The 254,653-nt window shown below is 54.1% G+C and overlaps 3 protein-coding genes across 17 annotated transcripts; 1 reads left to right on the plus strand and 2 right to left on the minus strand.

Annotated features, from left to right (window-relative positions):
- The first annotated feature begins 15,538 nt into the window (after window positions 1–15,538).
- Window positions 15,539–97,573, plus strand: Dglucy (D-glutamate cyclase). Of its 7 annotated transcripts, none has more exons than XR_007106977.1 (17): window positions 15,539–15,733; window positions 46,466–46,598; window positions 49,418–49,571; window positions 53,305–53,503; window positions 56,016–56,166; window positions 57,269–57,391; window positions 59,908–60,111; window positions 64,754–65,014; window positions 69,898–69,997; window positions 72,494–72,642; window positions 76,111–76,230; window positions 80,178–80,329; window positions 86,330–86,597; window positions 88,858–88,937; window positions 89,042–89,116; window positions 94,382–95,488; window positions 97,475–97,573. XR_007106977.1 is itself a non-coding variant. In XM_047538748.1 (13 exons), the coding sequence occupies exons 2-13, from the start codon at window positions 46,493–46,495 to the stop codon at window positions 86,477–86,479; spliced, it is 1,869 nt and encodes a 622-aa protein (XP_047394704.1). In that variant the 5' UTR covers window positions 15,539–15,733; window positions 46,466–46,492; the 3' UTR covers window positions 86,480–88,829. The 7 variants fall into 7 exon arrangements, 3 of the variants coding, with proteins under 3 accessions (XP_047394704.1, XP_047394703.1, XP_047394702.1); XR_007106975.1 differs by lacking the exon at window positions 97,475–97,573 and having other exon boundaries at window positions 94,382–94,504; window positions 95,263–95,810; XR_007106974.1 differs by lacking the exon at window positions 97,475–97,573 and having other exon boundaries at window positions 94,382–95,810.
- Gpr68 (G protein-coupled receptor 68) lies at window positions 90,949–112,232 on the minus strand. 6 transcript variants are annotated; one of them, XM_047538749.1, is made up of 3 exons: window positions 98,132–98,402; window positions 97,514–97,604; window positions 90,949–94,810 (listed from the first exon to the last, which is right to left on the minus strand). In XM_047538749.1, exon 3 carries the CDS (start codon window positions 94,709–94,711, stop codon window positions 93,584–93,586), a length of 1,128 nt encoding a protein of 375 aa, XP_047394705.1. In that variant the 5' UTR covers window positions 94,712–94,810; window positions 97,514–97,604; window positions 98,132–98,402; the 3' UTR covers window positions 90,949–93,583. The 6 variants fall into 6 exon arrangements, 5 of the variants coding, with proteins under 5 accessions (XP_047394705.1, XP_047394706.1, XP_047394707.1 ...); XR_007106979.1 differs by lacking the exon at window positions 90,949–94,810 and adding an exon at window positions 97,083–97,171; XM_047538750.1 differs by lacking the exons at window positions 97,514–97,604; window positions 98,132–98,402 and adding an exon at window positions 112,061–112,232.
- Window positions 112,233–123,688: 11,456 nt separating this feature from the next.
- Window positions 123,689–240,180, minus strand: Ccdc88c (coiled-coil domain containing 88C). Of its 4 annotated transcripts, XM_047538705.1 has the most exons (30): window positions 239,762–240,180; window positions 238,990–239,090; window positions 231,973–232,081; window positions 195,472–195,541; window positions 183,699–183,757; window positions 182,809–182,892; window positions 180,484–180,624; window positions 179,895–180,079; window positions 179,179–179,260; window positions 178,872–179,030; window positions 169,770–169,916; window positions 169,085–169,229; window positions 165,319–165,503; window positions 161,493–161,630; window positions 159,453–160,523; window positions 156,849–156,976; window positions 156,049–156,190; window positions 155,119–155,304; window positions 153,946–154,107; window positions 152,793–153,070; window positions 148,902–149,045; window positions 147,023–147,209; window positions 144,275–144,420; window positions 142,070–142,159; window positions 140,543–140,781; window positions 135,191–135,379; window positions 133,647–133,715; window positions 130,744–130,812; window positions 129,321–129,610; window positions 123,689–125,911 (listed from the first exon to the last, which is right to left on the minus strand). In XM_047538705.1, exons 1-30 carry the CDS (start codon window positions 239,819–239,821, stop codon window positions 124,916–124,918), a joined length of 6,051 nt encoding a protein of 2,016 aa, XP_047394661.1. In that variant the 5' UTR covers window positions 239,822–240,180; the 3' UTR covers window positions 123,689–124,915. The 4 variants fall into 4 exon arrangements, with proteins under 4 accessions (XP_047394661.1, XP_047394663.1, XP_047394662.1 ...); XM_047538707.1 differs by lacking the exon at window positions 238,990–239,090 and having other exon boundaries at window positions 239,762–239,778; XM_047538706.1 differs by lacking the exons at window positions 195,472–195,541; window positions 231,973–232,081; window positions 238,990–239,090; window positions 239,762–240,180 and adding an exon at window positions 188,957–189,047.
- Between the last annotated feature and the right edge of the window lie 14,473 nt (window positions 240,181–254,653).

Genomic DNA, 254,653 nt, shown 5'->3' on the forward strand with positions numbered 1-254,653 from the left:
TCCTGCCTTCTAGAACTGCTTTCCATAATGCCACGAAAGCAGTAATTATTGCTAAGAAACTAGTCCACCCATGCTCAAAGCGTTTCCAAGACATGTGGCTGGGGTACTGTTTCCCCAGGCCCAGGAAGGGAGCAGGCGGAGGAGGGATGGGCCCGGACGGTCAGAGGCCAGAGGCTGCAGCTGTACCCGCGACCTGTGCTTACTTGTCTCACCTCTGCCACAGCAACCACGGTGACTAGCAGGCGCCACCAAGGGTGTGCTTGTCACGGCCTCTGCACACAGGAGAGCAAAGGGCTCTTAGGCACGCTCCCTGTTCTCACTTTTGTAAGGGAGGTTTTTTCTCCCCCTAATGAGACTCAAGCCTCTTTTAAAAAATACACACAATTCAATCAATTTCTTTTGTGGATTTCAAGAGATGCTTTATTCAGTTCAGAAATGTGGCAACAGCTGGGAAAGCTATTCCCAAGGCAAAGAACAAAGACTTGCAATTATTTCTAGTGTGGGATGGGAAGAGAAAAAGATGGAGGGGAAGAAGACAATGGGAACAGGAGGGAGAAAATGTATCAGTCGAAGGAACCAGGTTGGAGCAAACTCCCTCCATTTCCCCTCAAATTGAGGCCTCTCAGCATTTCTTCAGTGGTCCTTCCCCTGGTCCACTCCTTCCTCCCCAGCTTTTCACCTGGGCCCATCTTTCCCCAAAACCAACCCTCTACCTTAACCATCTAGATCTGTCACCACTGCTCACAATCTCAGTCTACACCTCGTCTCTGCAACATCAGCGTGAGACATTTTGCTTCTCTGCAAGAAAACAACTTACTGACCTGAGGCAGGTGTTGGGACCCTCCACCCCCACCCAAGTGCCATCCCAAGAATGTCACCTGTAGCATCTAGGGATGATGGTGTAAGAAACAGGAATGGCCGGAATTTAAAATGGTGTTGTAAGCAGGTGGCAGGAGATAAGGGGGTCTTGGTTGTGGCCTCAAGCTCCAGGGTAGAAGCAGTCAGCTGAGTAAGAACAGCAGTACATGCCTTTTTTGTTGAACACTGCAGTATAAGACGCTCTCACCAGGTGACTCCTCCTGGGACAGAGTTGGTGACCACCCTAAGGCCCCTGTTCTCCTGAGCAGCCCCCTGACTCCCTTCTCTGAATTCTTCACCCACCAAGATTGCAGCTTGTACCTGCAGCCTGGGGCTAGCTCCAAAGACGACTCAGTTTACCTGCAGGGACTCTCCTGGATCCTTCCCAGGGGAACCAGTTGGCCCACAGGGAGGGCGTGGGCAGCCATGGTCAGGAGACCGTGTGCCTGAGTTCACCAAAGAACACTGGGTAAAGGCAGGGCTGGCCCAGGGCGTGCTGCCCAAGGAACTCTCTCCAAGATTAACGCGTGCAATTTCTGACTTCTGTGTTGCTTTACAAAATAGCCTTAAATCTATCCAGGCAGAAAGTAGTTTAGTGATTGCCTAAGGCCAGAGTGGGGAACGGGCAGGGAGGATAAGCAGGGAGCAATTGCTCCTGGGTAGAATAGTTCTTTTGGGATTGATGAAAATGTTCTTAAGTTGACTGTGGGGATAGTTGCACAACTCTGTGAACTAAAAACGGTGTACCCTTTAAATAGATGAATTGTATATATTTGGGAATTATATCTCAGTAAATCTATTATTTTTTTAAAAGCCTCATCTTTCTCTTCAAAAACAACTCACCATTGGCAGTCCCCAGGGGCAGGCTTATAATTTTCTTGTTTTTGCGGGGCTGGGGATCAAGTCTTAGGTCTATGCACCCAAGGTAAGTGCTCTGCTACTGAGCTATGCCCTCAGCCCCAGAGAGGCTTACAGACAGTGCGACCCCACCTTTACCATCAGCCCATCTCTCTCCTCAGCACTCAAAGACCAATTCAAAGACACCCCCTGCAAATGTCCTTAATTACTCACATGGTTCCTGATGCTTGGTAGGGTGTCATTTGTACCTAGTGTTTGCTAGAAAGTGTTTAACACCCAGCTCTCAGGAAGAAAAAGGGATAAAAGGAGCCTGGGTCTGTAACCTGACCCCAGTACTCCCACCACGGCCAGTGTCCAGTGTGGAGTTACTGACTTGATGACCTTGACCGCAGATCTGGGAAATGCCAGTGGGTCTCTGCTCCGTAGGTAGCGTTGCTGCCACCTCAATGTGAATGACTTCAAGAGCCGAGGTGCTAGCACAGTATTGAAGATAATTAGGAAGGAATGGGTTTTGAGTGTGCCTTACCTTTGTTGTTGAATATATTTTATTGAACTATAAGTTTATGTAACTTAATTTCTAATAGTGGCCATATTTAACCCTTAGCTCACAAACTTCCCCAAAACCTATCAGCTTCTGAAAGTGTGTATAAGTTAGGCCTTACGACTACCTGTCTCATCCTGACTGCCCCTGTATGCCTAGTCCCAGAACAGAAATAGGCCATTTCTTAGAAGGCAGTCTGGAACTCTACGAGGACAGGGACAGTGTCCATCTTGTTGACCACTGAGTCGCCCATGTAGCACCGTGGCCAGCATGCACTCAGTATTCAGAACACATTTGCTGCAGGTGCTGTGTTTGTGAGCACAGCGTCTGTTCACAAGCATCTGCAATAATGGGCTCCTATAAATACTGGCTAATTGGACAGCAGAGAAGAGTGGAATAAGAGAAAACGTGATGCCAATCAGTCTTGAACTTCACTTTAGTTAAATAAAATAACAGATGCTCTCTCTGCATTTGGGGGACAGTGTTAAAGGGAAGTGAGAGAAAACAAGAAGAAAGGTGCTTACCTGAAGCAGAAGTCATTGAGGCACAGAAACTGGTCTAGCTCCAGGCATACCAAAAGAGAATAACAAATGAAGGAGAGAGGCGACATGTTGTGAGGTCAGTATTTCCAAACTTTCTAAAACAAACGCCCTTCTCTGATAAGCACTGAAATGTCTCTCCTGGGCTGAGGGTGTAGTTCAGTGATGGAACATGGGCTCAGCCTGTGCAAAACCCTGGGTATCTCCTGCCCCACGGGTGGTGGGGGAACCAACTACCTCTTTCCTCAGAGAGTCTGCTCTCACTCTGTCCCACTACCACCACTTTGAAGTGAGAGTTACCTGCAGTCAGAAGCTCTGGGTATCCCCATGCATGCAGGGAAACTGCAGTTTTATTCACGAAAACATAGCATTGTTGACCAATTGGGCTGAGCACTGTGATGTGAAAGACTGAGCCCACGCTGGCAGGTAGCACACCTGGCCTCCAGGTAGCCCATCTGGCCTCCAGGTCTGCACCTGCCTTTTAATGCACTGTGCTACTTTTGCGGCCCTTCCCTGCTTCTCCGTTTTCTCACCTTTAACTTTCTCACCTTTAATGAGAAATTAGAAGCTTTTGAAGTTTCCTTTCAGCTCTAACATTCTATGAGCCCAAGTTCATTTTTTCATCCTGACCCAGATTTTAAAGATAATGTACTTAAAATAATACAAAATTTGAAAGTGATCAGTTATCTCCTCCGCTTGGAAATGTCATCGCTGGCAGTGCCTTAGTGGGTGTGGAGGGCTATTTTGGGGCCTGGGTGTTCAGAAGAGGAGGAAGAGAGGGTGGCGAGTGAACCAATTCGGTAACCTCCTCATGGCTCCTGAGGCCAAAGCGATGCTTTTCTTGAAGGCCTAATGCAGACAGCTGTGAGTGGTGGAGGTGTGTCAGGATGGCGACAAGAATAGCGGCTGCTTTCTTTCACTGAGTGCCTGCTCAGGGCTTTGGACTCGACATGATTTTCAAAACAATTTCTCCAGGTGTGCAGTTCAATGGTCACCAATGCATTTGTGAGCAGAGAAGAGACTTGCCCACGTTAGCGTAGCTCAACAGGGCCAGGATTTGGACTCAGATCTGACATGTGGTCTCCTTCCATTGGGCCAATAGTTGGACCCTGTGGCCTTCAGGCAACATCAGCATCCCCCAGGGACCTGAGAAATGCAGGTTCTTGGGCCTAACCCTAGGCCTGGTAATCAGCTCTCAGAGGGTCCCAGCAACCTGGGTTTTAAAAGCTCTCTGAGAGATGGGTTCTTCCTTCCTTCTTCCCTTCCTTTTCTTTTAGTGTGGTAAGAATACTTAACATCTACTCTCTTAACAATTTTTAAGCATACAGCACGGCATTGTTGACTAGAAGTACAGTGTGTGCAGAGATCTTTTTTTTCTTTTAAGTTGTAGGTGGACACAATACCTTTATTTTTATGTGGTGCTGAGGATCAAACCCAGGGCCTCATGCGTGCTAGGCAAGCACTTTACCACTGAGCCACAACCCCAGTCCAAGCGTGCAGAGATTTTGAGAATGTATTCATCTCACTGAATTGAAACTTGTGCCCTTGGATGAGTAACTGCCCATTTGCCCCACCCAGCCCCTGGAAACCACCATTCTTCTCTCTGATTCTAGGAATTCTGCTGTTTTAGATACCCTACGCAAGTGGAGTCGTGTGGTATTCATCTTGTGTGTCTGGCTTGTTTTGTCTCACCTGAGAGCCCCTGTAGGATGCTGAACTGCCTCTTGACCAGAGTGGGTGGGCAGCCATACTGACACCCTCACAGGGATACAACTTTCCATGGTGATGCTGAGGACCATCCACTCCTTTGCTAAGGGATGTCCCAAATGTCACACAAACCAGAGCATTTGTTCATCAAGGCATTCTTGAGTCAGGACAAAAATCAACCATCAGAGATGGCTTTTGGACTTGGCTTTCCAGCTCTACTAAAGTGAACCATCTTCCAGGTTCCGGGTCTCTCTGATGCTCTTAGAGTCCCCAGGGAGAGGATCGGTGGATTCCAGAAGAACACACTGGAAGCAAGTCTGATTCCTCTCATGGAGTTTCCTTTTGTTGTATGTGCCATAGTGGACTTGTCTCGTGTGAAGAAGAGCAGATCAGACTTTAGACTTTTGCATGTTGATTCCCACCTGAAACATTGCTCACCACATTGCCTTCTCTCTGGGAACAAGAGTCAAAAGGAAGGTAGCCAGTTAGCCAGCTTTCTACTGTATTGAACACCTGAGATAATTGACTTATAAAGTGCAAAGGTTTATTTTGGCTCACAGTCTTGGAGGTTTGGTCCATGGTTGGCTGACCCTGTTGCTTTAAGTACTTTGGTGAGACAGCACACGTGGAGAAAGAAGAAACCCATTCACCTCATGGTGAGAACATGAAAGAGAAAGAGAAAGAGAGGGAGGGAGAGAGAGAGGAAGATATGGTCCCACAATCCCTTTCATGGGCAAGTCCCCAGTGACCTACGACCTCCCAATAGACCCCACCTTTTAAAGTTTCCACCACCTCCTAATATTGCCACTTGGGGGCCAACCCTTTAATGAATTGGCCTTTGGGGACATTCTAGGTTCATACTATAGCATTGGCATTGGGAATGGAATGTAGGCATGGATTGCAGGGGAGCAGGGGTCTCCACTGGAGACCCTTTGGTGTGGGCTTGGGGATCTGGGAGATTTGCATGTCCCATCCTGGGGATGAGCCGGTGCTATGACCCTTGCTTCCTGATGTCCCCGTGTTTCCCTCTGGTGGAAGGAGAACCACTGAACCTCAGGGCCCTGCTCTTGCAGGCTGCCTGTGGGAGCTGCTGCCATCCACGGGCTCCATGCCATTCCCAGAGCAGACAGAGTTTCTGGAGAAAATCCTCTCAGCGCACAGCCTGGCCTCCTTTCAAATTCCCAGCCTCGGGCCGCAAACGGGCCAGCAGCCCTACCTTGCGATCCTACCCCTACTCCTTCTGGCTCGCTTTGCTGTGTTCCGTGCCTGTCTTCCCTCCTCCTCCCCTGTCTCCGTTCCAGCTCTGCTGATGACCAAGCCACATGCCTGGCTGGGAAAACAGAAACCAACAGATGGGGACTCCCTCTTCTTGCCATTACCACACAAGCACACCTTCCCACCACTCCTTCTGCAGCAAACCTCTGTCTTCTCACACTGGAGTAAGAGTATTCACTCCCAAGGGCTGGTCGCTCAGCTTCTGGTTGGGATCCCAGAGACTCACACCTGCTGTTTCCCTGCCCGCCTTCTGTTTGCATCTCTTTCTCCTACATTGCCGACTTCCACTGTCTCCTGTGTCATTGCCATTACCCTACAAACCTTCTCTGCCCTCTCATCGACAAGTTGCAAGGATTAAAACAACACAGTCTCCCTCGGCCCACCCACCTCCAGCTCCCCCCATGCCTGTGCACATCTGCTTGGGCGTTTTCCTCTGCCTCACTCCCCAGTCCCTCCTCTACCTACTCCAATCAAGTTTCTACCCCGCCCCCCAACACTCTGCAAAGCAGTAGGGCTGGACCCAGGGCACTTTTGTCCCCTGGGGACATTTGGCAATGTCTGGACATGTTATTTCACAGGGGAGAGGTGCTACTGGCATCTAGTGGGCAGAGCCAGGGACTCTGCTGAGCATATCACAACACAGAATGACCTGGCCATGAAGGTCAATGTCACGTCATGGCTGGGAAGCCCTCAGGTGGACGGCTCTTGACCTGATCATCAGGAGCTTCCAGCACGCGCGTCTGAGAGGCGACTCCCCGTGCCCTTCTCTCTCGATTTCCAGCTCTCCCCCTCCCCCACTGTCAATTTCCCTCTGATACTTCGGACATGCCTGTGCACATTCCTCCCCTATCTGACTCAGTCCTGGGCTGTCTTCTTGTGTTACTCCTTTGCTCCCTTCCTAACTGGTCCCTCCTGTGGCTTCGTATCAATGCCAAGCTGGCTCAGGAGCCAGTCTGTCCCAGCTCTTAGCTGTCCAACCATGCATGCATAGCAAGAATTTCTTCTCTGTTACTCAGCAGCCTCAGTTTCTTCTTCGGTAAATTGGGGGTATAATAGCACTTAATGCACAGAGACTGTGATAACTGGGTGTGGAAATCAAAGAAGTCTCACAGCATGGGCTTGATTCTGCTAGCTGTAATTTTTATTTATGACTCTATAAATATAACAATTGTGTCTCTTTTTACTTTTCACCAGAAAACTGAAGGAAACCAGAATAAGTCTCCCCAAAACATGAAAGGTGTTTGTGCTCAGGAGGATTAAGATGCAGGGAAGCTCTCTGTCTAAAAGCAGGACAGAGGTTTACAGAGACAAAAGTTCTTTCCATCCTCCCCCTTCCCACCTCAAGGTAAGCTGTCAATTCTTTGCTGCAGAGGACCCTTGATCAGCTCATAGACAGGCAGGCGGAGGAACCTGCCCTGCAGCAGACCTCCCGCCATCCGGGTCTCCCCCGACCTCACTTCCCGGCTTTGGATGCCTGTGACTGCTTTCCTTTGTCTCGTCACTTCCCTGAAAAGTATCGTTTGTTGTTGTTGTTGTTGTTGAAGATTACATATAATCCAGAGTTAAGCAACTGCCTTTCCCCTGAGGTTTCTCCTGCTTGATGAGCACAGCACACGTGGATAAACCTGCCTGTTCCTCTCTTGCTAATCTGCTTTGTGTTACTGAATCTATCCCGATGACGAATCTATGAGGATGGAGAAAAAAGTATCTTTCTCTCCTTTAAAACTCAAGAACAAGTACTGAGGACTCACTAGATCCAATCGAAACAGGTGTTTAGTTCAATTTCATTTAAAATATAGAACACACTGCCTGGGCGGAGCTGTGTGCCAGGCCTGGTAGTAAGTCCGGGGGCCTGTGAGATTCAAGGCAGGATTCCTGCTGGGCAGAACTTACCCAAAGAGAATAAAAGGCAGAGAGACAGAGGAACCCGTGGAAACATGAAGCAACTTGTAATAGGTGCCAGATTCTTTAAAGACCAGTAGTTTCTAAACAGTGTTCTGTGAAAAGACACTTTGACAAGGCTCCTTGTGGAGGGCTTTCCACATCCAGGGTGGTTGAGGTAAAGGATTCCTGTCAGAGGATGGTGCCAGCTATCAATTAATTGCCAAGAAACTTATGTAATCAAATAAACACAAGAGTCAATAATCTTTCAAATGGAAGTGGGTGCGACAGATTGGGCCATGCCAAGATCTGACCTCCAACAAGATGGAGAAGCCCACCTTCCCTTTCTTTATGCTTGTAGGTAAAGGGGCTCTGACCTGAAGGGGCTTCTTCTGTGAGGAGCAGGACGGGGTGGAGTTAGGGAAGACATTTGCTTAGAGAACTAGCATTCCCTCAGAAGGTGAGCCAACTCTGTACAGGGTCACCTACCCCAGGCTATCTGAAGCAGTCTCTCATGACCGCCAGTTTCTGGGAGTCAGACCTCTGTATCCCGTGGCTCTGCCAAGTCTGATTCTGCTGAACATGGATGGCTCCCCACAGGTCCTCTAACTTTGAAATCTGAATTCTTATTTTCCCATGTAACATAAATATTTTAAAAATGTATTGAAAAGAACACATCTTTGGGGGCTGGGGTTGTAGCTCAGTAGCAGAGCGCTTACCTAGCATGCGTGAGGCTCTGGGTTTGGCCCTCAGCCCCACATAAAAATAAGTAAAATGAAAGACCATCTACAACTAAAAAATATTTTTAAAGAAGGAACACACCCATGAATATATGATAAGCTGCATGTGTATTCAGCTTTGCTTCACATTGGGAGATTTTTGTCCAGGTCCTAATGAAGGATCTCTCCCTCCAGTTCTACGTAATAAAAATAAATCTCGATTCACGCAGATAAGAGTTTCAAGGGTTGATGTTGTTGTTTAACAGTTTTGTTGAGATATAATTTCTACAGTGTATAATTCACTCATTGAAACTTTTGGGGTTGTCACAGTTATAATTTGCAACTGGGGTGCAATTTGATAAGGGGTGAATCGAAATTCTCTTGAACCTGTGCAGCTAAAGAAAATGCAAACTGAAAGGGAAAAGAGGCTGCTGGGAGGGGAGGAGCACTTGATGCCCAGTGTCCCCAGCCTCAGTTTTCCCAGTTTTATGTCCAACCAAACAAAATTGTGTCCTCTGTCCATCTTTGTAAGTAACTGTATGTATTTGAACATATGAAATTATTTCACGCTAACTATAAAAGCTTGATTGATCTGCTTTATAGCTTGAGATCACACCCACAAGTTGGCTTGAAGGGATTCCATGTGACATGTGACTCTGTCACGCTTTTAGCGGGGGGGACAGGCAACCGCTGAAGAGGAAGAACTGCAGGGCCACATGGAGGGTGATAAGTGCCATGAGAAGCTGCAGCAGGGCAACAGGGGTCTCTGGGGCTCAGGGAGACAGACAGACCGGGGAGCGACTTTACACAGGAAGGCTGGGGCTGAGGAGAGGGGACACACCTTGTGCAGCTCTGGGGACCTAGTACAGCTTCTAACATTTTTGGGGGGTACTGGGATTAAGCCTAGTTGTCCATCAATGGATGAATGGATGAAGAAAATATGAGAGATATACATCTATATCCCCAATGCAGTTTTATTTAGTCATAAAGAAAAATGAAATTATACCATTTGCAAGAAAATGGATGGAACTTGAGACCATTGTGTTAAATGAAATAAGCCAAACTCAGAAGGTCAAGAGTCATACAGCTTTCTCTTATATGTGGAAGCTAGAGAGGAAAATGGAAAAGAAAGGTGGGGAGGAGGGGAGCTCACCAAAATCAAAGGGAGATCAGTAAAGAAAAGGGAGAGGGGGTGGGAGGAGGCAAGGAGAGGGGACCTGCTGGGAGGATAATTGACAAAATTAGACTGTTGTATTGGGCATGTGAATGAATATGTAATAATAAATCCTATCATTATATACAACGCTAATGCACCAATAAAATAAAATGTGGAAAGAAAAGAGAAAAAAGAAACCAGTGACCTAGCACACGTCCGATCACTGCACTGCACGCCCAGCCCTGTTATCTGGCTCTACTTCTAAGGAGGCTCCAAAGGCAGCCTCCGTGTTGAAAGGCAACAAGAACTCGAGGACGTAGGAGAGAGGAGAAGGCAGGGAGGATCTGTGAAGCAGACAGGAGAGCAGGGGAACGGAGCACAGGCCTTCTGGAGAGCATTGGGACCAGGGGATGTGAGCTCCTAAGTGCTGTGCAGGGTCAGTCCCTGCTCTTATTTAAAATGTTGGTGTTCTGCTCACCATAGATTTTCCTTTTTTGCATGAGTTTTGATATTTCTTCAAATTAGTCCTCACCTTGGTTATTGAGATGTTTGGTGCCCCCTTAAATTCTGAACTAGTTTTGCCCTAGTCTCAGCAGAGTCTGTGTGGATATGGTCTCTGTCCCTAGAGCAAGAACTGGCTGAGAATTTAGACTGGACTCTGAGGTCAGTGGAAAGGCCATTGAAGGATCACGAGCAAATACATGATGTCACCAAAATGCCACTTGGGGACAATTAATGTGGAAGGAGTGTGGGGAACAAGAGGAGAGAACAGAGAGCAGGCAGCAGCGGCAAGTGCATGCAATGGCCCAGGCCTGAGGAGTCAGATCAGGAGGGGTGGAAGGGATGGTGCAGCCCAGGCCTTCCCCGAGTCTTTCCTCTGCACCCTCCCGGAATTCAGCCTTCCCTAAACAACTGAGCCCATGCAGTGAACGCCAGCCTCTTACCTCTTTCTGTTTTTAATATGAGTAGTTTGTGCAAAACAGGAAGTGCTACAGTGACGATGGCATTATTTGTGGCTGAGGAATGAACCTTTGCACACCCTGCACACCCAGGGGCGCTCGTACGGGAAGCTCAGTTGTGGTTACAGAGGCTCCTGTTGTAGGAGCCCCATTCCAACGGGGGCCATGATTTCCCTCTGCTCTGACAACAGCACCGGCTCAAGAGCTGCCGTGCTCCTAGGACCGGAGGCACATTGCTTAGCCTTCCTAGACATCCCAGTGGGGCGGAACCTGGCACCACAGAGGAGCCGCGGGTGGGCGCCACCAGGCACCGTGAAGGCAGGAGAATGTCCCCCTGCCCTAGGCTTAGGCCAACATTTTCACCAGAGGTAGTTTTTGCAGGCGGGGAAGCCCTGAGACCGAGGGAGGTCAGGATGTGCGGTGAGCACCGAGCGGGGGTGAGCAGGACCAGCCCCTTTATCAGGAACTCCGGGTTTCTGTTCAGTGAAATCAAAATGGCCCGTTCTGATTCTCCCAGTGGCTTCACCAACCTAGACTTCTCTCATGATTTTCTAAAATGACATCTCCAGGTATCTTTTGGAATCAGACCCGGTTCGAATCCTGACTCTGTGGCTTCCGACCTGGGTAATTTCATTCAGGTTGATTAACCTCTCTAACCCTCGGTTCCTAATGAAGTTCATTGAGGATTAAATGCAACTGCATATGTTGCATGTATGCATAAAGAACCCAGCCGTGGGCAAATCGCTGCTCTGTCAATCGATGTCTGTAGCTTTGGGCAAGACCCTTACCCAACTCTCAAAGTCTCTCTCTTTTTTTTTTTCATCTTTGACATGGGAATGATAATAGTGACTATCTCATGGCATAGTTGTTGGGATCAAAGGAGAGAAATCATTGAGTTATTGAAACTATGAACTTGGCATTCAAGAAATGCTGACTATCATTACAAGAGTGTGATTGGAAATGGTACCAACATCAACGTAACTCTGGGATAAAGTGAAATAAACACAGGAGTGAGGCCGTTCTCAGGACCCACACCAAATTTCAGAGCCTCCTTCTCATCTCATCTGGCTCCCCTGATTCATCAATTCAACAGGCATTTATTGAGCCCCTGCTCTAGGTGAGTCACCTTGGCAGGCACAGGGAACGTGGACACCAGCAAACCAGGCATGTTTCCTGCCCAGGGAAGCTTAGTGTCTGGGGAAAGAGGCAGACTGATCATTTTATAAATGAAGAATCCCACAAAGTGATTAGTGCTGTGAAGGAAAAAAAAACGTGAGCCATAAGAACGCTAACGGGGGGGCTGGGGAGATAGCTCAGTCGGTAGAGTGCTTGCCTTGTAAGCACAAGGCCCTGGGTTCGATCCCCAGCACCCCCAAAAAAAAGAACTCTAACGGGAGGTACAGTGTGGCCTGGGGAGACGAGGAGATGACTTCCAGGAAGTACAGCCTGACCTGAGACCTGAAGATGAGCCAGGGAGGCTGAGTCTGTCCCCACGTTCCTCCCTGGACCTGCGGGCCTCTGAAGCGGCTGTCCTCGCGTCTGGGCTCCCCTAGATTTTGCAGGCCTCTGGCCCCTGGTGAACTGTTCATAGGGTAATGCTCAGCAAACTCCCTCCCTCCTTCCCCTGAGCACACTGGAGATCAGAGAGGCAAATGCACTTTGCAGAGGCAGAGACCCAGCCCAGGCATGGAGAGCAGAGACCAGAATTCAAGGCCTTCCCAGCCACCTTTGTCCACCCAGCAGATGAGAACGTGCATTGTTCCTGCCCCCGTGCTCCCTTGGACTGATTACAAAGAGAAGGAGGACTCTGAGCACGGGGCTGACGCCCTCTCTGGGGTGTTGCAGGAAAAGTCTTGTAGCATAATGGAGCTGAATCGAGGCGTGGACTTTGATCTTCTTCAACAGTTGGCAGAACAAACCTTCAATTCTCAGTCAGCTCAGGCTTCTATAAAAAAAAAAAAAAATCCCACAGGCTGGGTCGTTTGAATAACAGAAATGTCTTTTCTCACAGTTCTGGAGGCTGGGAGTCTAAGATCAGGAGGCCACGACGGTCAGACTTTAGTGAGGGCTCACTCCCTGTCCTGCAGATGGCTGCCTTTGGCTGTGTTCACATGGCAGAGAGAGAGAGGAAGGAAGCTCTCTGGTGTCTCTTCTTATAAAGGCACTGATGCCATCAGACAAGGGCCCCACCCTTGCGACTTCGTCTTGCCCTAATTACTCCCCCAGGATCTGATCTTCCAATACCATCACATTGGGGACTAGAGCTTCCACCCGGGAACTTGGAGAGAACAGGCATTCAGTTCAGAACACCCCGGCCACTGGCAGAGAGGGCCATTTTAGAAACTTAATATCCAAGTTGAGGAACCTCTTTGAGAAAAGCACCTTGAATTCCTATTTCCATCACCCACTGAGTCCCTTCAACCTCCTTCCTTTTTTTAAACTTTAAATAACTACAATTACCTAGCATGCAATAGTTACCCGAGTTTAATTTTCTTTTTTTGAGGGAGCCTCTTTTAGCTAAGCCATTGCAAACGACGGCTCGGTTTTACTTCTTAATTCTCTTGACTGGAGCAATTGCTTCTCTTCCAAAGTGCGCTCTGACACTATCTGAGTACTCTACCATTTCTCTCCCTCAGGAATTTTGCCTAGATCTTATCTCCTAAAGAAACCAGCTGTAAATATTTGGCATTCCTTGCCCGTCGATCAACCACGTACTTCTACCTTTTGGGGCTCCATGCCTTAGCTTTAAGTCCCCAGAAGAATGGAAAGGAAAGGCCAGGCATGTTTCAACCCTGACCCTTAGCTCCTTATAAACCAGAGGGGTGCCAGTGAGGCACGTTATTATAGCAAAACATACAGAACAAAATGAAACCATTTTTAAGTGTATGATTTAGTGACATTAAAATCTGTCACCAGGTCCTACAACCATCACCACTGTTTCCAGAAGTTTTTCATCATTCCAAACTGAACCTCTGCACCCATTAAATGGCAACCCCCGTTCTCCCTCCTCCAGCCTCACTCACCACGGTTCTACTTTCTGTCTCAGTGAACTTGCCTCTGCTAGGCACCTCACCTAGGGAGCCACACAATCCTTTTACATCTGGCTTATTTCACTGAGCATCACGTCCTGCCCGCTGCTGTAACAAAACGCCACAAGCTGGGTGACTTACAAACAAGGCAGGTTTGCTTCTCACAGCTGTGGAGACTGGGTGGGTCAAGATCTTTCTGATACCTGGTGAGGGCCTGCTTTCTGGTTCCCAGAGGCTGCCTTCTCACTGTCCTCGCATGGTAGAAGGGACAGGCAGCTTTGGGGGGCCTCTTTTATGAGGACAGTACTTCCTTCATGAACTAACCCCACCTCCTAACCCCATTGCTGGTTAGGTTTTCAACTCATGACTCTTCTTGGGGGACACAAACATTCAAATCATGGCGGTCTTTAAGGTTCAGCCAAGTTGTAGCAGGTATCAGAGACTCGTCCTTTTTATGACTGAACAATATTCTACCCCACGAATATTCCACGTGTTGTTTATCCATTCATCTGCTGAGGACACTCGAGTCGTTTCCATCTTCTGGCTATTGTCTAATAACCAAACAGATTAACGTAACAGATGGGATCTGGCTCCTTTGTGACCTGAGACCAATTTACCTTTATTTCATTCTCTGGAAACATGACATCAAACAGAGCAACTTAGACACTGGGACTCTGTAGGCAAGCTGGTACTGGAAGGTGGGTAAATGGTCATTGTGGGTCTCTGCAGAGTTATCTCTGGGGTCCACCTTCTTGGAGAAAGGACCACTGTGTAAGGCCACATGACAAAGAGCTTCTGACTCTGCAGCAGAAGAGACCTCCCGGGTAAACCCATTCATTGACTCACTCACTCTAACATCAGTGAACACTTACTTTGAGTCAGGTGATAACTCAGTGGTGAGTCGCCCACCCTGAACTTGTAGCCACTAGAGACAGACAGACAAACTGACAGTGACAATGCTTAAGGGGAAGAGCTCAGGGAAGAGAACGGCCTGCTGTTGGGAATGCAGAGGGAGCTCCTCTTCTGCTCTTGGAGATAGAAAGGCTGCCCAGAGAAAGTCACACCTGTGTCAACTCCCAAAGGAAGGGAAGAAGTTAACCAGACCTAGGAGGAATGACCCAGGGAGGGAGGTGACAAAACCTGGAACTAAAAATATCTGCAGTGGGCTTAGGTGAAGGGTTTGGGTTGCAGACATTCATGAGAAGGCGAGAAGGTGAAGCCCCAGGGGCAGGCTGGGGTCACTTGGTGAAGGAGCTCGGGTGGATGGCTTCAACGCAGGAGAAAGCAGAACCTGCTCTTACCCTGAGGGAGCCTTCCTCAGAAAATCATGGCAACAACCAATATTTTCCAGCACTTTCTGCATGCTGGGTACCATTCTAGTGCTTCGTTTTAATTATCTGCGTTAATCCTCAGAACAGCTGGCCGAGACAAGCGGGGAGGAAACTGACACCTAGGAGCAATGATCCAAGGCCTGTCAGGGTGGGTGGTGGGATGCCAAGCTGGAAGCATCGTCGGCAAGGAGGACCTGCCTACCTGTACACCATGTGGCCCGGGGGAGCAGCCCCCGCATCGCGTGAGAGCTCAGTGGAAACGCAGAATCTGTGCCTGAGTCTAGAATCTCGAGATGAGAATCTGCATGCTAACGCTCTCCCCAGGTGACTCCAGGACATGCTGACCTTTGGCCTTTGAGCTGCAGGATGGGATTCACAAGTTTGGCTGCACTTTAGAATAACCTGGGGAGTCTTGGAAACCCTCCATGCTCAGCTTGTGCCTCCAGGCCAGTTATCTGAGCATTGCTGGGGCTGTCCCCAGGCATCAGGATTTTTCAGTAGCCCAGGTGATGTCAGCCTAGTCCTTGCATAATGCTTCCCTGTCCCCTGGGGACGGCAGGTTAATTCGGGCAGGCAGAAAGGGACTTGCAGGTTCCTTCCAGCTGCCAGCAGCTCTGCGGCTTTAAGGAGTGGGTTTGGCTGCCTGCCACGGAGGCCACGTGAGCAAGCACCCAGCAGCAGACACTGAACTGGGACAGTCAGCGCCCGGGGCCTCCTCTGCTCCTAGACCTGAGCCCAGCAGAACACCCAGCTGCGGGGGTGCGGGGAGCTGAAGAAAGGGGACCTTCATGCCATTTGGAGGGAGGCACACATTTTGCAAGACTACGGAAACAAAGAGAGGAATTGTGTGTAGCCCTAGCCCAGACGCGCCAAACAAACAGTAAGTCGGGAGAGAGTGAGCGCAGCGGGCCTCCCCTCTTGGCCCTAGGTGACATCTGCACACCCCACCCACCTGAAGAGCCCAGGGGTTTGAAGAGACCACCCCAGGGGGCTGCACGGCAAGACCCATTAGTAGGCAGAAAATCCCCTGAAGTTCTCCACTGGGCCCCTGTCTGTTCCTCTGCTTGCAAAGCTGGGGCTTAGCTCGTAACAAGGGGCACTTGATGGCTGATGTGGCACCGGATGGCCCATTCCATGTGGTAGTGCTTCTCCTCCTCCGTCCTTCCTCCTGTGGGGGCCTTTCAGTCCATGTCACTGCCCCCGACAACTCCAAGACCCGTGAAAGCAAAGAAAGGGAAACTGAGCCACAGGCGCCTGCCAAATCCCACCTGCTAGGGGTGCGGAGATGGAGTTTACGGCCGAAACTGGAGGGTGGCAGTGGGCGGGCAGGGACTCCAGGCTGCAGCAGACCCGGGCCAGCTGGCCAGGCAGTTTCCTGGATGCCCACAGGATCCAGAGGCCTCGGTGCCTTTGAGGAATGAAAGCTGGAGGTGAGGCCCAGGCCCTGCTGCTCACCTCCATGCTGACTGGAAGCAGAGCCCTGGGAAGCTCTCCAAGGCTTTCTCCAGCCCACAAGCCAGCTTGCCTCAGTCTCCTGGCACTGGGGACACCAATGCCAGTGTGGCACAGGCAACAGCAGTGGCCTTGCTTCTGACCTGTGCGCCACCCAAGGCCAAAGATAGACTCCTGTGACTTGAGGAGTCTTCCCTCTTGATTGCCTGGGCCTCCCTGCCGCCCTCCTGCACTGCAGACGACCAAGGGCGAGTGGCAGTCCACCTACTCCATGAGGACTCCTGCCAACCTGTCTGTGCAGGGGGAGGGCGGCAGGCTGAGACCACGTTGGCAGGAAGAAAGTGCAGTGATTGGCACGCAGGGGAGGAAGGCGCTTTGTGCCTCCCAGGTAACTGGGCACCGTGCAAGCTGAACGGAAGGGAAGGAGAGGCTGGGAACAGGCAAGCTGGCTTCGCTGGCAGGGCGGAGAGAACCCGGGGCTGGAGGAAGGGGAAGGTGGGCGCAGCGGGGCAGGGTGGAGTTAGACGAAAGAACACCAACCTGGGGCTTCCACATAATTATGATCAAAGGTCTCGAAGAGTCAGATGCCACTTCTGGCTGGAGGACAGGGTCCCAGGAGGTCAACTGATGGCCCCTGACATGTTTTACTTATAAATGTGAGCACACTTGGAAAAATCAGGTGATTTCACACGTAAATCTGGAAGGTCTGCAACACTGGGCCCCCGTGTCAGCAGAATGGCTAACGCTGGAGCTGCTGGTTTGCCAAAGTCCCCCCTTACTTACACCATGAGCATCTGCGTGAGTGTGCGTGTGTGTGTGTGTGTGTGTGCACGCCAAGTGCATAGGTATGCATCTTTCTATTAATTTCAATTACTCTCTCTCCTTTCCAGTTAAAGATGACAGATGCACAAGACCAAATGTACCCCTCTCCTTGACAGATTTCACGGCCTCCCCAGGCGACCTGCCAAATTACTAGATGGTATTTGCATTTAAAACAAAACAAAAGAAAAAAGAGTGCATTTTGTTATTTTGTTTTAAAGACTTCCCAACCTGCCTTAAGCCAATCCTTCACTTGTGCCACACTTCATAGCTTTCAAAGAATTTCTTAAACATTCATGAATTCATTTTATCCTTCCAAAACTCCATGAGGTCAGTAATTCAGTTCTTCTTATACTCTCAGAGGAAACTGACTTGTAGAGAAGCTAAATGGCTCGCCCTCTCCTCCAGGAATTTTGAGATTAATATTCAGGCACAGATCTCCGGGAAATTAAACCATATCTTTTTGATGGCATAGAATTATAAAAAGTCATGTTTTGAAAGTATAGTGGCTAAGAATATGATCTCATTCCAGAATACTTGAGTTAGGCTTCTGGTTTGGCCACCCAATAAAGATGAGTCTTCAGGCAAAGTACTGAGTCCCTGTGCCTCCTTTTCTGTCAAATGTGGATAACAACCCTCATCTAGAGAATGTCGAGTGGACTAAATGAGATAATATATATAATGGGTTTGCAACAATGCCTGACATGATAGTAAACTTTTGATAAATATTACCATTAGTTCTAACATTATTATCTGTACTTTTGGGAAGCACTCTTTTTGGGAACAGGCTAAGTTGTAACACCACTTAAGGATCTGAAAAAGGATAGAAGTTAATTTCTTTTTCATCTAATGGCTAAGAGGAAGATGTCAGGACAGGGAAACAACTCTGCTCCACATGGTCATTCAGGAACCCAGGTTCCTTCTATCATATTGCTCCCTCTTCTGCTTAGTCAAAGTTGGTTCACGTTCTGCTTTCTGTTCCTGCCTGTAGGAAGAGGGGGGAAGGAGGTGACCCAAAGGACTCCATTCTAGATGATGTGATTCAGAGGTTGTATTATCCCTTCACTCATATGCAATTGGCAGAACGTGGGCACACTTTTTACTACAAGGGAGGCTGAGAAACTCATCTCCAGGTGGCCAACTAAAAATGCCCAACTAAAACTGGAGATGTGAGCCAGGTACTTACAAGAGGCTGAAGTTAAAGCAATAAATAACAAGACTGGGAACTAATGGATTTTACAACCTAAAATCAGTCACCTCATTTAATACTTACAAGCCCACAAAGCATGTATCTTTTTAAATATTTTATAGACAAAAAAGTCAAACTCAGGAAAATGGGAAGACTGAATTTGAACCCATGTTTGTCTAAAACCCCAGCTCTGTCCATTATTACCTCTTTATTGAAAAGGAAATTTAGTCTATGTACCGAATGACCTTGACCCCTCTGCTAAACATCTGAATCAGCGACTGTGGTTGACTAAGGGAAGGGTTTCATGTAGCTATGCTGGTCACTATTCTGTCTGTCCTACATCCCCCATAACCACTCCCACCCACTTGCGCTTGTGTTTGGACCCAGCTGAACCCCACTTCTGGAACTCTTCTGCCCTGCGCCTTCCTGGGGCATGACAACTGCCAGAGGAAGTTGGCCCACCATGTCTTAGTTGGACCATGAAAGACCTGGGTCCTTACCTGCCTGGAGACACCTCCAGATGCCCCTAGATACTTCCCTGTCATGCTGTGTTGGCATCTCCTCCTGACAGCCCCTATTTCATCAACCCTTTTTAAAACCTGTTTCATTATCTCACTTCGTCACTGTCGTTGACAGAGAATCCATTCTGCCCATTGACAAAAATGAACCACACTGAAGCAGCAGGAAACATGGTCCCCCAAGATCCTCCCTGCAACCACCTGGCTTATTCTTCCTCTTCTCCATCCTTCGTATGCCAGGGAAGAGGTGTGCCCCCGCCTGAGTCTGACCTTCCTTGGGTTCCAGATGCCCTCCCATTCTCTGGAACCTTCTTCCATCCATTGCTTTCTCTAACTCACATCTTCCTCCTCTTCTCTACCAACAAGTCTCATCAGTATCTATTGTATTCAGTCTCTCCATACTGAAATAAGCCCCTCCTGGTCCCACATTTCTAACTTCTCTCTTCACTCTCCCTCGCTCTCTCCTTCCCTTCCCAGCTAATCATCTTGAAAGAATCATCTACACTAACTGTCTACACTGCCTCCAAGCCCCTCTAGCTCTCTGCCCGCCCCATTGTCATCTGGTTTCTGTTCCCCTGATCAAACGTCCCAGGTTAAAGTCATTAAAGACTGTCATGCTGCTGGTCACTTGATGCTGTGTCAGTCAGATTTGTCGCTGTGACCAAAATTCCTGACAAGAGCAACTTAGAAGATGAAAAGTTTATTTTGGCTCATGATTTCAGAGGTTCAGTCCATGGTCAGCCAGCTCCATTGCTCTGGCCTGAAGTGAGGCAGATCATCATGACAGAAGGGCATGGTGGAGGTCAGCTGCTCAGCTCACAGCAGTCAGGAAGCAGAGAGAGATGGAGGAAGGGGCTGGACAGAAGATAACCCCCTCCAGGGCACACCCCCAGTGACCTCCTTCTTCTAACTAGGTCCCATCCCCCGGTAGTCCATCCAGCTACTTATGGATTGATCCACTGATAAATCAGGGCCCGTTTGATCCAATCATCTCCTGAAAGACTCTGAACACTGCTGCATTGGGTACCATGTTTTCAACACATGAGCTTCTGGGAGACTTTCCAGACCCAAACCATAACAATGCTTTTCTTCCTTGATCTGACCTTGCCTTCCTGGGCCTTGTCCCAGGCCCTGAGGGGCTCTCTCACCCCAGCAGGACTCTCTAGGTTTCACCCTGTTGATCACTTTGTCCATCTCCCTCATGGAGACCTCCTGTTCCATTCACTCCCTGAACTGCCCCCTGGGACTGTGTGACCCACCCACTGCCCTTCTCACCCTCTGCCCTTTCTCTTAGTGTCCTCAAGCACATGATGAGAGTCGGGGGCTTCCAGCTGTCCCTCGTCCATGCCGATCCCTCCCTGGCATCCAGTGCTGAACGCCAGCCTCTTATGGACCTCTGCTTGTAGCTGTCTCGTGGCTTCCTCCTACTCAGCATGAGAAATCCAGGCTCATCAGTCTCTTCCGAGGCTTGCCCTTCTTCTTGTGTCCTTTGTTTTCATGAATATCACAGCTGGCCAGTTGCTTGTGCCAGGAAAAGAAATCTAATAAGTATAGGACTCCATCTTATTGCACCTCTCGCCTCAGCCAGGCGCCACACCTGGTGAGCCCGCCTCTTCTAATTCCCTGCCCCTCCCTTCTTCTCATTCCCCTGCCGTTGGGGAAGTCTTGTTTGCTTCTTATGCAGCTCTGGTAAGGGCCCCAAATGGACCTCTTTCTTTCTTTCCTTCTTTTTTTTTTTTTTTTTTTGCAGGGGGGAGGGTTGAACTGAGGGGCACTCGACCACTGAGCCACATCCCCAGTCCTATCTGGTATTTTATTTAGAGACAGGGTCTCACTGAGTTGCTTAGCGCCTCCCTTTTGCTGAGGCTGACTTGGAACTCAAGATCCTCCTGCCTCAGCCTCCGGAGCTGCTGGGGTGACAGGCGTGCGCCACCACACTGAACCCTAATGGACCTCTTTCTGCATGTTTACCCTCCACCTGAGTACTGGCCGGATCATCCTCTGATGCTGTCACCTCCTACTTTTCTGTGTTCCCAAAGCTCTCCGGTGAAATTCATGCTACTTCAGTTTCACCACGCGACCCTTCCAGATCATCTTGTCTGTCTTCCCAGCCCCGCCCCATCTTCGCTCCAGGTGCGCCCACCACGCAGGACGCTGCAGGTTTCTGCCTTCATCCACCACCCTCCTAGTACTCATTTCCACTTGTCTGTCACATTCAGCTCATGCACCACCTCCTCCCAGGTGCCATGACTACCTGGGACTGTCCCTCACTTCCACTCGCCTCTCTCCTCACCAGCGTCTCCATGCATACGTGCAGAAGCTGCTCTGTGAAAGGTGACAGAAACAACTATATTTGTTCAGGAACTTTAATTCCCACTCACTCACAGAACTGGATGTACCACAGTAAGGTTCACTGTGGCAATTCTTCAGGTGATTTTAGTGTGTGTGTGTGTGTGTGTGTGTGTGTGTGTGTGTGGTAATGGGGATTAGACCCAGGGGTGCTCTACCACTGAGCCTCATCCCCAGCCCTTTTCAATTTTTATTTTGAGACGGGACCTCTCTAACTGTTCAGGCTGTCCTCAAACTTAGAATCTTCAGGCCTCAGCCTCCCAAGTAGCTGGGATTACAAGCGTGAGCCACCACCCCTGGCTCTTTCCAACTCTTTCCCAGAGCATCATTTGGCTTTAAGAATCTCACTGGTGAGCTGGACACAGCAGCACACACCTGTAATCCCAGGACCTGGAGTCTCCTGGTTCAATCCCCAGCACTGCAAAATAAACAAATAAATGAGAGAATCAGACTTTCTGGAAGCTGCACTAGGGTGAAACAGCTGTCACTTAATGGTTGACTCTCAGGGAACTGCGCTAGCCTCCTCCTGTCTCCTCTTCTCTGGGTTCCTCCTTGTTCATTTGGCCTGTGGGGTGCCGGTTCAGTAGGACCTGAGACGGCAGGTCCGCAGGGAGTCCACGGTGGTGGCAGTTGCTTGCTAATTCGTGTCAGATCAGACTTGCTGTTGAATGGCGTGTCTTTCCTCAGCCAGGAGGACATGGCCACCCTCACCGGCCAAGCAGTGTCGAGTTGCAGAGGGGTTGGCAGGAACTGTTGTTTTACGGAAGCCTTCATTGTTCCAAAGAGACAAACCTGCCATACTTGAAATGCATTTGCTATTGAATCTGCTCTCTGGAATGACTGAGATTCTGTCCCAAACTGATTTAAGTAGGAAAGGGGAATTACTGGCTGAAAAGTGGATTTAGGTCTGGTTGTAGAGTCGGCGATGACCTCATCAGGACCTGTCTTTCCCTTTTTAGCCCTTGCTTGCTGTCAGCCTCTGTCTTGGGCCAGCTGTCTCTGTGGGTGACAGAAATGATGACTGGCGGGCTGGGGAGATAGCTCAGCTGGTAGAGTGCTTGCCCCGCAAGCCCAAGGCCCTGGGTTCGATCCCCAGTACTGCAAAAAAAAAAAAAGAAAAGAAAAGAAATGATGACTGGCAGCCCTGCTTACATTGTCTTTGCATCTAGCAACTTCAGAGACAAGAAATTTGTCTTTCCCAACAGCTATACAAATTCAGAGGATGCCTGCCTTACCATGTGACCATCCTCCAGCCAAACATCCTCCTGGGGGCTGGAGGTGTAGCTCAGTGGTGCAGCACTTGCCCAGCGTGGGCCAGGCCCCAGGGTCCAGCCCCAGAATGGCAAAAACGAACAAGAACAAAAGGCATCATGCTTGTGAGGGGCGGGGCCTATTTTGATTGATCACTAAGTCTGAGATAGTGACTGACAGTCCCACCAGGTAGGAAAGGGACAGTCTTAAAATTTTCTGGGCATGTAATGGTTTCTTAGGGTTGTCCCAACAAACAACCCCACCCCCCAAGAAAAAACCAGAAATGTATTTCCACATTTTGCCTGTCAATCAATATTGAGATGGTAAATGTGAACACCCCCGGTATTACACGGTAGAGAAAAAAAATAGGATCCTTGCAATAAAAATCACTTGCATGCCAGGTACAGTGGCTCGCACCTATCCTCCTGGCAACTCTGGGAGGCTGGAGCAGGAGGATCACATGTTTGAGGCCAGCCTGGGCAACTTGGTGAGGCTCTCAGAATTAAAGCAATAGAAACAGCTGGGGATGTAGCTCAGCTGTAGAGCATCCCTGGGTTCAATCCCTAGCACTGGGGGGCAGGGGGACACTTGCCTTTAGCAGTGGAAATAGGGGAAAGAGCAGATTGTAGTCACTTGTGCTGCCTTCTGTTGAAGAGGCTTGGCAAGGAGCTACTTGGTGTCTACTGAAGGATCTCCATCAGCCAGCCTGCTTTTCTAGACTGCCCTCCCGTGTCCACTGACTCCATGGAGGACATCAGACAGAACGTCCCTTCTGGAAGCTGTATCCGCTAGCAGGCCTCTAGGTGCAGACCTAGTAGGGAGGCGGGGGCTGGCCTCGGCAGCGAGCGGTCTCGTCGTGTGGTTTGCTCGACGGGGTGTCTCTGGCAGCATGACTCTTGGATGGTGGCTGGACGGTTAGTTTTCTGGTAACTGCTAAGCTGCCAACCAGAGCTGGAACCCCCATCAAGTCGTGCTCTGGGCTCTGGACCCTGCCCTTGCCACGTCTCCTGACAATGCTCCGCACTCTGCCCTCCCAGCCTGCCTGTCCACGGCAGCCATTTGGCCTCTGCCCTGGACACACTGGGCCGAAGGGTGAGGGGGTGCTGATCTAGCCGCTTGCCCTCAGGCTGTTCCCCAGCGGACAGCTGTCTGTGCAGGAGCTGCTGGGGCGGGACTGGGGAAGAGGTCTCCGGGTTTCTGTCTCATTTCCACTGTGTCGTCTTCTCCCAGACTTTGCTTGCACCACTCGCCTGGGGCAGGGAACTGGACTTTCGCAATCCCCAAGTATAATTTTGTGGCTCTCAGCTCTGTTGAAGTGCTGGCCACAGGCGGAGAGGGGAGCCTGAGACTGTGTTTGTCCTTTCCCTGCTCTCAGAAATGTCAGCCGGGACTGAAGGGCATCTTTTTCTTATAGGACTCCTTGAAGGCTGAAGAAGTAGCCCCCGAGCCCTAGTATCCTGTTTTCTCTCTCTCTCTCTCTCTCTCTCTCTCTCTCTCTCTCTCTCTCTCTCTCTCTCCACTTCCAGCATTGCTGACTCACCAGATTCAACAGGAAAGGGTTCAGCTACTTTGCTGCTCCTGACAGAGGTATGGTTTCCTTCCTGGTTAGAGAGGGCGGCCTCCACTCTGCCCTATCCCCACCTCAACGCAGGCGATTAAGTCCACACATTAGGGACCGTCTTTTGCAAAATTCTTCTCCTTAGACAAAATTCTAACTAACTGGGGCATTTTTTACTGCAGCAATTTTGGTAAAGATTCAGAAAAGGGATTGTATTGGCACATATAACTGGGAATCAGGAAAGGCTGGATCCAGACCTCAGATGACAGGAGTCGGACTTTGTCCCTTTTTTGTGTCCTCTTTGTGCCCCCCTCCCGTGGCTCTCTAGCCCTCAGTTCTGCTTTCCTCTATACTGGCTTCATTTCCAGGCTGCTTTTCACAGTCCTCTGTTTCCAAAGCATTTAAAGTAGCAATTCAACTCTTTCTTGTTTGTTTTAAAAGAAGACACAGGAATGCTTCTGTTTAGACTCACGTGGGTCCTCCGCTCACCCCTGCAGTAACTTATCACTGAGGCTGGTCGTGGTCAATATCTGATTAGCCAGCCTGAGTGACATGCCTCCTATTGATGTGATGTGAAGTGTCACACGAATGACAGGGAAAGAGTTTCTGAAAGGAAGAACACGCTGGGGAGAGAGAACCAAGTGCCGAGGGTCTAGGCCGCTGGGCAGGCTCTCTGTTTGTGTTCTCCTGTCGGCCTGGAGCTTGACCATCTGCCTCACCTTTGCCTTCAGCCTCAGGACACCTGAGCCTCTTCCTCCATCCTTCACTGTGGGACTTTTTATCTTTTCTTTTAATTTTTAAAACCTTGTGAAACATATCCTATATTATAATCCATGTGCTCAGCTCAAAGCAAGGGAGAACACATGTCTACACCCCTGCCACCCAGAGGAGGAGACAGATCAGAGTTGGGTCCACAGAAATTTCTGTGCACGTCTCTCTAATCATGTTCCCTGCTCTTGCTGCCTGAGGGGAACTCTACAGAGATTTATGTTCATCATTCCACACTTTTCTTCATGGTTTTCTATTTCTCTCTCCCTCTCTCATCTCCAGGTAGCATATCCTTTGGTTTTACAGATCTCTCGAGCCTGTTTTTAATGCAGTATTTAAGGCTTATGCAATAGTTGGGTGTGGTTGCACACACCCAGTGACTTGGGAGGCTGAAGCAGGAGGATTGCCAGATTTGAGGCCAGCATCAGCAAGACCCTGCCTCAGAATAAAAACTAAAAAGAGTTGGGGATATAGCTCAGTGATAGATGGTCCCTGAGTTCAATCCCCAGTACCACACACACATTCAAAAGAATATGCAACATGTTCCTTTGTGACTTCTTTTATTTAACATCATGTTTTGAGATTCATTTGTGTTTATACAGGTAGCTATAGTTCATTTTTCTCTACTGTGTAGTGTTCAGTTATACGATTATTTCTCATTACATGTCTGCAGTCTATTCTTAAGAGCATAACCTATGAATGGAATTTCTGGCTTAAAGGTACTTCCTCTCTATGAAATAATGTTAATTCCCCCCCAAACCCTGGAGTGGTTATAACACTACCCTTACACTAGCAGTCAATGATGTGTTTGGGTTGATCTTATTCTTATCAACTTTAGTTTTTATCAGTCTCATAGGTATGGCTTGTGTTTCATCATGATTACAATTTTAATTTATTTAATTACTATTGGAATAGAGAAGTGTTTATGTGCTGCCTATTTTTCTCTATTGTGAAATGCTTTTTTACACCTGTTTCCTAATTTTCTAATGGACTTGATCTGATTGATTCATAGGAACTCATATATTGTAGATGATAATTCCATCAGTTTTACATGTTCTATTACAAGTTGCTATTTGGAGTTTGGGATTGCCTTTGCAATCCCAAAATGCAATGCAATGGTGAGTTTTGAGCCCAAGTTCTGGATTTTGATGTTGAAATTGACCTTATCTAAGGAACTTCCCAATATGACATCATGAAGATATTCTTTTCTATTATCTTCTAAAAGTTTCTAATTTTGTTCCTCATATTTAAATATTGAATCTTTCATGTTTAAGTATCTAATCAACCTAGATTTGATTTTTGCAACTGTTGTAATTGGCTTCCAATTTGACTTTTTCACTCACTTACCTGCAATGTGTTCTCTATCAGATATCAAGTTTTTGTATGTTAGTTCAGAGATATTTTTCTGAGCTCTCAAATTTTCTGTGCTGATGTCTAGCTGTTCCCAAAATCCATTGCAGACGAGAATTTTTTTAAAAACAACAAAAATTACTAGAGAAATGAAATGAAATATTTTGTTAGATTCATAATAGTAGAATAGATATAAACTTTTTCTGTCAAGTTGCTATCAAATTTCTAAAAGCTTTCCCTTGACTGCTATACTTACAGTGGGCTTTTTTTGGGGGGGAGGTGGGCTCAGGGGCATTTGACCACTGAGCCACATCCCCAGCCCTATTTTGTATTTTAGTTAGAGACAGGGTCTCACTGAATAGCTTAGCGCCTCACCATTGTTGAGGCTGGTTTTGAACTCTCGATCCTCTTGCCTCAGCCTCCTGAGCCGCTGGGATTACAGGCATGGGCCACTGCACCCAGCCTTATGACGGGCTCTTGACAAACAATTTCAAGATGGCACCAGAGTACAGGCCATGCTTTGAGTAGTATGAATCTATACTGCTCTGCTGATAAGATTGTTTATCCTAATCTAATATCACTCCATATTTTTCTCTAATTGTGGTAAAATATACAGAACATAAAACTTACCATGTTAGTCATTTGTAGGTGTGAAGTTCAGGGGCACTGAATACATGATTATTTACAGCCCCACCACCACCCACCACTCGAACATTTTCATGATCCAAAATGAAGCTTTCTGCCCATCCCCAGCACTGGGTAACCACCATTCTACCGTCCGTCTTTATGAATCTCACTATTCCAGGAACTTCATGTGAATGCAGTCATACAGTACTGTCTTTCTGCGTCTGGCTTCTTTGACTTACAATTCTTTCCTCACGTCTCCAAGGTACATCCACACTGCAGCATGTATCACCATTTCAGTAGTTTTTTTCCAGGACTGGGGATTGAAGCCAGGGTTGATTGACTGGGCTACATTCCCAGCCTTCTCATTTTATTTTGAGATAGAATCCTGCTTAGTTATCCAGGCTGGCCTCAAACTTATGATTCTCCTGCCTCAGATTCCCACACCTGGCTGAATTCCATTACTTTTTTTTTTTTTTTTTTAGTTGTAGATGGACACAACACCTTTATTTCATTTATTTACTTTTTTTTCTAATGCGGTACTAAGGATCGAACCTAGTAGCCTCACTCGTGCTAGGCAAGTGCTCTACCACTGAGCCACAACCCCAAGCCCCAAATTCCATTACTTTTTAAGTCTGAATATTCCACCGTATGAGTATACAAAATTTGTTTATTCATCCATCAGAGGACAGTTGGGCTGATTCCACCTTTTGGCTATTGGAATAAAGCTGCCTCGAACGCTTGTGTACACAGATCTGTTCAAGTCTCTGCTTTCCATTCTTTTGGGCACATGCCCAGAAGTGGCCTTGCTGAGTCATCTGGCTGTTCAATGTTTGATTTTTAAGGCAGTGCCATTCCGTCCTGACAAGGACTGTACCATTTTACATTCATAGCAGCGACGCACGAAAGCTTCAGCTTCTCCACATCCTGGCCGATGCTCATTTTCTGATTTCGTTTCTGGTTTTGATGACTTGCCTTTCTGTTCCGACTTATAAAGTCGAGCATTGTTTCACGTGCTTATGGGTCGTTTGCAGGGCTACTTTGGAGGATCCTTTGCCCGTGTTTTCCTTGTTGCTGGGGTTTAGTGAGGGTTCAGCTCCGCTCCTTCCTAATCTCTATGACTTTCTGTCTTGATATCTGGCAGAGGATGTGTCCCCTCCCTCCAGCACATACCCTTTCTCTGTGTCGTTTTTCTTTAAAAGGGATTTGGCATTTCTTGGCCCTTTATTCTTCCATATAATTTCTGAAATCAACTTGCTGAGTTTCATTTTTAAAAAAAAACCCTGTTAGGATTTTTATTGGAACTAACTAGAATAAACATATCAATTTGGAGAGAACTGAATCTCTCTGATTGCTGACTCTTTCTGTTATGAACCTACTACTGTCTCTACATTTATTAGTTCTTCTTTAACATCTTCCAATAAAGTTCTCCATGAAGGGATTTCACGTGTTTTGTTAGATCTACTTCTGGGTGTTTAATATTTGCTCATGCTTTTATAGACAGTATCTTTTAAAATGACCTTTTCTGTTTCTGGTGAGTAGAAATTCAATTGACTTTTAAATATTGATTTTGTGTTCAGAAAACTTCCTGAACCCTACCACTAATATTAATCATTTATTTGCAGGTGGGGTTTTCAAGGAATCATAAGATCCGCAAGATTTTCCCCTCATTTTTAATCTTCACAATTTTTTTTTTTTTTTTTTTTTGAGTGCTAGAGGTCAGACTCAGGGCCTCTTGCATCCTGGGCAAGCACTGTACCACTGAGTCAAACCCCCGCCCTCCTTACACGTTTTTGTTTGTTTTCTTTTTCTTGGTGAACTGTACAGGCTGGAATAAAGCAGTGACAGAGGAATTTTTAGGCCTTGCTCTTAAAGGGAACACTTCTAACATTTCACCATTAAGTATGGTATAAATTTTTGTTCTTTTTGTTTTTTTCTTGATAGATGTCCTTTATCAAATTCTAGCTCAAATTAATTAAGAGTTTTGTTAATAGATGTTAAATGCTATTAATTTTCTGCATTTATTGAACTATACGTACACATGTGCATGTATATATATTTACATGTATTTACTGTTTTGCCTTTAGTCTGGTAATATGTTGAATTACATGTATCACCTTTCTAATAATGAACCTGTCTTTGATTCCTGGGATAATCATAGCTTTGTTCCTGATATATTAATTTTTATATACATTGCTGGATTCAGTTTGCTAATATTCTGGGATTTTTGCCGCAACGATCATGAAACCGATTGGACTCTCAACCTTGCTGTCTTTTCCTGCCCTTTTCTTTTGTTCCCGGGGGTTTTATTTTGATTGACTGAAACTTCCTGGAACTAAGGCAGTTTCTGCTGGCAAACTGAGAGCAGTGTATCTGTGGTATCCATCCATCTGGTAACAAAAAGGCAAAAGAAACTTCTTGTTTATTTGTTGGCTGGTTGGTGGGTGTTTTGCAGGGGACAGGGTCTCACTATCTTGTCTAGGCTGGTTTCAAACTCCTGGGTTCAAGCAATCCTCGCACCTCAGCCTCCTGAGTACTAGGACTGTGGGTGCATGCCACAGTGCATGGCTTGCACATGAAGACTTTGATGGGGCTTGGGTTTGATTTGGAGACCATGTGCTAAGTGAGCAGCCAGTTCTGAGTAGTCTGGACTAGGACTCAGCAAACTTTTGTGCAAAGGACAAGATACATATGGGATACATATATCTCTGTTTATATCAGTCGGTGCTCTCCAGAGAAGTAGAACCCATGGAACATAAATATACAGAGAGGATAAATATACTATTAAGTATATTTATAGTATATTTATACTTATCGTATATTTAAGTTAAATATATCATTAGGATTTGTGGAGGCTGAGAAGTTGCATAATCTATCATCTACAAGCTGGAGAGCCAGGAAAGCTGGTGACATGTTTTACAATCTGAGTCCCAAGGCTTAAGAACCAGGAGTGCCAGTGGTATAAATCCCAAGCCAAGCACAGAAGACCAATGCTCTGCTCAATCAATCAGACAGACAGCAAATTCCTCCCTTGTCCACCTTTCCTTGTGTGTGCTGGATATGAACCCAGGGCCTGATGCGTGCTTAGCTTGAGTTCTACCACTGAGCTATGCCCAACCTCTCTTCTGCCCTCAACAAGTTGGATGACGCCCCACCCACACTGGGAAGGACAATCTACTTTATTCAATCTTCAGATGCAAATTCTAATCTAATCTCATCCCAAAATACCCTTGAAGAAACACCCAGAAATAATGTTTAACTCACATATCTGGGTACCCTGTGACCCAATCAAGTTGATTTTTAAAAATTAGCCATCACATATGTTATATATCCATCCTCTCCTCCTTCTCCTCTTCATACTTCTTCACAACTCTTTAAAAATGTAAAATCTATTCTTTATACAGGCCATACAAAAAAATCTGCCAACTGCTGGTTTATATTATGTCCCAATATCTACATCTCAAAGAAACTGTTGTTTTCTAAAATATAGTTGATACCTGAAATGGGAACTTCTGGCTCAGCGTTGATGTCAGCAAACTCTAAGTAAGCACTGATACACAGGCAACAATTTAATCAGGGAAAAGAAAGGGGGAGGGGGTTTCCTCTCCAAATGTAGAGGACAGCCCTGATTGAGAGAGAAGTCAAAACTGCCGGTGAAGCCAAACAAGGGTCCAGTCTTTTATTGAGCGGACTAGGGAGTGGATCTGCTGTCCTTATAATTTCTTTGGGAAGTTTCTTTCTTGTGGAAGAGACTCCTATAGTATCTCTTGACATCATTCTATACCTGGTGTTTATGATTGATTTGATTAAGAATAAGAAAAGGCACGTTTTATATATTCTAAGAGTGGAGGAGTCGGAAGACTTAGCAGGTAAAGTTTATGGATTAATGCTTGAGAGTGAAAGATTTTTAGCAGGCAATAAATTGTAATTTCAGAACTTATAATTTTATTGGCATCATCCTATACTTTTTTTTATTATTGATTTTTTTTTTTTTTTTTTTTTGAGAATAGGAGGTTAAGAAAAGGCACATTCCATACTTTGTAAGAGTGGGGGAGTAGGAAGACTTTTAGCAACAGATTATCAATTAAGGCCTGAGAGTTTATCTGTCCCTGTTCTTATCCCCTGACTCACTGTGATGCTTGTATGCTAAAGTATGTGAAAAATAGAAAATCCAGTGGTCCATTTTCAGAATATAGTAGTTAGCCTTAAATGCAAAATTAGAATGTAAGAAAGGCAGCCGGAGGGGAAATAGAGCAGAATGGAAAGTTACAAGAAGTTAACTCACACGTAGCCTATGGGTGTCACAGATCCAAAGTTCATGACCCTGATGAGCCCCTTGACAAAGGAGGTAGGAGAAGGGGTCTGCCTGAACAGATTTCCAAGAGATGGAAATCTCTCTGTTAAGAAATAATACCTTAGGTACCCAGCAGGGTAGCACATACCTGTAATCCCAGCAGCTCGGGAGGCTGAGAGAGGAGGATCAAGAGTTCAAAGCCAGCCTCACCAAAAGCGAGGAGCAAAGCAACTCAGTGAGACCCTGTTTTTAAATAAAATACAAAGTAGGGCTGGGGATGTGGCTCAGTGGATAAGCACCCTGGGTTCAATCCCTGATACTCTCCCGCTAAAAAAATGAGTCTGGCAATTAGCCACTACCCATTAGTAATCCACGCTGCCACACCTCTCTCCATCAAGTTTGATGTCTTTTGAAATGAGTGACAACTGGACACACTGAAGCAATTGCCCACGACACCTGGGCATTGTAATGAGAATAGCTGCAGTTAGAGTCTGGCTCTCTCCTGCTGCCCTCTCCTGGCTGGCCTATTGCTGAGGATCAGATGTGAATCCTGGTGGAATTTGTATGGCTCATGGAACCTCAGTTCTGGTTGCTGGTCTGTAAATCTGTCGAAATCTGTACCAGAGGATAGTTCTAAGAAGGATCTTGTCCTTACAGATTTTGTGGGTAGGGGGCTTGGCTTCTAAATTATCCTGTATCCCTGAGTCCTGGAATCTGGTCTGTATAAAGGTTACAAAGTTTGCTCCTTAGGGTACCTTGTGTCCTATCAGCAGGGAGGAGACTTTAGTGACTGTATTTCTCCTGCAGATAACATGCTGTTTGCTGAGGAATGTCACTTATCTATTGACTGCGGCCAGACAGGGACACAGGTAAATGTGTTTTTAAAAGAAAACTGGTAGGAGTCAGCATGGTAGGCCCGGTTTATAGAATATCCCCTTGACCTTAGGTTCGTACTGCTCACTTCTGTCTGGTCTCTGTCACTGTCTCTTGTCCCTTTTCCCCACAACCTGCCCCCAGCATGCTGGGAGAGACTTTTTCTGACGTTCCTTTATCTGCCTAAAGGAAGATTCTCCAAAAGGAACCCAGGAATCTCATTCACAAGGGACCATGAACTGCATCCCAGGAGCAAGCTGAAAGTGGATGCCACAGGCTTGGTCGTGGGCCAGCACCTATTCTGAGGGCTGCTTGTCACTTGAGAGAAACTGTGTCTTCCTATCAAGACCACATGTGCTCCCATGCATTTCCTCCTTTCACCCACCCATAACGTATTGCCACCTGCCAGAGAAGATCCTTATTGTAGTTCAGCACATTTATAAGATTCCATCATCTGGCCTCTCTTTGACTCTCTTATTGTGTGGGACTCCTAAACACATGCACATAATCAATGTGCATATCGTTTGTCCTGTTAATCTGTCTGTTGTCTGTTTCACTAAACCTTCAGAGTATGGGGGGAAAGTTTCCTCCTTCCCTGTACATTGAACATTTACTATGTGCCAAGCATTGCTGAACACTGATTTCATTTCTTCCTTATAACAAGCACTTATGCTCCATATCCCTTGACTGCTCAGCATTCTCTGCACAGCTGATAAAATTGAGAAGTTAAATAACATGTCCAAGGTCCACAGCAAAAGTAGCAGAGCTGGAATTTGCAGTTCAGTCCATACTTATCTTAACTTGTAGGGTTTGTTTGGTTTGGTTTAGTTTTAGTTTTTTTGTGGTACTGGGAAATAGACCCAGAACCTGACCCACGTTAAATGCTCTACCACTGAGCTACATCCCCAGCCCATTTTATTTTATTTTGAGACAGAATCTCTCTGAGTTACCCAGGCTGCCCTTGAACTTGCTATCCTCCTGCCTCAGCCTCCGGAGTAGCTGAAATTATAGGCATGCACCACCATACGTGGTTTAAACTTGCGTTCTTAACTGCTACCTAAGATTCCCAATAATTTGTAGTCTAATGCAGCAGGAATGGGAGGGAGGCAGAAATGAGCACTTTAAACCAGCTCGCTGGGATTCCGATGCAGGTGTCCTGGAGAGTCACACTTTGAGAACACTGCCACTCATAAATAGAAACTGAGCTGCTTCCCACAGGAGGACAAAACTAGTCAACAACAGAAGCCTCTCTCTGGGATGGAACCAAATGCTGGGCTTACCCTCCTTCTTGCAGAGGTGATTAGAAGGAGTGATTAGAAGAGGGTGATAAAAATACAAAGATCTCTTATCTCTTTCTGTCCCTCAGACCTCCCTACCCACACCTCAGTCCCAGACAAGTACAGCTCAGTCAAATCTGTCATTCTCCTTTTCTGACAAACCCCTGAGCAAGTACATACAGGTGATATGACAATACCCCAAATCTGTCCTGAGGAACAATTTCATATCTTCATTGAAAATGCATACTGAACCCCTGGAAAAATCCCTTTCCTTTTGTAAAAATAAGTAAGACTTGATGCTCAGGCAGGCTTCAGATCTAGATGTGCTCATGGCTTGCTGGGCAGAGACCAAAGAGAAAAGGTTCAGTCATAATCTAAACACAATGAATTAGCAATGAAACAAAGCAGTCTGGGCTACAATCATTTCTTGGCACGCTCCACCTTCCCAGCCGCAGATCTATGTTTGGCAAGGAATGGGATGGAAACTTCTTCCCATCTGGAGGCCTATGTTTTCTTGAACTTCTGCATCTTACTTTGGCTCCTGAGAAGGGTTGACTGGAATCCGCAGAGCAGAGAGACACATACCTGTGAGGGCCAGGCTTCATCTGTGCTCAGCAAAGGAGAAATGAAGTGGGCAAAGAGCAAGATGGCGCCAGGTTGTTTTCTGGGTTGTTTGACTAACACGATTTACTCTTCTAACAACTCGGAGGTATTGGGACTGTATCTTTATTTGACAAAAGTGAGATACAAATACACAAAAGAACTTTCCCCAAACTACCATGTCGTAAGAGATAGAGTCAAGAATTAAACCCAGAGGCCTTCCCTCCCCACCCAGGCAAACCCTGCGCTCACACTTGCTCCTCTGTGTAGAGCCCCCTCTTCCAATCCCCACAGGTTCCGCTGGTAGCCCTCGGGTCCAAGAACAATGTAAATGCAACAAACCATTTTTGAAAAAGAGATTACATATGTCGAGTACTTAGCCCCTGCTTAGTGCTTTTTAAAGTACTCAGCAGATCTCTGAGCAGCATCAGGCACCTGAGACAGGGTGCTTCTGGTTGCAGGAAGTTCCATTTACCATTTAAGAAGAAAGGCTTATCAAGTAACTACCATGAGCCTGGGGGTATGGCTCAGTAGTATAGTACTTGCCTCGCATGCACAAGGCCCCAGGTTCAATCCCCAGCCCCACAAAAAAAAAAAAAAAAAAAAAAAAAAAGAAAGAAAGAAGTAAAACCAGCCTCATTCTGAAGAAATTTACAATCCAACTGGAGAAATGAAATAGCTTGATCCTTAAAATGAAATCGAAGCTTATTAATATCCTATTTGTCAGAAGGGTCCATTTCTAGTTCTGACCTTATCAGTTAGTAAATGTGTAGCCTTAGAGGAAATGATCTTGGGGGGTGCTCAGTGTCCATTGGACACATGGAGACACTACCAATCTCAGTGGGTTTTATTGTTAGGACTAGGTGTACTTGATAAATGGAACATACGGGTTCTGGAGTAAGGAAGTAAGAATTAAGTAAAGGAACAGAAGTCCCTTCAAGAACTTGATACCAGAAGCCTGGAAGCCTGGTCCTTGTCCTTGGCACCAATCCAAATAATGAGTTTCGAGAAAAAAGAAAAGGAAATTGTTGGATATGGAAAATGAAAGATCCCAAAATAGTGCAACCTGAGAAAAAGGGAGTGAAAAAGCTTTCATCTCTTTGAAGATAAATCCTTTTCAGAGGCTGGCCACTGCCGGGGAGAAAGTGTTTCATCAAACCTAGAATGATAGTCTCCAGGAAACTAATCTCTTCCGAGATAAACCCAGGTGCTGGCCACCGACCCCCACCCCCAAACCCAAATTCCTGAGTGCCCAAGCTGACACGCTCACTGACTCGCCTCTCAGTATGACCGATATAAACCCAGTCCCCTCTTTGTTCAGTGGCTCATTTTCCACCAGGAAAGTGGGTCCCTCCATGGCACATCACCCCACCCGCCATTCCTGCCCGAAACTCCATTCCTGAATAAAAGAACTGAGTTGATTCGTGACGTTTGCATCCTGCCCATCTTTTTCTGCCACAGAGGTTTTATGAATTTGCTAGCAAATGAGAAGAGCCGTGGAGAAAGTTTACCAGGCTTCTGTCCTAACTTAAAGGGGGAGCGAAGGCCTCTTTAGAGAGAAATTCAGGGATGAGGTTCTGGGGGTGCCTATCAGGAGACATCATTCATGTCCAGATGGTGTCCTTGAGATAGTTCAGTCCTCAAGTCCCTTGGCACCAGTTTCCAGGTCTGGATTTCTTCATTCTCGTGCTCAGGGAGCCAAAGGACACGATAGCTCTGCCTAGGATGGGAAAATGTTACTCTTACTTCCTCTGCTGTTGTGGAGGGGGAGAAAGAGAGGAGGAAAAGGAGAAAAACCAAGTCGGATTTAAAATAAGCAAGGATCATGCTTAAAGCAGGAAGTGGACCCCATTGCAAACTGATCTTGGGATTGAGCTTTAATGTGTTAAGGACCCTGAGCCTGCAGAGAGGAGGGAGTGTTTCGGCTGCTTTCCTCCTGATTCTGCTTCACAGAATTAATAAAACCAGAGGTAGGGTAAGTTTTGGGTGTGGTCCTGTCTAGGCATTCATAATGCCACCATGGCTCCGACCTGAGTTCTTCCTGCTGGTGCTCATCTGAGCAGCCAGTGGATGGTACTGGCTTTGCTTATCCTGGTAAAAATGGACGGACCAGCCCCAGGCTCATCTTTCATCCCCTACGATTGGGAAGAGTCCTGAGAGTCACTCGGCCTGGAATGCCTTAGGTCACATCAATCAATCCCTGCATGCAGGGAACTAGGAAGAGCTCTCTGGTTTAGCTTGAGTCATAACATCTCTGTAGAGTCAGCCCCTTGGGAGCATAGGGATCCCCACGTGGACCTGGAATTCTTGTGGGAGCAGGGTCAGGCAGGGAGACAGCCATGATGGTCACCACAGGGAAGGTACTTTATAAACAGGTGGGACGGAGGGAGCGATAGATGAGAGCAGCCCCCTGATCGTGTGGCAGGGAACATCCTTTGTTCCTGAGAGTGAGTTGTGAGCAATGGAGCCTGTGAGAGGGCCGGGTGGGGGTGGCCCTGGAAGAGTCCATCATGGCCTTGGGCCTCGGGCTTGGTGTGACCCTGGGAGTTTTTAACAGCATTACTTGCATGTTCAGGAGATGGGCCTGTTTCTTCCTGTTAGCGAGGCTAATCTTTTATTCTTTACATGGAGCCTTTGCTCTGCCCATCACTGCTTGTGATGGGGATTAGAAGAGAAGGGAGTCCGCAGCTGCTGAGGGCCCACTGCGTGTGGACTGCGCTAGGCGCTCTCTTTGCGGTTTCCCACTTAAGGCTCCAACCAGTCTCTGAGACAGGGGCCATTAAGCCCACTTCGTGGGGAAAGAAAGGGAAGTCAAGTGACTTGTTCAGACCACAGTTGACTAGTAGGCAGAGGGAGGGCAGAGCCCTCAGAGCTGTTGACTCGGAAGCCCACAAGCAGGTTGCCATGTTGGGATTTTCCCTAGGACATCAGGGTTCCTTTGTCCTGTGTGTCACATCAAGTGCTTAGGCAGATGACCCTTCCCATGGTGTCACCTACTTTAAAGCCTTATGCCCAGGGGCACTAATGAGTATGAGAGTCTAAAGACTCAGGAACTGGGGCCCTGTGTACCTGCCACCCCAGAACTGAGGACAGAAAGTCAGACCTGGGAAAACATGATGGGCAGCCACTGGACATCCTGTGGTCCCAGCTGTCCCTGCTGTCCTCCTCCTCACGCCCCCATCTCCAGCAGTCACTGAGCATTTGTGATGTAGCAGGTGCTTCATGTGTCTTCCTCTGATGCCACCACAGAGCCACCCAGAGACAGCTGCTACTATTGCCCCTGTTCTATAGATAAGAAAACCAAGCGAGGACCAAGAAGGTTGAGGTCACAGGGAGCAGTGTGCTCCAGGAGGGGTGCACTCTCATCTCTCCTCGAGGGGCCCACAGACCTCCTCACGTGGCCAGCGAGTGACCGAGTCGGAATTTGAAGTCAAGTTCTGTCCGACTTTAGAGATGGGGCTGAGTGCTTTACCGGGAAGCAGAAGGGATAATTTAAGGAAAACTTTCAGGGACGTGATTTGGCCTTGTGGATCTCTCTCTGGATCGAATTTCCAGTGAGTTCCCAGGAAGGCTCATGATCCTCATTGTGGAATAAGCCCAGGTCCTTTCTTGAGTCATCAGTACACGTGGCCACCACAGGCCCTCTCCTTCACCCCCTACTTCTTCCCTGTCCCCACAATGCCTGACATTAAGTCCCTGAACAAGCCACTTCCTGTGTGAGTTCCTTTGAGGAATGTCTACCTGCAGCCAGTCAAATGGGAATGTTCTGGAGCTACGCCACATCACCCTCACCGCGATGCTGATGTGAATAGTAAACCTCTTATTTTTAAAGGCCACAGACAACAGAAACATGGAACCTCAGGATGGAAAAGGCCTGAGTGAGCAATCACAAGGTATGACGGCCCCTGCAGAAGGTGGCTGCAGGGAAGTGGATTGTCCCCCTCTTCTTCATGTTCTGTTTTTAGCTGTGTTTTTCAGAGCAAGTAGGTGCCATGGTGATAGGAGCCATAGAAATAGATGGAGCACACCTCCCAGCACGGGCTGCCAGCCGTTCCCATGGCAACGCACCCGGGAGAGCCCAGGGACTCTGCTTCTCCCCCTGCCAGCTGCATGCAGGGACCAAGGCCCTGGAGAAGGCCCTGGAGGCTTCTCACTATCTCTCTGGGGTCGTCCAAGGTGCTTGAGCACCTTCCTTCCTTCCTTCCTCCTCACACCTTCTCTCTGAGTCCTCCCAGGGAACTTGCTCAAGAAATTTTGCTTTTGCCCAGCACGGCAATCATCCCAGCCTGTGGTGACCTTGAGACCAACCCTGCCAGTCTTCCTGTGCCCACAGCTGGAAGCATGCAGGCCCCATCGCGCCTGGATGTGGAACTGTCGCTTTCAGTGCAACGAGCAATAAAGAATTTATGGGGCAGCAACTGAGTCCTGAACATTTGGTGCTCCAGGATACCCATAAAATGAAATCTCAGGAGATCTGAGACCGTAAACCGAGCGAGGTGGCATCCTCCTGCCTGACAGTGCAGTTTTCACTTTGTGACACCTTGGGCAGTACCGAGTGAGGCCCAGCCTCCTCTCCTCGTGGATGTAGCTTTCCTGGACTGAAAGACCTTTGGAAACGGCAGCTGGAGCTGTCCCGTGGTGCTTACGTAACACCTCTGCCAGGCTGCGATGAACCTGGTCTGGGCTTACTTATTTTTATTTGGATTTGTTATGTCTGTGTTCTGAAATGCAATCCACATATACACATACCCTTTCAACCTAACTTTCTTACATTTGGCTAAACATGAGAGGATGAAGGTTAAGGGCTTATAATTACTTTGTCTGTCCCAGAGGATCTGCTTCTGTAACGGAGAACATATTTTATATGTGTGTTTCTGTACATTTATGCTATCAGGTGCCATGGTTTCCAGGACAGGGCAAATGCAATTCTGGACTAATGTATGGTTCTGAGACCAATAGTTGTAAACACTGACCCATTGAAATTAGTGTTTTTTGTTTGTTTGTTCGTTTGTTACCAGGGATTGAACTCAGGGGTATTCAACCACTGAGCCACATCCCCCGGTCCTGTTTTGTGTTTTATTTAGAGACAGGTTCTCACTGAGATACTTAGCACCTCACTGTCACTGAGGCTGGTTTTGAACTCGAGATTCTCGCGATCCTCCTGCCTCAGCCTCCTGAGCTGCTAGGATTACAGGCGTGCACCACTGCACCCAGCTAAATAAGTTTTACTCTCAATTAAACACACACACACACACACACACACACACACACACACACACACCTAAAAAAGGAATTTTTAAAAACAAAAAAAAATCAATAATATCATAAACTCATAAATAATTGCTTAAGTAGTAACAGATTAAGAAAAGCATAGAGCTGGAAGGTTTTAAGGAAGTATCTATCCCGGCATGTGTGCCATTTCACCTGGAAAGAAATAGAAGTCCCAATCATGAGAGCGTGTACTTGGTCTTGGTTCAGCAGGTGATATCGCCAGGTCAAGCCTTTTTGCAGAAGTTGGGCTGTCAGGAGTTTCCAAGCTCTACAGTCAGGATGTGGTGCTCACAGTGACCTTGAAGTAGGCTTGTAGGTCACTGGGCAGAGTGAGACTGGCTAGATGTCATTAAAGCAGCCTCCAGGTTGATCCTGGGACTTAACACAGGGAACCATGTGACTCAGCATTTATTGCTGGCAGCATCTACCCTCAAATACCATGTGGCTTCCTGGGTCGTGTTCCATGGCTACAGGAATCTGGCATGACAGAGGCTCTGTGTTAAATAAGCAAACACGTGTGCTGTCATTTCACAGGCCAAGCCAGCGACGAAACGGCCGCTCGGCCGCTCCTGCCCATAGCAGCCACAGCCTGGAGTTTTCCACCCGGTTGGGTTGCTTTACTTGGCCATGGAACTAAACACAGATTCACTTTGAAGAATGAGGCTCTCAAATATTCCATAACTCTCTAAGAATGGACGCTCACAGCCGCACTGGGCAGACAGAGGAACTGCCAGATTTTCAGAGTCATCAAGTTAAGGTTTGGCCCTGCGGAGCCTACACACACAACGTCCCTTCCCCGAGGCAGGCTCCTGGTGCAGCCAGAACAGGAACCCTGGGTTCAGAGCACATTTGCCGTTCCAGTCAAGACACACACTGAGTCAGGTATCACTTTCCACTCCTACGATTTGAAACTAAAATTTTTTTTTTCTTGGTCCTTTTGTCTACATGACAGTAGAATCTGCTTTGATATAACTATGCAAGCACAGAATGTGTCTTATTCTAATTAGGATCTCATTCTTGTGGATAAATGTGATGGTGGGACTCACTGTGGCGTTTTCCTATTTGTCAGGTCCATTCCACTGTCTGTTTTTCCTGTCCCTTCCTCTCCTCTATTCACCTTTGTCTAGTCTACTGAACTTGTATTCTTCCCCTCCCCCAGCTTTGTGGGTTAGCTTCCACGTATCAGTGGAAACATTTGACCTTTGGTTTTTTGGGATGGGCTTATTTCACTTAGCATGATAGTCTTCAGATCCATCCATTTCCTGGCAAATGTCATAAAGTCATTCTTAATTGCTGAGTAATCTCCATTGTGTATATATACCACATTTTCTTTATCCATTCATTTGCTGAAGGGCACCTAGGCTGGATCCATAGCTTAGCCGTTGTGAATTGAGCTACTGTAAACATTGATGTGGCTGTGTCACTGTAGTATGCTGATTTTAAATCCTTTGGATATGTATACCGAAGAGTGGGATAGCTGGGTCAAATTGAGGTTCCATTCCTAGTTTTTTGAGGAATCTCCATACTGCTTTCCAGAGTGGTTGTACCACTCTGGAAATTTGCAGTCCCACCAGCAATGTATGAGTGTGCCTTTTCCCCCACATCCTCCCCAACATTATTGTTGCTTGTATTCTTATTGATTGACATTCTGATTGGAGTGAGATGAAATCTTAGAGTAGTTCTAATTGCTAGAGATGTTGAACATTTTTTCCATATTTTTGTTGACTAGTCATATTTCTTTCTTCTTCTGTTCCTTTGCCCCTTGACTTTTGTTGTTGTTTGTTTGTTTTTTGCTTTTTGGGTTTTTTTGGTGTTAAGTGTTCCAAGTTCTTTGTGAATCCTGGAAATTAAGCCCCATCTGATGAGGTGCAGGTGGTAAAGATTTTCTCCCATTCTGTAGATTCACTTTGTGCTCTTGTTTCCTTTGTTGTAAAGAAGCTTTTTAGTCAATTGTTTTTTAGTTTAGTTCTAGCGTTTTAGGAGTCTAATTAAGAAAGTAGATTCATGAGCTGATGTGTTAAGTGTTGGGCCTACACTTTCTTCTAGTGTGTACAAAGTTTCTAGTCTAATTCCTAGGTCTTTGATCCACTTTGAGCTGAGTTTTGTGCAAGATGAAAGATAGGGCTAAATGTCATTCTACTACATATGGATTTCCAGTTTTCCCAGCACCATTTGTTGAAGAGGCTATCTTTTCTCCATGTATGTTTGTAGTGCCTTTGTCTACAGAGGTAACTGTATGTATGTGAGTTTGTCTCTGTATCTTCTATTTTGTTCCATTAGTCTTCATGTCTGTTTTGGTGCCAATACCATGCTGTTTTTGTTACTGTGGCTCTGTTGTATAATTTAAGGTCTGGTATTGTGATGCCTCCTGCTTCATTTTTATCGCTAAGGATTGCTTTGGCTATTCTGGGCCTCTTATTTTTCCAAATGAATTTCATGACTGCTTTTTCTATTTCTATGAAGAATGTCATTGGAAATTTGATGGAAATTGCATTGAATCTGTATAGAGCTTTGGGTAGTATGGCCATTTTGACAATGTTAATTCTGCCTATCCAGGAGCATGGGAGGTCTTTCCATCTTCTAAGGTCTTCCTCAATTTCTCCCTTTAGTGTTCTGTAGTTTCCATTGTACAATCCTTTGCCTCGTTTGTTAAATTGATTCCATGTATTTTTTTAAGGCTATTGTGAATGGGATGTTTTTCTTAATCTACCTTTCAGCTGATTCATCATTGGAGTATAGGAATGCAATTGATTTATGGGTGTTAATTTTGTATTCTGCTGCTTTGCTGAATTCATTTATGAGTTCCAGAAGTCTTCTGGTGGAGTTTTTGGGTTTTCTAAAGATAGAACCATGTTGTCAGCAAACAGAGATAGTTTTAGCACTTCTTTACCTATTCATATCCCTTTAATTTCCTTCTTTTGCCTAATTTCTCTGGCTGGAGTTTCAAGGACTATGTTGAATAGAAGTGGTGAAAGTGGACATTCCAGTCTTATTCCTGTCCTTAGAGGGAATGCTTTCAGTTTTTCTCCTTTTAGAATGACGTTGGCCTTGGGTTTATTTTATGTAGCTTTTACAATATTGAGATATGTTCCTTCTATCCCTATTTTCTTCTAGTGTGAAACTAAACATTTAAAGTGAATGTATCTTAATCACAATTTACTTCTGGAAAATTTTAATTTCCACCTTTTTTTATTCTGGTAAAACATCACCATAGATGTGGACTCCCCACCCTCCTCAGGATGGGCCACACCAGGGGTCAGAACATCTCTTCTGGGGTGTCCTCCTCATGCCACTTGCTCTGACACCCTCCTGTGTGCCACCACAGCTTCCCACTCGTACCCCGCCATGGACCCCTACCTCCCTCTGCGTCTTCTAATCGTGTCAGGACTGAGTTGTTGATGAACGGGAAGGAGAAGCAGCCACCTTCGTCTTGATCGAAAACAGCCATCTGCTAACAACCCTTTGCACTCTGTATCCGACCTAGTCGATAAACAAATACTAATTATGACTGCCAGCACCTCCCCAATCTTTTGTCTCTGTTATTGTAATGACATTTTTAAATGAAATGTTTGTATAGCTAAAATGCTTCCTTCCTTACAGCAACATTTATTTTGCAAATTTGCAGTTGTATTTAGGCTACCACCAGCAACTCTCTTGGCAAACATCGAGCAACTCCCACCACAAAAATTAATGAGTAGAGACAAGGACTGTACACCTACTCCTTCTGTTCTTCCGTTATCAAGTTGTAGGACTCTGGGGAAGTGATCCAGGGGACAACCACAGAAACCAGAAATGGAGAGTTGCCCACAAATTGTTCTCCTTGTGAATAATGTGCTCTTCCTGGATGGACTCTGGGCTTCGAGAAAATGGACTGTGCCTCCTTTATTTTATTTATTTATTTTTTTTGTGCCCTTCAGGTCTCAAATGCAATCCCGTATATACGGTATAAGTATAAGGTGTCTCTCGTGCTCATCAACTGGCAGGGCCGTGGGGGCTCCACCATGGCAACATAGGAGAAAGAGCATGGGTTACACAGCCCACTGGGGCTTTCTCGCTGCATCTGTCTTCACTTCCACAGAACCACTAACTCCTTCCTGAGACACCTGCCGCCCTCGGCCTCTGAGCCTGTGGTCCCCTCCTGCCTCCCTGGCTGCCTCGTCTCAGGAAGCTTTGTGCATTTGCCCATTTCCCCAGCAGGGGACATGGAGCGGGTGCTTTCTGTGTGCCCGAGACGGCTGAAGAAACACCAGTGCATAAGGGATACAGCAGTGAATAAGATGATCTTTAAAAAGGCCTGCCCTGGAGGAACTGAAAGGAAACAAGGACAATCTGCTTGTGTGTTTGTGTGTGTGAGTGTGCGTGTGTGTGTGTGTGTGTGTGCACATGCGCGTGAGTTCCCTTGGCCTCTGCTTCATAGGAACAACCTCGGTTGCCCCCACCCCGCCAGTGTGCCCAGCACAGACTGGCCTTGCAGGACTCACCAAGGGTTAAGGTAGGCTGTCCCCCGGAAGTCTGCTGTCCAGGAGGGAGGTTGCAGAGGCCCACTCTCCAGACCCCTGCTGAGCTGTCCTCTGCTCACCCCCCGGGGCCTCCTCCCACGTCCTACCCACATCACATGCTCCAGCAGCAAAGCTGGACCCTCCATGTGCCTCCCTGCCACTGCTCCTGCTGTTCCCTGCTCCGAGAGGACCTTTCCCTTTGCCCCTCAGACCCCCTTCTCTGCCTCCACCCCAGTCCATGTGGCTCAGGAACACACAGCACATGGTGTTAAAGTTCACTGTTTACTTTTCTTTCTCGGGGAGATAGACACCATGGTAATTGTGTGTTTAATGTTTGTCTCCTGGACTGGTAAACCCCTGTGCACATGGACTGTGACTGCCTTATTCACGGGAGACCAGACCAGGAAGTGTCCCAACCAATTAGACCTGGTCACAACTCAGTGAGGTGCCTACTGTTACTAGTCCTACTCTACAGACGAGAAGATAAGCCTAGAGCAGTTAATGATCTGTGCCTGAGTGTAGACCCAGGTTTAGGGTCCGGACAGTCTCCTCTGAGCCTGCACTGATGCTCATGGATGGATGGATGGATGGATGGATGGATGGACGGATGGATGGATAGAAGGACTGAGTCCAGGCACCTCCATCTGTTTTTCTGGATGGTGACTTAATAAGGGAGGAAGAGTAGATGATTCATGAGAAGGAGCTGGGATGGATGGATGGATGGATGGATGGATGGATGGAAGAATACAGATCTGTAGATACACAGATACAGATAGGTACACACCAAGCAAGGGAGCATGAACTTAGACCTGCTTTTGGATCTGGGCTCTATCTACTAATTTTAGAACTTTAGGAAACTTCTTCAGCTTCCCTGAATCCTAGTTTGTTTTCTGTAGTGGGATTAATAGTGACTTCGTGTGGGTTGGACCGTATGAAGAACCAGCATGTGGTGTGTATAAAGGCCGACACTGGGTCCAACACACCGCGGTGACCCATACTTGGTGGCAGTTGCTGTCATTTATTTCGTGGGCATTCTCTGTGTGGTACAGTGAAGACTTGGGCAGGAGCCAGTGAGCACGTGCGGTGTGCTCTGCTTGGCCCCCCTGTTGAGGGGGGACGGTAAGGCAGGGCTTCTTGGCCTTTTACCCCTGCATGCATGGATCTCACAGGGCAGGTTTCTAGCTACATCTTCACTCCAAGGCATGAACCTGGAATTCACTGACAATTATACTAAAACAACAAATAAATAAAGGAAAGGCAACAACCTCAAATGTTGGTCTTCAGGCTATCATTTATTTGCCAACCAGCTCCGTGCCTCCACCCGCTGCCTTCTAGTCTTAACAGGACAGGGGCTAGTATGGGAGCCTAATTCTGTGGGTTTGGGTAAACTCCATGTCCTCCTCCAGGTCCCAGGTGAGCACAATTACAGCTCTGACTGCTGTCCCCCTCGTGGTACGGAACGGTTCTCACTCTGGCCTTTGCTGAGCACCAGGCTGAGGTGCTAAATCCTCTGCCGTGACCCTGGGAACCGCAGACATCCAGGACCTCAGCTGGTAACGGGGCTGCTCGGCCAGGGGGTCAGGCCCGCCAGGCTCGGCAGGCTGCCTAGGTCCGGCAGGCAAGCACGGGCTTGACCTCAGTGCTGGCATCTTCCACTGGGGCGTGGAATGCAACCTCTCCTGACCCGTCCCGGCACCCCACTCCAGCCAGGCAGGACTAACTGTTCCCTCCTCTGTGCCTCTTTGTTCCTGCAGCTATAAAAGCGCTCGTGTCAGTTCTGAGTACATCGCTCCCCCTGCCAGGGCAATCTTTTTGTTGTTTTGTTTCTTGCAAATTTTATGCAACCTCAAGTTCTTCATTAAAATGGACCTGGGGCGTACATGTCTTTCTATCTGTGAGATTAGAATTGTCAACATAAATTAGTGGTTTGGAATCCCATTGGGTACTTCTCTTTAGGTAGAAGTTGTGGAAAATCAGACTTATTCAGAACCCTAACTATGAAATCCAGACTTAAATCATATTTTTTTCATTCTGCAGTCAGTCAATCATTCAACAAACAGTTGCTGACTCCTGCATTTGTGTCACTATGCAAGACATGGGGCCTATTTGGATGAAAAGGACAAGGGCCATGCCTTAGAGGCCAACACAGTGCGATCTTGCAGCCTAGATTTTGCTGACACGTATGCTCTGTCTAGAGCATAAGAAGATTCCTTTCTGAGCATAATTTCTCAGAGCTCTGAGACCATCTCTACTCTTAAAAATAATTTTTAAACTTTTACTGATTTTTAGAATGCATTCAATTATACAATGTACATTACTTATTTACCAAAAATATGTACAAATCACTGCTCCTAAAATGGGGTGGGGAAGCACAAGGAAGAAAACACAAAATTCCTATCTTCAGGAACCTAACTCGAAATAGCAGAAGTCAGGTGCACACCCTCCATCAGCCTGGTAGTTTATTCTTGGTTGCAGGTGGTATCCATGCACTTGCTCACTCCTTGAACGTCTTCGGTGTGTGCTGTGTGCGGTGTGTGTCAGGGCTCTGGGACCTCGGGAGGAGGGCTAAGATGTGTTCCTGCCTTCTAGGCATTGAGGAGAGACTACAAAGCCACTGAGACTCCAGGACACAATGAGTGGAGCAGAGATGGCCCTGAGAGCCTGGAGGCCCTGGGCAAGCCTGTTGGCCACCCCACAGAGACAGAGATCCTGAACTGCTTCTGTGGAAGGGAAAGGCCTTCAGAGAGGGAATGAGGACATCTCAGGTCTGGTAGAGTCACCAGAAACTGAGACTTGACCAGGGGAGAACTTACTCTGGACAACGTCACCCAGATGCCCAGGAGGAGGGAACAGAAGCTGCCTGGGCACCCCCTGGGATGGAGGCTGTGCGCTAACCTGTGCCCCTCTTCCCTCAACCCAGAGGCCCTGTGGCCCATTCACAGATGGTATGACATCCTTCATCCTCCCCCGGAGGCCCAACCTTCCCTCTGTCATAAGGAGCTTGATTCTACAAAAGAAAGAAAACTTCAGAAACACTTCCAACATGGCTGTGGGTAAGTGGCACAAGGTGCTTTTAAAAACTTCTGGAAAAATCAACTGGGTAGGGCAGACTTGGAACTTCTGCATGGGAGCAGAAAGTAAGAGCAGAGGGCAATTAGCTCTGGTCACTACCTAGCTTCCCAGAGGCGAGGATGTCTCAGGGAGGGGTCTCAGGTCACCTCACTCCAGAAGGAGAACCACCCCCAGGCTCAGATGATAAAAGGGGCTGTGCCCCCTGGGAAGAGTACCCCCAGATTACACTGCATTCCAACCTGATTTCATACAGACCAAGTCTCCTCACTCTTCATTGCCTTATTCTCTGGATAGCACCCATCTCCCCACCCTCTCCCAGGGGGGACACCCAAGACCCTGAAGGATCCTGCAAGAGAGAACCCATACTGAATTTGTCATTGACCTAAGTCCCAGAAAAGTTTCACAATAGAAGCAGACTTTCCTGGTTATGGTGCAAATACCAAAGAGAGAAGTAGCAATGTTGCTTAAAGAACTCACCAGAACAAGGCAGTCTTCATTTTCTTTTCTTTTTGCTTTTTTTTTTTTGTAGTTGTAGATGGACAGCATGCCTTTATTTTATTTATTTTCATGTGGTGCTAAGGATCAAACCTGGTGCCTCACTGGGCTTGCTAGGCAAGTGCTGGGCCACTGAGCCCCAGTCCCAGCCCCGGTCTTCGTTTTCTTTATCAAAATTTGGCTTTTGTTGCTATTTGTGAGCTAACAGTTATCTATTATTGTGTAACAAAGCACCCCCAAAGCTTTGAGGCTTAAAACCACAATTCCCACAACTCTACGGTCAAGACTGGCTTAGAGGAAGGATCCCTCTGACCGCTCAGTTTCTCCTGGGGATGGATCTCACATGTCTGGTGTCCACTGGGGTGACTGGATCAGATGTGCCTAACATTTCCTTCCCTACTTCTCTGGAGCTTCTTCAATAATAGTAGCCCAACTTCTCTGAGGACCCCAACAGACAGTACTGCGTGAGGGTGAGGCCTGATATGTACACATACATCAACCCCTCGCAATCACTGGCTTACATCCTGGTGACCAAAGCAAATCACATGGCCAAGGCCAGAGTCCATTGGGAAAGAGCTGGGAAGCAGGATTTACTGAGAGTCACAAGTCCTTTACACAATCAGCAAACACTAGCTTAAACCAGGTGGTGGCAGCTTGCTGGGGCCTCAGGGATGCACTAGAGCAGAGTAGCTGGGCCTCAGACCCTGGGTCTGGCCTGGCGGTGTGTACCCCAGCCTTGCCATGCCTGGCGGCGGAGATGTGTGATCTCTCCAAGCCCCCTCTCCCAAAAAGAGGATAGGAATAGAATCCCTTAAGGGACCTTCAGGAGGTCTACCTGACCCAAGGAAAGAAGGGTACTCAGTCCATGTCACCTGCTGTCGGGAAATGCTGAGAGTGTAGAGAAGTTCGCTGTAGCCAACAGCTGGAAAGTCCAGCCCGGGCTTCTTTCTGGGGCTTTAAATCAGACTAGGATGGAAAGGTGAGTTTCTTTCTCTTGGTCACTCTTAAGAAGTTTAAAAAAATTGATTTTTAGGGAAAAGACTCACAGAAATCACTTCATTTCTCTCCACAAAGAGAAAGTTAGAGGGAGCCTGAGAGACCTGGGGTGCAGGGGTCCCACCAGGCAGGAAAGAGCCCTCGCCAAACAGAGAGGCCTCTGTTCCATGTCTTGTTACCGAGGGGGACAATTGGGGACTTTCCTATTCATCTCCAGTAGTTGGTGGGGATCTCAACATAGTGCCCCCATACACTTAATTAAAAAGGAAACAAAGGAGCTTTGTGCATCTAAAGCCTCCTGATTTGTTGTATTAAAAATCCAATTTATCCCATAATAGGCTGGAGAGGGAAGAAGCGGCGGGTAGGGCAGGGGGGACTCTGAGCTGGCTGTCACCCTGCGCATGGCTCCAGGTCATTTTTGCAGCCTGGCAGAGCCCGGCAGCTTCCTTGGCCTTTCTCCTGCTGGTTGTCCCCTACGAGACCCAACAGATTCCTTCCCCAAAAGATCAACCAAGTGGCCAGTGCCACCCATGAAAAGACCAAGCCGCACCAGGGCAACGTGCATGGCGACCACGGGGGGGATGCTACTCCACAGCTGCCAGAATGGCAAACGTGGAAGGTGGGCAACGCCAAACACCGGGGACCACACCCCGGTGGCAGCAGATGGCCACGGCCACTGTGGGAAGAAAACTATACCCCACAACCCCAGGTACTTGGGGTACATGTACCCCAAAATGCATATGCTCAAGTGTTCACAGCTGCACAGTGTCAAATAACCCCAACCTGGAAACTCCTCAGACTTCTCACAGACCTGAACCGCGTCAATGTAGTCATCAGTAAGGGGGACAGACGGTTGTAACACAACATTCCTGAACGTCCCAAGTGTGTCGCTGAGTGATAAGTTAGACTCAGAACACACCTGGTGTGGGGTTTCATTACATGAAGTCCGAGAAAGGCCAAAGGAGAGTGTGGTGGGGACGTCAGGAGAGTGGCCACCTTGAAGGGGCAGTTGCTGGGAGGGCAGGCGCAGCTGTTCCGGGGGTGCCGATAAGGTTCCGTCTCTTGATCTGGCTGCTGGTTACGCAGGTATGTTCATTTTGTGAAAACTCGCCAAGCTGTACCCTTAGCCCACCTTTCCGGATGTCAATAGGGTTGTAATCGGAACTAAAACTCAGGGCTGAGGTAGAGCCCTGGCCCCACATGCACGCGGCCCTGGGTTCCATCCCCAGCGCTGAAGAAACCGTGAAATGTAAAAGGGTCTGCCAGGCACAACTGAGGGGGCACTCGCCCCTCTTCCCATCCAACCCAGGGTTCCAGCCGGCCAGCTTGGTGGTCCTACCCAGGTCCCTGGTGCCAGCCTTCGAGAAGTTCTGCAAGGCCAACAGTGGTCCTCTGCCCCTGCTGGGCCAGAGTGAGCCAGAGAAGTGGATGCAGCCCACCCCTGGTGCTGTTCCGGACATCAGGTAAAAGCCAGGCTTCCTGGGAGTTTGAGCTTGGGAGTGGCTGCATGTACAGCCTGGTGTCTTGGTCATCCCTGGGGACAGAGCTGTACCTGGCACAGAGCCCGCCTCATGACTATTGCTCATGACCGAGCTGCCCTCCCTTCTGTTCCACCTCACCCTATCTCTAAATCCCATCCCTTGCCTCTGCATCAGGGTAACATTTTGGGATTTCTAAGAATGTCCAGGCCTGGAGAGATCCCATGGGTACTGCCATCTGTCACTTTGTCACCCACTCCTGAAAGCTACCCGTGCAGAGTTAAGAGGAAAAAGAACACCCTTCTGACACTAACCTCCAGAGGCGGACGTCATCAACATTGTGTGATTTTGCCCAGACTTTTCAGCGATAGCAAACCTCCCTCACCTGTGGTTTCAATTTCCCTGGCTTCAGTTGTCCATAGTCCACTGAGGTCTAAAAATACTCAGTGGAAAATTCCAGAAATAAACAATTCAAAGTTTTAAGTGACTATTATTAACAGTATGGGTTGCTCAGCTTTTCATAGCTATGACCCAAACACCTGTCAAGAACAACTTGAGGAAAGATTCATTTTGCTCTCAGTCACGGGGGTGCAGTCCATGGTTGGCTGGCACCAGGGCAGAAACGTCATGGTGGAAGGACATGGCGGAGGAGAGCTGGTCAGCTCATGGCAGCCAGGAAGCAGAAAGAAAGGGGCGGCGGGTAGAGGCCAGAGACAGATATAGTCCCCAAGTCCATGCCCCCCCTGCCTGCAGGCACCACCCAGGAGTCCATTCAAATTATTAATCCATTCAACAAATTAACCCACTGATAAGTTCAGAGCTCCCGTAGTCCCATCTTTTCACCACTGAACATCAGGGCCGTGCTAACACACCAGCTTTTGGAGGAGCATTCCAAATTCAAACCATAACATGGCATATCGTTATGATTGTTCATTTTATTATTAGTTATTATCATTAACCTCTTATCGTGCCTGCTTGATAAATAAGACTTTATCATAGGTGTGTGTTAGGGTTTGGATCTAAATGTCCCTCAAAAGCGTATGTGTTGAAGGCTTGTTTCCCAATGCAGCAGCGTTCAGAAATGGGACTTTGGGGTGTGATTGGATGACAAGGGCCCTGACTTCATCAAAGGATTAATCCAGCGGTGGATGTGTTAGTCAGCTTTTTCGCTGCTGTGACTCAAAGATCTGATCAGAACTATTTTATTTTTTTAATATATTTTTTAGTTGTAGATGAACACAATACCTTTATTTTACTTTTGTGTGGTGCTGCGGATCGAACCCAGGGCCTCATGCACGCTAGGTGAACGCTCTACCACTGAGCCACAACCCCAGCCCCAAAACAATTTTAGAGGAGGAAAAGTTTATTTGGGGGCTCATGATTTCAGAGGTCACAGTCCATAGAAGGCCGGCTCCATTCCTTGGGACTTGAGGTAAGACAGAACATCATGGAGGAAGATGTGGTGGAGGGAAGCAGCTCACATGATGATCAGAAAGCAGAGAGAGACTCCACTCACCAAATACAAAATATGTACCTGGAAGCCACGCCCACCTCCTCCAGCCACACCCACCTGCCTTCAGTTACCGCTCAGTTCATTTCCATCAGGGGATTAATTGACTGATGGGTTAAGGCTGTCACAACCCAGTCATTTCTCCTCTAAACCTTCTGGCATTGACTCAAACATGAGCTTTTGGGGGACACCTCACATCCAAACCATAACAGTGGATTAATCCACACTGGATTGAGTTTGGGGAGAGGGGCTTTGTTATAAAAGCAAGTATCCTCTCTGCTTCCTTGCCACTATGAGGTGAGCAGCTCTGCTCACTGCCATGATGTTCTGCTTCACCACAGGCCCACAGTGGTGGGACCAAGTCACCAAGGGCTGAAACCTCAATATAAATATTTTCTCCTTGTAAGTTGATTCTCTCAGGTGTTTTGTCATAGCGATGGAAAGCTGACTAACAAGGTGTATCTATTTAGGAAAAAACACAGCATACACATTGCTTGGTACTAGCTAGTTTCAGGCATCCACTCGGAGTCTTGAAATGTATCCCCATGGACAAGGGGGGTCTACAGCATAACATGTCTAACTGGCTCTGGGGGCTCTGCTTCCATAGTGCCTCTCCAGTGGTCCTCATTTCCCCCACCTGGCTAACTGGCTCACATCTTTCCTCACCTAGACCAACAGACATGGTAATTGCCTTCCTTGCCCTAGTCTCGCCTTCTCCTCCCCTATCATCCCATCTTCTGCTCTCTCTTTTTCTAAATCTAAATCTGATCACATGACTTTCCGGTTTAAAATTCTTCAGTGCCTTCCTTTGGCCTATGCCTTAGCCCCATCTCAGGACCCATGCTGACCCAGCCCTAGCTCAACGGCTCTGACCTGAACTCTCCAGTCATCCCCAACCTCTCTTCAGACAGAGTACCCTAGAAACTTCTGTCATTATCATTTTGTGAACTCCAGGGATGGAGACCTGGGCGGGGGCTGAGGTTGCTCCGTTGAGGTTGCTCCCTGATTCTTGCCCACTCAGAGACTCTTGGAGCAGAGCCGCCAATGGGTCACAGTGTTGATGCCCCCATATTTTTCGCATCCTGTTCCCTCTGCCTAGATATTCTTCCTCCTTGTCTGACTGGTAAATTCCTATTTATGCCTAAAGACCCAGCAGCAACTCCTTCATGGGTGTGTCATCAGCTTTTCTTTACTGTAACAAAATACCTGACATAAACAATTTATAAGGGGGAAAAGGTTTATTTGGACGTGTGGTTTCAGTCCATGACTGGCTGTTGCTTTTGAGTCTGTGGTGAGGCAGAACCAGGTGGCAGAGAGTGCGTGTTGAGCAAAGCTGCTCACCTCGTGGTGTCTGGGAAGCAGAGAGAGAGGGGAGGGGCCAGGGGCCAAATATCCTTTTCAAGCTCACATCTCCAATGACCCCCCTTCCTTGCACAAGGTCACACGTCCTAAAGGTTCCACCATCTCCCAGTAGCACACAGGCTGGCAACTAAGTCTTCAACACATGGACTCTGGGGGACAATCCAGATCCAAACTATCACGATAAGAAGGAAAGGATTTCTCCCTTCTGGGTGCCACTCCTCTGCCTAACCCCTTGCCACTCCCTGCTCTGCATTGCTAGGGTCTGTCCCAGTGCAGTCTCACCTGGTCCTCTCAGGGTAGGATCAGGAGCTGCTCGGGGACTGGGATGGCGTCCTATGCGTCTCTACAGCCCACCACCCAGCACTGTCTAGCAACAGCATCGTGATTCTGGAGTGAGGGAAGAATAGGCTTGTGACCACAGAAGGCTCTCGGCCCCACAGAAGGTTTTCTGTAAGGAGAGAGAAAAGCCTCGCACCCACCAGCTCTGAAAGCTTCCTGGAGACGTTGTCCTCTGTCCCGTGTGGTCTGCTGGCCCACCTCCCTGGCAGAGAGGGCTCCATTGTTTTTTCTTGCTGGCTTGGCTGGCCTTGGGTGGGGGTTATAGGAAGTATAATGGGGTGGCAGGGGCTACTCGATATGCATACTGATTTAATAACATTCAATCTGGTCATGTTTCAAGGGTGCCAGTCAAGGCCCCTGTAAAAAATCCACTTTCTTTACTTTGCTGTCAGGGCCTGAAACTCCAGCCCTGGATACCCCCTTCCTCTCCCCAGGTCTTTCTAAAAATTAATTGTGCAGGATGATATTGAGAGTCTAGGGCCTATGAGCTTTGCCTTGTGTCCCCAGGACAGTCTGTCCCCAGTTCAAGAAATATGAATTCGGCACCTGCACAGGCTGCCCGATCTCACTAGAGGAGTACGCGGAGCAGCTGAAGGACATGGTGACCTTCGTCTTGGACTGCAGTTTCTCCCTGGAAAGGGCCCTGGAGAAGGTGGGGCTCCCTAGAAGACACCCCAAAGGTCTCGGCCACGCAGGAGCGTACAAGGTAGGCACTCAACCCCCCAGCGCAGAGAGGCCTGAAAATGTGGGTCGGCTTGCATTTTCCTGTGGTGGGGAGAACATTGGCACAGAAGGCAGAAAATCTGAGTTCTACCCCCAGCCAAGCCACTTTTTCGACCCAGGGAAAGTTGTCAACCTCTTGGAGCCAAACTCTTGCCCACCCACTTCCAATACTGCCGCGACATCCAGTGCGTCTTCTTCAGTTCACTGCAGCTCCGTCAACCAAACCTGTCTGGAATTTGTCTGGGTCTTTTCATTTAGGGCCCCTCGGTGAGGTTTCTGAGGCACCTCCCTGGTTCAGGTGCACATCTCTTCAGGGAGAATGTGGCTGGCATTGCTAATGCCCAGGGATTTGCGGCAGGGCCTCTGCCAGCCCACTAGCCACTATGTTATGTCTGTGTCCAGAAAACCAGGTCTTGTTCTTGGCTGCAGGTGGTGCACTGGAGCCGGCCTCTCCTGGGCGCTGCCTCTGTTGGAGGTTGTAACCTCCACTGTGCCTCTGGGCTTTTCTTCCAGCCAACACCTATCAGTGGGAGAGGATTAGCCTGCCATTCCACAGACCCCTTCCTGGACATGTTTTAGGACCGTCTGAGCAGTCACGCTGGTAGATCAATGCAGATGGAGAGGTTCCAGGTTTCCTTATTTATGCAGGACTTGGATCGGAGATTTCATCCTGAGCTCTGCAATGTTTATTAGAATGTCCTGGTTTGGGCTCCTGCCAGCGAGACCTGAGCTGCCTCTGATCAGAAACAAGGCCGTCCACAGTCTGTGCTGCCTTTCACAGTGAACCAACCGTGTGCCGAGAGGTTTCCTTGAAGCTAGGGAAGGGTGGGGATGGAGCCGCAGCTGGCTGGCTGGGACCCAGAGCAGAGTCCCGCCCTGGAACACACTAGCACTTGGAGTAGGTAAGGGCTGGGAGGCCCTGTGGCTCACCACACACAGCTGTTATGTGAGATGAGGAAACTGAGGCAGAGAGAAAGAAAGAGAGCGAGGCTTGCTCAAGTCCCAACGCCAGCTGGAACTGGGACCCCTGTCTCCCATCTACACGATATCAATGAGACAGGTGTGACGTTGAAGGACGCCTCGTGGAGGTGCAAGTGTGTCCACATCGTGTGCTTCACGTGGCCCCGGTTGCTTTTCCAGGACACATCACTGTCCCGGAGGTCTAACATCAGCCCCTCTGCCCCTGGGTCCTGGGAGAGGTGGCCAGGTCGCCATCTTGGATCCTATTGTCAGCCTGGAGGATTTGAAGCCACCTCCAGACAGAAGCCACCTCCAGACAGAGACTCCTTGGCCTCTGGGAGTGCTCCTGGCTCTGCCAGTGGCCCTGGCGCGAGGCCTCTCCCTCTCCTGGCTGCCATTATGCAGACACTGGGCTGGCAGGCACACCCAGGTTCATCCTGCTGCCACCCGGGTGGTAATAGCAAGCCCTTTAGGTGGTGGCCAAGGCTTTCCCCGTGGATTACAGTCCTGGCCGCATCCTAAATCTTTCGTAAGCCCAATTGCAGGGACCAGAAACCATTCAGGAGAGAAAACACATACGCCAGCAGTGAAAGTCACCCAGATCACCCTGTGCACCTCCTGTTGAGACAGGGCTGAGGCAGGGCCCGGGGGCTCTGGACCACTCTGTCCAGTGTAGAATCTGGAGTTGGAACAGACACCAGCTCCTCCTGGGACATTCTGCTCCCTTGTGTCACTCTGCCTGTGGTTCTCTCAGAAGTTCCTTGTGTGTGGTCCATGGGCCCCTTGAGCTCCATGGAGAAAATTCAGAGGGTCCACGAAATTGGATGGGAAAAAATACATTTTTATTTTCATAACCTCAAATTGAAGTACAGGGTTTCCTTTAATTATGAACATCAGCAACAAACAGCCATCTTGTCAGCAAGCCTGGAGCTTTGTGATTGCCAAAAGAGATCACAGATATCTTTATATCATATCACAGCCCTTCCTGGAGTGTCAAAAATATACTTTGCATTGCTCACTACTTCAAAATTACGACGGTTAGAGATCGCCATTTGGTTCATACCACTGCCTCATGTTTTTCCAGAACTTAGTAACTGCATGTGCAGTAAAAACTGGAAATTGGAATCTATGAATTTTTTTAAGTATTTTTTTAGTTGTCAAAGGACCTTTACTTATTTATATGCAGTGCTGAGCATCGAACCCAGTGCCTCACACATGCTAGGCAAGCGCTCTACCGCTGAGTTACAACCCCAGCCCTACAGATTTTTTTATGTGGTTAAAAACATGATTTTGACGGGGCATCCATAGTTACAGCAGACTACCAAAGGAATCCGTGGCACATTAAAAGTTAGAATTCCCTATTTTAAATCAGTGGTTACCAGCCAACATCCCCATCTCTGTATCACCTCGAAGTAGAAGATGAATTTTTATAACAGCTTCTGGGACCCCGTCCTTCATTCGGCTGCCTTGAACACTGGGTGCTCACGGAATCTGTGCTAAGGCCGTTGGCTAACATGTTTTACTTAATTTGACAGACAACAGTGCCTTGTGCCCCTGTGGCTGGCTTCTGCTGCCCTCTGGTGGTCACAATGAGGCCTGTTCCCAAAGACAAGCTGGAAAGCCTGCTGCAGGCCACTTGCTCCATGGGAGGTGACCAAGGACGGCCGGTTCACATCGGTGACCCAGGTCAGTGGTCAGCCTCATTCACGGTTCTCACAGCGCCTCTTGGCCTTGGGTCTGAGGAGCACTCAGGAACTTGCTTGTAGCCAGGGTCTGAGGGGAGGTGTGGGGAGTGGAGGAGCAGCCCCAGAGCTGGGTTTACGGATGCCCTCAGGTTTAAAGGTCACCCTTCACAGATTAGCCAACCTTGCCCCCTGGGGAGTCTTTGATAAATGTGAAGCTCCTATGAACTTCAAATGAAATGGGGCTTGTGGGGAGAGCCAGAGGGGGAGCAGAGCGTGAAAGGACTCTGTTCCAAGATTCAAGTCGACCTCTAATCTAGTCAGTGGCCTATGTAGGCAGGAGAAAGCTTTGTTCCATATTTCCACTGGAGCTGAAATCCGCTAATCCTCAGAGTATGAATTCAATCTGAGGGAGGGTAAACAGATTCAAGGAAAAGGACTCTAATTTGGAAGCTGTCCAGGCCTCTTGGAGTACGCAGAGGGCCTGATAAGAGTTTGGTGTTGGTCCAGGGTGAGAGCCAGAGTCCCGTGCACAGAACTCGCTCAGCTGCCTACCAAACAGAACTATGCAAAAGCTGGCTTTCTGTGAAAACGCAATCAGCGCTTGCTGCCTTCCTCATGGAAAGACGGTCTCGGGGCCACCATCAGCAAGCATCTGCTGAGCAGGCCTAGCATTAGTGGGGACAGCTTGGGCCCAACACGTCCATCTTCCCTGTCCTTGTCCACTCTGCTGCCCACTCAGGGTTGGGGGTGCTGTTGGTGGTAAGCAATAGAGGCCAGTTCTGTGCAGTGTGACTCAGTCTGTGTAAAGGGAAACACAAACGCTGGCTTTGTTGGCCACCTGCAATGAAAGCACATTATCGCACACTCAAGACTCCTTCCAGAAATCACATCAGGGAGTTCAAGTCTCCAGTCTCTGGAATGTATCAGCCAACATGGGCCATGAGTTATGGAGAGTCCTGAATTGCGAAAGCCTCACTTCCCAGTCTCCTCCTCCTCTTCCTCCTCCAATGCTATTTCAGATAAGCCTAAGACTAGGGTTCCTTTTGGAGAAAGAACTATGCACAACTCAACTTGGAGGGTACCTTTTTTTTCTCCACCTGCAGAACTGTTGGGAATCAAAGCACTTTCCAAACCGGACTACGGGGATCCTGTGGAGTGGCAGCCAGGGGACATCCCAGTGTTCTGGCCTTCTCCGCTGACCAGTCTCGAAGCTGTGAGCAGCTGCAGTACGTTGGGGCACAGGGGGCACCTACTTCTTCCCTAGGACAGAGCCAGTGGGCCTGAGTTCTTGAAAGCACAGGCGTAGAGGGCAATGATTTCCAAACCAAAGCCAGAAACAGAATCTCTCTCTGGGCGCCTTAATTCCAGGGCTGGGTTTCCTCAGAAGAGCCATTTGTCTTAGAGCTCAAACACATTGGGACCAAATACATTTCCATCTGCTAAGGACTCACAGCTCACCCTAACAGGAGGAGAACCTTAGCTTGACTTTTTGAGACATTTTGGAGGTTTGGGCCCTGAGCACACCAACCATTGCATCTTGTACAGACATCCTTCCGTACCCATGGGAACTGATTCCAGGACACCTCCCCCCACGCAGGATACTAAAATCCATGGATTCTCCAGTCCCTTATAAATGATAAGACTTTCATATCACCTACACACACACCCCTGTATACTTGCAGTCATCTCTAAATTACTTCTAATACCTAAGACAATGTAACAACTTAAATAGTTGTTACATTGTATTGTTTAGGGAACAATGACAAGAAAAAAATGTCTGTACATGGTCAGTACAGACACGATTTTTTTCTTTAGACTATTTTCAGTCCACAGTTGGATGATACCGAGGCCAATATCTATTTGCCAGATAATTGAAAACATGGTCTGTACATTTTTCCAAAGGGCTCGGGTGCTATTACAACGAAGACACACTTGAGGGCGCCCTCGCCAGTTCACAGTAAGATTGGAACCTTACAGAAACATTAAAAATAATAATTCCTGCAGCCCATTGTCTTAGACACTGGAAAATTCTGGCCAGGTCAACCACACTTGCTCTAGCATGAATAGAACTTAGTGTTACTTTAATTTATTTTGGAAGCATTCATGAGAGTTTAGCTATCAGTGTTTGAGACAAGAAAAACTTCTCTGTAATATGGCGAGGAGCTATGCCAAGGCCCGTGGGATGCTATTTATTCACTTATTTAACATGTGTGCATTGAACACCTACTATGTGCCAGGCATGACCCAGAGCTTGGAAACACAAAGTTGCACGAGACCAGGTGGAGTCCTGGGGAGCTTGTGAACATGTGGGGGGCGGTGTTGAGGGAGGGGCGGTGTTGAGGGAGGTGTGCACACATCCTTGCACGCGCCGTACTTATGCCTCAGCTCCCCTACCATCAATCACGGGGACGCCCTGCCAACTGTCCCTGCCACGGCTGCCCCAGCACTGCGGCACTTTTGTTCTGGTGGTAATTGTGTATTTTGTTGCAAATGAAAGCAAATAACACCATCAGTCAGGACAAATTGGAATCACCCTTAGACTTCGATCTTTAAACTTGGCTTAGCAATGGATTCATTGCTGCACAGCACACAAGTGATCAGGCAAAACCTTGGGTCACACTCAGCCGACCGTTCTGATGGGCATTGGCTTTGGGGTGATGGATGTTCTCTTAAATACCGAGAAACAACGTCGGCATCCTTCAGACCCATCAGTCCTTCCCTTCGTACATCACGTCCAGAGGGTGTGTATCTAGCGGTAGATTTTCCTTTTGAAGCGTTGGCTGACTCTGGCTTTCTTTTACATCTAAGAAATTTTTCTGTTACTTGAATCCAAGACGTTGTTATTTACGCAACTCACCTCTATACTTTTTGAACACCTATTATGCGCCAGGCCCTGTATTGGAATTCTGAGATGAATGAGCAATGGTCCCTCATCCTGAGGAGCATTTAGCTGGGTGGAAGCAGAGTGCCCAAGGACAGTAATAACTGCAGAAGGCAAAAAGGGCAAATTATGTATAGTAAGGATTAAGCAGCTGGGAGCTGGGAGTAAGGAGAGGAGCTGAGATACCACATCTGGTTCGGCAATACAAAACTTCACTTAGCGCGGGCTGGCTGTGTCTCAGGCACTGGGCTAAACACTTTTATGTGCATTTTCCAATTTAGGACGGACAACGACCACCTGAGGTATTCTCATTGTTTTGTAATGGAGGAAATGAGTGTTGAAAGGATAAATTCAAATCTCAAACTCAAGCGTGTCTGCCACGCTGAAGCCACTCCTTAATAACTATGATAGGGCACCTCACGTGGCCTGTAGTCTACTAGGGGAAAGTTTTCTTAAAGAGCAAAATTAGCATATGCCAAAGCAAAATGTAAGTGCTATGAGAAAAATAGAAACTATGCTCACAGTGATCCCAGCAAATCTAACATTTCCTGGAAAGTAAACTGAGAGGGTGAGATCTTCTGGATGCTAAGAGCTCTGTAAACACTTGGTGCTGTCCATGGCTCGGCTGATGGAGCCTGCCGCAGCTCATACTCCAGCTGTGGCTGTACCTCACTTCTTTTTGCCACATTTAACTGTGTTTGCTTCCCTAAAATTCAGAGGCAGCTGTTTAAATGGAACTTGAGTTGTGAGCTCTGTTCTTGGTGCGGCCCAGGCAGAGTTGGTGTAGGGGCGCCATCTTGGCCATTCACAGCCGGCAAGATGAGACCCACTGGGCTCAGTCCCTCCCGTTGTGTGTTGCAGAGGCTCCACTGGCTTTCGCCAGCACTCCAGGCTGCACGGTAATGACTGACCTGAAGGACACAAAGACTCTGACCCATCGTCTCACCCCTGAGACAATTCCAGAGGTCCACCACATTTCCCAAGACCCTCTGCACTACAGCATTGCGTCAGCTTCCGCTGTTCAGAAGATCAGAGAACTGGAGACTGCAATCGCCATAGACCCAGGTAAGACAAAGCAATCACACCTAGTGACCTGGAGAGACTCATCAGTGCTGTGATGTTCAGGAACAAGGCAGGACATGGGCGGGCGGGGTGCAGCTTGGGTTGGAGCCCTTGCACAGCACACAAGAGGCCTGAGTTACGTCCCCTGCATCACAAAAAAAAAAAAAAGAAAAAAGAAAAAAGAAAAAAAAGCGCTGCAAGTTGCAGGAGTTTTAAAAATGCTCATATGGTATATGAATCCCAATAAGGCTAGAAATAAATGCATCCAAACACTGACCGTCTTTAGGAAGTGAGCTATGGGTGACCCTTTTTTCTTTATGACTTTGTTGCTGTTCTAAACACATGGTGAGTTTGCCAGCTGGGTACCTTGCCACCCAGAACCAAATGGGCCAGGTAGGGGAGAAAGAAAGGGAGAGAGGCTTCTAGGCAGGCAACTATTAAGGTGCCCAATTTTCACCTTTCACGCTGCCGCCCTGGGGTTGGGCATAGAACAGATTTTTACACTGGGCAGAAGGTGGAGGTGGGGGCTGGACGGCTTCCCCCCAGGGGTCAGGGCGGCCTAGAGCCTCACAAGAGTTCTCAGCCAACCTGTGGAGTGTGTATTGTGCCTCAGGGAAAGGACAGCCCTTCTGTGGTTTGTGAGTCACGGGCACGGGATGGGGAAGTAGGATCCTCCAGGCGGCCGGCTGAGTCCAACTAGGAAGAGATTTGCTGAAGCTGCTGAGGGCTGCGAACTTCCCCTTCACCTACCGTCAGGAGCCAAATCCAAGGCGGCCAGCAGAGGGCGCTGTTTCGCCCACTGTGAACCGGGTAGACTGGGTTCCTCTGGGTCTCTCTTCTCCATAGAGGGTGACTTGTGTCAGTGTAACAGGACTACCAGCAATCATGTTTCCCTCTGGGGTTGTGAAAAGTCACAAGAATAATAGCTATGGACTCCTGAGCGTCACTCTGTGCTGAGCATCTTGCTAAAAGCACTACGGATCCATCATATTCAATTCTCCCAGTGACTGTGAGTCAGGTATTGTTAACCTAATTTAACAGATGAGGAAACTGAGGCACATGAGGTTAGGAAACTCGTCCAAGTCCACATAGCCTAGCTGGTTGAGCAGAGCTCTGCAGTTACTAAGCGTCCCACTGAACCACCAGGCGCAGCCCCCTGCTTGGTGGTTGGTTGGTTCGTTCCTTTATTCCTTCTGTAGAGGTTAGGGTTTCCTTTGCATGTAAACTTACAGTAAATTCAGCCCACCACAGACATACCTGAGGACCTGCTCAAGCAGCAGGAAGGTACGCACTGTCTCTTACACGGCTGATCCTGGATGCATGTGTGTGTGTGTGCGTGTGTGTGTGTTTGTGTGTGTGTGCGTGTGTGTGTGCGTGTGTGCGTGTGTGTGCGTGTGTGTGTTTGTGTGTGCGTGTGTGTATTTGTGTGTATGTGTATTTGTGTGTGTGCGTGTGTGTGTGTGCGTGCGTGTGTGTGTGCGTGCGTGTGTGTGCGTGCGTGTGTGTGTGCGTGCGTGTGTGTGTGTGTGTGGTGCTGGGATTGGAACCCAGGGTCTAACCCACATGCTGAGCCAGTGCTGGTCCCCTGAGCTACATCCCCAGCCCCTGGATGGATATTTTGTAAAACTTCCACTGTATTTTCTTCCTCACAAACATTCTTACCCGAGCTGTAGGCTCTCCCACTTAGCACAGGCTCAACAGGAAGATGAATTCTGAACTCGGCCATTTGCTTAAATTCCAAAAAATAAAATAAAAAGGAACTGGGAAGTAAACTGACCACAGATGGGGTGCACTCTTCTTAATAAGGGTGATGCGAGAGGTCAAGCCCAACGCTGCCCAGCCGACTGTGTGTGCAGGCTGGTAGCAGGAAGCTCAGGAGGCAGATTAATGGCTGTCTGCATGTCCTCATTTCATCTGCTAAGGACCCTCTTTAATCCTCAAGAACAATGGATGATTTTGATTGCCACTATATTAAATAATCTGGTAGAAGATTCGTGACAGTGTCCAGGGTACGAAGCATTATCACCAGGCATAACAGAATCATTTGGTGTTTTTTTAAAAGGACGTTGCTTTGCACGCAAGGTCCCTGGAGAATCTGAAGGAATACCGGGGGTAGCGGAAGCGTAATGATTTTTCACTGATAATAAAATCATCTTAAGTGTATCCTCGGTTAACCAGATTCCTTTACTGCTCACCATGCCCTATGGAATACAGCACATCTCCATTGTTTTCTTTAAAAAGTTGTTATTCTTCTCCCCTCTTATCAACAGCACTTCATGTTCATTATAGAAGCATCAAAAAATATGAAAGTAAAAAAGCAATAAAGTTGATCAGAACCACATTGCAATTAGCCAATATGGGCAGTTAGGTTTGCATAGACGGACCAGAATTCTAGTATACCATTTGAGACTTGCTCTTTTCACTTTTTAAGATATTGTGAACATCTTTCCATGTCAGAGTCTTCCACAGCATCCTTTTTAATGTTTGCATCGAATTCCATTATTATTTATATGGAATGTTATATATTTATAGAAATGTTCCACCTTTGATCCATATCTCATTATGTAACACCATAAACAATACCACGGTGAACGTCCTTATCACTAAATGTGTGTACACACCCGTGATTTCTCTATCAGGCATGCTGCACACTACACGTGGGTTTCCATCTTTGTGGAATGTACTAATGTAAGATACAGAACCACTCCCAGGCAGAACTGGAACTGTTCCTCTTCCCACTTGGAAAACAGGCTCAGAGAGGTCAAGAGATGTGGTCAAGGACACACAGAAGTGACTTGGCAGAATTAGGCTTCCAGATCTCAATCTGGGGCTGTTTCTCCATAGGAAGCACCAAGCCTGCATCCCTCATGTTTTCCATGTGCAGCTGAAACCAATCTCCCTTCACGTCCCCTGGGCCCCGTGATTTCAGCCATCGCCAGGGTGGAAGTTTCGAGTCACAGGACTCTGTTTTGCTCTGAGATGACCTGAGTGTAGCCGGGCATGGTAATGATACCGGTGACAAGAATCAACCAGGGCTGAGTCCAGTTTCCCCAGATGTTGAAGATTGAACACCCAAGAAACACGGACGCAAGCGTGGAAAGCAAGTTTTATTTAAAGAATAGAAGAGACAGACTTCTCCACGGAGAAGGGCCCCAGAGCTGGGTGTCCAAGGAAGTGGGGGTGTCCTGCCCCCTTTATACGTGTTAGAATTCCCTTGTTCTCAGGGCCTCTCCTCCCCCACCCTTCCTGGTGGCCCAAGGTGGGAAAGAAACCTTGGGGTTGCCCCTCCATGTCTGCCCACAGGAGGTGCTTCATGGACAACTCTGCTCCCCGCAGGGAGGAGCAAAGCGCCAGGGGCAGGTAGCACCTGGTGGTGGAGGAGGAGGAGGGGAAAGAGCTCTGGAGATATTAGCATTTCATTTCCTTCTGAAGGAGCCCCCATCTTCCTGACTGATCATTCATTACCTACACAGACTGTCTTTTTGTCCTCGGGCCTCAGTGTGTGACAGGGGTCAGAAGCTGAGCCTGCTGGTGGACATTACAGCATGCACTGCGGCTGCTCAGCCCGGGTTCCAGGCGGTGCCTACGGTGCTTCCCAGCAGGACAGCTTCCCACCTTAGGCTCAGATCTCTCGGAGGACAGTCTCTGTCCCTCCAGAGCCTTCTCTGGACTCCAGGGAGCCTAGAGGGTCAGTACCCCACGGGCAGCCTCCAGTGGAGGATGGAGCTGGTGGGTAAGTGTGCAGCCTCAGGCGCCTTGCAGGGCAGTTCTGGGGGTGCCCACAGATTCTTAGAGGCTCTCAGCAGGGTGGAGCCCCGTTGGGAGGTCACTTGTGCACTCCTTAGTGTCCCTTCTGTCATCCGAGTGTTTCCTGGGATCACCTCCCACTGAGATACTTGCACCCAAGTCCCCGTCTTAGGGTCCCTTGCCTCGCAGTCCTGGGCGGGAGTGTTCTGAGTCAGCAGGAGGGGGCTCTGCTCCCAGCCCCTCAGACCCCGCAGCTCTGCCAAGAGAGCAAGGGCCGGGGACTCTAGCTGTCAACATCCCAGCCCCAGGAAAGGGGAAAGAGCTCGGAGAGACGCACAGCAGCCCAGGGCCAGGCCAGAGTGGCACCTCTTGTTCCCACTCATGTCCCCAGAGGGCCAGTCTCATCGCCATGGCTCTTCCCTTTTGCCCAGTGGTCCTTCACTATGGGGGGGCGGTGGGGGGACAGGAAAGCTTTCTGGTGGATGAGTTGTTAAAATCACAAAGCGGCAGCTGAAGAAATAGCTCGCTTTGGAAAGTGCTCACCTAGCAAGCCCAAGGCCCGCAGTTCGAATCCCCGGCACCTCAGAAGAGAGAGAGAGAAATCACAAAGCATCCTGGTGTGGAGGTGCAGGCCTCTGATGCCAGCTATCTGGGAGGCTGAGATAGGAGGACTGCAAGTTTGAGACTAGTCTGGGCAGTTTAGTCAGATCCCATCTCAAAATTTTAGAAAGGGCTGGGGATGTGGCTCAGTGGTCGAGCACCCCGGTCTCAATCCCCAGTATTTATACATAAATAAATAAGCAAGCAAACAGTGACAAAGCAAATAGTCCTAGCGTGAAGTTCTGGCTGTCAGCACAATTGCTTTCTTTTGTTTTAAAGCTTTACTTTTGAACTTTAGGCAATCGAGGGATCGGGTCCCTGCTCTGTCCAGGTGAGCTGCTGAAGGCCTCGCTGTCGCTGTCCCACGCCCGCGCGGTGCTGATCACCACCGGGTTCCCCACTCATTTCAACCACGAGCCCCCAGAAGAGACAGACGGCCCCCCGGGAGCCATCGCCCTGGGCGCCTTCCTGCAGGCCTTGGAGAAGGAGGTCTCCATGGTGGTTGACCGGAGAGCCTTGAGCTTGCACAGGAAGCTGGTGGAAGACGCTGTGGAGCAAGGTGAGCAGCAGCGTGGCCCCGTCTGGTTCCCCAGAGAGGCCCTGGCGGAGGCTGGGGGGAATGGCGTGTGTGGCGCTCTGCAGGGCACCCAGGCCGGGTGGTGCCCTGGACGCAGGGCGTTTTCTCAGAGCTCAGAAAGACTCTTTGTCATAAGCAGCATTAGTCCCACTTTGTAGAGAAAGAGACCGAGGCTCCCAGAGGGGCAGGGGATTTACCCAGGCAGGAATGGGGAGCTGGAATCTGAACACAGACCCGCCAGTCTGCAAAGCACTCTGGAGGTCCCTGTGGCACACCTGCTGCTGTCCCGTCCCGGTGCCATGAGGAGAGGCCTGCCGAGCACTTCAGCAACCCCGCTCAGCCCTGGAGCACCGAGCTGGGGAGGGCAGGGCGGCTGAAAGGTGCAGGCAGCATCGCCCGGCCTGTGCGCATGGGCAGGGCCGCACCTGACACGCCCAGATGGCCAGCCGGGCTGCAGGCATTGGCCACACAGGCTCTGGCCAGCGTCGTGGGCTGAGCGGAGCCTGCTCCTCCCGCCTCCTCCATCTGCAGGAAGGGTTACTCTGGAACACGCTGGAAAGCTGGAGAGTCTGACCCTAACCCACCCCCTCCCTGTGCCCCTCGACGTGCGTCCTTAGGGGAAGCGCTTTCGCCTTCCAGCATCTGAAAAGGACTTCAACCCCAGCAAGGCCAAGCTAAAGTGCCCCACCATGTCGGAGGTTTCAGAAAGGCCGTTCTGTGCATGCAGACTCCGTCTCCTGCAGCACGTGTGTACTGAGCACCTACTATGTGCCAGGCCCGTGGACAAAACCGACAACAGACCTGCCCTCAGGGGGCATATGCTCTATTGGAGTGTGACAGAAAATAAACCCCACAGGAGAAAAGGACACCTTAGGAGGTGACCAGGGTACGGAGAAAAGGGGCAGGAGAGGGGACTGGAGAGCGAGGGGCAGGCAGTGGCTGCTCCTCCAGACCAGAGGTCAGGGAGGACCTCACGGAGGAGGCGACAGCTGAGCCCGGACTCGAGGTTGACGAGGGAGCCAGGCCCCGCTGGCTGAGGGAAGGGTGTCCCGGGTGTGGCAACGGCCTGGGCAGAGGTTACTGGGTGGAGGGGCCGTGGCAGGTGCGGGAGAGGGCACAGGCCTCTGAATGGCCTGGGGTGAATGAGAAGTCGGACAGGAGGCAGGGGAAGGGCCTCAGGTGCCTGCGGACATCTGGGCTCGTATTCTGGGTGAGGCCGGAGCCCTGGGAACCCCGAGAGGAGCAGGCACGCTCTCCCGGGTCACGGCAGCTGCTGGCCGGCACAGGAGACGTGTCGGGTTGCCGGAGTGGGTGACGAGGGTGGCTTGCTTGGAATGGGTAGGCCCCACAGCGCAGCCTTCCGGCCTGCATCACACAGAGGGGTGGGCCCCACACAAGCCAGAGCCCAGAAGCGGGGACCCGCCACCTAGTAGGGATGGGAGTGGAGGGTGTGCGCCCTTGGCTTGAAGCTGTTCCCTCCTGCCTTCCCAGCGGCCCGACCTGGCCGTCCCCGTTCCATCCCCGCAGCTTCCGGGCGCCATCTGCACCCCAGGCTCAGGCTCTGGCTTCCGAGTAACCAGGACAGACGAACGGCACAGGTTCAGGGGGAGCAGGGAGAGCAGCTGGATTCTATTTGTGTCTTGCAGGTGGAGTGGACGTGAGTTCTCGTGAACTGGGTGGGGGTGTGAGGCGGGAGAATCAGGGTTGGTCACTCTAAGGCTTTTGTCCTGATCACTGGAAGGATGGAGTCGCTAGGAGCCGGGACAGGAGGGGAAACCGCGGTGGAGCAGGTGTGGGGTGTAAACCAAGAGTTTGGCATTGCCAGGCACAGAGGCACAGGCTTGTAATCCCAGCTGCGTGGGAGCCTGGGGCACAAGTGCAAGGCCAGCCTGGGCAACTTAGCAAGACCCTGTGACAAAATAATGGGAGTGTGGTTCAGTGGTAGGGTGTCCCTGGGTTTAATCCCCAGTACCATAAAAAAAAAAGGGAAAAAAAACCAAAAAAACAAAAAACAAAAGAATCCATGTTTGGCAATAATGCCCTGTCCCTGGGAGTGCAAAATGGTCAGGTTATCCTTAAAGCAGTGTGGTGGTTGCTTAAAACATTAAAAACAGGATTCCCCTTTGATCCAGGAATGCTACTTCTGGATATTCATTTCCCGAAGGAGACAAAGAGAAACTCAAGAACTATTTGCCCACCCACACACATAGCAGCACTATTTATAGTTGCCAGAGAATGGAAACAACTCAACTGTCTGTGGATAAATGGATGGATAAGCAAAATGTGGTATAGACACATGGTGGAATATTACTCAGTCTTGTAAAGGGAGGAAATTCTGACACATGTCAAAACATACAAACCTTGAGGTTTTTTTGCTAAATAAAATAAGCCAGTCATGAGCGGACAAATACTGTATGATTCCATTTATAGGAGGGACCTAGAGTTGTCCAGTTCACAGTGACAGAAAGTGGAATTTGTGTTGCCAGCAGCTTGGTTGAGGGGACGTGGGGAGCTGGTGTTGAATGGGGACAGAGGTTTGGTTTGGGAAGATGAGAGTCCTGGAGATGGATGGTGATGACAGTCACACAAGGTGAATGCACACTTAGTGCCACCAAAGTAAAAGTGGTTAAATGATCGATTTTATATCGGGCCTACTTTTCCACAATTACTTTTTTTATAGAGTGTAGGCTTGAAGCTGTCACGTGCGCGATGACTGCTAGACACGCAGGGGGAGGTGCTCATGGAGGTGAGCCCAGGATGCGGTGGAGGGTCGCTGACATTGAGGGCCCCAGCAAAGACACTGGGGAAGATCAGGGAATAAGTAGGGACGGAGCCGAGGACCCGGATCACACCCGGGGACCCCTCCCGAGAGGAGGACGGGGGAAGGGGGAGCAGGCAGCAGGGGCGACCGGAAGCGCTGGGGAGACCGCAGGAAGCCAGGAACATTGTCCTGGGCAGAGGAGGCCGTCCAAGGGCAGGGGGTGGCCAATGTCAGATGCTGCCCTTGGACAGCACGGTTCCCATCTGACCCTGCGCCGCTGGAGGGTCTTTTTAGCCGCCTCTCCGGGAGCTGGGCTGGGCTCTGCGCTCTGCCTGCGCCTGGAGCTGCGGGTTGCTCTTCTGATTCTGCAGAACCTTGATCACATTGAAGGAAGAAAGGAAGGCGCTCTGGCCTTTCGATGGACGTTATCTCAGTCCACCCTGGAGAAGCGAAGCTCCCGCCTGCAGCCAGACGGAGCCCGCCGTCCAACCCTCCCTTTCGGAGGTCCCCGGCATCCCTCCTCGGGTGCCCTTCTTTGGGATGTCCTGTTCTTTGCCCTGTTGGGCCCCTGGGACCCTTCCGAGTGTCACCCATGCCCTCGACGCGCCTCCGAGGAAGTCGGGAAGAGCCGCCTGGGCTCAGCGCCTGCCAGGCAGGCTCACGTCACCGCGGTCCTGGCAGGTGGCCGCTATTTGGCAGAGGGGGACACCCAGAGCTTGGGTGGCTCACCCAAGGTCGCACAGCTAGGAAGTGGAGCGATCCCCACCCGGGTCCTCGGCCATGGTCAGCGCCTGGCCGCACAGGGAGGGGCTGGGGCTCTCAGCCTGCGAGACCCCCTGTCCCCTGTCCCACGTCCCCCAGTTGGCCACTCATCTCTTTGCAGGTAAAATGTGCCTGGCGAGCGTCCCCATGGCCAACGGCCACCCACGTGCCTTCCCCCTCAGATGGGCACCTGGGGAAGGGTCAGGCCACAGCCAGGGCCACGGCAGGATCAGAGCAGGGTCTCTGGCCATGATTCGGACCCTCACCCCGGCCTGCCGCCCGGCCCTCGGGGTGGCAGGGACAGCGGCAGCTCCTGAAGGGCTCAGGGGCAGCAGGGTGGTGGGGAGCCTGGGGGAGCCGCGCCCCCATGTGTGTGTGACACAAGCGAGTGGCCTTAATGTGGAGGGCAGGGTGCAGGGTGGCTCTGCGACAGGCGAAGAGCTGCTGATGGAGACTGTGGGGGTGGCTAAATCTCCGCACAATACTCCTGGCCCCCGTCCAGGGCCGCAGAGCAGACCCGGAGCCCCGGGACCCGCGGGCCTGAGGTGTCCTTGGAAGACGCCCTGCCCGGACTCGGTTTCCAACCAGCGCCTTCGCCCTGGGCCCGTGCATAAACCGGATTCTGCCCTGAACTGCAGAAGCGAGAGATGAAATGAAAACCGGATTTGTGCATATTTTCCACATATTCTAGCATCATAGGTATTATTTTTGTAATTAGAGCAAGTCCTTTTTTAGAAAAGTCAAATTCATTTTGGAAATCACTCCCAAATAAGTCGCTAACCCCAGGCTGTCTCTGGGGCTTTCTTGAATTCCCTGAAGGTACGCAGCTGGGAGGCGGCCGGGGAATTGCCGGTCGAACTGGAGTCGTGGTACTGACATCAGTACTTGGCTTTGCTCAGGCTGTTCACTATTTCTGAGCCGCAGTTTTCCTCTTCTGTCAAATGGGAGTAACAGTGGCTTCTATTGAACAGAACTGTGAAGGTTAGATGAGAGTGCATGTGTCCAGTGCTCAGAAGAGGGCCACACACTGTCACCGTGGGCACGTAACTGTGTGCCCAGCACTCTCGATGGCAGGGGCCAGCGCGGGACTTGGTCCCTGTGGTGTTATGGGCGTCTTACAGCTTTTACTGCATGTGAGTCCGCTCTGGCCTGACCCCACCCTCCAGCGCCCGCCAACGCCGGAGTCTACTCTGTGCTCTGACCTTGACTCAGCAGTGTTCTGGGGGGACATTGTTCAAGAGTGCTCATGACGACCCTCCAAAGAAGCCTTTGGAAAGCGAACTTGAGTCTCGCAAGTGCGACCCCAGGGCTGACGTGTCTGCCCTCTGCCTTTCTCTTCGAGGTGTTCTGAAGACACCGATCCCGATTTTAACCTACCGAGGTGAATCGGTGGAAGATGCCCGGGGCTTCCTGTGCAAAGATGGGGATCCCAAGTCACCCAGGTACGTATGTCCCATCCCAGCTCAAGTGCACAACGGTGGGAAGACCCCCGCGCTTAACTCCCCGCAGAGCTCGTGCACAGCCCAGCCCTCGAGCGAGAATGAAGCCCTGAGCCCAGGAAGGCGGCTCTGCTGGGCACGCTGACACCCGCCGGGAGCCCGCGGTGCGCCAGGACCCCACAGAGCATCGGGAGGAGCGGGGCGTGGCGGCAGGGAGAAGCGGCTTGCCTCCTGACAGAGGAGGGAAATCGGGGAATTTAAAAAAAATGACCACCAGTTTCAAAGCACAGGCCAGGACTCAATTGAGTAGAAAATTTTCATTTTGGGGACACCTGCAGCTTGGATGATGAATAGACCGCAGCATTGTATAGCTCGTTTGTCAGTATTAAGTACCCTCTCATGAGACTGCATTTCCGTGGGTTTCTTATTGTGTGTTGTGGTCAAACATTTTGAAATTCACCTGTTCACCGTCCGCCGAGATGCGCTTCCGGTCTCATAACTTGTAATGCAGTGTCTTGCACACCTTTGTGACAACCCAGCGATGTGTTCAGGGCTGCAAGGTAGTGCACACACACACACACACACACACACACACACACACACAACCTGAAATAGGTTTCAAAAAACAATATTCACTCCCGCTACATTGAATATTCAAATCAACGATGTGCCTTGTCCCCTGATGCTTTCTGCTCCGGTCTGTGCTGTTCCACTTTTCAAAAGAAGGCCGATCTGAACCAGAAAAATAATTTTTCATAGCCCACTGACAACTGCCAGCTTAGAACGTGAAGGCACAGGTTACTCGCCTTGGGCGCTAGCTATGTCACAGCACACAGCAGAACCTGGAGTTGACAATGAGGATGGATCTGAGGGACCCAGGAAAAGTCAGACTGAGGCTCCGATATGCTACTTAAAGCTGCAAGAAGGAGTGGTGTGTTTACAAGGGTTGGGACACAGCTCGGGCTCCGGGGGAAGAACCTAGGAAGTCCTCTTGGCGGGACGCTCGTGGCAGGACAGGCCCGCGTGCAGAGAGGGGAGCCACAGCTGCTGCCCTTGGAGAAGAGGGCTGCTTCCCACGGAGCAGGCTTCCCTTGCCACCACGGGGAAGTGGACGTTCCTAGTCTAGCAGACCAGTCCTCCCCACAGAGCATGCAAGTGGGCTCTACCCGGGGAGCGTGTCCAGAAACAGTTCTTCCTCCAGAGCGGAGGACGCGCTGGTCTCCCTGGTGGCTCCTGTCCCACCTGCCTCTCACCTCCTCTGATGCACTGGTCTCAGGGAGCTGCAGGATCAAGCTCCTTCCTCCCCTGACATCTGCTTCCCAGTGGCAGCTGAGGAGTGCATTCCAAGACCTCCCCCGTGGCCTGCCCTCTCGAGGCACAGGGGATGTTTCACATTCCAGCACAACCAAAGGCCATGGGCAGCCATGGGGTTTTGTTTTTAAAGAACATTTATAGCCAGGCACGATGGCACACACCCGTAATCCTAAGGACTCAGGAGGCTGAGGTAGGAGGATCGCGAGTTCAAAGCCAGCCTCAGCAACTTAGCAAGGCCCTAAGCAACTCAGAGAGACCCTGTCTCTAAATAAAATACAAAAAAGGGCTGGGGATGTGGCTCAGTGATCAAGTGCCCCCGGGTTCGGTCTCTGATACCAAAAAAAGAAAAAGAAAAAGAAAACCCTATTCCTGCTAAAAATACAACTAACAGCAACTGCAGCTGGTACTTCCCGCCCCTCCAGGAGGGTGGGGCTCTGTGCCAAGCCCCTCCTGTGCCGGTCCTCCTGTAACCCTCTCAGTGCTGTGTCAGATGGTGCTACTCCCCGGCCACCCTGCAGATGCAGATGCTGGAGGCTCGAAAGGCCCGTGTCAGGAGACCTGGAAAGGGCCCAGGTGTGAGTCTGCCCGCCATAACACCTTGTCCTAGTTCCCTCTTCCCACCACAGAAGTTCATCTAGCGTTTGATTCATTTGTTTTCTTTTTTTTACAAAAACATTTAAGTGGGTTTTTTAACTCATGACTTTATTTTATTTAGTTTTGTATGTGGTACCGAGGATGGAACGCAGTGCCTCCCACGGGCTAGGCAAGAGCTCCACCACCGAGCCGCAGTCTCAGCCCCTGAGTCCTTGGTTTTCTATTTCAAACCATTTTCTGCTTCATTTCTGGAACGTGAACCAGATCCTGGAAGGAACAGCAGTGGGCCCATAGTAGCCGACACCACCTCGGGGTCAGGGCACTCTGTTGGAGGCCCCCAGACATCCCAGACACCTGACCCATGACCTCCTGCCCTCGAAGCCTCTGAGTCCAATGAGGAGTTGCTAAAGACCCCCTGTGACATCTTAAGATCACGTCGTGGTCTGGTCCCAGGGGAGGCCCCGCACAGAGCAGTTCCCTGGATAACAGAGTCCAAGGAACAGCGAGGGTCCTTCACCAGACTCACGCAGACAGGGCCTGGCCAAGCTGCCTCTCGCCCCCCGAGCACCCACTGCCCTTGCTTCCTGGCAGATTTGACCACCTGGTGGCCATAGAACGCGCGGGAAGGGCTGCTGACGGCAATTACTACAACGCAAGGAAGATGAACATCAAGCACTTGGTTGACGCCATCGACCACCTTTTCCTGGCAGCACAGAAGATTCCTGGAATCTCTTCCACTGGTAAGTGGGCGGCGCCAGCACCGAACATCCTCCCGCCGACCTCGAAGACGGTTCGGGGTAGGGTTATGAGGGTCAACTGTTCTCCACTCCAAGGATGCTCTTTGTTTATTATGGTCTGTGTACACACGAACAACCCTGCTGTTCATGTGCATGACAGTCCTCAGCGGGGAGAGGAAGCCACACATACAAAGCTTATTCTGTCCACCTGGCTCTACAGTAATAACAATAATAAAATAATAACAATAAAACAACCAAGGCAGGGCCGTTATTTTGGTCCTAGGGGATGGAAGGTGTCTTGTATCATTTTATAAAAGACATCAACCTTTAGTATATCAAATGAATGAGTGTAGTATTACCGTCGTTAACAATGTGATTTTGTGATAATTAGTGTTTGCACAGAACTTCATGGTTTTCCAAGAGGATCTGCATCCATTGTATTATTTAAACCTCTTAAAATCCCTGCCGGGAAGGAATTTCGAGGTTGCCTCCTTAATTACTTCTGCTGGTAGCGTCAGGAGCAGAGTCCAGACTCCCGACTCTCAAGTCCCTAAACTGTTTTGGAAGTGCACTGCATTCACGGATTTCTGGAATTTTTATTGTAACCCCGAGGAGCACCAACTCTCCTCCCTGGGGTCGCGGTGGGCAGGGGCAGCAGGCGCTCCAGGCCCTGGAGTAAACCAGGACTTGTGTGTAACTGTGTCTGACTGTTGGCTCCATCCTAGACTTCAGTGTTCCCTGGCTTCATTAGTCCCCTTTGACTTTTGAGGTTTTGGCGAGACAATAAAAGGCTTTGAGCTATTAGAAAGCTTCTGCAAACCTCCCCGCCTTTCCCAGAAGGGACCGTGGGTGGGGCACGTGCAGGGGGCTTGGCCTGGTTGGCCCCAGGCTTCCTGTCACTCTGGGCAGGGCAGGCCTGGGGGAGGTGGAGAAGGACAGGGTCTCTCATTCCCAAGGGGCAGTCAGCAATCAGGCACCCCAACCTGTACTAGGACCGCCTCCCTGGCGGTTCATGGTTTGGTCTAGCTCTCAGGAGACCCGCAGACACTTGCAGATGGTGCTGTGATTTTCCCTCATGCAACAGGCTGCCACTGGTCTAGAACAGTGTTCTGAGAACACTTTTCAGGATGTGACCCGAAGGCATTTGGTCATTCACAACCGCCTGATTCTTCTGGCCGCATCTGGTCTCCGAAGCTGGAGGCAGGTCAGCTCAGGCTCCTGTCTCCACCAGCCCACAATGAAGGCCAGCCTCTGGTAGAATTCTGCACACCCCAAGCCCTTTAGAAGCAGACTCAAGCACAGCGTTACCCCCACTCTGTAGCTGGAGGAGGGGATCTGATCTGGCTGAGACGCTGGGACACGTACAGTGCATGAAGGGTCCTCAAGTCAGCTCTCACGTGTGGCCCAGGCTGGTCGCAAACTCCTGCACTCCTGATCCTCCTGCCTCGGCCCCCGAGGACCTGGCACTGGGACTGTGGGCACATGCCAGGTGCCCGGCTTAGCTGACCTAGTCCATAGCAGCCTCCAGAAACACCTGGACACCGGGTCAGCGTCCTGTAGGACTAGAGCACCCCTCAAAGGATACAGGCTGCAGGGCTTGCTGTATGTTTCTTTGCGGGGGGCTCCTGGGGATTGACCTCAGGGGCACTCGACCACTGAGCCACATCCCCTGCCCTATTTTGTATTTTATTTAGAGACAGGGTCCCACTGAGTTGCTTAATGCCACGCTTTTGCTGAGGCTGGCTCTAAACTCGCCATCCTCCTGCCTCAGCCTCCTGAGCAGCTGGGATCATAGGCGTGCACCAACGCACCCGACTGGTTTGATGGATTTTTTAAAATCTGGTTTTTTCAAGGGTGGAGGTGTCGTTAATTCTTTTTAGTCAGTCTTCCTATCTTGACCACCTTATTTCACCAATGAATAAAACTTATTCTAACAGTTAAATATTCTATCATTCCTTAATCATACTAATTAAGAAATCCTTTGGCTGCTGATTATCAGATGGGCCTCTGGACTGCAGTCTCTTCAAATGTTAAGCAACCGCCCCAGAGTGTGTGTCCCTCCCCCAGTTACGGTATATCAGATAACAACTAGGCCTCCTACATACGGCTCTGTCGCGAGCAGTGAGTAAGAGAGGAATCAGGTTTGGTTCCAACGAGTGGATTTTATTCACGCAGTGCACACTCAGCTCAACACTCCTAATGACAGCAAGTCACAAATACATTGAAGAGTCACTCCCTGTTCACCTAGAGCCCAGTCCCCACGGACTTACTCCATGCAACGTCTCTTAGCCAAGAAGTCAGTCAGCAAGAACGAGGGGATTCTTCTCAGCCGTAGAGAAGTCCTCTGGTCACGGTGCTGCTGACAGTTTGCTCCAAAAGTCCAGGGGTTTAAGTAGTGATTTTCAGCCCAGTCACGCTCTGGTCTTCATTGATAAAGACCAGAACACGACTAGACCAGGAGTCCCCACTCAAATCATAGATAAAGGTTCATATTGGCAATGTTCAGGAGTGTCATCCTGCCACACAGCAAGTTTGTCACCAGGCGCCTTTTATGATTTTAATTTTACAAGTCCAGGCAAATACCGAATACAGCTTATTATTACTACATAACACACAACGGTAGCAGTTCCTGTCATTTCCTTGTCTCGTTATTCTTTCATTCTTTTTTGTTGTTGTTGTTGTTTGGTACTGGGGACTGAACCCAGGGGTCTTAACTACTGAGCCACTCCCGGCCCTTTTTTATGTTTAGTTTAGAGACAGGGACTCACTGAGTTGCTTAGGGCCTCCCTAAGTTGCCGAGGCTGGCTTTGAACTCGAGATCCTCCTGCCTCAGCCGCCTGAGCCGCTGCGCTTACAGGTGTGCACAGCGCCTGGCCCCTTTCACAAGCCTGAAGCAGAGGCCGTTAGAGAAGTTCTCCTCCATCTCCCTGAGTAGGAGCCACTCAAGGGGAGGTCCTCGTCTCCAGCGGGCCTGGCACCATCTGCAGAGAGGGCACTGCACCTGTGACTGGAGAAGGGGACCCAAGAAGGGGCATGCCCATGTTCTGGTGAGTTTCAAATTTGGACTTATTTCTAAAGAGAAATTTCTAGAAGACCTGAAGGAAAAGCAATGTCTGCTGGTTGTTGGAAAGTATATCCAGAGTCAGATGGGCACAGTGGCCCCTGCCGGTCATCCCAGCGTCCTGGGAGTCTGAGGCAGGAGGATCACAAATTCCAGACCAGGCTGGGCAACTTGGTGAGATCCTGTCTGTAAAAAAAATAAAAAAGGAAAGAAACAAGGCCGGGGTGTGGCTCTGAGGTAAAGCCCCCCCAGATTCCATCCCAGTGCCAGAAAAAAATTACAATCAAGTCTCCCCAGAGCCCACCACTGGGCCCTCCAGAGAGAGCAGAACCACGTGCCTGGGGGCTGCCTGGCCGCAGAGCGCCCATCCCGCCCTGACCCTGTGGCTGACCCAGTCCCCTGCCCCTCAGGCGTTGGCGATGGAGGCAACGAGCTCGGGATGGGCAAAGTGAAGGAGGCCGTGAGGAGGCACATTCGCAACGGGGATGTCATCGCCTGTGACGTCGGGGCGGACTTCGCCGTCATTGCTGGTGAGTACGTGGCTGGCTGTCCAGCCCAGCCCAGCTGCCCATGGTGAGAGACCTGGAGTGGACTGTCCAGGCCATAAGCCCCTCTGCAAGGGGATCTGGAGGGCACCAGCACAGGGGAGGCCTGGATCCCAGCCTCTGACCTCTCATGTGGACGGTCACCACTGACCGCCTGCCAGGCATCACTGCAGGTGCTGGGCACCCCAGCGACGATCCTGCTCCACAGACCCGCGTTCTAGACTAGGGAGGCGGACAGCGAGCCCCAACAGACGAATGCACCCGACGGGGCAGGATAAGCGCCGTGGGGGCCCCGGGACGGGCAGGGGAGAGAGCGGCAGGGCCGCTTCACTTCCGTGGTCAGAAGATGCCTCCCAGCCTTCACTCTGGGCCAGCGAAGAGAACAACCTGGAACATGTCCGGAGGATGCAAAAGGCCTCCAACCTCCTCCGCTGACTTCTGCCTCCGCCTACCCGGTCCCTCCCGGCTGCTGCTCTTCCCCACTAGGACCAACCCCTCCTGTGCCCAGGTCCTTCAAGGCCTCCTTCCCCGCCAGGTCCCTCACAAGTTTCAGGACTTTGACAGATCCCTAAGAAAGGCTCTTTCTGACGTCGTGATCAAAATTAGCCTGGGCAGGACCAGAGCCCTGCTAAGAACCAGCGCCAGGGCAGGAAGACCTGAACTCCAGTTGGTGAGTGCCTGGAGGCTCGGCGCGGGCAAGCTCAAGAGTTAGGACCCTGGGGCGTTTACCTCTGGCAGTTCAACCAGCTGCTCACACTAAAAGTCAGGGGGAGTCCCCGCCTGCTGCTAGCGGAGAAAAGGAAAGGAATTGTTCTGAACTACACCAGAATGTTCTGTTCTTCTTAACAAGATCTGGCCTCAAGAGAAACGATCCCACCACAACCAGCCAAACCACCTGGGAGAAGGGAACTCCCAGCCCAGCCCTGCGGTTATCCGCCCCACTTAAGCCGGGGTGGACAAAACTGAGCAGCCCTGGTGACGTTCCCTGTCCAGGGGCACCACTCACGGCTATGGTCTGAATATGGTTTGTCAGCCCAAACTCAGGCACAGGTTTAACACCCAAGGCCATAAAATAATTCTTATGTTAATAGCATTAAGAGGGTGGAAACAATCCAACCATCATGATGTTTAGCGTGGACCTTCAGGAAGTGATTAGATTAGGCCATTAGGGTGGAGCCCCATGATTAAATCCTGGTGGCTCTTTAGGGAGAGACACACAGACTTAGAGACACACACACATGTTCATGATGTGATGGTGGCAAGGGTGCTCACTGGAGCCTCCACAACCAGGAGCCAAACTCTTTTTCTTTATAAAGTAGGCTGCCACGGGTATCTCATTATAGTAATGAAAAATGGCTACTGAAATATTGAGATGGAATCATAAGGCTACAGAATACTTTCCCTCTTCCCACATCTTACATCTACAGACTACAGTTCTTTCTTTTTTATTTTGTTTGTTTTTTTAGTACCAAGGATTGAACACAGGGGTGATTAACCACTGAGTCACATCCCCAGTCCTTTTTATTTTTTCATTTTGGGGCAGGGTCTCACTAAGTTGCTTAGGGTCTCATTAAGTTGCTGAGGCTGGCTTCAAACTAGCAATCCTCCTGCCTCAGTGGTCCCAGTTCATCGGGATTACAGGTGTGTGCCACCATACCCAGTCCACTATAGGTCTTTTTACCAAGTACACAACGTATACTTTTCAACAATTATAAGGCACATAAAAACAGTTTAAAGAATTTGAACAAGCATCAGAGACAGAGTTGAGTATGTCAGGAATGTTGGAATTAGCAAACCAGGAGATTTGTTTTGTTGTGTTGTTGTTTGCAAATGTGGTTAATAGGCTAAAGGATTTAATAGAAAAAGTAGATAGCATGCAAAAACAGATGAATAGGAAAGGAAATGGAAATACTGGGGAAAGATGTTGCCAAATTATATTGTTGTATTTGTGAATATACAAATATGTAACAAAAAAATCCCACCATTATATTCACTATAATGCACCAATTAAAAATGTGGAGAAAAAAGGACAGATGAAAAATGTAAGCAGAGAGATGGAAATTCTAAGAATTTTAAAATGAGAGAAATGAATAACCTGTAATAGAAATGGAGAAAGCCTTTGGGGGGCTCTTTAGTAGACTGAGGTAGAATCTCTGAGCTTGAAAATATGGCAATATAAACTTCCCAAACTGGAAAACAAAACAAAGACTGAAAAACGTAAACAGAACAGAATATATAAGAACAATGGTTCAACTGCCTACAATGTAAGTCATGCTGATTGGGATACCAGAAGGAGAAGAAAGAAACAAAAGCAATATTTGAAGCAATAATGTTTGATACAGATCCAGAAGCTCAGTCAGCACCAAAGCACCAAGCAGGATAAATGCCCCCAAATCCCTCCACCTGGGCATAACATTCATACTTCAGAGAATCGAGGACAATGGCTGAACACGTGGCAGGGGCCAGGTCCTGGAAGCTGGTGCACCCAGGAGGCACGGAAACCTGCATCCTTCCCTCACGCCCCCTCCCCTGGCGTGCCTTCGCCTGCATGCTTTGTAATATCCTTCACATGGACAGCAGGTGTGTTTGCCTGAGTTCTGTAGGCCGCTGGAGCAAATCAATGAAGCCCCATGCGAGGCTGTGGGAACCCAGATCTACAGCCTGTCAGTCAGACAGCCTGGGCCTGTGACAGGCATCTGAAGGGGCAGGGACAGGTGCACAGGTGAACCCTCAACCTGCAGAGTCTGATGCTGTTTCCAGGTGGGTAGCGTCAGAGCCAACTTGAATTAGAGTACACCCAGCTAGTGTCCTCCTCTGGCAGATTCTGCCCAGCCTGTGAGGCCCACGTTAAATGACCACTTTCTGTGAATCATTGCTGCATGAGTTGGAATTGGCAGTCCCTCCTCAGTGCTCCCATAATCCTTTGCAAACCTCTTGTTGACAGATGGCCTACCTGTGCCCTCTCATCTGTCTCTCTGGAACAGAAGCATCTCTTTCTTTCTTTCTTTCTTTCTTCCTTTCTTCCTTTCTTTCTTTCTTTCTTTCTTTCTTTCTTTCTTTCTTTCTTTCTTTCTTTCTTTCTTTCTTTCTTTCTTTCTTTCTCTCTCTTTCTCTTTCTTTCTTTCTTCTACCAGGGGTTAGGGTTAGGCCCAGAGGCACTTTACCACTGAGATACATCCTCAGACCTTTCCATTTTTTGTTTTGAGCCAGGGTCTCACTAAGTTTCCCAGGTTGGCTTGGAACTTGTGATGCTCCTGTCTCAGCCCCCTGAGGCACTGGCACCCAGACAGCCTCTTTCTCTTTTGATGCTCCAGCACCTAGAGCTTAGCAGGCCCTCTTGAGTCCTTTTTCAACGGAATGGAGAACTCAAGCTTATTTCAGACACAAGCCAACGAGATGGTCCCCACACTGGGGAATAAGCCCTTCGGTGCTGGCTGATGGGACAGAAGGGAGGTCTGAGGATGATGGATGCTCTTCAAGCCCACGACAGGTGACAGGGCTGTTCCCCTACAGCCTCCAAGGAAGCCAGGGCAGGAGCCCAGTGGGAGCCAGACCAGCCATTGGAGAGTCTCTTAATGTGGAGAGTTCTGGAATGGGCTCCTAGGCTTAGTACCTGAATCTTCTTCTCTGATGATCGTGAACAGTATGTAACCCAAATGGTTTAGAGCAACCGTTCTCAAATTTTAGCTTGAATCAGACTCACCTGGAGGGCTCATTAGACCTCCATTGCTGCCCTCCTGACCTGCTGGGTTTCTGGTGTGTCAGGGTGACTGGGCCCAAGAATCTGTCTTATAACGAGTTCCCAGGTGCTCCTCCGGCCTCTGGCCCGGCGACTGTGCCCAGGGTGAGTTCTGCTGCCTGGGGAAGGCTGGTGGTCTGCAGGACCACAGGACCGTGCCAGGTCCGTGAGGGACTCTCTGTGGTGGCTGCAGGTGTTTCTAACTGGGGAGGCTACGCCTTGGCCTGCGCACTGTACGTCCTGAACACCTGTGAAGTCCATGGGCGCTACCTGAGGAAGGCAACTGGACCCTCCCAAGCACCTGGGGAGCAGAGCTGGACTCAGGCCCTGCCATCTGTGGCCAAGGTAACGAACTCAGCAGGCCTCTGGGTGAGATGAGTGCTCAGCGTGGGGGCAGGGAAGGTGGGGAAAGAATCCCGAGGGTGGGCCTGGAAGACGAGGGCCTTAGGAGGGAAGAACGGGGCACAGAGGCTGGGGGGCCAGGAAGAGCTTAGTGCTGGTTTGGGAGGAGGGCTGCGGGCCGTGGGATGCGATGGGGGTCAGGAGGTGGTCCCACAAGGAGGTGGTCCTGAGCCCCCAGCCCAGGATTGAATATTGTTCCTGTCCTTGCATTTTTCTGCTCAAGGATCCAAATTGCCCAGTTCCCTAAAAAGACTGGGACCATGGAGAAGTCCTGGAAGAGGGACACCATGTTCGGCAGGTCCAAGAGAACCATGGCGTCCTCACTGAGGGCTCTACCTGACAGGGAATAGGGAGCCTCTGCAGGGCTTTGAGCAAGAGAATTGGGGCCCAGGGTGGCTTTGTCTGCACTCCTAGAGTCAATCACCCGAGGCGCCGGGTGTGGTTCCCGGTGTGTCCTGTAGTCCAGGGCAGAGGCCGGGCAGAGGCCCAGGCACGGCTGACTCACGTGGACTCACATATGCAGGTGGGAAAACGAGAGCGGAGCCAGCCCCGAAGGAGGTGCTGGCGGTGCTGCCCCAGGTCTGGGGCCTGGGCGGCAAGGTGGCAGCTGGGCCGGCCAGCTCTCCCTGGGTCCTCAGTTCCTCCTGAGCAGGTCCTGTGCCTGAAGTTGATTCCAGACTGGAACCCCGTCCTTACGTGGCCATCCTCGCAGGGAGGGGTCCCGCCCCACCTGGAGAGATACTGGCGGACGTGACTTATAGGACGCAGACCGTGTGTCCGCGGCTAGCGGGGCACCTCCTTGGGGAATGTGCCAGGGGAGTTTGGACTGTGGGAAATCGGGGGCAAAGCCTGGGTCAGATGTGACTTCACCTGGGAGCCCATGGCAGGTGGGAGGGCTGGAAACCCTGAGAAGCAGTGGGGGGCACTGGGTGTTTGACCTGAAAGACAGTCGACTCTGGGGGTGCCTCACGTACCCACAAACTTCCTGGGGGCAGAGGACAGGCAACGACTCAGCCTCCTGAGAGACAGAAGCAGAGGCAAGAGGCCAAGGTCCCGAGAGCGGAGGCCAGGTCAGCAGGAAGACGTGCCTGCCAGCGAGGAGTCCTGTGACACAGGGTCCCCGTCAGGGGCGTGGGGATGCTTCCCTGGGCTGGGCCAGGCTGCGCTGCCGGTGGAGCACACCTGTCTCCTGCACATGGCTTCACTGTTCCAGGCTTGGCTCCCAAAAGGCTGGGTTTGCGAACTCTAGAACCAGGAGCTGTGAACGCTGGGCCTGCCCTTGGGCTTCTGCATCCAGGAGGCCCGGGACGGGACAGAGGACTTGCATGTCCAAGTTCCCAGGTGACCTCGATGCTGCTCCTTCGGCCCTTCCTGGGGACCCACTGGAGTGGAGGGCTGTCTTCCAGGCTGTGGGAGGGGACCGGTTTGCAGAGGGGAAAGGTGCTTCTGGAGTGTCCAGCCTGGGGAACAGCTGAGATGGGATGGGCGACTGTGACAGTCCTCCCGCCCGCCAGGGCCTGAGGTTCCAAGTCCCTCACTTCTGACCAGCCCCCTCACCCAGAGATGGCTGTTGCCTCTTTTCTCTGTAGTACACCCTTTCTGTTCCCTGTTACCTTCTGCCTGTGCGTCCCTCCCTGGTTCTCTCTTTCTCCTGCCTGTTTAATTCGGACATCTCCTTGGATTGGTGTTGGGGTGCCCGTTTTTACAGAGGAAGTACCCGGGGCTCCGAGAGGTGAGGTGGCTTCCCAAGACCACCCAGTGAAAAGACAGAGCTGAGATTAGAGGCCAGGTCTCTCTGACTTCAGATTCTGGACTTGTTTTGGAGGGGCTCAGACATTTCCCAGCTCCTGGGAATGCCAGGGGCTAGGGGAGGGGTGGGTGCGGAGCTCGGGCAGCTATAGCAACACTTGGAGGGAGGATGTCTTCCATAGGGGCCCAGAGAACCTTCTGTGGCTTATTTACACTTTCTGGGTCTGAACTGGAAGAAAACAAAAACCAACCCCCCCCCACACACACACACACACAACCACTCAGGGGCTGCCTGCCGCACGATTCCTGATGACAAACACAAAAGCATGAACCCCACCCCACACATTCACAGCCTGCAATCACCCTCCAGGGATGGAAAATTATTTTTGCATTTCTGCCCAGACCTTCATAAATATATTAACAATGCACCACTTTTTCAAAGGAAATAAAGGGCATGTTTTTAGAGCAAAAGCAGAAGCATTTGGTGAGCCCCTCCTGGGGACCTGGCCTGGGCTTGTTCTGGGAGAAAATGAGTCAGGCATGGCCCTGGGGGGAGGGGGGTACTCTTGGAGTGACGCTTGGCATGGAACTCCGGAGCCAGGACGGCAGTGTGCTTAGCTATGGGCACTCAAAGAGCACTTAGTGCCTTCAGAGGGTTCCAGGAAGGTGCCTGGAGGTGGTGGCCCTGCGCAGGGGCTTGGGGCTGAGGAGGATGTAAGTGGCCATGGAAAGAAGGGTGGGAAGGGCCTTCCAGGCAGCAGGACCCACATAAACTGAGGTGCAGCGTTAGTAATTAGGGGTCTGCAGGTCCCTTTGTGGGACTCCCTGGCCAACCTGAGGTGCCAGGTAAAGCAGTGTTCTGGGCTGGTGGCAAAACTTGAGGGGTGGGGCAGAGAAACGTCCTTACCTCTGCTCTGAGCTGCTTGTAAGTAGGGTCTCCTTATTCGGGGACAGGAGTTCCCAGGAGTCTGGCGACAGTGGCGGGGTGGCACTATGCTGAGGGCCCAGCAGGGGGCCACCCCTTTCAGGGCACACCTTGTCCACTCTGGCCCTCGGCCCAGGGGCCCCTCTGAATGAGAGCAGGTGGTGCCCTTGGGTTTTCCTGGAGGGCAGATAAGACACTGGAGAACATTCCCATGCTGCCAGAGGCAGAGCCAACTGATGACACCTCACAAGAGGGACTAAGGTCAGGGACACAAGGACCCAGAGCCTGGGCACTGGAGGGCTAGGCATTCATCTTGGGGGCCAGGGCCAGGGTGCTGTGGGGTGGCTGAGTGACAGTTCTGGGCAGGGGTGGGCCTGGGAGGGACTGAAGGCCTCCAAGGTGAGACCTGGAGAAGGCCCTGGATGAGCCATCCCCCACCCTCAGCCCGTGAGGGCCTCAGACGGAGCCAGCTCTGCCTGGGTGCTGGTCTGGATCAGGACCACTTTCTTGTCTGCACAGTTGTCTAGAGGAGAAAGGACAGACAGGTGGATGGATGGATGGACAGATGGTGCAGAGACAGGAACATGGCATCTGACCTCATCCTGGGCTCCTGTCCTTTTCCAGGACTTTCAAACCACCCATCCTCATAATTCTGTTTTGTTTTATTGAGATGGGGTCTCGCTGTGTCGCCCAGGCTATCTGACTCCCGGGCTTAAGAACCGTCCTGCCTCAGACCCCCAAGTAGCTGGGACTCTGGGTGTGCATCTGGGCTTCCGCCCCACTTCACAAGCAGCATCATTTCCCATAAGTGTCAGTCCGCCCGCTGCAGTATGAATTCACAGCAGGTGCCACACTCCGCCTCCACTCCCAGAAGACACCTGGGACCGTTTCCCCTTCCCCGTAAAGTGAAGCCCAAGTCCTGTCCTCCTGGCCACACGTTGGTCCTCTTCCTTCTCTGCTGCCCCACTGTCTCTCTCAATCTGGGCAATGCAGCAGGCTCCAGGGACTCTGCCTCCAGCTCCCCATGGCCACTGCCTCCACTGGGCCTCCTACAAGATGGTATGGGTGTTGAGCGATCCCTCGAAACTCGCAGGGAGTAGCTGTCAGCCCAGCTAGTCCCTGTGGTTCTCAGAAGCTGATCACCAGCCACCCTGAGGACCCCAAGGCCCTCCCTGGGTCCCAGAGGGTGAGAGTGGAGATGTCCAGCAGTGGGCTGGGAGGAAGTGGCCCCAGGGTCCCTTATGTATTCCCCACAAAGAGAGGATATGAGCAATGGGGAGAAGTGGCAGAATGAGGAAAGCCCAAACAAAGGGCTGGGCAGCCCCTGGGCAGACCTGTGGACAAAGGGCTGCTGAGAAGGCGGAAATGTGGAAAGGCCCTGGGCCTCCCTCCCCAGGAGACAGTGCCTTGGCCCCGGGCAGAAGGGAAATGCAGGCCCGCAGGCCAGCAGGAAGACAGTTCCCAGTGACATTGGCCCACGCCCCCATTGTTCTGAAGTCCCCCGCGTCAGTGTCCTCAAGGACCCTTGCCGGGCGGGTTCCTACTCTGCCATGACCTCTGACCCTCGTTGCACCATGTCTGGTCAGCTGAAGGGAAACGCAGTAACCGGTGGCTTCAACAGCAGACGGTTCGTTCTCATGGCTCTCGGCTGAGAGGTCCAGCTTCCAGGTGCCACAGATCCGGTTCCCGGGTGGGGCTCTCTTCCTGGCTGCCTGCCTCCTCCCTGTGTCCTCATGTCGTGGAGAGAGAATGCTAGTCCCTCTTCATTTTAGGGGGCCACTAATCCCATCTTGGGGGTCCCACCCTGATGACCTCATCTCAACCTACTACCTCCCAAAGCCCCAATTTCAAATACCAATGCATGGAGCACTGGGGATTCGACACATGAATTTGGGGGAACCTAAACATTCAGTTCATAATGCTCCTCCATAAAATCTTCCCTAAGTCACCCCCAAAACTGGGTCAGGTGACCCTGCTCTGTGCTGTGACCCCTGCATACTGTGACTGCCTGTCACCATTCACCCCATATCCTTGAGGCTCACTCCAGTGGGTAGATGGTGGGTGAATGAGCCACGGCCAGCACGGGAAGGGAGCGCCTGCTCACGTCTGCCTGCGCCTCCTCTGCTCAGCTCCCGGGGCGCCTCCTCTTGCCTGCTGCTGCCTTTGAGGAGGATGCAGCGGGGGGACGTGTCCTGCCTGATGCCCTGGCCTGAGACCCACCTTCCCAGAGGGACCTGACCTGTTCAACCACGGGCAGGCGTGTTAGTGGCTTAGACCACTGCTTCTTCGGGACCTTATTTTTGGAGGGGGAGAGAAGGAGGGAGCTCAAACCTTAACCAGCAAGTGAGTCCAAGAAGAAACCTGTGTGCTGAAGGCCTGGGGCTCCCACCAATCATCAGCCTCGTTTCGTGAGCACCTATCTGCGCCAGGCTGTGGGAGGAGCTGTCCTTCCACTAGCTCGCTGATTGCTCACAGCAGCCTCCGAAGCAGGCGTCTTTACCACCATCAGCAGCAACAGCCCCACTTCATAGATGAGAACCCTGAGGCACAAAGAGCTTTGACCTCCTCTCAGGGAAGCTCCATGTCGAATCCCTCCGATTCCAGCGCCAGGCGCCGGGCCCTGGGCTGCATTCTCCCTGCGTCCTGCTCTCTCCAGATGCTCCCACGTGCACACTGGGAAACATCTAGAAGGCAGTGGAGGCCGGACTGGCCCACGCCGCCCAGGAGGGTCTCAGGAGGAACGGGGCCTGCTGGCACACGCAGGCCACTGGCTGGGCTGGCCGCAAGTAGCCCAGCCTGCACCTGTCGGAGGACAGCATCTTGTTAAGAAGATGCACACACACCTGTGATCCCAGGGACTCGGAACCTGAGTCGGGAGGACCGTGGTTCAAGGCCAGCCTGGGCAATCTAGTGAGATCCTGTCTCAAAATAAAAAATAGAAAGGGCCAGGGGCGTAGCCCAGTGGTACAGCATCCCTGGGTTCAGCCCCCAGGACCAGGCTGGGGGAGGGCGGAAGGAATGAAAAAGTGGAAAACGCAGGCTTACACAAGAGCGACAGCTGTGGTTACAGGCAAGTAACCAAGCGGTGGCTTCTGGGGACTGGGTTTGGGGACCAGTGAGGTGTGACGTTGGACATGCTGCTTCATGGTGAGATTTCCAGTGGCACCTCAAGTCGAAGGCCCCTCTCCACGAGATCTATGCACTTCTTCTTCTCCCCGCCCAGGCCCTCCGCTAATTATTACCTGTGCCTCATTTTTCTCTTTTTCCAGGAAGAAAAAATGTTGACTATCCTGGTGCAGCACAGAGTCCGGAGTGGAGGCTCTGGTGTCTTGGGCATGGAGGTGGATGGGCTCCCCTTCCACAGTGTCCACACCGAGATGATCCAGAAGCTGGTGGACATCACCACAGTGCATGTGTGACCCTTAACGTCACATGCACAGAAGTTCCTGCCCAATGTCCAGGCCTGCATCCAGGCAGAGTTCCCCGAGACCCCCAGCTTCTTCCCACAGCAGGCTTGCAGGTTGACACGGGTCCTGGGTGAGCCACAGACTCGCCACGGGCCTGCGCGCCTGCTTCCCAGGCGGGGATAGGGCCACTGGTGTGGGCCAGGGACATTTCTCTGGGGCTTCCAGTCCCTGCTTTGGTTCCTAGTACTCTCGCCCATTCTCTCAACCCTCCTCCACACCGGCTGCCTCAGGCACCCATGCCAGGTCTACTCAGAGAGTCTTCCTGCCCATCATTTAGGAGGATCCCAGCGAATAATCGACTGCTAGGCTAGCAAGCATGGTCCTGGGCATCGTCAAGGCCACGAGTCATCCCCAGCTAACTGAGAAAGGCTAAGACGCACCAACTGTGGAGCCACAAAGCGTTGGGGCTTTAGGGAAGGATTACTCACCACCCACCAAAATATTTAGACCTTCGAAATGCTCTTTTTCAAACAGCATTTTGTTCACTCAGGCAGAAGATTTCTCCAGCCGTCTCCACCGGGGTTGTCTTGTCCCCTTCACCCCTGACGCTGCCACCTCCTCCCCGTCTCCTCACCCCCACCCCTGAGCCAGGGCCCTGGGCCTCCCTACACAGTGGGGCAGTTGCACCCCAGAAGCCCAAGGGTGGTTCAGGTCCCCAGGGCTGGGGCCTGCTGGAGTCCTCCTGCACAGCTCTGTCCAGTCCAGTTGTCCCTCTCCCAACTGCCCCAGCTGCACGTTTTCCAACAAAGTCAGAAACTGAGTCACCAGCCATATCCCATTACGCTCTCCCATCTTGAACCAGGACAGCTTCTTGTGTGGGACCCTGCTGAGTGACACTGACTCATCCAGATGGGGTGGGGTGGGGGGCATAAGGCCACTGGTGAGGCCTCCCAGCGTTAGTTGGGCCTGCTTAGTTTAATTTCATTTTCTTAAATGTGGCTGGTTTGAACCTTTAATGGGCATTCACTGTGAAGAAGGAACTAACTCTAGATTCGACACTCCTGGAAAATATAAGTAACTAGCAGGGCAGGTTGGGGTCACTTCCAGTTCTCTCTGCACAGCGTGACCTCCTGTCATTCTGGCAGGGGTGCCACCTACAGGGTCTTAGTTCTTGGTGGTGTGGCATCAGGCAATGCACCCAGAACAGGCACTCAGTCCTCCACTGACCTCACGGCTCTGTGAACCTACCTGGGCTCTGCAGATGCACTGGCCAGGTTTCCTCCAGTTGTAAATTTTGTCCCTAATTTGGGACATAGAGTTCCATGTCGTGGGGGGCCTCTGATGAAGACGGTACCCTGACATTTTTTAAATCTTGATGGCTACAAGAGGAAAAGATGCCCATGTTCTTCTGAATCATATTCTGGGGGAAAGACTCCCATGAGCCTTTGCTTTTGCAGTAGTCATGGATTCTGTTCCAACGTGGAGCAGGCTGAGGCTGGACCATGTATTAGTTGATCCTCACTGTGGGCAGAAATTTAGAAAAGAGGCCAAGACCTGGCTGAGTGAAGAGAAGGCCAAGGGGTCCTAGATCCTGGGTGGGACATTCCAAGGTCCCCTGCAGGGAGAAGCAAGCCCATGACTCTGCAGCAGGGGCTGAGATGTGAGGAGGGTCAGGAGGAGACCGCTTAGCAGGGTCAGCCCAAGGACCACTGGAGCGCTGCTTTCCAAGATCCAGTTTGAAAACTTTCCCATCCCACAATATGATTCCTGCTCAGACCGTTTAGTAAAGTTTTGCTCAAAATTTTCCTAGCCTTGGCTGTGCTTGGGGGGAGGGCTAGTATCCATGTCTGTGACAGGGACAAGAAGTGACCTACAGGGTATGGTCATTTGGGGTAAGAGATGGTACTGACCAGAATGGATCTGTGGGACATCTGAGCATTGCTGGGCATTTCCAGGAGTGTCGTGGGGAGGGAATCCTGATAAACAGTACTCAGAACGCTCTGGCTGTTCAAAGTCAAGCTGGGCACCTTGGGGCCATTGAAGTAGTGTATTCTGCACAGGCCCTGCAGGAAGTGGAACCTGAAGGCACGTGAGCCCTCTAAGGGGGTTGGGGCTCATTGGTCCCCTTCAGCTGGGAAAGGTGTTCCTCTGCGGTCACTTCTTGCCTCCTTGCATGGGTCCTTCTCACTGCCAGTCCCAACTTGGTCCAGCTCGTTGCATTTGCTACTTCCTGCTCGCACACGGGGCTTCCGCTGGCTCCACAGTAACATTCACTGCTCTCTAGGCAGCGTGGAGAACATTGTTGTTTGCATGAACTCAATAAACTCAGCAATGTGGTATGTTGTCAGAAGTAAAGAAACCAGAAAATGGTCCTTTCCTCCTCTGGGCAGGTCAGACTCACCTGGTCTCTCTTCAGATATGGGGATCACATTTGAAGAAGTGGATATTGTTCAAATGAAGGAACAGAAAGGTAAGAGCTCAGAACCTGTTAAGTAGCAGTGACTTCAAGAGCGCTGTCCATCAAAGACTGGCTAGATACTCACCAATTCTGCCTTCTCTTCCTACAATGCACAGGAAAACTACATGTCCCAGGCTCCCTTGCAGTTCAGTTCATTTGGGGCCATGTGACTGGGATCTGACCAATGGAATGTGAGTAACTGGGATATTGAGTTCTTCCAGACTTGGCCATGAACCTGTGTGAGGGATTCTCTTTGTGCTGCTTCTCCAGTGTGGGTGGGAAGGGAAAAGCCCAAGAAAGTGGAACAACTTCATGGAAGGATCCTGAATCACTGCGATTGCTTGGGAAAAGATTTTCCAGGGAGCAGCCTCTCATTTCTCTTTGCATGAACAAGAGATAAACTTTGCTTGTTTGTTTATTTTGAAACTGGGCCTTGTGCTGAACTCAGGGTCTTGGGCCTGCGAATCACACTCTCCAACACTGAGCTACACCCCCATCGTAGTGCCCCATTTTTTTCAGGCACTGTGATTGGGGTAGATGATTTATTGATGCCATATATTCCAGCCTTGCCTAATACAAGCTTGGAAGGTTTAACACTGAGAAGTAGCATATGAGAATTGTCTTCAGATCTCAGTGCCTGAAAGGACACGTGATGCCAACAGTCGCAATTAAGGCCTGTGGGAAAAGTGGTTCTACTCTGGCTTGTTAGGAACTAATATTTCTGCCAAACCCTGGAATGACTTGTCTTGGATTGTAGTGAGTTGTCACTGGTGGTGCTTGTGGAGAGACTGGACCCTCGTTTTTGAGAGATGTGGAGGGGATACTTAGCAACGAACGAGTCGGATATCATGACCTTTGTTACACTGCAGTACTGGCATCTGATGTCTTCTCTAGCAATATTCTGATGGTTGTTGGATTGAAACAAATGGAATTGAAATCCCACCATTTCTCCAGAGTGCTGGGCACTATTGTGACCCCAGGATGTATGCCATCACAGGTCCCTGTCTTGCCAGGAATGGAGGCTACAGAATCACTAGCTGCCAGAAATGGGTTTTTCAGAAAAGCGTGGAGCCAAGAGGGTCAGATTCTGGCTCTCTTTTGGTTGCATCAGCAGGAGGAAAGCAGCAGATGGGGTGCATTCTGTGCTGAAGATTTCTCCACGCTTCTCTGGCGAACCCACAGACCGATTGTATAAACAGGAAGATGAGCCCTTGTCTTACTAAGCAATATTAGTGAATAAGAAAAGAATTTTAATGGCTTCTGCCACCTTAAGTCCAAACCAGATGGACTTTTTCTCCCAGCCCTTCTTTGGAGAGAAAGGAATCTTAATCCCCAAGAAGGTCCTTACTTAAGTTTGTTTAGAAGAAGGATCCACTCTTCCGGAATACTCCAGGACTCCAGGAGCCTGATCCAAAGAGGAATTGAGTGACCAAAATCAAATGTATGTTTCCAAAGATTGCAGTTAATCCTTAGTGGTAAACATGGAGTCCACCACTGTCCAGAGGATGCTCCAGTCTGAAGAGGCCAGTCAACTGTGGGCCTCCCAAACACCACCAGTCATTGAGGAAGTCCCCAAGAGTGGCCAAAGAGTTCTGCTTTGGAACTCTTCTCTGGAGAGGAGGGGGTAGTCTGATGGAGCCCTCCCTCACCGTGGGCAGCAGCTACCCAGCAGGTACAAAGAGTTATGGGGCCAAAGACAGGGAGTGGAGTTCTCCAAACCATAGGACTGAGCTCTTCCCTCTGAGGGAGGCCAAGTGGAATCCTAGAGGGGATTTGCAACAACATGCTGAGCAGTTGGTGACCCTTACCATGAGGAGGCAGAGAAGACCCCACTTCACTTGTGGGCTCTGTCCTTGGCCATTTGTTGGGTGGTCAAGAGCAAGTCCTCCAATTGCTCTAGCCTTTCTCTGAGAAGCTCAATCCCTGGAACTTCTGATTGCTTGGGTATTTCAAAAATCCTCTAGGTTCCCCTTGGGTTGGAAGACCCCCCACCCCATAAGGACTGCTGCACACTCTTCCCATGGCTGGTTACTTTATTTGTAGACTGAATGCTACATAAATCCATCACACTGTCCAACACACATATAATTGGCTTAAGAGAGGACAATACAAAAATACTCTTAATGGTAAATGGAACAGCCAACAGACCTCGGTTCATCCCAGTCCATGCCAGTGGGAATGCCAGTGATTTAGGTCAAGAATGGAGAAATACTACAGAATGAGGGGGCAGAGAGATTAGCTGATGCCATTGCCCTAGCAGGATCCTGGGCTGGGCTCTTCCTGACTGTGCAGCTATTTCTGCCATCATCAAACCGGGTCACTTCCTTCTTCAGGAAGGGAAGATGACCTCCCAAGTCATTGGAGGGGCTGCCCAGTCAAAGCCAAGTGCAGCCCTGGGACCACAGTAACCACCTTTCCCTGGGGCACATCCATCTTGGGCTATCTATCTGCCTCTGGGCACCTCTGGTAGAAAGTGTTATGGTTTGAATACAAGGTGTCCCCCAAAGCCTCCTGTTAATGCAGGAGTATTCAGAGGGAAACTGATTAGACTATGAGGGCTAGAATCAAATCAGTCCATTCTAGTTTGACTGCTAACTGTGGGCAGGTAGGGAGTGGCTGGAGGAGGTGGGTCACCGGGAACATGTCCTGGAAGGAGGCATCTTCTCTGAGACTCCTTCCTCCTTGCTCTCTGTCTCTGCTTCCTGACCCCACCAAAAGGGAGCAGCTTTCCTCTGCTGAGTCCTTCCCCCATGATGTGCTGCCCTGCCTTAGCCCAGAGCAAAGGAGTCACTGTCTATGGACTGAGACCTTGGAAACTGCAAGTCCCAGATAAATGTTTCCTCCTCTAAGTTGCTCTTGTTGCATATTCTAGTCACAAACACGAAAAGCTGACTAACACAGAGGGTCAGAAAACACAGGGTAAAGGATCAGCCTCTTGGAACCTGGGGAGTAGGGGGAGAAAGACTGAGGATGACATTTTGCCTGTCACCCCCCCACACCCCTTAGAAGATTCCAGAAATAATCTACTGATGGCAACTTCTTCCTACTTCCTGCCCCGGTTCCAGTCCAGGATTAAGCCTACTGAGCCTCTAGGTTTCCAGGGATTCAAATCCCATGCCCTGGGAAGTTAGAGCTGGCCCTGAACCCTCAGCCAGCAGACTGGCATTTCTGCAAGGGTGGCAGGTCTCCTGGAGCAGCAAGTGGCTCTTCTGGCCCTTGGTTTGTTCACCTGGGCAGGGTTGTGTTGGCACGTCGCAGAAGCCAGCTCCCTGGGGGTGAGGCTGAAGGACGCCACGGACTCCTCCCAGCTGCTCTCCAAAGACCTTTGACACTGGGTGGCCCTCAGGGAGCAGAAACTTCGCTACAAAACTGAACGGATGAAATCTGCAAGCTCAGGACATAAAGGCTGAGGGTGGAAGGGGTACCCCAACAAGGCCAGTGCAAAGCTGCAGGAGAGATGCGCCCTATACCCAGTGCTCCAGCACAGAACCGTGCCCTGGGCTGCACGTGGCCCGAGGGCCCACTATCAACTCCAGGTAGACGAGATGGGACAGCTGGTGGAGGAGCAGGGATGGGAACAGGCAAGGTGAGCTCCAGACCACCCCTCTTCCTGGCCAAAGGAGCTCTTTAGACCAGAGTGGCGCTCTGCCCCAGGCCTGTGGCTGAGAGGGGCGTGTGTTGCGTGTGTGTTTGGCTGTGGTATCTGAGAACTCTGGGAGAATGTTGCCACCTCTCTGAGACTGCTGGACACTCTACAGTATGTGTGGCAGGGAAGGGGACAGCGCCAGCAGTCACGTGAGTCCGACCTCAGCTGTGTGTCTTGGCATATGACTGTCACGAAGACCCTGGCATTTTAACTCTCCTCTCTGCACCCCAGACTCCTGGACCTGGCACGTGTGGGTAGATGGAGACAGAAGTTAACTAGGAGGAATGTGGGTCAGGGTCTTGGTTGAGGATGCTCTGACTTCAGGCCCCAGCTCCAGCAGAGCTTCAGTTCTGACTATTCGGAGGCCCTGGGCGTCTCTCTGGGGAGCCCTGGAGTGGGTCTGCCATCAGCCTGCAGGCCTGAGCAATCTGCTCAACTCTTCCGGTTGTGGGGTGTGGGGTGGCCGGAGCTGGGGTTTCTCCCCTCCCCCGCCCCATCCCTCACCTACTGTGTCTCTCCACCTTCCTTCTCCCCGTCCAGTCTCCCCTTCTCACTCCACTGTGGAGTGGGGCTTAAGTGTTAATGGTGACGATACAGCTTTGTGTGCGATGTCGTTAGGTAAGAGCGGTACATTTGGACAGGTATCATCTGTGAAAATGGTGGCCCTGGAAGACCCTAGCAGGTAAACACACAGGTCCCCACTGGCCACTCCCTCACACTCCACATCCCCATGCCAACTGCTCTTGGCAAACCTGGAAGTGACAGCCCCCTGTTTTCCTCCCACCAGCAGCTCCAGCCAGGAGCAGAGGGGGCTTATTCCCACACTCCACAGGGCCGCCGGGCCTGGCAAGCTAGAGCAGGCTTCTGGGCTGCGGCCCAGGCCCTCTGTTCCCTCCAGCAGGAAGAGGCACCTGCATATGGGAGTGGAGGCAGCCGGCGAGCAAGCTCAGGACCACAAGGTCCGTGGGCTAAGGGCTCAGGTCTCATGTAGCCCGCACGTGGGTGACCCAGGCTAGGCCAGCCCACTGGTGGGGGACCCTCCCACCCTAGGCGAGTTAGGGGTCTGAAAGGCTGAGTGGAGCTTGGTTAACAACTCGGGCTCCTCACCCTGGGCCCCGCTTTTCCCAGAGGCCTCGGGGGCGCCCAGCGGGTAGGCCTCCCTGGCCCGGCTGGTCCTGGAGCAGGTAAGGAAGGCCAGGCAGGCTCCTCGGAGGCGGGCCAGGTCCCTGTGGGTGGTCTCGCTGACGAAGCAGTACAGCACAGGGTCTGCCACGCAGTTGAAGCTGGTGAGGAGGAGGGAGAAGTGGTAGGCGTTGAAGATGCTCTTGGCGAACTCGCAGCTGGCCTCCCAGAGGCTGCGCACCAGCAGCAGCACGTGGTAGGGCAGGAAGCAGGCCAGGAAGATGACCACGGTGCTGAGCACCAGCCGCTGGATCTGGTCCTTGCGGCTCTTCTGGGTGCCGTGGCTCCGGCGCACGGCCCGCAGGATGCCCTGGTAGGAGGCCAACAGCAGGCAGATGGGGAAGAGGAAGCCCACCAGGAAGCGGTAGTAGTTGATGCTGCGCTGCCAGGCCTGGATAGGGTAGTGCTCAAAGCAGACGCGGTGCCGGTCCTTGTCCTCGATGACCTCCTTGTGCATGAGAAAGTAGATGCTGGTCAGCAGCTCCTTAGCCCAGATGACCACACTGACGCCCACGGCCGCCTTCAGCGTGCGAAACTGGTGGAAGCGGAAGGGGTGGGCCACGGCCAGGTAGCGGTCGATGGAGATGCAGCAGAGGAAGCCCACGCTGATGTAGATGTTCTCATACAGGAGGATGCCGCACACCTGGCAGGACAGGTCCCCATGGGACCAGTTGTCATGCTGCAGCACGTACTGCAGCCAGAAGGGGAGCGAGCAGATGTAGAAGAGGTCTGCCACCGTCAGGTTGCACAGGTACACGCCCAGCTCATTCCGGGCCTTGATCTGCAGGTAGCCGAAGTAGAGCGACAAGCAGTTGGCTGGGAAGCCCACCACCAGCACCGCGACATAGACCACCGGGGCCAGCGTCTGGTGGATGGTGTGGTCAATGGTGCAGCTCAGCGAGGAGTTATCTGTAGTGATGTTTCTCATCTTTGGGCCAGAAGGGGCCTCTCCCCTCATGGGCTCAAGGGTTGGGCTGGTTTCCCCACCGCCATCTTGTTTAGAGAAGGTGGTTCAATTTACATCAAGGATTGGGCATCACTGGTGGCAGGTGAGCCCCTGCAAGTCAAAGGTTGAAAAAGGCTTAGAATAAGAGTAGCTAACACTTGTACAGTGCCTACCGTATGTGGGGCAGTGTTCAACATGCTGATCTGGTTCATTTGAAGACGTACCACCTACCAGGCGTGGTGGCACATGCCTGTAATCCTAGCAACTTGGGAGGCTAAGGCAGGATGATCACAAGTTTGAGGCCAGCCTCAGCAACTTAACAAGGTCCTAAGTAACTTAGCAAGACCCTGTCTCAAAATAAAAAGTAAAAAGGGCTGGGGATGTGGCTCAGTGGTTAAGTACCCCTGGGTTCAATTGCTGGTACCAAAAGAAGAAGGGGAGGAGGTAACCAGCCAACTCCAATGCCACTAGAATATCTGAATGGGTCACAGGGCTTGTGGCTCCCCATCCTCTTCTCTATCTTCCCTTATTTCTGTCCCTTGTTTATTTTCCTGGTCCCTCAGTGCAGCAAGTGATGTCAGGAGATGCTAGGAGATGAGCCTATCCTGAGTCCAGCTCTCCAACAATCAATTACAACCCACATGCAAAAGTGAGGGTCCTGTCTACAGCAATAACTGCCAATCTGGGAGTGTATTAATTAGGTCCTCCATTGACTCTGAGGTCACAGACCCCGGGTCCTCTCCAGACAGCATCAGAAGAGGCTCAACGTCCACATCCTCGTCTGCTTTGGTAAGAAACAGAAGTGGAGCATCCCCCGGGCACTGCTGGATTCCTGGGTGCTTCTCAGCAAGCGCTGACTATCCTCTCCTCCATGGAGCTTGAGGAAGGTTCTGGAGCAGGGACTAAGAGACATGAGTACCAGGCCAGGCCAGCCACTGCCAGGTTGTGCCAGGCACCTTCTCTGAGCCTCAGTTTCCTCACCTGGAAAATGAAGCTGTAGACACCTGCCCTCAGAGGTTGGTGTCAGGACCATTGAGTGATGGGAGGGAAATGCAGAGCACTCGGGGGGAGGTGTTAAGAGGGGAGTCGAGGTGGCGAACCTACTAGAATCAGCAGGAAGCTGATATCTTGGAGACTTTCACAAATAAATTGGAACACAATAGAATAAAATGTTTTGTTGTAAGCCTACTTTATCAATTAACATATGGAAATGATAAAGGTCTGGATACCTCTATTGATTGAATACTTCTCTCAGCTGAAAAATCTCACTGGGTCTCAATCAACATTTTTTCCCTATCACTCCTTGAAAGAGTCTTTTGACATTTTATTTTCTAACCCCGCCTCCCATGAAACCTCAATAGCACAGGTCTCCTGTGAGTCTCTGAGTGCACTGTGCTCCTGTGGAGGGTGGCAAAGACTTTTTTCACTTCACCCTCAGTCAATAATTGATGATCACCCCAACTGAGAAGGTTCCCCCTACAGGGCTGGAGATTGTCAACAGGTGAGGTCTGAACTAAGCAACTCTCAGATACTAATGCTGCGCTTCCACGCTTCACAGTGAGGCTGGGACTCACGGGCCCTGAAGGGAAAGCCCTCAGAGTCACCATCAAGTCTCAGACCACCAGACTCCATCTCCCAGGTAGCTCTCGCCAGAGCCAAGCCCTGCTGCACCCGGCCCCAGCCTCCCTCCACAGCCTCCCTCTGCAGGGGGCTCTGCAGGGAAGGAAGGGGCTGGAGACCTGTAAGGACTTGGAGGCTGCGGAGGATAACCGGAAAGGGAGGAGTTTCTCTGCAATCACACTCAATCTAGTCGGCATCTAAGCACCGGGCCCGCTTACCTGTGGCTTCCGTACCCACGCTTTCTCTTACCCACAGTTAGCTGCAGCTAAGAAAATGGGCGCACAGCATGGCCAGATAGTTAGAAAGATCCTATTCCCATAACTTTGACTACAGTAGAGTTATTACTGTTCTATTTTATCATTGCTGTTCATTGCTTCCTGTGCCTCATGTATCAATTAAACTTTAAGGTACTTGTGTATGCATGGGAACACACACAGCTTACCCATGGTTAGATACTATGTGACTTCAGGCATCCCTCGGGGCCTTGGAACTACGCCCTGTGGATAAGGCATATTCCTTGTTCCTGGGTAAAGGGATAGTAGCTTTTCATAAGTGTCCATAAAATGAGCAAGACAAGGGTCTGGTCCAAAGCCACCCCCTCTCCTACCTGGACCCGATTCCTGTGTCTCCCCCTCGTCCCCCTCCCCAGTTCTCCTCTCACATTGCCCCCCACTAGCTCTTTCCCTGTAGTTACCCCCTCCCCCAGCACTGCCCCCTCCCCCAGCTCCACCCCCTACCTTGCCCCCTACCTTGCCCCACTGCAGCCCCCACTCACGCCCCAGCCTCCTCAGGGCGGCCACAGGAAGCCTTCAAAACACAGGCCAGATCCCTCTGCGACAGCTCCAGCCACACCTGGAATAAGACTCAAACCCTCACCAGGTCTCCAAGGCCCACACCACCTGGCTCCAGTGTCCCCACCTGGCCTGCCACCCACACGCTGCAGGCACGCCAGCCAGCTTCCTGTGCCTCGGCCAGCTTCCTGTGCCTGTGCCTGGCCACTGCATGCGCTGAGCCTCTTCCTGAGGTCCTCCTACCCACCCCACCACCGCCTTGCTCTTTTCCGCCAGAGCTCGGCCTCTCCTGACGGCCCCCCACCCCCACCCCATCACCCTGTGGGTGCTCAGCACCGCTCCTCTGCGGTCTTTTATTTATCAGGGTCGTTGGTCCTTCTCTTCCACTGGCGGCCTCGCCCACCTGTTTGCTGCGGTCTCCCCACAGCTTGAATTGTGTAGCTTCTTCCAGAAGAAATCAGTGAATGCCAGCTCCCACTTTCCAGGTGAGCAACCTGAGGTTCAAAAGAGGAAGTGACTTGCCGCAGGCTCGCCTGAGGACTCACCTGAGGATTCGCCTGAGCCCATCTGAGCCCCCACCTGGACTCCGGTCAGACTCACCCCCTCTCCTCTCCAGGACACAGCCTAGGACCTCTGAGGTGGTGGCAGAGAGGGCGCTTCTTGTTGGTTCAATTGTGGCAAAACACACACAGGTGTACTTATCATCCTCACCATGTGAGAACAGCTGGGAGGGATTCAGTGACTTTGCATCCACCACCCTCATCACCCCCCATCCCAGGACTGTCCACCCTACAGGAGCAAAGCTCTCGCCCATTGCGTACCAACTCCCCAGCCCTGGCCACCACCATTCCATTCTCTGACTCTACGACCTGACTGTCTCGGGACCTTGAGGAAGTGGACCCAGCTAGTCTTTGTCCTCTGTCTGGCTTTTTATCATTTAGTATAATGTCTTTGAGATTCGTGTTCGTGTTGTAGCATGTGCCTTGTTAGGGCTGGCTCAAATGCTCGTATATACACGTACCACCTTTGTCCATGTGTCCATTCGTCAAGGGACATCCAGGTTGTTTCCACCTTTGGCTGTTCCAGACGGTACTGCTATGAACAGATGTGCACAGGTCTCTTCAAGTTCCCACTCCGAGTTCTTTAGGGCACATGCCCAGGGTTGGAGCTGCTGGATCATTTGGGAGTTCTGCGCTCAGCTATTTGCAGGCCCATCCCACTGTGTCCCTGGTCACTGTACCGTCTCACATCCCGAACCCCAGCGCGCGTGCTTTTTGGGTGTGTCTGTCTGCTTTCACTTCTGTATTCTGGTGCCCAGAGGAAGGGAGCACAGGAAGATACCATCCATTCGTAAGCACAGGTTCCCGGCTCCAATAACACAGGGAAAACGAAGCCACCGTGAAAGCATGTCCTGTCAGGTCTGGGAAATTCCCGGAGAGTCACCAGGTCTGAAGCCTGCTGTTTACTAGTGGTGAGCGTGTGGACGTGTGGGCCCGGGCGGGGCGGGCGATGGTTTCCAGCTTCCTCTTTTCTAGGCCAGCAGTTAGTTAACTCTGGTAACCAAAGTCAGAAATAATTCAAGTCTTCAGAGCCAAGCAGAAGCATTTACTACCTGGAGATTAAACCTTCCTCTGTTCATTTTGGAGCAAAAAGAAGAGCAGTTCTTGAACTTGGCTGCCTCAGAATCAATCCTCCAGAAGTTTGTTAAGATAGGTTGTAGAGCCTCAGCCTCCAGTTTCTGGACTCTGTGGCTCTGAGCTTTGATATTTCAGACAAGCTCCCAGCTGATGCGGTTGCAGCTGGGTTGTTGAGCCCTGGACCACACTTTGGAGAGCAAGGCACTAGGAGAGTCTAGAAGATTCACATGTCCTATGTGCGTTCCCAGGGCAGGGCAGCCGAGGTGGTGGAAGCCAGCAGAATCTGTGAGCAGAACTGGGCATCTCCAGACTGATTCGGGCGCTCAAGAACCAGGGACTGGAACTGCCAAGTGCCTACCCTCTTATTTGCAAAATCTTTTACAATTTACAGAGCATTTAACTTCTGTCCTTTTATCCCATTTTCACTTCACTGTTACTGTCCCCATTTTAGGGACAAGGAAACTGAGGTCCAGAGAGATAAAGCAGCTTGCCGGACAGTCCAGTACTTTCAGACTGGACAAGAATTGGTGGAGCAGGTAAAAGGTTCATGACAGCAAGCTATTCATGAGGGACTTAGAGGCGAACGAGAGCGGGCTCCCAGCCTCGGGACACCTCCAAGCTTGGAAAACAGGAGTGCCATGTGCCATGTACGCCAGTCACTGCCACGCACAACGGTGTCCACTGGGGGTGCTGCAGGGACCCCCCAACAGTCACCTTGATGCGCTCTTTCTGCCTGGCTTACTCTGTGGGCCGGCATCTCCTGCAACCCCATTGTGCTCTGATGACTCCCAGGCCTGTCCCCAGGCTGAAGGTCGCACAGGCAGCTGCAGCCCTCACAAAACAGATACGCAGAGAAAGCGATGGACCCAGGAAATGAGGCCCGTGCTGGGTCCATCATTTTCTCCGCTTGTCTGTTGTTGGAAGGGATGTCCCCACCTGCCCGATCGTTCATGTTGGATAGTTGGCCTTCAGCCTCGGCCTTCATCCTCAGCCTTCATCCTCAGCCACAGCATTAAGTTAATCATGAGTTCTACCATTTTCCTCTCCTAAGGATTTGTCACATCCATCTCCTCTTCACCAGCACCCTAGATTGGTTTGGTCAAGACTTCCTCCCAATGTCAGGGCAACAGCTCTTATTGGGCTTCCTGTCTCCGTCTCACCACCTCAAAATTGTTTTCTAAAAGACACAAATCTAACCAAGTCATACCCAGCTCTGGGGATGCTACAATCCTCCATTAGCCCACTCAACCATCCACCAATCCATCCACCCACCCACCCATCCATCCACCCATGTACCTATCCACCCATGCACTCACTCACCTATCCACCCATCCACCTGCCCACCCAACCATCCACCAATCCATCCAACCACCCATCCAGTCACATATCCATTCATATAACAAATAACTCATTGAACATCTATTATACGGAAGGCTCTCCACTCCATACTGCCCCTAGCGTCAGGGCTTTTAGCCTCATGAGGCAGGGAAGAAGAAAGAGCCCATAAGAAGAGTATGTTAGTATGTTAGTAATAAGAGAAATGCAAATCAAAACTACACTAAGATTCCATCTCACCCCAATTAGAATGGTGATTATCAAGAATACAAGCAACAACAGGTGTTGGAGAGGATGTAGGGAAAAAGGTACTTTCATACATTGCTGGTGAGACTGCAAATTAGTGCAGCCACTCTGGAAAGCAGTGTGGAGATTCCTTAGAAAACTTGGAACGGACCCACCATTTGACCCAGCTATCCCACTCCTTGGCCTATACCCAAAAGACTTAAAATCAGCATACTACAGAGATACAGCCACATCAATGTTCATAGCTGCTCAGTTCACAATAGCCAGACTGTGGAACCAACCTAGATGTCCTTCAATTGATGAATGGATAAAGAAACTGTGGTATACATATACAATGGAATATTACTCAGTCATAAAGAATGATAAAATTATGGCATTTGCAGGCAAATGGATGAAATTGGAGAATATCATGCTAAGTGAGATAAGCCAATCTCAAAAATCCAAAAGACGAATGATCTCACTGATAAGCGGATGATGACACGTAATGGGGGTGGGAGAGGGGCAAGAATGGAGGAAGGAGGGACTGTATAGACGGAAAAGAGGGGTGGGAGGGGTGGGAGGGAAGGAAAAAAATAACAGAATGAATCAAACATCATTACCCAATGTAAATGTATGATTACACAAATGGTATGCTGTTCCTCCATGTACAAACAGAAACAACATGTATCCCATTTGTTTACAATAAAAATAAATTAAAAAAAAAAAGACTGGAAACCATGAGCCCTCAAATAAACTTTTCCTCTTCTATTAAAAAAAAAAAAAAAGAAGCGTATGGGCCTGATGGGAGTCCCCTGGCCTCGCCCAGTCAGGAAAGAGCTCTGAGCAGGCAGTTATGCTATGACCAAGAAAGGGGGGAGGGCTGCCCAAGCAGGGGGGGTTTCTGTCTGTGGAAAACGTGAGCAACCCATCCAGTGTGACGGGGAGAGAATGAGTGCTCTGGGGAACTGAAAGTAGCTTGGCATGACGGGATTTAGGGATGAGGCAGGCGAGGCCAGAGAGGAGGCAAGGAGAGTGAGCAAGGGACAGCTGATTAGAAGGGGAGTGGGGAATAGTGGGGGCAAATCTGAGAAGCTCCTCAGTACCTGGTCCTCCAGGCGCTCGAAAATTATTTCGTTAGAAGGGTGGGTGTCTGGGTGGGTGTGTTGATGGCGAGGGGTAGGCGCATAGATGGGTGAGTGAGTGGGCGGACAGATGGATAAATGGAGGAAGGGCAGATGAGTGGGTGGGTGGGTGCCGGGTGGATGCATGGGTGGGTAGATCGATGAATAGGTAGAGCCAGAGTAGATGGATGGCTGGATGGATGAGTTAGTGGGTGGATAGATGGATGGATGGATGAGTTAGTGGGTGGATAGATGGATGGATGGATGAGTTAGTGGGTGGATAGATGGATGGATGGATGAGTTAGTGGGTGGATAGATGGATGGATGGGCAGGTGGAGGAGCGGGGGATGGGTACGTGGGTAAGTAGATGGGTAATGAGTGAGCGGATAGGTAGGTGGGTGGGGGATGGGGAGTGGGTGGGTAGATGAGTGGGGGATGGGTGAGTGGGTAGATGGGTGGGTGGAGGATGGGTGAATTCATAAGTATTTGCGTAGGGGGTTTGAGGCTGGAGCAGAGATGGCATTAATTAAAGCAGGACAGTGAAAGGCAGAATCTCCTGGCCTCTCTGCTTGGGCTCCCTGAGCTGGACAGAGGGTCCTGCTTTTTCACTCAGCCTTCTCACATCCAGCTCTCCCTCCTACCACTCCCCAAGGACAGGCACCCCCGGATGGAAAGTACGCCTTGTCAGGAGTGTCCCTTCCCTCCCTGGTCTCCTGAAGAACTCTGAACCCTAAAAAGCAAAAAGATCACGGTGGACTCAGGGAGAAGCTCGTGAGCGAGCTCACAGAAGCGCCGGATCCCTCCTGCTTTCGTCCTGTCCCGGCACCACACTCAGCAGCCCCACTCTGCAGATGAAACACTGAGGCTCACGGGAGGAACCGAGCTGCCAAGGCAGGCAGGATCTTGAGCTCCGACTGGGCCACACTCTCCTCTGTACCTGGCTCTCTGACAATTTAACAGGATGGCCACTGAGCGACCACCCCCACCCCAGGCTCAAGCTCCAGGCCCCAGGCAGTCATGACAAGGGCCAGCAGGCGTGGTCCTGGGCTAGCCCCCTGAACCTGCAGGATGCACCGGCCAACCATCTCTGCAACCACGGAGGAAAGAAAGCCCAGCATGCACCTAGCCCCTGGTCTCCCACCCCGGAGCGGGTTGTGGAAAACCATCAAAAGGCACTGTATCATCCAGCTCAGAAACAGAAACTACACTCGAAGTGACTCAGTGCCTGGAGGCACATCCTTAGACAAATGCCCAGAGGTCCCCAAAGACTTCAAGGACCCAGAGAAACTAGGCCCCCAGCAGGAAGGAAGCACCTCCGTGACATGGGCCTGGGGTCTCTTGCAAGGTCCGAGTCAGGGGCAGAGGAGCCCAGGCGCTGGGCTTCAGGGGGCCCATGAGCAGCCCCCTACTGCCTCACCCCACTCTTCCGTGTGGTGCACTCAGACACACAGACAGCTGCTACTCACGGAGCCAGGGATGGCTCATGGGGCCCCTGCCACAGAGCTGGGGAATTTCCTGCAGGCCCAGCTTCCGCTCCCTGGGGCTCACCATTTTCTTTCCTAAAAGAGTTCATTTCAGAAGGTATTTCCCCCGAGGAAGGTGCAGGAATCGGGCTGCCTTTTTCCTCAGGTCCCATTCTTTCCCCCACATAACCTCACTCCACGAGGACAAAAGGGTCTCATTTCTAAAGCCCTCAGAATGGCTTCAAAGTTCAGTCCCATCAGGGCTCACAAAGTCCCTATGAGTCTTGTGAACCCATTTCCCAGAACCTGAAGCCCACAGAGGCACAGAAGCACCCCAAGTTCACACAGTAAGTCAGGGTGGATCTGAACCCAGAACCCAGGAGCCCATGCACTGGCTTGCTGCCTTTAAGGTTTTTTGACCACAAACCACAGCAGGAAAGCCACTCTGCATTTTGATCAGCACACCGAGCCGTGGACACACGCATACATACAGAGAAGCAAACTTCCCCCAAGCGACACTTACCCCGCTACTTTCCATGCGTTCTGATATTCTATTTCATTTTTTTAAATACAGGTCATGAGCTACTAGATTGATTTCCTGACCCACCAATGGTTCTGTCCTGCACCACCCAGCTTCTCTGGAGTCTCCGGGGCCCCCAGGAAGGCAGCGAGGTTTCTGTAGTCAGGAGAGAAGCAGGCAGCAAAGTCCTGGCCTTGGCTACTCCTGGATCAGAAGGGAGGGAGTCCTCCAGGGGGTGGGGAGTTGGGACGAGGCTGCGCTGATTCTGCCCGCCCAGCTGGGCTCTGCCCTCAAACCTCCCACAGCCGGGCTCCTGCAGTGGCTCCGCAGAGACTGGGCGACCCTGCAGCCAGGACAGGCTCTCCCAACCTCCCAGCTCTGTCTAGAGAATCCCCAGCTGGAGGCTGCCCATTCCTGAGCCGAGCAGAACCATGTGAACTCCAATCTGGAGTCAGGCTGGGCGGTTGCCGAGGAACCACACGCCAGCAGGAGGATGAGGGCGGCAGAGCGGGTCCCTCCACGCACCTCCATCCTCCAGCACGGTCCGCGCACCGGAGGCAGCGAGCAGCGCTGCTGGGAATGCTCAGACCCAACTGGGGCAGGTGCCTCTGGGGAGTGGGAGGACACAGGAGGACTGGGTGCACTCATTCTAGCCATGAAGCCATTCCTGGGCCCCTGCCGGACACCAGGAGAGAAGGGACATCAAGCCCCTGCCCTGGGGTCCTCACGGAAGCCACTCAGGCCCACACCCAGGTAACTAGCACACTTCACGGTCACTGCTGCATTGTGGACCCCAGCAAGGACAAAGGGGCAGCAGGAAAGGACCCAGGAAGCTGATTGTTCTCACTGGGGCCCTCAAGCTGTTACCACCGCTCCACCAGCAGACAACATCTGGGTCAGTGGGTCCCAGCTCTAGCCACATGCATTAGAAAACAGTCCAGAGCCTATAAAAGTAGGCTTGCCTAGGCCCCACCCCAGGCTAACTGAAGTGTGCGGGCATCAGTTTCCCAAAGTTCCCTGGATGGCTCTAGTGCCACGGGGAGGGCGGGGGTGGGGCAGGAGGGAAGGCTGAGATCTGTCTCAGCCAACAGGGCAACGGGGTTACGCTCCTGCGGGAATAGGGGAGCTTGGTGTTTCCCACTGTGGGCCTAAGCAGGGAGCCAGCACAGGGCTCCGGCTCTCGGGAGCACTCGCTAAACCTTCCTCATCTCTGGTGGCACAGCTGGTGCAAAGCCCACTGCAGGTTGCCCAGCCTTCAACTTTTAGGTGGGGCAGAGGCTCTGGGCCAGGACCTGACCACTAAAGATGGCAGAGCCATGGCAGAAGGTCACTGCTGGCTTCAGGTGTTTTGCCCTTTTGACTTAGCCCCCTCCCTCCAAGGTAGGCTCCAGGGAAGTTCCTCCTGAGCCCGGAAAGCCATGCACGCCTTGTGCGTGGGGCTCACAGGGGACGTTGGTTCTCCCTGTTCCATCAGGTGGTCTGCAGGATCTGTCTTCTCCAAAGCCGGGGGACTCCAAGTAAATGCTGCCACATAGCAGGCCTTTGTCAACTGTCCTCTATATCAGTTGCCTCAAGTGACAAGCAAGGCTTGTTCAGTCGTCTGCACTTGGACACAGATGCGATTCCTGAGTGACGGGGGTGTGGTGGGCGTTCCCTGATGTTGCATGGGAGGACGGGGGATAGGAGACAGGACTGAGGGTGACCGCCTGGCCACCCCCAGGTCATGCCCACCAAAGAGACCATCTCTGGTTCTCTTCACGGGGCAGCCCAGCCTAACATGACACACAGACCTGGGTCATCCACACCATCACCGTCTACACCTGTGGGAACACTGATGGCCCTGAGTCCCCTCCTCCCCTCAGCACCCAGGGACCCTCCCAGGAGAGGCACTGAGCCTCCCTTGAGTAGGAGCCCTTCCTCTCTCCTACCTGCCTTCCCCGCTGGGCCTCGGGATGCAGACAGAGGGGTGCTGCTGACTTCAGCTTTACTTGAATCAGCAAATGCCCGCAGCGCCCCCGCCATATTCTTGGGTGCTAGATTTTTGTCTTTAACTTAAAACCAGAAGGGAGGTAGAAGTAGTAGTGACATGGTGTAGCGGTCCCAGGGGTCCTAGAGGCCCCCTGCCCCCACCCTGCCCCAACCTTCTCCAAGAAAAACAGTGGGGGCTGGGGTCATGGCTCAGTGGTAGAGCACTTGCCTAGCATGTGTGAGGCCCTGGGTTCGATCCTCAGCACCACGTATAAATACATAAATAAAATACACGTCCATCAACAACTAAAAAAAAATTTTATAACAGCGGGCCTATCATAAAACTGCAGTTTCAAGAGAAACTGCCCAACTTCCAAGCTTCTGCCCTTCAGCCCAACGTGGCAGAATCAAAGAAGGGGCCCCCAAGCAGAGGTGGGGATTCCGTGAAGAGCGAGAAGCCAGAGTCCTGGGTCCCGGCCTAGCTCTGTGGCTCCCTCCATCCCAGGAAGGCAGAAGGGCCTGGACTGGACCAGATCTGCCACTTCTCAGCCTCTTAGTCATATTCTCCCTCCCTCCCTCCCCCACCCCAGTGATGACGGTCAGGCAGCCATGAAGCACCGTGGACTCCCACTGGGGTGGCAGCCCCAGAAGGTCGGCCTGTGCCCTGGATGCCCTATGGTACTCCAGCATGAGCTGTGCTCCTGGGACCTGGCTCTGGAGCTGTGGGCTTTGCTCGGCTGTGCTGGTGCTGCTTTCAGGGCCACAGGATGAGGCCACAAGGCCTTCGGACACCTACTGGCTCCCCTTCTGGGCAGCCTGGGAGTTCACGTAGAGAGGACCCTGGGGTCTGCCCCAACCTAGTGGCACCATGCGAGGCCTCCAACATGTGATGGCAACTCCGTGTCTCATGAGACAGAGGTTCTGACCCAGATCCGGAGGTAAAATACCAAGGCTGTGACTTCCTGGCTCTGAGACCTTGAGCGTCACTTGTCAGTGGGTTCTGTGAGAATCAAGGGAGATGAGGCCCCGCAGGGCCTGCACTTAGTAGGTCCTCAAAGAGAGTAAGTGGGGATATCATGGTGGTGGTGGTGGTGATGGTATCCCTCTGGCCGGAGGTTCCTGCCCCACCGGCTGACCCCCCTGGATAGGGCGCAGGGCGGGCAGGCCCCTTTGGTGAGGCAGCAGGTACGGCGCACCAGGTCATCCCTCCTGGGCTGCGAGTTACCCAAACGACTTGCTGACTGGGGGTTAGTCAGGGTGGAGGCCTGAGAGGCTCTCCAGGGGCTCCAACGAACACAAGCCAGGTCCACGACCAGCCAGCAGCTGCAGCCTTGCACTGTAGCACACTTACACCCAGGAGCCGCTGCCAAGGTCACCTGGACATCCGGTGGTGCTGCATTGTTGAAGGTTCGAAAGGGGACAGGTCTGAATTAAGGCTGGTTCTGCCAGAAGGGCCAGGGGCCAAGAGGAGGAGGAGCAGAGAACTTACCCAAGGCCCTCCTGGTGTTAGAGAAGGGCCTAGAGCAACTCAGTGTGCCACTTCTGAGCATGTGCCGTGGCCACGCACCGCACTGAGTGCCTTCTGAATACTCCCCAGTTTAATCTTCTCATCAACTCTATGTGGCAGGACTGTCCCTGTTTTATAGATGGAGCAAATGAGACTAGAGGCCACAAGCAATTTGCCCAAGGTCACCCGGCTGGTAAGAAGAACAGCTGTGATTTGAACCCAGGGCTGTCTGGCTCCAAAGACAGTCTCTAAACGCTGCACTTGTGTTTCATGGTTACTACAACAAATCATGGCAAACTTAGCGGCCTAAAAAAATACAAATGTCTTAAATTATAGTTCTGGAAGTCAAAAGTCTGACGTGGTCTTACTGGGCTAGAACCAAAGCATCAGCCAGGTTGTGCTCCTTCTCAGGAGCCAGGGGAGTCCGTTTCCTGGCCTTCACCAGCTGCCAGAGGCTTCCAAGTTGTGTGGTTGGGACATCCTGTGTCTTGGGAGCCAGCGGTGGTGGGCTGAGTGCTCTCACACTGCACCACGTCCACTGCCCACCTTGGCACGACTCCTCCTCTGACCCTCCTGCCACCTCTTTCACTTACAAGAACCCTGTGATAATTTGGGGCCCACCCAGGAACCCAGGGCCATCTCCTTAGGCCATCTGATTAGCAACTTTAATTCCACCTGCCACCTTGCACCACTTTGCTGTATAAGGCAACCCAGAGGGAGTAGGACCTGGACATCATGGGCTGGGGGCTTTATTCTGCTTCCCACATGCCATGTTAAAACAGGTGCCTCTCTACCATCAGTGTGGACAACAGTCTCCAGGAATCTTGTTGGAGGAGAGTTTCCGGTTCAGTAGGTCGGGGTCGGTGCCCGAGATCTGCACTGCTCACAAGCTCCCTGGTCCATATGCTGAGGCCCAATTTCTCTCTTGAGAAAGAGAGTGATTAAAACTACGCAGCACGAGTTTGGTACTGAATAAATACTTAATAACCGAAAGAAAGGGAGTGGGAGGGAAAGAAGGAAGGAAGGAAAGAGGGATCTGGACGTTGCCCTCCACCTCCCCCCAGCTGAGACAAAGTCTAGGGCAAAGAAGCCAAAGCCACAGGGACCCATCAGCCATGTGCAGCAGGGGCAGCTGCCATGGAGCCGTGGGGTGGGGTGGGCTTTGAGCTGTGCCCTGAGAGGGGAGGTGGACAGCAGAAGGCTGATGGGGAGGAAGGAGGGGCCTCTCAGCCTCGACACCCTCTGCTCCCCTGGTCCTACCTGGAGTTCACCTGCTTCCCAGCCGGGGTTCCTCTTCCCAAAGTGTCACTCACCCACTACCTCCATGTTCTTGCCAATCTTCAAAGCCAAATCCCACCCCCCAAATTCTTCAAAGCACTGCTTTTCCGTGAACCTGGATCCTGTATTAGGATCCCCTGGCTGGGGCGCTATTGAATGCAGATTTCCAGGTCCTGCCCGCACTCACCGAAACAGAATCTGTCAGGGCTGCGGTGTGGGAGGCTGCATTCCCAGCCCATCCAACACCACCTCCTGCACACAGCGCTCCCTGACACCCAGAGGGAACCTCTCTCCCCTCATGCCCTCTGCCCAGACCCATCCTTCCTTCTCTGGGCTACTGCCATCCTTCCCTGGCTGGTTGAGACTTCTAAAAGAGTTTCCTCACTGTGGCTGGGAGATCTGGGTCAGGGCTCCTCACAAAGGAGGCGGCTGGCAGGGAGTTCCAAAGGACAGGTAGGCACTGAGGAGGGGTCGGCATGTGGGTACTTCTGTGACTTGAGAGACCACCATACGCCAGGCACGGTGCTTCCCACAGGCTACCTCACTGCAGGCAGGCAAGTGTCCCCATCCCAGCTTTATCCCCGAAGACAGGCTAGGGTCATGCTGGTGAGGGGCAGGTCGAGGCCTGAGTTCAATGTATTTCGATAAAGGTGAATGGGATTCATGGGAGCGTGGACGACGGTGAGTGCCCATCTCCCGCAGGTAGCAAGTGTTCTGGGGAAGGAGCTGCTGGGTCTGCTTTGTCCTCTGCCGGGGAAAACACACACCAACCGTGTCTAGCCTTTAATGAATATGTGAGACTAAATTCCCTTTCTTCCCGCAGCCTGCCTGAAAGGCCAGTGTGGATGAAACTGAAGTTAGAAGCTAATGAACTGGGGGAGACAGACAGGAGATGGATGAGGTAACAGGAAGAGGAAGGGTGTGGGTGGTCGGCCCTGGGTGGAAAGGCATCACCATGGCGGCCTGCTGCCCCAGAGAGACTTCCAGCCAAGAGAGCCTGTGGTCTGGGGGGGCTGCAGCTGCCCAAGCATCCTCCCGGCCTGCAGCCTGCAGCACAGCGCAGGCCTTGGGGTTGCCATGGCAACCGGGCCTGCCGCCCCCACCACCTCCTGTCTTCCTACCCTGACGGCTCCACCCCACCAATTAATAACCTAATAATGTATGACAACAGCCACGGCAAACACCCAGGCAGCAGCCCTCCTGAAAACACGCAGCCTCGTCCAGGGAACTGAGAACCGCAGAGGCGCCCATGACGCTCGACTCCAGGCCACCAGCTAACATCTATGTCCCCAAATCCAAATGACTCTCTCCCTGGTCTCTCCTTGTTTTAAAGGCATGGTGTTGGCTGAGACAGGGACTGAAGCCTGAGAAGTTCCTGAGAAACGGATGCTAGGGAAGCCACCATATAGGACACCTGCCCCCTCAGTCCTGAATTGGGACAAGAGATGCTGATTGGATGATCAGGACATCTGGATCTCTCCTGGTCCTCTCCCGAAGAAGCCCTTCACCTTGGCAAAATATGAATTAATTCAAGGCACCCGGGGGAAAAAATAAAAATAACAAAGGGAAGACTTAAAAAAAAAAGTTGTGGTAGATCCAGAAATGTGGCAAACCATTTGCTATTCCTTTCGTGGAGAGGTGGGGGTCTAGGTCCCCTCCTCTTGTATCTAGGTAGGCTCTGTGACAACTTGGCCAGCAGAATAAGGTGGAAGCAACTCTGTCCCAGCTTGGGCCCAGGCCTCAAGAGACCACGGCTCTAGAAACCCAAGTACCACACAGTGAGAAAACCCAGAAGAAACAAGATCCTGGCTGACAGCTTCAGCTACACTCCCAACTGACAGACAGGATCGACCTGTCTGCCACACAGGCGTATATGTGACCATGGAAGACTGTCCTCTAGCCCCCGTAGACCGTCTCAGCTGAGGCTGCAAAGGAGCCGAGATCAGTCCCCACCAAGCCCTGCCCCAATCACAGGCTTGTGAGCAAAATAAATGGGCATTCTTTTAAGTTAATATCTTTTTCTTTTTTTCTTTTTTTTGGGGGGGGCGGGGGGTACCAGGGGGATTGAACTCAGGGGCACTCAGTCACTGAGCCACATCCTCAGTCCTATTTTGTATTTTATTTAGAGACAGGGTCTCATTGAGTTGCTTAGCACCTCGCTTTTGCTGAGGCTGGCTTTGAACTCCAGATTCTCCTGCCTCAGCCTCCCAAGCTGCTGGGACTCCACTGCCACAGCGCCTGGCTAAGTTACTATCTTCTAAAGTGATTTTTATGTAGCAGTAGATAGCTGGAACATAAATATCACTTTTACCTCAAACCACTTCAGGACCAGTCACGTGCTAGATTCATCCACAGGGTTACTTGACTTGAATTTTTATACAATTCTGTGAAGTATTATTATCTCCACTTCCCCCATGAGCTATGAAGGCTCAGAAAGGTAAAGTATCTCGCTAGAGGCCAGCCAGCTGGCAAGGCTGAAACAGGAATTCTGAAGCTGAGGCCCATGTCCCTCCTCCACCACATCATCTTCCTCACTGGGCCAACACAGAAGGCTGGTTTCTTTCCACTCTACTTCCTGTTAGATGAGTCTTCTCTCCCCACAGTGAGGTTTACCCAGAAGGGTGCAAGATCCTAGTTAAAACAAGAATTCTCAGAGCTGACATTTAGGCGCATGGCAAGCCTTTCGAGGTAAGAACTCTACCTGCATGAGCTCATGACCATCCTGGGAAGTAACTCTACTTTTTTACCTTTTTCTCAGAAGGAGACACCAAGGCTTCAAAAGAGAAGATGTGGGCTGGGCATGGTGCTCAGTGGAGAGCACCTGCTTGGCATGCACTTAGGTGGGCTGAAGGCAGGCCATCTGGTTGTGGAACTGGGCTCTGGACGGCAGCCTAGTCCCTACAGTCTATAGCATGGCGCAGTCCACCGCATCTACTCTTAAGCTCAGGATTTCCCTCCCTCTGGGATGCCAATCTGTGCTGGAGAGGGGAGGCGAAGCATGACTCTCGCATCTCACACTTGTGTCCTTTCAAACCCCGCCCCCTCCCCAACCTCTCTTTCTCCTCTCTGCCAGGTGGCCATGGTTAGTATTTCTTATCTCCTTTTCACAGCCATGGTTAGTCACCGGCCCAAAGCCACCCGCCTCGGGTTCTTTCCTAGTCAGTGCTCTCCTCTGCCCACTGCTAAATCCCTAACGGCTCGCTTCCCTTGTGCCCTGGCCGGTGCACCTGGCCACGGGTCACTGTTGGGCCACTGAAGGGCTAAGAGCGCCGCTGTGTCCTCACCTGGGGATTTGATCGACAGAGTGGGGTCCCCCGCCGACCAGCGACCAGGGTCCCTGCTCCTGCCGGGTAACCCAGCGAGCTCTCCCCTCCCTCGGTGGCGGGGGCCCTGTCTGATCTCAGCGCCCTTCACAGATTTGCAGGGAGGAATGGAAAAGCCCGAAGGGAATTTTGGGCTCTCGGTGGCGCGGAGCTCAGGGAAATGAAGGGTTAGCGGTCGGACACTTTTTCTGGGGGAAGTAATTACCGGGTGGCCACGGAGCCAGCCGAGGGGGTGGCTGCTAAACCCGGCGGCGACCACAGGCAGAGACACCCCACCCAGGGAGGGATCCGGACGCGCCAGCGCTCGCTCGAGCACAGACCCCGGGTGGTCGCAGCCGCGTCTCCGCCCCCGGGCACGCACACGCACGCGCGCACGCGGCTGCTCCGCACCTGCCCCGCGCCCCGCGCGCGTCCGCGGCGGCCGCGCTTCTGGACCTCGCTGGGGAGGGCGCCCAGCTGGTCGCCACCGCTCCAGGCCAGACCGCGACCCCCCGAACGGTTTCCAGGGCCTGGCGCGCCGGGGACCCACGACCTTAGCGAGGGGAAGGGGCTTGGCTCCCGGGGGACACGTACCTGCGCGGCGACAATCTGGAACGCCGGCTGCCGTTACCCTGCGCGGCGCCCGCGCCCCCTTACTGCCAGCGCGCACGCGGCCAGCAGGAGTGGCCCGGAGACGCCGGCGGGTCCCTTCCTCCTCGGGAAGCCCGGGCCACGTTGTGCCCGATTCCTCCCTCTCCCACCACCCGCGGGCACACCCAGACCTGCCAGTCCACGCCCTGCCTGTCACACCGACAGACCGCAGGCCACAGGCCAGGCGCCTGCCAAGACGTGGGCCAAGGTGGCTGGGGCTTGCGCAGCCTGTCCTGGAGGTAGAGCGTCCCCCACCAGCACCACTTCCATCCTGACCTGGCCTCAGGCTCTGAAGCGCTGCATGGGCCTCAGCGTGGGCCGGCTACACACAGCCACATGCACTCCCAGGGTCGCGGCTGTCATCGACCTCTCCTGGGAAACTCACAGAGAGAACCCACGGAGAAGCTGGGAGAAGAGTGGCCTTTCAGTATTCGCTTGGGTGTCACCAGCGCAGGCACACCAGTAGCCACTCAATAAATGCAGTTCAGTGTTGTTCTCTGGGCCTTTCTCCTCCTGCCTGAGCTCAGTCTGAGGCTACCAGGACCTGGGGCTCTGCATTTAGGCTCATGGCTTCTTGGGCTTCTGCCCCTGGTCCTTCCCGGAGCCTGAGGGAGTCCAGGGATCTCACAGAGGAACTCCTAACCAGTTTGATTGAGAATTCAAGGAGGCTTGAGTGCCCCTGCCTCACAAGTAATAGTAATAACAAGAGTTACGGCTCCCATTTATTGAGCATCTACTGTGTGCCCAGCCCTGTTCTAAGCACTTAAATGCCCCAAATCTATAAGACCATTACTGCCATTTTGCATGTGGAGAACTGAGACAAATAATTTGCCCACAGTCACACAGGTATGAAATGGAGGGTTGGGGATTCACACCCAGGCAGCTGAATCCAGAGCCCTCGTCTCCTCCCGCATCCTACCCCATCCCACCCTTCTCTGTTCCCTCAGCGCCTGTTGCTCGTTCAGAACTCATGTCCTGGCTTCTGTGTCTTTCCCCTCAAAAGACCTCCTCTCCACCATCACCTGAACTCCAGCCCCAGTTTGAAGACACAGAAGTCACCTGACCTAGGCAGCCCTGTTGGTCGTGGCTGGCTGTGAGCTGAGCCCCACTGTACTCCCACGGCGCCCTCCCATCGCCTGCATTGCCTGCTTGGATTGTTGGCACGCAGCTGTCTATCTGCATGGCCCTTGCTCCGGGCCCAGTGCCCTGCGCATAGCAGGCACCCCATTCCTGTTTGTGAAATGAATGTCTGGATCTGGTCACTGCAGGAGGCTGCAGAAGCCTGTGGGGTTGGTCTCAGGACAGATGGCTGGGGCGGAGAGGTTTGGTGAACGGAAGTTCAGAGGGAGAGAGCTGGACCAAGCAGCCCCTCTGGTGGCACAGGGTGGTTGACTTATCCTCTAGGTGAGTCTCTGGGTAGAGCTGGTACCCATGCACCAGAGGGCTGAAAGTCCCCTGGCAGGGCGAAGCAGAAGGAGCCAGAGGGAGCAGGAGCGGGCAGGGGAGGCAGAACAGCAGAGGGAGGAAAGGAGGTTTTGCTTTTCCTGCTGGGCGCCAGCCAGCCAGCTCCCAACAGGGACTTTGAGAAGTTGGATCGACCTTCTCTTCTGATCCCCATTTCAAAATCTCCTTCTTGCAGAATTGTCACAAGTGGGGTTTTTTGGAGTAACTATTCATGCCTGAAAATATCCATTTGCTTTTTTAAAAAAGTGCCACACTGACTGTAGTTAAGAGCTTGGCTTGGAAAATCAGTGTCTGAATTTGAACCCCAGCTCCGCTACTGACTGGAAGGAAGACCTTGGGACAAGCCCCTTAGCCTCTAAGTGTCCATTTCCTTGTCGGTGAAATGGAGACACTACTTGAAAAGGGGGCACAGGCGATTGTGTGAGTTAAATTAGGTAAAGCCCTTAGCTCGATGCCTGGCACACACTAGGGTTCAGTGGGTGCTAGCTGCTATTGCTATTGTTATTTTTTATTCTTATATACCCCTTCCTGGACCTAGAGAAGGGAAATTACGGCCCAGACTCTTGGAATGCTGACTTGAAATGCTGCACTAATAACCATCTTGGAGGTCTTGAACACTTACTGTGGCCTTGGTGTTTATGCATGACCTCCTTGCATCCCAGCCACAAGCAGTTTTATTTTCTCCATTTCACAGATCAGGACACTGAGGTTCTGTGAATTCCCTAAGGTCACTCAGTTCCCAAGTGACAGAGCCAGGACTCATAATGGATTCTGACCCTGAAGCTGCTTCTTGCACTTTTTATGTTCTGCCTGGTCCTGTCCCTCCAGGAGAAAGAGGGGTGTTTTAAAGCCCATTGTCAGCTGTCAGATTCAGGGTTCTGATTCTCAGGGGTCCCAAAATGTGGAAACGACAAAGTAAACCCTGCAGATCTACCACACTGCACGGTTCCCGGGGTTCCGTGCTTGCCAAAATCTACAGGATGGTGGCCCCTCAAGATGGCGCAGCGTGGCAGTACTTGGTGGCCTGTTTCCCTGCCTCTCTTTTTCTACTCTAAGATCTCTGTTTACAGAGGCCCAAATGCAACTAGCACCTTACACTGCCTAAGGACTCTTAATATAAGCTCCCTTCTGATCCATGCTTCGCTTTCAGAGACAGAACAGCATGACCCTTATTTCCAGTTACTTAAAGATACAGAACTGGCTACTGGAAAACACGCTCGACACTTCTGACCAGGCTGTCCCTATGAAAATGATAGCTTTGGAAGGGCGAGGAAATACATCGTCCTTCTTTTGGCTGGGCTTCGCTCTGGTTCTTGGTGTCAAGATATCCATGGGTCCTTGGCAGGAGCAGCAGAATTCATTGCTTTGTAAATGAAACCTGGCACCCATTGTCTTTATAAACAACAAACGGCTCACTGAGTCAGAAGGAAGTATGCACTCCAGAACCTTCCTGGACCTAGAGAAAGGGAAATTACGGCCCAGGCTCTTGGAATGCTGATTTGAAATGCTGCACTAATAACCATCTTTCTCGCCCACAGAAATCCTCCCGGACTCTGGGCCGGGTTTCCAGAGACATGGTCAGAAATTCTCCACTCCTGGCGTGAATGACGTTCACATCCATTTTGTTTCCCGTCTCCTGTGGGGTTTTTGTCTTGGCATTTTACTAAAGGTGGAACCTGAGGACAGCTCCCTCACTGCATGTTCTGGGTATCAACTCCGTGACACCCTCCAGAGTCCAGGGATGTTTGAAAGAGGCTTTTGCCCCAGTCCAGGATTGTGCCGTCTACTTTTTATTCGCCCAACTCCACTCAGCTCCCTGCACTCTGGCTGTGCTGACGTGGGCCAGTGGCGGCACTCGCCGGAGCTCAGATGGGAGGAGAGCAGGGACCCAAGAGGAGTGAGCCCCTCTGCCAGGGTGACTTTGCGTTGGCTGCTGCCCTGGTGCGAAGGTGTCAGCTCCCTCTGAGTCCCTCTCCCCTACACCTCTCTCCCTTCCTCCTGCAGACCTGGGGGGGCTGTTGGCCCTGTTCATGCGTAAAGCCCCTGCTTCCTGCCACGACTGACCGACACAGAAGCGTGCATTAGATGCCCCTGTGCACAAACCCACATCCATGCAGGAACGAGTGAGACTTGAGAACGTGCACAGATTCTCTACCTTAAAAAAAATAACTGTTTTTCCAGTCCGTTCTTCCAATTAGCACAGCTGGCCCGCCTCAGAGGAAATCTCTTCTTTATCCTCCAAACACTAGAATGAGTCCCTACTTCCTCCCGGCCTCCAGCACCAGCTCATGTGTTCCTGCTCAGCCCAGGCCTCCTCTTGCTGGTTGCCCCTGGTCACTGTGAGCTTCCTAGGACAGAGCACCCCACTGCTCACACGGCGGGGGGCAGCTTTCCTTCTGAGAATCAGCCTTGCTGAGTCAGGTCCCTTCCGGGACAGTTTCAGGCAGCAGGAGGCTGGTTGTTCTGAGAATAATCATTTCTGGCATTAACCGCACTCCAGCAGGCTCCGGCCTGAGCTGATTAATCGGACGACCTGGCCAACACCACAAGTTGTTTCTGTTCTCACTCAGGTAATCCGAGGGCTCTCAGACAGACTGTGACTAATGGGGACACCCGAAGGCAGGAAAACTCCCCAGTCTGTGGGGACGATGGCTCAGGCCCAGGTGAAGCATGAGCAGGCACATCTGGAGGGTCGGGGAGCCAGGGTCCCATCCTGGCTGGACTTGGCACTCTGAAGGAAGCCTTCAGGCTGAGTTTTCTCAAGCTGTTGGCTTGGGATGAGGTAAGTGCAGGGAAGTTTAGCATCTGAACACCTGGGTTCAGATCCCCAATCTATTGCTTCTATTGTGAAAGTTTGTAGCTTCCCTGGGTCTCAGTTTATTCTTCTGTGAAATGGGTTTAATATAAAGATCAGTGTAAGAATCAAGTGTAAAGGTACTCACACTAAATTTGGAAACCAGGAGCTCCCCCTAACAGGTGCAGAAAGGGCAGGTTAGGTAGGAAAGGCCATAAGGGGGCTCTGCTGGCTGAAGTAGGCTGGGCCGATCTGAGGCTGTTCAACCAGCTTAGGCCAGCCTCTGCCTTGATTCTCTGCTTATAGAGAATGGATGAAATCCTGGCTCCTCCACTATTGGCTGTGTGACCTTGGGCACATTACATCACCTTTCTGTGCCTCTGTTTTCTCACTTGTAAAATGGGGGGTAACAACAGTACCTCACAGGACTGTTGTACTAGTTGAGTTCATGAGTCCAAAACTCGTAGTGCTACACCTGCCCCAGCACCAGGCACCTGGGAGGCTTGTGAGTTCTGCTTGGTTCAAATGTGCCAGGCTTCTTCTTGACAGCTGAGGAAATGGTGATGGATTTTCTTCAATCTGCTATGTAGATGAGCCTCCGCAGGGCTCCCGACTTTGGCTTGTGGAGGCCGGAGGTGACAGGGATGGGCTGTGGGGTATTTGGCAAAGAGGAACTTTAGGGCCAGGAGTCTCCACAGAGAACCACGGAGCCCCCTCCAGCCTTCCAGGATAAGGGCTTGGGCGCCCCATCAGGGGGCGTGCTAGGACAGGGAGAGAGGGCGGAAACGGGGGCGGGCTGGCGGAGCAGTTGGAACCTGGACAGGACCCTGACCTGGAAGCTTGGTGAATTCCCCCCTGGGGTGGGGCCTCAGCCCTTGCTTGGCCTGTGCCCAGGATGTTGGCTGATGACTTGGGAGCCTTCATGGTGCCAGGGTGGCCGTGTCACTTGGAGGCCGGGAAGGCGCTCCCTGGAGCCAGGTTGCGGGGCCCAGATCCCGCAAGTGGCAAGGGGCTCTGCCACTTGTAGCTCTTGCCACTCCTCTCAGTGACCCCCCTGGGACGTGCCAAGGGTCCTCCCTCCCAGGGCGTGTGCTGCGCTTGGGACGACCCTGACCCACAGGAAGGCTCAGTCCATGTCAGCAGCTGACCCCGGCCCGAGTGCTGCCGGATGGCTGTCACAGGCAGAGCAACGACCACCAAAGACGTCCATGTCCTAATGCCTGGAACCTGTGGCTATGTACCTTACTGGGCAAAAGGGACGTAGCAAGTGTGGTGACTTAGGGGTTCTGAGGGCGAGGGTCATCCTGGATTATCCTGGGGGACCCGAGGTAAATGAGTGAAAGGAGGCGGCGGAAGAGGAAGCTTTTCAGGGCGATGGGTGGGAAAGTCCGACCAGTGGCTGTTGGTGTCAAAGGTGGGCAGAGGCCACGAGCCAGCCAGGAGAGGAGTCTCCCCTAGAGCCCCACAAGGGACCCAGCCCTGCCGCTCTGAGCTCAGCCCTGTGGGAGCTGTTTCTGCCTCTAGACGCCTCAAGGAAGAAATCTGTGTTGTTTTAAGACGCTGCATGGGGCTGGGCTGGGGCTCAGGGGCAGAGCGCTTGCCTAGCACGTGTGAGGCCCTGGGTTCCAACCTCAGCACCACAGGAAAAGAAACGAAATGAAGATACCGCGTCCATCTACAGCTAAAAATGTTTTTTTTAAAAAGGTGGTGCGTTTGTGGTAATCGGCTGTCACGGTGACAGGAAGCGAGCAGTCGCTTAGCCCCCACTCCTGGGGCGAGGCTGGGGCTGGGACCCAGGGCCTCACATGCTGGGCAAGTGCCCAGCCCCTGAGCTGCACCCGCAGCTGCATCTCTGCAGGAGGAAACTAGTGAGCCCCGCCAAGGCCCCCACATTCATTCAGCACCTGTGGTTTACATGCTGCCTGGTGTCTTTGCCCTCTGGAGACATAGGGAACCCAGACTATGGGGACTGGGTGCCCCAGGCTTGGGCACTGCCAGGGCTGGATGGTTCAGGGACAGGAGAGCTCAGGGTGGGCCAGGCCGTTTCAAAAGACCTCCTGGAGAAGCCCCGGACCTTGAAGGATGGAAGGCGTGGGGACTGGACGAGGGGCGGAGGGGGGCAAAGGGAAGCAGGGAGGGCAGGGCCGAGGAGGCTCGCCCGGATGGTCACCCTCTGCCCTCTAACACCTGTGCTCAGCCCTGGGGTGGAGGTCTGAGGCTCAGCTCCTAAGGGGCACATGCAGGCGGCCCTGCACGGCTCTGCCCGGCTCTGCACACAGCAGGTGCCGCCCGGAGAGTGATTCCCGTCCCAGTCTGTCTTACACATCCTGTGACCCCAGGGAGAACCTCCACGACGCCTCTGCCCGTCTTCAGCTCCGCCGGCATTCTTGCGGCCTCCCTTTGTGACTCCAGCGGGCCTGGGCGTGTTCTGCAGGCGACAGGCCTGATGTTCAGCAGCACTGCTTGGCTCTCCTGGTCTGGGTCTAACTACCTTCCTTTGGTGAACGGGCACTCACTTTGGAGTGGAATTCAATTTCCTTTTAAAAATAATGAGTGTAATAGGAAGAAGAGCATTTATTTTATTGTTTTCTGCCCTTGTCCCGATTGGACCTGAGGTCCTGTTGGAAATGAAGAGGCACAAGTCCTCCTGAGTGGTGGGGACCACCCCTCCTTAGCTTCCACCACCCCCAGCCACCCACATCTCAGTCCTGGATCAGAGGGACAGCGGCTGAGGGGTGATGTTCCTCGGCAGACGGGTACACAGACCGGGAGTGGGCGGCTCTCTTTAGACTGTGAGGCCCCAGCTCCTCTGTGTCCCCAGGTGGGGACCCCTGGGGTCCATCTGGGATGCACCAAGGGTGCGGGGGAGGGATGCACTCTGCCCACCAAGTCCTTGAGGAGCAGGGGAATCTAAAAATAGTGAGGGCCAGTCCCAAGTCGCAAGTTTCTCTTCCCAGAATAGATGTCCTGTGATGATCCAGTTTCCAAAGTGAAATATTCCAAGGAAAACATTAGGTACATAACAGAAATGGAACTTGAGTGACTGAGGTTTTAGAACGTGATTTAGAAGGAAAAGCCAGGGTTAGGACGGCAGTGACAACGTTCTGATAACCACTATGACTGGAGGGTAAGAGGCAGGGAGGGGCCCCGCCACAGGAGCCCAGAGCACAAAGGCAGGGCTCTGGAAGGGCAGTCAGGGCGGCCTGCTCGGAAGAGGCAATTCTAAACTGAAACCCACAGGAGACTAGGAGGTGGCCCTGGAGTCCTTGCAGTGACTAGAGTACACTGGGCTGTGCGTACAGAGGAGCCCTTGTATCATGGGGGCGCGGTGGAGGGTTGGGTTTTCTCTTTGGTTTGGGGATGTACTGCAGGGTGTCCCTGTTTGATTTGGGTCATTTGGGGGCAGGAAGAATAGCAACCTGTCACCCCTGCAGAGTGTGAACTGGCAGGGACCAGTTCCCGCAAGCTACCCCACAACCCACCCTGGACAAAACCCAGCAGAGGGCAGATTTGAATGAATGAACCAAAAAATTAAAATAAATAAATAAATAATGAAATAATAAAATAGATTGATGAGGGGTAACTCGAGACCGTTAAATGCAAAACTGCACTGGAAGCACCAGCACCCAGGCACTCAGCAACGCTCCTGCCACCGGCCTCCCCAGTCCCTGGGCCAGGGCAGGGTGGCACTTCCCCAGCTGTCCCGGGTGCCATGGGCTGCTCCCCAGCACAGGAATTCAGCTGGAGCTAGGAGGGTGAGGGCATGTCCCTAGGGCTGGACGGTGTGGGACTTCTGAGACCTACCCCCACCTGGGAGGCCTGGGCCTGGGTGCCCTCTGACCTACTGTGCCCCAAACCAAGACCCTCACGCCACACCTCTGGGTGACAGGTCCCATCGACTTGGATCCGAGAATGACAGGGGCCGACCTCTCAGCCCTCTCCTCCTCTTCCTCCCAAAGGCCTTTCTTTATTCCTGAGACTGGGTTTTGGAATTTTCAGCTGCAGAGGTGAAGGAGCCAGCGATGTCCAAGGTCGGGCATCCTGCCCAAGGTCAGGTGTCCCCTTGCACCAGCCTCCCGTGTCCCTTCCTGCTGAGGTGGCCCTCTGGGAACCGCCAGGCAGGCTCACCTCACCCAGGTAGTGCGGGTTGCCGTCTGGATGCTGTTCCAGCGACCTAAGCGCCTGGCTTTTGGCTGGGGTTGGTCAGGCCTGTGCTGCAGGAGGCTGAGGCTCCACTGGTGGAGGCCGTCCAGACTCCCAGGAAAGCATTCCCCGCCCCGCAATGGCCTGGGGACTGTGTGGCCTCTAGAGGGTTCATGAGGATCACTGTCCTGGTGTTGGGAACTTGGACAGGCCCTGAGGGTTCTAAGGCTGCGAAGTCCTTCCCCTGTCCTTTTGCTGTCTCTGAGGGTAGAGATCAGGAACAGGTGGCTGCTTCTGCCAGCTCTCAGACTGGCTAGGCCCAAAGTCCGTGAGCCCTGCCAGGACCCCTCCCTCCCCAGGCACCCAGCCAGTCCTGACAGGACACCCCTCCACCAGACGCTGGCCGACTTCCGGCTGTGGAGACCATCGCCCACTAGAGTGAGAGGTGACAGGCTTCCCCCTCACCACACTGCTCCCGGGGGAAGGGCAAGGAGGGAGGGCAGAGGGAGACAGTGTCCAGACCCAGATGGGCCCAAGTGACCATTCTGTGTGCCCTATGTAGGAAGAAGTCTACGCCTCTCATTCCAGGCTCTCCCAGGGCTGCTTGAGAAGGTGGCTGCGCTTGGAGGAGGCCCGCTGTTCTGCTCTGTGCCCCTGCAGGGCCTGCATCACCAGACACTTCAAATATGGTCCCTTTGTTCCATCCCTACCTGCTGCCACCCTAGGTCAGTCCAGAGTCTGGAGAAATGAGGAAGCCAGCGAACAGCTGTAGCCTGCACACAGACCCTCCCCATGTTGGGTAGGGTCGCCAGTACCCAGCCCGGCTTCTCTGCATGTTCCTCCGCTTATCTGACCCTCCCTCTTTGGCCCACCTCTTAGAGGTGGTGTCCCTCATGGTGGGCCAGAGCTGACTTGTGAGAGCAGACTGATGAATGCCAGGAATTCTGCAAGCCAGTTGTTAAACATGGCCATGACTGAAAATGGACTTAGGTTAACCTGCAATTAAATATTAGAAACAAAGATAATACTCAAAATTCACTACTTCCTAATTATTTTACTAGTACCTATGCCTTTGAGATTGTTTATACTTGTATTTGCGTGGAGGTGAGGTTGTACAATGGGGTGTAGCTGCACACCCCTTCCCAGGTTGTGTTTAGTGACTTTGTAATGGCAGTTTGGAATCAGCCTTGGTGAGAATATTCACACCACAGAAATGGGCAGATGTTACATCCAGGGCTTGGTTAATGCTTTTGTCTCTAGACTTAAGACAGTGATGGGGAAAATGTTAAATTCAAAAGTGTGTTGGGTAAACATTATGCTGAGTTCTTTTAATCTGAGATAAAGCATTCTATATGCAAGGCCATCGCAGTGTGAATAGCACAAAAAATGGAGGAAATATTCATTCCACATTCATAAACAAATTCAGCAATGTCACGCATGTCATTAACAAATGAAGTCTGACACGGTCTCTGGTGTGCCCTCTTCATTCACGTTGGAACTACAGTCACGTCAGATGCATGTGGAGGTTCACTACAAACATACAATGGCAAAATCCATGATCTGGGACACTGCCCTCAGCCCCGGGACCCCAGGGTGCTGCCTGTGGGGACCAGGATTGATGGTCACACAGACAGAACATAGGAGTAAGCGGGCTGTCAAACATCCTCTGGGAGTTTATGGGGCAGGTGTGAGGTGGGAGTGGATGAGTTGGGGGCTGGACATTTTGAGGTGCGTTTGGGACACTGAAGCTGGACACACACGGGTTCAGAGTTTCAAAGGAGATGGGGCTGGAGGTGCCCATTTAGAGCCTCTGGGAAGAGCTGGGCATCAGAAGTGTGGGTGTGCAGCTCATGGGGACAAGGCGTGATGAGCGGGCTGGGTGCCCCCGAGGTGAGCTGCAGAGGCCTGGGTGTGGCTGCTGAGGAAGGGCGCTGATCCAGAAAGGTCACCCGACGTGAACGGCCCTGAGGAGTGAGTACCTTGGGACTAGTGACAGGGCCACTGGTGACCTTAGCAGGAGCCCCCTCACTGGTGCACAAGAACGGAAGATGGAAGCTGAGGCAGGGAGCCCAGGGGGGTCGCTTCCTACTTGACCTAGGACTGACGCGGGTTGGGGGACCCCAGGGAAATCTGGACTAGGGTGTCCCTTTCCTTGCTGATTCCCGACCCCTGCCAGGGAAGCTAGGCTGACAGGTTCGGGTCAGTCACTGGAGGTTGTGACCTGGGACGAAAGCGGTTGGCAGGTTCCAGACACATTCCTGGGTCCAGAATGAGACCTGCAGCCATGAGACAGACTGATTCAAAGAATGAGGGAGAAGGGGGGGGTGGCTGAGGAAGCCAGTAGTCAGGTGGGTAGCAACTTCAGGCCCGAGGTTCAGGAGAGGCCGGCTGGAGGTCAACACCTGTCGGGGGCCCGTGGGGTGTGTGGAGGGAAGAGAAGTAGCGGAAGGAGGACCCAGGCCCGGCACAACCCGGGGACCGAGTGGCAGGAGGAAAGAGCGGGCAGATGAGGGCCCCAAGTGGTGAGCAGGGGAAAGCCATCCGGAAGGGATGGGCCGTGACTGCGTCAAGCAGACTGGCCGGTAGCAAACCCTGCCAGGGCCACCCAGGATGAAGACCGCGAAGTGGCTGCGGCTTGGACTGGTTGAAGCAGTACAGATGGCAGTCGCCTCCGAGTGGCCAGATACAGGGACAGATGGCGGAGCCCTGGGGCAGCGGATGGGTGGGCAGGCCGGGAGGTAGGAGGCAAGGGATCCTTCCCAAGGCCAGGCTGGCGAGGCAGGAAAGGACCATGAGACTCGTGGGCCAGAAAAACAGTAAAAGCCTCTGGTCACCTGTGGAGATTTCTGGTGCCTTTTCCCTCCTACCTCCACCTTCCCCTTTCCATCCACCCACCTCACCTGAGGCCCCAAGGTCTTATTCCAGATCCAGGACGTAGGAGCTGAGCAGCCTTGGGAAAGCCACAAGGCACCGCGTCCAGCCTTCGCCGACTCGGGGAGGCCCTGACTGTAAGACTGCGCGCCTCCCCCCGTCTCTGGTCTGTGGTGTCCCACCGCCAGCTCTAATCCAATGTCCAGGGCAGCCCCGGGCCGAGCAGGGAGCCCGAGCTCCCCGGCCGGCTGGGATGGGGCCGACGCCACGTGAAGAAGCAGCCAGGACTCGCTTCTGCTCCATTCTGCTTTATTACAACCCTGTCCTGCGTTCCAGGTGATGGCTCTTTAACATGCCACCTGAGACATTCCCACAGTGGATCCTGTTAACATTCAAAAGTCTCCTCATTTCTTTCTCAGCACATTAAATCAAAAGGGGGGAAATCTTAAAAAAAAAAAAGAAAAAAAGAAAAAGTCCATAGGTTTAGTCCATCCCAGGAAAAGCACCTTTACAATAGGAAAACTAAACGTGCCAGGAACCCGACCAATACACAAAGCAGCAGGTACGATTCCTGAAAGAAAGACTCCCAACAGAACATAAATAGATCCCCAAAGTATATATATTTCACGGGCGTATACATATATATTAAGAGAAATTTGGTTTTTACCCCCTCCCCCAAATTATTCAGAAATCAGCATGTCATCCGCGACGGGGACGCTGGCACCCAGCCGTGGCACAAGCCAAGCACCCAGCTCCCTGTGTGCGGACCTTCCAGCCGCTACCCTCACTCCTGGGACGGGGCTGGGGCGCCTGTGCCCATGGCCCAGGTCCAGCAGATCCAGTGTTTATAGAAAACTGAGCTAGGAAGGCTGGTCCCCAGGGGCCTGAGGGGTCCAGAAGCCAGGTTGGGGAGGGAGCAAATGCCCAGGCTCCGCATCCCTGGCCCTGGGGTAAAAGGAAGTGCTTGCACCCCAGGGTGGGACAGCAACACTCCCTCCAGCTGTTGACAGCACACCGCCTGAGTTCTGCCTGAAGCCCTCTGGGTCTTTGCATTTGGCCAGTCTGGGTTTCTCCCAGGATCCAATGGCTTTGAGGAGGGAGTGGAGCTTCCAGACCCCCAGGGATTAGCCGTGAGCCTGCTGTGTGTGTGTGTGTGTGTGTGTGTGTGTGTGTGCACGCGCACAATATATTTTTTAACGGAAGTCAAAGGTTTGCACGTGAGTGTTCCACCAGGGTCCACTCGAATAGTGTCTGCTCTGGGCCAAGTCGGTTCTGTCACTGCTTTCCAAGTGGTCCCCATCCTAAGCCGGTCTGTTAGAGCCACCAGCGGTTGGAGGCTGCAGAGACAGAAGACGCATTACACGCCTGCGGTCCTCCCCTCGGGGCTTGGCACAGTGTTCGGAATGGCCTGGGAACCCTTCCCCCTGCACCCTCCCCCAGCACCGCAGGCAGACGGGAGAAGAGGCCGCGGAGTCAGAAGGCGCCTCAGCAGTCCAAGGCTCGGGAGCCTCTGCCCCCGAGACCCGTCACACACAGCCATACTCGTACCACACCGTCTGCTGGTCCCCGCCCGGCTCCGGGGACGCCGGTGTGCTCCTGGAGCTGCCCCCTCGACTGAGGTCCTCGGGGCCCCGGCAGGCGTGGGGAGCTGGGTCAGGGGACCTCCCAGGGCTCTTGGCGGGGAGCGCCTCATTGTAGCCCTGCCCCGGAACCCCATCTCCCTCTGTGCCGCTGAGCCCTGCCCGGACAGGAGCGATGGCGGCCACCTCCCCTGAGTGTGGGGACATTTTGGGCTTGGTCCTGGCAGCTGGGGTGGCAACAGGTGAGAAGTGCTGGGGCTGGGAGCCTCCTGTGGCAATGGCTGGCACTGTGGCGGACTGCTGCAGGGGCGCCAGCCTCTCCTCCTTTGGGGGAGCCAGAGAGAAGCGCCTCATGTCCAGTGGCCGGCTGCGGGGACCTGAGACCTGACAGGGGCCATCACCCCTTCCAAGCATTGGGGTCCGCTCCCGGGCCAGGGGGTGGGAGCTGGGGGGTGCAGGGCCGTGCAGGCCGTGGCTGCCTGTCTCTCTGCCCCCTGAGGCCTCGAGACCCCCTGGCTTCTGAGGGGACTCTTGCTTGCAGGCCTCTGGCCCACTGGCCCGAAGAAGGTCGGCGGAGGCCAAGCTGAAGGCCCGGCTCAGGGACGCGCTCCGGCTGGCAGCTGCGTGGGAGGTGGAGGGCACCGTGGCTTGCCGGGGTCTGCCCAGGGACAGGCTCTGGGGAGGCTGGACCTGCCTGGTGGGGGTACTGGCTGGGGCTTCCGCCTCAGCTGGTCTCAAATTTGGCTTCGTATAGTGCCCAGGCTTCAGCTGCTTCCCCTCAGGGGTGCTGATGGCCATCTTGATAGGGGCCACAAGGCTGACGGGCATCTTGGCTCCTTCTTTCCTGGCAGGTGGTCCCGGCAGGCCTCTGATGGCCATGAAATTATTGGCTGTCCGGAAGTAGTCACTCAGCAGGACAGCATCCGGGCAACTGGGAGTGTCCTGCAGAGAAGAAAGGAATGGAGAGGTGAGATGAGGGTACCTGGGTCCTCAGAGCCAGGATGTGCTCCGGAGTCCGCTCAGCAGGAATGAGGTTCCCACTCAGGCTGGGCTTCTTCAGGACAGACTCCCAGAGGGCCCAGGATGGTCAGGCAACGGGGGGAATCACTGGGCAAAGGACCCCAGCGGGGCTCCAGGCAGCCCTCAACCTGACAGATAGAAAACTGAGCCAGAGGGCGAGATCCGCACCAAGCCAGGCCACTCCGTTGTGCCGAGAGCCCGCGCTCCAACCCGTCTCTTCTCCCTGCCCTGCAGAGGAGGCGCCGGGGGTGGGGAGGTGTGCGGAATTCCCTGTCACTCCAGCAGGCCCAGGAACGTCATGGTCATGGAAAGAAACGACGAGAGCCTGGAAAGTCAGAGCCCCCACTGCCACCCAGATGGTTCCCCTGGGCTGAGAAAGGAAGACAAAGGGAGACCAAGGGACAGCAGGAGGCCGGAGAGGTCAAGAGCCCGGAGAGGAAAGTGAGGCTGCCCTGGCAGGAAAGTGCCCAGGACGGTCCACTCTGAAGGCTGCCTGTTACCCGCTGCCCTGGCACAGCAGCTGCGCCCAGGCTCTGCCTCCCCAGTCCAGGGAGCAGGTGTCCCTTGCCACCATTTAGCAGGCAGAGCCACTGGAGGCAGAGGCCCGTGACCCTGGGTCACTGCAGCCTTTGGCTGGCTCCTCTCAGCACGACAAGAGCAGCCAAGCGAGATTTGTCCTGAGGCTGGGGGGTCACAGGGAGAGGAGGAAGGGGAGGGACTTCCCGCAGGATGCGAGGATCAGAGGCTGCCTCTGGAGCAGGCTTGGCCTGCTGTGGCTGCTGGGGAGGTGTCAACCTGGAGGACAGGTCAGTAGCTCAGGAGCCGACCGCACCTGCCAACAGCGACGTGCTCCCTACGCTATGCTGGGGGGGGTGTCAGCGAACCCCGATCGCGAGTGTCCTCGATGCCACTGACCAGCCGTGGTGCCAGGCTCCATTCTAGGAGCTGCACACGGATCTGCCAAGGAGCACCTCTCGGTCCCCAAGCAGCCTGGCAGGGCTGTGTGCTGGGCACGGAGCCGCCCATGGCCGAGGTCAGGACCATGCAGCTGGAGAGCGGCCGGCTCCCCGGCTGCCCGGCTCCCCGGCTGCCCGGCTCCGGCCGTGTCCCACAGCGACCGCTCCTCTGCTCCTCATGGTAACTGCATGCTCGTGGGGACAGCGTGGTAGTTCAGGACATGCATCCGGCGCAGGACACTCAACTCGGGGCAGTGACGCTTTCACCCCTGACACGGCTGCGCTTGGAGCCGTCACGCTCCTCTCCTGGTCTTCACGGAACCCCGTTTAGTCGCCCTGTGTGCCAGGAGCACGAGGCCCTATCCTCCCATCCCCCGGGATCTGGGTGCCCACTGCTTCTCTACGCGCTTCTCTATCAGCCTCAGCGGCTTCCACGAACCAGGGGGAAGGGCGGAACGCGTCTGTGTCCGCAGGACCCGCCTCCGACCCACCCTCAGGAGGCCACGCCCACCGGCCGCCCAGGGAGCCGCGTCCCTCGGCATCAGACACTCGGGAAGCCGAGGCAGGTGTGGGCTCCCCTCCGGTGACTTCTCCAGGTGGGGAGGCTGCAGTCTGCACTACGGCCCTGCTGTAGAGGGCGGCAGGTGCTGGAGGCTTGCCCGGGCCACTGTGTCACCTCCTCTAAGCTGAAAAGGGACAGGCCCTACCACAGAGTATGGGGACTGGTTCAAGAGGACCAGGGAGGGGTCCTTGGCCTTGCTCAGACCCCCGAGATCTGCAAAGGGAAAGGCAGCCTGACTGGACGAAACCGAGCAAGCAGGCTCCGTCGCGGGCTCCCCTTCAGCCCCCTAGGCTGCAGCTCTCGCACGGGTACCCAGGCAGTAGCAAGAGCATCGTCAACGATAACCAAAAATATACATCTTCAGACTGGCGGAAACCTAGGTGGCTGGCAAGCCCACCGGGCAGTTCTGAGGTACCTCCCGCCCGAGGATCACCCCACAGACCGTGGGTTCCAAGGGCAGGGACGCTGTCTTCCTCAGCTTGGTCTCCGACTCCTTGCAGACTGAGCACTTGGTGGACAGAAATACAAAGGGAGGACGGAAACTGTCCTTCCACGTCCACTCTGCCACCTGTAAGGAGAGGCACGGAGCAGGCGGCGCGGCAGAGCTGCTGGGAGCTGGCTGGCTCTGCTTCAGGGGCAGGCCCCGCGCACACTGCCCAGTGCACAGCAGGTGCTCAACAGACCTGCCAAGCAAACAGTTACGTTCTCGGTGCTACTGGGCCCTGCAGGCACCGACCAGAGCGCTCACAGCTAGACACAGCCCAACTAGAAAGACTGAAATACTGCGTCTTCAGCAGGTCTCAGTGACAAGACAGCACACTTCAGTGACCAGCGGCTCACGTCACTAGTTCAGACAGAGCACATCCAACACGCAAAAGCTGTATGCAGAGACATGGGAGGGTGGCAGAGGAGGGTCTGTCAGCAAGCGGTGTTTGGGAGTGGAGAGCCCCCGTGTGGGTGGGCGCCCGGAGCCACGGCCTAGTTCAGCCTGCCACCCCTTCTCACGCAGCCTGCGAGCTGAGAATACATTTCTGAGTGACTGAACAAAAATATTAAGAAGAGAGTTAGCTAGGCGTGGTGGCGCACACCTGTGATCCCAGTGACTTGGAAGGCTGAGGCGGGAGGATTGCAAGTTCGTGGCCGACCTCAGCCATTTAGTGAAGCCCTGTCTCAAAAACAGATTAAAACAGCTAGGGATGAAGCTCCACAGTCAAGCACCCAGTACCGTGCTAAAAAAAAAAAAAAAAAAGAAGTTATCTTATGACACATGAAAATGACATGTGCTCCATTTGTGTGCAGTATTGAAATGCCCTCTACTGTCATGTGTAACTGATGAGAGCAAATGTTTAGAAACTCATATAAAATTCCAAATCCAGTGCCCGTAAGACCAGTTCTGCTGGACAGTGGCCAGGCCTGTTCACTGACGCAGGACAACGTCTGCTTTCTCTCCAGTGACAGAGTCGAGTGGTTGAACAGAACTACGGGACCTAGAAAGTCTAAAATATTTGCCCTTTGACCCTTTAAAGGCCCTGCCAAGTTTGCCACCTGTTGCTGGGAAGGCACAGGGTCAGCGGGGGCTTGGAGCTCCGCAGTGACCCCTAGCAGGACATCCTAACCAGCCAGTGGGGTGCTGGCCACGGGCTGCGAGCTCACTTCAGGCCTGGAGGAAAGAGTGCCCAGTGACCCACGGGCTCCTGCCACAGCCAGGCTAGAGCAGCATGAGGCCTTGGCACGCCCACCCTGACTCTCCACGACTCCAGTCCCGAGCGAGTGAGCAGGGGAGGGACCCGGCGTCCACCCTGCCTGCACTCACCAGGCCCGGGGAGCTGCGGTTGCTCTCCTCCAGGAATTCCTCCAGGGTGACCATCTCGCTGCTTGGGGAGGCCGAGCAGGGCCGTGTTCCCGTGTGCGTGGCGGCTGTGCCCCTCTTCTGGGCACCTTCCTGGGGGAGAGGCCCGTTCCGGGGCGGAGGGGTCTCGTGGCGGCCAAGGGCACTGCGTCCTGGAGCGCCGGCATCCCGGGGCAGCGTGGCAGGGTCCCTGCTGGGGATCAGGTCCTCGCTGCTGAAGCTCTCGGACCGGCCATGGAGCTGGTCGGAGGAACCTGGCAGGGGACAGAGGGACGCGCGTCAGTCCCAGCTGGCTCCCCCTGCCAGCAGGCACGGTGCTCCCTCTGGCTCACTTCAATCCCACTGAGAAAACCCTGCCCAGCGAGGCGTGGTGGCGGATGAGGCAGGAAGACCGCGAGTTCAGAGCCAGCCTCAGCAACTCTGCAAGGCCTGAGCGACTCCGCGAGACTGTCTCAGAATAAACACCTAAGGGCTGGCGATGTGGCTCAGCAGGTGAGCACTGCTGGGTTTGATCCCCAGTACCATGAAGGAAAAAACCAAAAAACCAAAAAACCCAGAAAACCCTGCCAGGACTTAGTCCCGCCCTGCTACAAGGACCTTCTGGAATCCTTTAGTGCTTTACTTTGGCTTTAAAGACAAACTGACATGAGATAAAAGTAAAGTTTCCACTGAAATTCAAATTAAAGTTAATTATATTTATAAATAATAATAATAATTATATGTGTGTATGTATGTGTGTATATATATATATACATATATATATATATTTCATCTCCTGAGACTACTGCCAGCTTCCCTTTTACCACAGAAGATAAAACCTACAGGTGCAACTACAGGTGACACTGAGGTGTCAACTGTACCCTGTAGTACAGTTTCCTGGGTCTACAGGGCTCCCACTGCAAAAATATGGAACACTTCACAAATTTGCACGTTGTCCTTGTACGGGGCCACGCACATCTCCTGGTGGAAGCAGCCATCGCAGCCTGAATTATTATTAACCACCATGCCAGCTTGCTCTCAGCCATTCACATTAGAAGTTCACTTGGCACCTGGGTGTGGGTACTCAGGGCTGAGCGTGTGGAAGCCCAGAAGAAAAAGATCTTTGTGAGAGGTACGGCCCTGGGGAAAGAGGTGCACCCATGGCGTCCCACGGGGGAGGCAGCTCAGACTCGGGACCCGGGACTTGCCCAGGTCGGTGGAACAGGTTGGAGCAGAGAAGGGCCTGAGTCCAAACCTGCTCAAACTCTGCAGCCTGTGTGCAGACCACACTGAGAGGCCGGGAACCGTAAGGACGTCTGAAAGCCCTGCGAGCCACATGGTTTTGAACAGCATGAGCCCAGGGACCATCTGCTCAAGGTCTGCCCGCGCTGGGCAGGGAGGGCCTCACCTTGGAGGCTCGGAGGCGAGCTGTTGCTTGATGGGTTTCTGCTGCTCTCCAAGCTGCTCGGCTGGGACGCTGAGGGAAAAGAGAGTGCTTAGCATGAAGGGCCAGGGCCCGGGGGACCCAGGGTCAAGCGTCGCAGCTGAGAAGAATGTGCAACCAGAGCAATTCTCAGCCAAGCTCGGCGGGGGCCTCAGGAAGGAGAACCGGGAGCTCCACAGGCGGAGAACAAGGTGGCGCGCGGCATCGACAGCCGACAGCTTGGACGACCCACTTTTACCACGTCTAGGGCTCAGTCTGAAACGAGTGACAACAGCGACTTCACACAGGGCCTCAGCGGAGACCAAGCAAGGGCTGCGGGGCTGCTGCACGACAGGCTCTCTCCAGAAGCCGTGGCAACAGCCCCCGGAACAGGGACGAGCTGCTGTCCAAGATGTCGTGCGCACGTGTGTGGCGGTGTGTCCCTGCAGGTGACCGCGGGGAGACGGTACCTGGACTTCAGGATGAAAAGGAGCAATCTGTCCTCCTGGTTGGGGGCTATTCCTTAGTGCGGAGACCACCCTTTACATCTGCCCAGAGGGGAAATCGAGGCTGACAGTGACAACAGTGGAGGGAGCCGGCCCCTGGGGCTGTGGCGCTGCCCGGCTGCAGACCCGCAGGAAGGCTGCCACCATCCCCTGAGGAAGCCGGGCCACCCCCTCAGCAGGGTGCTCAGCTCTCCCAGCAGCCCCTGTGTTGGAGGATCTCGGGAGAAAACACTTCTCCTGCTGGACTCTAAACCCTGAGGGGACAGGGACAGTGTCTCGGTCACCTCTGCAACCCCTGGGCACACAGCAGGTGCTGGCTGACCTATGCAGGAGGCCCGGTGCCTGTGGTCCCCACGGGGAATCTGCTTGGGTCTATGGGTCTACAGGGCTCCCAGTTCCCAAGTCCTGACAGGCCGGCAGACTGCGGGGAGGGCCAGGAAGACTGGCGCTCGGGACAGCGAACATGAGGTCAACCCCGCTGAGGAGGGAAATCAGAAATAAATAAACGCCATCTCTTCAAAAGGTGGGACCCTTTGCCACGAGGAGGAAACAGAACCAACCAGCAGGCACACCTCTTAGGTCACCCAAGCTGCTGTAAATCCCTCCCGTCCTGAAGACAGGAGCCGGGACACCCGTGGGAAGACCCCTGTGCTCAGCTACCAGCCCCAATTCTGGGGGTTCGGTGAGATGGCCTGCTGTATGGTCCCCACGTGGTGAGGAGGCAGAGGGCTCCCGGGGCCAGGCCGCCTTACCGAGCCTGTCTGCTCAGAGACCACGAAGGTCTCCTCGGTGCGCTGTAGCAGCAGCACAGAGCTGGACGGAGGGGCGTGGGGATGACGTGCCAGGCAAGCCGACCGCCTGTGAACCTGCTGAGCGTTTTTTTTAAGGATTATTTCCCCGCTCTTGCAAAGCTGCTTTTCAAAACTGAAGGCCATGGCGATCGTGGAGAACCACTGCGGGGGGGACAGGGGAACCACCCTCCTGTGCTGCCAGTGGGACGGCGGGCACGGTGGAGAGCACCGTGCAGGTTCCTCGAGGGCTCGGAGTGGAGCCACCAGATGACCCAGCTGGCCCACTCCTCGGTGTGTATCCAAAAGAACTCAGAGCAGCCCGCTCAAGCGCTGCGTGCGTACCAATGTTTGCAGCAGCGCAGCTCAGAACAGCCAAGTTCTGGGACCAGCCCGGGTGCCCGTCAACAGACGGATGGATACGGAAAACGTGGTGTGCACACATGGCGGAGTCCTGCTCGGCCACAGGGGAGAATGAGACTGCCATTTGCAGGTGAAGAGATGGGCCAGGAGAGCATTGTGCTAAGTGACATAAGCCAGACTCAGAAAGCCAAGGGAAATGCTTCTCTCACATCCGAAAGCTAGAGGGAGAAAGAATAAAAATACAAGGGATTTCCAAAATAGACGGGAGACCAGTAGATCCTCTGAAAGGGACCAAGAGGGAGGTACTGAGGAAAGAGGTCAACAGGATCATTCCACGTCCATGGGAACATACCACACAAATCCTGCTGAGTAATGACAATGCACTAATAACAAGAGAGGGGAGCTCAGAGCAAGGTGGCCCGGGAGGGAGCAGGGAGAGGGAGGGCCCTGGGGAAGAGACTGATCACACTACGTGCATGTACAAATTTGGCATAATGAATCTATTATGCATGATTATAATGCACCAATAAAAAATAGAAGAAAGAAAAAAGGAAATCCCTAAATAAAGAGTCAGCGTTAAATAAAAAAGTTGAGGCTTGGTGTGCGGTGCTTGCTTGGCATGCACGAGGCCCTGGGTTCCGTCCCCAGCACTGCAGGAAAAACAAACCAATAAATAAAACCGGAAACAAGCCAAAGCATTTTGTCACCTCAGAGAAGCCTGGGATCATTTCTGCTTCTCCTTCCTTAGAAACGTGCACTGTCCTAAACCACAGGACAAGTGCTTCCAACGTCTCTAAGGCTTAGCACGGCTCGGAGCGCCCACGGGCACGGGGAGCCCAAGCCAGTACAGCGAGGCCTTCCTGAATGGATGCTCCGGGCACCGCCACCAGGACTTCCTGCCACACCTGCAGGGCGCCTCAGAGCAAGGGGTGACTGAGCTGTCAGAGCTGGGACGCCTGGGGAGCAGCGAACTCCCCACGGCCGGACACGGGTAAGCAGGAGCCTCCTGCTCAGGCCCCTGGCAGGGCAGAGGACAGGAGCCTAGGAGGACATGGTAACAGATGACCACACAGCGTGGAGAGCGGCGGGTTCCCTGGACAGCAAGCCCCGGCCCTGCTCCACAGTCGCCTCCTCTACGCGCAGGCGCCACCTGGCTTGGCTTGCGGGAGAAGTGCTGCTGATAGAGACCTGCTCAGAACCCACACTGACAGGCCCCGTGCGGGTCACTCACCATGCTGCCTGGGGTGGGTGCACTGGAGTTCCAGGGGTGGGTCGCAGAGGTTGTCATCCGAATTACAGCCTAAGGAACACAGCTGGTGAGTTGGGGTTCAGAACGCCGACCGGCCGCAGGGAAGCCCCAGCCTCTGCTAGAGGGTCAGCTCTGACCTCTGTCTGGCAACTGAGTCGGGGCTATGTCCAGCAGGTGGGGTAAGGGTGGGAGTGTGGAGTGTGCCTGGGGACCAGCCTCGTCTAGCCCTCCCCTTATTTCTCTAGCCAGGAAGAAGAGACACTAAGGTTCCTGACTCCTATCTAGTATTAACTCAAATCAAACTTCTCTGTGAAATGACGGGGACCCAAAGATGAAGGTGAGCTCTGGCCTAAGGAGGCCGGTTCCCTGGACAGTTAAGACCTGCACCCACAGCTTCTAACCCGATCCAGACCCAGGAACCCACCAGCCAGCAACCAACAGCCTGTTCCCAAGGGCAGTGAAATGCCCTATGCTTCAAGTCTGCTAGTTTCTGTCCAAGAACAGCGTCTAGGCCCTCTCCAAAATGATGAGAGGGTCTCTATGCCCACTGGCATCCAGTGCCCAGAGCGTGAGGGTCCCTTGAGTGCAGGGACCCTGCCTATGTTGCTTTTTGTCTATTGAACCAAGGGTGTGCGTGCCCAAGGCTTCAAGAGTTGTCTGACTGCTATTATTATGAAAAATAACCCTCTTGCTCTCAGACTTCCAATCCCCCAGAGGTAATTACACTCCTTCAGCTGTCTCTGGATATTTTCACCTCTTATAGGGGGATGTCTTTTTCAGTCTTAAATGTTACCTTTTCTTTCCTATTTGCATATTTTAAATTTCCAGCTGCTTTCCCCCCCACTGATTGCTCTTTTTTACAGCATCCTGTTCTTGTTTCAGGGAATAGTAACTTCTCCTATCTCTGACTCTACTGATGCTGGGCATTTTAAAGTTGTTATCTCTGCTTCACGGCACTCCAGTTGCCTTTGGCGTTGGTTTTGCTGTTTGGAGTGACAGGCTCTCCTCAGCTGTTCAGGGCATCCCTGAGCTCCCATGAGCTTCACCTGGCAAGATCTGGCTGAGCCATTTGGCTGGGAATCTTGCCAGCTAGTGAGATGAGTATTTTAGTCTCGTGCCTGAGGGTAAGAACACGCACAGCCAATGGCCTCCTGGGAAAGAACACATCGGCAAGCCCTGCGCTCATGCTTTCAGTACGGGGCACTTGCCCTCCACTGTGTCAAGAGACTCTCAGGTCAGAGCACCTCTCGTTCATCCCACCATGCCTCTAGGGTAGCTGCCCGGCTGCAGTCCAAACCTGCTTAGCTCCACTTCATCTCTTCTGGAGCTGCTCGCTGCCACCTGTGCCTGGACACTGGCAGCAGCGTGTTCTGAGACTTTTCCCACGACCCTCGGGCCTCCTGATGGCTGAGCTGCTCGTCCTAAGTCACTCGGCTGACGGTGGGGCAGAGCCTCTCTGGTCACACCTCTCGCTGCCCCTCCTGCCCGTCGGGGTGTGAAGGCCTTCGGGAGGGGCCCGCACTCACCTTTGGTGTGGCTCGGGTGCCGGGTGCCGGGGGCGGAGCCGGAAGGGGCTGCCATGATGGCCGAGGCCGAGCAGGTCCGGGAGCCCAGCGCCGATGGCCAGGACTTCATGGCCGGGTCAGCAGGGGCTTCTGCGCGGTCAAGGCTGCCTCCGTGTGGGGACCCTCGCTTTGGTTTTAGATCCCCAGGGCCTTGGGCAGAAGAGGACATTGAGAAATGAGACCACGGGGCCTATGCCGAGGCTGGGCAAGCACACTGAGGCTGAAGCAGGTGCGGCAGGACACGAGGACCACAGAGACACGGCTGGGCACCACCCCGGGACGCTCTGGGCCTGCGGGAGACGCCACAAGGCTAGTGCTGGCTCTGGTCTGCCAGGCCCGGCAGCCTGGGGAAAACAGGGCGCACTCATAGGAGATGCTGGCGACGTCCAAGGCGCTAGCTCGGGGCAACTTCCCGCACCCCAACTCCCAGCGAGCCAGCCTCGCAGTGGCCTGCTGGGGACCACTCGGACCTGCAGCTGAAGCACAGGGACCCTGCCAGCAGGCCTGCCTGGGGATTTCACAAAGAAGTCCACTGCCAACCTCACATCACTTTTCTTCTGAAAAAAGCAGCCTGAGCTCCTCACAGTGAGACCGACACGAGGCGGCTTTCGCCCGGTGTCTTAGGTCTTTCACCAGCATCGATCTTCCTACCATGAACGTGTGCTCTTGTCAAAATCAAATAGAACCACGCGTCAGAATGGAAAAAACAATAACCACCCAAAAAACAAAAACACTCAAAACAAGAAACCAAGTGGGAGGGGGATGGGCTCTCCAGGTTGAGGAGGGACAATATCATGGGGGTGTCCTCCGTCTCCCAGGGCCCTGAGTTGTGTGGAGGGTGGTCGCCCGGCCACGCCTGGGCTCACTGTGCAGCTCTGAACGCCCAGATCTGCGGAACTGGGAGAATTTGGGCTTTGAAAGATAACCTTGATGAGAAGCAAGATTCAAGTCTGGTGGGATGGAGCGGGAGAGGTCATCCCGCGGGTGAGGCGAGAATGAGCATCCAAGCGGAGGTGGAGGTGGACAGACAGCGTGAGCGACACAGAGACAGCGGGTTCCGCGGCATGCAAGGGAGACGGGTGGCCGGGGCTCCCACCGCGAGGGCCAGGAGGCCCAGCGCCTTCCGGCAGCTGTGGGATCTTTAGGGTTACCTTGTTTTCATGGTGACACTCGCTTTCCCTTTACAGACAGAACTGACAAGGCCATTTCAAGGTCAATTTAATCTTGGAAACTGGATCAACTTAAGGGGAAACGTGCAGGTAGCCAAGCAGGGGCATCCGGCCACCGTGAAGACGGCGCCGCGTTGGCTGAGGAGGGGAGGCGCTGCAGTCAGGCCTGTCTGAGAGCCTCAGGCTGACATTCTTCCTGTCCACTGCTGTTTTAATTTCCGCCCCCGAGACGTGGCAGCACAGCCACAAAACTTCGCTCTGGGCTGCAGCCTGGCAGGGCAGAAGCAAGGCAGGGGTCCGAGCTGCCTGAACGAGCCACCGACCCTTCAAAGCACAGAACACAACCCAAGAGGGTCCCGTCGGCAAAGCCGACAACTCGTGTTCTGCCAAAGGAGAGGATGGAAGGGCAGCAGCTTCCGGTTTAGTGGCTTAAAAATAAGCCCGAGAAGACTCGCGCACAGGCTGCGCGGTTCAGGAAGCACAGCGACAAGCGGCCACCTCTGCTTCACACATAGCGCCGCACTGGCCTGCGGGCGTGGAGGGCGGAAGCACACGGCCCCTCGACTTACTCGGCATGGACATCCGGCCCAAGGGCACGTGCAGCATGCCCCCAGGGTCCCCTAAAACTGGGCTGCTCTGAAGAAACGGTCCAGGGAGAAGGGCAACTCGTCTTCTACTCTGAAATCAGAATCCGTGCTGGCTACTTTGGAACTGGGGTCAGGAGCAGGGTCCACTCAGAGGCCACATGGCCCCTGGGTACTGGCTTTTTGTTGTTTGAGTTTCAGAAATGAAGGAGACGTGATGCGGACACATGGTAAAGGAAGGGATTAGAAATCTCCAATGTCTGAGAAAGAGAGAGGCTCGTTAGGAGAGGACGGGATGTCGGAGGAGGACCAGAACCGCAGGCGTTTAGAGAGAGCTGGCTGGGCCGATGGAGACTTGTCTTTGTCCTTGCTTTTGCTTCTCAAAAAGGGACTCTTTTTGCGCTGAGCTGCTAAATTGTCATCACCCGGATAACCCAGAGGAGGAAGGGAAAAAAAAAAAAAAAAGAACAAGTGAAATGAACAATAATTACAAATGAATCTAAATTAGCAAAATGAAACTAAGACATCAGAATCCTGTCCAACCTAGAGAAGGTGGAACGGATGCCTAATGCTTAGACCAGAACTGGGGCCCAGGGAATCATTTACACTCTTTCTCGATTTAATTAAATTAGGGGCATCCCGATCCAACCACGGACTCACTCGGCACGTGAGGAGAACGACACACTGCCAAAGGTGCCGGCAATCTAGATGGGGTTTCGATTCCAGCGTGTTTAATTATTAAATGAGGATGCACATGAACGTGGGAGCAGCTGCCCTTACGCATGCCTTTTAATGACAGGGTCTCTGCCTACTCAGCTCACCTACGGCTCCTGTTCCCTAAGACCTTGGAAACCCGTAATGACAAGCTTCTCAGCCGCTGTCATGACGCAGTCTACCTGAGGTACTCACAGATAGTATCTGCACCTCTAAAATCACCTCTTGGGGCAGAAGGAGTTTAGAAATAATAAAGCAACCTCTTCTGCATACCCAAGCTGCTTCGAGGCAAGGAGAATCATTTTTTCTTTTTAGGCCTCCTCTACCTCCTCTACTCCCTGGCCTTTAGATTGCAGAGTCTTCACAAACCAGAAAACTGCTCCAACCTGAACACATCATAAGTTAAAAGGACCAACTTAACCGATCCCTGACCTAGGATTGAAGCTGAACCAGGATTGCCACCATTTCTTTCCCCACAGCACCACCTGGTGGCCACAGCCCACACGACAGGAGAAGGGACCAACTGATTCTACATTGGTGGCCCCTGGGTATGTATCCCTGGGGCCCAGCTCAGAGCTGGGCTCCCAGGGGAGCTCCCCAACATCTTTACTTAGCACCTTTCGGGATCAAAGCAGCTTTAACTGGAGCATGAGCTTGCCAACGACAGGCCTGTTTGGACCCCTGCTACTACGTCAGCAAGGGCTGAACCTGGGTAAGCCCCGCTGGGCTCTGCAGATGGGTAGTAACAGCGCCCGCCTCACGAGGTGTTAGGGTTAAAGACAAAGGCTGCAGAGTGGGGAGAAGAGTGGGGAGCTCCGCAGCAGACTCAAGTCACACGGCTCCTGCTGGTAACCCTCTCCCATGGCCCATTCCCAGGTTGGTTCAACTGTTTGGACCGAGCAGGGTTTTTTTGTTTGTTTGTTTGTTTGGGTTATTTATTTATTTATTTTTTGGTGGTGCGGGAATCAAACCCAGGGCCTGTGTATGTGAGGCAAGCACTTTACCAACTGAGCCATATCCCCAGTCCACCAAGCAGTTTTTTCTCTGAAAGTTTTTCTGCCTTAATTAGACTGATTATAGTTAATTCAACTTAAAGAATAATACAAGTTGAGATGACAGGGACCCAAAATTAAAAAGCCCATGTGAAAACCTGAAACAAGATGCTCACTGGCTATCAGAAATGCTGAGTTCTGTATCACTTACTAGCAGGATGAGCCTTTTCTACTCTGATCCCTATGAAGAATGGATGGCTGGGCCTGGTGGCACACACCTGTAACCTCAGCAGCTTGGGAGGCTGAGGCAGGAGGATGGCAAGTTTAAGGCCAGCCTCAGCAACTTAGCGAGGCTCTAAGCAACTCAGCAAGACACTGTCTATAAATAAAATATAAAAAGGGCTGGGGATGTGGCTCAGTGGCTAAGCACCCCTGGGTTCAATCCCTGGTACCAAAACAACAACAAAAAAAACAACAATGGAAACCTATCATCCTCACAGGTGCACATTTATCTTCTGCATTTGAAAGCAACACAATAAGGTGTCCCTGTAGTGCAGAATGTGTCTTCCGAAAAGCTTGTGCACAAGTCACTCCCAGGGCCCTTCCTGCTGGTCCTCAGTGCTCGGCTGTCAGTCCTAAGAGCACTGGGTTCCCAATATGACCTTCAGAAAGTCCTGACAGCTTCCATAGAAATGAACTACTCAGGGTCAGCCAGGCAGAGGCGCATGCCCCAGATCCCAGCAGGCTCCCAGGTTTAGGGCCAGCCTGGGCTACTCAGTGAGATGCTGTCTCAAAATAAAAATGGAGGAGGACATGGCTCAGTGGTAGACCTGTGTTCAATCCCAAGTACAAAGAAAAGAGAAGGGAAGGGAAGAGGAAAGGAAAGGCAAGAAAAGAAAGAAACAAAGAGAGAGAGAGAGAGAGAGAGAGAGAGAGAGAGAGAGAGAGAGAGAATACTAGGGTACAGGCTGGCCAAAAATAATCCAATGAATACTTAAAGGTAGATCTGAAATTTTCAGTGTGTCAGGTGACTTCTGTATTTAACAGAGTCTAGGACATACTTTTTCCTATGAAGTCAGGACTTCGACAGTGTCTTGCAGCCACCCCAGGACAGGCAGTGACTGTGACAACATTGTCATTACCATAACCCGTTTATCTTGCTCATATTTTCCTTTTATGTGCATTTTATTATTTTCCTTTTATGTGCACGCACAAAAACCTTTTAGATGACTTTTTTTTTAATTACACAAGAATATAATAAAACTCCTAAGTGGGAAGCACTGGCCACTGACGGCCCGTCGTCTCCCCAGCTGTATAAGTAGCCGCGCAGCGTGTCTGGCCTGAGTATGAACAGACACGGGACAAACGACCAGGAGTGCTGCGTCTGACCTCCAAATGACAACCCGAGGGAAGGTACACACTGCCCCTGGCTGGGAGGACGGAGGACAGATCAGGCTGCAGAAGAGACCCTGGCCTGCCTAAAAGGATAAAAGACGAGAGTCGCTATCTGAGGGCTTTCTGAAGCTCCCGGCCATAAGGGGCACGGGCCACACCCAGGAAGGCCTTCCGCACACATGAGGACCCTCCCACCCGTCGCTATGGCACCTATCAACTCTGGATTCAGACACCTACCACCGCCTGCGTGGTGAACGTCACTTGGGCCGCGTCACTGGACATTGCCGCTGCAGGGGGCCCCGGATGTCTACTGCCTACTCGGGTCATGACAGAGCCATGGAGGAGGCACACGCGTGGACACAGGTTCCCACTGGCCACAGGCAAGGCCCGCCCACCTGGTGGACAACCCTGGCAGGACATCCCCTTCATGCCCCACCGCAGCCGGCTGGGCCGCCCTACCTTTGCCCACAGGCCCGTTGTGGGCGTCGCGCTCTTCTGCACAGTTGGGGCTGAATGGGGGTGTGTCGGGGTTCTCTGGCTGTGACCTGAGAGGCTGAGAGGCGGGTGGCGAGGCAGGGTCTGAGGACTCCAGCTGCAAGGGAGGGCTGTCTGTGGTTGACTTTAACCGTTCTCTGGAACCTTCTTTCTTTGGTTTGATGAGTTTGACTAAGGCTCTGGCTCCAATCCAGTGGTTCTTCCTAAGTAGAAGATGATTTTTAGAAGGCACAATCAAGTCTCCACGCCCCCCGCCCCGGCTGGTCACCAGGTCCCGACGTGAGCTGGGATTTCCATCATCGGCCTAAGAAACTGGGCTGTTTATTTGGGGTTCAGGGCGATGGCACTGGGGACGGCCGGGGGTGTGGCTCAGTGGCAGGGTACCTGCCTCACATAGGCGAGGCCCTGGGTTCATCCCCAGCACTGTGCCAAAAACCAGCCCCAACAAAGAATATGGTGCTCACTGCCACTATCACTTTTGGGACTTGGAAACTGGGTGACATCAGAAGAAATCCCTGCTAGTCTCCCAGGAAAAAAGAATGTCACATGAAGCAACCGGCTCTTGCTTTCCTGAGCAACGTGGAGGAAGACTGGGCCATGCTAAGCTAGCTGGCACCCTCTCTGTCAAAAGCCACCTCCAGGAATATTTTCTGCTCAAGTTGGTGAAGGAAGTAAGCTGCATCCACTGACCCCGCCCGGCACAGAGCAACCTGGCCCAGGACTGAGGCAGAGGGCTGTCTGAATTAGAACCAGTGCATTCACAGGGTGAGGGTGACACTGTAGCTGAGAAGTCAAAGGCAAGCTGGGTCACACCGAGAACAACGCCCGTGTTCCCACTGGCTCAAGTGACCCCACACCTTGCCTGCTTCAAGTTCCACATCTGCTAAATAAAAGACTGAGAGGTTCTGAAATTCGGAGATGTCAACAGAGACCCCTGGAGGGAATCGTGGTGATTTCAACTTCAAGGTGGGGCTGGACCAGGACAATCCAAAGGAAGGGCTCCCGAGGCGAGGGCCCGTGGCTCCGAAGCACCGCTGGACCCAGGTTGGCAGCTCCTGGGACTGGGCCAGGCCGCCCACCAGGAGCTACCGCTCACGGGAGAAGAGACGGTGTTTGCAGAGGTTCTGAGGGCCCAGAGGGTCTGCGTAAGGCTAACAGGGGCCATGTCTGCATGCTGTGGAGTGCGGCCAGTGGCTGCCCTTGCTTCCCTCCAACACAGGTGTTGTCCACGGCAGGTTAAAAGTCGAGCCCATGAACTCTGACCCCTAAAAGGGCTTGTGGCTAAATAAGCTCGTGTCTCCTCGGGGTCAGCTGGTGGCAGACACCCCCGCAGGACAAGCTGGGTTGAAAGAATTCTAACTTCTTTGAGTTGGGGGAGCTCGGCAGGCGGAGGCCTGCTGCGGGGTGGGCTGGGGCCTGCCAAACCGGGGGGTCTCTGCGGCTCCCGGTTGCCTCGACTCAGCTGTGCTGCCAAATCTCAGGCCAACTCACTTCTTTGGAGCAGGGTCATAGAACTTGTACTGGTCCATGATTTTTTCTTCCAGTTTTTCCTTATGTCTCCGTAAGGCATTTAATTTGTCTCTGTGAACAGAAAGGAAAGAAAAGCTGTCGATTCACAAAATGAGTGAAGTACTCTCAGGCCAGGCTGGGCAGAGGCCATCTGTCTGAGATTCGGACGTAAAGGTGCTCAACACCACCGCTGAGCGTGGCTTAGGGAATGGAGGCGCCTGCCAAGGGCTCAGGGAGCCCTGCCACACTGAGGCCACCCAGGGTTCAGCTGTGAGTGAGCTCCAGGGAACCAACCCCACCCATCTGAACACTCGTGCTCAGAAGCCCAAGGGCTGCTGGGCAGGCCAGGTCAGGCGGGTGATGGGACCCCTGGAGCAGGGCACTGAGGTTCAGAAAGTCAGGTCAGCAGAGTCAGACCTCTGGCCCCGGCCACTCAGAGGGCGCCTGCTGACCTGCTGGCAGCACACACGGGAGCTTTCAGGGGCCAGACAAGGAAGACGGGAGCTGGGCAGAGCTGCGAAGGCGGAGCGGATGGCGGGCCTGCGGCAGGCCTGAGGGCCCCGGTAGCGGGCTCCTGCAGACCACTGCCACCGGGCACAAGCCCAGGCCTGGCGGGGCGACCTGAGCCAGAAACCCAGGTGACGGAGAAGAATCACCTGATTTCCGTGTGTCAGAAACCAGCCCACATTTTCAAAATCAAAGCAAGGGACCAGAGACGTGTCCTGAATCCCAGCTGCCCGCAGGCTCCTCTGCTCACGGAAGCCTGGCAGGCTTCCGTTTAGTCGAGATGCCTCCTGTGTGGACAGTCCAGACTCCTGGGGTTTCCTCATTTGAAAATGAAGCCTTAGACGAGAGGTTCTTCCTTCTCTAAGCTGCCGGGTCCCCAAGCCTCGGGACTTCCCAAGGGATCGCTGTGAGGCCACACCAGGGGAAGAGGAACCTCTGGGCCCAGCTCCTCTTGCTGAGCTCTGGGCGGCCACTGTCCTCAGCGTGCCACCTGGCCCGCACTGTGCTGCCTTCTCTGCTGCGTCTGGCCCCACCGGGCACACAGGGGCCTAGAGAGGCTCCAGGAAGTGTGCCGCCCCAGGAAGGGAGCCCGAGGCGGACGCGCTCGGATGCGAAGACGTCACCCAAGAGCCCCCAGGGGCCAGGCTCCTCGCTCCCGTTAGCACCCGCCCAACCTCTGCTGGCAGTTTGGTCACATGGATCACAGGGGACCAACTTCAAGCCACTGTCACTTCTGCCCCCAAATTACAGTGTGGGTCACCTATGAACCACCTTTCAGTCGGGGGCAGCAGATGGCAGCAAGAACGGGGAGGAGCGTCGTCCCGCCAGGCAGAGTGGGGACCACCCAGAGCTTGGTGACCACGTCCCTCCCCAGGCACGTCTCTTCCTGCCCTCCCCACACTGGTGCCAGCACAGCAGGAACTGCCTGGGTGGCGATCACGTGGGGGACAGGCTGGTCATCACAGCACTCAGCGTGAAACCACCTTGGTTCTTGAGAGGCAAGCTGGACTACTCAGCTCGGGGACCATGAGGCCTCCCACGCCGATGGCCTTGCTCCTACCCTCTCCCTCTGGCCACCTCCTGGGCTCCCCGGGCTGGCATCCCTCAGAACCTCCCACGCTGTGCGCCCCCGCCCAGCCTGCTCTGCTGAGGCCTCTGCCTGCTCCTGGCCCCAGACCTCCCGCCACACCCCTCCCCTTGGTCCGCACCCTCACTCAGGGGCCGCAACCAGCCCCACCCCCTCCGGTCTGGGTCTGCCCGCGTGGCTCCCGTGGAACGGCTGGCAGGGACACAGTGCTGTTCACACCTCTCCGCCCTACTGGCGGCCAGCGCCCAGGGCCCGCGCCAAGCCTGGCACTTCCGGATCGCCGGCTGGGGAAGACGCACAGGCCTGGAGATCACGCTCAGACTTTGATCGGCATTCTCTCCCTGAGATACTTGTCTTTGGTGCTGGTATTTCTAGAAGTGAACTCCAATTCCAAAAGCAGAGGAGGAAGTTACCGGGGTGGGCGGTGACTTTGAACTAGCAAACGAAAGCCAACCACCGCTTGCGGAAACCTAGAGCACTCCAGCGAGTCGGAGAGCCGGCCCGACCCTGCCCTGGAGACCCCGCAGGCCAGGGGTATCAGGACCCGCGGGGACAGGACTGCTCGCTGACGTGCCCCGCCCCGGCCCCCTTACATGTACTGCTTCTGCTCCTCGTGGTATTGCTCCTGGCTCTCCATGTTCTGCTCCAGCAGCATCTGGTTCTGCTGGCTCAACAGCTGGATCTGGCTCAGGAGGTGGTGATTCTCCTCCTCCAAGTTCCCCTTGAGACGGGAAAGCAGCTGGAACACAAGAGACAGCAGCTCGTACACCAGGGGACCCCAAGATCCCGCTGCTGAGAGTGCAGCTTCCCAAAGAAGAGAAAGTCCGAGGGCACAAGGCCTCGTGCCTCGGTGACCAACACCGCGGAACTCGGGAAGGACCCGAGCCGGTGCCATGGCTACCGGGCACCCGCCACACACGGGCGACGTGCAGGGTGCGCCGCAGATGTCTAAGGCTGAATCTGGAAAAGCAGAAGAGAAATACCTCATTTGGTAATTTTTTTGAACTATATGTTGAATGATATTTTGGATGTTCTGTTTAAATCAAACTTATTATCCAAACGAATTTCAGCTGGGCACGGGGGCACATGCCTGTAGTCCCAGCTACTCCAGAGACTGAGGCAGAAAGATCGCTGGGCATTCAAGGCCAGCCTGGGCAACACAGCAGGACCCATGTAAAAAAATTACTTTCATTAAAGAACTCAAAACACGTTTTAAATGTGGCTGCTAGAAAACTAAACTGCGTGAGCAGCTTGCATCCTCTCTCCACCGGCCAGCTTCACTTTGGGGAGGCGGCACACGCTTTCTCCCAGTCAGCCGGCATCCCTTGCTGCTACCTGACCCGACTCGGCCCGGCGACGGGGAAGCTCCATCGGCCACACGTCAAGCCACAGCAAGGCCCTTCGACAAGGCCTCTCACAGGCGCCCGGGTCTGAATCTCATTTTCACCTGCCAGGATACAGCACCGTTCAGCTGGTGTCTTCCCCCAACCACTACAGAACGCTGAAGAACCAGCCCTAGTTCGTGGCTGAGCAGAAACGGGGGTGAGTGGGACTTGGCCGGGGTGGAAGCCACCAGCTTCTGTGCTAGAACACCACATGGAAGGCCACAGCGCAGGAGGCAGAGACCGGTTCCGATCCACCACTGCGAGGGACACGGGTGGGGACCCTGGCTCCTAAGGTCACCATGAAGAAGAAACGAGACGCCCCAGACAGGCCCAGGGTGATCATGACCACGACTTCACTGTGGACCACAAAGAAAATTCCTCTCCTCCTGGACTTTTTTGGGGGTGGGGCAGCACTGGGGATTGACCCGGGGCGCTGCCACTGAACTACACGCTCGGCCCTTTAGAACATCTTTGTATTGAGACGGGATCTAAGTTGCCGCCTGAGGCAGGACAAACAAACGTAACACACGTAACAAAACCGCACGTTCTGCAGTGGAGACCTGCAGTGGGTTTGGCAGTGAAGCTCACTGACAACGTGATGAACCAGCTGGGGACCGAAGTCCGTCCCTGGACGCTGCCTTGGTCCCCTGGAAGACCTGGGCGTGGCTACAGGGCCAGGAGCCCAGGGCCGCCGGGCCTTCCTGCAGCCTGAGCCTGGGGACCCGCGGCCAACGACCACGGCTCAGCTGCTCCTCCACCTGGTTACCCTGGTGCCACACAGGGCGCAGGGCCACGGCCACCTCACCCCCTGTACCCTGCTCCACTTTGGAGAGCTGAGTCCCGCCCCCCAAATGCCCTCGCTGGTCCCGGTCACGCAGAACGTAACTGACTACAGATGGGCCTTCAACGGGGATGAAGTTAAAAGGCTGGCGTGAGGGTGGCCCTGACCACAGGGCTGGTGGCCTTGTGAGGAGAGGGAATGTGGACACAGACACACGCACAGCCCGCGAGTCGGGTGGCCCGCGTGTCAGCGCCCCGATCGGGCACTCCCGGCTGCAGAGCCCTGAGAAACGAGCGTGTCACTGGCCGCCCAGCCTGTGGTCCCTGAGGACGGCCAGCTGGCTGACGCGGATTCCATCTGGGCGCGGGTCAGCGAGACCAGGGTTGTGCCCTCGCTCGTCCCTGCGGGGGCCCCTCTCTCGGCCCTGCTCACCACCTGGCCAGAATGTCCACGCCCCCCGCCCGTTCCAACAACACTGCCCGTGCCTGCCCGTCCCTCAACGCTGGCACAAACTGACCTGCTCCGCGCGGCCTCTACCCCAGCTGCTGACCTGAGACCCTCGAGGACCCCGTGCACCCGCCACAGTGCAGTCCCGCTGGGCGCGCTTCCCTCAAGGGGCCTGGGGTGGGTGGACCCACTGCTGCCGGCCCCACTCCTCACCCGGGGCCTCAGGGGCCGCCCACACCCTGGCTGGGGGACCGCGGGCCTCGGCTTCCCGACTGCGAGGTCCCCTGGGCTACCTCGGGGCCAGAGGAGAAGCCGCTGGTTGCCTCTCAGCCAAGAAGGGAGGAGGTCCTTGTCCGGAGGTCGCTGCCCCAGGGCTGCCCCGGAGGTGCCTCTGGTCCTGGGTCTGCTTAAGACCCACCTGAAGAGAGGGTGGCGCACCGAGGACAACCGGCTCCGCCTGGCGTACCAGAGGGCGCGGCGGCTCTGCCCTCGCAAGCCGGGGCCTCCTGAGCGAGGCCTGGCCTCCCCAGTGGGGCTGCCTCACGGCACCGTCTGCGACAGCGGGAGGGCTGAAGCGAAGCGGCAGGGACGTGGCCAGGCCACAGGACACCCCTGCCTGCCTCTGCGGCCCTGTCCAGACCCGGGAGCAAAGGCCAGGCCGGAGGTTCTCCCGGTACCTTCCCGCCCCGCGTGGCCCCGGGGACCCAGCGCCTCCCAGCGGGCCTCACCTCGCAGTGGTTGTCCAGCTTGGTCAGCGAGAGGTCCATGCTCTGGTGCTGCTCCTTCAGCTCGTCGAAGCGCGCCTGCCAGCGATTCAGCTCCAGCTGCGAGTTGTTCAGCGCCGTTTTCAGCTCCTTGGTGTGGGCGTGTAGCTCCTCATACTCCCCCTTCAGCTGGTGATGCAGGAAAGTGACCCTACAGAGTGGACAGCCATAGAGTAAACCGGCTGAAGAGTGTTCCAGAGAAAGACTGTGGCCCAGAGCCGGGTTTCTGTCCCAGATCTGAGAGCAACATGCTGTGCAACCTCAGACAAAGCCACAACCTCTCTGGTCCTAGGTTCTTTTCACATGTAAAATGAGAGCGCTGAACAAAATTTCTGGTTTTCAAACTGTGCTCTTTGGGGTTCTATGAAGACACCCCTAGGTTACCACACCGGACCTGGGAGGAGACTCAACAGGCAGGATCAGATGTCGACTTCAACCGAGCATCTCTGCTACTATCCCTTCCATACTACAACTTTAATCTCCCCACACTTAGGTAAAGGGATCCTGCCGTTTAAAAAAAGAAATTAAACAATGAACCGTGACAATTTTGCTCTAAAACCTCACTTCTGTACTTGAAACCCCTTCCCAATTCCCAGCCCCTGATTTTAACTTGTATAAAATGATGAAATGGCAAGAAAAAAATTATGTAAATAATTCATATTCTTTATAAATAATCATAAATATAAAAAATATTTATTATCTAAACCCACTAAAATCACCATGATCCTAAGAGTCCGTCAACTCAGGTTTCTGGGACTTAGACCGGGACGTTCGGGGCTCAGGCACACGCTGCGCCGCCTGGCCTGTGCGGTTCTGCTCTTCAGAAAACACGAGCGCGGTCACTGACATTTAAGACGCGCACACTGCACGTCAGCACCCGGATGGCGGCTCCTCTAACAATACAGAACAGGCCTGGGCGGGACCGGGCCGCTCCCAGGCAGCGGCGGGCGGTGGGCTGACGGCTGCCCTATTAGACGGTGTCCTCCGGTTTCCAGGCGCTGTGCCCGTCCACGCCACCTGAGCTCGTGACCCCCAGCACGTGTGAACATGGACGCCGGAGGAGGCGGAGCCTCACGTGGCCAAGACCTTGGGACGACAGGGACGCAGTCCCGACTCCTGAAAACCAGGAGCACCGGCCCTGAACACGTCACCGAACCTCTCGGGGGCTGTTTCCTCCTCTGTTAACAGAAGGCCTGGGGTTCCGACACGGAGGCTGAACACCGGGCCAGGGCGGGGACGGACCCGTGGACTCCTGAGGACTCCTGTGGGCGTCTGTCCCAGGGCGGGGACGGACCCGTGGGCTCCTGAGGACTCCTGTGGGCGTCTGCCCCAGGGCGGGGACGGACCCAGTGGGCTCCTGAGGACTCCTGTGGGCGTCTGTCCCAGGGCGGGGACGGACCCGTGGGCTCCTGAGGACTCCTGTGGGCGTCTGTCCCAGGGCGGGGACGGACCCGTGGGCTCCTGAGGACTCCTGTGGGCGTCTGTCCCAGGGCGGGGACGGACCCGTGGGTTCCTGAGGACTCCTGTGGGCGTCTGTCCCAGGGCCCCTCAGGGCACACGCTCACCAACACCCGCTCGCCTCTTGGCTCCCGTGGCCTTTTCTGCTCAGGGACAGCAGACCACACCTCAGCCCGTCCCTGGGGCGTGTGAAATGGCCGACCACAGCCCTGAGCACAGAGCAAGGCCGTGGCACTGACCGGCCTGGGGACGGACTCTGTTGGCAGGGGGAGGGCACCAGAGGGCAGGGTGCCGCCCGTGTGGACAGCGGGACCCACGCGCCTGGCGAATCCGGTGGGCTCCGCGCGCCACACCCGACCTGCGCGAGCAGAGATCCGGCGCCCACCTGTCCAGCTCTCCCCGCAGCTTCTGGTTCTCGCCCGAGGTGACCGCGTGCGTCCGCTGCTCCTGCTGCAGTGCCTCCCGCTCGGCCGTCAGCACGCCCTGCAGCTCGTCCAGCTCCGCCTTCTGCTTCAGCAAGTCCCCATGCCTGTCGGGGACACTGGGAGTCCAGCCGGCCGCCTGCAGGCAGCTCGCCTGGGGGACTCGCCCTCTAGAAAACAGGGTCCTCCAGGGGCTTCTGTGCAGGACACGGGGACGGAGCAGGGCAGGGTAGGGGGCAGGGGGCAGGGGGCCAGAGCAGGGCAGGGTAGGGGGCAGGGGGCAGGGGGACGGAGCAGGGCAGGGTAGGGCAGGGTAGGGGGACAGGATGGGGGACGAAGTAGGGCAGGGCAGGGGGCAGGGGGACGGAGCAGGGCAGGGTAGGGCAGGGTAGGGGGACAGGATGGGGGACGGAGCAGGGCAGGGCAGGGGCAGGGGGACGGAGCAGGGCAGGGTAGGGCAGGGTAGGGGGACAGGATGGGGGACGGAGCAGGGCAGGGCAGGGGGCAGGGGGACGGAGCAGGGCAGGGTAGGGCAGGGTAGGGGGACAGGATGGGGGACGGAGCAGGGCAGGGGGATGGAGCAGGTGCAGGCCACAGGGCAGGGGGCAGGGCAGGGCAGGGGGACGGGGAAGGGCAGGGGCAGGGCAGGGGGACAGGGCAGGGCAGGGGCAGAGCAGGGCAGGGGCAGGGCAGGGGGACGGAGCAGGTGCAGGGCAGAGGGCAGGGCAGGGGGACAGGGCAGGGGCAGGGCAGGGGGACAGGGCAGGGGCAGGGCAGGGGGACGGGGCAGGTACAGGCCACAGGGCAGAGAACCAGCCAGAGCCCAGCTTTGCCCCGAAAGCTCTCCCACGGCCCGCGGCACAGTCCCTCGCTTCCTGCCAAGGCGCCCGCTCCTCTAGGCTCCTGGAGCACCAGGCGACCCCCCTGCACTCCACACCCTCCTTCGGGAACGAGGCCTCCGTTTCGGGGGCTCAGGCCTGGACGGGTGCAGAGGAAACCGCACAACCAACAGCCACCTCCCCCGCCCCGGCCGCCTGGCCTGCTCTCTGGCCTCCCCACGCCCCGTGCAGCTGCGCCTGCTTGTCCCCCCTCTGGTCTCCTGGAGGAGCGAGGTTTCCAAGAGCTGCCGGCCAGCTGTCGCCCCTCACGTCAAGCACAGGCACAGCCACCACTGTGCCCCTCCAGCCCAGCCGGCCCTCGACCCCCGACCCTCGACCCCCGACCCTCTCCTCGGGGCCTGGTTTTCTCCACACTCAATCCTCGTGGGCTGCAGAGTCATTTCTGGGGGACAGCAGATCTCAAGGATGGAGTCACCGGCCAGCCCAGCCTGATCCAGACACGTCTGGGAGGCCCCAGTGTGGCCGAGGACAGAGCTGCCACCTGCTCTGCCTGGCTTTCAGGGTGGGGGTGGGGCCCTTGCTCAACCAGGCCCAGGATGCCAGGAGAAATCAAGTTGGACAAACAAGGGCCTCGCTGACCACCAGGGCTCCCGGGGCCTGCTCCCCTGTAAAGCTTGCTGAAGAAGCACACCGGGAGCCATCGGTCTCCCCAACTGCAGGGGTACTTCAGGGGTCCCGCTCACCGCTGAGTCCCCAGAACGACTGAGGTCTTGTCCAACGTGTCAATGCAAAGAACGCAGAACCACCGTCCCCGTGGGGCAGACACCTACTCAAACACCCGCGTCACAGCAGTGACAGCCGAGGCAGCACCCGCCACCTGTCCAACCAACACAACGCAGAGCAGCGACTGGCTGCAGCTCCGAGCAAGCCGCAGGCAGCGACCTGGACTCTGCCTCAGGGCCAGTGCGAGCTCCATGGCAAAGAGCTACCTGCCAAACAAACACCCCACCAGAAGCCGCTGCCACAGGCAGATCACGGAGGGAGGGACGCGACCCCTGCTGAGGCCTGGAGAGAGGGCCCTCGGGTCGCCTGGGAGCGGAGCGGAGCGGAGCCGGCGTTCCACTGTGGGTCTGCCACGCACCCGGTCCACGTCGAGACACGCACCGCACGCGTGGCAGGCGTCCCATGAACGTGGCACAGTACGGGGCAGGAGGGGAGATGGAGGTGTGGAGGGGCAGAAGACGCACTGTCCAGCCGGGCAGTCTGACAAGGGCAAGGCGGACGGAGGCGGGAAGGGCGCACTCCTGGGTGAACCAACCTGCATCCTTACCACCCGCGAGCCCACGGCTTTGCCAGCACCCCACTGGTTTTCTGGGTCCCTAGGATGGACCTCTGCAGGTCAGCCACCCCCACCTGGAGAGCCAGTGCCCACCGGTCCAGCCACTGCCCGCTGCCTCAGAGGCAACGCTGACCCCTGGGTGAACTGCCCTCTGCGTCACCCCTGGCCTCTGAGGCAGCCCCTCTGATCCTCCATGCCTGCCCAGGCCCGGCACCTCATGGCTTGCACAGGTCAGTCGAGGGCGGCCGACTGAACAAGCACAGAACCCGGGACCCGCCACCAGCAGCAGCGCAGAGTTAAGATCTGCGCGTTTCCATGTATAGGCATCTTACAAAAAAAAAAAAGAAAGAAAGAAAAGACCCCAAAACCAATGATAAAAACCACTAGAAGCAGGGGCAGAGGGCAGAGGGCAGGGGGCACAGAGGAACGAGGGGCAGCGCGTGTGTGACGCAGAAGATGGTGCCTGGGGCCTCCCCACACCGTCTGTCCACACTTTCAGAGGTTCACAGGTTAGTTTTCTAAAAAGCAAGCAGGCCAGACCCCGGTATGAAGAAGGCCCGAGGAGCCAGGGCGCACCCTGCACGCTGGCGGCTGTGGAGAATTCCCTGACAGTGGCTGGGAGAGCAGAGGGGCCGAGGCGACAACCCAGGAGAAACGGCCTCGCACACCCATGCTGGGCTGCCCGGCGCCGGCGCTGACACCACTTCTCCCTTGAGGGCTCTCCCTGACACTTGGTCCCCAGCTGCACAAACTTCTAATTGCTGAAGGTGACATTTTACTTCCTTCCCTCTGGGAAAGTGCAGGCACCCCAACAATGGGAAGCAGCTGGCCAAGAGGAAACGGGCGTAACACGGTGCTAGGCGTGTGCGGAGGCCCTGGGATCCATCCCTGCAACCCACACACAGGACGGGAGGCGGGAGGGGAGGCGCAGGGGAGGACCCAGGCAGAGTGCTGGCCTGAGGCAGGCCTGTCCCCTGGGGCAGCTGGACATTCACAACACCTGTGCCTCCCCCTGCACAGGCCTACTCTGCCTCCAAGCCTCCTCCTTACCCCACAGGGTCCCCTCCGCCTGCAGCCCTGCCCCAGGCCCACCTCTCGCCCAGCTCCTGGTGTCCCCAGGGTCCCCTCCACCTGCAGCCCTGCCCCAGGCCCACCTCTCACCCAGCTCCTGGTGCCCCGGGGTCCCCTGCCCCAGGCCCACCTCTCGCCCAGCTCCTGGTGCCCCAAGCCCACCTCTTGCCCAGCTCCTGGTGCCCCAGGCCCACCTCCCGCCCAGCTCCTGGTCCCCCAGGCCCACCTCCCGCCCAGCTCCTGGTGCCCCAGGCCCACCTCTCGCCCAGCTCCTGGTGCCCCGGGGTCCCCTGCCCCAGGCCCACCTCTTGCCCAGCTCCTGGTCCCCCAGGCCCACCTCCCGCCCAGCTCCTGGTGCCCCAGGCCCACCTCTCGCCCAGCTCCTGGTGCCCCGGGGTCCCCTGCCCCAGGCCCACCTCTTGCCCAGCTCCTGGTCCCCCAGGCCCACCTCCCGCCCAGCTCCTGGTGCCCCAGGCCCACCTCTTGCCCAGCTCCTGGTGCCCCAGGCCCACCTCTTGCCCAGCTCCCGGTCCCTCGGGGTCCCCTCCGCCTGCGGCCCTGCCCCAGGCCCACCTCCCGCCCAGCTCCTGGTGCCCCAGGCCCACCTCTCGCCCAGCTCCTTGTGCTCCAGCTCCAGGTGCCGGTGCAGCGCCTTCAGGCAGCTGTGCTGGCGGATGAGGGCCTCGTACTCAGAGGACTGGCGCTCGTGCAGGGAGCCCAGGTGCTGGTGGTCCTGCAGCAGAGCCTCGTGGGCGGCCGCCAGCTGCTCGTGCTGCCTCTGCAGGCCCTCGAGCTCCGTCTCCTTGGCCGCCTGCTGGCTCTGGAGCAGCGCGTACTGTGCGGTGAGCGAGGCGCTCTGAGAGCTCAGCGTGGAGTTCTCCACCTGCCACGAGACCCAAGGGCCGGCGGCGGTGAGCAGGCCCGCCCGGAGGAGGCTGCCCCGGACCCCAGGACCGGCCTGGGACGGGCCCTCACTGCTCTTCTCCCCCGGTGCTGGGCTGGAACCCGGGGGTAGGGGTGGCCCCCGAGCTGCGCCCCCAGCCCCGTCATATTTTCAGACAGGGACTCAAGCTGCACCAACTTGCCGTCCTCCTGCCTCAGGCGGGATTCCTGGGACTATGGGGTGCACCACTGCCTGGGGCTCACCCTCTTTTTAAGAGACTATTTTCCAAAAGTGAGTACACAGAACATCTGTAAGAACATGGAACACCTGAACAACACTACCAACCGACTTCACATCACAGATATTTATAGAACATTCCAACAATGTGGTCCAAAACCATTAGGAAACTGGACAGAAGCCAGAACCACCCTGAATCTAAAGCCAGACAAAGGAGGTTTACAGGACAAAACAAGCCAATTCCCTGTTTTCTTGTTTTAATAGAACAAATCTCAACCTCTCTGCCAAATAGTTTCCTGCCCTTGTCCCATAAGGAACCTGCTTTCAGACTTTTCTCAGAAACGACATTGATGATCATTCGTTTTCCTTCACAGGCTTATCGAAGGCTCTGCCAGGTCTACTGCATGGAGTCTGGTTCGCTCTGTTTAACCAAACTTATTCCCCTTCCAAATCTCTTTCCTAGGTCATTCCTAATAAAATCTCAAGGAGCAGATTTGGGAAACATGGACGAGAAGCCCAGTAAAAGCAGAAAGTGATGTTTTCACCCACACAGGCTTCAGCCCAATCGCCCTCAAATGTCCCCGACTACAGGGAGCCCCGAGCTCCCCCAGCGTCCCGGGGCCCGGCCAGCCCGGCACCTGCAGCGTGGCGGTCTGGGTCTGCAGCGTGGTGGTGCGCTCCTGCAGGAAGGCGCTCTGCTTCTGCAGCGTCAGGATCTGGCTGCTGAAGGCCACATTCTGCGTCTCCAAGTGCTGCAGCTGCTCCCTCAGCAGCTGCTTCTCCGCCTGCAGAGCTGCATTCTGGGGACACGACACACAGCGCCAATCAAACCCTGGTGGGGTGAGCACCAACCAGCCACGGGGACCTGGGTGGCGAGGACCCCTCAAGAGGGGACACAGGCCAGAGCCAGGGTCCACCAGGTGCGGGAGGTACGCTTCCCTCTTTGGAAAGGACAAACAGGATTTTTGGAAAACGGACTGCACAACATGGTGCACTGCATGGGACCCAAGCTGAGCAGGAGGCCAGGGCACCTGGTGGGAGAGCCACCTCAGTCTTTCCCTCTGTGCTCCGTGGAACACTCTGGGAGTGCTTTCCTGTGAGCTGGGTCGACTCCTGAGTCCCTCAAGGACAGGGAGCAGCAGGGGAACAATGGAGACTACTGCAGGCCACACTGGCTGTGCCACGACGGGGCTCAGGCTGGGATGCAGGAGCCACATGCAGCCTCCTGCTGTCCCGTGTTAGCTCGGGACTCAGGGAGAGTCTCAAACTTCAGCCTTGGCTTTTCCATCTGCCAAATAATGAAAATCATCCCTTCACAAGTTCATTGCTGGGAATCAATCAGAGGCACAGACGTGCGTTGGTCCACTTGTCCTGCAGAGGGCCAGCAGCAAACGCTCTTGGCCACACCGTCCCCATCTCAACCACTGAATGCAGCCATCACAGTGGAAAGCAGCTCAGACAACCTGTTAAAAAGGTGTGGCTGTGTTCCAATAAAACTTTATTGACAAACACATCGGGGGCCTCGGCAGGCGGTGCAGGGACCAGCCCTGTAAGACACCACCACGCAGCTGGCGAGCAAGTCACAGACAGGGTTCCATCAGAAACAGTGGCAATGGGTCCTTCAGGCTAGAAACCCACAAATGAGTGGGTGCCCATCAGACCTGCCAGCACAACTTGAGAAATGCTCAGCTGGACCCAGGGAACCTCTGCAGACTCCGACATCCTATGTTCTTGGCAACAATGACATGTCATCAGTGTGACTATTATATGTCCCGTTCTCTGCACAGCTGTGGCCAGGGCAGCTCACTCACGTTCCGCTCCAGCTCGATGGCCCGGTCCTTCACGCGGAGCAGCTCCATGGTGGCCTCCTGCTGACTGGGTCCCCAGGCCTCCTTCTCCTGGTGACTGGCCGCCTTGCCCGCAGGGTGCCTGGGAGCATTCTGCGTGTGCGTGCCATCCTCCTGGGTCTGCCTGAGCCTCTCATGCTCCTCCTTCACCTGTGGGCACAGTGGCAGGAAGCAGCCCTGCTTGAAGCCCTTTAGCGTCTGGAGGGCGGCCTCACCCCAGAGTCCCAGCGGCACCCACTCACCCCCAGGGTGGGACAAGCCCCACATGCCCTCCTGCTCCTGTGGGTCCTGCATATCTCCCCTCCTGTCCAGAGAGGAGGGGACAGGCAGGGCCCTGAGGCTCATGCTGGCCTCCGGCCCCACCTCGGCATGTGACCGTGGTTTTCCAGCTTCCCTGAGCCTCGTGGCACCTCACGTGGCACAAACCCCGCCAGCACAAGAACCGCCGGGCTGCAGATTCAACCGTGTGGTCGAGAAGCGTCCCTGTGTTCCAACAGGGACGTGTGCACGCACGTGGAGCATGTGCACGTGTGGAGAGAACCTCTGCCCACACGCACGGAAAGCATGTGCGACGCGGGGGAAGCACGTCTGTGTGTGTGTGTGTGTGTGTGTGTGTGTGTGTGTGTGTGTGTTGCGCTCATGTGTGCGCGTGGGGGGAGTAGGCACTGCATGCCCACCTCGGCGCCTGGGAGACCCCGAGGGCCTCTGCTCCATGCCCAGGGTTCAGTGGCCTGTCCCACACCCCGCCAGGTGGACAGGGCCGCTCGCACGCCTCTGGCTGACCATCCCCCTGCATGTGATTCTGACAGTTCACCCGCACCTGCCTGGGACACAGGCATCCAGGAGGCCCTCTGCTACCCGGGCGAGGGGCCGGGGGCCGGGGCAGAGCCTCACCCTCTGCAGCTCGCTCTGTAACTGCTGGCTCAGGCTCGCCTTCTCTTCCACCTGGGCTTCTAGGGACGCGATCTTCTCTTCTTTCATGGCCAGTGCCGTTTCCAAGGCGGATTCACTTCTGCCCTCCAAAATCCTGTGTTTTCTGAAAAATACAAGGACAGGAGCGACTCAGCAGCCTGCTCTTCACCGGACGCCATTCTCCTTGTTCCCAGGCACGCTCTTCCTGCTCAGCTCTCCCACTCCACCCGGGAGCTGAGCCACCATCCACAGCCCCACGGGGCCCCAGGCAGACACCTGCGAACCCTCACACGTGGCACACGGCCACATCACGGACTAGCCACTGTCTTGGGGAGGTGTCATCATGGTCATTTTACAGATAGAGATACTGAGTCTCAGAGAGGTTAAGCAATCTGCCTAAGGTCACAGTGCTGGGTACATGGTGAGGTGTGGCCTCTCCACCACAGGGGCATCCCACCAGCAGGCTCGGGGGTCTCCCAGGCTACACATCCAGGATAGCCCAAGAAGATGTCCTTAGAAAATGAGATCACTCCAGAAAGCATGGCAGGGAGAAGCTGCAACTGTCAAATTGAGAACATGGGTGCCCTGGGCAGGGGCACGCGGCAGACCCAGCACAGTGAGCCGTGCAACCATCTCCTTCCCCTGAAGACCTCCGGGAACAAGGAAGACCTAGACGTAAGGATGTGGGCTCAGTCACACACTGACAGTCGAGAAAAATACACAGGGGTCTTGGCCGGCGGCCGACAGGGGCAGGGAGCGCCAGGCTTGGGGAGGGTCCTCACATGTCACCGTGGCTGTCCTTGTCCTGCAGCAGCGGTTCCTTGCTGAGGCCCACCTTCTCCAGCTCCTGGCTCAGTTTGTCCAGCTCGCTGGTCAGCTGCTGGCTCTTCAACTTCTCCAGCACCAGGTCCTGCGCAAGCGGGAGGCACAGGGTGGGGCGGGGCCCGGGGAGCCCAGCAGGGGCGGGTGGGGCGGGGCCGGAAGTCAACCGAGGGATGCGCTGCTAGGAGGGAGGGGACAAGTACACCTCTCCAGCTCTTGGGCACTGGTAACAACCAGAACGGGCGGCCCCACAGCGAGGAGGAGCCTCCCACGCTCCTCAGAAGCACCCCGAACACCATCCTGGCTGGCTTGGGGTCGTGAGTCTGACTGATGCTGATGGGCTTTTATCGAGCACCACGCCATTAAACACGCACTGCAGACGTTTTGGAACAGAGAGGAAAAGGCATAGAGACGGGCGGGTTGCACTTGGAGCCCTGGCTCTGGTTAAAGTTCCAGGACGTGGGCGTTCACAGGTGGCCGCCCCTGCCCCCCACCCCACTCTGGCACTCTGGAAGCAGCCGCCATGTCCTGCCGGGTGCCACAGCTACCTGCGTGCACATTTATCCCTCCTACCAAATCCCAAGCATCTGTTGCCTCCAATGTCCCTGCTGCCCTGTGCTGGCTGAAGCCAGGTGACAATTCTGGGCAGCTGGCTGTGGGTGGGAGTGACACGGGTAACTGTGACAGTCTGGATGTGAGTGTCCCCCAGAAGCTCACGTGTGAGTCAGTGCAAGAAGTTCAGAGGAGAAATGAGTCTTAACCCAACCAGTGATTCAATCCCGATAGGGATTAACCGAGTGGACTGAGGCGGTGGGTGTGGCTGGAGGTGGGAATTGGGGCGTGGCTTTGGGCGTATATTTGCATCTGGCGAGTGGCTCAGCTTCCTGATCACCAAGTGAGCTGCTTCCCTCTGCCACACTCTCCCGCCCAGATGTTCACCCTCACCTCAAGCCCGGAGGAGTGGAGCCAGCCTTCTGTGGACTAAGACCTCTGAAACCGTGAGCCCTCAAATAAACTCCTCCTCCTCTACAGTCGTTCTGGTCGGATCCCTTATCCTTACCAGCAGCGAAGGAGCTGACTAAATGGCTTACAGCTGAAGCCTCTGCTTCAGTTAGGTGTGACCTTCCAGCTGTCCTCTCCTGCCAGGGCCGCTGCCCAGGCCTGGTGCTGAGGGTGGAGCTGTGTGATCAGAGCAGCCTGGCTGCTGAGTCCCAGCACTGAGGACAGACCTCTGGGAACTCTGGTGATGGAAGCACCTCTGCCGGGACAAGCAGTGGGACGTGGTGGCTGGTGGCTGAGGCAGGACCTGCCCGGTGCTGTCGGAGATGGGACGGTGGGTGGCATGCACGCGCAGCCTGCAGCTCCCCTGCAGCGCCCTAACGCCCTCGCCAACAGTCCCATTTTGAACGCAGACACTGCTCTGTGTCCCCTGAACTTCACGTCCCTCCCTTTCCGGACACACAGTGCCCTGCAGTTGCCTGTGGCCATGTGGCTGAGCTGCACCCATGGACAGTGAGCTTTCTCCCTCACTCTAGGGGAGCTGGTAGAGGGCTCCAAAGGGACAGCTGAGCCACCGGCTGGAAGAAGCCAAGTACCAGAGTCATCGAACTGAGGGCACCTGGTAACATGCACACTGACCCCAAGGTGAGGGAGACAAGAGTGGGTGTGAGGCCCCTCAGAGGCTGAAGCTGTCACCAGGGTGGCTGTTCACCATAATGGGCTGAATGAACGAACGCTCAGGTGGCCCAGGTGACTGACACCAGGAGGGAGCAGGACGTGTAGCTCTGGAGAATTTTACAGACATCGAGACACATGTTGCCCATCACTGCATGTCTAGGGGCACAGCCCAGGAAAACACTGACATACTCATGAAGGCCACGTGTCCCTGGGTGTCCAGTGCTACTTCGGGGCGGTGGTGGGGGTGCCAGGTGCAGTTCAGCAAGCACGCACGGGGTTGTTGAAGTTGGGGGAAACCAAGAAACCACAGCTGGGGAAACACTGGAAATAACCTAAATGGTCCCCCAAATGATCACGGTAAACCTACATAACTTGCACCCACTGAGAAAACGTGCCTGCAAAGCGTACTTAAGAGAACAGATGCGAAACGATGAATGATAATCAAAGACACGCTCGACTGTCGCCTGGAGAGCGACGGCTGGATTCTCTGACCCGACAATCACACTGTGAACTGTGGTCTCTTCCCAGGCCAGCAACACTCTCGGACCCTATCTCTTGACGGGGGCTGGGGACAACTGGCCGCAGCTCCCAGTCACCCAACTGGGAGGGGACACCGGAGGCTCCGGTGTGCTGTGCTGCCAAGCCAGGGTGTGTGGCCAGTTAGGTCTGTCCAATGCACTTTCCACTCCGGGTGTCTCCAACCCATGACGGGTCTGTGGGGACGGGCGAGGGGTCTCCCCTGGGTAGTGAGATCACAACGCGTGACTTTCCCAGGCTCTTGGGACCCTCGGGTACCTCAGTCTGGAGTCAGAGAAAACTCTCGGGGAGGAGGGAACTCCCTGTCTGGAGCCACGCACCCCACCGCCGGGCCCCTGGCGCGGGCTCACCTCTCTCAGGGTGGTCAGCGTCCTCATGTGCATGGTGACCTGCTTGGTGAGGTCCCTGTTGTCCTTCTCCAGCTCCTTCAGCTTGCTGGTGGCGTCCCTGCAGCGGGCCAGCTCCCTGTCCAGCGCGCGGCTCTCCTTCTCGGCCGCCGACAGCTTGGCGGTGCTGTCGTCCAGGACGGCGTCCTTGAGCTCCACCTGCTGCCACAGGCGCCTGGCCTCCTTCTCCAGCAGCTTCTTGTCCTTCTCAAGCTGGGCCACCTCCTGCTCCAGGGCCTTCCTGTCCTTCTCAGACCTCTCCAGCTGCTTGCTGGTGAGCTGCAGGGCTTCCAGGTCTCGCCGCAGGGCCTGGTGCTCGGCCTCCAGCTCGGACAGCTCGCGCTCCAGGGCCTGCGACTTGTGGCCGCTGCTCTCCAGGCTCTGCTGCAGCCGCAGGTTCTCTGCGCTCACGCTCTGGTAGCTGAGCTCCAGGCGCTCCGACTTCTTGCTCAGGGCCTTCAGCAGCTCCACGTTCTTTCGCAGCTCCTCCTTCTCCCGCTCCAGCTGCTGGTTCTCCTTCTCGATCTGCGCCATCTTGGCGCTGGTGAAGTGCATGGTCTCCACCATCTTACGCAGCTCTAGGTTCTCCTTGTCCAGCTGCTTGTTGTCCCGCTCCAGGCCCTCGAGCTGCACGGACACGTTCTGCAGGGTGTCCAGAGACTTCCTCAGCGTCCGGTTCTCCAGCTCCAGGCCCTGGCTCTGGTGCTCCAGGGCCTTGACCTTCTCGGTGGCCGTCTGCAGGGAGGTCACCTTCTTGGCCAGCTGCTCATTCTCTTTCTCCAGCTGGTGCAGCTCCTTCTCCAGGGTCTCCGCCCGCTCCCCCTTCTCCTTGGCCTGCTCCAGGGCCTTGTGCAGCTGCTGCTTCTCCACCTCCAGCTGGCTGAGTTTGCTGCTGGCCTCCGCCACAGCCTGGTGGAGGGCCCTGTTCTCCTTCTCCACCTCCTTCCCATGGGCCTCGCTGCTGACCTGCGACCTCTCCCGCAGCGACCACACCGTTCGGTGGAGGTGGTCCTTCTCCTGCTCCAGATCCTTAATCTATGGGAAAAACGGAGACATGTCCCAGGCTGCTGCCTGAATCTATGCCAGGGATGAGGGCCCAGGGCAGGGGTCTGGGAAGCAAAGGCCTTTGGTGACCATTCCACTGAGCACCCGGACCCATCCCAGCAATCCTGAAGCCCAACAGGGACCCAGGCAAGCGGCAGAGATGCCAATGCTGAAGTTCAAGTCGAAATACACTCTGTGCAGCCAGGGAAGCTTTCAAACCTCAACGACACCTCTGCCCCTTACTGGGAAGCTTCAGCAACTTCCCTCCGTCCTTTCCGCCATGGCCAGCAGGACCCCGGGACCAGGCTTTGCCCACCTGGGCGTCTCCACAGGCCTTCCTCTGCTCCCAGCTCCTTCCTCCCTCACCTGTGCTGTTCCCTCCCTCTCGGGTACTTTCCCCAAGTCTTCAGCCTTCTGGGTCCTTCTCATCCTCAGGGTCAGAATCCAGAGAAACCTTGCACGATGGCTCTGAAGTGGCCCATGCCCCACCCGTTCCCGAGGCAGCCCACACCCAAGGCCACGGTGCCCTTCCTACGGCAAGGACCTGAGGACGTTCTGCTGCCACTGCTAAGGCTGTGAGGGCGGAAGAGAGGCCGGTGCTGATGGCATCACGGAACCACCGCGGCGCCCTGTACACGGTCCACGGCCGTGACAAGGACACTGGAGCTGGGCCATCCTTTGTCCTGGGGAGGTGCCTTGGCCTCCACCCAGGGCATGCCAGCAGCAGCAGCCCTCTCCTCCCCAACTGTAGGTCATTCAGAACCGTCTTCAGAGATGGTCCCCTGGGAGACCAAACCCTCCCCAGCCCCCCACCACCAGATGAGACTCCCTGGTTTAAGCTCTGCTAAGCCAAGTTACTAACAGCCGCGGATCCGTGAGCGCTGCAGCAACCCCAGGCCTCAGCGCCCTCTTGCAGGCGGGCAGCCCAGGAGGGAGAGGCCGGGACGGCACAGTGCCTACCTGCCGGGCCTTGTCAGCCTTCAGGGCCTCCATGTCGCTCTGCAGCTGCTCCTTCTCGCGGATCAGCTCCTCACTGAGGGTCTCCAAGTCTTGGTTGCTCTGTTTTTCTCTCTCCAGCTGGGTTTGTAACTTCTCAATCTGCAGGGCCAAAAGACCCAGTGCAAAAGTCAGTTTTACCCAGCTCCCCCACTCCCAGACACAGGGGTTGAATCCAGGGGGGCTCTATCTGAGCCACGTCCTTTCATTTTGAGACTGGGTCTCACTAAGTTGCTTAGGGCCTAAGTGGCTGAGGCTGGCCTGGAAGCTGTGCTCCTCCTGCCTCAGCCTCCTGAGTCTCTGGGATTACAGGTGTGCGCATGGCACCCGGCTAAATCTCTTGGCCCACGGAGTACTTGAATGGGCCTCAAGGGGAAAGAAAGGTCCGGGCATCTCTCTGCAGCAGCCTCCTTGTGTATCCTCAACCACCGACCTCAGCCCACAACCTGCACCTCCTGCCTGGACACCAGAGAAAGGCCACCAGGCAAGAGCCTGCCCTTGTCCACCTCCCAGGCTCCGCCACCTCACCCGTGAGACCACCTGTCAACCTCCCCGGTCTCCTGCTCCTTCCGAGGCTTCGTCCACTCTCCCTGGGCTCCTGCCCTTAACCCTGCAGGCTTCCCCTCCCCCATCTCCCCGTACTGCAACCATCTTTGGTGGTGACAGTGCCCAGCTGCTCAGAGGGGTCCTCCACCTCCAGGTCCCCTCGTCACCCTCCAGGTCCATCTTCCACCCAGCCCGCTCCCCTGCCCCACTGCCTCTGCCCCAGGCCAGACTGGCCGCACGTCACCCTGCCTGGCCAACTCCCTGATCACCGCCCAGCGCCAGGCTGGAACTCTGGTGTGTCCACGCCTCCTAGATCGTGACCGTGCGAGCCTCACTTCACAGCACGCGACACCGATGCCCCGAAGTCCTGATCTGACTGGGCTAAGCCTGCGCTGGGGACAGGCGCGGAGTGGCCCCAGCGGGCCACGGGGGTGACGTCAGTCAGTCCCTCCCTGCTACCAGGCCACGGGCGAGTCCTGCAGCTGACAGCTGGCCAGTGGTACCCCAGGCTCAAGCGCAGCGTGTGGCGCATGGTGGCTGAACCCCCAGAGGTCGCTGGGGTTGGGCCCACCCCCAGTTCTGACTCGGCACGTCTGGGAGGCGCCTGAGGAACCTGTGTTCAACAGGACTCGGCGATGCAGTGGCCGGGGACCGCGGCTCCAAAACAACGGTCCTCACGAGGAACCACCTGGGAACTTGGAGACCCTGGAGCTTCAGGCCACAGTCCAACCTGAACCTTGCGGGCAGGGCCCAGCGACGCTAGCTGACCCCATGGGCAGCAGGGACAGAGCCGCTGCTCTCACAGGGCTTGTCCAGTCTGGGGCCTTGTGTGGACAGGCGCACAATCTTCCAGGTGTCTCCGGGATCCCCATCTAAAGCAGGTCTGTCCCCCTTCTCTTCGGTGAGGGGTGACCTGACCTCTCTGCCTCCTGTGCACAAGCTCAGCCTCCACAGAAGCAGGCCATGGGTCCCCAGAGGGAAGGAGAGGTGGGCCAGCGGAGGCACATGCGCCACAGCCATCAGGGCACCAAGGCCTCCTGCCCCAACCTGGGGACCTCAGGGTGGGTGTGCTTCCCCCAGCCAGGGCCTGCCAGGGTCAGCCAGGGCCAGCAAGGGTCAGCCAGGGCCAGCAAGGGTCAGCCAGGGCCCTCCAGGGCCAGCCAGGGCCAGCAAGGGTCAGCAAGGGCCAGCAAGGGTCAGCCAGGGCCTGCCAGGGCCAACCAGAAACGGGCCCTGTGTGGCGCCACGAGGGGGCCTTTCCTCACCCCTGCCTAGCCTGCCCTACTCAGCACAAGGCCCGGCACCCAGTGGGCTGAGGGGGCGGCAGGAGGACTCACTATCTCACAGAGGAGGAAACTGGCCCAGAAGGATCAGTGACGAGTCCACGGCCTTCCAGGGAGCAGGAGGCAGGGCTGGGACCTCACTGCCTGGGGGTGACACCATCGCCCCTGCCCCGAGCCACCCTGAGTGCCACCACCTGCTGGTTCAGGTCTCCCTGCCGTCCTCCCCCAAGCCCCCGCCCTTGGTGACTGCAGACCCTTCACTCTGCTGAGCCTTCTCTCCCAAAGGACGCCAGGCCCGCCGTCACCTTTCCACCGCTGCTTCGGCTGCTCCGCACATGCAGCCCCTATGGCCACCCATCCGTGCCGCACCCCACACTCCTGTCCGTCCCTGAAGGACGTCAAAGCCGCCCAACGAGCCGGCGGGCTGGGGTGTGAGCCGGCTGCATCCCTGGGCCCCAGAGGGCTTCTGTCCTCCCTGCAGACCTCTGGCTGGGTGGCCCCTGCCTTCCTGTGACTGCCCCAGAGGGAAAGAGGATTCGCCCTCCTCGGCTCAAGGACTAAAGTGACAGACGCAGAGCAGGACGGCAGCTTCCCCAGGACCCGCAGAGGTGCGGAAGGTACAGGTAGGGTGTGATTGTAGGGAACTCTGGTTCCCATGGTGTCGCCTCCTGGGCCAGCGGCAGCCTGGCTATGCTCAGGGTGGGGCAAGAGGGCTGGGCTGCCCTGCGGCACTCTGAGGGCTACTCACTGACCCTGCTGACCCGTGCCAGCAGGGGCCGAGAACTACCACACGGCGAGGAGTGAGGCTTGGGTGAGGCTGGAGAAAGGAACTCCGGTGAACTGAGCAGGTTGAGGAGACAGGCCGGCGTGACCTCCTGCTGGTGCAGAAGCACTCAAACCCAGGCAGCGCCTGAGGCCAGGCACAAGGGCCAAAAGCCAGTCAGCGAGACACCTGCAGAGACCCGCCACCTCCGCTGGGCAGGCAGACTCTGGCCAGGCCAGGGTGGCCGAGCGGCACAGGAGAGGGGCTCTAGGCACTGGACAAGGACAGCTCTCCCCTGGGAACACCAGCCCTCCCTTCCAGGACCTGGTGACCCCAGGGACTCTGCCAAGATGTGGCTCCCAGGAGCTACAGCAGACAGGCCTGGGAACCAACCCCAGCAGGAGACGGGCGGACGGGGCCACGCTGGGAGGCAGCACCCCTGCCCCTTCCCGTCTGTAAGAGGAGGGGCCACAGCAGCAATCGAGCTCGGGCTACCTTGGGACCTGTGGGGAGGTGACACCTCCCATCGCAGGGCCAACCAGAGGACACCTCAGGCTTTCTGAAGTGGAGGCCTAAGGACCACAGGGGAGGAGGCTGCCACCTCCCTGTGGGTCGGTCCCTTTTTATCCTGGCCAACTCTGAACTGCCACTTGTGGAGACACTGCCCGTGCCAGGCCCAGCTGGATCTCAGAAGCCACGTCTAGTCACCTTCCCCACACCACTCCGCACCAGAGGACATGGCAGGAGACGGGAAGGCAGCTTCTCTCCTACGAGGCGGGGCACGCCACTTGCAGCGGCAACGCGATGGGGATGAGAGGCCCGGTGCCTCCAAGAACAGGAGGGGCCTGCGGCCAGGGCCCAGGAGGGTCCCTCTCACAGCGGGACAGGTGTGTGCCAAGTCCCCCCTCCCCCCCGGGGGCGAAGAACCAGCACGGTCAGGACCCCTCTCATGCCGGCAGCCCCTCCCAGGGTCCCTGCAGCCTTGACAAATCACTGGGGTATGTGGGCGCAGGCCAGGAGGTACCCAGACCCGAGAGGCACTGGTCCTGAGAGGGGCCACCAGCAAGAGTGCGCCTGGCCAGCAGCTGGCGTGCTCACCCAGGCCACTGGCAGCTCAGCCGGCTACTGGCTGCAGTGCAAGTCAGATGTTTGGTAACGACGGGCCCCAGGCCCCCGTGCCCATTCCCGGAGAGCTCACCTTCTTGCCCAGTTGGTGGTTCTCCTTCTCCAGCTCCCCGCACTTGAGGCTGCTCTCCTCCAGCGCCAGGGACGCGTCGCGCAGCCCCTGGATGGTGCTCTGCAGGCCCTGGTTCTCCTTCTCCAGCTTCAGGACGCGGCTGGAGGCGCACTCGTTCAGCTCGAACACGAACGACTTCCTGGAGGCTGAGGCGCGGGGTCAGGGCCCAGCCAGGCGCCCGCCTCCCGCCCCTCCACACCCTCCGGGCACCTAGGGACCTCTGCCGGAGCGGCTGGCAGCAGAGGAGCCGAGGCACCAGTTCAAGGCTGCGTGACTTGGGCTGGGGCGCAGCCAGTGGCAGGGTGCTCGCCCAGCACGCGTGTGCCCTGGGTTCAATCCCCAGGACCACGGGAAACAGACCAAGACTCTAACTTACAGAGATCGCTCTTTTACCAGGCCGCCTAACTCAAAGGCCGCAGGCCCACGGAGACAGCCCGCGGCAACGTGCTCACACAGCCCCCAGGGCAGCAGGCGTGGGCCGCTCAGCAGGAGGGCACCAGGTGAGCTGGTCGGTCTGGGCAGGACGGTGGAAGGCCGTGCCCTGCAGCCAGCCAGCACTGGCCAGCCCACTGAGAGCCCGGTCAGCGATTTCACACTAGCATTGAGTAAAAGTGAAGCAACTTATGCAGACTGCTCTGAGATCTGAGATTATGTGTCCACTCTGCCTTTGAGCATGTGGGAAGCAAGCTGGAGACGGGAGCAGCGTTCCAAGACTCAGGAATGGGAGTTCTTGGCCGGCTCCTGCTGTGAGCAGCTGCAGGACTTTTGGTAAGGCAGAGGGCTTTATGGGGGGAAACAGCAGGCAGAGCGCCCCCGAGGAAGGGACCAAGGCTGCTGACCCTCATCTGCCCTGCCTGTCCCCTGGAGCCTTAGTGTGCTGTCTAGCTAACAAGGCCATCTCCACCCCAAGCCCCTGCTCCTTATCCATCGCCCCAGAAGCTGTGGGGACTTTCACAGCAAAGTCACCAATCTGCACCAGGATGTGCATGTCTGGGTCCCCCAGGCAACTGTAAGGGCTGAAAGGTGTCTGTTTCCCTCTGTGCACTTCCATCCTCTCCAAGGCTAAAGGGCAGAGCCAATAGGCCAGAATGTCCTTAAGACCCAAACCAGCAGTAGACTGCAGTGGGTGGGTGGGGGGCACGCCCCAGGCACAGTGCCTGGAGGGCTTCATCTGGTGACCCTGCAAAGAAAAACTAATCTAATTTAAAATACCTCACCTAAAAAAACTCCACCAATTCCAAATTTATCACTTGGATGGTACCTCTGTAGCACTGTGGGGGGGAAAGGCTTGAAAAAATTTTTTGATGAAATACACATCACTTTATCATTTTAGCCTTTTTGTTTAAAAAAATTTTTTTTTTTTAATGTACCAGGGACTGAACCCAGAGGTGCTTAACCACTGAGGTACATCCCCAGCCTTTTTAAATTTAGAGACAGGGTCTCACTGAATTGCTTAGGGCCTCACTAACTTGCTGAGGCTGGCTTTGAACTTGTAATCCTCCTGCCTCAGCCTCCAGGGGCCGCTGGGATCATGGCTCCATCTGAACCCTTCTTAGTGAACAGCAGCGTCGCTGTAGAAACGTTCCCCACAGCCATTGCTGCCACACCATTCTCATCTTTCCAAACCAAAACTCGACAAGTTAACCAAGGGGACCGGCAACAAGCAGGACGAAGACAAGCCATGTTCCTCTCCGAGCCTCTGCTCCTCAGCAAGCCTGGCAGCCAGGGCAGTCGGGTGTGGTTTAGCAGGACAGTGGCAATGAGAACAGCTGCCCCCTACGAGTGCCACAGGCCAGGCCAGGGGTGGAGCTTCACTGTCTCACCTCATAATCCCTGGCCCTGCGTGGTAGGTTCACTGCCCACATGGTCAGAGGTCAGGAGCTCGTCCCAGGTCACCAGCTAACAAGCGGAGGAGCCATACACCTAAGAGTATATCCAGGGGGCTCGGGTGTAGCTCAGTGGCAGAACGTGTCCTTAGCAGGCACAAGGCCCTGGGCTCAATCCCCAGCATCAGGAAAAGGAAAAAAACTTAAATATTTTGAGCCAGGCTTGGTGCCTCGTGCCTATAGTCCCAACTACTCAGGAGGCTGAGGCAGGAGGGTCACTTGAGCTTGGGGCCAGCCTGGGCAACATAGTAAGATCTGGTATCTCTCTCTCTCTTTCTTTTTCTTTTTTTTTTCTTTTTCTTTTTTTTTTTTTTTGTGGTAGAAGGGATTGAATCCAGGGGCACTTTACCACTGAGCTATGTCCCTAGCCCTTTACAGTTTCTGAGACTTGCTAAGAGTCTTGCTAAGTTGCTGAGGATCTCACTAAGTTACTGAGGCTGGCCTTGAACTTGTGATGCTCCTGTCTTAGCCTCCCAAGTTGCTGGGATTACAGGCATCTACTACTGTACCTGGCCAAGACCTGGTCTCCTTAAAAAAAAAGTTTCAAAAGTCACAGTTAAAGATATATTCAGGTTTTTGTTTACATTACACCATCATTCAGGCCAACACTGTCACTAAGAATAAATCAGTCATTGACGTTAAAGGACTCACAAACTATACTGAGTAGTCTATTGGTGAAGGCCTCAGACCCCAACAGCCACCCTGGTTTCAGAGAGTAAGAGAAATAAATTCCATGAATGTTTGGTTAAATGAACCCAACTACTATATATATAACTATAATGCTCTAAAAAAAAAAAGAAAGAAAAGAAAAAAAGGAGGAAGAGAAGAAAGAGGAGGAGGAGGAGGCGGAGGAGAAATACACTCAGAGACCATTCCAGGCAGCTTGCACCACCTCTCAGCTCCACCAGGGGGCAGCAAATCCTCCAGGTCGATTTGGACTCAGGCAGGGCTTCTGCAAGCTCCCACCCAGGGCATCTCCCAGAACTAAATGCTCATGGTAACAGTTTAACTAGCTGATTTCAAGTTTGGAACTGACAGGAGCCCTCAAAGCAGCAAAGAAACATTCGGCTGCTTTCACTATCCTTACCGGTATTCTTAGGAATGTTTATCAGAATTTTAAAAAGCCCCCACCAAAAGAAGCCAAAAGCCCTACCTTGCTCTGCGAAGTGCTAAGTAAATATTAACTTTTGATATCAGGTGCACAGGAACGGTGAATGTGTGCTATTTTTGAACACAGGAACTGGCTTATTGTTTGCTGGGCGCTGAAGCTTCCTGCTCCAGTGCTGACTGGGGCCCCACCCTTCCCACCACAGCCACCTCGTCTCCAGGGGGCCAGCAGAGGGCAGCAGTGCAGGCCCAGGGGGAGGAGGTGGCGAGGCAGACAGCAGAGAACCTGGGTCTCAGGAGCAGCAGCCACTTAGCATCCCCACCCGGGAGACAGAGAACAGACTGCATCCATCTTGCCCAATTATGCAAATGAACAGAGGAAATAATGCCCAGCGTACATTTATAGCCAGGATTAGCAACCACCGGGACACTTCTGCCATCTAGGGCTTTCAGCCATGGCAGACAGGCCTAAGATGTCCTCAGGGTATCAGCGTGTTGTAATCTGGAAGCTCCCAAGTGTCCATATGGGAAACCGAGAAACCTGGCAACACTTAATTTGTCTTTCACGTCCTGACATCCTGACGGCCAGACCCCTCATGTTTTCCCTGGGGAGAACTGTAATGAAACAGCTCCAAATGGCACTTGAAGGAAATCATATTTACTTGGGTGAATGAATGGGCTGCCACGGCTGACTCAAAGCCAGGGGCCGGCTCCAAGGCCACAGCGCCACCTACCATCCGACAAGTCTGCGTTCTTGGACAGCTGCTCCAGCTCCCAGCCCAAGTGGGCCGATTCATTCATGCTCTGCTTCTGCGCGATCTCGAGGACCATGTTCTCTTCCAGCAGCTCCTCGATTCGCTTCTTATCTGTGTCCCGGTCCTAGGTCAGGAAGAGGGGGGAATGGTGGCAGGTTCCCTGGGCACACCGTCTGCCACCATTCTCTCTGGGCACAAGGGGACGCGGGGACAGCATGCAACTGCTCTCTACGACGGAGCTGCCTACAAACGCTCCACTGTGCTGGTGACAGCCGCCCAACAGCAGCTGGACCTGCTACCTAGGTTGTGGAGAGAGCCCAGGGGTCTCTGACTGAAAGCTCTGGAACAGAGGGAGGAACTGCACGGGGCTGCCACGGGAAGGCTGGTGGCTCTAGAGCAGATCTGAGGCTGTGACAGGCCAACATGCCACTGCTAGAGCCACAGCAGAAACTCCAGCAAAGGCCCTGTCTGCAAAAGACACCCAGGCACATCCACCCTCACGAAAGGCAACCCGGAAGTCAAGTCCCCGCGGTCTCAAGGGTGACAAGTGTCCCCTCGAGCCCACTGAGCGCAGCAAGCTACTTTCCCTGGTTCTAAGTTGCTGGGGGCGGCAGCAGCAGGGAACCTGGTGGCGAAATCAGCAGCAAAGGGCGCGGCGCAATACCAGCTCCAGGTCGTGCAGTTTGGACTTCAGTTGCAAGTTCTCTTTCTCCAGCTCGTGGACTTTGTCGCTGCGGGCCCGGGCAGCCGTCAGCTGCTCCTCCAGCATGGCCTTGGTTTCAATCAGAATGATGTTGTCTTCCCGAAGCTCCTGGTGACCAAAAGCACACAGACACGCCGTCAAACAGGGGCGCCAGGTTGTGGCCATGGGACTCTAACCCGAGCTCCTGGGGCCCTGGACCCCGTCATCCAACTCAGAGACCAGCCTGCAGCAGGAAGCCCGGGCTCCTCTGCACCACCCTCGTCCCTCCCACAAGGAAAGGACAGTGGCCCTTCTCTACTAAGAAAAAAAACATCAAGGAGTTAGAAGAAAATATTTAAATTTGGAAAGACAACACTTCCTCAAGGTCCAGCTCAGGCCGGGCGTGGCCTAAGGGTCTGGACAGTGACAACCTTGCTCAGCTGACAGACCTGGGACCTCTCTGGGGGGTGATGCTCAGAGTCTATGGGGAGAGGGTTCCTTGGGGCTGGGTTCCTCTCAATTCAACATTCACCCCTGTGATCAGGGTCCTGGAAGAATGGCCTTTCAGACAAGCTTCCATTCAGCCACAGTTGCTGTTTGGGTATTTTGCACACGTACCCTTGGCAAAACAGAAGTGGCTGGCAGTTTCCTGGAACTGGGGGGTCTTCAATGGAGTTAAGTCGCAGCACAGAAAACCAAGTGGCTGCGAGCCCCGCAGCCCTGCACGACCCAGGCTCTCTGCTGCTGCCCCAGGGAGCCATTCTGCACCTCGTCTCTGCCTGCTTGGGTTCTCGTGTCCCCTGGGCCCTTCCTGATCTGATAACCTGGGGGGCTGCATTTCCCCCCAGGGCCCCACGGCTTAGACAGCGACACGGATCGTCCGCTCTTCTTGCTGGGCAGGGTCTCCACACATTACAACAGGGGCGCAGGCTGGGAGCCGCGGCTTCTCCAGCACACGCTCATTTTCCTTTGTGGGCCAGAATCCAATATTCCTGGTGGAGAGAAGCCACTGGCTTTTCGGTCGGCCGACACGGTTTTGATCAAAGCCCAGCAGCCGGGGAATGCTTGTTGGTTAAGACTCTGGACTCACCTGAGCACCTGTCTCTGCCCGACCCCCCCAGAGGGCCACCGCCTGCCTCACGCTCCTCACAGCAGCACTAGGAGGGAGCGAGGGACAGTCCTTCCCTTCAGACGAAGGACTGACTGGTTAATCAAGGAACAGGCCCAAAGTCACAAACCTGCTAAGGACCGAAGCTGAGGCTTGCCCTTGGCCCAAAGGCTGCAGACCCTGTTTCCTCCACTGCCTGAGCCTCCACCTCAGGGGCTCAGGAGGACAAGAGAGGCCCGGACACAAGGAGGACGAGAGCCACAGCACAAAGGCGTTCCAGAGGGCTGCTGCCCACCTCTTCTGGCCGGTGTTCCAGCAGTGTCTCCCCCGGCACGCCCCAGCACCAACTCTCAGGGCCCAGTGGCCACAGAACAGGCTGCCCCGTGGTCCCCAGGAAGCTGCAGGACCCGGCTGGAGCTGCCCCTCCAAGTGCACTGGGGGATGCACTCTGGCCGCCTGCAGAGTCAGGGGCTGAGCCCCCTCGTTTCCAGGCCTTGCTCTCAGCCACCAGGGCTGGCCTGTCCTCATTCCCAGACTGGGCACTCCTGGGGCAAGTGGAATTCTGCTCTCTGAGCCTCGTGTGAGCGTGCAAACCTCCTGCCGGCCACATGCAGTGAGGGGAACTGGAGGTGGCACGTGGTGGGGCTTTGAAGGACCTGGACACTTCCAACAGCCAGGATGGACGAAGGTGACCCAGTGCACACACGGCACAGAACGATCCCCAACCACTGCTCGCACGCCCCGACTTCCTGGTGGTCTCAACCCCGCTGCACCAGGCAACGGAGAGACCCACCCGCCCGCCTCGCACACCTCAGAGCAGGCCTGACGGACACCGCCGGGCTCCCATAAGCCGGGGCTCCCACAAGCCGGGGCTCCCACAAGCTGGGGCTGCTGCGCAGGAGCAAGAAGACCGACCCCACGTGACCCCAAAGCCAGCACACCCCGCCGCGGTTCTGATCATAACCAAACCAGGAGGCTATTTAGAGGCCTGACCCTACCCGGCCAGCAGTTGAGGGGCCGTACTTATGAAATCACAGGCCAGACCTGAGGGCCTGTCCCCAAGTGGCTTGAGAGCCCACTTCTAATCTGCCGTGGTGACTTGGAGCAGCAATCAGGCACAGAACTCTGGCCGGGGGACCTCTCACCAGCTGCCATGTCAGTCACTCCACAACCCGGCATCGCCCACAGAGCAGCCACCACATCAACAGACAAAAATTGTTTTCCAGGGCTGGGGTGCAGCTCAGTGGAACAGCACCTGCCTGGCGTGCGCGACGCCCTGGGTTCCCCCCAGCACCACAGGAGAAGGAAAGGAGCTTTCTGGGGGGGCGGTCTCCTGACCCATCACAAACACCAAACACCAGAGGGGATGCAGAGTCACAGAGACAAACAGCTCCCTACCAGCAAACTGGCGGTCCCAATGCTGTGTGGTCCCCTGGTATCCACAGCAACAGAAAGCCAGTGGGAATCCCGAATAGGGGGACAGCCCGGTCACCACTCAACTGGCTCCACAGAAATGCCTTTCCCTCCCAGGAGACATGCCCGCTTTAAATGTGGTGGGACCTAGGCACGCGGCGGGCCTGGCCCTTCACCTGAAGGTCAGGTTCATCCTGCTGAGCTCCTCTGCAAGCTGATCTCGTCGGAACTCCCCAGGAGAGACAGAGGCACATCCCGAGCTGGAAAGGAGCATCTTCTTGCAATTGCAGTGTCCTTAGTGAGTTCCCTGGACTGGGAGGGTCCCTGCTTATGACACGAGGCCTCTGTCCACATGAACAGTGTGAGGCTGGGCCCTTGCTGGGCCATCTGCTGGACTACAGAGGCAGCCCAGCGCCCTCCCCGGTGCCTCTGGTGCGCAGCTCTCTACACCCCCTTTCCTACCCTCTATCTCCCCCTTCTCATGAAGGCGGAGGCTCAGGCTCTTTCCCTGGCAGGCGGTCAAGGCCCTGGAGGCAGCCGGTCGCATTCCGATCCCCAGTCCACCTGCTTAGCAACTGCGACGCTGGGCAAGTTATTAATTAAGCTTCTTTTTTCTCATCTGAGAAAATGGAGAGGAACCGATCGTGGCTGCTGCATCTTGCGGGGCCACCGTGAGGCCTAAGTGCCATGCTACAGCGGGCTTCCCACGGCTCCTGGCTCCACTAGTGCGGTCATTACTGTTCCTCTGAAAGCCTTCCTGTGCACCTGCTGGGCCAGACCCTGGGTCTGCAAAGGACCAGAGAGTAGATACTGTCTGGTCTGCAAGAAGTAAGCCTATCACAACTGCTCCACCCTGCAGGGGGAGACTGAGAGCAGCCAGACTCAACAAATAGGTATGGCTGGGTTCAATAAAACTGTATTTGTAAAATCAGATGGTAGAGTGGCGTTAAGGGCAGTTTAAAGCTGGATTTGGCCTAAGGACTCTAGTTTGGTGACCCCCAAATAGACAACTTTCTGGGCACAGAGGAATCAAAGCCAGGAAGGCACAACCCTGTCTTCCCAGAGCTCACGGTCTGGTTGGCAGTCAGACAAGAAAATATATCAGGACAACGCCAGGTGACAAGCGCCACCAGCTAAGAAGGGGGTCTCCAAAGGAACCGTGGAGGAGGCTGCAGAGTTTGCCCACCCGGCTGGTCAGCCCCAGACTGTGACTCCTGAGCCCTGCGAGTTTGGAAGAGTGAGCAGGGAGAGGGTGGGCAGGCCTAGGAGGCTCCATGCAAAGCCCCGGCTCTCCCAGGGCCCACCTGTCTTGGAGCAGCAGGTGAGTGTGGGGCGAGGCGCGTGTGGACCTGTCTCAGGAGCAGGGAAGAGGTGCCTGCTGAGCTGCCCTTAAAGCCACTCTGGCAGCAGGTCAGCGGGATGTGCCTGGCCAGTTTGGATTTGCTGGGAGGTGGGAATACGGGCTCAGAGGATGGGGAGTGCTGGGGGCCGAGGCGGGTGGGAAGAGGCAGAGTGGGCTGCCCGTGCTGGACAGCGGCTGCGTTCCAGAGAGAGCATGGCAGGAAGGGAAGGGCAAGGAGCTGGGGCCTGCCGAGCCAGGGCCGACCCGACGCGAGTCCTGGGGTGCAGGGGAGGGACCCGGCAAAAGACTCCACCCAGCCAAGATTTCCTGAGTGACTTCTCCCACTAAAGGGAACTGAGACGTCTATGAGGGCCGTGGGAACCTCACGGCCAGGACGAGCAATTAGACTGGATCAGGGCAGGCCTGGAGCAAGTGGGCAGAGCTGGCCACATCTCTAGGCCCAGACGGGCAGGAGGACACACCCACAGCAGATCTCGCCAGCCCACCCTGATCCTGAGCAGGGCCACTGATATCTTAGGGGTGAGGCTTCGGGTTGGGGGAGCACGTGTGTGATCACTGTGGGGTGGATCTGAACTCAGCTTCCAACTGCTGGGCCTTGTCAATGCCCCGCCCATCCTTCCGGCTGCCTCCTCGCTGCTTATCTCCTCCTGGGGGCTCCCTGCAGAGAGGGCTGGCTAGGATAAGCTCATGGCAAACCTGCTCCCGTGCCCAGGACGCCAGGGCAGGAGTGTCTCCACTCACCCAGACCACACCCGCCCCTTTCACAGATGTGGCGAGACTTGCCCACACCCAGCAAGTTGCTGTTTGCAGCCAGGACTGTGGCCAGGGGGGTCTCTTCCTCTCAGGCTGTTTACTTTGAAGCCACCTCTGCCTGGAAAGCTGTCCGTTCACACAGGAGCTGGGAAAGCCCAGTCCACTCTGCCTGGGACACGCCACGGCACCTGAGCATTTGTCCTTTGCTTTCAGTGGAAATTTGCAGCCAATCACAAAATACAGAAAAAGAGTCTTCCAGGCAAAGTCTCTCTCCTCTGCCCTCCTCCCACATGGCCCTCTGAGGTGACCCCCTGGCCCTGGAGGCCCTGAGCAGATTACTGTTTACAAAAGGAGGCCAAGGGCCACCCAGTACACATCCCACACTTCCTCCGTCCGCAGGGAGCCCTCCGCTGCTCCTCCCGTGCAGTTTCAACCCTACGTAAACTACACCGGCGGCCACAAGAAAGCAGCCAGGAGTCTAAAAACAAACCACGCAGATCTGAGTTGCACGTTGTTCTAACCAAAATGAACCTCACCCCTGGCTGAGCCCAGTCCTTCATCTCCCAGCACCACCAACGTGTCCTCCCTTTTGGGATCTGGGGGTCAGGCTCCATCAGGGCCACCGGTCACCCACTGTACCTAGAAGTGTCACACACGTGGAAAGCCACATGAGATGCACAACCAGGCTCCTGGTCCTGCTCCCCTACCCAAGCTCTAATCCTGAGGAGACACCTCTCGCTTCTCCCCAGACTGAAAGACCTTTTTATTATTTGTTCTAATTAACTGTACATGACAGTAGAATGCATGTACACGTTTTGATAGGTCATATATAAATGGAGTACAATCTCTCATTTTTTCTGACTGTACATGTTGGAGAATCACATGGGTCACCCATATATGTACATGAGGTAATACTGTCTGCTTCACTCTACTGTCCTTCCTATCCCCAAACCCCGACTATAAAACTTTGTGTGCATGTGTGTGTGTGTGTGTTACTGGAGACTGAACTCAGGACCTCGTGCATGCCAGGCAAGCACTCCAACCACTGGGCTTCACTGCACCCCCAGCCCTTTTAATTTTTATTCTGAGACAAGGTCTTGCTAAGGGGTATTTTGAAAAGGTCGATCTTGACATACATGTTGAGAAATCAAGAGCCAAATCTTAGAGAAGGTTTAAACTGACTGATGTTTTTAACGCTCCCACTTAAATTGAGGTGAGGTAGGAGCTTATCCAAAATGGTAAATGTCCCTTCTGTCCTTTTACTTGGATCACACTATGGCCACCAATGTTTTATCATGAAAAATGTAAAACCTACTGACATCTGATGACTATATCGCATACACCTCTGTGCACACAGAGACTTCAAGACTACCGTTCAGCTGCCTTTGCTGAGCCCGTTACCACCACAGCTCCACCTGCGCTCCACCCACTTACTCTTATTTTCTGCGTGAGAACACTTTGTACCTGGGCCTTCTCTAATCCATGGTTATAATACCTGCAGGTCGGCCTCAATTCCTAGACACATTTCTGCAGGGTGCTGTGTTGTACTTGCTTAGAAATCATTCTTAAGGAATCTCAGAGTGAATTCTTCAGAAATGTGCACCATTGTACTCTGAAAAAAATCTGGATTTTTAAGTACAGCTGGATATGCTTGAAATGCAAGCACAGACCTGTTAAAGTCACTGTGCACTAAGACAGTGCTGGCCCCTTCTCTCCCCGCCTTCTCAGCACTAGAGAGACTGGCTGGGCAGAGAGGGTCACCTCAGTCTCCATGGGCCCAGTCGGCACCAGGATCTCATGGCAAAACAACCTGCCTTGGGGTCTGTGAGCTCCAGCCCAGCACAGAGCCGAGTGCTCGGGACTCCAGAGGAGGCCTATGCTTCTGTGCTTGGCCTCTGTGGCCAGGGGCTCCACAGCAGGACAGCCACCACCAGCTCTGCAAAGTGAATGTCGACAGAACTCCTTCTGCAGCATTTCTCTAATCCCTCCTGCAGGTCGGGGCTGCTCCAAATGCCGAGAACTCGTCGGTGAGCAGCCATGACCAAACCCACGAGCCAGGAAGCCTGTCCCAGGGGAGCCAGTGGTGGGAGGAGAGGTCGAGGGTCAGGTAGTCTTGGGCACACACGGTCTGAGTGGGCTTCTGAGACGGCTCCCGTGTCCCCCTCTGCGCCAAGACACTTGGTAAGGATGGCCAGCACAAGCCCCGCGTGGCTACGACCCACTCCTGCCTCATCTCCCACCGTGTTCCCAGCACACCAGCGCCACGTGACTGACCTCAGGCCAGTGTCCCCCTGCACGCTGCTCCACTTCTCCCTCTGCATGGCTGTCCCCAGCTGTTCCTCCAGCTCAGGCCTCCCTTCCCCCACTGCCTCCCAGGAAAGCGTTCTGGGCCCCGGGTCACAGAGGTGCCTCCTCTGTGCAGCACTCAGACACTGTCCTGGCTGCGGGTCCCCTGGCCCGGGCAGGGAGCCTGACGTCTCCATAACTATGCACTCTGCTCAGTCAGTTTCAACTGCAAGGAGGAGGCCAGCCTCCCCCACACGGAGGTTTCAAGTCCAGGAGGGCCTGGGATGGACCATGAACTGTTCCTCGGTACTCGAGGAGGGCCAGCTGGTGCTGCTGTCCTCACCGCCACCTGAGTGGCAAGGCCACAGGCATCTGAGAAGAGAACTCCCTCCAGGGGCCTCCGCCAACCAGGCCCAGTCCACCAGCTGGGGATGGCCACCAGGTGTCCGTAAACCCACGCGTGCCGCCCCCTCCCTGGGAGCAAAGGTCTCCCGGGAAGCTGTCTTCTCCGGCGAATGATAAAATGATAAAAGCGCTACTCGACTCACAGTAACTTTACATCGTGAAAATGATCAATCAATATGAAAAAGCTGCTATTACTGTCGCAGAAGCAGGAAGTTTGAGGAAATGGAAAAGGGGTCCCCACAGAAACCCCCCGGAAGTCCAGAGGCTCCCGGGTGAAGGGTCTCCAGAGCATCTGGAGAGATGCTCTGCGCCCAGGGCGGATGCTTGGACCAGGCCAGGAATGAACATGGAGACTACATCCTAGGACCCACCACACCCACGGGACAGAGCAAGGTCACGAGCCCTGGTGCCACACTGCACTCCTGCCGTCTGGGGGCTACACGAGGTCCCCTGCTGAGGCAGGCAGGCGTCTGGAAGCCGAGGCGTCACACTGCCCAACCCTCCCCGGCACGGAGTTCTCAGTGGTACACCTAAGCCCCAGTGGGGTCCTCAGAAGGAGCACAGCCCGTGTTTCCAGGAGAGGACGGGCACTGGCCTGTCCTCTGGCCCCTTACTCCCACCCAGTCTGCCTCTGAACAGCATCCAGGAGGCCTTGTCAGCAGGACCACGGAGAGTCACCCCTTCACCCTCATCCTTCAGGGCACACTGAGGAACAAACAGCACTCAGCCTTGTCCAGTCCACCTCCCCAGCCCAGGGCCCCAGGGTCCAAGCAAGCCCACGGCACAGCGGGAGACCCACGGCACAGCGGGAGGCCCAGAGCGGGGGAGGGATGCTCTCAGGCCTGTGCTCGGCCACTGCAGAAGGCCCAGCCTCAGAGGGGCGTGGAGCTGACTTCTACCCAGCAAGTCCCTCAACCGCGCGTCCACACCCTGGTCTCTCCTGGCTCAGGTTTCCTCAGTGGCACGAGCTCACACACGCAACCGGCACCACCTTTGAGGCTGTGACCAGCAGCAAAACACCCCCACCTCGGAAAAGGTCCCGGAAGCCACTGTCAACACGGGGCCATCAGGGACCCTCCTGGGTCTGGTCCAGGTCCCTGTTCAGCCCTGACCTCTTCATCCGTATTTCCCCACAACCTCCACAGGATTTAAAGCAAGGACTTGAGACTGGCACAGTGGCAAACACCTGCAGCCCCAGCACGTGGGAGGCTGAGAGGGGAGGATCGCTGGCCTGGCCAATGCCACGGACATAAAGTCAGAAATATAAAATCATATTAAGTTGGACAAAGAAGGCCTGGCACAGCTTCTACCCACTGAGGGAGGACGGGGCACCTGCACCACCGGTCACCGCACAGGGATCTCCCCGCTCAGCCTTCCCACCTCAGTGGTCTCGTCACTCCTGTTCCACAGGTGAGGAAACCGAGTCCCAGCAAAGTACCCCAGGGACTGCCAAGTCTTGGCAGCGGGGCAGGGGGACACACAAATAGAAGGTCATCATCCTGGCCTGAAATGGGAGAAGGGAAACCCCCTAAAGGGACTGGTGTCCTTGTCAACTAACCATCTCCCTTCCTACGCCCGTGTGAGTGTCAGGAGGGACGCAAGGAGGCCCTTCAAAGGAGTCCAGGGAGGCTGGGGCGCAGGGCGGCGTCCCCCACGCGGTCTCTGGCTCCCTCCCAAGTCCCCTGAGGCCAGCCCAGGCTGACCATGCTTCTGAGGGCCTGTCCAGCGGCAGCCTGGGAGCCGGGGCCGCCCCTACCTCCATGCGGGCCCTGTAGAAGTCCACGTCGTGCAGCTTCTCCTTGCAGCGGACCAGCTCCATCTCCAGCCGCTCCACGCGGTTCGCCTTCTCCCGCAGGGAGTCCAGCTCGTCCCGGTAGGCGCGGGCAGAGCGGGCGTCGGCTGCCAGCTGGGCATTCTGCAAGGTGGGCACAGGCGGGGAGCCAGCTCAGGTCCCCTCTGGACAGTGAAGGGCCAAGTCCCTAGCGCCTGGTATCCCCAGGACCCTCAGGCCCCGCTGCGGTACCCCAGCCCTGTCCTGCCCTGGACCCAGGCCTTCTGCTCACCTCCTGCTTGACCTTCTGCAGCTCCAGCGCCAGCTGATCCACCTCGTGTCTGGTGTCCACGAGCTGCTCTGTCTTCTCCTCGCTGAAGGGGCAGGACGGGGAGGAGTGTGGGGAGGGGGCTCCTGGGCAGGCCCTGGGAACAGGCCGCCACCTCCCCAGATCGCGCAGGAGTGGGAGGGGACGCGGGCTTTGGGGGTGGGAAGGGGATCTATCTGCCTATGGGGCCTGCAAGTGTCCCTGACTCCAACTCACTTTCTCCAGTTAAGTTTCTAACCCTCAAATTAGGTCCATCTGCCACAGGGCTTCCCTGTGAACACGCAGGACAGGTGAGGAGACCCCAGCCACAGCTGCAGGAGCCCACGACTCCTGGTGAGGAAGGCGAGGACAGGCAGCCCTGGACGACGGGTGAATGACATTCGTGTGGTGCAGGCCCCTGGGAGAGCAGGCTCTCCAGAGGCCCTGAGAGGCCACCATGCGAAGCTCTCCACAGTGTCACTCTTCGAGAAAACACCTATGTGGTCACCTGGCCCCAATGAGACCTGAGGACAGCAATCTACCTCTGACGATCAGCACCCTGGGGCTGAGAGGAACTGACAGACCCGGAAGAGGTCCTGCTCCCTGTGAGGCCCCGGGGGGCGAGCTGGGCCTGGGAGTCAGCGCCAACGCAGAGCAGCCCCGCGCCCCGCAGCCCAGGCCAGGCCAGCGCTCCCACTCACAGCTCCTGTCTGACTCGCCGCAGCCTGGCCTTGGTGTCCGCCAGCTCCACAGCCAGGTGCTGCTTGTCCTCGCTGGAGAGGCTGCTGGTGGGGCTGGGCGTGGAGTCGGCGCTGGAGGACTTGGTGGGGCTGGGCGGGTGCTGCGCCTGGAGGTAGTCCCGCTCCTGCGTCAGGTCCACGATCAGCTGCAGGGGAGAGGTGGGCAGCGGAGGATGAGCCACAGTGCACCCCTGGGCCCAGCACACTGCCCGGGCTCCAGGTGGGTGGAAAAACCACCTGAGGAGAGAGAAGCCCCTGCCGCAAAACCAGGAGGCAGGCGCCGAGAGGATGGAGCCAGGCTCCAAAAAGAGCTCAGGTACTTAGTGGGACTGAGAGGAGTGAAGGAGGGTCTGAGTGGACCAGGGACCGCAAGCTGGGCCTCCTGATCAGCTTCGGCCCCCCTCCATCCTTCTTGCCACTCACTGCAGGGCATCACCCACGTCCCCCCCATAGCAGGCCCTGCCAGCAGGACAGGGAGGTGCCCAGGCCCAAGGTAAGGGGAAGGGCCAGTCCCGAGCCCCTCGCTGAGCCGTCCCGACGGCAGCCGCACCTCGGTGCACTCGTCCCGCTCGTCAATGAGCCTGCGGAGGTGGAGCACCATGCTCCTGGACAGCGCCTCCAGCTCCTCTGGGGCCACGTCCGGCAGCTCCAGCCACTGCAGGTCGAACACGTTCTCCTGGTTGTGGGTCACCTGCAGGCACACACGTCCAGGGCTGCAGAGGCCAGTGCAGGTAGCCCCGGGTTCCTGAGTACCTGCTGCTCACGGCCACGCGGCAGACGGCACAGGAGACAACGGAGGCCGCGTCGCCCCCCGCGTTATCAATCCCCGACGTCAGAGGGGCCCCACCCGGCAAGCCACTCTGCTTTCAAGACTTGAAACACCAGAGAGAACCTCTCACAGTCGTTCCCCTAGAAGGTCCCGGGATAAGAAGATACTGGTGGTGAAGCAAATGTCTTTACTGACAATGAGGGCAGGCCTCTGGGTGGGAGGACGAGGAAGGGGACTTTAGTTCTTTCCTGAAGTAAAATCTGCAACAGGGCAGATGTTAAGCCTCCTCTGCCCGCACAGGGGGGCCCAGGCCATCGGGGGCTACTCTATGCAACATCTAAAGGGATTCTGAGAAGTCTGCATCTCAGTCCCCAGCCACAGGCCAGTGCTTCATCCCTCTCCATCAGCAGGGAGCTGGGATCTGGTCCGGTCCCTGTCCTCTCGTTTTTGGAAGAAAACATTATAACGCTCAGACCTCAGAAAAGGGAAACAAAACCAATGAGATCAGGCACGCTCTCAGACTCGCTGCAGGAAGGTTCTTAAGTGATTCAGAGCAGTAACAATCAAATACACAGTCAAAACAAGGCCCTGTCTAGGGCCCTTCAGTTCCTCCAAGAACAACGCCCGCTCTCCTCTCTCCCCAACTCACAAAGGGCAAGCCTGGACAGAGATGATCTCTGAATTAGAAATCTCACCCCATCATGTAGGCGGGCTCTGGGATTCGGAGGCCAGGTTCTGGGCTGCTCCATTCCCAGGGCTGGGAAAACCCTCAGGCTCAGGGGTTCTGAGGCTGGGTTTCAGGGACTCGATGCCAATGGCAGGCACAGGGTCACCTGCAGAGCTTTTAATTAAAGGCTCCTTTCTCCTGTTCCTAACAAGCAGATTCCTCGTGGGTCCTGGGCACCTGAATTTTTTCTTTTCTTTTTTTTTTTGTGCTGCTGGGGGTTGAACCCAGGGACTTCTGCATGCTAGGCAAGCACTCTACCAATTGAGCTATGTCTGCAGTCCTGCATTTTCTAAAAGTACTAATAAATTGTGAAGCCAGTGCTCAGGATGAGCCATTAAATCTGATAATCACGCCGCTTCTCCTGGATGTGAGTGTGTTAATATCCTGCTGTCTGGGCAGGAAAGACGGCACGTGGTAAAGAACTGACTAATCTCAAGGACCTGGTTCCTGAGCAGATATGGTTTCAAAGCACATGAGGGGAAATTAAAGGGAGAAAGTTCACGGGCTAACAGGCGGCCAGCAAGGGTCGCCAATGTTGACGGAAGTACTGACATTCCTCTGGCACTGCTGGATCCCCGTCCACCACAAGCCGCGCCTGTCTCCTGCTCCAAACCAATTCAGAACTCGATACCCAGCAGTGCCCTGACCGCACCGCCTCCATCCACCCCAGCAGCTCAGGCTCAGCCACCTCCAGCTCCTCCGGGGCTGGCACACCCAGCTCCTTTATCTCCGCTGTCTCAGTAGCCTGAGCACTAAGCCCTAAGGGAACGACTAACCCTAAGGGAAAAGTCACTTTTCAGGTGGACGCTTGCCTCACAAAGAAGCCACCTCTTCACTGATACCAACTGCCAACAGAAGAGCAGAGGGACAGCGGGGGGACCGGCCCATGCCCTGCGATGGTGACCTGCAGTGCGGAGCTCTCTGGACCCCACCGGGGCCTGGGCTGGGGCCGAGTTTCCTGAGGCAGCCCTGGTGGGACCCCCAACCCACCCGGCAGCCGCCTGATTCTCTGCGTGTCATTGACTGCAGCGGAGAATCTATGAAGATCAACTGTTCGGAGCAGGGTGACATTTGCCAGAATACATTTTCAGGGCCTGTAAATCAAATTCTAAGCCTAAACCACTTGACAGCTCTTAAAAATAGTCTGAATCCATATAAGGAGAGAAGAAGGAGGCAGGAGACTTGATGGAGGTAGTTTTTTTTTTTTTCTTTTTTTTTTTAATTTTTATTTTTACTCCTATTTTATTTGGGCTTGCTGATGGCTACCTTTTCAAATAGAATCAATTTGACTATGGCGCCTGAAACCTAAAATTAGCAGAATTATCCATGGGTGGTGCAACCTTAAACATTTCCACCGAGCAGAGAAGGGACACTCCTACCTCCTGGATGTGGGCCACGATGCCCGCCTGGGTCTCGATGTCCAGCTGTTTGATCCGCTCAATGAACTCCTCCTTCCTCTCACACTGTGAAGGGTGGGGGATGTTAAAAGAAGCATTTTGTGAGTGTGGCCACACCCAATGCTCCATCCACAGCCATGGTCAGTTTTGAGTAAACTGCCCACCCCAGCCTAGCTGTCTCCTTTAGAAGGCCACCTTGTCCTGCCCGCCTGAGACTGAGGTTTCTCTGAAAGTGGCTCAAGAGCTTGTTTTCAGAATCCCATCCCAAACCCCCTCCCAGATGGAAAAACACTGGGATGGGACACACAAATCCATGCTTCAGACAAGACCTCCACACCTAGAGGCACGCCCAAGAAGTGGAGACCACCTGGCCTGGGCCCAGAGGCACGTCCTCTCTGTAAAGGGCCATGCGGTCACAGTTTCAGACTTGATACCTGGTCTCTGCCAAGGCTGCTTAGTTCTGCCATTACCGCACAAAAGCAGCCAGAGAGAACAGTACTGGACAGGCCATGCTTATGTTCCAATAAAACTTTATTCACAAAACAGGAAGTGGGTCAAACCTGGCCCACGGCTGTGTAGTCTGCATCTCCCAGCTCTAGATGCTCCTTTACTAGGGACAACTTGCTAGTGGCACCTTGGCCTGAGGGGTCCTCACTAAACCTCCTGCCCAAGGCACCTGGTATGAGAAACAGCTGCCACCTAAGATGTGGCTGGTCACTCTGCTGGGAACCCAGAGGCCTCTGTCATGCTGGACTGAAGGCAGTGCCACTCCCACCTGACCCCAGGGCGACACTTGTCACCACAAATCCAAACCCAGATGGCTGAGGGCGCCCCTCCCCTGCCTGGCGGCGCCCTGCCTGGCGGCGCCCTACCTGGACGGCACAGCCCAGCACCAGCAGCAGCACCTTCTTCATCTCCTCCATGCTCTTCCCTGCTCGAGAGAAGGACACGTTCAATTCAGATGGACTCCACAAAATCCCCCAGGGGCACCGAGGGACAGCCACGTAGCTGCACTCACTCTGTCTCTTTTCTACGTATGAATTTACACTTCACCAGATGAGAATCCTGTGCGTAACGTTTGACACCCTCTCCCCTCCCACACACCACACCCTCTCCCTGCTGGTCACCGAACCGTGATCCACCGCCGCACAGCCAATTCCACCCCCACCCCCGGCCCGTCTGTCCAGGAGTGTCACCGTTTGGCTGGAGAGGTCTAACGCGCATCTGACGGCATGCGCTTGTCATTTTTCATAAGAGGCTACAGACTGGACAAAGGCCACCAATACCCCCAACCAACTCCTTCCAGATATTCCTTCCCTCGACGCTTCAGGGGCTACTGTGAAGAACGTCTGAGGGGCTGACTTCACGCCACCCTCCCTACCTCCTGCTTTTCTGTGGCCACGCCGCTCTGCAGACAAGCGGCAGTTCCCACTGTCCTGCCCTTGACCAACTCCTGTCAACACTCTGCCTAGACTTCAATCCACAGCACGAACCCGCCACTGTTTCACACTGCCACTTTGTGCTCGAGGCTGACCGTGTCCACATCTGCTCATCCGTCACCATTCCTAATCAGAAGGGCTGGCTCCCGACACCTCGGTCACCCAGGAGTGGTGTGACCTGGCCTCGCTGCCTCTGTTTCTGAGCCTCTGCGGCCACATCTCTAACAAGGAGGCAGGTGGCCTGGTGATGGGCGGGGTTCCCTTTCAGGTTAAGAAAAATAATAATAAGGCATTTTTCTGTCTTTCATCACATCCTGTTGTGTGTGGGGAAGAGGGGCCTGCCAAAAGTAGTGTCCTCTCAAAAGACCCACAACACCCACTCGCACGGTGACACAATGGCCCCAAGTACCAACCAGAGACTGCTGGGGAGGAAGACCAAGCACCTGCCCCAAGAGCAAATGCTGGGCTGGGGAGATAGCTCAGTTGGTAAGTGCTTGCCTTACAAGCACAGGGCCCTGGGTTCGATCCCCAGCACCGCAAAAAAAAAAAAAAAAAACCTCCAAACAAACAAAAAACTACACCAAGTAATTATTTAAAACAGCAGTTAAAAAAAAAAAAAAAAAAAAAGAGCTACTGGTCACTTCAGGTCGGTAGCTACAAGGAGCAGTGACCCTCGCCTGGTCCCCTCCACGGAGACCCAGCTATCAACCGCTCTCCCTCACACTGGTGCCGTCCTCGTCCTAGAACTGGGAGCTGAGAGTTCATGCAAACAGCCACCCAGGGCGGCGGGGTCTCGGGCCACCTTCCTGCTCTGGGGACACCCCAGGTCAAGATGCAACACCGCAGATCCGTCTACGACGGCCAAACCCGTGTCTCTGCTGGAAAGCACGGAAGAGCACACACACTTGAAACAGGAAACTCGCCAAGTCCTAGGTTTTGATTCTTTTTTTACATGCGGTGTTGTATGTGGCCCAAGAGGCTCCGCTCCACAGACCACCTTCCCCACGCTGGCTCTCTTCTCCGTCAACGCTGGTGACGACTGGCTGCCGCTCCTCGGCTTTGCTGACAAGCAAAGGTTCGCTGCCCTCCTGGCCCTGGCGCACCACGGGCTGCCCATCAGGCCGCAGGTCACTGGCAAGTGTCCCCTCGTGGCCGGGTGGACAAAGCGCAGGTCCTTCCCGACCCTCACGGCTCATCCTCCCACCGGCCACTCCCTGGGGCCGGGACCGCAGCGTGGAGGCGCGAGGGAAAGCACCGTCAGGGCCGCGGAGCTGCCCAGGCACGAGTGGGAGTTCGTGCAGAAAACCTTCACCTTCTCCAGCACAGGAAGGGCCACGGGGATCCGGGCACCACCCTCAGAACAAGTCAGACAGCTCCAGAGGTCCTGCCCGGGCCACAGCAGGTGGAGAGCAAACCCAGGGGAGGGAGCCTGCCGGCGTGGGTGCTGGCCTCCGCTCACATGGGGGCGACTGCAGGGACCAGCAGCACGTCACGCCCTCAGGAGCACTCCAGGACGGCGTCCTCCACGTTCTCATGGTGGAGAAACAGTGAGGGCTGGGGACAACGGTGACCTAAGGGTCCTGAGCAGATGGGTGTGCGATGTACAAACGTACCAACACGCAGCACTGAACCCCACAAGGATGTGCCTCCGCCACCTGGCCATCAAAAAAGAGAGAGAGGTGGGTGGGAAGGAGGTAAGAATGGAGGAAAGAGGAACTGTGTAGAGGGAAAAGAGGGGTGGAGGGGTGGGGGGAGGGAAAAATAACAGAATGAATCAAACACTATTATCCTATGTAAAAGTATGACTACACAAATGGCACGCCCTCACTCCATGTACAAACAGAGAAACAGTATGTGTCCCATTTGTGTATAATAAAAATAAATTTTAAAAAAAGAGGGGGGAGGGGAGGGGGAGGAGGAGGGGGAGGAGGGGAGGAAGGGAGGAAGGAGAGGAAGAGGAGGAAGGAGAGGAAGGGGAGAGGGAGGTGAAGGGGAGGGGAGGGGAAAGAAAAGGAAACAAAAAAAAAAAAAAAAGGGGGAACAGATGTCAGTATTGGGAGAGCACAGAAGAGACCAGAACCTGGGTCCACGCAGCACCGCCAGCCCACGGTGACACCCTAAGTCACTCCGTCCAGCCACTAGGCCTCAAGAAAACAAAATCTGATCCAGAGCACTAGCACAAACTACAGATTCCTGTCTGCTACGCTTTCAAACAGGGGAAGGTGGTTTCAAAGGTAGAGAACTGAGTTTAGAAAAATTTTCACGGGAAAGAATTTCAACCGGTTGGTGATGAACGGGCACCAAGAAATCCTCGGGGCCTCACTGGGTGATGCAGGGCCTCCCAGGCTCCCTCCAGACCAAGCAAGGGGAACATCTGACAGAGGCATCCTCGATTTCACCCCACAAGGGAAGAGTGGGGAGGAGGACGCGGAAGTCCCCTCCTTTCTCATGAGAAGCTCGGGCCTGACTTTTTTCAAGAATCCGGTGGTAAGAATGGCTTTTTTCATAAATTAACCTGAATGTGGGTTAATTCAAAACACGCCAGGAGACTCTCCCAGGTCCCTGCCAACAAGACCAGTCAGGCAGGCCAAGAACCAGTAGCTCCCTGCCAAGCACCTACTATGTGCTAGCTCTGACCACACAGCCATGAACAGTCCTCTGAGCACAGGCGGATATGGGGACCGACAAGCAAACCAGCAACTTCAAAATGAACAAAGGACTTCCAGTGTGTGGGGGGCCAGGCGAGCCTTCCTGAAGGAAGTGACTGAGCTGAGCCCCAGCAGGAAGAGGACAGATGGGACCCGGAGGAGAGCTGGGGGCACAGGGGCGGCTTGGGCAAGGGCCCGGGCTGAGGACCACGGTGCTTCGGGAATGATAAAGCCTCGTGATTAGCTTCCTGGAGATGGCTTTCGGGGTGAGAAGGGGGCGGCACGCAAAGCCCCGCGGATTTCCACGCTGGTGAGTCACAGGCAACCCCGGGGCGGCACCCAGAAACATCAGACACCCTTCCTCAGCCCATGGACGTACTCTGTTGAATGTGGGGGAGTCCCAGGGGGATCCCAGGCAGCCTGAGTCAGTGGCTGAGTCTAAGAAAAATCTTACTTATCTACTACCCGCCTGGGAGTCCGGGCAGAGAAATGAACCCCAGCCCTCTCAGCAGGCTCGGAACGCGGCAAACTGATCTAAGCTACGTGCAAAGTGACACAGAAAGGAGACTGTCTGATCCCGCACACGGAGTACAGTGGCTGTGGGGACAAAAATGCAGACCACCGTCCTCTAAAATGGGAGGCTTGGTCAGATCAGGTAGGAACTGACCAGCTGGACCACCTGGTCCCGAGTCCTGGCAGCCGTGCTTGGTCACCACTCAGCGTGGACTCGGCCTCAGACTGCTAAACAGAATCAGCATGTGACAAAACCTTTCCTCCATGACTGGGGTGTGATTTCTAGGGTCCCTTCTGGCTCTCCGCTTTGGTTCTCTTGGTTAGAGCCATTTAAATGTTCAGAACACACTTTTTGGTTTCTGGATACAGAAAATAAATCCTGCCACCTATAAATGCTGCCTGAGGCATGAAGCCAAGGATTTAGGCAGAGGCGGGCAAGCACCCCCTCCCAAGAGGGCGCCTCCCTCCCTGGCCCACAGGGCACGCTCTGCTTTGCCCAGGTGGGGCAGGAAGCAGCAGGTGCTCCACCAGTGTTTGCTGCCCACCTGCCTGACCTCCAGGCCCTGGGAGATCAAGAGAGAACAGGGTCCTTCTCCTCTCGTTGGGAGGCGGATTCAGACGCAGGCGTGCATCCCAGTACCGGGCATCCGCTCTCCTCTGACTATACCCTCGGGTGGACCCCCAACTCTGCTTTCCCTGGTTTTCTATTTAAAAACCAAGCCTTTCCGAGTCTGAACACGGCTCCATGTCTTCCGGAAGAGCAGCGTGTCCACAGAGTCACCATGGTGCAGCTCTGCAGGTCCTCCTGGGGGCTCTGCTAGCCACGGAATGGCGGTTTACCATGGTCTCAGCAGTCAGGGTCCCTCCCACGGCAACCGCCAGGGAACAGTGCAGAGTTCCTCACGTGGGGCAGGTGGGACCTTCCACCTGTGCCCCAGCCGTGGGGTGGGAGATGAGCCTCCCGACACGCAGGCAGGAGGAATCTGAGAAACCCTCACCCGTCTTAGGCCCAGAATGTCACACAGGTGGCCCTGGCCAGGCAGTACTGTAGCCAAGCGCTCCCACTTGTTAATTGAGTCATTCAACAAACATGTGGACTTCCGCAGTGTGGAGACACCTGTCTGTCTGACATGGTGCTGGGGTCTCCCCTGTGCACCCTGACCAGAGGCCCCCATCCCAGTGTGTCACCCGTATCAAGTCTGTCCCACCCCTATGGGTCCCCCAGAACCTCTCCCATGACAGAGGACAGTTGCCCCTGCTTAGGTAGAAAATCTGAAGCCACACCGCTAACACCAGAAGCTGACTCCCCTGCCCCCCAGCCTGTGGGGCTGCAGGAGTTGAGAGCAGACACGTGTCCTAGCACGGAACCCAAGAGGAGGGAACAGAAGCATCAGCTGCAGACTGAGCTTGAGACCCAGTTTGACCTGGGGAGGAGGTGAGGTATCAGTCCACAGCTGACGGTCAGAGCAAGGGTCCCTCCCAGCGCCCGGCAGAAAACTCCAAGCCCAAACCCTGCGGGAAACACAAGACCTTCAGCAAACATCATCTCTTCCCTCCGTCTCCTCGAACGGCCGTGGCCGCAGAGAGCAGGCCTGCTAGAAGCCATGGCGCGGTCACTGCAGCCAGCAGAGTGCTCCCTCTGGGCACAGGCCATGGCTGGGAAGTTTACTAAACAAAGTCTGGTATCCAGGCAGAGCGAGGGCTGGTCAGAGGGCCGGCCTCCAGTGTGCTGGGCGCTCGCCTCTGCTCATGGGAGCAGGGCTCTGCCGGTTCCCTGGAAGCACAGCATTGGCCTCCAGCTCCGGGGCCCAGCCAGCCCAGCACAGCAGGCGGACCAAGAGCCTCACTTCTGAACCCAGAGAGCAGCATGGAACGCAGGAGCAGGTGGGCGCTGCATGGTCCCAAGTAGAGTCCGGGGGCTTTTGTGAACCTGCTCTCTGAAGGACCAAACAGGAAATATTAGAAGGATCAAAATGCCTGCAAGATTACTTAAAAAAAAAAAAATTCTTTCCTCCTCATTCAAAGGACCTAAGGTTTTTGCAAATACAAAAATAACTGAAAAACAAACAAGCAGGATTAGAGAGTCAAGGCCAGGAGAAGTGAAGTAAAAATAACGAGCAGGGCTGGGGAAGACCGGATTGCTCATCCAGCCCCCGGCAGACCTTGGCCTGTGTGCTGCAGCCGCTGCCTGGGCCCTGGGTGCGGATGCCCGGGCAGTGGCAGGGGAATGGAGGAGACCCTCTGGTTTTCAAAAGAGCAATGTCGGCGGCAAAAGGGTGGCTCCCAGCTGGCCGGAGCCTGAGCCTGCCCTCAGTTGCCAGGGGAGGCCAGTGGCCCTCGGCTGCAGCTGGGAGGGGTGTTTCCATGGGATCAAGGACAGAGAACAGTACAGACTGGGCGGTCAAGCAGGAAACATCTGGAGTCTCAGGGGCTCTGCTCGTCTCGGGCTTGGAGGCCCACTCTTGGGCAGTCCTCCTCCTGCCCTGGGCCTGTTGTCCCCCGGGAGATGCCAGCACATCTCCCGCTTCTACCTCGGCCACCTCTCCTCACTGCAGTCTGGATCTGGCGTGACCCGGAAGGCCTGTATGTTAAGGGTTCAGTCCCACAGTGGTGCTATTGGGAGGTGGCGGAGCCTTTAAGAGGAGGGGCCTAATGGGAGGCCTTCAGGTCAGTTGGGGGGGGCGTGCCCACAAAAGGGACTATGAAACAAGGTCCCTTCTCTTTCCTCTTTTCCCTTCCCCACCTCAGGTGAGCTGTGCCCTCAGGCGAGCAGTTCTGCTCCACCACACACTCTGAGGCCTAAAGCTTCAGGGGCAACTGACTGTGGACTGGAACCTCCAACACCGTGATCTGGAATAAACTCATCTAAGTCAGATATCTCTGGTACTTGTTACAGTGATGGACAAGTGAATGACATGCCCACCTTCTCTGCTTAGAGCTCCCCAAAGCCCTGCCCAAGCACGGCCTCCTCCAGGAAGCCTTCCCAACCGCACTCTCCCTTCCCATTTGGTGAAGCACACACCCACGCCATCCCACACACCAGAAGAGCTGTTATTATGGACCACATCTCCCTCCCCTTCCTGCCCCAGTGCAGATGGGGGGCTCCCAAGCAGAGGCGGTCTATTTCTCCAAGGCCCCTGGATCCAAGGAACTCTGGCTGAGGCACAGGTTTGGGCTGAGCTCCTTCTGTGAGCCTCTGGGCATGGGCAGCCAGTCAAGGTGTGGGAGGGTCAGAAACTGGGCCAGAGTCATAAACTGCTTCCTCGGCTAGACCAGTATATATGGCAGGTCCTGCACTCAGCCGAGCAGGAAGGACATGCACAGAACACTCTGAGCCCACAAAGGCTTTTCCCTGCTGCTGGAAGCCCCTCCTGGAACCACCTTGGGAAGAAAACTTAGGACCAACCACCAGACACTGAAAGCAGTGACTGAAGCCCCAAGACTGTTCCCTAAGGTTCTGGCTGCACTCACGGCAAGGCGCGGCACAGAAGGCATATGGGGTCATAGCCCCTCCACAGGCTCCTGGGAATCTTGTTTGGCATTTAGAATACAAGAAATGCCAGGGCTGAACAATGGTGGAGACCAGTCCTTCTGCGTGGGACCACTGGGTGATGGCCCACGAATCTAACCATCTCCGCAATTTATGGTAACAAATTCATGTTTACCTGCGGGACCTCTGTGCCCTGTGCCTCCAAACAAGCTCCTCCTTTCCCTGGGCTGGTTTCTGCACCTATATGTCTCTTTCCCTTCTGTTTGGAACAGCTTAGGTGAGATCAGCAGTTTCCGAATCTGAACCACGACTGTTTGGGTTGGATACAAACCTTGGAAGAGAAAGTCATGCTCTCTTCCAGCACAACTGTTCTATGATTCATCACAGAAATTAATTTGCTAATGCCCTGGCTTCCTATCAGACAAAGCTACCCTTTTCGCATGTGTGGCACAGGGACAGGCCTGGCTCCTGAGGAAGGTGAGGAGAGGCCGGAGCTGGGGGGCTTCTACCTGACACTCTCCCCTCCTTTATAGATGGAGCGGACTTGAGTTCTTGATCTTCCTAAGACATCCTATGACTACACTCAGCAAGAAGCCACATGAACACGTTAAGTGGATGTGCAGTTGGCGGGATGGGACAGCCCTCCGTGGCCATCTGTGGCCTAGAGGGACACACAGCTGGCTCTGGGCAGGGACTGAACTGCACTCACTTTGACCACTGAGGCGTGGTTCTCTGTGAGCGTGGGGTGAAGAGCACCAGGAGCTCAACCTGAGGGGAGGGGGCAGGGGACTAGCAGACCCCACGCACAGGCGAGCTTGGCGCACCTGCCACGGCCCAGGCACTCAGGACACTGGCCAAGGACAGCACAAGCCCAAAGAGTCCTGCCTCAGGAGGGGAGAGGTCCTGCCCCGGGGGAATGAGCAATGGGACACTTGTGTGATATAAGCCAGTCAGGTGTCTGCACGCAGGGGAGGCAGGCTGTGAGCCCAGGAAGGCAGTGTGGGCGCTGGGCAGAGGCGGCCACGCCAAGGGGTGGCAGCCAGAGGGCCTTGCCAGAGCTGCTCCTGTGAGTGCCTCAGGGACCAGCATAGCGGGCAGAGGGAGCAAGGGCCCTGGTGCTGGGGCAGCCACGCCAGAGCAGACCACAGGCAGCTGCAGAGGCCACCCTGGTGAGCAGCCAGGGGAAGGTGGCAGTGGCCTGAAGGACGCGGCAGCAGAGGAGCAGGGCAGGGCTCAGCTTCTGGGCACGTCCTAAAGGCGGCACCAAGGCACAGCTGAAGGAATGGTCCTGGACAAGGGGCACTGAAGATTTGGCCAGGGAGACCCATGGGATGCGGGACAGCACGGTCCTGAGAGCCCTGCACACCACCTGGCCCCCAGAAGACTTCTCTGCAAAGTGTCATCGTATCAAAGCTGAGGATGGTCCCAAAAGGGTCCTGTCAGACTCCAGGCCACGCTCCAAGAAGCAGGGTCCACAGTAATGAGACAACTGACAGACGCATCCCCAGGGGACCAGGACGCAACTGGAGACAGTGCAAAACCACAACACAGTCTCAGAGACAGAGAAGAGACAAGGCACAGGACCCAGCGGAGGGGAGTGAGGGCTGAGGCGAGACCCCAAAGCAAGCTGAGGTCTCCGACGGCGCGCCTCCTCGCGCTGCCTGCACTGCCCCGAATTCCACCCAGCGCAGTGGAGGAGAGAGATGTCCCCTCTGACAGGTGTGGAAGCAAAGCCGACGTCACAGGAAACCTCCCATGAGCTGCGACACCTCCTGCTTTAGGTCAGAGGAAGAGAGAGGAACGTTTGGCCTCTCAGGACCTTTCAGAGCCAGGCAGAGGGTGTCGGGTGATGAGACCCCTGCTGGAATCTGGGCCCTGGTTCCCTTGTGGTATGTTTGCCCCAAACAGAAGAACCCCCACCGTGAAACGTCACAATCAGCAGTGCAGCATCAGCAGCTCCGGGACAGCACAAGCTGGCTGCTACTTCAGAGCCAGGAGGGAAACGGCACCCCCTCGCCCCAGGCACCCACACAAAGAAGAAAGAAGAGAAACCAAAGAAGCACAAAATACTTCACACCTCTATTTTTAAAATGCAAAACTGAAAACACTGTTCTATAAATAGGTCTCTGCCTCTGGCATCTGTTTGCATCTTCTGCTGGAGGATGTCCCCTGCCATTCTCCTCTGCTCTCAGAGCCACCGAGACGCTTGTCAAACCCACCTGTCCATGCACTGTGCCTGGCGGGGCCACCTCTGCCCTCGAAGGCCGCCTGCTGGGGCCACTGTCTACCTGTCAGTCAGCCCTGCCCACGCCTGAGCCCAGGGAGGGTGCTGCTCCGCTCCCTCCCCAGCTTGCCAGGGCTCCACCTCGCCTCCGCTTCTGCTTCCCAGTTGGGACCAGAACCTTGCACTGATGGTACACGAGGCAGGGTCCCGGGCCCCTTCAACTCACTGTCATGGGTTAAAAATCAGCTTCCTTGTAAAGCCCTGAAACTAGACTGGGGTGAGGGTTGCACAACTGTGTACTCTTATGAAATAAAGTCACTAAACTATACATTTAAAATGAGTGAACTTTATGGTCAGCAAATCATACCTCAATCAAGCTGTTAAAAAAAAAAAAAAAAAATCAGTGACCACTCCTCTGTAGATTCCCCTGCTCAGGGTCAAGCCCAAGGTGGGCCCCGAGTTCTCTGCACTCCACCTCTCCACCTCTGGCATGGGGGGGCCTGGTGGAGGCAGAGAGAGGGCGGGTCTCCGGGTGGGAAGGGCGGTGACCAGCAAGCTGCACAGGTGACGGGGTCGGACACACCAGACTGGTCCACCCACCTCTGCCATTTTTATAGGTCCAGTGTGGCCACAGCCCCCAGAGCAGCCAACGCCGAGATGGCCGCAGGCGAGGCCAATGCAGGAGCTCGGCCCAGCACTGGGGCAGCTGCCAGTGAGCTCTCTGCTTACGAGCCAGTGACCAAGGTCGGGTCAGAAGCCCGTAGAGCCTCTGTCCCTAAATAAATCCCTCATCCAGCAGTGGCAGCACAGCCTCTTCCCAGCGGCACGTGTGGTTCCCACAGGCAGCTCACACTGGCTCAGGGGCGTCCTTCTCTCCTGCTCCTCCAGAGTAGACCCGAGTTCAAACCACCAGCCCCGCCAGGCACCACCCAGCCTACAAACGAGCCAGGAAGGCAGTGCATCCTGCTTGGCAAAGCAGACCCCTCTTCCCTGAAGTTATCAGGGTCCCCACTGCCTCTAGAGCCCGGGCCGTGGCTGGGGTGGGCTGAGTTGGCATCATCCAACTTTCTTTGGAGGGAGGGCGGGCATGAAATAAAAGCAGAAAGCACGTGGCCCCAGAGCAGAGCCAGGGCCAAGAACCGGAGTTCCCTGTAGTGACGCACGGAACGGGAGGTTGCGCCCTGCCGGGAGCCACCAGGTAGCCCAGCAGACTCCCGGGCCGCTGTGCCAGGCAGTGAGTGAAGACAGCAGGAGACCAAGGACACTTCTTCCTTTAGCTCACAGAGAAAAGGTGATAGGTGGCTGGCTGGGGTCCAGAGAGAGTGCCCCACCCCCACTGCACCGGGAGGCCACTGCTGCGCCGGCAGGGACAGGCTCCACGTGAGAGCCGCGCCGCTGATTCATGTTCTTGACTGGGCACAAGGCAACTGAACTTCTGTCACAGACAGCAGAAAGGACAGCCAGAGTCCAGGGCAAGAAAAGGCCAGCAACGGAGGCTCTGTAAAAGCCTCTACCATCCAGGAGCCTTGCTTCCTGCATCCTACAGGTCTGGGTTTTCCTGCCTTCCTGACCCCTCACCCACTCCAGAAGGACCCGGCCCAGGGTTCCAAACACCATCAGAACAGTGACCCAGCCAGGGAGTAAGGCACCCCTGGGGCCTATGAGCCAGGGGGCAGCAAACAATGTGAATGAAGGGATCTGTCACCCTCTTTAGGTCACCCAGGTGCTACCTGACAGACGTGAATTAAGCCCTAACTTTCTGGAAGATGCCAGGAAGACATTCACCTGGTCCTTCAAGCTGACAGCGAGCATCAGAGGCAGGAGGACTTAGACTCTTTACCACTGCTGCTCTGAGTCCAGTGGGGGACAGGAGACAGATGAATGACCATACACCCTGGTGAGCTCTACCTCAGAGCAGCAAGAGCAAAGCCTCACAGGACCCAGCCCGGGACACATGAGCACCCTAGAAAGACGCTCGCCTAAGGTGCTGCACCCAGCACATGGAATCTGACTCCGCTCTACCCAGGCGGTGAGACCCCCAAGACCCCGCCCATGACTCAGACCCCGAGGCCCAGACCCATCCTCTCAGGCGACACAAAGCAGTGGCCTCCGCGTGCACAGCTCGGGGCCGGGAAGGATTCACTCTTAAGGAAGAAATATGCTCTTGGCTGCACGCCTCGGGGCAGCAGACCCACGCTTAAATCTCACCAAAATGATCGTGTTTCCACCGCGCTGGCTCCAAGCTGGCAGCCAGCGCTCTGTGGCCAACAGCTGTCCAAAGTCAATGGCACTGCCAGGGCACTCCAGGGGGCGAGCGGGGCTTTCACTCACCAGACAGCGGGTCTTTGCCAATCATCAAAACATTGGGCAAATTCATGACGATCAGCTGCTGGAGCACTTCCTACAGAGACAAAGGGGGAAAGACACCGTTAAGAACGGGAAGCGAAAATAAAGACCAACACGGAAATTACAGCTGACCAAATCGCTGGGTGAATGTGCACTTGCTGAGTGACACGAAGACACCAGGTAGTAGGAAGGGCCGTTTAAGATAAAAACCTACGTAAAAATCAAAGTCTGATGGTACTTCTGTCACGATCATTATCAAATAAAAATGTCGTCTGTCTGTTTCTGAAGAGATCCTTCATTATTTTTGTTGTATCTTAGGCAATGAAAACCAAACAGAGAACAGGAACTAGAGCTGCTCCCTACAGAGAACAGGAATTGCGAAGTCCCCGGACTTCACGACATCGGGACTCGGGAGCCAGGCCTTAGGCTGGTCTGTGGTACAAGTTCTAGGTGACTCCCACTGACCGCAGTTACATCCTGGGACAGGGAGACATCAGGGATACTCTGGGTAGAGGTGGCACAGGGGACAAGAGCTGCTCCTGGCCCTGGACCAAGGGCCTGTGAGGGAAGGCCAGGACAGGCCAGAGGCCACGCAGCCTGTGCACCAGCCCTCTACGGCACCTCCCAGGGCACTTCTCAGGCCAGGCCAGCTCCTTCCCTCCCAGGGTGCTGCTTTTCATGATCAGAGGACAGAAACCAGTGTTGCACAAGACAAAGGTCCAGGGCCCGGGCCACCTTGGGAGAGAACCAAGGTCACCTTCGCCCACCATCTGCCCTCCCCTTCCAATTCCTGGCTGCTGTCCTGCCGCTACCATCCAAGTCTTGGGACCACTCCGTCCTCCATCCGGGTGCAGGGTTTATAAATGAGACTACATGGGAAATAATCTGTTTTGTTTTGTTTTTGAAATAATCTTAAAGATCTGGGCAAAGCAATACTGAATTTTATGCTAATGATAATCTAAGCAAAATACTGCTAGAAAGTATTGGTAGAAAACCTGTGTATTCACCTCCCATTTAATTTAATCCATACTTTCTAATTTTCCCCCTAAGAAACATATTTTGCAATTAAGAAATGTTTGTTCAATTCTCAGCACCGCAAAAATCAATAAATTCTAGAAGAAAAAAATTTTTTAAAAATTTTTGTGTCTTTCAAAACACCATAGGGAGGGGGGCCAACCCTTAACAGGGGTCCCCTCTTGTCCCTGCAAGACTTCTGATTCTATTCTTCACACTTGAATAAATCCTACTCCTTTCACTCAAAAAAACAAACAAACAAACAAAACAAAAAAAAAAAAACACAGGTCTCCCAAGACCTGACCCTATGGCCAAAAATGCCCCCAAATATCAACTAGTTCCCTAAAAGACCATCGACCACATTTCCAGAAAAGCGGACTGAGGCCAGGGCTCTCCACTAATGCATAACTCAAGCAAGACATTAATTTCAAATTTTCTAGTAGCTGCCTTTTAAGAAGTAAATAAAGCAGGCAAAATTATTCTGAGAATATACTTGAATAAAGCCCACATACCTAAAATCAGTTCAACAGATAATATAAAATTCATTGAGATATTTTGCATTCTTTTTTTCACTGTCTTTGAAAACCAGTGTGAATTTTTAAAACTTTTATTATTCGGGTGTGTACTTTGTACTTAGAGCACGCCTCAATTTGAATGCTGGATTTTCACTGGAAACACCTGCACTGCATGCAAATTTCACGAAATTTACAGTGGAAAACCGATTTCTATTGCTGAGCTGGGCTGTTCCAAACACCACGATCATTTTTCTGTGACTGCACTGAGAATCTGTTTTTAACTTGAAGTTAACATGATAAATCCACTTCCTCAGACACGCCAGTCACGTCTTAAGGGCCTGACACAGTCGCAGGTAGCTGGAGACCACCCAGCACTGATGACCCTCAGGGCCATTGTTCTCCCTAGGAAAACCTGCAGTGGTCGGGCCTCCGGGTGACAGACCAGGCCTCAGTCTCGCAGGGACGTGAGGAGGGTGCTGACGAGAGGACCCTCCCTGCTGGCACTGGGAACAGAAGGGCACTGTAGAGGCCGCAGGCGACGCGGGTCTGCCGGGGCACCTGGTCCCACCCTGGCCGGTGGCAGGGCAGGCCGCCATGCAGCTCAGGCCTCAGCTGGCCCTCCCAGAGATCCCCTACAGAGCAAGCAGTCGGGTGGGGTGCAAAGACCACAGTCGGGCTGGACCTTGTGCCCCTTCCCAGGTCCCCCTCAGTGGGTGGGCTTTCAGATCCTCACACGAGATGCTGGGGAAACCCTGGAATTTCCTTTTCATAAATGAGCGGGGACTAACTGCATCCTGGGGTGACGCACTGGCGGTTAACTACTGCAAACACCTGCCCCCAACAGCAACCAAAAAAGAAAGAAAACTAAAAGAAAACCCGGAGGGGGGAGGGCGGTGTTTGGATCCTGCAGGGGCAACTTGAGGCCCGGGGAGGCGCGAGCTGGAAAGCACTTTCTGGCAGAAGAGCAGAGCCCACCCGATGCCACAAGACAACAAACCCACACCTTGACCTTGGTCACCCAAGACCAAGTTGAACGGGGGAGGCCGGGACCCACCAGGAAGCTCCTGTCGCCCGGCTGGTAGCGGGGCCCCAGGGGCAGCATCTGCATCTGCACTCAGGGTCCAGGAGCCCAGGAGGCCGGCATCAGCTTCCTGACCCTGACCCACAGTGGCCGGTCTCGAGGTTGGCTCCCGGGGCCGCTGCAGAGCAGAGCTGGAAGCACAGCAGCACAGAGCGAGCAGAGTGCAGGCAGTTTAGAGGAGGAGAGACCCCCAAGGACACCGACCCAAATGACAGCACGTTCCCTGTTAGAGCCAACAGGGCTCCACCAAGCCTCCCCAGCATCTTCTAAAGACTCCCCAATATGGTTCTATCACCATGAATGAAGATACTCTAACCTCGTGGCCGTTCCAGCAGAGAAATGCAGTTAGAGAAGCTACTACCAGGTATGTTGAGCTCTGAAGAGGACAGACCCAACAGAAGACAAGGCAGTCACCCCTTCCCGAGACATTCACAGGACTCCGCCTGTGAAACGCACTGCCACTTTAAAACGCCCCCTCAAAAACACAAATGGCACCCCCAGCACCCCCAGCAAGAACCAAGAAGGGAGAACATGCTGGCCAGGAGTGTCCCAGGGTTCAGGGCCCACGCCCCTTAAAACATAGACTCAGGTGTCCCAGGAGGTCCACCCACCACCCGAGCGAGTAGGGGCCCTACCCCCAGCCAGGCCACCTGTCCTCCAACCCGCTAAGACAGAGGGCCATCCTGTCCACAGGTGGGAGAAACGCAGAGCCCTGGTGAGCCTCAGTAACAGCACGTGCGCACGGCGGAGGTCACCTTTGGTTTCCACTGGAAACCAGGGACGGCTGGATCAAGAACAATGACGTCATGAAAAATGAGATAATATCTTTTTCTCCCCCAAATGAAATTGAATGTCACTGTTTGATCACGTGTCGGGAAGGCACGATCGATGCTGCCCAAGGGCAGCAGCTCTGTCAACGCAGAGTCCACCAGGGAAACCCCAGGAAAGTTAAGAGACACCCCAGCAGAGGAGCCAGGAAAAGTGATGGTGATGGCTGCCAAGGAGACGGGGATGGTCCAAGCAGGGAAATGAGCTTTCACAATGGACATTTAAACCCTAAGGAGGCCGAGCAAGATGGCGCACGCCTGTAATCCAGGGGAGTTGGGAGGCTGAGGCAGGAGGATCCCAAGTTCAAGGCCAGCCTCAGCAACCTGACAAGACCCAGTTTCAAAATAAAAAGGGCTGGGGGTGTGGCTCGGTGGTTAAGCACCCTTGGGGTCAACCTAAGCAATGCAGCTGTTGACCTGCCCACACTGAGTGGAAACTGGGAAGCAGAAAGACCAGTGAGGCCGGGTCTGCGCCAAGGGCCAGCGAGCCCTCAGGCCTCGTGTGAGTTCCGACACTCAAAGGACCCACACTCGGTGCCTCCTGTGAGCTGAGGGTGCTGGGCCAGGCGGGGGTTGGCCATGTGCAGCACGGGGACAGCAACCACAGGCTTCCGGAGGCCAAGGACGTTGCCAGCAAGTGTCCCACCTTTCCAGCATGGACAGTGGATTCCACCTTTGGTCCCAGGAGCGCCCCACTGCCTACCGCTGCCCACCAGGGTGCTCTTCCTCACACATCCCGCCACCTGGCCCCCCAGCTGGACCCCACTTGTCCCCCGAGGCTCAGCTGAAAGGTCACCTCCTCCAGGCAGCATGGGTGGGCGCTCCCTCCGACTCCCATGGCTTCATCTGCGTGCCTGCGTGGGCCACAATTTGCCTGTCAATCAGATCCCCGCTGGGGCAGCAAAAAGCTGCTAATAGTGACAGTTGGGAAGATTAGATGGGAAAACATTCCTCAAATTTTGTCTTGAGCAAGGTTTTAAAAGCCTCCAGTGTGGGAGGTGTCCTCTCTGCCACCCGCCGACAAGAGGATCAGTCCTGAAAAGCAGCTGCTCTGCTTTGCCGTGGAGACGAGGTGGCTTCCTCGGTTCAGTCAGCTCCTCTGCCTCCAAACGTGGCAAACCTGACACTCCTCAGGACTCACAGGAGGAGTTCAGAAGGCTTCAAAGCGGGAGGCAGAACAGGGACAGTTCAGAATCCGTCTTGTGATCTCCCACGGCTCCTGTGCGTGGAATACCGATACGAATGTAAGAGACGCTTCGAGGTGAAGCGGCAACACTGGCCTGAGTACACCGTGCTTTCCGATCGCAGAGCCCCACACGAGGGCTGGAGAGGCAGCTCAGAGGCAGGGCGCTGGGCTACGTCCCCAGCACTGCCCCAGCACCCCCCCCAGGACCAAGTGCCATCACTTAAGAGCAAACTCAGCAAAACAGGTGAATTTCTAAATTCCCAGACTACAGAAGTGACTCCTGACAGGAAGGTCCCAACTGTGCGTGAATGTAACAGGGGCTCCAGGAAAGGGGCAGCGCTGAGTGGACCCCGCAGGACGCCTGCCCCAGAAGCTGCACAGGCCAGCCAGGCGCAGGCAGGCGAGGCAGGCGCGGGGAGCCCCACAGACACCCCGACAGCCAGGACAGCTCCCTCTGCGCACACTGGGACACATCTCACAAAGCCTCCCACCCTGACCTGGCCCAGAGGATGCCCGGAAGGTGGTTTGACAGTCTGCTGGTCCAAACAGAAGCCACCTGCAATGGCGCTGGGGACCGGCCACCCTCACCCTCCCCAACCAGAGAGAGGTCCCGTCTCCCTCCCTCTCCCGACATTCCCGCGCGGCCACCAGGGCAGGAATCACCAGCACTCCCCATCTGAGGGACCCGGGGCACACGGGGGGCCCCAGGTCTCACAGCAGGATGCAGAGTGAGGGGAACCGGGTCTGCAGGCTGTCTCCCCCTTGGCCCGAACCTGGCACCTCTGCAGGTGACACCTGCCACACACCTTCAGGACTGACCCGTGTCACTCACAGCCTGCCCCAGCCCAAGCGGGACTTGACCCCCAGACCAAGCTGCAGAGCCTGTTTTCTGGAAATGGCGCAGCCAGGAGCTCTACTTTCTAATAGCCACTGGGTGGAAACGTGAGCAACGATCGACCTGAGGTCTGCCCAGAGCCCGGCCCTCGGGGCCTGCCTGTACTTCCATCTGGCCAGGGGCTCCCGGCTCTGCGAGGACCCTGAGGGGGCAGGCAGCCCTGGCAACACCAGTGAGGGGATGGGGGTAAAAAGCGTGCGTCCATGTTAAGAGCCTCTCACGTGAAGCTGCCGATAGACTCGATCCATCTGTTCTACCTCATTTCAATTAATCCGGGGTCCCCAGGCCTGAAACCAGCTCCATCTGCACAAGCCAGGAGCACCGGCTCCCTAATCAGGCCACGCTGTGTGTAGCACCCAGCAGTTTAAAAAGGCTGCCTGAGGTCACAGAAGCACCAGCCACCCCTGCCCGAGCACAGCACCGTGCCTGTCCTCCTGGCTGGGTGCAGAGAAACAAGCATAAGCCCATTCTTTGTTCACAGAAAGACAGACAAATATTTCCTCTGGACTGACAGATGAGGAGGGCTGTGGGGCACTGTGGGAAGGAGCACCTGGAAGCCCCAACACTGTTTGGTGAGGGTAAATCCACTGACTTCTGCCTCTTCCTTTAATTGCTGTGTGACCAGGGGCAAGTCAGTCCCTCTCTGAGCCATACCCTCATCTGTTAACAGGACTAGGACTCCACAGTCTCCAGGGGACCTGGGTTCCTTTAGAAGGTGGAGGGAAAGGCTGGAAAGGGGACACGCTTCAGGCAAGAGGAGCAAAGCACCTTTTCATGTGTTATGAACCCAACAGGGGCCAGTACTGCAAGTGCCCACTGTCCAGGAAGAACCCAGGGAGTCCCAACAGGGACAGGCCTGGGGACATTTCATGTACCCCAGGAGCACCTACCTGCCCCCTTCCCTTTAGGGCTGTGTGATACTAGGCCTGCTCTGAGGGCGGGTGTCTTATCTGATGCCAGCAAGCCTGGTTCTGAGCCCCCAGACCAAAGATGAACTGTCCTCTGAAAACAACTTCTGACTGAGAACAGAGCTTCCGGAACCATCTACACAACGCGAACACACACCGGGTCACCAACAGAGATGACCAACTTGCAGGGATGTCACTGGCAACCACAGGAGCATTCCAAGCAACCCAGGCCGTCCAGGCGTCCCCACAGGACCCAGCCCACAGCAGGGGCCTGGGGAGAGCGCACATTTTAAAACCAAAAGAGCTTCGTGGGTCACCTGCAGAGCCAGGAAACAGGCCTGGAGCAGAAGGCGGGTCTGGGAGGCAGGGGTCCTTGCTCTGCCTCGGGCTCTCCAGACCACAGCACAGAGCCCGCCACTCAACAGTCCACACCAGGGCTTGGCCGCAGGAGTGGGTTTGGGGAGGGACAGGAAGGACTAGCGGACTGGGTCACAGGTAGTGGGAGGTCGTGCTTCAGGGCTGTGTCCCCTGCACCCATCGGTTACCCTTCCCAGCTAACAGGACAGGGAGCCCCGGATCCGGCCGAGGCTCTGGCGACTGTGAGGCTGGGCTGGCAGAGCCCCTCCCTCCGCGCTTCGTGGGCCTTCTGCCGACAGGAGGGTGAAGGAAGGCAGGAGGTGTGGCCAGGGGCACGCTGCTTGCATGGTGGGTGGGACGGGCAGGCCACTCCCCAGCCAGACGCAGGGGCTTCCCTCTGGGCGGGGGCGGGCTCCAGGCAGGCGGGCCATTTCCGCCAGCATCTTCTGCCCGGGCATGCCCACCCGAGCTGCCTTTCCCCTCCCAGAAAGCGCTGGGCTGGGGGAGTGTGGTGCCTGCCCGCGTGTCCCACGCCACCGCTCCCCACCCAGGGCAGGGCTGCAGCCCCACACGCTGGCACCTCACCCACTGCCTGCAGCCGCTGCCATCAGATCCCTGCTCCCAGGGTGCACGTCAGGGGGGGAGTGGCAGTGAGCACCTGGCGGCCTCCAGCCTGCCGTGACCTGTGAGGACAGGAAAGGCCGCCAGCACGGCACCCCAGGCCCCCGCCCCAACACAGGCCTCACCGCGTGAGCACCGCGGGGCAAGGGCCAGCGCCCCAGCAAGCTCGCCCTGCAGCCTGCCGCCACGACTGCACTCCTGCCGCCAGGCTCCCTGGGCGCTTGCCGGGTGCCCGTGGTGTGCCTGTTTGGGGACTGTGGATGCAGAAGAGAATGACGAAACCCGCGGGCAGCGGTGAGGGCAGCCAGTGTGCGCCTGCGCTGGCCTGCTGCACAGCCTCCAGCCTGAGGGGACGGTCCTCAAGGAGCGGATGGGAGATGCCTACGCTGGGGGCACTGACGCACAAGGGAAGGGGGATCCAGACACGGTCCCCACAGCTGGGGTGTGGGTGTGTCCCCCAGGTAGTGGCTGGAGGCTTGATCCCAGAGACGCCAGTGTTCGGAGGTGCAGAACCTGCCAGATGAGGAGCCGAGTGAGAGGTGACGAGGCCCCTGGGGCACCACCTCAGACGAGAGAGCGTGGCCCCTGAATTCCTCATGCCATCTGATCCAGGAGGATGTGCTTCTGTCACTGTGACATCCTCCACCATGAGGCCTCAAGAGGCCACCTGATTTTGGACTCTCAGTCTCTAAACTGTCAGCTAAACAAACCTCTTTTCTTTAAAGTGCCCAGGCTCAGGTATTTCTTTACAATGAAAGAAAACGGACTAAGGCGGAGTCCAAAAAGGAGGTGCCCCCACGCTGGCATGGGAAAGAACGTGGAGAAGGTGCCCTGAAAGTAGATGTGCAGGTACCTGGCCTGGGCTGGGGATGGGGGCTGGACACTCTGTAAGAAGCAGAAGGCACCCCCACCTGTGTCTCCCGCACAGGGCTGGTGTGACTCCCCCCACTGCAGTCCCAGGTAACCAGGACAACCAGGGAGTGCCCGCCCGTGCTTATCCAAACAGAGGCAGCCCTGCAGTCCACCGCGCCAGATCCACCACCAGGCTGGCGCTGCTGGCCTCAGCTTCTACCCTGCCAGGGCCACACCTCCCCCCCGGGCAGCCAAGCACTGTGCCCAGACCTAATCAGGCCCAGCAGGTGCTGGCAGAAGCCGAGGCCCATCCTGGACTCCAAGGCCTTGCTGGGCACTGACCTTGACGTGCTCAGGAGTCATGCTCACCTGCGTCAACCCAGAGCAGCCCTGCTATGGGCAGAGGCAGGGACACGGCCCCAGAAGTGAAGCCCAGGACAGGACCTGGGCACTTGTGCATGAGGAACCCCACTGCAGAGAGGCCTCCGGAGGAACAGGAAACAACTGCCTGCACCCCCAGAGTGGCTCCAACCTCCTGCAGCTGGTGGGACGCGCACTGAGGGCTGGGGGGCTGTGGGGGCCGCTCTGGGTTCCTGGGAGACTGTGCTGTGGTTGACTAGCAATGCCTGCTCGGCACAGCACAGGACGCGGACCTGGGTAGATGAGTGGGAAGGCAGGGGACATGGGGAAGCTCCATGGGAACAGAGGGGGCAGCTGGCTCTCCACAGTGGACCAGCATCAGGACCGACTGACTCTCCAAAACGGGCCACCAAGCAGGCACACCTTGCCTGCTAGCCACCTCACATAGCAGCCGGGGTTTGCAGCAAGAGACCAGGCTGCTTCTAGAGAGCAAGAAACTGCTCCATCTCCAGGAATTTACTCTCTAGCAAGAAAGCTAAGGAGGGCTCGGGACACAGCTGAGAGACCAGAGAAGAGGAAGGTTAAGAAATGACAGGTTTCATGAGTAAGATCTCAGCAGGAAGTGAAAATCTCAACACGTTATCACCCTCAGGGCTGCTGTCCAGCCTGGGGGTGGCTCAGGGGCCCAGCCTGTCCTCTGGCCACCCCCATCTGATGCAATCCTCTCTGCCCTACAGAGCTCCCTGGCAATGCCTGGCCCTACCCGAAGCCCCCACTCCCGCCGAGAGACACCAGCTGCCTCCTGGTTGCTGAGCCCCCAATCCCCTCTTCATCCCTGCCCAGGTGCCAGCACAGCGCACCCAGCCTTCCAGGTTGTCAGGAACTTCAGTGTCAGCTGCCTGTCCCCAGCAGATGCCCACCAACTACCCGCTGAATGGAAGCGGTCATGGGGAGGAAGGTCTGTGAAGACAGAGGCCTCAGGACCCCACAGTGAACACACCTGCCCATCTACAGTGCAGAGGACCCGGCTTACAACAATAAAAATCAGCGGGCATAATAAACCAGAGGTTGGGCCACATACTTCGGGCACATTAGAGGTGCTTTTTTTTCCCCCTGGTATCAGCAATTGAACCCAGGGGAGGGGCACTTAACCACTGAGCCACATCCCCAGCCCTTTTTATTTTTTATTTTGAGACAGGGTTTCGCTAAGTCACTTATGGGCTCACTAAGTTACTGAGGCTGGCCTTGAACTTGCGATTCTCCTGCCTCAGCCTTCCGAGCCACTGGGATTACAGGTGTGCCACCAAACCCAGCTATATTACAGCTCTAGTCCTGAGCCTGGCAGGTACAACCCGAGGTAGGTCACCAGCTACCTGCTGATGCAAGATCCTTTCAATCCAGTTATTTCCCTCACTCAGGACACTCTAGTAAATGGGGGAGAAAAAAGAGATAAATAAATACCTGTTGTGGGTATGTGCTAGGAGACATCTCGTGCTCAGAAAAAAATAAAGCAAGGCAGGACATTCGAGAGTGACCAGGAACAAGGCTGCTGCAGATATGGGTCCCAGGGCCCTAGAGGAATCCAGAGCGGAGCAAGACCCCAGTGCAGCAAGGGCGTGAGCCAGATACGGAATCGGAGGTTCAGGTCGGGGAACAGCCGGTGGAACGGCCAGTACTGTCCTGCGAGCACCTGGCTGGTGTGACCCAGCCCACCTCTGAGGCTGTTTCCAGAAGTCCCACAGTGCCTGCCAAGATGCCGAAGTCAGACACCAAAGTCAGACGTGCCTTCCCGGAGCCTCGGAGGCCAGGGAGCCCTCACACGGGCAGGGGTTCTGAAGCAGGTCGGGTCTGGGCTCCAGGCACAGGAGGTCGGCAATGCTGGTGAGCTGTTGAGAGGGACCGAGGCCAGTCTGAGCGCAGAGCCAAAGAGCCACGGCTGGTCAGGGATGCCTGTGGGAGCCAGGAATCAAGCTGCCGTGGAACTCACTATGCGACCAAATGTGACAGGTGTCACAACATGGATGTGGTATCAGACACGCAGGCTACGCAAGCAGGGGACGGTAACTCTCCACTGGGTGCAGAGCTGTGGACTGAGCTTCCAAACAAGCCTCACCTTCCAAGTCTCCCAGACAGCCTGTGAGCAGCAACCCCAGCTTCCCAGGGCCGGGCACGAAGGAGGGTCGGTCCCCATGTGTCAAATGAGCTGATGAGGGGCCACAAGTCACGTGTGAAGTATTGAATAAGAGCCTGTGTTTCCAGGAGCTGGGGCAGCAGCGAATGAGGGCTTCCCGTTCCCAGGGCGCACAAGCACTAGTGGCCGAAACAGATGGCTGGGCTTTCAGAAAGCATCGCGCTCGCTCGGAAGAAAAGTGGGAAAATGACACCTAACGGCAGCTAATTATTTGCCTCTAACTACTTAGGCAAACAAAGACACCAGCCCCACTGTTCCTGAGCCCCAACCGAGCAGAGCGGCTGTCTGGCCACCTCCACCAGGTGGCAGGTACGCCCTCTGGCCCTGGCTAAAGGACGCGGGAGAGCCAGCTGGGCACGCTGACCAAGCGCCTGCCAGGGCCAGCAGAGGTGGCTCCCTCTGGTCCAGTCTGCACACTCTGTCCTGTGTTCCGGAGGACAGCCCTGTCACTGTGCCCACTGTACAGAGGGACAACTGAAGTGCAGAATAAGGACCCAGCACGGGGCCGGAGATGCGGAGGATGGGTCTCCAGGAGTCGGAGGAGGCACACGCCAGCTTCTCTCCCCAAGCGGCTGTGTCCCCTGCTCCCGGAGCCCAAGTGCCTCCCTCAGGGCACGCGAGCTGGGGCGTGGGTGGGCTCCTGGCTGGCCTCAGTCCCCGCCCCCCGTGCGCTGCCTGGCTTTCCTGTCCCTGGCGCCTGCGCTCACTCCAGCAGTGCTCCGGCAGCCACACTCAGGGGCTGGGTGGGACGGAGGGGATGGGGAGGGAAGCAGACCAGCCTCCGGGGACTGGGATGGAGCTGCCGGTGTTCACTCACCCTCAGGAGGGAGTGCAGAACAGGAAGGCAGAGGTCGCCCCCAACCCACCCCCACCCCAGAGGCAGGCAGACGGGGCAGAGCCGGGCCCTGCCCTCCCACCAGGCCGGCCACAGCAGGGTAAGCGCAGCACTGGCTCGGTACCCGGCTGGCCGCCCACAGATGCCTCAGGCCTGCCAAGGTGGGAATGGACTTTCTGTCCAACAGTCACACTGCAGACGCGCCTGCTGCCAATCCCTGGGGTGAGCCTTCCAAAGTGACCACAGCTGCTCAGTCACCCAGGCTCCAGAGTGAGACCGCACACCGGGCCTCACACAGGACCGCCCTGGGCAGCAGCTCCACACCCACCTGGCCAGGCCCACCCCTCTCCACAGGGCTGCCCTCACCCAGTGTCCCCTGGTCCCCCTGGTCTCTAAGAGGAGGGAGAATGAAGAGAAAGCGAAGCAATGATAAGGCATCCACCTCACCAACATGCTGCCCCACCTCCAAAGGTGGCCCTGAGCCTCCTCTGGAGAGGGGCAGTGGCCACAGGGGTGGCAGCATCAGGCTGGCAGCAGGCAATTTACAGGTGGGCAGAGTAGGAGCCTGCGGTCCACTCCTGGGCGGTGATGCCAGGCCCGGGGTGGCCCCAGGACATGGTTACTGGATGCCTGTAAAGGTGACAGTCCTCAGAAACCAGGGCCAGGGAACACGAAAGGCGACAACCTAGGCCACCCAACTCCGGGGGCAGCAGGCGCAGCTGCTGAGTCACTGAACTGGTGGGCAGGTGGAGTCAGAGGGTTGAGAGACACGCAGGGTCACTAAGGGTGAGCAGAGTCACCTGGGAGTCCAGGTCTCTCGCTAAACACAGATGGTCCCAAAGAGTCTGGAAGCCAACTCGAGATCCTGAGGACTTTGCTTTTTGGTACTGGGAACTGAACCCAGGGACGCTTTCCCACCAAGCCACATCCCCAGGCCTTTTCTATTTTTTTATTTTGAGATAGTGTCTCACTAAGTTGCTGAGGGTGACCTGGAACTGGCAGTTCTCCTGCCTCGGCCTCCCAAGTCGCTGGGGTTACAGGCATGGCCACCAGGCCCAGCCTCTGCTGACTTTTTAAAGTCCCCGGGGGTTCACGGCATGGTCCTCACAGATCAGCAGCGCTAAGACCACCGCGGGGGCTTCGTGCTCTTCCACCGAGCTCAAGTTCAGCCATGCGCAACAAAGACCTGAAGAACAGCAACTTCCACGAGATTCCAGTTTATAAGAAGTTGGACCAAAGTTGCTACAAGAGTCCCCGAGACCCACATGCTGAGGTGGACTTCTGTGGAGGCTGGAGCCTCGACCACTGCAAGGCACCTTGGGCAGGAGGAGAAGGAGGACAAAGAAAGGCAGGTGCCACTTCAGGAAGGCTCCTTGGGGAGCACACCACACCTCATATGGCCACAGGTCACAACAGCCTGCAGGCAGATGGAGCAGGGGGACCAGAGCAGAGGGACAGGGGTGGCCATGCAGAGTGGGGAAGGGCGACTGTGGAAACAGACCCCACCCGACCCCAGCAGCACTGGCCAGCTCCGTCCTTGCTAGACTAAGGGGCACAGGCAGTGCTGGGCAGGTACAGACTGGGTTCATCACTGGGCACCATGGCACTGGGCTCGCGACACTCATCTTTGATGCACACAGGGCCCGTCTTCCTTTAGCCACTTTTTGGAAGTAATAACCACTTGCAAACCCAAGGCCAGGACCTTGACAGTGACCTCCAGCTAACCAGATGGCCGCTGCCCTGTACCTCCTCCCGTCCGAGACACCCGGACTTGACCCCAAGTGCAAGGGCACAGCCCCTGCTCCCTGCATGGCTGGGTGGCAGAGGAGGACACTCCTGGCATGCGCGCTCATTCAGCCGCTTTCCACCTGGGGCTGCCTGTGCTGTCTGGAGTCACCTCAAGTCTGCCCTCGGCACCGTGTGCGGCTGCAGTTAATCTGTTTGGACAGCTGGATAATGTCCCATTGTGCGATCACGTCTCTGTGAGTTTATCCCCCCCCCCCGCCAGGAGCATCGGGGCCTGCTCAGGCTTTTGTTATTGTGCACAGAAGGACAGTGGACACTTGTGCATGTCTCCCAGTGCCCATTAAGTCGCTCTCAGGCACACACCAGGGAGTGCAGGGCTACAGGGTCCAGGGGCTGAACTTCAGGCGCTGGACTTTTCCACAGGGACCACACGGATTTGCACTCCCACCAGAAATGGCCGGAACACTTGCACGCACTGCAGTGCCCCAAGGCGCGGGTCCTTGCCGACCGCCTAGCTTAAGTTAATGTCCCTTCTGAAGGAGCAGTCAGGCCATTACGACCTGCCTCACCATGTGTGGAGGAGCCCGTCACGACCCAACCGAGCTGGCTAAGACCTGTGCTCCTGCCACCCACGACTCCTGCCCAACAGGGCAAGAAGTCCTAGCAGCTCTTGCCAGAGGCAGCAGCTCCGACGGGAGACGCGCGCAGCCAGTCAGAGGGTTACATCAAGGTGGACACCTCCGCAGGTTGAGTTCAGGGTCAAGGGGTGCAATACAAGTGCCTGCAGACCAGCCTGTACAGGACCAGCCATGGCCTCGGGGCAACCAGGGGATGGGCCCGGTGTGCAAGACCTGAGGGTCTCCTGCGGCCAGTCCACCCCTCCACACAATGCCTCAGCCATGGCCTCTCACAGCAAGCTCCACAGGAGGAGGCTGCCGGTGCCCACAAAGGACAGACTCCAGGGGAGCACAGCCCCAGGGGAGCGCACCTTCCTCCACGCCAGTCCAGCACTGCCCAGCAGCTGACAGCCATGCCTGGCACAGCAGGCCTGATGCCTGCCGCCCTCGAGGGTCCTCCCATGGGAGCACCTCACCCATTCCCACCCCAGTGGGCCTGCCAAATGGAAAAGCTGGCCTTCCTGTCCTCCAGAAGCTAGTTAGTGGAGGGGGTCCACCCTGAGAACAGGATCAGAATGCTTCAGCTGTGGCTGAGGGTTGGGCGTCTTCACCTGGAGGACAGGTAACTCCTGGTGGGGTTTCCCTGTGAGGAAGCGTCTCCACCATGTAGCACAGGGGCCTGCGGGGACCCTTCACCAGCTCCTCGCCTCCCAGCCCCCAGTGAGGGATCCTGGGACAGTCAGGGCCACCGTCACCTCACTCATTTTCTCCTATTTGTGGTCTTCACACATAGATGCTCAATAAATGTTTTTCCAATAAAAACAAAACTCACATTATTATTTATACAAGGGTACAAATAACCTCTGTAAGCTGTTGGACAGGATTCCAGTCATCCTGGGGTGGCTGGATGGGCAGGGACTTTTCAGGAAACATCAGTTACTAGAGCCCCTCAGGGTCCACCAAGGGAGGCGGGCAAAAGACGAAGGATAGAGGAGCTGGCCGTGCATCTCTGAACAGGGAAGCGCTGGACAGAAGAGCAACAAAATTTACACACGTACCAAAAATGTTTCAGAGGGGCTGGGGTTGTGGCTCAGTGGTGGAGCGCTTGCCTAGCATGTGTGAGGCACCGGGTTCGATTCTCAGCAGCCCATATAAATAAATGAGTAAAATAAAGGTCTATCAACATCTAAAAAATATTTAAAAAAAAAGTTTCAGAGAACACCACGCGCTTCACAGACACCTTTACCGTGAAAAACAGCAAACGCAAATCCAGGGAGAGAAAACCACACAACTAGCCCCCAAAAGTTCACCCCTCCGATTCGACAATGAGCAAGGGCTGTCCCTTGGCTGTAGCGCAAAAGAATTTTAAAGCACATTATAGATTGTGTCATTCCACCTCTGAAGAATACCAGTGTTTTCTTACATGACCACAATTACAAGCTTTAAAGCTGTTTGCCCTACGTGCTTCCTAAAATGAAGTTCTGAGTGTGTCTGGAGGCCAGCCAGCCAGGAGCCCGAGAGGGCTCCACAGAATTCGGGGGTGAGAGGTGCGTCTCCGGGAGGCTGAGAACGGCCGATCCACGCAGGTCTGTCTCCTCCCTTCTGTAACTACACCCGCCAACCACCTGCCCGGCCTAAGGCTAGAGGGCCAACCATGAGGCCGCCAATCCTGCAGGAGACTGCTGGTGGAAAAGCCAACAACTCGAGCACGCACCAAACGAGCTCCCTTTCCTGAGAGCAGAACTACCAGCCGGGGTGGGAAGTAGGAGAGCCCGGACCCGCACCCTCAGCTCAACCCCGGAAGCTGCTGCTCCCGCCTGGGCCAGGTCCCACTGCACCGCCCTCTGGCTCCAGAGAAGCACCTGGGTTGCACCAGAGCTGAAGGTGCAGCCCTGCCCCCTCTGGCTCCAGAGAAGCACCTGGGTTGCACCAGAGCTGAAGGTGCAGCCCTGCCCCCCAGCTGGACGTGAAGTGGGGACTAAGGCCCACTAGACCCATCTCATGTGTTCCAAAGCTGGGTACAAAGCCAGGTGCAGTGGAGCATGCATGTAGTCCCAGCGACTCAGGAGGCTGAGGCAGGAGGATCCCAAGTTCAAAGACAGCCTCCGCAATTTAGCCAAGCCCTCAGCTGAGGATGTGGCTCAGTGGTTGAGGAGCCCTGGGTCCAATCCCTGGTACCAAAAAACTGGTGGGCACAAACGCCAAGTCACCACTATCCAAACAGAGTCACAGCAGGTATGATCAGCCAGCCAGCACACACTGCAAGATCTGGAAGGATCTTTGGGGTTCAGGATTTTTCCCTTTACTATACAACAAGGAATTTTAAAGCAAATTGGAACACCGTGCCTTGCCAGTCCTCCATCAGAATTAATCTCCCAAGAACTACTGGCATTTCTTATGTGACCAAAATTACATGCTTCTAATTTTTATTCCCCCAGCATGTTTCATAAAATGAAGGCCTCTGTATGTGTCTGGAGGCCAGCCCAGGAGGGGGAGGGGTGGACAGGGCCCGTGAGGCTGGACACTCTTGCTGCTACTGAAGAAAATGCTTCAAAACCTGGCACCTCGGGGGAGGTGGGCAGCGGCTGTTCACATCTTCTGCCCCGGGCGGCCGGGCTGGCCGCAGGACCTGGAGTGAACGGCAGAACTGTCCTCTACCCAAGCAGGCCTCTCCTGCAAGACGGGTCTCTCTGCAGTCCCTCTGGGTCTCCGGCCTCCTTTCTGACACCTCCCATGGTGCACTTGCTCAACAGCCCATTTCACCAGGGCCAGTCTGAAATTTCGCCCTAACCATTGAGCACGTGGCCTCCTCTCTAGCTCGGATTGGTTCTTCGATAGCAGCAGCAAGAGCACTGGCTTGAGATTCAGCAGCCTTAGCTCTTAGCTCCAGACCTACCATTACACAGAGAAATGGGAAGTTGCACTCCATCTGTGTATGATGATCAGAACAAAAACAGCAGCGGCAGGATTTCTCCAGACCTGTTTTTCTTCTGTGAAGTGTGAGACACACACTGTGCATGGAACACTACCCCCTCCTCCCCTGCTGCACGGCAGACACCACTAACTGATCAAGCATCTTCCCCACAGAAGCAGCTCGAAGCCTCAGAAGCCAGCTAAAACCATGCCACCTGCACCCAGGGTTAAACCTGCCTGCCACTCCCTGGACTAGGTAGTCTCCAAGGACCCTGTAAGTCTGGTGCACCCCACAACACAGCATGCAGAAGAGTCTGCGAGATGTGGGAACACAGCAGGATATGGAGGCACATGCCTGCAATCCCAGAGACTCAGGAGGCTGAGGCAGGAGGACAGCAAGTTTGAGACCAAACTCAGCAACTTAGTGAGGCCCTGAGGACTTGGTAAAACCCTGGTTCAAAATAAAACATTAAAAAAAAGGTGCAGGGATGTGACTCAGTGGCTAAGTGCCCCTGGGTTCAATCCCCAGAACCAAAATAAATAGCGGGAACACCACGATCAGCCCTGCACAGACGACCAGACTCTAGCTGGCCGTCCGTCAGGGATCAGCAGACTCCGCCAGGATCTGCAAATGAGGGCCTCACGGGCTGTTCCCTCCCAGCTCAGCCTCCGTTCCCCTGCCTCCAGGACACCGCCCGAGTGAGGAGGATGGATGTGTGCCTTGGCATCCCTCCTCGGGGGCCAAGGCCGGGCCAGGTCCATGGTGGGCAGGGAGGAAGGACCCAGCGAGGAGGGAAAACGTGACCACCAGGGTCCGGGATAAAATCACACCTGACTGCAGGCTCAGAAGCGAGCACAAGCGTGAGGAGACGCTGCTCCTGTCCTGTGGACTATCTGGCCGCCTTTAGGAAGGTCGAGGGAGATCACAGCCTTCCTGGACCGGAGGCACAAACTCAACCATGCCCTCCAAGCCAGGCGTGGTGGCACACACCTGTAATCCTGGCGACTTGGGAGGACTGCAAATTCAAGGCCAGTCAGGGCCAGTGAGACCCTGACTCAAAATAAAAAAAAAATAAAAAGGGCTGGGGGTGTAGCTGGGTGGTAGAGCACTCCTGGGTTCAATCCTCAGTACTAGGGGAAAACAATCACACCCTCCAAACATTTTCTGTGCATCTGTTTGTGTGTGTGTGTGTGTGTGTGTGTGTGTGTGTGTGTGAGCACATTTCCTTTTAAGTTGATTTATTTGTTTATTTCATTTATTTATTTATTTTTGGTACCGGGGATTGAACCCAGGACCCTTAACCACTGAGTCACATTACCAGCCCTCTTTATTTAGAGACAGGGTTTCAATTAAGTTGCTTAGAACCTCACTAAGTTGCTGAGGCTGTTTTAAACTCGTGATCCTCCTGCCTCAGCCTCCTGAGTCGCTGGGATTCCAGGTGTGCGCCGCCACGTCCAGCAGTGTGCTTTCTCTGTGGTGCTGGGGATGGACCCACAGGCCTTGGGAATGCCGGGCAGCCCTCGAGCGCCGAGCCACGCCCCGGCCCTCCTGCCCCAGCTTTCAAACCCTCTTCCTCACCTCCTCTCAGGGCACAGCCCCGTCTCACATGCAGCCACCCTGGCAGCAACCTCCGTCCCAGTCACCAAGGCCACCACTGCCCCAGAGCCTGTGAGTCACTACCCTTCCCTTTCAGGACCTCTGCCCTGAAATCAGGGACTCTAGCCTCCAGGAGCTGCCCTCAAGGCCAGAGCTGCTGTGCCCTGTCTGGCAGCCTCCTCTCAGACCAGGTCAAGACTGCTCTGGAAGGACAGGGCTCCGAGTCCTGTGGTCCAGCGGCTCCTCAGCACCTCCAGCCCAGGGCCTCCTCCCATCTGCAGACGGGGCCGGGGAAGCTGCTCCTCACGGGTGAAGCTACTCCCCTGGAGGCTGCCCAGCCCAGAGCACAGGGAGCAGCTGTCTCCAAGGTTGGCCGCACTCCAGGGGGGGGGTCCGGCCAGGAACTCAGGGGGCCGAAAACTGCCAGGCATGGCCGGCTTTGTTCCTGCCCAACTGCCCCACTTTGATCAAGCCTCCCGCCAGCGCCAGGGAGGGGAGGGTTCCTCCCTCATTCTGCTCGGGCGCTGGAGTGCTAGGAGGCCGAGGGTGCGCCTGGGCGGCCAGACCCGGGGCATCCACCTCCTGGAAAGTAACTTATTAAGCTGCCCCTTCTGCGCTGGCTGAGGATCTTCCACGCGGCTATCCGTTTACCTTGCAGAACCAGTTCCTTCCCTTTTAAGAATGGCTTGGTGAATGGCCGGTGGGAAACCAGACACCCCTGGGAGCGCCTCTGTTCTTGGGGAAATGAAGCGCTGGGAAAAGACACTGTGCTCCCGCAGATTATAAACCATTTTATTGTCAGCTCTGCTTGGGAACAGGGGCAGGGACCGGGAGCCGAGCCTCCCGTGGAGGGGACACGCACCCAATCCAACAGTTGCAGGAGAGAGGAGGCCTGTTTTCCCCACAGTGAGACAATCGAGTTCATCTGTGTGCAACCTCTCCAGGAACAGGTGATGTGGGGGACCTGCAAAGGCACCTCCCTGCCTCCGGGGTGAAGGCCACAACTGCACCTGCAGGAGGGGAGAGCCTGCGGAGCACCGCCTGGGCACAAAGGCTCCAAAGACAGCATGAGGGCACCTCCCTGGGTACCAAGGGGACAGTGCATCCAGCAAGACTGAAGTGGGAGAGTCGTCACCGAAGTCCAAGGCTCAAGGGTCAACCGGATGCCCAAGAGCTAAGACTGAGATCCACGAACTGGCACAGGGAGGAAGGGGTGGCCCGCCCACCCCCCGCCAAGGTCTCCTGTGCTGGCAGCTACTCCGGGGGGAGCTGGGTTTGGCAGGGCGGGGCGGACAAGCCACAGGCTGGATGCCGAATCCTGGAGTCCTCACTTCCCTGTCTGGTCACCCCCAGCCCGCAGAGTGGACCCAGGCCCACTGGTGCACCCCTGGTCACCCAAGAAGCCCAGGGGAGGTCGCACAGCTGCATCTCCTGATGTCCGAAGCCCTGCCTCTCAAATCCAAGGCACGGGGCACAGAGGCAGCTCTCAGGTCCCAGACGCCCAGCATCAAAGGACAATGCCTGTCCTCTCAAGATGACAAACGCCTTCCTTGTTTTCTTTCACAGCAGCTTCTCCCCACAAGGAGATGGAATGTGAGCCCTCAGACCACCAACCCTCTGCTTCGTAAGACCAGGAGGTGGGCTGGGAGCACGGCTCCCTGGGCTAGTTTGATGTGAGGTTCAGATTCGCAGGCCTGCAGGACCTCAGAGCAACAAAAGCCAGGTGGAAAGAATAGGCCATTCTCCAGAGGCCCCCCCAGGGTCTTCTGGGTCCCAGGATGGCCACAGTTCTCCTGTCCCACAGAAAAAACTAGCAGAAGCAACGTCCCTGTGGCTGCACTCCACCCGCCCCCACCGTCAATGCCACCTGGAGAGCAGCACAAAGGCTCCAGCAGCCTCAGGCAGGCGGGCAGCGCACAGCACCACCAGCCGGCCTTTCCGGCCCAGGGGTGGGGGCTGCCATGCCCACTTGGCCCACAGAAGACCTGGGCTTGGAGATGAGCTGCAGGTCACAAGGTGGCAGGTGGCAGGACCACGCTGTGAAGCTGCAGTTGGGCCCCTCCGGAGTAGTCCCAACAGGGCTCTGTGTGCTTTGAGCGGGGTACAGCTTCACTTTCTAGAAGTTTCCATGTCATTTTTGCTTCAGAGGCCACACAGCACAGAGGAAACACTGGGCGGGGGGCACAAAGGCCTGAGATGGGATTTCAGGTCTGACACCATTAGTGTGTGACCAGAAGCAAGGACTATCCCGCGGCCTCATCTGTCATCTATAAAATGGGGACACTAATTCATGAGCCATCCGCCTCACACTTTTTATAGATTCTCTGATGACCGCGGGCACCCTCCTCTCTCCTATGACAAACCTACGATTAAAAATGTAAATGCTTGAGAGGGAGGAAGGGGAAGGAAAGAGAGAAAGAACTTAACAAAATCCCAGTATACGCATGTATGAATACTGCACATGGAACGTCATTTCTAAGGATGTGTAGAAAGTACCAATCAAAAATAAATAAACGAGCCAAAGGAAGATCTGCAGAGGAGAGGAAGAACAGGGGAGGAGGAGAGGGGGACAGGGGCCAGGCCTGAAATCAGATTCCACGCATGTGTGATTTTGTCAAAATGAACCCAACTACGAGGTGTAACTATAATGCTCTAATAAAAAAGAGAGTGAGAGAAAAGAAAAGTAAACGCAGAGCTGTGCAAACACCCAGGGCTCGCACCCTCGGGGGCTCACAGGGCTTCGCCGCCTTGATTTGTGGCCCTGCTCTGGTGGCCGACCAACACTGTCCGTGTGCGGGATCCAACTGCGTGTCCTCCAGCCCGGCAGCCTGCATGGCAGGTTTTCCACGATGCCCGCAAGGAGACTGGGACGTGACTGTTCAAATGGGAGGAGGCCTCACCCAGCCCCGGGGGGCTGGCAACTTCCTCCCTGCGCCTGGTGCTCTGCTGTCATGGGCGCGAGCCAGTCTAGACCCATCTCAGGGGCCTGGAGCCAACGACGGCAGCTCTGTCAGAGGCGGCGGCCAGCGGCCACAACAGGCCAGGCCGAGCTCCCTCTAGGTCAAACGCTGCACCCGAGACTGCTGGTACTCCCAAGGTCGGGCACCGTCCTAAGTGTCCTAAACACGCCACTTGTTTATCCCGAGCCCAGTCTGTTGTGATTCCCATTTTACAAACAGGGGAACTGGCACAAAGATATGGAGTGACTGGCCCACAGGACACATCCAAGACACACAGCCCCCAACACAACGAGGACCCGGGCTGGAGAAAGACGAGTCACGGGCTCTAAACACAACACGTTCACACAGACCACCGACGTGCCGGGCTCCTTCGTGGAACCTGCTGTGGACTGTTTCAACTCTGGAGCTGGTGGCCGTGTTTCCTTGGGTGAGTTTTGTTTCTGGACCCCTCGGCTCAGATCCAACTCCCAGGACCGCTCACTCTCCTGTGGAGCCGCCAGGCCCACGGCAGGCGCTTGAGGTAGGGAGGACCTTCTGAGAAGAGCCAGAGGAGAGGAGTGATGGGCACCAGCAGGGGCCTCCCCACAGGACCCGCACCCCACACTGTCTCTGGATGCTGGAAGCTACGAACAGAAGGCGATCCACCCCAGAGGAGAGGACCACTCAGCAGACTCCAGGAACCCCACCACGCGGGCCCCCTGACAGGCCAGTCAGCTGGCTGCCGGGTGTGCCCAAGGCCAGGCCTGCCCCTCAGCTCCCACACCTCCATGCTCCCCTGGATGCACTGACGGGATGCAGGCAGAGGAAGCAGGAGGCCAGGCCGCACAAGGTGGCCAAGCGCTCAGACGATGGCCACGCTCCACAGCGTCTTCCTCCAAAGGCCAGCCCGGGCCAGGCCACCTCCACTAGGAAACCTGTGGGCTCCGGGCAAAGCTGAACCCAGGAAGGTGCCGGCAGCTGCAGCGCCTGTGAGCTCCCCCTCCCCAGGTCTCCAGCCAGGTACAGACGGACAGGCCCCGAATTGGGCACTGAGAAGCAGGTTCTCCCCGTCCCCCGTCCCCCGTCCCCCGGAAGTCAGCAGCAAGTGTCTGTCCACAGGGCTCTGTGAGCTCAGGAGATGCAGCAAGGAGGAGGGAAGCACCTGCGGGGCCGCCAGCTGCCTTGGAACCGCCGACAGGGCAGAGGAAAGCCACTCGTGCCCCTGGTTCTGCTCTCCTGGTGCTGCATGAGGATCTCAGCCCTGGCCGCACGCACGGCCATCTAAAGAGAAGGGTGGGCGGGGCCGCTGACGACACTGACGCCCTGCACCGCTGGGACCAGCCCTCCCAGCCCAGCTGTCCTCGCTCTGGGGCAGGCGTCCCGGCACATCTGCCGGGGTCGCTGGGCAACACAAGCTCCTTCGAGCTTGGACACTTGAGCCGTCAGGACAGCACAGCCACGTGCCATCAGGCCTTGTTTCCTGAACACCCCACAGGGGACACTGGGGTCTTGGAAACACGCCGGGACACTCACCAAGCCTCAGGGGCGTCAGCGAGAGGGAGAGAATGGGGTGTCAAGCGATCCCTAACCAATGCAGGGCCAGACTCCACCCTCCCTGTCCCACAGGAGCAGGGTCCGGCTCTGCCACGAATATTTTTTTTGACGTATTTGTTTTGTGGTGCTGGGCGTTGGTGCCCAGCAAGGCTCCACCACTGGGCTACACCCCAGTCGGGCACTGCTATCAACTCTCTGTGGCCTCAGCTGACCCCCCACCACCTGTGACGGGCTGGGCCTTGACGTTCTGGGCTGTGCTGGCCCTTGCAGCTGACCCTGACCTCTGGGCCTCATGCACTCTGAGACCAGCCCGGTACCAGGCAGCACCTGCTCTGGAAGCCCCGGTGGCTAAGGTGTCCACCACCAAGGCCCTTGATCCTGGGGACACCCCATGCTCCTGGGCGAGGTGAGCTTCAGCCACCAGAAGATCGGGGTGACTGTTCCTGCTGCTCAGGGCTTAACTCAGCTGCTCCCAGCAAACCCCAAACTGATGTGTAAACAAGAAATGCACATGGCAAGCTGTCAGCTCCACGCGGAACACGGAAAATTACTAAAAAAGGAGCGAAACGCTGGAACACGTGACGTGCCTCCGGACAGCGATCTGGGCCCTGACTCAGAAGCACACCAGGGAGAGGCTGTCGGCTCCTCCCCTGTGGGACCGGGCAAGAGGACTTCCCCGGGTATTAATAGCCCTCAGCTGTCCCACAAAAGCCACAGATTCCCTTCCCAGGCAAGGGCCACCAGCTCAGAGGACAGTGAACTATGAGCCACTTTAACGTGCTGAGGTGGCAGGACGGTCAGCGCACGTCTGTCCTCTCCTGTCATGCACGGCTCTAGTCACACACCTAACGTTTAGGTGGTAACCACAGAAGGCGGGAAATGAAGCACCAGGCTCCTGGCTCTGCTCAGCCCAAGCAAGGCAGGACGCTGGTCTAGCTGCCAGACCAGCATGCAGCCAGGTACAGCTGAGGTACACATGGCACACGCCCGCCCTCCACCTCGACCGGGTTCGCATTCCTTCACTTTAAGGCCTGACGGGGTCCCCAGGGCCTCAGCAGCTCAGGCCTCGTGCAGTGAGGCCTCGATGAGCCAGGCAGGGGCGGTGGGGAAGCAAGCACGTCCCCTCCACCTTCCCTCCCAGTCCAGACTCTAAACGGGAAGTGAAGGGCCACCACCCCTGCTCCACCTTCCTCCTAGCCGCAAGGGCTCCAGGAGAAAGTTCCCATCTACTCCAGTAGATGTGATCCCAAGTTCAAGGCCAAGGTCACTGACCCAGACCCAAGAGGTTTCAAGCGGAAAGGGAGGCTTCTGCGTCCGACAGGTTAATCCTGGTTTGATTTAAACATGAACTTCTAAAATAAAACCCTGTATCCCAGGCCTATCCATCACCAACAGGAACACGCTGGCTTCTGGGACTTAAGATGAACGGCTTCAACGTGGAAAAATCCCCATGCTGACTCCACATGAAAAGGTTTTTCTTTAAAAAAAAGAAAAGAAATGCGGGCGAATTCTGCTCAACCAGCACGTGTCCTCAGCCCCCTCAGGGGGGCCGTGCCCACCGCAGGGGGAGGCGGGGGCTTCCCGTCCTGCATGGGCAGCACCATGTGTGCCCCTATCAGACACCATGTGAACGTAGTCCCTGGCACACAGCCAAATGCACCACAAAACTGTATTCTCTTCATTTATGCTTCTGGCATCTGCGTCTCCTCATCAACCTGAGAAGGCGGGGACGGCTCCCTCAGTGTGAGACCCACAACGAGCCACATGCTCCCTGATAAACGGAGGAAACGTGCCCTCTCGGCTCCGCCCTCATTAGAGCCTCCCTCTCCAGAAGCCTCGGCCGGCACAAAGCACTCGCGAGCTGGAAGGGCTCCCCCAGAGCTCACGCTTTGGCAGCTTAGCGCCCAGTGCCCAGTGCTGAGAGGTGGGGATGCAGGAGCAGCTGAGTCTGCGAGGGCTCTGCTGTCCCTCCGGGATGAAGGCTGTTGTCAGGGGAGTGGTCCAGCCACCTCAGGGTGGGTGCCTGACAAATGGATGCACTCAGGCCCCTTCCCCTCTCCCCTTGCCTGTGATCCTCCCGCCAGGCTATGCCAGAAGAAGGTGCTCAGCAGATGTGCCCCCAGCCTCCAGAACCAGGAGCCACACAGGCTCGTATTGCTGATAAATAGCCCGGTCTACGGTACTCTTTGGTAGCATCACAGGACAGACTAAGATACTGCACGAGGTTTCCTAACCAGCTGTTCCACATCAGCGCTGCTGGACCCCAGGAGGCAAAGCCCACACGAACCCACATGTCCTCCTGATGGTGGCACACACATCACCGGCCAGGTGCTGTGCCAGAGGACAGCTGGTCTCATTCTATCACAAGAGTCTTGGCTGAGCGTGGTGTATGCCGGTGACGCCAGCAGCTCGGCAGGCTGACGGGGCAGGGGGATCACCAGTTCAAAGCCAGCCTCAGCAACTTAGCAAGGCCCTGAGCAACTCCGGAGACCCTGTCTCTAAATAAAATATTTTTAAAAGGGCTGGGGATGTGGTTCAGTGGTTGAGTACCCACAGTTGGTTCAATTCCGAGTACAAAAAAAAAAAAAAGGAAGTTTCTCAAAGGTTTAGTGAAGTTTAAAAAAAAAAACAAAAAAACCTGGGCATAGTGGCACATGCCTAGAATCCCAGTCACTCAGGAGGCTGAGACAGAAGGATCACAAGTTTGAGGCCAGCCTGAGCAACTCAGCGAGGCCCTAAGCAACTTAGCAAGACCCTGTCTCAAATACACATAAAATGAGGCTGGAGTGCAGGTCAGTGGTAAAGCGTCCCTGGGTTCAACCCCCAGCACTGCAAAGAACACCAAAAAAGTCAGATTTCCACAGCCCAGAGAACCAGGGGAAACACCCTGCTTCCTTTGCCTGGTCCAGCACAATGGGAGGCAGGGAGTGGGAAGAACAGGGGCCTCCAGAAGGAACGGGCTCGGCCACTTACTGCTTTAGCTCCTGGGCTGTGTGACAAGGTTCTGGGAACGCCTGTTCTCTGAGCTTCCCTCTCACCTTTGAGATGGGAATAAACGCCACCCTTCTTCTGAAGGGGAGACCGAATGAGGAAGGTGCAGGAGACCCCCGCAGCAGCCCACTGAGGCCCGCGGTCTTCAGACACAACAGACGCCCCTCTGCTGAGCGCACAGCTCGGTGGCACTTGGTGGCATTCTGCATATGCACACTGCTGGGGCAGCCATCCCCACCCGGCTCCAGGAATCCTTTCATGTTGTAAAACTGAAACTCTGTACCTCTCAAACAAAAATGCTCTGGGTCCTTGCTTCTTAAAAATGAGATGATTTCTAAAATCAGGCAGCCTCCTAAAAGACCAGAAGTTAAATTTTTCTGAGCATACTAAATTCTTTTTTCTTATTTTTAAATTTTGGCTCTACTCTGGGGTTTAAAGACCAGCCACCATCGCGCTCTGCACTTTTCCAACCAAATCTGAACACACTCGGGTTTCAACATCACATCGTGACTTGACCTCCTAACTTCTGGCTGCTTCTCACCTTCTGCCCTGCAGGTTGGCAGCCACCCACCCAGCCACCAAAAAGCGGCTCCCAGTTGACCCTCTTTCCTGCCTCCTGGCTGTGCCTGGTGACTTGAGCTCGCCCTACCTGCGACACACCTGGCTGGGAGGACTTCAAACAGGACCACCAGCCCTTGCTACCAGGTGCCTCTCACTAATCCCAACCCAGTAAATCCGGAGGCGGGGTGGGTTGTCCTGCCTTCCACCTCCAGGGGCAGGGGTGCAGCAGGATCCCTCCATTAGTCAGTCAGAACCAGAGAGAAGCGGGGAGGGGCTTGGTTGGCCACATTTCCAGGTACTTTCTGTTGAAGAACGCTGTTTGAGTTTTGACAAGCTCAAAAGGCCTGTGGCAGGGCTTTGCCTTGAGAAACCTGGGGTGGACAAAGAGGCTGCTGCACAAGTCACGACCCCTTGAGAGTTCACTCCAGCCCTGACGCAGCACCCTGGCGGGGGACTTCTGGGCCAGCTGGGCTACTTTCAGGAATGCCAGCGAGGAGGGGGAGGATGGCCCTTCAGCCTGCACCAGAGTTCCTGCCCTTGGGACATGGAGGGAGCAAGTGGGCGGGGAGGAGTGACTAGCTGATTACGGAAGCCACAGCTCCGGTGCAGAGAGCCTGCGTGGGCTTCAGGGAGTGGGCAGAGGAAGGGGCGGGGCCGGAGGCCCGCACAGGCAGGAGCCAAAGTCAGCTCCACTCACGGCCACCGCCAGGCCCCACTGAGCACCTCTCCCTGAACTGTCAAAGCCCAGGGAACTGAGTCCAGCTACTACCAGAGGACAAAGGGGCAGACAGCCCCGAGGGGGTGCGGGCCCACCTGTGCCCTGCGGGATTCCCACGCTGCAGAGGACATGAGGAGCAAGCAAGGCTGAGCAGGCAGACCCAGGGGCTACTGTTCTGCCACAGTAGCAGGGGAAGCCACTTCCTGAGGCCCACAGGGCAGAAGAGATAGAGGCAGCCTGAGCAAATCTCACCTCCCCAAGAAGAAAGGAGGCTTGATAGGAAAGAAGGGGCAGATCCAAGCGGCTCTGGTGGCTGCCACCTCGGCCCCAGCTGGTCCTCTGGGAAGGCGAGGACGGCTGGTCTTGTATCAACTCCCCAGAGTCACCAGAAACCACGACTCCCTTCCTCCTCAGGATCTCAAGCTTAGGACACCCCATCAGCGACAGGGCCCACTTCCAGCTGAAAACCTCAATCCTATAAACTCTACCTGTAAAAGTCAAATGCTACAAATTCTCAGCCCCCCAAAACAGGAGCCCCCAAACTGAGCATGCACAAGAAGCACCCCACGTGCCCATGACAGCACGGCCACGTTCCCCCGCTCACAGGGCGCCAACCTACCCGACCTGCTGCAGACAGATGAGCCCGTCTCGTTACCAGGGGTGGGAAAAGAGGCGCTGCTTTTTCCTTTCTTTTTGTTTAATTCTAAGGTCATTAAGCCTAAACCTTAGAAAGCTCAGGGGAGCCGAGCTGGCTAGACAAAGTTGAAAACAATCAATTTAATTTCCTCCCCCAGGAATCAGGCCTCCCCTCCCCATACCTGACATATGGCATTTCCATCAACAAAGCAAACAGCTCATGAAAAGCCCCAGGTCAGGTCGGTGTGAAAGCAGCAAGCCCAAGGGGTGGGACTCAGAGGCTCCAGGCCCCTCTGCACCTCCGCCCGATTTGTCCCCAGTCGCCCCCACAGAGCCTGCACCTGCCCTGGGCCAGGACAGGGTGAAGAAGACAGGCCCCGTCACCCACATTCCAGTAGGGCCCTGGGCAGGGTCACTGCAGCCTACAGCGAGGCTCCCGGAGTAGCCAGGCCAGTAGGGTGCTCCCAGAATGGAAGACCTGCTCTGAACCATCTGCTCCACCGAGTGGAGGTTCACATTGTCGATTCCCACGTCACTAACGCACGCTGAAGGCAGCGTGTTCCACACTGCTGGAGGGAGACACAAATAAAGTAGATAGGGTGCCTGTTTCGGGGCAGTTTCATTGCTGGTGGGAAACAAAACTGCACTGTTTCCTTCCACGAAACAGAAGGTCAGGCCACTCCGCACACGGCCAGCACACGGCCAGCACAAGAGAAAAGATCCTGCAGGGCGAGGCACACGCACACGCGTGCACCAGTCGACTAAGCCCAGGGGATCCAGAGCGCTATCCTCTATCCTCGGAAGGGCCCTTTGATCGCCCACCCGCTCAGTAATAAATGAGCGAAGCGCGTCCGAAGCCAGCCTGCCCTCCACCCCCGGCCAGACGTGCAGGCACCGTGGCCTGCAGGCAGCACATGGCCTTATTTAACCTCCAAGCACCCTCCCCTGGGCGCTGGACTCTCAGAGACGAGGGCTGGCCAAGGCCACCAGCTCCAGGGTGAGCTCAGAGGAACCAGGGCTCGACCTTGGACTCTGCAGACAGGGACTTGCAGCTGCTCTTCTTACTGGGCCTTTTATTTGGATCTGTGTCTCCTGCCTCCCACGTCCTCCACCTGCAGGGTACAGTCAGCAAGAGCCCCTGAACTCGGTTGGCCTGGGATGTGAGTTATCACTGTTATGGTTCGCTGGCTCCAGAAACTTCTGCTACTTCATTTGAGCCTCACAAGCCACAGGTAATTATTACTCACGTATAGGTGAAGCCAACAATGTACCTAAGTCACACTGCTACCAACAGTGACACACGCGTTTCTCACTCGCTTGAGTGAGTGAAATGCCCCACGGTGATGCCTCATTGCTGCCCGCCCACCTCCCATCTTCCTTCATCCTTTGGCTTCACCTCCCTGTCCTTCCAGTGACCAGAGAGGCCACCCCCGCCCCCGGGCCAGCCCACAGCTAACTTTAAACCCTCCACTGAAAAGCGACTGCATCTCACCTACAGCCCAGGCCAGCGCAGCTGGTGGAACCCAGGAGGGATTCTCTCCAAAGCCGCAGCCACCCCACCTGCCTTCAGAATGCACCCAACGCATACACCACCAGCCTCACCCTAAACCTGCTGAAACCCAAGTGCATACCAAAAGACCCCCTGCTGTATACACCTGGCGGCCCAAGTTCCCCAAAACTCCCCAACACACTCAGACTGGGGTTCAGGGTGTGGCCGGCTCAACTTCTCCACAGTCCTGGTAACACCACCAATTTAAGAAGACAACTTCCCATCCTCATTACTAGAGAAATGAATCTGAAATGATCTTGGGAAGGACCAAGTCCTGGATGCCATGGCAAAGGGGAAAAAATCTCCGGCTTTCCAAAAAGAACAGTTGAATAACAAAAACTGTTATTAGCCCTGGACACGCGCCACGCAGCCTGCTCTGCACGCAGCCGGCTCTGCACGCAGCCCAGCTTGCCCGGGCAAGCTCCAGAGGCTCCCTCGGACGAGCCAGTCAGAACATCAAACAGCTGCTCCTGGCACCGAGCACCCGGACTCAGGCGGGAATCACGGGAGAGAATCTTCTTTTCCGTTTTCATTTTAAAACCTTGAGAAATCCATGTCTCTGTTGTGTCACAAAAGGAACTGGCACCTCTCATCACTTCCTCTGGTTCTTAGGGCCCCGCCATCCACTCTCGAGTAAGTCACTTCTGTCACTCAGCCCAACGTGTCTTGACCCTCATGCGGCTGACCACTTGGGCACCGTCCTCACCATGAGCTGGACAGGGAGCCCCAGGGACCAGCTGCCCGGTCCACTGCCGGCGTTGGAGGGCGGACCCTCGTGGTTTTAGCTGGCAGATTCCGCTGGCAGCCCACGCCCGGAGCTCTCGCCCTGCGATGGGGTGACCTCTGCTCCCTCCGGGCACAGCACCTCCCGTGACGGCCCCAGAACAGGCAAATGAAGAGAACACCTGAGCACGTGGCGGGAAGCCAGCGCTGTCCGTGGTGAGAGAACGTGTATCAGAGCACGATCCTGAAAGGAAAGCGCTTCAGAGGAGCCCAGAGGACAGCCAGGGCTGCAACACAGGGGCAAGCAGGGCCCTGGGCCCAAGGCTGCAGGAGGACTTCTGGGTCAAGAGCTCGTGCTGTCTGCACAGAGCCCTGGAGTGAGCAGCCGCCACCGGGCCGAACACAAAAGGCAGGACGCCCGTGCCAAGGGCTCCTTCCTACCCTGATGGCAAGGGCAGCTCCCAGGGAGAAAGGAGCCCCAGGGGCCAGGCAGCCGGTCACGCTCACACAGTGCACGCACTCTCACACACTCTCCAGCTCCCCGCCTTGAAGCCGGGCCCTGGCAGGAGGCCAGCTCTGCTAATTGCACCAGACCCACCTTTCACCCCCCCACCTGCTGCAATTAGCCCGACTCTCAGCTTCCTGCTGCTCTGAGGCTGAGGCTGAGGCCTGAGGCCTGCAGCTCCCTCCCGTCCCTCCGCCCAACTCCAACCCCGGAAGTGCTGGTTTCAGGGGTGCCTGTAGCAACCCAGACCCTTCCTGAGGCTCCAGGCTGTTGAGAACTTCAGCAGAGGGGGAGTCCGAGCAGAGGGCCCACCCAGGCCGGCCTAACACAGGTGGCTTCTGGCTCCAGATCCAGCCCGGCCCCCTGTGATGAGGGTCCCCAGCCTTCACAGGACAGTGGGTCCCGCCCAGGGTGAGCCATCTCCTACTCTAGAGGCTTGGCGTTTAGAAGTTTCTCTAAGCAGACAACAACCAAGCAGGTGTGCAGCTTTCTGGGGCTGCCTATCCAAAGCCACAAGTCTGTTTCCTAAGCTGTAAAATGGGGTCAGCAACTTCCACCCAAGGAGGTGGGGAGAAGAAGTGGGGAGGGGCAAGGACACCACCTGGTGGCACCTGACCTGCAGTCAGCACTCCAAGGCCCCGACCTGCTCACCTCCTCCCAGCCGGCATTTATTCTGACAACAAAAAGGAGAAAAGAGAGGAAACCAAGTGCGATGGGCAGTGTCACATCTTGCAGAAACAAATCCTGCCTCCCAGGAGGTCTGGGAATGCAGCAAGCCACTAAGGGTCCTTGGGCCCTTTTGCACACCCCTGGCCGACAGCTGGACCACTGAACTCATAAAATAATACTAGGATGCTGGTCACTGTGACACATGCCTGTAATCCCAGTGACTCGGGAGGCTGAGGCAGGAGGATCGCAAGTTTGAGGCTAGCCTTAGCAGCTTAGCAAGACCCTGTCTCAAAATTAAAATAATTAATTTTAAAAGACTGGAAATGTAGCACAAAGGTGGACATGCCCCTGAGTTTCATTCCTAATACCAAAAAAAAAAAAAGAAACAAGCACTAGGGTCTCAGGCAGAGCAGGGAGAAGATGGAGGAGCGTGGAGAAGGGCCTCGCCTCTTCTGCCCCTGCCTCCGTCCAGGGGGGATGCCACACACAAGACTTACAGCCGTCAGGGTGCCTGGCCTGTCTCCAGCCTTACACGACGGAGCATCTCAGGCCTGGAGAAGAGCCTTTGGAACCAGGAGGAACAGGAAGGAAAGAACCATGTGGCCCAGCCAGTCACACCCCTAAGTCTGCACCCGCATTTTACCACTCTGCATACACGAGTGAGGGGAGGGGCCCTGCAGACCCAGCCCTCCCCAGGTCACTTCCCCACTGCTCGATTTACAAACTTACATGAGACTTCGGGGAAGCCACAGAAGAGCCCATCTGTCATGTCCATGGGGAGACAAGGGGCTCGCACTGCCCACATGGGACAGAGCCCAGGTCAGGGGCTGGACGCCCAGCCCAGGCAGGTCCTGACCACCATGATCCCCACCCTCCAGCAGCACTGCTACAGAGATCCCGGAACTATGTCCAGGGACAGTGGAGCACTCTGACGGCTGTTCCACCAGAAATGTCCAGGGCACGCTGCCGTCTGTTCTTTGGACAGAGGGCTTCCATTCTCCAAACTGAGCACACACGTTTCTCAAAGTAATTCTCATCTGCGGCAGCCACCCAGGCTTATCCGTTAGACCCCCACGGGGGGCCGGCCATCACCAAAACCAAGGCTGAGCTTGCTCAAGGGAGCGACGCGCAGCCCACCGCCGCTGACGGATGTGAGGTCCGTCGGCACACACGGCAGGGCTGGGGTGCAGCCGGGGTGCACAGCCTGCCTACACGGCCCGGCCCTGGGTTCCCTCCCCAGAACCCCAGAAAAATGAAGTCACCTAAAGCCAAGCACTGTCCGTGTGCACGTGTAAACGTGTGCACACACAGGGACACACAGCAACAGCACAAAAACGTGACCCAGAAGTCACCACGTTAGTGACAGGAGGACGGCGGGGGACACCAGGTGCCACCCCCAAAGATGAAAGCGAGCCTGCGGCTTGCTGTGAGGGGGGTTCTGCTCTCAGATGAACCCCGTTCAAGGTGACTACCTGAGGCTCTGAGTGGAACAATGTAAATTAAAAAAAGAAAAGTGGGATGAAAACGTGGCTGGGCATCGAGGGCACAAGCCGGCAGGGGCAGCCGTGTCCAGCCAGCTCGCCCTCCCTCGGGCCGCTCGGATCAAGTCCTGCCCCGACACTTGTCCCGGACCTGCTGCCCCGCCTGACTGGCCAACTTCCCTGTCAGAAAGCAGCGGCAGCCCCGCCCACTCTCCAAGACCAGATCCAACCGGGCCTTCTCCACCCCTTCCCGCAACAGCTCCCTTGATGGCACGCCCGGCTCCCCCTGGTCCCCTCCTTCCCCTCCTTGGATACTGCTGGGACCCAGCCTTCCCATCCAGGGAGCATGAATGGGTAGGTGGAGAAGAGTCCCCTGGGAGAACCCAGCTCCCGCGCCACAGGAGGTCAGGCTGAAGTGACTGAGACCCCTTAGAGATGCTGACCCCCAGGTTCCCAGAGGAGGACGTCAATCACCTGGGGCTGGACAGAAACAGACTCCTGGACTTGCGCAGCAGATGTGGGGCCTACAGACCTGCACTGCTAAATCCTGTGCTGACCATCCAGGGACCGGACTTCAAGAACCACTGCCATCGTCTGCAGAGCCTCAGTCCTGTCCAGGCAGCTGGGGAGTGTTCAAAAATGCAGATTCCAGAGCCTGACCCCAGCAGAGCCCAGGGCAGCAGAACAGGAGGAGGAGTGAGGATGGCACTCGGGGTCCCAGCCACGCTGCCCTGAGCCCAAGAGAAGGGTCAGGAGCCCTTCGTCTCAGCGGACTGTCAGAGGTCAAGTTCAGCTTTGTTGCAAAAGGCGGCCATATTCTTCAGGAGAGACCCCACCTTCCAATGGTCCCTGCCCCCCTGGGCTACAGAAAAGGAGGGAAGAGCAGGGATCAGAACAGCCTCCTGGAGGACAAGACCCAAGGCTGGTTGGTGGCAGGACGTGTCTGCCAAAAAGCCTGCGGGGGGAGTCCTACCCACGGGCAACCTCTCCCCCACCCCAGGCAGCGCAAGGAATGACATGTCACTTCATTCCGCCCTCCAACGGGGGGTGTCCTCTGGGAAGTGTCTATGGTATCCCCTGCACACTCACACCAGGTCAGGTGGACAGGAAACAGCAGGGTGTGCAACTGTACACAAGGCAGGGCCACAATGGCCTAAAACAAAAACCATTCACTGGAGATCGGAGAGGAAGCGCTCCGAGAGGAGGGGGGCTGGGGGCTTTGGGTTTCTCGCTACTTATTTTCCAAGCTGTTCATAAAGAGGACCTGCTACTTCCATCAGGAGAACTGAACTTTATTTTGCCATAAATACACAGCAGACCACTGTCTATTCCGAGGGCAGAGGTCTCTGAACGCACACATCCTGCTGGTTGCTCCAGGTCAGCAGGGAGGGGGTGACCACTTGGGATCCCCTTCACCAACACACACATAAGCCCTGCCCTTAAAGGGGCAGAGGGAGGACCAGGGTGCAGGGTCCTGTCTCTCACTTCCCAGACCCTCTGGGCCCGAGCCTGGATTGGCTTTTGCTTCCTTCCTGTGATCATTTCCCATCTTCTGCAGCTCTACACAGCACCCCAAGAGCAGCAAACTGCCTCTCAAACTGACACTGTCTTGCTGGGTCCAGCCCAGACCTGGACCTCAGAGCGGCTGATCACCAACAGCATGAGCCTGCACAGCACCGACATGGCCCAAGACTGCACAAGAACTGGACGCTCCGCACGGTTCAGAGAGGGTTGCAGAATCCTCACCTCCGCCTGAGCCCGGCAAAGCTGCGGAAGGAAAGAGGTTTCCACCTACCAGGCACACCTGGGCCAGAGATCACCTGTCTAGAGATGCTGCTGGCCCTGGCCAGCCGTGTAGCCCCTCTGAACCCTGACTTCAACTCTCTCTCATGTCCACATCCTGCCCAGTTTTGATGCATCTGACATTTGATAAGCAGCCTTCATCCAAGTAGTCAGAAGATGCTGACAGCACCAGGAAGAGACCCTCCTGTACCTCCTGGCTCCTACCCAGACACAATGTCCCCTCTCTCCTTCTCCTGACACTGTGAACTCGGAAACTCAGTCACCCACAAAATCCCACTCAGGTGTCACCTCCTCCAAGAAGCACTCCAGACCCCCCCCCCCCACAGAATGGGTCAGGGTCTCCTCTCTTGAACCTCAGCACCAGCTGCTCTCCCGGGCACTTGGCACAGCACCGGGAGTGCCTGCTGGCCACAAATGGCACCCACGCACAGGGACACGCCCTGACCACCAGCTGGAAGCCAGTGCAGCCCCCAGAGCCCGCAGCACAGATGCCAAGTTATAGGCAACACAATCGCTTATGCCCACTGGGCACAAGGGAGGCCTTAGCTGCAATGCCCCTGCCTGTGGCATGCCTAGCCAGAGTGCAGCTCCCACACACAAGGCAACGATCCCACTCTGGTGCCCAGAACCAACTCTCCGGGGCCTCTGCCTAAGCCCATCTCCTGCTCAGTCATCTGTAAGGATGGAATGGTTCCATGCCTCCCGAGGTGATGCTCAGAGAGCCCACAGGGCCACACTCCACAGCCACGGACACATACGGTGGCTCGCCACCTCACTGGGAGGAGGACGGAACAACCTTCACAGAACAGAGGGAACCCTGACCCCCCTCCTCCTCCCATCCTGCTTCAAATCTGGGTTGAAAGAGAAGCAAGGGGCCCTGCAGCAACCGCAGCCCTCGAGGGCAGCAGGGCCAGCACGAGCCCTCGTCACGGCAACCTTGCCTAGCAGCCTGCCCGGGCCCTGAGCTGACCCCAGAGCCAGCAGCCCAAGCCCAGAGGACCAGGGCTCCTCAGGCCAGCAGAGACCTCACAACAGCTGAGGATGCCCCAAATTCCAGCAGCAAGATGCGGTCCAGCCCAGAGCTGAGTGCCAGGAACAGGTCTCAGGGTAGAGCCTGGCCGCGGGTGTGGGGAAACCCTGGTACCAATCTGCAGGGAACAGAGGTTCCCACACGGTGTTCCCTGGGGTCCTAGAGGGAAAGGAGACTGAGCAGAAAGCACTTGGGTCCCCCAACCCCAAGATAATCAGAGTGACTATGGCCTCCCCTGAGGCCTCAAGAAAAATCATACAGGGAAAAGTTTCATTGCTTAAAAAAAAAAAAAAAAAAAAAAGGCATGAAGACCAGGGTTCCAAGGTCAAGCTGCCGTGCTTCCCCTCGATGCTCACGAGGCACAGATTCTCAGTCGACCTTCCTAAGGCTGGGGCAGATCCGCAGTCACTGACCTCACCCCTCAAGCACACACTGACCAGACACAGGAACCAGAAAGCGGATTCTCCCCCGCAGGCCCGCTGCTCTGTACGGGGCACACTGGCCCTGTACGGGGCCCCTTCACCCGTCTCACCCTTGAGTGGCTTCTATAAGAGTCACGGAGCCAGGGGCGTGAACGCAACCCCCTTCCAGCAAGCCCCCAATGACACGTGGGGCCAAAGCTGCAAACCCAGGTTCCCAGCCTGTGCAGAAAGTGGCACGAACCTGTCCAGGGCTCAGAGAACGCTCACCGTGCCACGTGAAGCAGGACGGCAGCGCACCCTCACACCACGCCCACAGTAGGGCTCAGCAGGCAGCAGCCCGAGGCCACACTGCTGCCCTGGGCTTCCCGCGGGGAAAGGACAGCTGCTTACCTGGTAGTAGGTCTTGATGCTTCTCACTAGGATGGTCAGGTTCTGAATGCGAAGGTTCACGTCATTGTTGACGTGCCTGTTGATGCGTTGATTGGTGGGCCGGGGGTCTCTGCAGGAAGAAACAGGACGGTGGAAATTGCACCTCCCAGCATGCACCGCACTGCCTTCCCAGTCCTATAGTCCCCTGAGCCTCGTTAGGCCCCTGGTGACCATGAGGTTGTGACAGTGTGGTTCAAGTCAAATCCTAACCGCCACTGCCCTGCAGGACTCTTGGAGAGCCCACCCCCTGCCTGGCCCACCCAGGCCCTGGGCCACCACGGCCCTTATCAAGGCTGCTTCCATTCCTACTGATAACAGCACCCATACAGGACGGCCACACGTCAGTGCAGACCAAACCCACCGTTACACCGTATGAAAATCAGAAACCTAAACTGGGCACAGCGGCACACACCTGTAATCCCAACAATATCGGAGGCTGCGGCAGGAAGGCCATAAGTTCAAGGCCAGCCTCGCCAACCTAGGGAGACCCTCAGCAACTTAGCAAGACCCTGCTTCAAAACAAAATATAAAAAGGGCTGGGGATACAGCTCAGTGGTAAAGTGCCCCTAGGTTCAATTTCCAGTGCCAAAAATAAGTAAATAAAAAATAAAAATAAAAAACAGCAAAGCGGGCTGGAGATACAGCTCAGTTGGTAGAGTGCTTGCCTCGTATGCACAAGGCCCTGGGTTCCATCCCCAGCACCACAAAAGAAAGAAAAGGGAAAAAAAAAAAATGAGTAAAGTATGTGACATCAAGAAAAATAAGAAACATAATCATATCTAGAAAGTGACAAGAGCAGTCTATGACACTGCATGTTGTACGATGCACCCGGGAGAAACACTAGGAGACAAGTCACCTGGTTGGCGTAGGGACTCCCAAGAGTCATCTGTTTTCCAACCTCAGGCAGAGGAGAGGTCGGGCCAGGATGGAGCTAGAAGTGATCTGGAATTTCTCTCCTCTACTCGCAGGGCCTCCGTGTTGGCCAAGGGCTCCTGGGAGAAGTGGCTCAGAGGCCAGAGGCAGCTCCCACTTTCCTCAGCTGCCTGCTTGTCATGACAAAGGCCTCCCCTCCAGTCCCTGTCCCAAGACACCTCCAAGGCCTGACATCTAACTCGAAGGCCCACCTATGGGGTTTCATCTGTCATCCACCCCACAATAAAAGGGCAGAGCCTCCTGGGGCTGGCGTGGGGCGTCAAGGAAGCGAGTCTCAAAGTGACTGGCTCCTTCAAAATCAGCAATTAATCCAAAATTGAGAAACAGAAGGAAAAAATCCTATACATCGAAATCATGTCAAAAGCTGTTGGAAGTACAATGCTTTTTTGTAACACAAGCTGTTTAAAGTTTAACCTTTAAGTAAATATTTGACGTATACACTACACAGCGTCTTTAGCACACAGACCCCTTGCACGCAATAACCAGCCATGGACTTATGCGGTCATCCCACATCTGCCACACTGGGCACCCAGAGGACCTCCGTCCAATTGTCACCGTCCCCACACAGTGACAGAGTCTGGCCAAGTCGTTTACATGTTCCACATTCCTCCTGGAGCCATTCACTATTGAGAAAATAAAGGTTTACAGTTCCCTTGAAATTAATTTAGGAAGAGGTGGCGTTCAGAATTTCACCACAAAGGCACATTAGCCACAGAGGGTTCTAGCATTCCAAAATAATTTTTCTTACAGGTGCAACTCCCCTCCCCTGACTGTAGCCACCTAAAGAGTTGAAAGGCAATTCCACAGTGACAAACGTGCTGCTTAACACAGCAACACCTGCAGAGCGTTCTTTGCCGAACGCTACTGCAGTCCCAGATTCCAGGTAGGTCAGACGGGCCAGTGCCAGCGTGCCAGGAGCCCAAAGCTCGGCATACGCTACGCATATCCTGCATGCCAAGCAAGGCACTGTGCACGTCTAGGGCCGGGACCCGGGCGGTCCTCACGGCACATGGTGTTTGCCTCAGACCATCCCTGTTTCCATTCTCCCCAATTCTGGGAAGAAAGAACTAATTGAAACAACACTCCAAGGAAACCCTGACATTTGCTATATGACTAATTAGGCTAATTATTGTGATTATTAGTACTCCCTCATTTAACTAAAGCTCCCCGGGAGCAGAAAGGTTATTAGGAAACAAACGAAAACCAAAGGCTCACCCCTGGTGAAGGAAGGCGTGTCTCAGGCACCACCGCCCAGTGCCCCGGCGACCCCATGTATCTGGGCTGCACAAAATGGGAGCCAGAGGCATAGACAGATTTCAATCCAGGCTCCCAGGCCAGCCAAAATTCTCGGGGCCTCAGAGTGCTCATCTGCAAAATGACCACAGGATCCTTCCAGCCCTGAAGGCCATCATTCCACGAAGCCCAAGGCTGGGTGGCCTGCACTCGGTTTTGATGCCAGGAAGACTGGATCATAACTACTGCATTTCCCCAAAGCCACAGATCTTTACACCACAGCCCCAGGCATAAAAGCCCTAGTCCTGCATCAGGACCTCAGAGGACAGGAAAGACATGTGTCTGTGGGAGTAAACTTGGGGAGTTAAACTTGGGGAGTTCCAAGTTCAAGGTGTGGGGCCCCCAGGGCTTTCTTTGCATAAAAACTTCTAACTAGAAAAAAAGGAAGTCAACTCTTGCTAGACTCTAAAAGGGTTAGAATTTAGGATTACAGCAACCTTGCCCCCTCCTTTGGGAAAGGCTGCTTCGAACTTCTGGTCATGTTTGAAAGACTTCCCAAATTTTAAGACCAAGTCAAAAAACTATTGGGGCTGGGGTTGTGGCTCAGCGGTAGAATGCTTGCCTAGCATGTGTGAGGCACTGGGTTCAAGTCTCAGCACTGCATATATAAAAATAAAATAAAGGTATGAAAAAATCAAATTGTTTAAAAAAAAAAAAAAAGAAGAAGCAACTATGAACTGCCAATAGAGAGATGTCTGCAGAACATTACAGGTTAAAAAAAAGATGCTAGATGACAATAGCATGGGCCCATATGCATATAAAAATACATCAAAGACATATCAATGTACACCTTACACACATTTGGGAGGAACCAGATTATTAGCACTGCTACCACTACATCACAAAATTACAGACAATTTTTATTTTGCTCCTCTGCGTGCTACCATTCTCCTACAATGAACATAAATTTTTTGTGTAATTTTTAAGGACTCAAAGCCCTCCTGAAGATTGTTATTTATAGGCTACAACCAAAAAAGGAAATTACTGGGCCAGGGATGTAGCTCAGTGGTAGAGGACCTGGGCTCCATCCCCAGCACCATGGAAATAAAAGGGGTTGGGGGTGCTGCTTTCGATCCTAAGGAAATATCTTTTTGCTCCAACACTTTTGCACAACACAACTCATTCAATCAACAAGTATTTGCCCTTTTATCCTCAGCTTCTGCATCTGCAAAATGGGAATATGAACTCCTCTTGGAGAGGGGGCCGGGGGATAAGCCTTCAAATGCCTTTTACGAACTGAAGAAATTCCTCACTGGCCTGAGGGTGCTTCCAACCCCTGAAAAGTTAATAAATTACCCTGAATTTTGCAGCCAGCACCAGGAAACGGGAAGGAGCTTGAAGAAAGAGTTGACTTCACTGCCACCCGCACAAGGGCACAAGCTCCCCGCCTGAGCCCCAACTTTCCCACTGCACTGAACAGTGACCACATCAAAACCAGTAGTACCTCCCCCCGCGCCCCAGCAGATGCACAGGCACAGGTAAGCCCACATGCCTGGACAGCTGCGAGCTCCCAAGGACCACGACTGACATCTGTCGTGCATTTCATGTACGCACCATCTCACCCACTCCTCCCCCATCTCTGATCTTCTGGCCCTCACTACACATCAGGGAACGGGCTCAGAGGGCTAGAGTCATTTGTCCGACCTAACAGAACTAGTAAGTGGCAGAGTGAGGCTGCACATTTGTCTGCTCGACACTAAATTGTCTAAAGCAATTTCCTACAAGAGAATCCAAACCGCAAAGTGAATCCATCCTTGGGGATGGGGGTGCCCAGAGAAGCGTGCTCACTGAGAACTCAAGGCCGTCTGGGGCATCCCCTGCCAGGCCACTGAATGTCACTCTCACTCAGGAACTCTCCTGTACCTGGGCCTCCCCTGAAAGCTGAGCCCACAGGGTTTTCCTGCTTCCAGGTGACACTGATGTCACCAGGAGGCCAGGGCCAAGAGACTACTACCACAGCCTTCTAGGGTTGCCAGAGACAATGGCCAGGTGCAGTCACATGACCCCCACCCCCCAGCCAGCCTCCAGATGGCTCTGGAGTGTTAAGTAACAGCCTCTTATCTGCCACTCCCCCGTGCAACCCAGCCAGCAAAACTGCTCGCCATTTCCTGGGGCCTACCACCTTGGGGAGCATTGACCAGAGTGGCCCAGCACAGTCTCGGCCTCCAGTAAGGGATATACGGCTGACCTGCTCAGCTTCCCTACAGACCTCACCAGGACAGCTGGGGCTGCGAATCGTAGTCATTTAGGGACTGAGCACGTGGGGAGCGGGAGACTGAAAAGCAAACTCCAATGGGGAGCCTCTCATCTTTTCTGGACAGTAGGTGAGTAACTGAGCAGGCGCCCTGGGCCCAGGGCTGGCACGTCATCTCACCCAAGCCAACAACCAGCACTCCAGGCTAGAGAAGAGCTGCACGTCCCATGCTACAGATGGGAAGTGGAGAGACCACGTGGCATGTCCAGTGTCACAGTGCTAGCAGGAGGGAGACCTAGGGCTCAAACCCAGGCTGGCCACCCAGGCCAGTGGGAGAGGGGTTCTTTTATTTACTTAACTTCTATGGTACCAGGGATTGAACCCAGGGCCCTGCCCATGCCAAGCTAGGGCTCTACCACTGAGTCTGAGTCCCAGCCCCTATTTCTTTATAAATCACAGTAACTTTTACACAGTGAAATGGGGTGGGGGCGGTTGTTTTTGTTTATTTGTTGTTTATTGGTAACGGGGATGGAAACCAAGGACACTTAACCACTGAGCCACATCCCTAGCTATTTTATATTGATACAGGGCCTTGCTAAGTTGCTAGGGCTGGCCTCAAACTTGTGATTCTCCTGCTTCAGCCTCCAGAGCTGGGATTACAGGCATGTGCCACCAGGCCCTGCAGCTGTTGTCTTAAGTCACAGCTTGAGGAGTTTAGGAAAGTAAAACATATTCTATAGACCATTTCAAACACGACCCCTCCACAAAATGCCCCAATCCACAACCACTTCCAGACACAACTCTGACCCACTGCCTGGAACTGGGTTTTTCTGATCCCCCTGTAGGCAACCTGGTGCTGTGGTGGTCCTGTGCCCACCCACTCTCCCCTCTCTCCTCCTTCTGGAAAGCCACTCCTCACCTTCCTCATGCCGACCCACCTGGAGGGACCCAGGAGAGCTACAAGCATGCCGAGTTCCCACTTGCAGAATGATCACCTTGGCTGATCACAGAGGAGAAAATATCCTTTAAAACTGCCAGGAGAGGGGCGCAGCCCTTCAACCCAATGTAGCCACAGGCCAAATGTGAACAAGTGATGAGCTGGCATTTCTCAAAGGAATGGCCCAACAGGCTTCCCTGATTTACAAGCCAGTGGTAAACGCTTCAGGAATTCCAAAGGTCAGGGAAGAAAAGAGAAATGGTCCTGGGGCTTTTGTTCTCAGGCTGCCTGGGTGTAAAAGCTGAATGAAAAGGGAAGGGGACACTGCTGTTTTTTTAATTAAACAGTCTGAGGCTTGCTTGGGTAAGGACAGGTTGAGGTTTGGTCATTACACCAACGGAACCCAGCAATCTGGGGAGTCTAGCAGAATGTGGGGAGAACTGCCAGAGCTCTTCCGCCCCAGGAACACTCGTTTTCATCAACATTCTCTGAGAAACGCAGCCGAAGCTGACGGCAGATTTGTCTTTTTAGAATCTACTAAATACTGAAGATCAGTGAGATTAGAAGCACCTTAAAAAAAATCTTAAGATGGCAGGGTCTCTCCCACAGCATGACACCAAATGACAGGAAAACAAAAGAAACAATGCAACAGGAAAATGTTGTGAACAGACCTTTTTTAGGCAGGATCTATCACCTATCTTTCACTTAAATCTTTTGGATATGCCAGAGAGAACTGCTCAATCTCCTTCGCAGGCCACAAATTAAGCAGTTAATGGATTTATACTCAAGCATGACAACTTGCTTGGTCGTAGGCAAGTAGGTGAGCCAAGGGCTGATCCACAGGGAACATGGGATGTTTCACTCTGCTTCAAGAGCCTGTGAATCACACTGACGCTCAGTTCCAATATGTTCCTTGCAGTTTGAGTTAAAAACAGAATGCAGCTGTAGGAGCCAACACCTACATCGTGACAGGCTGTCAATCAGACGCAGACAGGCGCTAAAGAACTCAGCAACAGGCAAAGGATGTGGTCAAACATACACATTAGCAAGTCTAACTGCTACCAAGATGCTGCTTAAGTAACATGCTTCCACACAAACAGTACCCCAGATCTGACTCTCCTGTGCACCTCCGAACATGGTGACTCTAAATCCAGTTCATGCAAAGGAACCTAATAAAAAGCACTTGCTCCTGGAAGCAACTGAAAAAGGAAACCTAAGGGAACTCAGGCAGAGTCCTAACCTAAAGTGAAACCTTATAGTCACCCTCAGATGCTCCCAGCCCACCCCTGACACTTCCTGTAACAAGACACTCTCCGTTACGGTTCAGGGACCCCAAAAAGAAAGGGGTTTTTTTCATTTCATTGCTCAAACCACAGTGAAGTCCTTGAGTTTGAAGTCAACTGCACTATCTACACCTAATGAATGACAGCCCACTCCAAATTTCCTTCATCCAACAAGCTGCCAGAGCAGTTCTGGAGGTCTTTACACAACCAAGAAAGCTGTAAAAGTACCCGTACCACGGAGATATGGGTGTCCCTCCAACACAGAGCCCCTCCCTTGCCACCCTGCATTCCATGTCTACAGTCTTAAAACGTTCTACAGCATCGTTCCTCCAACTTACATTTGCAACATGATTTGGTTCAAAAAGATGCCATCCACTAAATCCATATACAGAGTCAAGTTGTCCTGGTTGCCGCTTCCAAATGAGCCAAAAGTTTTCACCTGCGGGGAGGTGGAAGAGCAGAGAAAGGCAGGCAGTCACCCACAGGCACAAACCATCGAAAGCTCCGTGGGCAAAGGTTGGCTGGGGCAGTGTGGACACAAGCGGGTCACCCGCACACTTCAGCACGCACCAAACCTACCCTTCTCCCAGGGCCTCTGTCCCCTCCCGGCTCCGGGCAACCGACGCAAGGCAGGAGGAGCAAAACTTCCCAGTCACTTTTCTCCAGCGTCCGAGAGCGCGGGGGAAAAGGGGGACTTTTCAATAAATTTCTCACGTCTCAGATCCATTGGAAAGCAGTGTGCCCACCCCAGCCTGTTCACGTTCCCACTTGGCGTCCCCCATTCCCCACCCGTCACCGCCACCCACCGGCTGGTCTAGGGGTTCAGAAACCCACGAGGGTATTTTGCGGAGAGTAGGGTCCTTTCCGGAAGGGACCACTCGGACCCCGTCGGTCCCGGGGCCGCCAGCCCAGCACCCAGCGGAAACAGGTGTACCCGCTCCGGCCCCGGCCCAGCCGCGAGCGCGCAGCCCAGCGCCCCCGGACTGCAAGACACCCGCCCGACCCCGGCCGGCAGCCACTTGCTGTGTCCCCTGCGTCCGGGTGGGCACCCCAGCCGGGCGGGAGAGGCGCGGGTGCACCAACAAAGGGGCGGGGAGGCGGCGCACTCACCCAGGTCACCAGGGGGCTTTGTAGGAAGAGCTCCATGAGCTCCGAGACAGTCACGTCCATGCTGAGGCTGCGCCCACCGGCTCCGCGCCCCGCGCCCGCGTCCCCCGCGCCGCGGCACAAAGCGGCTCCGGCAGCGAGCGGCGGGCGGGGGCTGCGGCGGCTCGCGCCCGGGAGACAAAGGCGGGGCGCGCGAGCCCACGTTCCGCGGCTCCGGCGGCCCCGCGCCCCGCCCGGGGCTGGGGGAAGGGGAGGGCCCGCCGCTCGGGGAGGAACAATGCGGGCGGCCCCGCCCCTCGGCGGCCCTGGGCGACCGGCGCGCCGCCTCGCGGTGCCTGCGCCCGAGCCCCGGCGCGGGGAGGCTGCGCGGGCCGCTGGCAGGCGCGCGGACGTGGGAGCCCCGGCCCGGCGTCCCGCACGTGGGCCCCGCCGAGCGTAGCCGTCCCGTGCGTGGGGCCCCAGCACGTGGCGCCTCCCTGCGCGCGTGAGCCTGCGGCTGGCCCCGAACGCCACGTGCTGGCTGGGGCGCGTGGGCACCGGTGCGCGCCCGGAGCTGGACGCCTGCCCTGCGAGGCCGCCCCCGGCCGCCGCCCGCACGCACCCGGCTCAGGATCCCGGCAGGTGCGGCCCCCAGTTGGCTGCCAAGAGGCCCCGCCCAGGCTTGTGGCTAGAGAGCCGAAGCCGCGCGCCCCACGGCTGTGCCAGGCGCGGGAAAAGTGCTGGGGTTGGCCCAAGGGCAGGCGGGGCGGGGCTCGGGCCCAGAGGGCAAAGAGGAAACTTTAGGTTGAGTTTAGGCTGTAAAAGTGCTGCCTCTTGAACCCCACCTGTGCCACCTTCCGGGCTACCTGTCTTCCGGAAGCTCCTGCAGGAAGCCCAGGATGTGGTCGCACAAACCTGGACACACCCCTGCCTGTGACTACCCACCCTTCGCCCCACAAACCACCTGCATAACAGTTTAGTTGGCAGGAAACAGGAAAAGGGCAAGGATCCCTGGCTGGGTGGAAGGCAAGCCCTCAGGACCCCCCATGCTGAGACAAGTGCTTTGCGGGACGATGCAGAGCGAAGATCGAGGCCCCAGAGCCCTGATTCCAGGCCAGTCTCTGCCACTAGACCTCCACCTGTAATAATTTTCACACCACTATCCAGTCGTTGTTAGAAGCACAATATGCGACTTGACGAATTTAACCATGACTGTAAACCGTTTCTCAGATGAGTCAACTGGTGAGAGGTTGACTTGAAGCGCCTAGCGTAATGCTCAGCAAGTATACAGAAGGCACTCAATCGCTGCCGGTTAGCTCCTTAGTCATTTTGTAAGTTGGCCCCGTCAAGTGTTGAGGTTGCGACATCTGCTGGTGACCTGTGGCATTACAGCCTACTTCTGGCGGTGAGGGTGTGAGTGTGAGACTGGCCCGGGAGGCCTAGGGCGCACCTGGGAGTCTCTAAAGTGTGGAAGTCAAGGTAACAGAAAAGACAGAGACTGCGGAGGCACTGAAGTTTGGGGACTACGTGTTTGGGGGGCGGGCGTGCATCAGAAATTCATTAGAAGAGTTCCTTAATTGTCCACAAAGTAACTCGGTTAGAAAACAAATACGACGTGTGTCCACATCCATCTTTCTTGGCAGTCCCTGTTCTGAGAAGTAATCGGTGCCGGGTGGCCAGGGTTTTTCTCATACTAACCTCGATTTGTAAAGGTTATTTATCTAATAAGCATAAGAAATGCTTTGGACAAATGCTTTGTGACAGTTGGAAGACATTTCCCACCGTGGTGTGGAAATTTTTCCCTGGGGATATTGACAGTCCTGGGCCGCAGCCACCTCAAGAATTTCTCTTCTGGGTCAGTTCGCTGTGTTGGTTCATGATCATAGATGTGTCCACCCACCACCATTCCCTGGCTGGGCTGCTTCACCCCATCAAAGGATTTAATCTGCTCCCTTGTTCCCTGTGAGACAGCCAGGCAGGTGAACTGGATGGTACCCAGGTTAGGTGTTGAAAGGCTTCAAAGGACAGGGTGACTTGGGCCAGCTATTTCTTACAAGTCTTTAATCTGTGAAATCAGAATAAGAACACTTTTTCCTGTACTAGGCCTTCACAAGGTAAATTTGAAGTTCAAGGTGATGCATAAGAAGGGGTGCATAAGAAGGCATGGTGGCACACGCCTATAATCCCAGCAGCTCAGGAGGCTGAGGCAGGAGGATCACAAATTTGAGAGCAGCCTCAGCAACTTAGCAAGGCTCAAGCAACTTCGCAAGACCCTGTCTCAAAATAAAAAGATAAAAAGGACTGGGGATGTGGATCAGTGGTTCAGCACCCCTGAACCGGTTAGCTCCTTAGTCATTTTGGAAAGACAAAATGACCTCACCCCATACAGAAAGACAAGGAGGAGAAGTTGAATAGATATTTCAAGTTAGTCACAAATGTCCTTATTTTCTAAATGGTCAGTTCTAAGTTGGATTCATTTAACTTTGTCATTTAACTGTGAGATTTAAGTAAGGCTTTATAAGAATACATTCCTGCATAAATCAGTATAAAATAATGAAACAAACCTATGACAAATATTATATTCTATGATGGTTTTATATTCTGTCACAGATTTGACATTGTAGAAAATTCTTAAAATATTGAAAAAAGTTAATATTGTGAAATTCAGGAACAAAATCAAGGATTTGGAGACTTTGGGGATGGAATGCGTAAGAGAACATCTATGTTCCAGTCAACTGCTTTAAAGGCTTTTTTTCAAAGAATAGGAAATAATACACTAAAACATGGAAATATGGAAGTTTAAATATAATATCGAGGGCTGGGGTTGTGGCTCAGTGGTGGAGTGCTTGCCTAGCATGTGTGAGGCACCGGGTTCGATCCTCAGCAACACATAAAAATAAATAAGGGGGCCTGGGGAGGTAGCTCAGTCGGTAGAGTGCTTGCCTTGTAAGCACAAGGCCCTGGGTTCGATCCCCAGCACCCAAAATAAAATAAAATAAGATAAAAATAAATAAGGCCCATCAACAACTAAAAAAATTAAAAAATAAAAAATAAATAAATGTGATATTGAAAGACAATATGCTCAAGTAAACATTTTAACCATTTTCTTCTGCCTGTTACTTTCTCTGAAAGATACAGGTTGAGCCATGTGAAATTGCTGCTATTTGTCAAACTCTGGCCTATAAAAATCACCATTTCAAATGGTTCAACTTAAAGACTAACAATAACTTACAGCAAATACTAATGGAGTGTTTATTCTTTTAGTCAGTATTCTAAGCATTTTACTCATTTAATAATCACAACAATCCTATGTGCTAGGTGCTATCATTATTCCTATTTTAGAGTTAGGACTGTACTACTAATGGATTCATTATTATTAGCTAAACACTGTGTTAAGCACCTTGAACAAGACATGAACTGTGCAAGAGGCCCTGGCTTCTATCCCTGGCACTGCACGCACACACAGACACAACACAAATCTTGTTATGGTTTGGGCATGAGCTGTCCCCTGAAAAGTTCATGTGTTAGGTGTCTCCCTCCCGCCTGCTTCCTGGCTGCCATTAGCTGAGCAGCTTCCCTCTGCCATGCCTTCTGCCGTGATATTTTCTGTCATCTCAGACCCAGAACAATGGAATCAGCTGACCATGGACTGACCCTCTCAAACTTTAAGCCTGAAATAAACTTACCCTCCTATAAGTTGTTCTTTTCAGGCGTTTAGGTCACAGCAATGCAAAGTCAACTGACACCAACCTGTTCTCAAAAAGGAGTAAGAAATGAACACAAAGTTAAATTTCAGCATTTTTAATACCTACCTACCTACTGATAAAAATGATTAAAATTCGGGGGCTGGGGATGCCATTCAGTGGTGGAGAGCTCACCTTGCACGTGTGAAGCCCTGGCTTCAATCCCCAGTGGTGAAAAAAGAAAAAGTGAGACAATTTATTATTAAGCTGGATTAGTAGATGAGACAATATAATATAATTTTGCATGAAGAAGGCTTACGTGCCTCAGTTTGGAGCCAGCAGACCTCTGGGGCTGAGTCCGGGCTCTGCCCCATTGACAGTGTAACTCAAAACAAATTTCTTGGCTTCTCAGCCCTGGTTTCCTGTCCGCACAATTTGGCTATTACTGTCAATCTCCCAGGACTGTGGTGAGGACTCGGAACAATCTAGGTAAAGTGCCTGGCATATCCTAAATGATTGTTAAAGCTACTAAATCATTAAAATTCCCATAGCACTTGACAATTTTTCAAATCATCCTCGTGTAAATAATATTGCTGGTTATCATAGCATTTCAATGGAAGAGGCAGGTGACCTACCTAAATTTTCTCAGCCAATTTGGGACTGGGTTGAGCCAGGCATTCTGAGCAGGTCCAGACTCTCTCTTGCTGACTACACATTCTGAGACACAGGCCGTGTGGTGAAGCTGTGTGTTGGCTCAGAACTGTGTTCTCTGAGAACGTAGTGAAGACCAGGTGGCCCCGACTTGAAGAGGCTTGGGATGCACAGCACGACGTTGTGCTTCTAAATTATCATTATGGTGGTGCTTTTTTGAGATAGGGTCTTACTATGTTACCCAGGCTGGCCTTGAATTCTGGGCCCAAGTAATCCTTGCGCCTCAGCCTCCCGAATAGCTAACTCAGGGTACACGCCAGCTAGAAAGCATCTTGGGAAGCTTGATAAGGTCCAGAAATAGTGTAAAGGAGGGTGTGTTTGACTCGTGCTTCTTTTAAGGACTCTGGAGCAGCTTTGCTGAGGTGATATTTTCCCAGGACATAGAAGGATAAGTAAGAATATTCCTTGCAGAGTTGAGCACAATATTCCAGACAGAGGGCACCCGTGGGCAAAGATGTATGAAGGGAACCCCAGGTGATAAGATGCAGAGGGAGGGGATGCTGGTGGGGCAGGCCGGACCCTCTTGCAAGGGGCCTCTTGGGCCCAGGCAAGAGTTTGGGCTTTATCCTAAGGAGAAGCGGAGTCAACGGAAGTGCTGAGACTGGACTAGAACTTAAGTGGGTTTGTGTTTCAGGAAACTCATCTCTGTACAACTTTGAGAAATGCATTAAAGGGGGAAAGGTGCAGAGATAAATCAGGAGACTTCAACAGTGATCCCTGTGAGGGACGAGCAGAGCCCACCCTGGAGCTGTGGGTGGGGAGGAGGGCTAGGCACTGCTCTGATGTGGGGTGAGGATGGGAGAGGAAGAATGAGTTGCAACCAACCCTGGGGAGCCCACCCATATTTCTCTGTCTCTCTGTCTCTCTCTCTCTGTCTCTCTCTCTCTCTCTCTCTCTCTTTGATACCGGGGATTGAACCCAGGGACCTTAGCCACTGAGCCATATCCCCAGCCCTTTTTTATATTTTATTTAGAGACAGGGTCTCGCTGAGTTGCTTAGGGCCTCACTAAGTTGCTGAGGCTGGCTTTGAACTCTGCGATCCTCCTGCCCCAGCCTCCTAAGCAGCTGGGCTCACGGGTGTCCTCTACCACGCCACCACTTATATTTCTCTAGTGGCCACCCACAAGCCCTGTTTGAATCAGAATCTGCATTTTAACAGGATCTCTTGTTGATTCCTGGACACTTTAAGAAAACTCTAGAAAGCTTGCTCCTATTCACCCTTTCTTTGCCAGCCAGTCTCCAGCATGAGCCTCAGTTTGGTAACACTTGCTGTAAAGGCACAGGGCTAGAGGACACATCCGAACTTGAACATGTTCATGGTGCCTGGCGTCAGACATCTGCAGGGAATGGAAGGGAAACAGGTTTGCAATGGCGGGAACACCCAGGTGGCCCGGGTGAGTTAGTAAATGGCAGGAAGAAGCAAGGAGAAGGAAAGAGGGTGGTTCCTTCCAGAACTCCAAACCTGTGCCATGTTTCCACATGTGACATCAATAGGTGAGGCTGAAGAGTTTTGTGGAACACCAAAGCAAGGGCACATGTTCAACAGAGCTTTGTATGTTTAAGGGGATTTTAAAAACTCCAGAGAGTGGACTCCAAGTCCTTGCCCTCAAAACAGCGTCCTCAGACTCTCTGCTCACAGCCAGTACTGAACAGGACCAAGCATTTTCAGGTTCTGGTGCAGGCTCTGAACCGGGATCCTAACTATGGGGTTCTGAAAACACCTTTTATGCTGGAGCAGAGGATCTGCTGTTCATTGAAGCATCAACTGTAGAAGGCAGCCGCACTTCACCAGTAGAGGGCACCCTTGGGCTTCCACGACTTTGTGATCCCATCAAGGAGAAGTGGAGACTCCTGCAGTTATAATTTGCTGTTCCCTAATTGTGAGGGAATTTCGGCATCATGGTTATAAGCCACTTTTCAATATCTCTATTTGTGAACTGAGTGTTCCAATGCCTTTTGTCCATTTTTCTGCAGGATTTTTGGACAACCTAAATATTTTTAAGGGTTTTTAGAGATTAAGGGGTTTGCCCTTTCTTGCCATATGTTGCCATATTTTCTGCCCAGTTTATGATTTGTCTTCCTAGTTTGCTTTTGGTGTTTGTGTTTGTACAAAAATTTACATATTGTTATACAGTCACATTTATCAATGTGGTGAATTACATTAATTGACTTTCAGATGTTGAACCAACCTTGCATTCCTGGGATAAACCTTGGTTGCCATCGGGATTTATTACTTTTATGCATCCTTAGATTCAATTTGCTAGGAATTAGTTGAGATTCGTTGAGAATTTTCACATGTATATTCATGAAGGGTGTTGGTCTATAGTTTTCTCTTTTTGTAATGTCTTTTGTGGGGGGGGAGGGGTCAAGTAATGCTGACCTTCATAAAATAAATTGGGAAGTGATCCCTCCCAGTGCTGGGATTGAACCCAGGGCCTTGTACAATTCCTTCTTCTTGGGATCCTAGAAGACTTTGGTACAGTTGCCATTATTTTCTCTTGAATATTTGGTAGAATTTGATTTATTTGATTTTTAAGTAAAGACATCTGGACTTAAAGTTGTAGTTGCTTTAGTTGCTGGAATTTTTTTTTTTTTTTTTTTTAACTAGGGATTGAACCTAGGGGCACTTAACCCCTAAACCACATTCTCAGTCCTTTTTATTTTTTGAGACAGGTTTCGCTAAGTTACTTAGGGCCTCACTAAATTGCTGAGGCTGACCTCAAACTTGCCATCCTCCTGCATCAGCCTCCAGAGCTGAGTTGATGGGTATGTGCCACCACACCCTGTGCCAGATGGTTTTTTAACTGCAATTAAGCTGAGAAAAAGGACTTTATACGAAGGCATGATTAATTAAAATTTTGATTTTTGCATTACTGGGGATTGAACCCAGGGGTGCTCTAGTCCTGGGCTGTGACCCCAGCTCCTTTTATAGTTTATTTTGAGAAAGGGTCTGACTAAATTTTCCAGGCTGGCCTTGAACTCACAATCTTCCTGTCTCAGCCTCCTGAGTAGCTAGTATTTACTGGCACAGGCCACCAGGTCCAGTTTACAAATTCAATTTCTCTAACAGAGACAAACTAATCAGATTACCTGTTTTTTATTGATGAAGCTTTGGTAGCTGGTACCCTTTTTTTTTTTCTTTTCTTTCTTTTTTTTTTTTGGTGGTGCTGGGCATTGAACTCAGGGCCTTGGGCATGCGAGGCAGGCACTCTACCAACTGAGCTATATCCCCAGCCCAGCTGGTACCCTTTAAAGAATGTCTCTATTTGATCTTAGCTGTGAACTGTATGGTCATAGACCTGTTCCCACTATTCCCGTATTGTCCTTGTAATGTCCATAGTGACTGCTGGTGTTCCTTTCCTCTTTCACTTTTGCTCTTTTTAATTGTGTTTTCTCTCCTTTTCCCCTGTGGTCAGTTTGCTAGATGTTTATCAACTTGATTTTTTTCCAAAGAAAAATATTGCTTTTATTTTTCTTACCTTAATGTCATTGATTTCTACTCTTTTTCTTATTCTTTCTGCTGGTTTGGATTTAGTTTCCTTTTCCTCCTTCCTTTTTTTTTGTAGTGCTGGGGATCAAACCCAGGCCTTGTGCACACTAGGCAAGTGCTCTGCCATCCACCTCCCCTGCCCTCATGTTTTGATTAGTGTCATACCTAATAATCCATTTCCAACTCCAAGATCATGAACATTTGCCTCTTAGCTTTCTTGTAATAATTTCATGATTTGCTCTTACATGGATTTGGTCTTTCTTCCATTGTAAGTCAATTTGCATGAGGCAAAAGCACATCATTTTTTTGCATTGATTATTGTTTTAGCTCCATTTATGGAAAAGATTATTGCTTCCTTATGGAATGACCTTTGCAACTATATCAAGGTTGCCCAGAGGAACAGCACACACACACACACACACACACACACACACACACACACAGTACACAGTACCCCTATGGTTTCACTTCTGTAGTTTTGGTCATCCATGCTCTGAAAATATGGAAAATTTCAGAAATAAAATTTTTGGAAGTTAAAATTTCCTGATGTTCTGAGTAGTGCAGTGAACTCTGCACCACCCGTTCTCATCCAGAGCGTGAGTGGTCCCTCGTCTAGTGTATCCACGCAGTATACACTACCCACCCAGAAGGAACTGGGTAGGCACCTCAGTTATCAGATTTACTGTTGTGGTACTGCAGTGCTTGTGTCCAAGTGATCGTTTTTTGAACTTAATAATGACTTCAAAGTCAAAAGTTGGGATGCTGGCCATTCAGAGGTGTCAAGGGAAGCCATAAAGTGCTTCCTTTCAAAGAAAAGGTAAAAGTTCTCAGTAAGGAAAGAAAAAAAAATGTAGGCTGAGACTGCTTCTGTCTGTGACATGGGAGAACAATTCATGCTGGTTTTGCTGTCACATCCCCCACTGCAACAGTTACACTGTGACCAGTGCTTAGTCAAGATGGAAAAGCGTTAAATAATAGAACATGGTACCGTCCAAGGTTCCAGGCATCCACTGGTGGTCTTGGAAGGCATCCCCACGCAGAGGGGACTAGGGTTGTCTGTTGGAGTGCAGCCCACCTTCTAAGGGACCACCCTTGTACCTCACCTTTACAGGTTTGCTGGGAAGAGTCTAGTGATGGGGTTAGAAGCAAAGGTGGATGTGGGGGGTGGGTCCTGAAGAGAATCAGAGTATCTGGTATGGAACTACCCAAAGCAGGGTTCATCTCCTCAGACACCTCAGACAAAAGGCCACAGATGGGGGTGCTTAAGCAACAGAAATGTACTTCTCACAGTTCTGGGGTCCAGAAGTTAAAGACCAAGTTAGCAACAGGCTTGCAGATGGCCACCTTCTGGCCCTGTGCTTGCATGGCCTTTCCTTTGAATATACAAGGATATGCAAGAGAACCAGGGTCTCTTCCTCTTCTTGTAAGAGCACCAGACTTACTGGAGTATGACTCGTTTAACCTTAACTATCTCCTAAAGATTCCTTCTCCAAATAGAGTAGTCCCGTTGAGGGTTGCCACCAACAATGGATCGGGGTGGACGCAGTTCTGTCTGCAGCACCCTTCAATGCCCTTGGGTTGACACACTGCAGGGTTGAGCGCTCCACCTGCATTTTAATTCAGTCACTCACAGGATGATGCTAGAGATCTGGGTGTTAGCAATCGCAGCTTTGCAGCTACAGATCAGGGTCTCAGGACAAAACGAGAAGCTTTCTGTTCATTTATGCAGCATTTGTCTGGAAATTGAAATGCCAGAGTCCATCCTTTTCTAGTCCCACTTTGCTCAGTGAACTTAGGTTCAGTCAGTCAATCTTCTTATTGTTAGTTTGGTGAAAATGTTCAAATATCAGAACCTTGCTTCTTAGAAGTATCTGATTAGGAGTAGCCAATGGTCATATTCCAATATCTTCACTTTGCATTATGCCATGGACTATCCATGCTTTCTCTGCTACTGGGAAATCATTAAAGTAATTTAAATAAATTGCTTAAATCATTAAACTCATTCAAAGTCATTAGTGCCTTTAAATTTAATCGTATTAGAAAAATCAATTCCAGAAATCCCTTAAAATTAAGATTCTGTTCTCTAGAACCAGTCTTGGTCCTAAAATCTGTGAGTTTGTTAGAGCTAAAATAATAAGATATCACACATTGGGTAGCTTAAACAACAGAAAAAAAATTTTTTTTCCCACGATTCTGGAGGCTCAAAGTCCAAGATCCAGCGGGCTTGGTTTCTTCTGAGACATTTCTCCTTGGCTTTAGAGGGTGTCTTCTCCCTGCATCTTCATGTGATCTTCCTTCTGTGTCTGTGTACCAATTTCTTCTTCTTATAAGAACATTTGATGTTGAACTGAATGCTACTCTAAAGGCTCATTTTAGTTGGTGGCGCACACCTGTAACCCCAACAACTTGGAAGGAGGATCACAAGTTTGAAGTCAGCCTCAGCAATTTACCAAGGCCCTAAGCAACTTAGGGAGAGCCTGTCTCAAAAATAAAAAGGGCTGGGGATGTAATTCACTGGTACAATGTCCCTGGGCTAAATCACCAGAGTCTTTAAAGATCCTGTGTCCAAAAGCAGTCATGTTCTGAGGAGTGAGGATTAGGGCTTTCATGTATGAATTTGGGGTACATACAATTCAGCACATAACAGTATCTGTTGAAAATTGGCTGACCATGGACTCAAGATTTTCCTTTTGAAAATTCAGTTCTACTCCAGTTGATCTCTGTGTACATGCCAGTACCCACTGTCTGACACTGCTTTCTACAGAGTTGTTGTTTCTGTGTCACAGTGCTGGGTATGGAACAGAGGGCCTGAGCACAGAGGACAGGTATGACACCACGAGCTCCATCTCCAGCCCTATGTTTTGAAATCTGAAAATGCAAGTCCTGGGGATGAACCCAGGTCTGTGCACAGGCCAAGCATGTGCTCCACCCCTGAGCTATCCTTCCAGCCCATGTTTCTTGTTTCTTGTTAGTCTAGTGTTTGTTTGTTTGTTGGTGCTGGGCATCAAGACCAACCACAGAGCTGCCTTCAACCCATATGAATTTTAGAAGCAGCTTTTCAACATCTCCATAGAAGCCAACTGGGATTCTGACAGGGATTGTGATGAGCCTGTGGATTAATGGGGGAGTATTGCCCACTTTAACAATACCAAATCTTCAATCCATAAGCATTGGAGATAGTCCATTTACTCAAATCTTTTTCAGTTTCTCCCAAAAATGTTTATATAGTTTTCTGGATATCAACATTGCACTTCTTTTGTTAAATCTGTTTCTAATTATTTTCCCGTTTTTATTTACTTTGCATTCCTGTAATTCCTCGAAGAGTACAGCAGCACACAGATTCTGTGTCCAGGGGCCTTAGCAGGAAGGCTGCTTCAGAACTTGGCACAAGCCATGCCACTATGTCCATGGACTTGAGAGTTACCTCTTCCCAGGCTACTCGGGCTGTTTGGTTTGTCACCAGGAGTCACTCTGTTGTTCTTTGCTTTGTATACATAAACACATCTTTTGCCCAAACAAATAAGTTCCCTGGGCTCCTGGCTTTGGAGATCCCTCTCTCAGTGAGACCAAATCAGAACCATAGATTAGTTTAGTTGTTATCTCATCACCTTCCTCTAGGGTAGTGCTTTAGAAGTGATAAGAAAATCTAAAGCAGCAAGTTCTTCATGACTTAAAGTAGTATCACAGTAAAATATGTTGATCTGTATAAGATGGGCACAAGGACACGCATCTGCAGGGCCAGCTACCTGGGAGGCTGTGAGAAATGTAAGTTCAGGGGTCCATTTTCACAGTATAGTATGTAGCCTGAACTGGGAAGTTAGGATCCAATTATAGCCATTTTAACTGTGGCCCTTCTCTCCGCTGCCCCCCATTTTGAAATTAGCTAACCACATAGACTGCAACTCGATTCCTCCTCTTGGATAGAGGCAGGCAGACTGCCTGCCCAAGTGTGCTTGCTAGCCAGGGCCAAAGGCATGCCCTTCTGGCAGTAGTTTGCTCTGCAGACCTGCTCTGACCACTTGTTTGATTTGTTACCACTCCTCGGTATTTCTTTTTTTTTTTTTTTTTCTTTTTTCTTTTTTTTTTTTTTGGTGCTGGGGATCGAACCCACAGCCTTGTGCTTACAAGGCAAGCACTCTTCTGACTTAGCTATCTCCCCAGCCCAACTCCTCGGTATTTCTAACAGGCTGAGGCAGGAGGATGGCTTCACCCAGGAGTTTGAGACCGTGCTGGGCAACTTCCCTTACTGTTCTCCTTCCTGCCCTGCCCTAAATGAGCCCACCACCAAAACTCCTCCCATGACCTGGCTCTGCTAAGGCTCCATAAAACCTGGACCCTCGTGGTGCCCCTCCGATGCCTGCCAGCTTGATTCCACTGCTTAATACAAGGCATTGCTGATCCGTCAAGGAGTGTAGCCGTTTTGGACATTTTTGCTTTCAGTGATCGCTTTTTGGGGGACTTTTAAAATATGTGTGTTCTTTTCAGAAATAAACATGTCCCTGTTATCATTACTATGGCAAAGTGCCTACTGCATCTACATAGGGAATCCACAAAGCCAACCCATCTACTGCTGAATCTATGCACCTAATCACCATCTGTGGTGTGGGAGGATCTGCCCTTTAGGGACTCCTATGGCTGTAAATCTACCAAGGCATAAAAGTTTAAAAGCCCAAGATTTAATAATTATTATACCAATAGATGAGTGGTCTCTGAAATCTATAACTCATGCCTAGGACAGTTAAGAAGTTAGAGGTACTGGAACCAGGGATGAACAGACCAGGAAAAGTTTGAAGAATCGTGATTTTAAGTATTGTTGAAATTATTCAAGACATGTTCATAATACCAACCACTCCCTAGTGGTTACATATCCCCTGCCTTAGTTACACAGAATTATCAAAAATACAAAGGACAGAGATCTTGAGTCCTCCCTTTATATCCACAAAAGTGGGAATTTTAAGGTCAAGAAGAAGTTAAAACTTGCAGTGATGCACACCTGTAATCTCAGGTACAAGGGAGGCTGTGGCAGGAGGATCACAATTCAAGGCCAGCTCAGCAACTTGGTGAGACCATGTTTCTGAATTGAAAAAATAAAAAATAAAAAATAAAATAAAAGGTCAGGGATCTAGCCCAGTGGTAGGGTCCCCCTGGGTTCAATAACCAGTACCAGGGGGAAAAAAAAGAAGGGGTGGGTAGGAGTTCATACATTATGGCAGAGTCCTTTAGAACACAGCATGATTGTCAGGGACACAGAAGAAATGTGGCCTGGCTAGAGTCTAGGAAGAGGAGTGCCTAATGAATCTCAGCATTTAAGGAGTAAGAAGAGCTATCAGAAGGCAGAGCAGAACGTTAAAGCACAATGCTATTATAGAAACCAGGAGACGGTCCCAAGATAGTGGGTGGGAGCCATGCTGCGTTTAAGTGTCAAATAATGTGAAACAAGGGGACACTGGATTTGCAGGGAGGATGTGACCTACACCAGAGTAGTTTGTCTGGAATGGCGGTGTGGGGTTTCAGGTGTAGAATGAAATTAAATAAGTGAACATAAACACATCTAAGCATCATGTCTAAGTACCACTATTTCCTTTAAGTCCACCTTAGAATTTATCTGGGAGATTGAAAAGGTCAAAGAAAGTTGTTTCCAGCAGAGCTATTTTAAGAAACCAGACATCTGATCTAGTCATTAAGACATTTAGTATCTGAAAAGTATCTCTACAGTTTTCTTTCAGATTTATCACTTGAAGACCCAAGAGGAGATATTAAAGCCAATGAGAAAAATCAATGTGATTACCAGGAATTAAAACATACTGATGACTACCCTTTTACCATGTCTCTGTAGGTGACAATAATCCATCCCATGAAAAATTCTATAATCCTCTTGCTTGAAAAAGATAGTATTACAGCAGTAAAGGTTAATGTAATCCATATATAAAAATTCTGAGGTCCTAACTTGTCCCCTGATAAGGGATTTTTGACAATGCTTTTAAAACCTCTCTGGGCTGGGGATGTAGGGCAGTGGTAGGCTTGCTTAGCATGTGTGAGGCCCTGGGTTCTGCCCTCCAGCACTTCAGGAGTGAGGAGGGAATCCTATAAATCTGTTGATGACCTCAAGTTTTCCACTTAGCCCTTCCAGCTTAAACTTGTTACTGTTTGATCTTGCAACCTTTACAAAGACTACAGCTTAAATCAGTCAAGAATAAAAACAGTGGCAATATTCCTCCCTGCTCTTTGCCTTTTAATTTCCAAATTTACTAAGACTGAATTGCAAATTAGAATTCTAGAGAAAATTACATGCAGTTCTGGGTAAATTGAGTATGGAAAAAAAAAAATCAGACATCATTCCTACTAAAAAATGCCAGGGAAGCATTTTTGGACGAGAGGACAAAGGTGTTTCCCGCAGCAATTACAAATCTTTTTTAACTGTTGGTCACTCTGAGAGGTCTTTTTTTTTTCTTCTTCTTCCAATTTAAACATTGCAAAATGAGAAAAAGAACTAACTAGTATCACTAAGGTGAAAAATAATATATAAATAACAATGTTCATGTCCATCACCAAAATGGTATTTATGATTACATGTGGAATTTCTCTTTCGGTGCTGGGGACTGAACCCAAGCCCAGCATATGCTAGATTTAGTGCTCTACCAATGAGATACATCTCAGTCCTTTTTATTTTGAGACAGGGTCTCACGAAGTTGCTGAGGTTGGCCGGGAAGTTGTGATCCCTGCCTTGGCTGGGATTATAGGTGAGTGCCACCACGACTGACAAGACTATGAACACGTGATCTGGAGGTGTACTTGGTGGTCGAGCATGAGATGCAAGGTTCAATCCCACCCCCCAAAAAAATAAGAAAAAAAAAATGGTATGGTCTTTGAGTCAGATGGAACTGTGTGAAGACAAAAGTTAGTGTTCCTAGCAATTCTTGCTAATGGCACTCCTCCTCGAGATGACAAGCTATTTCAGACCTCACTTCTCTAATTACAGCATTTGTGTCATTTTTGTTTACATAGATGTAATCGCTAATGACAAAGGAAATC

This window comes from Sciurus carolinensis, chromosome 2, assembly GCF_902686445.1.
Source record: "Sciurus carolinensis chromosome 2, mSciCar1.2, whole genome shotgun sequence".
NCBI lineage: Eukaryota > Metazoa > Chordata > Mammalia > Rodentia > Sciuridae > Sciurus > Sciurus carolinensis.

Coding starts and splice junctions, on each gene's coding strand:
- Ccdc88c (XM_047538705.1), bottom strand. CDS start 239,821: ATGGACGTGACTGTCTCGGAGCTCATGGAGCTCTTCCTACAAAGCCCC. Junction 182,893..183,698: donor TGCTGGGCTGTGCCGTCCAG/GTAGGGCGCCGC, acceptor CACCCTTCACAG/TGTGAGAGGAAGGAGGAGTT. Junction 154,108..155,118: donor CCATCGAGCTGGAGCGGAAC/GTGAGTGAGCTG, acceptor TCGTGTCCCCAG/AATGCAGCTCTGCAGGCGGA.
- Dglucy (XM_047538747.1), top strand. CDS start 46,493: ATGACATCCTTCATCCTCCCCCGGAGGCCCAACCTTCCCTCTGTCATA. Junction 46,599..49,417: donor CACTTCCAACATGGCTGTGG/GTAAGTGGCACA, acceptor CATCCAACCCAG/GGTTCCAGCCGGCCAGCTTG. Junction 69,998..72,493: donor GGGGATCCCAAGTCACCCAG/GTACGTATGTCC, acceptor GCTTCCTGGCAG/ATTTGACCACCTGGTGGCCA.
- Gpr68 (XM_047538750.1), bottom strand. CDS start 94,711: ATGAGGGGAGAGGCCCCTTCTGGCCCAAAGATGAGAAACATCACTACA.